The sequence below is a fragment of the Capricornis sumatraensis genome, chromosome 2, assembly GCF_032405125.1.
Source record: "Capricornis sumatraensis isolate serow.1 chromosome 2, serow.2, whole genome shotgun sequence".
NCBI lineage: Eukaryota > Metazoa > Chordata > Mammalia > Artiodactyla > Bovidae > Capricornis > Capricornis sumatraensis.
The window spans coordinates 64988547-65257227 of NC_091070.1; the positions used below are offsets into that span (position 1 = coordinate 64988547).

Sequence of the window (268681 nt, forward strand, 5' to 3'; positions counted from 1 at the left end):
AATTTCACCCAGTACTAGTAGAGACTGTGACTGAGTTAACAGAAGAGCCCTAGAACACATATTTAAATGGTGGTGGGTATTAACAAGGGAAATTATGACCTCATCAACTTCTCCTTGATGGATAGATCTTGCTTTTCCTCTGGCACTAGGTCTCTCTACTACACTGTAAGGAAAGCTAATGTAAAGGCCTAGAAGAGTGAGCAAGGACCTTTCCCAGCTATTGGTCAAGACCTCCCAGGATTCAGAGAATGGTTTAAGAGTTCATTAAAATAGCTGTAGGGGACTTATTGCTCCTTCCTCAGTGGCACCTGGTTGGTTTATTGTAAGCACTGATCTTCTATGGAGAACACTGGCAAGTTAAACTGGATATTAGCCTGTCTCCAAGGACAATTAGCCTGTCCAGGTATGTTTCTGATTGCTTAGATAGATTCCAAACTATTTTGCCTGTTCCTGGCCATTTCTGCAGAAATAATCCTGGATAACAAGTGACAGTTGTTCCTCATCAGCTGAGGAGGTGGCTGGTTGGGCAAAGTCTCATTTTCATGAGGCTTAGATGAAGATGCAAGGGGTAATTTCATGGAGGTGCTCAGAGATCTCCTTGCATTCTTGAAAAAGATGCTAGAAGTGTTGTCTCTGGTGAAAATTTGCAAATAGACTGCAAAGCAAACATTTTGCCAAATGGTCATTTATGTCATAAAAGAGCAAAAATTAGCAACATAAAGTAGGTGAAAGACATAGGTCGGTTCCAAATAGCCTCACTAGCAGTGCTTTTTCGGAGAAGGCAATGGCAACCCACTCCAGTACTCTTGCCTGGAAAATCCCAAGGATGGAGGAGCCTGGTAGGTGGCAGTCCATGAGGTTGCTAAGAGTCGGACACGACTGAGCAACTTCACTTTCACTTTTCACTTTCATGCATTGGAGAAGGAAATGGCAACCCACTCCAGTGTTCTTGCCTGGAGAATCCCAGGGATGGGGCAGCCTAGTGGGCTGCTGTCTATGGGGTTGCACAGAGTCGAACACGACTGAAGCGACTTAGCAGTAGCAGCAGCAGCAGCAGCAGTGCTTTTTAGGTATACTCAGAAGACAACCCACTCCAGTACTCTTGCCTGAAAAATCCCATGGATGGAGGAGCCTGGTAGGCTATAGTCCACGGGGTCACAGAGTCAGACACAACTAAGTGACTTCACTTTCACTTTCAGAAGACAACATAAATTTCCCTTCTCTGATGTCACAAGAGTATATATTCTCTGTTTCTCAATCCAGGTCAAATTTTGACTGAAAGTAAAAAATCAATAATAGTAGGGAAAAAGGAGTTCTAAAAAAGCAGTCAACACTTTACTGATAACACCTTTAATGTTTTCTTCTGGAAGCTTCTTTGTCAAATATCTGATTATTATATCATAAGAAATAAGATCCTATGTGAAAACTTAGGCATTTGAACCTGCAACCAGCTTTTCTTAAAGACCTAGGTGTCTTGACTTAGAGGCAACACACAGGCGACACTTCAGTTCGCTTTGTAACATTATGGTGTCCCAGGAACTTAATGTTTGCTAAGGACTGAACTGTGTCACCTTCTCTTTTCTCCCAACCCACCCCTGCCTCATCCAGTCCTCCAATTCATATAAGGTGAAGTTGCTCAGTCATGTCCGACTCTTTGCAACCTCGTGGACTGTAATCTACTAGGCTTCTCCGTCCATGGGATTCTCCAGGCAAGAATACTGGAGTGGGTTGCCATTTCCTTCTCCAGGGAATCTTCCCAACCCAGGGATTGAACCCGGGTCTCCCGCATTGGAGGCAGACACTTTAATCTCTGAGCCAACCTTAATCCTCAATGTGATGGCATTTGGAGATGAAGCCTTGGGAGGTTACTAGGTTTTGATGAGGTCATGAGGGTGAAATCATGATGGGATTACTGCCTTTATAGGAAGAGACCAGAGAATAAGCTCTCTTTCCACCAGCCATGGAATTAAAAGATGCTTGCTCCTTAGAAGAAAAGCTTTGACAAACCTAGACAGCATATGAAAAAGCAGAGACATCACTTTTCCGACAAAGGTCTGTATAGTCAAAGCTAGGCTTTTCCAGTAGTCATGTATGGATGTGAGAGTTGGACCATAAAGAAGGCTGAGAGCCGAAGAATTGATGCTTTCTAACTGTGGTGCTGAAGTGAGAATCCCTTGGATGGCAAGGAGATCAAACCAGTCAATCCTAAAGGAAATCATCCCTGAATATTCATTGGAAGGACTGATGTTGAAGCTGAAACTCCAATACTTTGGCCACCTAATGGGAAGAGCTGACTCATTGGAAAAGATCCTGATTCTGGGAAAGATTGAGGGCATGAGGAGAAGGAGGCGACAGAGGATGAGATGGTTGGATGGCATCACTGACTCAATGGACATGAGTTTGAACAAACTCTGGGAGACAGAGAAGGACAGGGAAGCTCGGAGTGCTGCAGTTCGTGGAGGTGCAGAGTCGGACATGATTAAGCAACTGAATGACAACCACCACCACCATGTGAATATACAGTTGACCCTGCAACAGAGATTTGAACTGTGTGAGTCTGCATATACATGGATTTTTTTTCAATAATAAATACTATAGGGACTTCCCTGGCAGTCCAGTGGTTAAAACTTCATGCTACCACTGCAGGGGGTGCAGGTTCAATCCCTGGTTAGGTAACTAAGACCCCAGAGCCGACATGCTGAATGGGGCAGCCAACAACAACAAAACTATAGTACCACATGGTCGTTGGTTGGTTGAACCTGCAGATGCAAAATTATATGTACTAAGGGCCAACTGTGAAATTATACTTGGATTTTCCACTGCATGGGGGATGTCAGCACCACCAAGCCCTATATGTTCAAGGGTCAACTGTACAGAAAGGAGGGAGCACCCAGGAGTGGAACCTTGATCTTGGGCTTCCCAGACTCCAGAACTGTGAGAAAGAAATGTCTGTTGAGACACCCAGTGTTATGACAGTATGAGCTGAAAAAAGTTAAATGAAACTTGGTTCTGTCTCCCGGTTGCTTATAAAAGGGCAGGTTGGGGGAAGGGAATTGGGAAGAAAAATTAACAACAGACATTGACAACAAAGCTATTGCTTTAAGAGTTTTAATGGGATGGGGTAGGCAGGCACTAAGAGGGCTGGGTTTGCCTCATCAGTGGAATCTGAGAACTGCAGCTGTGAGCTGAATATGATCCTCCTAGACTTGGGGCTCTGTCTCTCTGAACCTGAAATAAAAAGTTATCATTTTGAAAAAGTAGATGTATGCAGCTTTTTGAAAAACCTCCAGACTATACCCATACCATATCCTTATTGAAATCTCCCATGAAACACCCATCTCATCCCAGAAACAACCACTAGTGATGGCTCCCTGACTATGCAGTGAGCAGGATACAAGGTTCAGGCAACTTTAGGAATTACTATATGAATCTCTGTTGTCTCTAACAAACAGAGGGTACAAAACCTTAAGTTCCTATTAGTCATCTCAATTCTAAGTGACAAGGAGGACATTAAAAATACATTAAAATGAAGTTCAGCTCAGAATTTGAGGGTGATCTCCCCAAACATACACGTGCATGCATTTGCCTGAGATCAGAGTATGTGGATTTCCTGCACAGCACTGTTAATTCCAATAACTGAACGTGGAGTTTGTTCCACAAGGTCCTCAAAGTTCTTGGTCTTGGGAGCCGTGCTGCTGACATCCCAGATCACTTGCCCTTGCTTGTCTGACTCCTCAGCTCCCTTCTGAGTCACATGCTGTCTTGTGCTAAGCTCCCGTGGGTCTCCCTGGACTACGGCTTCTTTTTCTTTGAAGGCATACAGATCTGGTGGGCTCTGGTTCTAGCCCCTGACCTGAACGGCACTGTCCCTCATGTTCAGGATCCAAAGAGAGGTGTGTACAAAAAAACTCACCAATAGTCTTCTAAGAAGCCGTGTGAGAGGGTCCACCACTCACTCCATTGGTATGGAGCTGCACTGAGAAGCTGCACTTTGGCCCATATTGGTATTCTGAGTGCCTTAAGGTACTCTGCCTCGGCATGCGTCATCTAGACAGTGGATTGTTAAGGTGCTCAGCAGACTGAGAATCTTCCTTGGTGGCTGAGATGGTAAAAGCGTCTGCCTACAATGCGGGAGACCCGGCTTCAATCCCTGGGTCGGGAAGAGCTCCTGGAGAAGGAAATGGCAACCCATTCCAGTACCCTTGCCTGGAAAATCCAATGGACGGAGAAGCCTGGTAGGCTACAGTCCATGGGGTCGCAAAGAGTCGGACATGACTGAGTGACTTCACTCACTCACTCAGCAGACTGAACCTCCCCAAGAATGGAAAGGAATTCCTGCCTTGACCACAGGACAGCTGCAGCTCTCTAAGAGCAAGTGACAGGAAAGATGCTAAAGGAAGCAACCTGGCTGCTGATATTAGGGCTACTGACTCCTGGAGGGTCTCTTGTGAACTCCTTGGATTTCCTGGATCCACCTGCTTCTGCTGATGCTGAATACAGGATGCTGGCTGGGTACTGGCTATTAAACCACATGCAAATAGTGGTTGGTTCTCTAGGAAATAAATTAATGCTATCCCATATTTTCCCATGAAAAGCTTTCAAACTTGGCTACAAAAGGATGCCAAGTTTGGGAGACTTGGATCAGTAGTCAAGGAACTATGACTTTGAGGGTACCGTGAGCTATGAACTCAAAGGTCTCACAGATGCCAAGTTGGGTGGGAGGAAAATTCCTCTAGAAGGAGATGAGTGGTATAAGAAGCAGCACTAGGTTTTGAAGAAAGGCTAACCATCCCATCAGTGTAGTTAGGAGAAATGAACAAAGTGTGCTTACATAACTGGAAGTTGGGAACGGGGGTGGTGACAGAGAACCCAGAACTGCTGATATGACTCTAGCCCCTGTTTTGCATTCAGGCAAGAAAGTTATGTCAGAAGATTCTACATCTTTGAAATGACTAAAATCTCTATAACTTCTTATGGAAAGTAGTCTTCCTCACTGTGTCACTGCTCCTCCTGCCCCTGGCGGCTCAGACAGCAAAGAATCTGCCTGCAATGCAGGAGACCTGGGTTCAATTCCTGGGTCAAGAAAATCCCCTGGAGAAGGGAATGGCAACCCACTCCAGTATTCTTGCCTGGAGAATCCCATGCACAGAGGAGTCTGGCAGGCTATAGTCCATGGGGTCACAAAGAGTTGGGCACGACTGAGTGACTAACGCTTCCACTTCACTTCACTGGCTAAGTTAAGTGTAAGTAAGTAAGTGTTAGTTGCTCATTCGTGCCCGACTCTTTGCGACCCCATGGACTGCAGCCCACCAGGTTCCTGTGTCCATGAGATTTTCCAGGCAAGGATACTGGCGCGGGTTGCCATTTCCTTCTCCAGGGGATCTTCCCAATCCAGGGATCGAACCCAGGTCTCCTGTACTGAAGGCAGATTATTTACCAACTGAGCTACAAGGGAAGGGTAAGTTAAAGGCCTTACAAATGTTACAGAGAATGCTCTAATGTTGTGGGGCATTTTTGGTTCTGTCTTCTCTGAGGGGATTCCTTGGTGTAATGCTATACAGCACGTGACACAGCACCACAGGGAGCTTGCTCACAATGCTGCAGTGAAAGTGGGGATGTCTTCTCAGTATGCTCCACAGATCTGGGATTTGTTAGTGAGCTGATGGAGTTACTATCTAAGCTGTCATGGCACCGAGACTGCATGTCTTTACCTATGTTCTTCAGTGAATTACCAATTAAACCAGATTGGTCTGGGAGGCCTTAGAAGCTTCGGACACCTTTAGAAGATGGGAAAAGATCTGAAGTGAGGGTCAAGTTGGACGCATCAGCTATTTGTGAGCTCAGCCACACTTCTGAGCTCAGCCCACAGCACTTCCTCTGTGACTCGCCCATGGGAAGTAGTGTGAAAACCTGACAGATGAGAAAAAGCACTTAGGACACTGTTCTAATGTTTCAGTATGTAAGAACTGCCATGATCTGTGAGTGAAGCAGCTTCGGTAGGGGAACATTTGAGACTTATTCAACAGCAGAGACCATCATTCCTCTTGTTCACTCACATGAGGTCTGGCCGTTCACTGAATCTGGACCTTGCTTAAGTATAAACTGTGTTAACAGTGATAGAAAGAGCACAGGTACTTGACAGAGTCTACAGTCACAGGTGAAAATTCTGCTTACTAGCTATGACTCTGGGAAGGTGGTCTTTTAGACTTCAATTTCCTTATCTAAAAATTGGGGACAAGGCAATGTACCTCTTAGATATTTTCTAAAGATTAATTAAAAGGAAATAATATTTGTAAAACATCTAAGAAAGCATCTGATACAAGGCAATCTATATGTTGACAGTCATATTACTTTTAAAGTAACATTGTGTAGATAGTAAAGAGATAGCATGACTTCTCTCACAAAGTTTATTTTTGAAGCAAACATAGTTTAACTAGGCTTTGTAGAAATTCACTTCATTCAACCCAAATAAATATAGAAACAAAGAATTCTCTGTAGAAAATATTTTTTCTTACCTTTGCTGGTTCATTGATGATTTGAAACCTGGCACTGTCTTTGCCTGTTGTGACTGAGTCCAATAATGCCCGATAGGTAGACTTCTTGGAGAGCAGCTGTTTCTGACGCCTGCAGATAGGAAGTATACAGATGCCTGGGAATGATTCGTGACTCAGCCTCCAAAAGACTATATTACCATGTGGAAGTTATTAAGATTTCACTTCAACAATAAGTGAACTGGGCACAGGCAGTATATCAGTACTTCAATAAAGCACTAACAGAAGTACTTTAGAGAGCTAATAAAATTAATGAGTGCTAATACAATTAACTCCGGAGAAGGCAATGGCACCCCACTCCAGTACTCTTGCCTGGAAAATCCCATGGACGGAGGGGCCTGGTAGGCTGCAGTCCATGGAGTCGCTAGGAATCGGACACGACTGAGCGACTTCACTTTCACTTTTCACTTTCATGCATTGGAGAAGGAAATGGCAACCCACTCCAGTGTTCTTGCCTGGAGAATCCCAGGGACGGGGGAGCCTGGTGGGCTGCCATCTATGGGGTTGCACAGAGTCGGACACAACTGAAGCAACTTGGCAGCAGAAGCAGCAATACAATTAACAAAATAAGAGTACTAGTAAAATTGTTCACCATAACACTGCTCAAGGATGGTATTTTGTTCCCTTTATTGAGAAGGTGGGGCAGGTTTTTTTTTGGGGGGGGGATCTTAGTTCCCCAACCAGGGACTGAACCAGTGTTCCTTGCTTTGGGAACATGAAGTATTAACCATTGGCCTACCAGGGAAATCCCAAGGGGCAGTTGTCATAGGTGACATTTGTTAGCTTGTTGATTTCTCTCCCTCTTTCCATGAAATGTACACCTTAATAGAAACTTGGGAAATCCAATATAATCTAGTGGTTTGACAAGGTGACCGGGAGTTCACTATAGAATTCCTTCTAAGGTACTTGTTCAGAACTAAAATGATATGATCTTTCTACCTCTAGAGTAGTGTGAATAAATTGGAAAGTTGTATGATATAACGTTTGGTGACTTCAGTTTTAGGACCACATAGGGGTAGACACTCAAAAAAAAAAAAAAAGAACAGATTTTAAAGAAATATTTGTTGAGGCTCTGGGGAAACAGGCAATCATATATTGGTGATGGGAGTACAAAATGACACAATCTCTATGGAGGGATACCTAGTAATAGTTAAAATTTCAAATACATTTATTCTTTGACCTAGTAATCCCACTTCTGGAAATTCATTCTATAAATAGACCTGCATGTGTAGGAAATGACATACGCATAGCTTTCTTTTTTTTTTTTGGTCACACCATACCATGTGGCATGTGAGATCACCTGAGCAGGGATTGAATCCATGCCCCCTGCGTTGGGAGCATAGAGTCTTAACCGTTGGACCACCAGGGAAGTCCTGATATATGTACAGCTTTTCACTGTGGCAGTGACATTATAGCAAAAGACGGAAAACAACCCAAAGTCTAGCAAGAGGAAAGAGACTGAATAAATTATAATATAATTTACCCAATGGAATACTATACACCTGTGAAAATACAACCTCCATGTATTCTTGCAGAACCCTTCAGAATAAATTATTAAGCAGGGGAAAAAAAGAGGTAGGAAACATAGGTTCGATCCCTGGGTCAGGAAGATCCCCTGGAGTATGAAATGGCAACCCATTCTAGTATTCTTGCCTGGAAAATTCCACAGACAGAAAAGCCTGGTAATACTAAACAATATTACAGTTTATGGGGTACAGTACAGTTCATGGGGTCTCAAAGAGTCAGACACAACTGAGTGACTGATCATACATGCATAGATAGAAAGCTATATGGTGTAAGAATAGTTGTAATATAAGAACATATGCATTCACTAAAACAAATACTGGAAAGAGAAATAAATGAATAAACCTGGTTACTGTGTCACAGGGAAGGTGTGGAGTATTGTGAAAGGGGACAGGAATGAAAGTAACTCTTCAATGTGTTTCTTTTCATAGTATTTGATTTTTGAACCATGTAAAAGTATTAGTTCTTCAAAGATTCAAAAATTTAATATTAGTTTAAACACACTGATTTTAAAAATAAAATAGTGGATTTATTAACATAGTAATATTAATTATAATATATAGCTATACAATATAATTAATTATAATTAATAGTAACATATTAATTATAAAATAATACAATGGTAAGTTAAAGTAGTAAAAATATCTCCTGTCAATAAACTCTTGGATCACTGAATTTCCTAACTGACTCTTTCCTCAGAAAGTCAATCAGTTCTCAAAAATTTAATAAACATAAATTTTGAAATATTTTCAGAACTGTTTTGCCTAGGTCATATACTTCCTCTCCTTACCTGTAGAAAGCAATCTTGCTGCAGTCTTTGAAAATGTTTTTATCCACAGCTTCATCTTCAACACTAAATAAAAAGACATTTTAAGAAATTTGTTTTACACTGGGTGTGTGAATCCAATTTTTGTACCTTCTCTAACAATAATATAAACATGGGACATAAATCATTGTGATAACAAATTGCATCAAGGCCATAACATAATATGATAATGTATTTGTAATATTGTTTAGTAAACCACCCAAGGTAGACAACAAAACATGAAGTTCTGGGATTTCTCTGAAAACAAAAGAAAAAGAGCACTGTCACTTATGAGAAAGGGTTCTTTAAAAATAATGACTGAAGGCTTGGTTAAAACAATAAAATTTGAAGAAGTAAAAACAAAAAAACTTCAAACCAAACCAATAAAAACAACCCACCCACCTGTTTATTCAACAAAGTACTTTCAGAATATTCTTTCTTAGTGTTGGGCTGTGAGGAACATATGAAAGACGGTCTTCAAGCTTTCTTTGAGATCCTAACCAACATCATAAGTCAATCTGACAAACACTATAACAGAGGCATGCGTAAGGTGCTAGAATAAGCATATAAATAGATGAAGAAGGAAATCCTTTGCTTTTTAAGATGATGCTGACAATTTAGGGGCAATGTTTTTTAAAACTGAGTTTCCAAAAAAGCTATTTCTGGAAGAGAACATGATCAAGATGTATATATACTTCAGGATATGTATTTAACATACACCAATTAAAACAACTACCAGCTCTAAGAAATAAAACCACATTGATTTTCATGGAGACACATAATGAACACATCTGTAATAAGCATGTCCATGATTGTGTAGAAAGCTATTGACTGAACACCAATTTCAAAATATGAAAATGAGCCCAGACAATACCCTTGGCCATGGTTTATCACAGAAGTAATCAAATCCTTCATTGACTCAATCTTTGTTGCCGTTTCTTTTAATCAAGTGTGTAAAGATTAGAGAAATCTGCAATCCTTTTTCAGTTTTGAAGAATGAACTCTGCAATGATATAGGAAGAGGTGTATTTAGCTGAACTTGGAAAGCAGCATGTTTGAAATTCATGTATTAAGAGTTCCGATCACAGTTTTGTTAACCATCTGGCAAATATTTCATAAGGGGCTATTTATATCAATTAATTCTCTGGGGAATTGAGGATAGAAATTACGTACACAAACATAAAACACGCAAATAAGATGTGCAATTAATCACTCAATAAAGTCTTCAAATCCAGAATGCTGTTTTCAGCTACTATCTATCCCCTGCCTCCGCAGACCCTGGAGTCAGTTCCTGTTGGACCACTGGACCTTTACCTGATTTCCTCTTTCTCAGCTGATTCCATGGGCTTCCCAGTCACTTCACAGGGTCTCAGGTTTCAGGCGGTCTTTTAGACTGTCAGTCTTTCTAAATAACCAGCGCCTCACCACCAAGTTTCTGGGACTTGCAGCTCCTTAAGGAGTGACAAATCGTCACTTTCTCCTGGGATTTCTAGACTCCAGCTAGCGTTTCTACAGAGATTTATTTAGCAATTTTCTTCTTGGTTTTGAGAGGTTGATGACGAGCTCCCTTCCTTAGGAACCGAAAAAGGTTTTTGCAGCGGAGGAGGCGTGTACTCAAAGAGCCCTAGAGGACGAAAATCAGGAGCGTGAGAACCGGGAAATTGAGATGGCCTGCGGGATTGTAGCGAGGCTTCTGCACGTCCACCTCGGAGAGAGCCACGCCGCAAACACTGAAAACGGACCTGCCCTCTCCTGGCTTTCAGTTTTGAGTAGGAAGTGCCGGCCGGTTGGTGCTGGAGGTTGATGTTTTCCTGCCAAACGCTACATCACATTCTTCTGGACTAGAAGGGGCTTTTAAAAGGGGTTATCGACTACACCATCTATTTTAGGAATCGATTATACCCCACTACTGCCAAACTCCAGTGTTTGCTTAAATACTTCTGGAAAACTAAGAACTCACTGCTGCTGCTGCTGCTAAGTCGCTTCAGTCGTGTCCGACTCTGTGCGACCCCAGAGACGGCAGCCCACCAGGCTCCCCAGTCCCTGGGATTCTCCAGGCAAGAACACTGGAGTGGGTTGCCATTTCCTTCTCCAATGCATGAAAGTGAAAAGTGAAAGTGAAGTCGCTCAGTCGTGTCCGACTCCTAGCGACCCCATGGACTGCAGCCTAGCAGGCTCCTCTGTCCATGGGATTTGCCAGGCAAGAGTACTGCTACACGCTAAATAAGCAGCCAGACTTACGGCTTTCCCAGACTTCTGGCCCCAGCGTCTGATTTCGACTCAGAAGGGACGAGGACTGGGGCGAAAGGAAGGAGGAGAAAGCCAAACGCCGCACTGGGTTCTTCCCTGGTTCCCAAACCCTTTAAGGGCTAGGAGAGAGAAGGGCCGACAGACTCAGTGGTAGCTTTTGGCGATCATCCTAACAATCCAAGGTGACTAGGGTATGACAGAACGACACATGCGCAGTAGGGCTAAAGCGGCACACTAAGCCGCGACGACTGCCTGAGGGCGGGGCCGCTGAGTCGCAAAACAAACAAGCCGCCAGAGGTTGTGAGGACCCGGATGATCCCGCCCCCAGAGCAGAGCCGGAAGAGGGCGGGACGAGCCGGAAGAAGGTGAAATGCTTTCGGTAGGCACTCCACGGGTGTGAAGATGGCGGTGGCTGCGTGGCTGCAGGTGGTGCCTGTCATTCTTCTTCTCCTAGGCGCTCGAACGGCCCCATTGTCGCTTTTCAGTGTAGGGCCGGCACCTGTCGCTGCTGCCGAGAGGTCCAAGTGGCACATTCCGATACCGTCGGTGAGTGTTCACTTCAGGAGCAACTGAGACTGGAGGAACGAGGGGTGGGGCTACGGCGGCCTAAGGGGTCCATGAAGGTTCCACAAAAGTCCGCTTCCAAAAGGGTGGGATTGCCGGTAGCGTCCGTGTAGCTGCCTAACGGGAACTCACCTCCCTGGAGCGGGAAGCCGTGCTCTTCTGTGGGTAGATGAGCAGGAATGTAAGGGTCATTTCTGGAGCTGAGAGTGGCTGTGGATCGGTTTCTTATTAGCAGAGTCAGAGAACTTTTAATTGACAGACTGGAGACGTGTAAACTTGATGTATAGGTGGAGAATGGTTTCTCTTTCAGCTGAAGTTTTGCAGAATCTTGTGACCTCGGGTTGGATGAGAGGTATATGTAAATAGACATCTTTCTGGTTTTTTCCTCTGCAGTTTTTTGTTAATGGATAGTTCTACTTAGGAAGTTGGTTGATTTCGTTTGGACTTTGAAATGGTTAGTCTAAGCTCTGCCATGTAATTGGGTAGCCCAGGCATTTAAAATGATGTATTCACATGAGAATGTTCAAAACGGAATAAACAGTATGCTGAAATTTCTTATGGTAAGTTAGTCTTTCTTAAGGACAATTGACTAGATTGGTTGATCCTTTCTGCCTTTTATCACCCTTTCGAAAGCCCATTTGAGTTAGAACTGTAGTCCTGTGAGCCGACAGATCAGGTACTGGTTGGAAATGCCAAAAAACATTAGTCTTATTAAAACCACAGTGGCCTTTTTGTTCTGCTCTGCTCACTGGTCATAATACCTAAATCTTTTTTGAGCTTTTGATATGGCAAGAATTACAGCTTTTGGTCATTTTGTGAAGATCTTCAGGCTCTCAGTTTTAGGTATTTACTTGTTATTTGTAAAATGATTGATAGTTAAATCTGGCTGTGTGCTCATAGAATAGTTTATTTGAAGCACTGAAGGGTTATTCTGGATGGTGATTAGTGAGTAAAGGGAATTAACTGATGAAGAAATACCTTCCAGAAAGATTGAAGTTAGGTTAGGATTTCTAGCAGCCTTCCTTCTAGAGTCCTTGCTTCATGGCCTATGGGGAAAAAAATCATGTCTCTGCACCAAGCAGCAAAATCCTGCAGTTTTGTTATGACTGGATTTTACTAAACGGAAGGATATTGATGCCTTGTGTGTGTGTGTGTGTGAAGAAAACTAACTTCAACATTTTATAAATTTATGTTTTTGTATCAGTTATAGTCTGCCTTCGGAATTAAAGTGATTCTTATGCTAATTATCTCTCCTTTATCTTTGCAGGCAAAAAATTATTTTAGTTTTGGAAAGATCCTCTTCAAAAATACCACTATCTTCCTGAAATGTGAGTTTTTGCATTTCATGAAGTTTTTATTTGAATTTTTGAAAGATCTTTTAAACTTTTTAATTACCTATTTTCTACCTCTGATAATTGAGTCAACATAAATTCTGAAATTTAATAGTTCAGCACTATCTAGGTATAAACTTATATAGTGTGACTAAGGTCCTTCACTGAATAATCTTCAGAATATTTAACTTCTCTGAACTTTATTTTCTTTTCTTGTTTTTCTGGTGTTTGCAGTATATAGCAGATAAGTTGTTTTGGTCAACTGCATGAGTTTTAATCTGTTCTGAGTCATAGAGGTAACTGCTGATTTTGCTTTTGTGTGCTTGTTAGAAGTTTATTGGACACATGACCTAGGTTTGTCAGACCGTTGGGTCTGCACAAATATGTTCAGTAAAGCTTTTGTTTGCAGAAGGAGTATTTTACCACTTGGATCTTTGGAAGAGGAAGCTCAACGATAATTACCAGGAAATAGGGATTATGTAGAACAAAACCAGTCTGTCCAGTGGGAAAGCCACTGTATCTGAATCCAGAATACCCCATTGTTTATTATAGAAAAGCTTCCTTTTATTCCTGAAACTGGCTTTATTTTTAGAGAATGCATGATCATGGGCAGCTCCATTTCAAGATCAGGACTAAAAATCCAGATCGTCCATGTGTGTTCCTATGCATATTTCTCCTTGTGAAAGTGCAAAGTTATGTCATAGTTGGATGATTTTATTCTTTTAATCATTTAGTAAGTAGTTATTGAACACATATTATGTGCCAGGCACTGTTTTAGAAAGGAAGTGATAGAAAAGACTTTTTCTTTTAGTGAGCTTACAGTCTAGTGGGATGGGGGAGTCAGGTAGAATTTCTGTGAAGAATATACTGTTTTCATGAAAATATGATCTCTTGGCTAATGACTTAAGTTTGATTTAAATCAAATCTACTGTGACACGCTGGTCTTTCTTGTGAGGTTTTCTTACTAGAAAAGAAGAGCTTTTAGGGATAGCAGTATTTTGTCTTTTGGAATAGCCTGACAGCCTGTATGCTAGTCTGTCCTTTTATTATGTACGGTTTCTTTTTACCTGTGTTCTGTTCTAGTGGTTTTTGTAGTGGTTTTTAGCCAAGCTGCATATTTTGAAATGTCGATGTTTCTTTGTTTTTAGAAGAGTTGAGGCTTAAAATTGTCTTTCACTTTGTTACTTCTGTGTTTTCTTATATTTAATCTTGTCTCTGATTTTATGCTTTTGTGGTTATGGTATACTATAGATTTCCTTGAAATTGGCAGGACCATTTTCATTGTCTCTTAAAGCCATTCATTTAAAGTTCTATGTCTTGGGAATTCCCTGGTGGTCTAGTGTTTAGGACTCTTGAGCTTTCATTGCCGAGGGCCAGGGTTGAATCCCTTGGGAAACTGAGATCCCACAAGCCTTGTGGCATGGTCTCTCTAAAATTCTATGTCTTTTAACATAAATAGCAGTATTCCTGCAGGCACATTTCCCAGAAAATCTCCTTTTTTAGGGGATTTTTCTCACTGGTTTCTATTAAATTAATTCCTTCTCTTGATTCTTCTGTGTAGTTCATAACAAGATTGCAGTATCCTTTTTAGCATTTCCATAAATTCTATTCAACACATCAAATTTTTTGTGTATTTTAGTTAAGCCTTATAAAACTGTGCCACTTAAAAATTAGTTTGAGAAAACCACTTCAAACAGAGAAAAGGAAAAGGTTGTAATTTTAGGTGTGCTTCTTAAGAACCAAACGTAGGTTCCTAGATGTAGTTGTGTTTACCTTTGTCATGTTTGCACAAAGTAGGTATGGTTAGTATGTTTCTTCATTTTCTGCTGGAACAAAGATAAAAGGGAATACTGACTTCCCCCAGGTTGACCGTCTAATAGACTCCCAAGTCTTCAGACTTAGGCTTTGGTTCATTAGGATATTGTTCTCCAAATTATGTTTAATAAGTTACGTGGAGACTTATGTGATTTCATGAGGTTCCCTGAGGCGTCTCTTAAGGTGGATTTAAAAAGGATCTAATATTCTTTTATCTTTGCTTTTGCTATTCTTGCCTTCCTCAGCCAGGTTTGCTTTTTGTTGATAGTTCTTTTTATCCATTTAAGGTCTCTCTAGGTTTACACTTTGAAGTTTTCCCTCAGTGAAATTATTTCGATTATTGTCTTGTGACATTTCCAGTGTTGTTATTCCTTGAGTCTTCAGCTAGAATCTTTTTTAAGACTTTTCTTAAGAGTCTTCAGTAATTTATTCCCTTCTGTTCCCCTCTTTGGCCTAACACAGTGCCATGTATCTTTGTGTACTTAAGTGCTTTGCTTAGTAAATATTTATATGATAATAGACAACTGAAATTTATTACTTCATTACCTTCTGTTTGGAGAAAGGATGGTCGTTAAGTATCCTGGTTTAGCAGGAAATGGGATATGGGGTAATAATTTAGGAAACATACTTTGGCAATCAAATCATCTTTTATTCACAGAGATTTCTTCTTTTATAGTTGATGGAGAACCTTGTGATGCATCTTTGAATATAACGTGGTATCTGAAAAGTGCTGACTGTTACAATGAAATCTACAACTTCAAGGTATGGAACATAAAATTACAGACTTTTCTTTGAGTTTATTTAGAGATCATTGGGTCCCCACCTGGTCATGGAGAGAGTGTCATGTAGCTATGGAGAAGAACTGGAATTATACTTTCCAATTTGCAGGCATACTTGTACTGTCAGTTCTCAAACTTTTGGTTTCAGAACTTTGCTGCATTCCTAAAAATTGCTGTAGATACTCAAAAAGCGTTTATTCATGTGGGTTACTATATTAGAAATTAAAACAAAAATGCATAAATATATATTAGTTTATTTTAAAATAGCAATGATAGACTCATTGCATGTTAATATAAAAAGCACATTTTTTTAATGAAAAATAATTAATTTTCAAAAAACTGGGTACAGTGGTGTTATTTTTTTATTTTTGCAGATCTCTTTATTTAATGTCTGAACTTACCTGGTGGCTTAGATGGTAAAGTGTCTGCCTACAATGTGGGAGACCTGGGTTCAATCCCTGGGTTGGGAAGATCTCCTGGAGAAGGAAATGGCAACCCACTCCAGTATTCTTGCCTGGAAAATCCGATAGATGGAGGAACCTGGTAGGCTATAGTCCATGGGATCACAAAGAGTCGGACACGACTGAGCGACTTCACTTCTTCTCTTATTTAATGTCTAGTGTAATAGAAGATAGCTAGATTCTTATCTCTTCTCCACTCAGTCTGTTGTGATGTGTTATTTTGGTTGTGGTGTATGCACAAAATGTGGCCTCACACAGATGTGTAGCTGGAAAAGGAATGGTATTTTAATAGAATTTTCAGGTAATTGGATGATTACTTTCGCACTATCAGCACAAGGCAAATAACAGATGACAGCAATGAAAATAGTTTTGCCCTCTTAGATGCATGGAAGTGTCCATGGACCACACTTTCAGAATTGCTATAGTACAGTATACATGAGCATTGAAGATATACAGCTCCTGGATAGATTTTTCACTCTGTTTTCATCCAGCTGTTTGTATCATTTCATTTTTTACATTTCCCCTACATTCTTGAGGTTTCTTTTGAAAAATAAAGTACTAGTCTTTAAAAAATATCTACCATCCAGTTGGTTTTTTAAACCTTAAGCATTTTGAATTTCTACCCAGTATTAGGGTTTTGTTGGTGACTGTTTTGTTTTTGTTATAGAACATTGGGTAAGGTTGCTATGATGAGGACTGTGTGTGTTAGTCGTTTAGTCATGTCTGACTCTTTGCGACCCCATGAATTTAGCCAGCCACATTGCTCTGTCCTTGGAATTCCCCAGGCAGGAATATTGGAGTGGTTTGCCATTCCCTTCTCCAGGGGATCTTCCCACCCAGGGATCAAACCTGGGTCTTCTGCATCTCCTGCATTGGCAGGCACGTTCTTTACCACTAGCACCACCTGGGAATCCCCATGATGAGGACCAAAAGGACTGAAAAATTTAGAGAGAAGTATTTCTAGAGTATGGTTTGAAATATCATTGATCCTTTTCTCCTAATCAATTGATCACTAGTTAAATTTATAGTTAAAAACTTCATACAGTTGAAGCTTGTGATAAAAACTGGTCAAGAGCTTAGCAGATTCAGTCCTCAAGGGTAGTAGAGTTAAGAATGTAAAAATTATTTTGAATTGCCACAAGACAGAATTATGGAAATAGTAAGCAGAATAGTTGGAAGTGTGAAATTGCAGCTTAGGAAAAAAGAAGGTGAGGTTAGAGATCTTGGTATGGGAGAAGAATCACAGAACTGATGACGCCACAGAAATGAACTTTTTCAGAGTATTAATAGTGGGCTGTGAATGGCTGCAGCAGTTTTATACTCTGGCTTATCTAGCTTATAAGCACAAGTTTTGTTGGTGGTGGTGTTGTTAATTGAGTCAAGGAACTCTTGTAAATATATTTTCTTATAACAAAACCCTCTGGACTGTGACAGTTTCCCAAATCTTCCTGGAATTTTCAGAGGAGCTACCCTTCTTGAGTCATAGACTGGAATTCTGTACTTGAGTACTGTTTGATTCTTGAATACTAATATATAGACTTTATCTGATATTAATTTTAAAAATAGCAAATCCAAAACTATATTTGTACCGAAGACAATCTATTTTGTTATCTTTTAAATATTTCATGTAAAAACTAAGTTAAATACTTGGTATTTTATCTATTTTCCAGTTGGAAGAAGTGGACACATACTTGGAAAACCTTAAGGAAAAAAAAGGCTTGTCTGGGAAATACGAAACATCATCAAAATTGTTCCAGAACTGCAGTGAACTCTTTAAAGCACAGGTAATATTTGATAGTTGTTCAAGGAAAATAGAAGAGGTGCAAAATATGATACTGGTATTTTTGTTGATGTCCATTTCTCCTCAGTTCTTTCTTCTGACAGGAATAGGTTAGAAGTATGTTCTGATTGATACATAGTCAGCTACTTAAATATTCTCATTATAGGATGTGCTTTCCTTTGTGTGTGAAAAGCAGTGCCCGACCTTCTTTAAAATGCAGTAAAATATACATAATATAAAATTTACCAGGTTAACCATTTTTAAGTGTGCCTTTCAGTTACATAAATACATTCACATTGTTGTACAACTGTCACCACTAGCCAATTCCAGAACTTTTTTTATCATCTTAAGTGGTTACTTTGTAACAATTAATAATAACACCAGCCCCTACTCCCACTTCCCTGGTAATAGCTATTCAGCTTTCTTTTTCCATGAATCTGACTGTTCTAGATATCTCAGAGAAGTAAAATCATACACTGTTTTTTGGCTTTTTTAACTTAAAATATTTTCAGGGTTCATCCATGTAGCAATTATCAGAATTTCATTTCTTTTTAAAGGCTGAATAATATTGCATTGTACATTTATACTACATTATCCAGTCATCCATTGATGGACTTTTGAAACTTTCATTTTTTTTTAATTCTCTTGTTATCTCATCTAGTTGATATATCCTCAGAAAAGTCAACATTTTTAGATTTTACTACTATAGACCTGAAATCAAAGGATTGAATTTTAGACCTTTTTTGTATAAAGGGGAAGAGGTGAATTATACTGTATATTTTATTCTATTTATTATTTTATTTTTTCACCTTACCTTGTGATTGTGGGATCTTAATTCCTTGAGCAGGGATTGAACCTGACTGCTGCTTTTGAAACCACTTAGTCCTAATCATTGGAGCACCAGGGAATTGCCAGTGTCGTGTATTTTAATGCTTACATGTATGTGATCATATAAATGGAGTTTATTATAAAATTCTCTTTTCTTAGAAGTAGGATCTGACCCCAGTTTTTTGATAGATAAAATTATACATTTTATAGGTTTGAAAATAGTTATTTTAGCTATAGTCTTTGTTTTGTTCTTACTGCATTTAAATGCTGCTTCAAATTATTTAGCAGCTTGCCTTGAAGAAGAAAGGAGTTCATGGAAAGTTAGGCTTTCTCTCTAGCTACTGCAAATAAAGATTATTAATAAGAACTCTTTTACTTAATAATTGATGAGCAAATGAAGTAATTGATAATTTGAACTGTCAATACCTGGGTTGCATTCTTGCCATAGTATAGATTTTATAGACTTGAAGGAAAAAGAAAATAGCTTTAGAATAGTGGGAGAAGGCAGTGGAAACCCACTCCAGTACTCTTGCCTGGAAAATCTCATGGATGGAGGAGCCTGGTGGGCTGCAGTCCATGGGGTCGCTAAGAGTTGGACACGACTGAGTGACTTCACTTTCACTTTTCACTTTCATGCATTGGAGAAGGAAGTGGCAACCCACTCCAGTGTTCTTGTCTGGAGAATCCCAGGGACGGGGGAGCCTGGTGGGCTGCCGTCTATGGGGTCGCACAGAGTCGGACACGACTGAAGCGACTTAGCAGCAGCAGCAGTGGAAGTAAGGTAGAAAAAGAAAGGTAGTCACAATATGATGTTGAGTAGGGGGTTTTCTTTTGGTTTTCCAAATTTATCCTTTAGGCTAGGAGGATTGGTTGGCCTTTCTTGGATTTGATTGTGAAAAGTTACCTATTATATACTGTTTCCCAAGGTTCACTACTTTATATCTTCTATAAGCTTTCCAGGATTTTGGCATAAATCCCTGTTCATAAGGTTTCTTCCTCCAGTCTAATGTAACATGACCTAATTACTCAGGAAAGATAATGCTTCCTCTGCTGATAACTGGAAAGAAAGGTTATTAGTGGAGGTTTTTTAACAGGCATGGCATATGTTGTGATGGAACGAGCAATGGATCCTAGGGTTGAGAGTCTTAGGTTCAGATCCCATTTCTGTATCTAAAGCTTTATAGCTTTGAGTCACAGTTTCCCCACCCTTGGAAATAGAGGGGAACTATGACATCCATTTATCCTATTTATGTATCTTCCATCTAAGGTTTTATCAAGAATGACAGTATCTATAATCTTACAGTAAAACTGAGTGGCCAGTTTGGCTTGCTGTTATTTTTTAGTTCCCAGCAAAGTTTTATTCGCTTGTTTGTGGTTAATTGGAAATATTTTGTCTGTTAATGTCATACTGTTTTGTTTACTTTTATACTGTGTTTTGCTTTAACTGTTTGTGTGGGTTTTTGAGCTGTGCTTTTGTTTTGCTATTATACATGTTTTATTTTAGTTTTATTTATCTTTCATAGAGCTTTTCTGGAGATTTTGTGCATCGATTGCCTCTTTTAGGAGAAAGACAGGAGGTAATTGTTTTTCTTGTTATGTATTTCTGAAAGTAAAGTAGAAATTCTGAGTTAATTACTAATTTTCTTTTTTCCTGTTTCAGGCTAAGGAGAATGGAACAAATCTTACCTTTACTGGAGACAAAACTGTAAGTGTGGTAGGGAATTTAGGGCATCGAACACATTTTAGTGTTCTTATGTTTGTTTACTTTATTTATTTATTTATTTTTAATATAAATTTATTTATTTTAATTGGAGGCTAATTACTTTACAATATTGTATTGGTTTTGCCATACGTCAACATGAATCTGCCATTGGCATACAGGTGTTTCCCATTCTGAACCCCCCTCCCACCTCCCTCCCCATACCATCCCTCTGGGCCATCTCAGTGCACCAGCCCTGAGCACCCTGTATCATGCATCGAACCTGGACTGGCAATTCATTTCACATATGATATTATACATGTTTCAATGCCATTCTCCCAAATCATCCTACCCTCACCCTCTCCCAGAGAGTCCAAAAGACTATTCTATACATCTGTGTCTCTTTTGCTATCTTGCATACAGGATTATCGTTACCATCGTTCTAAATTGTTTGTTTACTTTAAATTCTTATCTTATGCTTACATTTAAAAAGAAACTTAAGAGTGGAAGCTATATATCAAAATGTTAATAATGGTTATCTCTGGATGATATTGTGAGTGAGTTTTATTTTCTTTGTGTTTTCTATATTTTCCATGTTTGCTACAATCAGTCTATATTGCTTTATAATTACCACCCTATAAATATTACTTGTGAATAGTAAGAAACTTTTATGAAAGAACCTTGAACTCCAGAACTCCATCTAAAATTATCTTGTGATAGAAAATAATTGGAAGAGTATATCTCAAAATTTACCCTGTAAAAATGCACAGTTAAAAAGTTTTTAGTTATGTGACCACCAATCACTATTTATTTCTTAACATCGACACCCCCCAAAATAACCATGTAGTCATTAGCGGTTACTCCTCATTCCTCTTTTCCCCCAGCTCTAGGCAACCACTGTTCTCTCTCTCGCAATTTGTGACCTATGTCTGGCTTCTTTCACAATTTAAAACTCTATGTCTTAACTTTTACTTTCTTCTTGTATAGAGGCTTGAGATCAGCAGGGGTGAGTAATTAGGGCCTACTCAGGTCTTGATTGGGTACGTGTGCACCGTCTGGCACATATGTGCCCAGCCCTGAGTGTACTTGGAGCCTTCTAGATTTCCAAGAATATCTTGAAGCTTTTCAAAACCCCTATGGATATCTTCCCTGGTCGCTCAGAGGTTAAAGTGTCTGCCTCCAATGCAGGAGACCTGGGTTGGGAAGATCCCCTAGGGAAGGAAATGGGAACTCACTCCAGTATTCTTACCTGGAGAATCCCATGGATGGAGGAGCCTGGTAGGCCACAGTGGGTCACAAAGGGTTGGACATGACTGAGCAACTTCATTTTCACTTTCATGGACATCTTATTTCTAAATTTTTCTTTTAAGTTTTTAGTCAGCCTCTTGATAGCCTTACCTGGTAATGTCACTTCAGGCAGCTGTGATCTTTCACAGTTGCTGCTGAGTATTTTGAAAACTCCCTGAGTACAGGGTCCTTCCCACTGAATGAGCTCTGAAATAAGATCATGTAAAAGATACACCCAGAGATTGGAGCTTTTCATCACCTACCAGACAGCTCTGGTAAATGGGCTTTAGGGGACCACCAGACTCTTCCACTGGCTGCCAAACTGCTGTTTTTCACAGCTGTTAAAATTGTGAGAACTTTGGTTTTGAGGAGCTTAGAAAAAAGGTCAAGAAGTTACGGTGAACAAAAACACTACCGGCTTGCTTTTCTTTCTGAAATTCAGGTGCTTTTCTTGAGGAAACAGATCTCAGATGAGTTGTAAGTCTTCAGTTGATTTTGATAATTTTTGCCCATATTCTTATTGCTTTTACTGGTGAGTGTATTTTCAAGGGTCTTTATTCTACCATTCTGGAATTGTCCCCACTCTCCCTACCCTGATTATAGTAGTATAGAATTTTAACCTAAAAATAAATTTGGCATGGCAAGCTTCATTAAATTGTTTTTGTTTTTGTTTTAAACAGCATCCATTGGGCTTTTTCTTGTTCACTGTCAGATATTTAGAAAGTATACATCAGTGAAAAGAAGAAAATAATTTTCTGTAATACTGCCACACACTGATAGATTATAAACATTTATCTTCTAGTATTTTGTCTGCTTGCATATTTATATTTAATTAAAAATGAGAACCTTATGTACTATATTGCAGCATTTTAAAAATTTTAGCAATATAAGATGGACAGCTTTCCAGTTCAGTAAATATTGCATGGCATTGTTATTTCATTGACTGCATAGAGTTTTATTATAAGAATATATTACAATTTGTTAGATTATCTGTTCTATGTTTCATTATCCTGCAGTTGGAAACAGTGCTGTAGTGAATATTCTTGTAGATGTATTTGTTTTTAGATCTTTTTTTCTGGTTTCAGAATAATTCTGTATTGATGGACATTTTCTTCAATAACTTAATAGTAAAAATCTTAATTTTCCTTTTAAGACCAGAAAATAATAAATTGCAAGTCTAAGTAGTTGTGCCTCCTTTCAGACATGAGGAAGAAGCAGCCAAGCATTTTCTGTGTTTATCTTGTCTTTTTGTTATAGTCTTGCTTTTCTGAAGTCCATAGTCTATCTGGTATATAAGGTAACAAATCCTTTGGTGGCTTTTTGCTAAGGCTGTGCACAGACTAACTGGCCTTGGAACAGAACCAGTTCCACAAGCATGGTGGCTATTAATTCTACTTCCTTGACTTTGGGGGACAGTGACTCTTGGCTTTTCATGTAGCCTAGCTAAAATAAAATATTTTATATAAATGTAAGACCTTGTTAGCAGAAACTGTGGTGGTCCTGAGAAGGGCACTGAATGAAGGGAATTAGATTCAGGAATTGGTGTTTATAAGTTACTGATGTCACCATTGGTGGTTTTTTCCAGGTGATTTAAACTAAATTTCTTTAGTTTGTTTGGGATAGCTCTGTAAAATACAACCTGGCATCCTCTCATGACTTGGTTAAAAGTGAAGTGAAGTGAAGTGAAGTGAAGTGAAAGTTGCTCAGTCGTGTCCAACTCTTTGTGACCCCAAGGACTATACAGTCCATGGAATTCTCCAGGCCAGAATACTGGTCTGGGTAGCCTTTACCTTCCCCAAGGCATCTTCCCAACCCAGGAATCGAACCCAGGTCTCCCACATTGCAGGCAGATTCTTTACCAGCTGAGCTACAACCGAGACTCAACTTTGTGATTTAAGCTGAGGTTTCCCTCATTAAAAAAAGTTATATGTGAGTAATTTATTATATAATCTACTTTATTATATGCACTGTAAGCCTGTTTGTTTTGCCTACTGTGTTAATGAGTAAAAGTGAAGGAATCGACCATGTTTCTAGGCACACTCTGGAATGAAATTTTATATTTTGTAATTAACCTGTGTCCCCAGTTCTTAAGATTGGAAGATTTGATGTCTTCTTTCCACTGTAGGTAATGCATGATCCATTGAAAACTTGGCAAGATGCACCATACATTTTTATTGTACATGTTGGCATATCATCCTCCAAGGAATCATCAAAAGAAAATTCACGAAGTAATCTTTTTACCAGTAAGTACATTTTTTTTTTTAATCATTGGTATTACTACTGTCTGGTTGTGTCGTATGGTGGGTAGTGTCAAATTGCTTTAAAGAGGGAATAAATGAAGAATGTTGTCAAGTAGAAAAATTGAGGGAGAGAAATTTAACATTTTTCTGCATCCAGTGTGAACAAGATACAGTCTTAGGTACTCAACTTATATTTTATTACTATGTATTATAGATATTAGATTTCATTTCCCTTCATTTGATACTCCTGCTTTTAACTTTTTCAGTTAGTATCATGTTCTCAATAGACTAGTTAAAATTTAGTTACTAAGTCAAGACTTGGACATTTTAAAATTAATTGACTTGTATTATTTTTTAATGTCTCAGTTTTTCTTATTATTCTCCTTTCTACTTTTGCCACCCAGTTCAGGGAATCATCACCTGGAATTTTACAGTAACTTATTAATTAGTCTTGTTTTCTATAGTTTCTTTTTTTTGTTTGTTTCTTCCTTCTTTGCAGTTTTCTTCCCTCCCCTGTCTTTTTAAGTAGAATATTGAATAGAAGCAATGATGGTGGACATCTTTATCTTGCCCCTGACTTTATTGGCAGTACTGGCACATTTCACCATTGAGTATGATATTTACTATAGATTTTTCAAAATATTCTGTTTCAAGATTGTTTTTTTTAAGAATGAATACTCAGTTTTATGGAATGTTTTAATCGAGTTTATTAAATTGATCATATAGATTGCTCATTTAATCTGTTATTGTGATGCATTATATTAACTGATTTTTTAGTGTTAAACTGTTCTTGAATTTCTGAGATGCCATTTTTGGCCTTGATACACACACACACACACTTAGCTGGATTCTATTTTCCAGAATTTTATTTAGAGTTTTTTGTCTATGTTCAAAGTAAAATTGGCCTAATATTTTCATTTCTTGTGTGTCTTCTATGGGTTTTAATGTTCAGGTTATTGCTAATCTCATGCAATGAATCAAAGAATGTCCCCTGTTTTTATATTCTACTGAACAGTTTTGGTACGGATAGAATTATCCATTCCTTAAATGTTTGATAGAACTCACTTATGATAGTGTTTTCGCCTGATGTTCTTTCTTTTCCCCCATGAAGATTTTAAATAAGTGATTTTTTTTTCTTTAATAGAAATAAATATTTTAGTTTTTCTATTTTTCCTTGAATTGGGGTTTTTCTTTTTTCTTCCCCCTGAGAAATTTTCCATTTCATTCAACGTTTTAAATTTGTTGGCATAAAGTTAGTAATGATATTTCTTTTACCAAAAAAAAAGTTTTTTTTAATTCTTAGTATTGCTTTTATGCCTTCTCTTTTTAACTTGCAAAATCTTTCTAGAATTTTGTTTTACTATATTTTTATCCCAATTAACCAGTTTTTCACTTTGTTAATTTTCCTATTTCATTGTCTTTTTCATTAATTTTTATTCTTATTTTTATTTCATTTGACTTAATTTTAAACTTTTGTTTTATGGATTTTTGTATTGAATGTTTAATTCCCAAGACCAGAGATGGGTCTTATTCTCCATAATAATATGGAATATAGCAGATCTAGGCAAACCAGAGGTGACCTGGTAGTTTCTGGACCCAAGACATATGTATATTCTCCAGACCCATGGCTTTCTAATGGGCAGTAGCCTCATTGAACAGTTACTAGTGTTTACTTTGAACCTTCTTCCTTTGAAAAGGATGGAGAAGAAACCCTACTCCCTCCAGTTCAGCCTCTTCATTCATCAAATAGCTCTGTTCCCCCTTTATCTTGAACACCTGCTATTTTCAGTGATCTGGTAGAAGCTGCATGCTCAACTACTGCAGCTTTGGGACCCAGAGTCCACCTTGACCATGGGTTCGGTCTCAGGCACTGTTCTGCGTTTTTATTCTGTTTTGATATGTGGAGCTGTTTTATCTTTTTAAGCTCATGTCCTTTTTGTTTCCTCTCTCTTTTTTTGCTTTTGCTTTATCCATCTGTCATTTGAAACTAAGAAGGTGATACTCAAAACTTAACTACACCTTGTGGAAGCCCTAAAATTCTCTTAAGATAGTTTTATCTTCTTTCTTCCCTTCATTAAAATCTTTGGTATCTTCTGTTACCAAATGTCCAATTCTGCAGCAAGACTTAGAAAACTTCACAGATTATTCCAGTTTACCTTCTTCTGCCTTGTGTCAAAATGCTACTATATAGTACCATGTGCAGTCTCAGAACTACATGTCCTTTAAATGTATCCTGCATTTTCACAACCATGATCATTTTCTTTGATCATGTAATGTCCTCTGCCTGGATGGCTTTTTGCTTTGTCATAGAAAATATGCATCCTTCTGGGGCTGGTTCAGGGGGACAGTTCTCTGTTGCTTTCCAACTCGCTCTCACCTGGGGGTGGTAATCCACTTGGTGGCAGAAAACATGCATCTTTCCATCTCCTATATTTTCCATAATGTGTGTCACATGGTAAGCGCTCAGAAAATGTGTGTTGTATTTCAGCATAGGGCAGGGATTAGCTTTAGAGTGCCAGATAGTAAATGTTCTCTCTGCTACAACTACCCAGCTCTGCCCTGTGGTGTAAATATAGCCATTGACAGTATGTAAGTAAGTGGATGTGACAGTTTTCCAATAAAACTTTGGAATGGTTGGCCAAATTTGGCCCATGCGCTGTATTTTGCTGACTTCTGCTCTAGAGTAAACAGAGAATGTGATAGATATTTATGAAGTATTTATATTTATTCTTTCATTAAATTAAGAAGGTTTAGATTACTAAACAATTTGGCTATGAAATTTTTGTGATTGCTAATATGGGATGCTCCTTTTCTTCATAAAAGTATTGGGTCTTACTTTTAATAGTGGTATGTCCTTTTTGCTTGATAAAAATTAGTAAGAAGTATTTGTTGCATAGTCTGTATGTGGAGATAGATGTCACTTCTCAGATAAAGCAGTTTATTTATTAATCACACCTCAAATTTATCCATATAGTTTTTATCAGTTACAATTTAAAAATAGTCATAGGTGTACTTCAGTAAGGCAGATCTGTCTTTCACATTCTTGTTGTTACTGTCATTTGTTTTGCTTCATTAAACACTTTGTTATTATTAAGTACTTTCTGAAAATGTTACATTAATGGTAGAAAAGTTAAGTAAAATTGAAGTAGGTAAAAAAGAAATAAAGCAATAGGAAAATAACAGGTCAGGAGAGAGAAGAGAGTGACAGAATGAAGAAATGAAGCCCTGTACTTTGCAAAGCATGTTAGTGATGTAAGAAAAAGCATATGTGAAGTATGTTTGGAGTTTAGAGCAGATGAGGAATAGCTCCAGTTGGGCAGCTCACCAGGCTTTATGGACGAAATGCATTCAGCTTGGTCTTTAAAGGACGTGAGTATGGAAACAGAGGACTTCTCTACCAAAAATGGTGATGGAGCCAGAGACCTGTGCAGGACAGAGCATGATCCATCAGAACACTTCATGATTGAAATGGTTAAAACTAAATTACCCAATGGAATTTTCATTAATTTCATCAAATAAATATCAGATGATGTTTCTGTTTAATTTTTTCATCCTTTACATTAATTCTGAGGACTGTGTTTTGGCAGTGACTGTTGAAGTGAAAGGTCCCTATGAATACCTCACGCTTGAAGAATACCCACTGATGATTGTAAGTGAACTTAAATTCTTTAACCTCAACATTAAATGTGTTTAACTTGTTGTGAGGCAGTATTGAAGACTTGTTCCTGAACAGTTCAGAAAATACTGCGTGTAGTTCTGTACTTACTTCTTACTAGAATGTGATCTTGAGAGTGTCAGTGAACCCCTCCATGCCTCAGTCTCTCATTTGTAAAAGGAAGAAGTCGGTGACTTGTAGGATTTTGGAGTTGGGGAATACCTGATTCACTTTTGACATCTCTTGAATCCAAAATGGAGTCCTAAAACTCTGTAGTTTCTGATCCCACTTAGTACGACTAAATGATGATGCTTTCTCCTTTTCAGTCTGTGTCTGTCGGAAAGCATCCTTAATCTATTTTCAGGTTTCTTTTTGTTCATGATGGTGGTTTTTTCCTTGTACTTTTATAGTTTTCCCACTCTGTGGTGTTTCATAGCCTTCAGCTGTATCCTAACCCTGCCTTGCCTTTTTTCCTCTCCATGTTGTCTTCATTTAAATAATTTTTGATTGTGAGCTGAAAAAAACCTTTTAATACAGAAGAGTGGTCACTCTTGATGACAGGTCCTTAAGCAGTCTCCCTCTGCCCAAAAGGAGACAATTTTTTCATCTCAGTATTGAACTTCACAGAAGTAAAGAATAATTTTTTAAATAGAAGGTGTGATATGTATATTTTTTATAATATGTTAGGACTATGTATAGATTCTGAATTGGCTCTTGGCCCTGACCCTCCTGTTTCTCTTTTACCTACTTGGATGACAGTTTTTCATGGTGATGTGTATTGTATATGTCCTGTTTGGTGTTCTGTGGCTGGCATGGTCTGCTTGCTATTGGAGAGATCTCCTGAGAATTCAGTTTTGGATCGGTGCTGTCATCTTTCTGGGAATGCTTGAGAAAGCTGTCTTCTATGCAGAATTTCAAAACATCCGATACAAAGGAGAATCTGGTATGTACCAAAAAATGTTTGCCAATTTGTGAGTGATTGGTAGGTGAGACTTAAGAATAATTTTCCCACGGTCAGCAGTCATTAAGTAGATGTGGCTTTTTAGTTACTTGATTATGATAACTTAAGCAGAATCACTGTGATTGTGACATTGTTTTTAATCTCTTAACTTGTGGTGTCAGTGATTTAAGAGTAAGGTATGGTACTGAAGTCGCTCAATTGTATCCAACTCTTTGCGACCCCATGGACTAGAGCCTACCAGGCTCCTCCGTCTGTGGGATTTTCCAGGCAAGAGTACTGGAGTAGGTTGCCATTTCCTTCTCCAGAGGATCTTCCTGACCTAGGTCTCCTGTATTGTAGGCAGACGCTTCACCATCTGAGCCACCAGGGAAGATTTAAGAATAATTTTTTTGAAATGTACTCACAAAAGTTGCAACAGTAGTGGCCATTTTGGGAATATTTTCACCATCATTGAATCTTAGTTGCTGTTGATTTTTAAGGTACCATTATTACACGCATCTAAGAAATAAGAAAGAAAGTACTACTAATTTAATTGTAAGATGCCATTGATTGTAAGACACACCTTGATTTCAAAGCTACCTTAGAGCTGACTTCCCTGGTGGCTCAGATGGTAAAGCGTCGGTCTACAACGCGGGAGACCCGGGTTCGAGCCCTGGGTTGGGAAGATCCCCTGGAGAAGGAAATGGCAATCCACTCCAGTACTATTGCCTGGAAAATCCCATGGACAGGGGAGCCTGGTAGGCTACAGTCTATGGGATCACAAAGAGTCAGACACGACCGAGCAACTTCACTTTCACTTTCACTTTAGAGGTGTGGGGCGTGTATCTGTTTGGTAAGTAAAGTCAAGTCAAGTCACTCAGTCGTGTTCGACTCTTTGTGACCCCATGGACTGTAACCTGTCAGGCTCCTCTGTCCATGGGATTTTCCAGGCAATAGGACTGGAGTGGATTGCCATTTCCTTCTCCAGCGAATCTTCCTGACCCAGGGATCGAACCCAGGTCTCCCGCATTGTAGACAGACGCTTTACCGTCTGAGCCACCAGGGAAGTCTATTTGGTAAAATATAGTAATATCATGAAAATAGAAGAGTATTTGTGGTTTAGTAAGGTGAATAGATAATGATAGAAATTATTTTGTACTGAAGTGTTTTTTGATAGCTTCAGTTCTCTCATCTGACCATACATATAATTATTTTTTCATTTAATTATTAGTAATTGTTACTGTAAGATATACTAATTAGATCTTTCCCTAGTCTTTGAAATGGCTTGAAAATAATAGATGTAAAAAAGAGTTGAAAATTCTGTTTGTCTTTTGTGCTTTTCTGTGCTATATTTCACAGTTTTTTTAAAATAGGAGAAATTCTCCTTAGATGCTATAAATTATTCAAATAAGGTAAGGTATTCTGAGGTTTTAGTGAAGTGAGCGGTGGAGGGGGAAAAGTAAATTGACACACCCAGATTACTATCCACATGAAGAAGATCCTAAATAATATCAGCTTCTACTTGTAAACATTGACAGAATCGGTATTCTTTTCAAGTAGGACTGATATCAGTGTTTGTTTTGAAGAATGTTAGAAATCTCCATTTTGGGTCTGCAATTGCACCTTTTCCCAAACTTGGATTACATGCTGCACTATTTTTCTGTTTTTTCTTTCTCACAGTCCAGGGTGCCCTAATCCTTGCAGAGCTGCTTTCTGCAGTTAAACGCTCACTGGCTCGAACCCTGGTCATCATAGTCAGTCTGGGATATGGCATAGTCAAGTAAGTATTGCCTTTAAGTATTGCCTTCCTATATGGAAGAGCAAATTAAAATGCTGATTAAATTGAAGCAGTGTTTCAGGTTCCCAAGGTAGTTCTGAAAGAGTTTATATAAGAGATAGTTAAGAAATCAAAAACATCTGAAATTTTGGAGATTTGCAGAAGTTGGAAAAACATTAGGGTTTGATTTCACTGGTTAGAATTCAAGGAGCATCTACAGGAAACCTGCAATGTAGCAAATGACATTGAAACATCAAACTTTTAGAGTAAACTTGATGTCTTTACTCTTCCAAAATATTCTTGCAAATCAGATTTTTTAAATAAGAAGAGCGTTCTTGTGTGCCTTCTATATATTAGATGTGGTTCTAGGTCCTAGGGATACAGCAAGAAAACAAAAGACTTGGAGTTTACATTTATGGGGGGGCAGGTGCACAGACAAAGATATGTGAGTGAAAAATCTAATGTGTCAGTGAGCAGATAAAGCAGGGAAAGGGTATAGAGAGTTCTAACCAGGAGGGGGAACTTGAAATTATAATTATGGTGGTCAAGGAAGGCTTCACTTAGTGACATTTAAGAAAAAATCCAAGTTAGTGAAAGAACTATATACACACCCAGGGGAAGAGATGCTGAGATGTGGTCAGATTCTTTTATATTTTGAAGATGGAGACAATGGATTTCGCTGATAGAGCAAATATATGATATGAAAGAAAGAAATGAATCAGGGATGATGCCAACGATTAATGTTTTGACCTAAGCAAGTAGAAGGATGGAAGTGACATTTAACTGAGTTCAGGAAGATTTTAGGTGTAATAATTTGGAGTAGAGCCAGGATTAAGAGTTCAGATATCTGAACGAGGAAAGTAGGAGGAAGAAATTAGGGCAGAGATATAAACTTGGCAGTCATCAGGGCATCAGTTCAGTTCACTTCAGTAGCTCAGTCATGTCCGACTCTTTGCAACCCCATGAATCACAGCACGCCATCCCTCCCTTTCCATCACCAACTCCCGGAGTTCACTCAAACTCATGTCCATTGAGTCGGTGATGCCATCCAGCCATCTCATCCTCTGTCGTCCCTTTCTCCTCCTGCCCCTAATCCTTCCCAGCATTTGGGTCTTTTCCAATGAGTCAACTCTTCTCATGAGGTGGCCAAAGTACTGGAGTTTCAGCTTCAACATCAGTGCTTCCGATGAACACCCAGGACTGATTTTCTTTAGGATTAATTGGTTTGATCTTCTTGTATTCCAAGGGACTCTCAAGAGTCTCCTCCAACACCACAGTTCCAAATCATCAATTCTTTGGCACTCAGCTTGCTTTATAGTCCAACTCTCACATCCATACATGACCACTGGAAAAACCATAGCCTTGACAGACCTTTGTTGGCCAAGTAACGTCTCTGCTTTTAAATATGCTCTCTAGGTCGGTCATAACTTTCCTTCCAAGGAGTAAGCGTCTTTTGATTTCATGGCTACAATCACCATCGGCAGTGATTTTGGAGCCCAAAAATATTAAGTCTGACACTGTTTCCACTGTTTCCCCATCTATTTCCCATGAAGTGATGGGACCAGATGCCATCATCTTCGTTTTTTGAATGTTGAGCTTTAAGCCAACTTTTTCACTCTCCTCCTTCATTTTCATCAAGAGGCTTTTTAGTTCCTCTTCACTTTCTGCCGTAAGGGTGGTGTCATCTGCATATCTGAGGTTATTGATATTTCTCCCAGCAATCTTGATTCCATCTTGTGGTTCTTCCAGCCCAGCATTTCTCATGATGTACTCTACATAGAAGTTAAATAAGCAGGGTGAAAATATACAGCCTTGACATACTCCTTTTCCTATTTGAAACCAGTCTGTTGTTCCATTTCCAGTTCTAACTGTTGCTTCCTGACCTGCATACAGGTTTCTCAAGAGACAGGTCAGATGGTGTTATTTAAAGCCTTGAGATAGGATGTGACCATCAAGGAAGTGAGTGTATATAAAGAAGAGGTCAAAGGATTGATCCCTTGAACTATTATTATTTAGAAGTCAACGAAGTGAAGTAGAATTGTTGTAGTTCAGTTGCTCAGTCATGTCCAACTTTTTGCAACTGCATGGACTGCAGCACAGCAGGCTTCTCTGTCCTTCACCATCTCCCAGAGTTTGCTCAGACTCACGTCCATTGAGTCAATGGTGCCATCCAACCATCTCATCCTCTTTCGTCTTCTCCTCCTCCTGCTTTCAACCTTCCCCAGCTTCAGGGTCTTTTTAGGGCAGAGGAAATTGAGAAGTGACCAGTGAAGTGGGAAACAAAGCTGAAGACTGTTTCAAGAAGGGAGTAAATTGTGTCAAGTAAGAGGATTGAGATGTGAACATGGGCTTTAACTACATGAATGATATTAGTGACCTTAAATAAGAATGGTTTTGGTGAGGGGCAGAACGAAAAGCTTGATTGGAGTGAGTTTAAGAGAAAATAGGAGGAATTCTCTTAAATAGGGGAGAGGAATTAGGAATTAGGTATCGGTTCAGTTCAGTTCAGTCGCCTGGTCGTGTCTGACTCTTTGCGACCCCATGAATCGCAGCACGCCAGGCCTCCCTGTCCATCACCAACTCCCAGAGTTCACCCAAACTCATGTCCATCGAGTCAGTGATGCCATCCAGCCATCTCTTCCTCTGTCGTCCCCTTCTCCTACCCCAATCCCTCCCAGCATCAGAGACTCTTCCAGTGAGTCAACTCTTCGCATGAAGTGGCCGAAGTATTGGAGTTTCAGCTTCAGCATCAGTCCTTCCAAAGAACACCCAGGACTGATCTCCTTGAGAATGGACTGGTTGGGTCTTCTTGTAGTCCAAGGGACTCTCAAGAGTCTTCTCCAACACCACAATTCAAAAGCATCAATTCTTCGGCTCTCAGCTTTCTTCACAGTCCAACTTTCACATCCATACATGACCACTGGAAAAACCATAGCCTTGACTAGATGGACCTTTGTTGGCCAAGTAATGTCTCTGCTTTTGAATATGCTATCTAGGTTGGTCGTAACGTTCCTTTATAGGCAGTTATTTTCAAGGAGTTTTGCTTTAAGTGGAATTGAAGAAATGGGGGACCTTAATTTATTCATTTATTTAAGAGAGTTTTGCTTTAAATGGGATTGGGGTTCTCACTTTTGCAATTTATTTATTCATTTAATGTGTGTGGTTGCTTCCTGTAGGCCAGGAAACATTCTGGGTTTCTAAGATAATAACAGTGGGGAGATAAATTCCTGTCCATTTGCAGTTTTTCTAGCATGTAACAAAATGTAAGAATAGGCATTGGTAACGCTTAGGTAGACATGATTTAGGATAATGCATCTCACACTATAATGCTCTAATGAATCATCTTGGGGTCTTCTTAAAATGTATATTTCGATTAAAAGGTATTTTGAATTTCAAGGGTCTAAGATTTTTCCTCGGATAACACTGAAGCTACTCGCACTTTTCATATTTTGTTGAATTTTGAGCATAATAACAGGCTATTTAATGAGTTTTAATAAGATTTTGACTTTATTAAAGAACTGTTAAAATTTTTAGATTTGATAATGATATTGTGGTTATGTTTTCTCAAAGTCCATATCTGTTTAAAGTATATGCAAATACATATATATAAAAGGTAAGATTTCTAGGATTTGTATCAGGATAATATGGGGATGGAAAGTGGATGAGATGTGCATGAGGCAGGATTAGTTGTAGGTTGATGGCTTTTGGGACTGAATAATGGGTTTATAGGGGTTCATTATACTATTGAATATATTTTGGGATCCTCTGTAATAAAAAGGTTTTGAAAAATTTAGTAATAAGGGACTGGATTTCAAGTTCTAGTGTTTACTGTCTTGATTTAAAACCATACATCTATTTGAGTTTTTTTTTTCAGGTAGATCAAGTATGTCTGGCTTATCTCTGTTAAGTTGTTAGCCTGTGTTAATCAACATGAGTTTCTGTTACTTAGCTTGTCTTAGGGTTTGTTGCATTTGTACTCAGCTATCTCTTTTCTTCCTCTTTAGGCCTCGCCTTGGAGTCACTCTTCACAAGGTTGTGGTAGCAGGGGCCCTTTATCTTTTGTTCTCTGGCATGGAAGGGGTCCTCAGAGTTACTGGGGTCAGTACTGCTCAATCTGAGTTTCTGTGGTCATTCTCCATTTTGTGATCATTTTGTTTTTGTCTTGAAGTTAATTAGAATTGTCTGTGGGCTTCTTTACTGTTTTCCTCTAAGTCATCTTTGGGCTCTGGTTTCCAAATGTATGTATAATTTATTTTTTCTTTTTAATCCCTTAGAGCTTTATAAATTTAATGTGTGATGAGGAGTGAATGCTTTCCCACCTGTCCCCAAATTTACTGCTTATTTACTAGTTCCTTAATGGGAAGCAGCAATGGAGCAGTGGGCTCCATTCTTGCTTAAGAGACAAGCATTGTAATCACGCATTTTCTGGTTAATCTGATTTTTGTTTTAAAGTGACAGTGCCCTTTGCTTAACCAGGACTTGAATTTCAGAGGTTTCTTAAAATTGAACTGATTATGTTTTATATAATTATTGAGAATTACATAATTATGCCTTTATCAGGGATGAAAACCAAAGCACTGAGATATATGATACAGAAATTTATGATAGAGCTGGTTTAATTTGAAGAAGTGGGCCTCCCTAGCTCATTACTCTCTGTTATAAATTGTCAGATTAAAGATGGTAAATGCTGTAAACTTTTCTCTCAGTTAAACTGAGCTCAGTAAGTTTTGCAACAAATTGCCCCTTAAATGAAACACTTTATGGATGCACATTTGGTTCTCAAGTTGCGCTGTCCTCTGTATGTAATTTTCTTAGACTTTCAGCAACTTTAACCCTCTTTCAATTTCGTTTTCTTTCTCCTACTACTGTAGTATTTTTCTTATCCCTTGACTTTGATAGTAAACCTGGCCCTCTCAGCAATTGATGCCTGTATTATTTTATGGATATCCTTTCAATAATGCCCTGGTGATTGAATAATTAGGATTGAATAAATAAATAGTATCTTAAACTTAGGAAAACAAGCAGCATAATTTTGGGGACAGGTACTTGCTTGCCTTACATCTTATTTTGAGATGATCTTTTTTCATAAAATACATTGTATACAATTCTAGGAATCAGTCATTCTTAGTATATAAATGATGCAGAAAATTTTGAATGTGAAAAGGATCTTTGACTTAGAGCCAAAATCAAAATGATGGGAAATGATAGGTTGGGATGGGAACGTATACTGTCATAACGTTTTTGGTATAGTCACTTCTTAATGTGGATCTTAATGTGCTAAGATCTCTATAGTGATTGTCCCTTATTAGTTAGCAGCGTATTTCACTGTGTTGAGATTGTAGTCAACAAGTTGTGTGAAATGCTAGCAGCTGTAAATTCTGCATGATGGTTTATCAGAAGGAAAGAATGGCGTAGGTGCCACATGTTACTCCACTTTGTTTTCTTTCAGTTCAAATGCAAAAATCACTCCAGCTGATTATATAAATGCAGAATCACATGCTAATTTCTTCTCTATGCCTCTCTGGACATCTCTTTTTTCACCATCTCTTTTTCTTTGTCTGCAGGCCCAGACTGATCTTGCTTCCTTGGCCTTTATCCCCTTGGCTTTCCTAGACACTGCCCTTTGCTGGTGGATATCCTTCTCATTGGCTAGTTTGATGGCCATCCATTTTCTCCTTTTGGAGAAAATGATCTTTCTGTAAAGGATTTTTTTTTTTAAACCAGTTTTGTTGATTACTCCTTAGTCTGGGATTAGGGAATTTTCAGTCTAACAACCTGAGGCCTGAGGTAAGCAGTTTTCTTGTTTGTTTTTAATTTTTCAAATTGCATCAGAAATTAGTGACTGTGTCTGAGCACAAAATACAAACTTCTGGCTTTCCTTTTATTTATTTACTTTTTATACCTACCTCTCCTCCTTTTTTAAAAAATGAACTTTGATTTTGGACTTATTTGTGCATCCCACTTAGTGTTAGATAACTGGCTGCTCTGCCATTTCTTTCAGCCTCTAGAAATTATTAAATGCTTTGAAAACTAAATTTTGATTCTTAAAATATGGTTTTGAGACTCCATAAGGTTATTTGACTCTTAAAATTCTGTATGAGTGTAGCAGATTTAAGTCCTTAACAGGTCAAATGTTTTGAACCCCTGTTCAGAAGGTGACTTGGAATTGTCTGAAGGCTTTTACTCTTTGAAGTAAATATTGATTCATTTACAGGTGAAGTCAACCAGCACACAACAGACAAATTTCTTTTTCTCCTGCTTCTTAAAATCAAATACTATTTATTAGAGGTTTGGCCTGTTGAATGAAGGATTTGAGTTTTGGGATTTCTGTCCTTTTCATTTTTTTGGTTTTTATGTATATGCTTCTAGGTATAATTGTGCAATATTATTGTCTTGATAAACTAATGGTATAAAAGGCTGAATGTAAACAAAATAATAAGTTTATGAATTTGAGTAGATTGTCATTTATCAAAAATCTTTGAAATTAAAATGTTTTTGGTTCAAATGATTAAGCTTTCCTACATCAGTATCTTTCAAGTGTGCTTTGTGAACCTCTATAAATATTGGGAGGAATGAAGAGGACAGTGGGACAAGACCAAACAGTGAGATAGTGCAGTGTTTAGGTTCCAGCTAGATATTTGTCAAAGCACAGACCAAGCTCCAGCTCACTCATTTTTGTGTCTGCTCATTCTGAAAGTTGGATGTGAGGGCAGCTATCCTCTTTAGTAGTCATCAGTTCCCCTTCTGTCTTCTGTGGCAACTTCTCCTTGGGGATAATGTTCTGAAAATGGAGAGTCATTACTTTCAGAGGCTAACTGCCTGGAATACTCAGCCAATTGTAATTGTACCATCCTTTTAATTCAGGATCAATCTAGCAGCGGATGGTAGTTTTCTTATTATTACACAAGGGATCTAAGTGTAGAACTGTAGAAGGTTGTAGGCATAAGTATTTATGACCCTAGGCTGGATTAGCTGGGACAGTGAGAACAGAGATACTTAACCTTAGAGGAAGAGAGAAAATAATGGTGACTCCTATTCCCTTGCCTGTTACTCATTTTCATTTTCTTCCATTTGTCTTCATTTTCTTTTTCATTTTTGTTTCTCTAGAAAGCTGCTTCCTGTCTTAATTTCTCAATTTTTAATAATTTTTCTCTTCTTTCCATTCTCATTTTATCCTGGTTCTATCTTCTCTTCAGTATCTCATTGAAAATGAAGACTTTCTTATTAATCATGGTGAGGCCTGGGAGTGTTTGTGAGATTGAGAATAAGCGAGCTGTAAGGCCTCTTATCATTGATAAGATCCTCAGAGAAACTTAAGAATTAATTTACTAGCTTATTGTTTTTTTCTGAATGTTGATTTCCTTGACCTTCAAACACATATTTATTAGCCTGACTCAAACAATGAAGCTACTAAAACTTAGGAGGAACATCGTAAAACTCTCTTTGTATCGACATTTCACCAACACACTTATCTTGGCAGTGGCAGGTAAGTCTTCCTGATGTTTAAATGGGATCCTTTTAGAGTAGAGATTCTTAACCCGAGAGGTCATAGGTGGGCTCTTTAAAATTACATAGAAAAGTTTTGTGCATTTTACTTGGGAAAGGGGTCTTTAGCTTTTGTTATTCTCCAAGGGGTCTGTGGTTCAGAAGAAACTGAGAATCACTTAGTTTAAGCACAATAGATGAAGAATAATTGCATTTACTTTCTTATGTAGTTCTGTATATCTCTATCCTGTGTTCATTCTTTTCTCTTGAGGCAAGTTAGTTTCAGTGCCATATAGCATTCATATTTATTTTAGAAGACATTAATTAATACTTCCTTGTATAGAATTTTAGGCCAGGATATGTTGCCTTTATATTCCTTCCACGTCTGTTACTAAGCATGCGTAGAATATAGGCATTAGATAGACCATAGCCAAAGTAGGCTTATTTTTTGCCTTTTGGCTCTTGTAACCAGTATAGTGAGGTCTGGCCTATGACTGGAACCAACAGTTGTGTGTGTTTTACAGTCATTTCATCAACCCTTTCCCTCCATTTGACTGGCTAACAAAAAAATTAACATTTACAATATGAAGGGGAAAAAATTATTGATGTTGCTAGGAAAAGCCATATTTTCAATACTGTCTTTTCCAGTTCTCAGGGTTACTGAAGTAGTCAGATACTAAACAAAACTACTCTTTTAAGTACAGAAATTTTTGACAAGAGTACATATCGTGGGCCTTATATCGAGTAGTTAAGTAGTTTTGTATTGAATAAGTATGTTAAAATAACAAAGTGTGGTGATCATGTTTGGGGGTTAGGGATGTGTGAGATTCCACTTAACCAGAATTGAAGGATGTAATGGGGGATGTAAACCAGCATTCACATTGACCAGGTTTGATTTCCTTTTAGCATCTATTGTGTTTATCATCTGGACAACCATGAAGTTCAGGATAGTAACTTGTCAGTCGGTGAGTTAACAAACAACATACGTTTAGATATACTGTACCGCTTGTTGTATACAGACAATTGTGTTGATGACAGTGGTAAGGTTTGCATTTTATAAAAAATTAGGGTTAGGTCTTCATTCTGGGAGTTAGAATGCTTCTCTCCTCCTGAGTATTTTATATATACCATATATGATATATACCAGTAGTTCAAGAGAATTTTATAAATGATAACCAGAGACTGTCATAACCCAATCTTGACTTAACTAAAGATTCTCAAACAAGAAATCCAGAGTCTTAAACATTAAGTTTGTGTGAATAATGCTGATCTGAGTAAAAACCATATCCTTAAGATCTGAGCACAAAGAATATGGCCAGTAACATTTCTTTCTTCTCTATTTACCAAAATAGAGCTTGAGCTCTATTTTGGTAAAATTAATAAAAGTAAAAATTATTAAAAAATAACAACCTGATATTATTTTCTCTGACCTTATATTAAAACCCTTCCCTAAAGATTCTCAGCTATAATGAAGCATTGACAGGTAGGTAATCTGTCTGCTTAGTGCCTTTTCTTTAGTAAACACTTCAAGGAAAGAGATTAGGTTCATTTACTTTGTATCCTAAGCACATAGCACAGTGCTTATTAGCACATAACCGGCCCTTAGTAAATATAAGTTGAATGAATAAATAAGTGGTTCTTGTTCTATGCAAAGGGCTTTGCAAACAGCTGGTTAAGATGATCTATTAATATATAAATTTTTTCTCCCCTTTTGGTAGGATTGGCGGGAGCTGTGGGTGGATGATGCCATCTGGCGGTTGTTATTCTCCATGATCCTCTTTGTCATCATGGTTCTCTGGCGACCATCCGCGAATAACCAAAGGTTTGGGGACACTTCTTATTCAAGCTGATAACCACTAAATGGATGTGTTGTCAATTAGGCGTAGTTCAGTGAGTGACACTGTTAGGGCTGTGTCATATAATGGGAATGATGCTTTGTGGGTCCATATTTAGGAAATTAGGCTCATGTCTTAGCTCTCCTATTAGTTTGAGTTGTGATTTTCGACATGCTGCCTCTCTGCATCTCTCTGAGCCTTAGTTTCCTCTTCGTATAATGAGGGAGGAAATTGATACCTATTGATATGGTCCTTGTCAGTTCTGACATCTTCTGTTAATATTTGTACAGGTAAATAAAAGGAAAATAGATTGTGACAGTTTTAATGGGAGTATCACCTATCTACTTTCCAGGAGAAAAGAACAATTTCTATAGTTGTTAGCTCAGCTTACTGTAACAACAGAAAGGGTAAAATGAGAACTTAAGTGACTGTGGAATAAAAATTGATATGTGATTTGCTTTATTTAACTGTAGGCAAATCTCAATTATTTAGGAGTTAGCTGTTTTTATTTTGTTATTAGCCATATCTTTGTTTTCCTTGTTTTTCTCTTCTCTTCTTGTGCTTTAGACAGTTATGAGTTTATATTATACAACTGTACCACCAAAGAGGGGAAAGTTGAGATGGTATAACCAAGGGTCTCGTGACCCTGCTTTACATTAATTTTTTTTTTAATAGCTAGACGTCTCATAGATTTATTTCTGTGTCATGCTATATATTGATATATGTATATATACTCTTTGTATTGTCAACATAGCAATTTATTTGAATTCAGAATAACGTGGTTATATTTGGATAATGAGGTCCTGGTGCCTGGATATCAGCCTTCAGCCTCTGGTTGTGCTGGAAGGCGAAGCATGTCCACAAACAGGGCCTTCCAGATGCCACATGTTCTGCCGGATGCAGGCTGCCACAGTATTGCATATAGGATATACTTGCCTTTGGCAGCCAGGCTGATGATTGATAGGTGTCAAAACTTATCCTTCTGAGCCTCAGTGAGTAGGGGAAGAGTCTGAGCTTCAGCTCAGTGGTCAGCATATGTCCTGCAAGGAAACGCCATCAGCAGCTGCAGTGTGGAAGCAAAGTTCCCCTTAACCAGCTCTCTAATGTTAGGCATACCCAGCAATTCCCCAAATATGTAGATATCAGCACCTGGTGGATCAGTGTGGCCAGTGCTGCCCTCTTGACTGACTTGGCCAGGAGCAGAAATTGCTCTCCGTTCTCCCTTGGCACGTTTATCTCAGCATTCGTGGCTGCACTGAGCTAAAGGGACCTGTGCTCAGGAAGTGTTAAGCTTCCATGTGGCTCTGCCGCCTTTCTTAATGAGGCTGCCCAGAGACCAGGGCCTCCTGCCGACTGCCTCCTCGTACTCTGGGTCAGACTCTGCAGGCCACTACCTTAGAAGCTTTGTCTTCCAGTGCACTGCGCGGGGCCACTGCTCTATCATTTCTGGCAGCTTCTCAGCTTTTGCTGCCACCTCCCTCTACAAATTGATCTACTGATCTTCTGCTCATTTGCTGACTATATCTATACACAAGAATTTTCCCTTTCTTCAGTCTTTTAAAAAAAAGTTTGCTTTACCTCTCTTCCTTTCTCCTTTTTTGAAAGTACATTGTGCACACTCCCTGTAATTGCAGTGTTAATGTGATGTAGTCTTCCAGATTATATTCCTTGTTCACATGTGGAATCTTGTTTTACTCACTCAGCAGTGCACTGTGGAGTACACAGACAACTGGTTTAAATTAAACCATCTATTTTCATGGATGACATTATATATATTACATGGTACAGATGTACTACAATTAATTAACTTGTTTCCTATTGATAGGCATTTGGACTATTTCCACTTTGGGTGTTTCAGGGTTCCCAAGGCCACGTATGTTTAAAAGGACTCATGAGACTCAGTATACAGTAGTACTTTTTTTAAAAAAATTGATTAATTGTTCTTAATTTTTGGCTGCACTGGGTCTTCACTGCTGCACAAGGACTTTCTCTAGTTGTGGTGCATGGACTTCTCATTGCAGTGGCTTCTTTTGTTGAAGAGCACAGGTTCTAGAGTGTGCAGGCTCAGTAGTTGCATCTTGTGGGCTCTAGAGTGTGAGTTCAGTAGTTGTGGAGCACAGGCTTAGTTGCCTTGCAGCATGTGGAATCCTCCCAGAACAGTGTTCGGAACCTGTGTTCCCTGCATTTGCAGGGGTATTCTTAACAACTGGACCACTAGGGAAATCCCAGAGCAAAGTTTATTACAGCAAAATGGTGAGATCAGCAAGAGAAAAAGACACAGGTAGAGTATAGAAAAATCCTTGTTTGCTGATGTTCTTCTCCACCTCTAAGGAAGTATTTATACATTGTGCATGCTTCTTTTCCCAACACAAAAAATACAGTAATGTTTCTGCCCATGGAATACCATTAGAGACTCAGCACTCAGGTTATTATCGGGGCCTGGCCACATAAGCACCTTGTACCTTCCTGCCTGCCAAGTTTCTTCAGTCATATCCAACTCTGTGCAACCCTATGGACTGTAGCCTGTCAGGCTCCTCTGTCCATAAGATTCTCCAGGCAAGAATACTGGAGTGGGTTGTTATGCTCTCCTCCAGGGGATCTTTCCAACCCATGAGTCGAACCTGTGTCTTTTATGTCTCCTGCCTTGACAGGTGGGTTCTTTACCACTAGTGCCACCTGGGAAGCCCCACTCTGTACCTAATATGTACCAAAATTCTGAAAGCCCAGAAGCAAAGCAAATTTTATTATAGATTGCATTGTACAGACAGCCTAGGTACAATGGTCCACCCTTAACCAGCTAGGGAGCAGTTTGAGTACCAAGTTACTGGACATCAGCCATGGAGCATCATTGTAAGTAGGTCCTTCTAAAGGCCTGCTGTGGATGCAAACTGTTATATATAGAATGGATAAGCAAGGTCCTATTGTATAGCACAAGGTACTGTATTCTATATTCTGTGATAAACTATAATGGAAAAGGATATAAAAAATGTATATGTATGTATAACTGTATCACTTTTCTTTACAGAAGAAATTAAAACAACATTGTAATCTATTCTTGATAAAAGAAAAATAAAAATTATGGATACTTTTAAAAAAACCCAGCTTTAGTCTAAATAATGGCCTGTAAATAAACAGTAAATATTACTGTATTACTGTAGTAGTAAATATTACTGTAAATAAATACCTTTTATGCACAGGAACATTAAATATAGGAATAAGCTATAAGAATGTTTTAAATACCCTTGTACATTTTACCAACCCAAACTTGGGCTTGCTTGCCTGTGCACAGTAAGGCCCATCTGTTGACCCTGGGTTGTGGTGAAGCAAAGTACAGTGTTTATTGCAGAACACAAGCGAGTCCGGGCAGCCAGGCTTAAAAGACCCAAACTCCCCAGTGGTTTTTAGATAAAGGTTTTTTTTTTTTTAGCTCACCAGGCTCCTCTGTCTATGGGATTTTCTAGCTAAGAATACTAGAGTGGGTTGCCATTTCCTACTCCAGAGCCGAGAAAAGTTTTTAAAGATAGGGAGTTTGGGTATGGCTGCATGATCAGCACATGAACATTCTTCTGATTGGTTGGAGGTGAGGTAATGGGGAGTCGGTACCCATCAACCTTCTGGTTCCAACCAGTCTGGGATCTATCGACTTTTGGCAGCACATAGTTCCACCTGGTGGGGGTTTCAGTATCTGAAAAACAGCTCAAAGGATATGGCTTAGACCCCATAAGGAGGAAGTTAAGTGTCTTTGACTTTGTTAAATGGCTAAAATATTATTGTTTTGTCTTGCTTGACTGTTTTCCTTTGCTTCTGCATTTTCTCATTTCACTGATTGAATTTTTTCTTCGGAACTCGGGGAAGGCCCAGGAAGCTAAAGTTTTTCTACAAACAAAAGGCCAGCAGAGGGTTTGGAGCCAGGGAGGAGGGGGCAGTGGCGGGGAGGAACTATCCCAGGAAGATCGTAGAGGGTCCTGCTCAGTTACATACATTTATTTTTATATTCTCCAATACCCCTCTGCCCCATTTTTTCTTTCAGTGCACTTATTATCTTCTAAAATGTATATACTTTATTTATTGTGAACTATCTACCTTCTCTTTCCATCCCCCACCCCTCAAACCAGAAGTACATTCCACAAAGACCAAGAAATGTTCCTGGCTACATGGAGTTAGCCAAGCTGCAAAATCTGAGGGAATGGTCCCTATAAGACTGTCTTCACTTTTGACACAAGTTGCAAGTTCAGGGGTTTGCAGAACCAGTTCAGATTTGATAATTCTCTCAAAGGACTCAGAACTCACTGAAAGCTGTTGCATTCATGGCTATAGTTTATTACAGCAAAGGGGTAAACATTAAAATCAGCTTGGAGGAGAGACTTACAATACAGAGTCCAGGAGGGGTCCAAATGCATCTCTCCCAATTGTCTGCTCCCCATGGAGTCACAGATGGTGTTCCTTCCTCCTGGTTGCACTGTATATATGACAGTGACGGTACATACTGAGTATTGCCAGCTGAGGGAAACTCACCCGAGCCTGTGGGCCACTATTGGAATTTGATTACCTGCTGCCTGTATGGGTAACCTTCAGTCTCCAAGGAGGGCCTGGAGGTCAGGCTTGTAATCTTTAGTTGCTAGTTCCTCTGGAGACTGGAAGTGATATTGTGTGCCCAGAGTATGTGCTGTGTTTAGTCGCTCAGTTGTGTCTGCCTCTTCGCAACCCCATGGGACTGTAGCCCACCAGGCTCCTCTGTTTGTGGGGATTCTCCAGACAAGAATACTGGAGTGGGTTGCCATGCCCTCCTCTAGAGTATCTTCCCAACCCAGGGATCGAACCCAGGTCTCCTGCATTGCAGGTGGATTCTTGACCATCAGAGAGCTTAACGCAAATCACATTGTTAGACTGTCCTGTGGCCAGAGCCAGAGTGGGTAACCAGTGACACTCGTATCAGGCAGGACATGCCAGGGACATAGAGATCACCTCCCATCAGTCAGGGGCAAAGACTAGATTTCTCTGTGGGTACAAGGTGAACTTTTAAGAACACACTGACACACAGCATATACTCAGTACTAGTGAGTGCCTTGGGGTTGCTGGGATTGTGAATTTTTGTTAGTTACCCTTGAACACCTATACTATTCCTAGCTTATAGGAATGTAAGGGAGACTTTAAAACAAGAAAATAAAAATAATAAGCAACAGTAAAATGAAATGTGCAGAATGAGTTCACAGCTAAGCATTCTGAGAATTACCTATCCAGTAGCAGCTTTGCTGAACCTCTTGCAGGTTGCAAAGGAGAGATAAATTACGTGGAACACAACACGATCAGACTTTGCAAATCATAACTACCAATTTGAAGGCTGAAATTTTGAATTACATGCTTACCCTTGTGTGGTACATATGCTTATAAATGAACATTTAATTGAGTGCTTACTGTGAAGTATTATTCTAAGCCCTTTATTTGAAATAACTTCCCTGCTTTATTACAGTAATGTTCTATTATTATCCCCATCTACAGATGAGGAACCTGGGGCACAGAGAAGAATAGGGAACTTGTCTAAGGTCACAAGTAGTCTGTGGCTGAGCCTGCACTCATGAATATGATACCATCCTGCTTCTCTCTTGTTCAGAGCAGCAGTTGAGAGCTTTCTGAAGGGAAGGAACTGTTGTGTTATTCATGAAACTGACATTATGAATGACTGTAATTTGAGGTTTCCATAATTAGTCCTGTAAAATCCAGATAATGGAATAGTGTTTTTCCTTTTCTGATTTTTTCCTTCTGTTCTACCTTTGTTCTGTCAGGTTTGCCTTTTCACCATTGTCTGAGGAAGAGGAGGAGGATGAACAAAAGGAACCTATGCTGAAAGAAAGCTTTGGTAGTGATAAAATTCACCTTTTATTTGTGCTTTATTCTTTTCTGGTTTTTAGAAATAGAGTAAATGAAGTGTAACATTGTGAGTGTCAAAATCAAGAGACTTTGATATAAGTACATTTATTCTTTTACAACATGCTGTTCTTCAGTTGGGTATGTGGTAAAGTCAGAGGAAAGCAAAAGTAAGGGTATCAGTCTTAAGATGAAACCATGTTCAGTGAATAATGGCACATTAAATGTCCAGTTTACTTGCTATCGATGAGCTGAAAATTTTACTTTGAACTTTCCAGCACAAATGTAAAGTTGAAGAAACTTAACCTGTAGTATAATTTAGTGTCAGTAAGCTTAAAATGAAGGTCTTGATCTATTTTTGCTGTCAGTGTGGTCATTGACATAGTTAACCGTATCTACTTTTTTTTTTCCTTCTACAGAAGGGATGAAAATGAGAAGTACCAAACAAGAACCAAATGGAAATAGTAAAGTAAATAAAGCAGTAAGTATGATATCTTTTCTTTTTGCCCTGTCCTCTAGCTCTTGGTGGACCTCAGCAGTTATGTACAGGTCTTAGTGATTTTTCTTTTTAACCTATTGTATAATTAGCATTTTTAAAAACAGAAAGCAAGGGATTCTGTCTGGGACCTAGTAATCTTTAACTAGATGGTTTGCTGCTATGTCCTGAAAAAGTTCCAGACCATACTGATGTTTCTGTGTAATGGTTTTCATCAATGTAATCATAGCCTCTTTAATAACCTAAGGTGGTCTTTTTTATAGTAAAGATGAAGATTTTTTCAGAACTACAATGAAATATTACCTCATACTGGTCAGAATGGCCATCATAAAAAAGTGTGCAAATAACAAATGCTGGAAAGGGTGTGGAGAAAAGTGAACCCTCCTACATTGTTGTTGAAAATGTAAATTGGTACAGCCGCTATGGAGAACAGTATGGAGGCTCCTGAAAGAGTTGCCATATGATCCAGGGATCTTACCCTTGGGCGTGTTTCCAGACAAAACATAATTCAAAAAGATACAGGCACTCCCCGCCCCCTCACCCCCATGTCCATAGCAGCACTATTCACAATAGCCAAGACATAGAAACAACCTAAATACTCATGAACAGATGAATGACTAAAGATGGTGTGGTACATACACGCAATTGAATACTACTCAGCCATAAAAAAGGATGAAATAATGGCATTTGTAGAAACATGGATGAACAGATTACCATACTAAATAAGTCAGAAAGGGAAGGACAAATAACATATTATGTCACTTAAATGTGGAATCTAAAATATGATACAAGCGAACCTATCTATGAAACAGAAAAAGACTCATAGAGAACAGACTTATGGTTGGAAGGGGGGAGGGGTGGGGAAGGGAAGGATTGGGAGTTTGGGATTAGCAAATGCAAGCTATTATATATAGGATGGATAAACAGCGAGGACCTACTGTACAGCACAGGGAACTCGACTTACTAGTCTTCAATGGCCTATAAGGGAAAAGAATCTAAAAGCAAGTGGATATATGTATCACTGATTCACTTTGCTGTACATCTGAAACTAACACAACATTGAAATTCAACTGTACTCCAATATAATTTTTTAAAAAAAATCCTCTGATAAACCATAATGGAGAGAATATGAAAAAGTATATATGTATATATATTTATATTTATGTAACTGAACACTTTGCCATATAGCAGAAATTAACATAGCATTGTAAATCAACTATACTTTGATTTTTTTTAATAGAAAAAAAGATCAAGATTTTTTCAGTCAGCTTTTTTTTCCTTCAGAACTGTGCATTCACTCTACATTTAAAAGGGCTTTAGAATTTATTTTATTTTTAAGGCTCAAAGCTTACATGAAGTAAGAACTTCTAGGTATTACACTATTGAAAAGAAAGCATTTAGGGATATTAAAAAGAATACATTTGAATCAGTTCTAATGAGATGGATGAAACTGGAGCCGATTATACAGAGTGAAGTAAGCCAGAAAGAAAAACACCAATACAGTATACTAACACATATATATGGAATTTAGAAAGATGGCGATGATGACCCTGTATGCAAGGCAGCAGAAGAGACACAGATGTGTAGAGCGGACTTTTGGACACAGAGGGAGAGGGAAAGGGTGGAATGATTTGGGAGAATGGCATTGAAACATGTATACTATCATGTAAGAAACGAATCGCCAGTCTATGTCCGATGCAGGATACAGCATGCTTGGGGCTGGTGCACGGCGATGACCCAGAGAGATGTTATGGGGAGGAAGGTGGGAGGGGGGTTCATGTTTGGGAAGGCATGTACACCCGTGGTGGAGTCATGTCAATGTATGGCAAAACCAATATAGAACTGTAAAGTAAAATAAAGTAAAAATAAAAATTAAAAAAAAAAGATACCATTTTATATTTCATATAGTTTACTTTTTCAAATTAAATTATTTGACTTCTATGTTTTCAGCCCTGTTATGTGAATATACTAATTCAGAGTGACAAAAGATTAAATTGAGACCTCTTTAGATCCTTACTTGAGATGTATATTTTGGTGCATTTTAGTAACATCTGGCATTTATGCGTTCTCAGCAGGAAGATGATTTAAAGTGGGTAGAAGAAAATGTTCCTTCTTCTGTGACAGATGTGTAAGTTTTTGAATCATTACCACAAGAATACTTTTTCAAAGTAGTATTTTATTATTTTAAATGAATTGAGCTGAAGAACATAGTAATGAGAATGCTTGTAGTTAACTCTAAAAGTAAAAGATTAAATTATTGGAAATAATTTAAAGTATTAAAAACATTAAAAGATGTTGGAAACTAAAAACTAGGAATGATGTATTAATACAAATGAAAGTAATCCAGATTGTTCATTCAGATGACATTTCTGCTCAGAAAGATGTAGCTATAGGTCTTCCTAAAATCAGTGGGGTAATCCTTTTGGAATTTTTGAGTTCCTTTCGATGTCTATAATGTTAATTAAACATTGGTCCTATTAAAGTCCATACAATTTTAGTAACTGATTCTTGTGGGTTTTTTTGTCTTTTCCTGAAATGTCATTAAATTGTAGTCATTATTCCACTATCCTTTATGAACCATTTATGGCTTTATTTTACATTTATCAGTTTGTTTTTCTCTCTTTAGAGCACTTCCAGCCCTTCTGGATTCAGATGAGGTTAGTAATCAAATAATATACACATAAACTTTGTGTCTGGTGGCTTAATAGGCAGTCATCAGTCTTGTTCAAGAACACTGATTTATTTGACTCAGTAATGGCCTGATTTTTTTTACCTACTATCAGTACTATCTGTGTCACTATCTTACTGATAATAAGGATAATTAGTATACTTCTGATGTTTATGTTGTTGCAGTCCATGGGGTCACAAAGAGTTGGACACAACTCCAAGACTGAACAACACCAAAATGTTTATGTTGATTTTTATTCTTTTAATATGGTTCCATACACTTCACCTAGAAGGTTTCTCATGAAGTCTTATATAAGACTTGCAGTCTGAGTTCATGGAAACCTCTTCTAGACATGTTCTGAATGTTTAGATTATCTTGATTTCAGAAAGTCTTTTAAAAGCCTTTGCCCAGTTGTGACTTACTATATTGGATTGACTGTTAAAAAAATGGTTTCTTCACTTCCCACTCACTGGCTGTGTAGTACAGCACAGTGTCAGATTCCTTAGCTGTTCTATGCATTGAATTAACTGAGAACTCTACCATTCAGACAAGCCTGCTTACAGAACACTTGGCTTTTTGTGGTGTTTTCTCAGTTCTTTCTCTTGGGCGCCACCTTCTGCTTATAACGGGTTGGCCTTCAGGATTTCCCTTTTGGCTTCAGCTTTCCAACACCCATATTTCAACGAGAGAGGGCTGAGGATGTGAAACCCAGCTGTGCTGTTCAGGGAATATGTGTTTATTGTAGTACTTTTGGTGGCAGACTCCATGGTTTTACATTTTCCTGTATGAAAAAATGGTTCAAGAGCTTAAATGAATTACAAGAGAAACAGATAAAGGACTAGAGTTGAAGAGTCTGACTCTTCAACAACATCAGACTCTTCAACAACATTGGAAGCTCGAGGATAATAGAACAATGTATTTGAATTCTGAGAAAAATTATTTTCAAACTAGAATTCTATACTCAATTATCAACTGGGGGTAAAAAAAGATGTTTTCAGTCATGTAAAAAATAAAATAATTGACATCCTATGTGTGCTTTCTCAGGAAATGTATTCTAAAATAAAATTAGAAAGTATTCTAAAGTAAAATTACTATGTAGATGTTTATTCATAAAATATATGAATATGAGGGAGCTATGAAGAGAAAGACTTTGGATCCAGGAAATCAAGAATTTGACACAGAGGCAGGGATAAATTCCTAGGATGATGATGTAAGAAATTCTCAGTGACAGCTGAGCAACAGGTTTGGAGAGCAGTTAGTCCAGAATGGAACAGGAGAACAGAGAGCTTCAGGGAGGGGTATTTCTAAGAAAAAAATGTGAAAAGGATAGATTTTCTGATGTAATTGATCATATTGCAAAGGGATTTACAGTTCTGTCAGAGTTTGGGAAAAATGAAGAATATTCTAAAGTAAAATTCCTGTATAGTTACTGTGAAATTTAATAGTATTACATTAATTTTTTCAATTGAAACAGCATATTATAAATACTGTTTTATAATCAAATGTAATTCTTTACATGATTTTAAAAAATTATAATGGAAAACACATAAAATCTACCATTCTAACCTTTCTCAGGTGCAAAGTGTTAATTTGTATGTGCATTGTTGTGCAACAGATGTCTAGAACTTCTTCATCAAATGTAATTTTAATCAGGATATACCGTAGTTTGTCTATACAGTCTTATATTTTTGGACACAATTCTTTCTAGTATTGTTACAGTAGTAGAGATGGTAGAAGCTAAATCTTTGCCCATATCCTTGACTCTTTCATTAAGTTAAATTCCTGAATCACAGGAGGTACACATTTTTGTTAAAGCTTAAGTGACTCTAAAATACACAGTTCCTTTTGATTTATGGCTTGTTGATTTATGGTGTCCAGAACCCTAGAGATTTTGCTTCAGTTAATCTTTGGACCTGAACATCTGTATGTTTCAAAATCTTCATAGATGCTTAGGAAGCATTGCTTTAAATAGCCAGTGAACATAAGCAAGTACTTAAGAAAACCTGTGATGATTTTTATAAAAGATATTTGGAATGTAGACCATTTAAAATTAATATACCTAAAATAACTTTTTCCTTCCTAGGAACGAATGATCACACACTTCGAAAGGTCCAAAATGGAGTAAAGAATGGGAAGATTTGCAACTGAGGATGGCTAGGACCTGGAAAGAGATCAGCTTCTATGTTAGTCACTGCACTGCTCCATGGGATTAAAGGAGGCAATGACATCTTGATCTGTTCTTTGATCTTTGTGCATTGGAGCTGGCGAGAGGTGTTGGAACAAGGAGAACATTCTCTTGAAAACAAGTTCATAGGATGAAAAGAATCTACAAGTTTTTTATTTGCAGCATTGGTGCCCCTTTCCCTCCCACACCCTGACATGGATGTTTATGCAACTTGTGTATGTTGTTCCTAAACCTTCTATAATGTTTAAATTGTTTAATCTGTCAAACTAAAAAATCTAACATCCTCTGAAGAACTGTGACATCACGCCATAATATGTAATATCCAGGAGCAACTACCTGTAATTTTTATTTATTTAGGGAATTACATAGGTGATGGGTGAAATTGTTAATTATCGTTGCATTTCCTGGGAAGACAAGGTTAAATCTTGCAGAGGTAGTTTAGAGGAAAAAAAAAAAGTCCTGCGTTAAGGAGCCACAGTTCTATCAGTGATTAAAAGAGCAACAACAAACAACAGAGGGAGAGAGAGACTGTTACAGTGTGATTTTAGATCATTTGAAGAAGCAAAATCAAGTGCAATTTTGTTTACAAATGGTGTATATTAAAGATTTTTCTATTTCAGATGTACTTTAGAGAGAAATATTAGCCTAACTCTTTTGACATCTGCTATGGTGACACATCCCATTGCTGGCAATGTGGTGCACACTCCAGAACTTTTAACTACTGTTTTGTAAGCCTTCAAGGGCAGCAGTGTGGAGTCCTGGGCAGTGCTTTGTTTGCCTCCATGCCTTTCACTGGGTGTTGAACTAGATGCAGAAAGGCACTCCATCATAAGTGCATCCGAGTGAGCACCCTGCTAAAGGGATTATAATGCTTCAGAAGCAGGAGCTAATATAAAGGAAACAGGTCCTTCTTTGGTTAACAGTTTTTTCTGCATGAAATAATGTGGAGGCCCTGGACTGCTGCTCATTTTTTAGGATTGTACTTGTATCTGGTGTTGGCTTAGGGATGGTTTATAAGAAACATCACAAGGTGATGGGATTCATTTGAAGCACTATTATTTGTTCGAATGCGTTTGTCCAATTTTGCCTTCCCAAGATTTTTGTTCTACATAGAAAGTTCATGCCACTTTTTAATATTAAAAAGTTTTAACAAAATTCATGTTTTTGTCACTTTTTTTCCAAGACTTTCTCTGAAGACCCTTTCTCCACACTCTCATTGAATTTTTCCTTCCATGGTTTTTATTCTGTATTGTCTTATTTTCTGTTAAAATCAGTGACCACATGACTACAGTCTTTACTAAAGTATTTATATAACATTTCTCTAGCTGTTTGGTGTGGTGATTAACAACGACAGCAACAAAAATCACCTAGATAGTATTTCTTAAGAAACAATACGAACTGCCTATTCTCAGGTTAACCCATTTGCCAAGGGCTGGTATTAACTTTGTGTGCTTCTGTTCTTCCACACCAAAACTCAGCAAGTGAATAGTGCTCATAATGCAGCAGGATAACTGGTCATGTTTTTGAGACTGGTTAGATATTAATTTGAAAGTAGGCAAAAACCCCTATTTTTTTTTTTTGAAACACCACATGGCTTGCAGGATCTTAGTTCCCCCACCAACAGTGAAAGTGCCAAGTCCTAAGCACCAGACTGCCTGGAAATTTCCCAGAAACCTACTGTTACAAGCAGGGGTCTATAGCACAAATTCTATAGCCTGTTAATTCTGTTTTCTCAGGATGTGTTAATGTGATTGGCTGTAGTGTAGCAGTTCTTAGACTAGGTTCAGAAGGAATTTATATTATCACATTGACCTGTAACCAACTTAAGAGTCTACATTGTTTATTTTGGTCTTGAACTGGAACTACAAGGTAGCAGGCCTTCTAGCAGAAGAGCTGGTAATTCTAAATTTTCAAGGTGTTCAGTTTCTATGGGGAAAATTAGCCCCAAGATTTCTTCAGCAATTTTTGTGTTTCTTACTACTTGAAGATACTTCATTTGATTATCAGAAACAGTATTTGATAAAGATGGGACAGTATTCATTTACAGATGAAGAAACTAAAAGTGACCAGGGCTGTAGGTTTTTTGTTTTTGTTTTTTAATATGTTTATATCACAGACTCGCTCCTTTTTTCTTTTACATTTTGCTTTAAACCAAATGCTTCACTTCATGGTATACTAGCTGTTTTCTTGGAGGTAAACTGCCAGATACAGATCATTCTTGCATTCGTTCTCAAACTTTAAAGTTTATGGACTCACCTTGGGGGCTTAGTAAAACACAATTGGACCGCCACCCACCCCTCACCGCCTTCAGTGTTTGAATCAGTAGGGCTGGATGAAGTCTGGGACTGCCTTTCTAACAAGTTCCCAGGTGATGCTGACCTAGGGACGATACTTTGAGAAGCACTGGCCTCGATAAGCCCCTAAAATAAAAGGGAAAGTTACTGCAAATTAGTTGGGTTTATAATGGTAATACTAAAACTACCATTGATTGAGTGCTTAGAATGTCAGCTGTTGCTAACAGCTCACAAGGTTAGGTACACAACACTACCATCACTTTGCAGATACAGAACTAAGGCTTCTAGAGATTGTTTCTTAAACGCCACAGCTCCTGAGCTCATTTCCTAAATGACAGGTCTCCATCCCAAGTCTAACGCCAAAGCCTGAATTCTTCATGCTCTGATGCCTAAAACAGTTCAAAGATTAAGACCCCTTTTTCCACCTTGTTAAACCCATGACCACTCGGGCTCCACGATGGTTCAACGAAAAACCCGAACCCAGGTACCAGATCACTCCTGGAGATTGCGCTAGGAACCGGGGCGGAAGGGGCGGGACTTCAGCTGCGGAAGGGGCGGGCTTAACTCTGCAGGAAGTCCGGTGTTGTAGATGGCTCTATTGCCCAAGAGCCAGTAGCCGAGGTCCCCACTCTTCCCTGGTCCTGATTCCGGCCCCACACCCGACCCGGCACAATCCGGTTGAGGCTGTGGCGGCGACTGCGCCTGCCGCCATGCACGACGCCTTCGAGCCGGTGCCGATCCTAGAAAAGCTGCCTCTGCAGATCGACTGTCTGGCTGCCTGGGGTGAGACGAGGGGCCAGGTGGGGTCAGCGCGGGAGCGGCTGAGACCTTTCGCGAGGCTAGGAAAGTGGACGGCCTCTGGTCGGGCGTCCTCCAAGAGGGGCCTAGGATGAGGGGAGCCAGAGCTCTGTTGACAGCGGGGGCGGTGGAGCTGTTTGGGCGATCTCCGGGGATCCAGGCATTTTAGGGATGTTCACCTGCCCTTGCTCTCGGTAGGGAGTTGGGGGTGGAACTTTCCTTATTAACTACTCTGTTTTGGCTCATTTCTGTTCCCAATAAGTCTTTAGTTTGGGTAGCAAAGTTCCACAGAAGTTCTCAGACGGCTAGGGGCTTGAACATGTCCAGACTGTGTTGTTTTCCAGGTGAAAGACAACACTGTTTTGCTTTTTGTTTGCTTGTTTTGCATTGAACAAGTTAGCAACTATGTCTTTTCCCCCTTAATCGTCACTCATCACTTACTTCTAATTACTGTAGCTAACTGTTACTCTCCACTTTTAATCTAGCCAAGTGGTTGATTGTCTCCTAATCAAAATGCCCAAGTTACCTAACTCCTATAAGTAGAAGAGGGTCATTTCAGGCTTTCAGGAAACCTAACCCATAAAACGTTGCATGATCCACTTGGGATTGGCCAGTACAGAAAGCAAGATCAGGTGTCTCTGTTCTAGAATACAAATGATTTCTGAAATAAACCTTGACTCCTGTGAACATTATGCTCCTATCCACGAGTGTTTGTGTGTCTGATAACCAAAGACCAAACAGAAGTACTTTCAGTCTTTCCTGTTAATGTCCAGGTCCCAGAAATCAAGGTGGCTCAGAACCTTAATCAGATCTTATACTGAGCTGAGTATCATGATGGGCCTGGTGGAATCTTGGTGGTGGCTGGCATTCTGTTCATTGTCGTGGACAGTGCCACTCAGTCAGAGTTCTTCACATCCTTTTCAGTAAGGTGCCTTCACTACATATCTCACTAATGTGTGCACCCCCCACCCTCCCCCAGCTGCCATGGACCTCTTTTTTAAATTTTATTTTGTTGAAATATGGTTAATTTACACTGTTGTGTCAATTTCCACTGTATAGCAAATGATTGTTTTACATATATTATACATTATTTTTCATCTTCTTTTCCGTTATAGTTGTCACAAGATACTGAATATAGGCCCCTGTGCTATAGAGTAACAGTGTGGTTGTTTAGCTCTGGGACTTTTTAAAGTCACACCTCCACAGCAATCTGTCCTAGGGTTAAGGAGAGAATCCTACTTCCTCCAGGTATCTCAAGAAAACTTCCACTTTTCTGTCATTAAATGCTCTCAGTAAAAATGTAAAATAAATAGAGGAGAAAAAAAAAAGAAATTGAAAAAATGAAAGACCTGACACTCAGCACAAAGGGGATCACTCCCCTGTTTCTTTGTCAAGTGTGTATTAAGTGGCTGCATGGGCCAGTCTCTCTGCTAGAAACAGGAACCCAAAGATGAGTAAGAAACAGTGCCTGTCCTCCTGGGACACATAGTGGCAGACAAAGAAATGTGAACAGATTACAATACAAGATAAATGATAACAGAGACTTATGCTGCCTAATATGTGATTATGGAGGGAAGGCTAATCCACTCAGCCTCGGACATATGTTTCTGAAAAGGATGGATGCAGCCGCTTGCCACACTCCGCTTAGCTTGTCAGAGTCCTTGACCCTGATACCCTGTGGGACTAGTAGTCCACATATTTCAGGTTCTTTCACCAACTGCAGTTTGTTACCATAAAGATTTTCTGTACCTGTGCTTTCCAGAAACAGCTTTTGAAATGGTAGGTAGCTTTTGGCCTGTCTAAACTCCAGCAAAACAGGAGTAACACCTGTTGCCTACGAGATTGCTGTGCTAGGTATTGGGCTATGAGAGGCCATTTACTGCCTTGTGCCTCAAAACTACTTTATTTTCAGGCTTTAGCAGCAGTAAATATTGCTGTTTCTAGTTTTTACCCCTTTTGTCTACATTGTGACCTTAGTTCATCCAGGAACCTCCAGGCTTCTGGAGGGCCAGACAGTATTTGAGCTGGATAATGTCATAGAGCCACCATAATCCCATCTTCTGGGACATGGAAGTGAGGACAATATGATGGTGATGATGAGGAGGAGGACTTCTCCCGAAACTCCAGAGTTGTAGACTCCAGCTGCCTCTTCAGCATCTTCATTTGGATATCTGGTTGCATGGCCAAAAGAGTTCCTGATTTCAAACGTGCCCGTCCCCCTGTATCCCATTATCTCTGCAAACAGAAATGGCATTTCTGTTTACCCATTTGGCTAAACCCCAAAGCCTTGGAATTATCCTTGACATCTCTTATTCTCTTATACACCACATCCAATCCATCAGCAAATATCTGTTCCACCTCCTGAAAAATTCTACAACCCAGTCGCTTCCCTCCATCTCTGCTGTTCACTGCTGTTGATGAAGGCGCCAGTCTCTGTCATCTGAATGACTATAATAGTCTTCTGACTCATCACCCTGGGTTTGCCATTATGCCATTTGCCATGTTTTATCCACATAGAGGTAGAGAGATACTTTGAAAATGTCATCTATTTGCATCTCTCCTCTGCTCAAAACCCTCCATAGCTTCACATCACAACTGGAATAAGTTCCAAAGTCCTTAACATGACTGGCAACACCTGTCATGATCAGGCCTCTAGTTATGTTCCTTGTTTTTCCCTATGGTCTTAGCCCTTGCTCCTCTGCTGCTAGTTACATGGTCGTTCTTGTTCCATGAACACATAAAGCATGTAACTATCTCAGGGCCTTTGCACTTGCTGTTTCCTCTGCCTGACAGTCTCTTGTCCTAGATATACAGCTCATTCCTCATTTTGTTTGCTGAAATATCACATAAATCAGCAAGGCCTTTACTGAGCTATTGTGTATAGAAGAAAATGCCACATCCACCAATGTGCTACTCTTTTACTCAGCCTTATCTTCTTACCATAGAAGCCTCTTACTGCTATTTTATGTTATTATTGTCTCTGTCATTCCATATTAGAGTATAGGTTCCTTCAGAGCAACAAGTTTGTTTTGTACATAGGTTTATTTACTGTGCCTAGAAGAGTTCCTGACTCATAATGGATACTTATTAAATATTTGTTTAATTGACTAACAGTAAGGGCTTTCATTGTTGAGTACGTAGATGTAGTAAGCATTTATGCAATAATAACAACTCCCTTTTCCAGAGGAAGAACCTGAAAATTTCAGTAGTTTTTCCAAGGTAAATCCAGTAAATCATATCTGATTCTAGAGCTTGGTTCTCAAACTTTAATGTATATTCAGAGCCTATAAATAAATGTAGGGGTGTGTGTGTGTATCTGTATGTGTGTATACCAAATCATTTTTATTTGTTTTCCAAAGAAACAATGGAAAAATAAGAATGACTAAAATGGTTACTTACAGCAGAAGGAAGAGAACAAGGTGAAGTGGACAGGATGGACTGACTTCTCATAGTTTTAGCTTTGGAATTAGGTAAATTTCTCATATAATGAAAAAATTTTTTAATGCAAATTTCAGGGCACCTCTGCAGAATCACTGCATCAGAATCTCTGGGAGCTAGGCTCAGGACTGGGCATTTTTAATAAGTCCAAGTGATTCTGACACAGCGAATCAGGGGCTGCTGCTTTGAGAAACACTGTTCTTTGCCCTGTGACTCAAAGAAGGGAAGTGAGCACTACCCTGTTCATCTCTGTACTCTCTGCCATGTTCAGCAGTGAGGGTTTATCACATGCATTTGGACTGAGCTGCACTGTTGGATGGAGCTTCACTAGGGTAACTGTGAGCTAGAGGGCTCCGCCTTCCTTCCCAGGAGGAATTGTGTCTGTGATCCTGTGGCTCAGGATTAGGCCATTGCGCGTTTTCTAGGGCTGACTCTGCATTGTTTTTGCCTGTGTTGCCCGTTTGTGTAGTGTGTTCCACTTTCTGATGTGCAGTGTTGAGTCCCAGGAGAGACTCCACCTACCCCATGCTCTGCCTGCCCTGCATGCTTTTCATGTTCAGTGTTTTGCACGCACGGCTATGTTGTCTGGTGACATAGAGCATGCATGGGTTGGTCCTCTGGTCACCTGAGCCTGGGTTGGTCCTCCAGCTGTGGGCTGGTTCTCTGGCCACCTGAACCGCCGTTGACTTCTGTAACCAAATCAGGCCTCGTCAGAGCTCTATGCCGTTGTTATGTCTGGATGATACACTCGTTTTCCTTGACTTTGAGTGTTAGAAATGAATATGTGTGTGGTGCTTTTACTAGTTAAAAGAAAGCTGTTTCAGTATGTTGCATGTATGATAAATGCATTTTCGTCAGCATCTCCAGAGGAATAATTGAGAAGGGTCAAATAAAATTTCAATTAAAAAATTTTTTAAGAAGTTTTTTCTTTTAATATTTATTTATTTTATTTGGCTGCATTGGGTCTTAGTTGCCGCATGTGGGATTCCCGATGCAGCTCTCAGGCCCCAAGGCATGTGGTGTCCTAGTTCCTCATCCAGGGATCAAACCCTTGTCCTCTGCCTTGCAAAGCGGATTCTTAACCACTGGACCACCAAGGAAGTCCCTCAATTAAATTGTTTTTTTAATTTTTGAATAAATTTATTTGATTCCATTTTATCACCAGTAAAGTAGACATTTGATAGAAATGTCTATTGGCAAATAAACATTTCAATACAAATGGAAAGCACACCCTTGAAAATCATGCTTAGGGGTTTGGCTTCATATTTTGGTAGTCCAGCTTCATGAGGACTTTTTAAACCCCAGTCTGACAGCACTGGAGATGTGCTTTAAGGTAACAGATGGCAAACATGGAAGGACACATAGCATGAGACCAGCCGAGGGGTCCCCGGGGACTCTGGGAGAGGGCCGTTGCCAGGTACCTTGTAGAGGTAAAGTTGATAGGCCTTGCAGACCTGGGTACTTGATGAACCTGTTGAAAGAGGTAAAGAAAAACAGCAACTGGCAGGTGTTTGGGGGTCACAGTGGAGAGGATGGGGAAGATGGTGAACATTATGTTGGCCTTTTTGCTGTAGGTTTTTATGTGTAAGTGAATTTTTAAAAATTTTTGTTTTATTTGTATTTGAAATATTAGTGCGTGTCTCCTGAAAATCAACTTTAATATTATCAATTGCTCAGTACAGTGATATCTATTAATATAAGTAGAGTTCTAAATATAATGTATTTTTCAAAGCAAGCCTTGTGAACTGCATTCTTTTTTCCCCATGTTCTGCTCTGACATAAATCACCAGTGTTCCACTGGAGCTAGTGTTATTTCTCGTTTCCACTTATGTCATTGAGAGCGCACTATCTTACTTTCTGTGTCCTGCCTTTACTTTAAAACCTAAAAGAGGACAGAGTCATTATCTTTTTCTGGAAGACTAAGGATCTGGAGTGGCTCCAGACCTGTTTTATAAACATAACCGTACCTTTCAGATAGCCTGTGGCTAACACCCATTGTTTTGAGATGAGATGCCTTAACACATGCATCATAACATGTGCTTCATATCAGGGCTTCACTGATAGGTCAGTTGGTAAAGAATTCACCTGCAATTCAGGAGACCCTGGTTTGATTCCTGGGTCGGGAAGATCCCCTGGAGAAGGGATAGGCTACCCACTCCAGTGTTCTTGAACTTTCCCTGTGGCTCAGCTGGTAAAGAATCTGTCTGCCTGCAATGTGGGAGACCTGGGTTCGATCCCTGGGTTGGGAAGATCCCCTGGAGAAGGGAAAGGCTACCCACTCCAGTATTCTGGCCTGGAAAATTCCATGGACAGTCCATGGGGTCGCAAAGAGTTGGACACAACTGAGCGACTGTCACTTTCAGCATGTTGCTAAGGGTAAGACAAACTGGGGTTGGGATCCTGTCTCTGCTACACATGTCTTACTAAATGTGTGACTCTGGACAAGTTACTTATTCCCTAGGCCTCAACTTCCTCATCTATAAAATAGAGATTCAAGTTAAGGACATACTAGAATTTCCCTGGCTGTCTAGTGGTTAAGACTCCGTGCTTCTACTGCAGGGGGCAGTAGGAACTAAGATCCCACATGTGGTAAGGCCAAATGTTCTTTTAAAAAAGAAAAAGGCATACTTCAAAGGATAGATGTTATAACATGTGATAAGTGCTTAGCATTTCCAGGAATACAATGCATCCTCAGTAAAGTTTGTCTATATCAGTATCCAGTATTTTCTTTTACAAAGGATCTAGAAGTTTATGAAGGGAATGAGTGACCTTTATGTTACAACATCAAAAAGCAAAGGAAATATCTGTACAGGCTTAATTTAGCTTAATTATTTAATATAAATCTATCAGGATAATTATTTAAGTCCTTTCAGAACCTTTTGACTTTTAGCCAAAACCAGTGTCTCCCAAAATGCTCCCTCTAGACAAACATCATAAGCATTGCCTGGGAACTTATTAGAAATGCACATTCCCAGGCCCACTTCCAGACCTTCTGAATCAGAAACTGAGGGCAAGGCCTATCTATTTTAATAAATTCTCAAATAATTCTGATGCACATAAAAATTTAAGAACCAGTAACCATCTTTTTTTTTTAATAAGAACTTTGAGATATAATTCATATGCCATACAACTCACCCATTTAAAGTGTACAATTTGGTGGTTGTCAGTGCATTCACAGAGTTGTGAAAATATCACCACAGTCAGTTTCAAAACATTTTCATAACCCTGAAAAGAAATCCCATTTCTTTTTCCCCAAGCCGACTAGCCCCCTTCTCCTTAAGCCCACCAGCTCTGGGCACCACTAATCTTACTGTCTCTCGATTTGCCTGTCCTGGACATTTCATGTAATATAATAGAAGCATGCAATATGTAGCCCTTTTTGTCTAGCTTCTTTCATTTAGTATAATATTGTCAGATCCATCCGCATTGTAGCCTATGTCACCACTTCGTTTCTTTTAATGACTGGAATATTCCATTCAATGGATATGCCACATTTTGTTTATCCACCCATCCTTTGGTGGATGCTTAGGCTGTTTCCACCTTTTGGCTATTGTGAACAACACTGCTATGAACATTTATGTACAATTTTTTGTGGGAACATATGTTTTCATTTCTATTATGTGTATACCCATGGGTTTTGGAATTGCTGGGTCATACAGTAACTCTGTGTTTAGTCTCTTATGAAACTGTGAGATTCTTTTTCATAGGCCTGCAATTTTATTTTCCTGTGAACAATGTATGAGCATTCTAGTTTCTTCACATCTTTGTCACTCTTGATACTATCTGTTAGACCATCTTTGGAGATAGTTAGTCCTGTAAGCTTCATGTGCTATGGCACATGGAAAAATACCTAGTCTTATGTTTATGCTACCCATTTTATGGTTTTATAAACTTCTATCATATTTTCAGTTGGTTTCATTTTGAAACAATGAAGCTGGGGGCATTTTTCATTCTCTGGTATGTCTCACCTAGTTCAATAAATATTGCTTTCAATTATTTGATTCTCAAACATTTCTTGAATACAAACATTTATTAGTTTTGCAAAACACATATTATCAAAGCCAACTCATTTTCTCAACCCTTTGATTTCTGATTATAAGCCCCAACTAAAGAAACAGGGTCTTACTAAAGCTGATGGTCCTTTTCTTTTTCAGAGGAATGGCTGCTTGTTGGAACAAAACAAGGTCATCTTCTTCTCTACAGGATTCGGAAAGATGTTGGTAAGTGGCAACTTTTCAGAACCAAGTAAAAAGTGGCTTACTACTCAAGTTAAAAAAAAAAATTGGTAGTCAACTGGTATACAGCTGTGAAATCAGTGATTACTGGACCATTAAAAAGGTGAGTGGGGGTTGGTGGTAGCACAGTGGAAGAACGGGGAGTGGGGAGAAACTTGTGAGACTCTCAAGGGTTTTCTCTTTTTTTCAGACTATGTTCCCATATCACCTTCTGGGAGGTGGGGCTGGATGTGTTTTCCCTTCTTGCTTCTTGGAGACTCAGGCCAGAAATAAGAAATATTACAGGAATAAAATTTTTGTGTAAATGGTGTGATAAAAGGGGAAGAAAAGTTAGGAGCTATTGATTTTAAAGATCCTGTTAAACTTCTGCAGGGTGGGCTAGGGCAGATAGGACCTGGGTTTGAGTCAGGCTTTACTTCTCTGACATGTGACTCTGAGTAGGTCTTTTCCAGTGTCAGTTTCCTCTTCTATAACGTATGTCACAAAATTGTTGGGGTCAGATGCAAGGACTTGGAAAACTAAAACTTGAATCGAATATTTCTGTCAGTAAAAATGTAGAAAGTGAAAGTCGCTCAGTTGTGTCCAACTCTTTGGGGTCCCATGGACTATACATGTAGTCCACGGAATTTTCCAGGCCAGAATACTGGAATGGGTAACCTTTCCCTTCTCCAGGGGATCTTCTCAACCCAGGGATCGAACCCATGTCTCCCACATTCCAGGTAGATTCTTTACCAGCTGAGCCACAAGGGAAGGCGAAATCTTTTACCAACTGAGCTATCAGGGAAGCCTCTAAACGTATTTGAAGTTTATTCTGTTAGAGTGCCCTCTAGTGGGGAAAATGTACCTCACTCCCTTTTCCTAATTCTATTTCTGTTCTCTTTGTAGAAAATTGATGTGTTTGTATATTATACCCTGGAGATACATACTATAGGAATAAGCTGTTAATGCCAGAGTAGGTTGAACCATATAAAATTGTCATTATTTGACTATATTAGAAAAAACAGAATTTCATGGCTTTCAACCTGGTATATAACTTTCCATAGTAAATAACTTACTGTACGAGTGGAAATAGAACATTCTCTTTGGAGCTTGTAACAAGGGTAACATATTGGGAAAAAAGAGCATCTTACCAGGTGTAAGGGAGGAAAGAATTTTTTTACTCTTAACCCATCTTAGGTTGACTAGATGAGGAGCTGTAAATCAGAGAAACACCAAGACAAAGCAGGAGGACTTTGAGTTTCTAGAGTGGCAAATTATGGGAAGGCAAATATATGGGGAAACTAGCTGGAGATAACTTTGTTATGTAGATTGCTCTGGTGTAGTCTCTGGGATGATAAGGGTCTAGAGTTGTCTCTAAATTAATTAAATGTTGTCTTTGGTAGAGAGGGGAGAGAAGGTACCTTTGTAAATTTATGTCTTGCTCTTTGGCAGATGGGGGAGGGTAGAGAGCTTTTCTTGTTATCTGCTGCGTCTCAGTTACCTTCAGCTCAAAATAATCTTTGTGTCAGAGAAGCATATGTGAAGGTGGTATATTCTGCTTCCCTTCACTGGTGTAATAGGGAAGGAGGATGGTACTTAGTCAAGTTCAATGGTGGGGTAGGAAAGGAAGCCAGAAGATCAAAATAGGCTTTACAGAAAGTCCCCTACACATGAACGAGTTCTCTTCCAAGAACACGTTCGTAAGTCCCGTTTGTTTGTAAGACCAACAAAGTTCGCCTGGGTACCCAGCTAACACAATCGGAGGGCACAGGCTGCAGTTTCAACACAACCTGACGTTGATGGAACGCATGTTTGCATCTTTGAAAGTTCGCAACTTGAATGTTTGTATGTAGGAGACTTACTATATTTCAAAGTTTTTTAACTTTAAATCAATAGTCTGCCAATTTGTTCCCCAAAAAGGACTAAATGTTACCCCAAAACAGGGTTCACCTCTTGGTGGGTGTTGAGCAAAAAGACACAAGCAAGAAAGAGAGTGGAAGAAGGAAGGATTTGTTACTTGTTGCAACTAAGGAGAACACTGGAGATCTTTCCCAAAGCAGGGTGTCCCCAAGCAGCAAAATTGGAAGTTTTTAAATTAAGAGACTTGGGTAGTTGAGTCTTGAAGCTTTAGTTGAGTGAAGTTAAGAGGGTCTGAAAAGATCAACATCATTATCCCTTTGGAGGGGGGTGCAGGTGTTAAATTCTGCAAAGTCTCAAGAAAGTAGGCTAATCTTTACCATTGAAACAGAACTGGGAGTCTTGATACCTGCTTTGTTATCTCTGCTGTTGTGACTTCTCTTGCCTGATAAAGGTCTGTTCTTTTGTTCCCTTAAGATCATTATTGCTGAGACCTGGCAGGGACGAGCACTGTGGTCAGGTTTAGATTACAGAATGGCTTAGGGGAAGAAAAATGGCTTCTTTTATGTCAAGAAAACCATGACTGATTCTCTTTCTCTGGGGAACCCCTATTTTATCTACTTATGGAAATAGCAAATATTTGGGGCTTTTCAGGTCATAAGATCTGTCATGATTATTCTGCTACTGTATCAAAAGAGCATGGATGTGGCTGTGTGCCAGCAAAGCTTTATTTATAGAAACATGGAGGACTGGGTTTGACCCCCAGACAGTACTTTGTTGGCCCTTGCTTTAAATTTTTCAGAGGCAGAATATTTGTATTCTGTGATATCAACCCAGTCTATAATTTAAAAATTAAACCTGCCTTTGATTTTATTCAACATTAAGCAACTCTGTTTTTACCCTTTACTGTGGGCTCAGATGATGTACAAGGCAGGGAGATAAGAGAATCTAATATTCCTATCCCAAAAGATAATCACTTCTTTGTGCCATCAAATACTGAATACTCTGATAAAGTAACTTGTTTAATATATCATTTCTATATAAGTGATGAGGAATTGAAAACTCTACTCTAAAAGTAAACTTTTCAACATAGTGTAGGCTCAAACTGGTAATGTTAATGTTAATCTGACTTGCAACCCTGGTGGTGATTGTTCCTTCCCCAGTTCATCATGTAACCCTTGACAGGTTAGTTACTTTTCCTCAGTTTCCCCACAGGTCACTGGGATAGCAATATTAACTTATCTTAGACAGTTAGGAAATCAAACTCTAATTAGAAGCCTCACTTCTCCATATACCCTTAGAGAACAGTTCAGTTCTAAGCCACTTCTGTTCTGTTTATCAGCCAGAAATAGACCTGGGCCTCTATGAATCAGCCATGGAACTAGCTGCGTTTCTACATCTGAGATATTCCAAACTGAAACCACTAGTTGGCATGTTTTGGGAGTTCTGGTCCTTTATGTCTCAGCACAGAAAGAACTCAGCGAGAAGCATGGTGATAGATAGGAAGTGATTTATTAGAATAGGACGCCTGTGAGACTTACAAGCAGGTGGGCAAGAGGGTGCTATGCCTCGAGAACTTAGTGGGCTACAGTTTTCTAATCAAAGGAACAGTGGGGAGAGGGGAAAAAGCCGCCTTCTTCCTCATTGAGCAGATCTCACACTTCCGTCATCAGCTCTTCCTCCACGCCAGGTGGGGGCGTTTTCTTGCCTACGTGGTCAAACTGGGACTATCATGGCGCAATAGAAGTGAACAAAATGGGCAATAACATATGCTTAAAATGGCAGATTATCTGAGGTTTCAATATAATGTCACTTTTTCTTCATATTTTTGTTTCTAGTGTGTGCAGAGAAGTGTGACCTGGGAATCATTAATTCATTGAGCTCACTGGGCAAGATGTGTGTCTCATGCACCATTGTTTTATTGTTTGGAGGCATGTCTCATTGTTTCTCTTGAGTGATTTTATGGTTCCCAGGTGGTGCTAGTGGTAAAAAAAAAAAAACCTGCCTGCAGATGCAGGAGACATAAGAGACCACGGTTCGATCCCTCGGTCAGGAAGATCCCCTGGAGGAGGCCATTGCAACTCACTCCAGTATTCTTGCCTGGGAAATCCGCTGGACGGAGGAGCCTGGCAGGCTACAGTCATGGGGTTGCAAAGAGTTGGACGTGACTGAGGCGGCTTAACACACATGTGCTTAAACAAACCTGCTTTCTTGCATGGTCTTTAATTTACATGGGGATCTCCCATACTTTTTTCTTTACTGATAATCCCCTACTGGGATTAACTATTGAATTACCTAGTTTGTTCCTTTACTCTCTCCCTATCAAAACCTTGATACATTTTCGACTAGACTGTCTTTCTGAGGAAAGGGACAGAGTGGGTAGTAAGATTTCCTGGAAAGACTGGGATGAACGGGACCTGGACTCCAATCTGATCTGAGCCACCCCCCTCCTGTGAGTTCACAAACATCTCTCGGCTTCAGTCTACTCAGAAACTTCAGTCTACTGGTATCTTAAACAGAGGCTTTAGATTACTTCTCATCTAAGGTCTTAACAATTTTATGTTTGCTTCAGTGATGCTTCACCCTAGAGCAGTGGTTTGCAAAGTTTGATCTTGTGGAGGAAAAATGTTACATGTCATATCAGTGAACAAAGGATGTGTGACCCTTAAGCCATCAGCCACTGCAGCCTCAAACTGTGCACCCTGAGGGGATTCTGAAGAGACAAAAACAGTATATGTGTTTGCTTGCTCAATCACTTCAGTTGTGTCGTTTCTGACTCTTTGCAACCCCGTGGACTGTAGCCTGCCAGGCTCCCCGGTCCATGGGATTCTCCAGGCAAGAATACTGGAGTGGGTTGCCATGCCCTCCTCCAGGGGATCCTCCCAACCCAGGGATTGAACCCACGTCTCTTATGTCTCCTGTGTCAGCAGGTGAGTTCTTACCACTAGCACCACTTGGGAAGCCTGAAAAACAGTATACTGGCCCTAAATGGTTAAGGTGTGTATCAGAGGAATGATTTCAGTGAGTCAAGACTCTTGTATCTCCCCATACATAGAAAAGCACTAAACTTGAGAAGTCTGGTTTTCTTAAATAGCAGTTATCTTTTGATGTTTGACCACCTGGTTTTGTTTTGCTTTTGGTCTGAACTCCTATATATCCTGGCTCTTCCTGAGGTCCTCAGCAAGTCTACAGAATAAAATATAATTCTCAACTTTTAGATTGTGCCTTTTTTTTTTTTCAGTTGACAGTTTCTAGACCCCAGGAGGTTTCTCACAGTCCTTTCAGAGGATCCACAATGTCAAAACTTAAGTTCACACTGTAACACTAAAACATTATCATTTTTTCATCGACATTTATCAACATTTGCACTGATGGTCTAAAAGTAGTGGCAGGTAAAACTGCTGCCCCTTAAAACAAGTTCATGACAGTGTGTCAAAAAAACTTTGGCACCACACTGACCTAGCAGTTGTATTTTTTCCCCATGTATGCTCACAGTGGTTTTTTTCTTTTGCCAGTTTCACCCCTGGTGACTCAGACGGTTAAGAATCCGCCTGCAGTGTGGGAGACCTGGGTTTGATCCCTGGGTTGGGAAGATCCCCCGCAGGAGGGCATGGCAACCCACTCCAGTATTCTTGCCTAGAGAATCCCCATGGACAGAGGAGCCTGGCAGGCTGCAGTCCATGGGGTTGCAAAGAGTTGAACATGACTGAGCAACTAAGCATACATGTTCTTTGTGGGGCAGTAAAAAGTATTTGTTTTATTATATCTTGACCCTTGAGAACACCTCTTCAGTAATCTCTGTGGTATAATGGGAAGTACACGTAAGCACTTCTGCTGTGTGCAAGGTATGCACCCCAGGGACCATCTCAGGGAAATGTTCTCATGTAATTGTTGGGAGTAATGAGCTGAGCTGACCATTTATTTAATGGAGCATCATTTCTGCTTGAGAGAATGACTAACAGATAGGTTGTGGTTTTTCAGAGCATTTGGGTGTTCAGTAGATGTTTTCTCAAAAATGAACAGAGTCTCTCACTTCAAAGAAAACAACTGGCAGTAGTGTTACTGATGATAAAGTTAGGGCTTTCAGGGGAAAATCAGAATTGTGGAAAAATTGTATCCAACCCTATGAACTTGACAGCTTCTCAGTACTGAAAGCTTTTTCTGATGAGACTGCGGTGATAATGAGCATGATTTTTTTTTTCTCAATCTTGTAACAAAATGTGTCAATATTTGGAAAATCTGCATAACTATGTGAACCAATATTTTCTAAACAAAGCACGAATAAAAGAGCCATTCAAAATGTGAGATATACCGATGGACTGTAACAGAAAAGTTCGCTAATAGGTTTCAGATTCCAGATTGCAAGAATCTTCATTTGTCAAGTTTTGGTCTAGCATCAAAGATCCACAATTATCTGAAAAAGCTATTAAAAAGCTATTCCTTCCTTTTTCAACTACATGTCCACATGAGGACAGATGTTTGTCATATATCTCAACCATACAGTGTATCAAAACAGATAAAATGCAGAAACAAATGTGAGAGCCAGCTATCTTCTGTTAGTGGAGTGAAAGTCACTCAGTCGTGTCCAACTCTTTGCGACTCCATGGACTATACTATACAGTCCATGGAATTCTCCAGGCCAGAATACTGGAGTGGGTAGCCTTTCCCTTCTCCAGGGGGTCTTCCCAACCCAGGGATCAAACCCAGGTCTCCCACATCGCAGGTGGATTTTTTACCAGCTGAGCCACCAGGGAAGCCCAAGAATACTGGAGTGGGTAGCCTATCCCTTCTTCAGCAAATCTTCCCAACCCAGGAGTTAAACCGGGGTCTCCTGCCAGACCTTAAAGAGATTTACAAAAGTGTAAAACAATGCTTTTCTTTTAAATTTGGAAAAATAGTTATTATTCATAAAAATATGTTATTTATGGTAACATGTAGTGAGCTTATTACTGTGATAAGTCAGTTAAGGCATGTTTTTAAGGGGCTTCCCTCGGTGTTTCAGTGGTAAAGAATCCGCCTGTCAGTGCAGGAGACACAGATTCCATCCCTGATCTGGGAAGATCCCACATGCTGAGGAGCAACTAAGCCCTTGCAACACAACTATTGAGCCTGTGCTCTAGAGCCTGGAAATTGCGAGTACTGAAGCCCACCTTCCTAGAGCCTGTGCTCAGCAAGAGAAGCCACCACAATGAGAAGCTGGCACACCACAACTAGAGAATAGCCCCTACTCACTGCAACTAGAGAAAAACCTGTGCAGCCACAAAGACGCAGGATAGCACCCCTCCCCACCAAAATACATGTTTTTAAAATTTCTCAGTTTTAATTTCTGATATGGTAAACATTGATAGCTGTAATCCATGTAGAAGTTTGATCCTCAGTAATTTTTAAGATGAATGGGTCCTGAGATCAAAAAGTGTGAGAATCTCTATCCTAGATAATTCTGCCTAGAAAGAGAATTGTTAGAGGTAATAATGTCCTTTTCAAATACAGAACTCTTTATCAAGCAGTAATGGCTGATTTTTTTTTCCCTTGTGAAATGTAATGACATAATACAGAGTAGGTTTCTGAATCACCCACAACTTCAGGGCCCCGTCTTCATCTCCTCTTCTTAGGGGCATGTGGAGGAAGCAAGACCAGCTTTGGTGGCGTGGGCCTTTGTGGCTGCTCAGAGAATCTCCACCGACTTGACTTGCATGGTCAGCAATGTACATAGTCTCTCCTCTAGCTGGGAGGCAGGTGGCAGGGTGCAGGCTTTACTCAGGCTCCACGGAAAGTCAGCCCTGAGTTTGCCTCTGGGCTGTCTCTCTCCGGCTGCTCTCTGACTGCTTGACCTGTCAGGTCTCTCTGAGATGAAATTGGAATAATAATGCCTCCTTCTTGGGGTGGTCGTGAGGTCACAGAGAATACACATAAATTTAAAAATCCAGAGCCTGGCACTTAGTTGTTGCTTAGTTAATCATAGCTGCTATTATTGCTGTGGTAGTTATTCTTTTTGACCCTTTGGTGGGTTTTGATGCTAAATACTTTGGTCACCCCAGCAAGATGGGCTTCATGTGTTTTTAAGGCCTATAACTTTTCCCCCCTTTCTTTTGCAACAGTGTCAGCAGGTGTAGCATCACCCGAGAGTGGCAGTAAGTGTAGATGCATTAAGTTGCTTTAGCTCTGGGGATGGTGTTTGCTCTGTCCTGTGATGCAGGACATATGGTAGCTGCTGGGAGTTAGTTAGATCTAAGAACGCTTTGGGCTGGGATTCATTGCTTGGGCTCCCATATTTGACTGTTACTTTTTACACTCTTTTGATGAAATACTTTGCCAAGGTACTATTATGTGGGATAAAATCCTCATAAGTACCTTGCAGCTTCAGTAAACTATGGTGTGGTCCTTTCTGCTAATGCCAGGAAGAGGTGCATGAAACCCTTTGTTCTAAAATTGAAGCTGAAAGCAGCTTACTATCCTCAGTAAAGACAGCTGTCTCTTTTAGATCTCCAACTTCTGTTCTTTAAAGAAATTTTTTTTTTTCTTTTTATGATTCATGTAGGAGAGCAGCATTTTTTGGTCATGGTTCTTTTTATAGGTATTCCTGTGTTTGGAAATGTGTTTGTTTCTTTTCCATAGGTTGCAACAGGTTTGAAGTGACATTAGAGAAATCCAATAAGAACTTCTCCAAAAAGATTCAGCAGGTAAGCCATGATATTGACATCTAAGAGACCTAATCAAAGCTAGAACTTTGGTAAAATTATTGACTCGTCTTTGAATCCTCTGCTGTCTGTCCTCCTGTTTCTGCAGGGATATCTGTCCATCCATCACATACCTGAAATCCTCTTTCATGAGCAGAAATTGTGGTTGCATATAAGTCAGATCCTTGCCATTGATGTTGGCTTTTTAGTCCCTTTTTAGTTTTAGTTAAAATGAACATTTGCTGAACTTTGTCAGAAATGTTTAACGGGATCTAATGATTTGCTCTTTTCCAGATCCATGTGGTCTCCCAGTTTAAGATTCTGGTCAGCTTGTTAGGTAAGAAAAGGGGTTGCATTTGTATTTCATGTATCAAGAAACAGAAACTGGGATCTGATTAACCTTTTCATGGTTAATTTGATAGTTGTTATTTAACAGTGAAACTGACACATTCCTCACCAGATACAGCAGGGTACACAGGTAATAAAGGTACCTCCCCCATATCTTGAACTCTGTTCTCCATGAAGTGTCATTTCATTCATTCAAGATATATTGTGCCTTACTGTAGACATTGGAGATACCAAGTTGAATGAGACATGGTTTCCATCTTTAAAACTTAGGTTCTGATTCTGAAGACCAAAATGACAGAAAGTACTCATATTACAGTGTGATAAGTTACAATGGAGCTTCCCCAGTGGCTTAGAGGAAGGAATCTACCTGCAATGCAGAAGACCTAGGTTTAATCTCTGAGTTGGGAAGATCCCCTGGAGGAGGGCATGGCAACCCACTCCAGTATTCTTGCCTGGAGAATCCCATGGACAGAGGAGTCTGGCATGCTACAGTCCATAGGGTTGCAAAGAGTCGGACACGACTAAGCAACTGAGCATGCAGGCACACAAGTTCCAGTGAAAATTTATAAAAAGTGCAGGGTCTTAATAACAGGAGGGACAGCAGTGTCTAGTGAGTGATTAGACTTTCAGCAGGAAGACAGAGGTTAGCAGAGCATTAAAGGCAGAGGAGACAGCTTCAGCAAAGCCCTTAGATATGGCCAAACTTCAGGTATATGGTTGGAGAGTGGCTAGAAACAGGTGAGAGATCAGGGCCAGACTATTCAAGGCCTTTTTGCAAAGCCACAGTTTCATGGGAGGTGGCCAGTAAGGCCTTTTCTTGACAAGCAGAAGAAACTTGCCTCATGCTCTGTTTGTTCAGCCCAGGGCCTGAATAGTAGAATCCTTTTAAACTTAGTTTCTAGTCAAGAGAGAAACATTTAAAGTACCTAAAACTAGCTAGAAGGCCCAAGTGAAATTATTGTGCTTGCTTTGCTAGGAAAAAAATATTCTCGCCATGTGTTTTTACAGAATCCATAGGGTGTTTCCTTTCTCTTATTGGAGCATCCTAACATGAGTAGTTTTAAAAGGAATTTCTTGTACAAATATTACATCAGGAGTTTCCAGATGTGAGAAAGACCAAGTGTAAGAGTGCTGTTTGGAAATTAAAGAGTTCTTTTACTCAAGATAGCCCAAAGTGAAAGAAACACAATATCCAAGTTTAGAAGACTAAGTGACCTCTTACCTGTTTTTTTTTTTCACTGGTTCATGGACCAGAATAAGTTATTGTTAGTGAAACTGAAGATACTGTCTTGAACCAACATTTGCCAATTAGTTCTTTTTTTTTTTTTGTCTTGAAGTTGGCTATCCTAGGGAATGATGATAATTTATAGTGGTGTTTTTATCTCCTACCAAACAGAAAATAATATTTACGTCCATGACCTGTTGACATTTCAACAAATCACTACGGTTTCCAAGGCAAAGGGAGCATCATTGTTCACGTGTGACCTCCAGGTAACTGCAAGGAAGATAAAATTTGACTTTGTGCTTTGATCAATACAGCCTTTCCTCACCATCCCTCCCAGTAGATGGGAAGAATGTAATATTGATATCCAAACTCAGCAGAGGCTCCAAAGAGACTACTTGATTTTGGATCGTATTAGAGAAACCTCCCCCTTAGTATGTGACCTAAAGCTAGAATATTTGCATTCCCTGGTTGTGTGCTAATTAACAACAGACCGCTGTATTTCAGGAGGCAGCTAGCCAAAAACGAAAACACTTGCCATGGGCAAACCATTAGTGAGGAATCAGGACTGTGATAGTACATGAACATAGCTCTGTGACATTAATTGACTCATGTTTTAAATGTATCATTGTAGTCTTTGTCATTAGGGAGTTTTCGCAGTTTAGAAAAGACATTTCTCCTGATTTTTGCCAGCTCTTCATTCTTAGCTTCTTCACAATCTGCCTCACCCCGCTAACTCAGCTTTGATCACTCATTAGCACTTATGGTCTACATTGACACTGCATTGTTTCTTTTATGCTTAGGCATTTTCTATCCCCCCGCCCACCCCATCTCCTTTAAAGGATTGAAAGCAGGCCTGCTGTCACTGACACAGGCTGATCCCTGCCCCTGCAGGTATTGAGAGCCATGAGCAAGAAACATTTAAGGAAAAAAGGAGGACGCAGTTGTGTAGATTTTCTTCTCTAAACTACTTCTGTCTGTGAGGTTTGCTGGGGCCAGTGTCTCAGACTAGCAGCCCATGGGAGGACATGCTCCTCAGCACACTGGGTGTGAGTCTATCCTGAGAGAATGGGGTGCGTTGTGCTTAGCTTCTCTGGCAGCGTGACTTTGTGTGACAGGAATGTTCAGATGAGTAGCCATTTCAAGGTAGAAAATCTCTGACTGGAGTCATCAGTGTACACATCCTCATTTGCTCTGGGTGTCTCTTCCCAGCACAGAGAGACTGGGGAGGAGGTGTTGCGGATGTGTGTGGCCGTGAAAAAGAAGCTGCAGCTCTACTTCTGGAAAGACAGGGAATTTCATGAGTTGCAGGTAAAGTCCATGGTTACCTGGTCTGCCGGTTGGGTTGGAGCTGCTGCTACGTTGACCCACAGCTTGAAAGATTGGCTGTTCAGTCCCTCTGAAGCCCGGGAACCCAGTGTTCTCCCCAGATGAATGCTCCGCTCTGAATACCTAAGAGTTACTCATGCACATTTGTCAGAGTCTCCTGGTCTTCAGAGGCAAGGGAAGCACAGCCCTACATCTCTACAGATTGATTTATATCAAAATGGGTTTTCACCTTTTTTAAATGCATCTTGTCCATTTCATGGGTTTCATATTTTATTATGGGTGCTTTCCTGGTCTTGTGCTAATAGAATTGTGTTCAGAGGAGGGTGAGGGTGATTTTTCAGAATGGGAGTAAAATAACAGGAAAGTCACCTATTTCTTTTCCCCCTTTAACATCTTTCCAGTTGAACATTTGCTCTTTTTCTCCAGGGGGACTTTAGTGTACCAGATGTGCCCAAGTCCATGGCATGGTGCGAAAATTCTATCTGTGTGGGCTTCAAGAGAGACTACTACCTAATAAGGGTAAACCTTACCATTTTGCAAATATCATCAGTTTACTTTGGGGAAGTTGACTGTGAATTTCCCTGGGGGAAATAATTAGATGCTTCTGAACTGCAGGTAGAGAGACTGAGTTAGGTAGAGTTTTGGTGTAACAGGATTTGTGTTTGTATGTTTGGTTCTTTTTCATGCTCTAAACGTCTTTTGCAAATGAGATGTCTGTGTATCTTAAGCCAGACAGCATCAACTCTCAGTTCTCTACATAATGAATTATCCACGTGCTGTATCTAGATAATTAGGACTGTTTGGCTCTGTCCAGTAGCATTATCATGGGCTGCTATCTTGAGGCTTCAGTGTTAGGAATTATATACTTTTTTTTTTTTTTTTTAATTTTGGCTGCATTTCCTGCTTTGCAGGATCTCAGTTCCCCAACCAGTGATTGAACCGCAACCACGGCAGAGGAAGCACTGAATCCTAATAACTAGACCACCAGGAAATGCCCTGATTTTAGTAGTAACTTAAGTATTTTTGAGGCTTTGAGTTTCTTGCCTCCCCGAATCTTATAGTATATTTGTTGTAAAAATTGTTTTCATTTTTTTAAAATTTCAAAAGCCTTTTGTTTTTATTATAGAAAATAAGAAAATATAGATAAGGAGAGTAAAGGAAGTGCAAGTCATCTATAATTCTCCCACTCACTGTTAACTTTTTAGTAATGGGCATCTTCCCTATTTACAAAAAAATATCACGTTATAACATTGTTTTGTAACCTGCTTTTTCTCTTAATCTAAGTGGTAAATATCCACAACATTGTTTTTTTCCCCTCCAGTGTGCATATGTATGTACACCAGGTTGGTGTACCATTCATTTTATAGAATAATATAAATTCCTTATCTTCGTACCCCTCTCGTAATCTAGACTTGGCAATCAACCCTAGATTCTCCCCACCTCCTACTTCCCTACTTGCTGCTGTGTTTGCTCTTCATTGTTTATCTAGTGAATATATTCATTCCATACTTATGTTCTTGGGCTGGCCTCATTTTATCAGCATCAGAACTGCAAGCTCCTAGGTGGTTACTGGGCTTCTCTGGTGGCTCAGATGGTAAAGAATCTGCCTGCAATACAGGATATGTGGATTCCATCCCTGGGTTGGGAAGATCCCCTGGAGAGGGGAATGACCACCTACTCCAGTATTCTTGCCTGGGAAATCCCATGGACAGAGGAGCCTGTCAGGCTACAGTCCACGGGGCCGCAAGAGTCGGACAGGACTTAGTGACTGAACCGCCACCGCCAGGTGAGTTACTGCTTTGTAACTCACTATGTAGCACCTGGGCAGACAGGCTCCTAAGAGGGCTGGGGGAACGGAGCAGCGGTTGGAGGAGGGCTCTCATTCCTCTGACTGCCTTAGGTGTCCTGTCTCCTTCTTGAGAGTGGAGTGTTTTGAGGGTGAGGAGTCTTGCTTTAGGACCAGTTCATTCAAAACTCCTTCCTTTATTTACATACAGTAACATTCTCTTGGATATGTGGTTCTGAGTTTTGGCAGATGCCTAGAGTTGTGTAACTACCACCACAATCAAGGTTCAGAACTGGGGACTTCCCTGGTGGCCCAGTGGTTAGGGCTTCACGCTTCCACTGCAGGGGGTTCAGGTTCAATCCCTGATTGAGGGAGTGACCAAGATCCTGCATACCTTGAGGCCAAAAAAAGATTCAGAACAGTTCCATCACCCCAAGAAATTCCCTCATGCTCTCTCTCTGACGCCAGCTTTCCTCCCACACCCCCACCTCTAGTCACCACTGATCTATTCTTCTCTTATAGTTTGCCTCTTCCAGAATGTCTTATAAATAGCATCGTACAGTATGTAGACTTTTGAGCCTGGCTTCTTTCACTTAGCATAATGAAGTTGACATCCATCTGTGTTGTGTGTGGGTCAGTATATTCTTATGACTTCCATTGTATGGAAGGACATAGTTGTTTACAATTTTTAGCCATTATAAACAAAGCCACTATAAACATTTGCACACAGATTTTTATGTAAACACGGGTTTTTTATTTCTCCTGAGCAAATGCCTAGGAATGGGATTGTTGGGTCCTATGTAAGTGTATATTTAATTTTATAAGAAGCCAACAGCCAAAGCTACTATACCATTTTGTGTTCTCACCAGCATCGTATGAGAGTTCCGATTACTTTAGCACTTGACACTGTTAGCTGCCGAGCTAGATGCTTGTCTCCATGTTAGAGAAAAAAAGAATTGGTTCAAAAATTGTCATAACAGACTATAATATTTCTTTATGCCAAATAAGGACTATTATTGGCCTCTGTAGGTTTGGGGTTTTAACTTAATTTTTCTAGGCTGTCCCTCTGTTCATGCCTCTGGCTGGAGAATGCTGGGTGACTCACTTGTGTCTTCCTGTAGGTGGATGGAAAGGGGGCCAACAAAGAGCTCTTCCCAACAGGAAAACAGCTGGAGCCCTTAGTTGCACCTCTGGCGGATGGAAAAGTAGCTGTGGGTCAGGATGATCTCACCGTGGTGCTCAATGAGGAAGGGATCTGCACACAGAAGTGTGCCCTGAACTGGACAGACATCCCAGTGGCCATGGGTAAGACCTGCATAGCTGCTGTTTCCCACTTTGGGCTGAGGCCATGCTACTCTTGCAGACTGGGGCTCCACTCAGAGCTTTAGCAGACTGGTTTCCAGCGTCACTTGCTCTCAGTTCCCCTTCTTGTAAGTAGAAAAGTGTTTCTGGATTCTTTAAAATGGGATATTCTGGGGACTTCCATGCTTCTGCTGCAGGGGACACAGGTTTGATCTCCGATCGGAGAGCTAAGATCCCACATGCTACACGGTGCGGCGCCTCCGCAAAAAAGGGGGACTATTTTGGCTTTTGTAGGAAGTTGGGTTTTGCCAACTTCTGACTAAAGGGGGGAAAATGTAAACAGAATTGCACATTTTAGGAAGTGATTGTCTACTGCTATTTTTATTTTTTACTTACTTTTCTTTTACATTCATTAAAAAAATTTTTTAATTTATTTTTATTTTTGGCCATGCTGGGGCTTCTCTGCTATGCAGGTTTTTTTTTCTCTAGTTGCAGCAAGCAGGAGCTATTCTCTAGTTGTGCATGGACTTCTCATTTCCATGGCTTCTCTTGTGGCAGAGCAGGGTCTCTAGGTACAGAGGCTTCAATAGTTGTGGTTCCCAGGCTCTAGAGCACAGGGTCAGTAGTTGTGACATACGGGTGTATTTGCTTCACAGCATGTCGGATCATCCTGGACCAGGGATTAAACTCACGTCTCCTGCATTGGCAAGCAAATTCTTTACCACTGAGTCCCCAGGGAACCCTGCCTACTTTTTTAATGGTTTTATTTTGTCCCCTGCCAAATAGACTAAGCTTGTAAATTATTGGAAATTATTTAGTCCTATGGTGTGTATAACAGCATTAAAAGGTTTTTGATGTGGTGGTTATTGCTGCTTTTGTTTTTGTAGCTTAGAGGCTACAGATTGTATTCAAAGTATGTCTGCCCCACACATTAGGTGTTTCTGCCCCTACGCCTGCCTCAGGCTCCCAGCTCTATGCAGTGATATTGCCTAGAAGCCCAAGACCGCCCTCACAGCAATTCATTTTTAGTTGAGAGAGTGGATATTAAATATTTTAGTTACTGCTGTGGAGGGGCATACCAGCCTGCTGTCTTTAAGGGCCCTAGCTCGGGAGGCAAGAATTACATCTTGGGAAAAGAGACAAAATGAGACCCTGCTTCAGGTATTAAATCGGATGAGTTGAGATTTGGTAGTTGAGAAAGGAGAAGTTCAGTGTTCAATTAGTCAGTAAAAAGTTTTGTTAAAATTGGACTAGACCAGGCAGGGAGTTTAAGATCTAGCTTGAAGGAAATTTTCTTTGATTTTAAGCAGAAAAAAATGAGCAGAAATGCAGAAGCCATGCTAGTTTGTGAGCAGGCATCCAGAAACTGACCTGATTGAACAGGTGGTGTAGATTATGGAGGGATGAGGAGGGGGCAAGTTGTTAGGGGTCCACGCGCAGGTCCAAGAGGCCAGTAGATTTCTAAATGGTAGAATTCATAAAAGTGTCAGCAGTTATTCTGGTGCTGACTAGAGATGAACAGACCAGAAGGAAGATAAAGCAAAAGGTCAGTATTGTATGGGACACACTGAAAGGACTGATGCTGAAGCTTCAACACTTTGGCCACCTGATGCAAAGAGCCAACTCATTTGAAAAGACCCTGATGCTAGTAAAGATCAAGGGCAAGAAGAGAAGGGGAAGACAGAGGATGAGATGGTTGGATAGCATCACTGACTCAATGGACATGAGTTAGAGCAAACTCTGGGATAGGTGACGGACAGGGAAGCCTGGCATGCTATAGTTCATGGAGTCACAAAGAGTCAGACACAACTTAGTGACCGAACAACAAAAAGGTTATATATATTCACAAGTTTAGGGGCTTAACGTGAGCAGGGAGGGGACATTCTTCCTAGGTAGGGTGAGAGAATACCCTTCAACAGGAAGAAGACTTAGCTTCCTGAATAGAGTACATGTTTTTTTGTTTCTTTTTAATTTTTGTATTGATTTGTGCCATACACAGGCAAATCAGCCGTAATTATACATATGTTCTCTCCTTCTCTTCCCCCCATCCCTTCCCTCCAGCTCATCACAGAGTGCCACACTGGGTTCCCTGTGCTACACAGCAGCTTCTCACCAGCTATCATCCATCTTACACCTGATAGTGTATACATGTTAATGTATATATTTCTCCGTTCATCCTGAATGGGGTCCATTTTAAACTTGGATTATATTTCTGCTCTCCTCTCCACTACTGTACCCAGGCTCCAGTCATTCTTTTTTATTGTACTGTCTTATTAATTAATTTTTATTTTTATTGTCATTTAGTTGCAGTACAGTGTCGTGTTAGTTTCTGCTGCACAGTAAAGTGAACCAGCCGTGGTGGTGGTATAGTCGCCGACTCTTGCGACCGCCTGGACTGTAGCCTTCCAGGCTCCTCTGTTCATGAGATTATCCAGGCAAGAAGCAAGAGTGCTGGAGTGGGTTGCCATTTCCTTCTCCAGGGGATCTTCCCAACCCTGGAATCGAACCCAGGTCTCCTGCATTGTAGGCAGATTCTTTCCCAACTCAAATCACAGATGTATACATATATCCTCTGCTTTTTGGATTTCCTTCCCAGTTGTTCCAGTCATTTGGAAAAGGCTCCCCATTCCTGTGCTTTCGTGTGGTTGTTGCCTTTTCCTTTCTTTGCCCAGCAGCATCCTGCTCGTATGACAAGTCCCCTGTTCAGTGGCACTTCCTCTCAGATGTCTTCTCTGACCCGCAGGCGGAATTAGTCACTTCCCCCAGGAACCCTTCGGGTTTCTCTGTCATGCGAGCTGCATGTCCCACTGGATGCAATGAGTTGTCTGTCTCCTCCGTTCATGTGGGAGTTCTGTGAGCTCTGCGCTCATGTCTTGGTTCCCTCTGAGCAGTGCCTGAAACATCCTAGCATCTTAATAGATGCTTGCTGTTAGAAGAATCACTGTTGTTGTCCACCCTTCATTACGTGCCTTCTGGATGCCAACCAGTCTGCCATGTTTGACGACTCAGATTCAGACCACCTCTGAATGAATGATAAAATGTGACAGCCAAAAAGGTTTCCATGATAGATTGCTTCTTTAGACCCAATTAAAGTAGGCCAGATTTTAAAAGGACAGAAGTTTTACATAGTTACATAAATTAACATGAAAAAAATTATAATAGCTTTTTTAAAATTTTTATTTTTTATTTGAAGGATAATTGCTGAAAATTATAGTAGCTTTTTAAAATGAGGCCAGCATTAAAAAAGGAAAATATGTTATTTAATTCTGTTTTTTTGGTGAGATGAAAGATATCAACATAATAACAACAGTAGCATTTCAACCACTCCAGTACTCTTGCCTGGAAACTCCCATGGACGGAGGAGCCTGGTGGGCTGCAGTCCATGGGGTCGCAAAGAGTCAGACATGACTGAGCGACTTCACTTTCACTTTTCATTTTCATGCATTGGAGAAGAAAATGGCAACCCACTCCAGTGTTCTTGCCTGGAGAATCCCAGGGACGGGGGAGCCTGGCGGGCTGCCATCTGTGGGGTCGCACAGAGTCGAACATGACTGAAGCAACTTAGCAGCAGCAGCATTTCAACTGATGAAGGAATTACTAAGGCCTCAGTTTCCTCATTTCTGAGTTCCTTTCTGGTTTTGAACTTTTATTGTACCATTCATTTAGCGTATGAATAGCTTGTGTAATATGAAAAGCCTTTTATCTGAAAGTAAATGACAAGAAAATAAATTTATAGCAAGTTAATCACACCAAGAAACTATTCTTATAGATACATTCTTTGAAGTTAAATTTTTATATAATAATTATGCCATCTAGAGGTTCATTTTTTTTTTACTAATTTAAAATTATTTTTAATTGTGGCTAAAAAAAGCACATAGCATAAAATCTATCACCGTAACCATTTTTAAGTGCACAGTTCAGTAGAATTATGTATATTTCCATTGTCGTGCTGAGCTTCTCTGATGGCTCAGAGGGTAAATGTCTGCTTGCAATGCAGAAGACCTGGGTTCAATCCCTGGGGTGGGAAGATCCCCTGGAGAAGGAAATGGCAACCCACTCTGTACTCTTGCCTGGAAAATCCCATGGACAGAGAAGCCTGGTAGGCTACAGTCCATGGGGTTGCAAAGAGCTGGACACGACTGAGCGATTTCACTTTACTTTACTTTACATTGTCATTCAGATTTCAAAACCTTTTCCTCTTGTGAAAGTAAAACTCTATACCTATTAAACAACAACCCATTTCCCCTCCCCCTGCCCTGGCACCATACTACTTTCTGTTCCTATGAATTTGACACACTCATTACCTCCTGTAAGAAAATGGTTACACTGAGAATGCCATCCTGCTGCCTTCTCTGTGAACCATTGAGCATCACGTGGAGTTTTGCATCTTTTCAATGTGATGATCTCAAGCAGAGATAGCATAGACCAGAAACGTGGATTTCTCTCTTTAGAATAATTTTCAGGAAAAAATAAAAAGAAGTTGCCCTCCTCTTGCCTTTCCTAAGAGGAAGAAAGAAATTATGTCACCTTGTTCTCCGACTGACTCGTTAGGGGAGCTGCCACTGGCCTTGGTTTGGCCTGGCTTCATTACTGATGAGAAAGGAGCCGCTGACTTTCACCCAGTCCTCTCAGGGAAACAGTAGGAATGGAGTCCGGTCACTCTGAGCAAAGCTAAGATGCATCCTTTTTGTGCAGGAGATTTCTCTTAGTGTCACTGAGACAAGCAATTTTTTTTTTTTTTTGTATATCACAGTATAGGATCCTGGCTTGGTATTTGACTAGTGGACCATTTGGAGATCCAAGTGCAGCTTAGAAATGAGAAGCTGAAACGTCTATAAACCTAAAGCCTTAGAGAGAACCTCAACTCAACATGTTCTCTCTCGTGCAGAGCACCAGCCTCCCTACATCATTGCAGTGTTGCCTCGATATGTGGAAATCCGAACATTTGAGCCGAGGCTTCTGGTCCAGAGCATTGAACTGCAAAGACCCCGTTTCATTACCTCGGGCGGGTAAGGAGTTCCTTTCTTTACTGTAGCTGCCATCTTGTTCCAAAATTTTAAAGTCATCTGGGTCATCATAAAGCTGGCCCTCTCTTGCTAATCCTCTTACCCCTGTCTCCAGATCAAACATTATCTATGTGGCCAGTAATCACTTTGTCTGGAGACTCATTCCAGTCCCCATGGCGACCCAAATCCAACAGCTTCTCCAGGACAAGCAGTTTGAATTGGCTCTGCAGCTCGCAGTAAGTCTTTGTTTCTGAGATTTGGGTGTGAGTTCGCCTTCCTCATCACTTCTTCAAGGCAGGTGATTTTGGTTTAGATGTTCATGTTTTGCTTGGACTGGCGGAATAAGCACTTGGATTCAGGATCAGACCCTGCCATAGAACTGTCTATGTAACTCTAAGTAATCTCACTGTCTCTATCAAATGCAGAGTGAGTGCCAATTATACTAATAGTATTTCATAGAATTAATAGGACAGTAAAATAATTGAATAGATATGGTATGGCCTTGAAAAATTAAAGACGAACAGCAAAAATAACAATCGTAACTATCAAGGTTACACTTTGGTTGAATGCAACAGCTCCAAAGCCTCTCAGAGTCTCTTTCACAAGTAGGCCCCGGGGCTTGGATAAGCAGGCCTTCTTTAGGTACTTTGAACCCACCTCAGGTTGCTGCCTTCGGCCCGGCCCCGGTCTTCAGACTGTCACTCTGCTTGAATGTTCACATGGGACGCTGCTCACGCTCTTGGCTGAGTAGTGACCGTGCCCTTGTTTCAGTGATTCTCTTATTGCCAATGTGCTTCTTGAAGATTGACTTTCAAGTCTTGCCTTATTCTTTTAAACATCCCTAGTGGTGGTTATTGTCATCTCAGAAGAGTGGATTTGAATTTATTTGAGACAACTGAAAGTCATCCTGAGCCTCACTTAGTCATTAAAACCAGACAGTGCTAATTTACTAAGAGAAGCAATTGTTATGAAGGTGATAGTAGGAAAACTCAGTTTTTAGAGTATCTTATAAATTATTTCTGAAAGGGAAACAGTGATCATAAATTTTGGAATACAAATGATTATAATCATATGTGGTGGATACTTTTGAAGAGGAACTTTTATTTTGGGTGTATAAGTTCTAGACTGAAAACAAAAATCCAGTCTTAATTAGTTAGACACATTTACTATCCCATAGATTGTTTCTTTCTTGCACCATTTAATTTTAGCATCTTACTGTTTTTTTCTCACTCATTTATTGCCCTAAATTATTTTATTTTCATTTTTAAAATAATGAATACCCGTAAACCCACCACCTAACTCCCCCTGAAAATAACTTCTGTAACCGGTACATCCCTCCCCATCCCATCCCTCTGGCTAGGCTCCAGACACAGCCATTATCCTAATTTTTGTGTTTTGTTGATGTTCTATTGCTAAGTCATGTCTGAATCTTTGAGATCTCATGAATTGGAGCACACCAGACTTCCCTGTCCTTCACCATCTCCCTGAGTTGGCTCAAATTCATGTCCATTGAGTCAGTGATGCCATCCAACCATCTCATCCTGTCTGCCCCTTCTCCTCCTGCCCTCAGTCTTTCCCAGCATCAGGGTCTTTTCCAGTGAGTTGGCTCTTCACATCAGGTGGCTGGAGTATTGGAGCTTCAGCTTCAACACCAGTCCTTCCAATGAATATTCAGGGTTGATTTCCTTTAGGATTGACTGATCTCCTTGCTGTCCAAGGAACCCTCAAGAATCTTCTCCAGCACCACAGTTCGAAAGCGTCAATTCTTGGGTGCTCAACCTTCTTTATGGTCCAACTCTCACATCCATACATGACTAATGGAGAAGGGAATGGCAAACTGCTTCAGTATTCTTGCCTTGAAAACCCCATGAACAGTATGAAAAGGCAAAAAGATTTGACACTGAAAGATGAACCCCCCAGGTCAGTAGATGTCCAATATACTACTGAGGAAGAGCGGAGAAATTGCTCCAGGAAGAATGAAGAGACTGAACCAAAGCGGAAATGATGCTCAGTTGTGGTTATCTCTCTCGGTGAAAGTAAAGTCCAGTCCTGTAAAGAACAGTATTGCATAGGAACCTGGAATGTTAGGTCCATGAATCAGAGTAAATTGGATGTGGTCAAACAGGAGATGGCAAGAGTTAGGAATCAGTGAACTATAAAATGTACAGGAATGTTAGTCGCTCAGTTGTGTCTGACAATGGGAATGGGTGAATTTAATTCAGATGACCATTATATCTACTACTGTGGGCAAGAATCCCTTAGAAGGAATGGAGTAGCCCTCATAGTCAACAAAAGAATCCAAAATACGGTACTTGATTGCAGTCCCAAAAATGACAGAATGATCTTGGTTTGTTTCCAAAGCAAACCATTCAACATCACAGTAATCCAAGTCTATGCCTCAACCACTAATGCCAAAGAAGATGAAACTGAACGGTTCTGTGAAGACCTATAAGACCTGCTAGAACTAACATCCAAAAAGATGTCCTTTTTATCATAGGGGACTGGAATGCAAAGGTAGGAAGTCAAGAGATACCTGGAGTAACAGACCAGTTTGGCCTTGGAGTATAAAGTGAAGAAGGGCAAAGGCTAACAGAGTTTTGCCAAGAGAATGCAAAATGGTCATATGAAACATCCTCTTTCAACAACACAAGCGACAACTCTACACATGGACATCACCAGATGGTCCATACCAAAATCAGATTGATTATATTCTTTGCAGCCAAAGATGGAGAAGCTCCATACAGTCAGCAAAAGCAAGACCTGGGGCTGACTGTGGCTCAGATCATTAGCTCCTTATTGCAAAATTCAGGCTCAAATTGAAGAAAGTAGGGAAAACTACTAGGCCATTTAGGCATGACCTAAATCTATGATTATACAGTGGAGGTGATGAATAGATTTAAGGGACTAGATCTGATAGACAGAGTGCCTGAAGAACTATGGATGGGGGTTCGTAACATTGTACAGGAGGTGGTGACCAAAACCGTTCCCAAGAAAAAGAAATGCAGGAAGGCAAAGTGGTTGTCTCAGGAAGCCTTACGAGTAGCTGAGAAAAGAAGAGAAGCAAAAGGCAAAGAGAAAGGGAAAGACATACCCAACAGAATGCAGAGTTCCAGAGAATAGCAAGGAGAGAGAAGAAAGTCTTCTCAAGTGAACCTTTGTGTTTATCATGCCCTTACATTTTTTTAATAGTATTTTACATATATTTGTGTGTTTGAGTATGTGTCTAGTTTTTGAGCTTTATGAAAAAGGTATTATGCAGCACATGGCTGTTTTAGCATCCGTTTTTCTTAACAGGAATGTCTTCTCAGTGTTCTTTCTGCTGCTGGTTGTCTATTTCATCTTTGGATGAAACAGAGAAGAAGAAAGTGGGTTTCCTTCTTTTCCTTCTCTTCTCTAGGCCTGTACTTACTAGGTGTTCTGCTCTATGACAAAAGAAGGTTGCTTGATATCATCTTGGCTCTTGAGGAATCTGTCTTTCATTTAAATTAATCAGAGGACATACATGAAACTTTCAGAGGGCAGTTACATGCTGAACTTTGCTATTTAGGCCAGAAAAAGAATCCTAAGGTTGGACTCTTTAAAGATAGGTCAGACCAGGAGCTTGAAACAGGGAGAGTTACAGAGCCTGGGGAAGTTAGAAGTGAAAACAAGTGTGGAAACGAGTATTTCCACTTGGAGCCCATTCTGACTGGCATGGAGGGTGTGGCTTGAATGTGTGGGAATAACCTAGGTAAGGAGCCTGTGCCAGGCTTTGAGAGCCTCTAAAGCACCAACAGGAGAGCTTAGCCCAAGCGCAGCCACGTGCTGCTGATGGCCCGGATTAGGGTGACAGCAACAGAAGAGGAAAAGAAAGGAAGGGAAAACGTGAGAGGCATTTTGAAGGAAGAAGGTGAAGGTGGTAAAGATTGGCTAAGAAGGATAGAAGAGGTCAAGAAGGATATAGGAGGGGGAAGGCTAAAGGAAGAAACAGCTATTTGGCTTATACTGTGAACAGGACCTTTCCCGGTCATGCCGGCTATGTTAAACATCTTCCATCCTTTGAGCACACCATGCTCTCTGTCATTTTAGGGTCTTGCACACGTGCTGTCCTCTTGGCCTCAGATGCCCTCCCCTCCCCCATCTGTCACCTGGCAACCTCACCTGGCCAGCTCCAGCTCATCCTTTGTGTCTCAGCTTACATTCCTCCTGGGAACCTTCCTAGACCCACTGTTCACACTGGGCTGACCTGAACACCCCACCCATGTGGTTCTATCATCACTCACTCTGCTTTGTTTTGATTTTTTTTCTTTAAACCCTAAACTTTATTCAGATTTCGCTAAGTTTTCCCATTAATTGTCCCTTTTTCTGTTCCAGGTTCAAATCCAGAAATCGCAGGTATTTAGGTGTCACACATTCTTAGTATCCTCTGATCTGTGGAAATTTCTTAGTCTTCCCTTGTTTTTCATGATCCTGATGGTTTTCAGGAGTACTGGTCAGGTATTTTATAGAAGTCCTATTGTGTTTTAATTGCATGGTTACTTATGATTAGACTCTAAGGGCAGTCTTTGAGGTCAGAGCCACGTGACTGCTTTGTACCCTCTGGCATATACAATTTCCAGCATATCATCTGCTACCTGGTAGATACTAAACAAATATTGGTTGAGTGAGTGAACGCCTACCTATTCTACTCTTTTTTCAGGAAATGAAAGATGATTCCGACAGTGAAAAGCAGCAACAGATCCATCACATCAAGAACTTATATGCCTTCAACCTCTTTTGCCAGAAGCGTTTCGATGAGTCCATGCAGGTCTTTGCTAAACTTGGCACAGGTAACAAGCGGGTATGGCCTCGGGATGAGGAACTACACTGAGGGAGGGGAAACTGGAAAGAATGGGGAGAAATGATCTCAGACTTCTGAGAATGGAAGATCAATCATCTAGATTGATCCTGTACTTAACAGGATCCTGTGGGTGGCCATGTGACTATATATTTACAGCCCTAATCTTATGACTCTGGTTTCATTCACACACACAAACTTCCAGTTTTCCAGGATGCTTTGCCCTTGCCACTAGAGGAAGGTAACAGAAAGTCATTGAAGACAGCAGACATGTATTTTGTCACCTAGTAATCAGATTACTGCCTGCAGTTCTAGACTAGCCACTGGCCTGAGCTCAGAAGGATGCAGCCGTAGGTTGTTGCGTTTTGCTTTTGGCTACGCGGGGTCTTTGTTGTGGTGTGCAGGCTCCTTCTAGTTGCAGCGCACAGACTTCTCGAGGGTTGCTTGGATGTCCTTATGCAGAGTGACTGGCTTTGCCTGGAGTTGGTGATCCAAGAGACCTAGCCGGAAGCCTTAGTGCCTTTTAGGGTGATCACGTCTCCCCATGTTCTGTTGATTTACAAGGGCTTTCCAAGTTAGGGCAAGGGAGCACACAGCCCACTCATGGTGGAGGAGTATCAACATTACGTAAAAGAAGCGTGTCAGATTGGGTATATGTTGGTGTGTGCCATACTGCTTATCATCCTTAAATCTGTGTCTCAAGATCAAAGGAATCTGATTGTCCAGGATTAGATTTTCCCCCTTACTTGTATTATTTTCTTGTCAGATATTCATGTCTGTTGCCCATTAATCAAATGAAATCCTATGTTTTCTTAAACCAATCTGTGTGAATGAATTTTATATAATCAACCTATTATCTTCTGCCATATATGCTACCAATGTATTCCATAGCCTATTGCCTGGTGTTTTTGTTTTACTAATATTCCTTTAAACACACACACACACACACTTTTTATTTTTTAAGTCTAGTGATCTTTTTAACTTCACTGTCTTACCAGGTTTTCCTTTTTCTTCTTTACTTTCAGTGAGTTAATGAATTTTCATTTTTAATTCTATATATGTCTTAGAATAGAGTCATGCAATCATTATAATGTTTCAGTGTTCAAAATATATGTGGATAGCTTGAGTTTTTATGAACTTGAGTCATTTTTTTTAAATAAAGTCAATCTGGAACTTACTTTGCTGTAGTGATAGTCTCGTTTTAGTTTATCTTTAAATTGCTGTGCTTCTGCCTGGGAATCATGTTCGCCTCCCGTGTAGATCCTACCCACGTGATGGGCCTGTACCCAGACCTGCTGCCCACAGACTACAGAAAGCAGCTGCAGTACCCTAACCCACTGCCCGTGCTGTCGGGGGCTGAGCTGGAGAAGGCTCACTTGGCTCTGATTGACTACCTGACACAGGTGGGTGCGATCCCCCAGCATGTGGAGGAGTTCACCTGGGAGTCTCAGCACCTGCTTCTCTGTGGCAGGGAAGGGGGAGGCTTCTGCAATGCCACAGATGTTCCAGAAGTGAACACTGTGGAAGTCTGAGGGGGGCACATTTTTTCTGTTTCACCTCCTTGCTTAACTGTAGAATGCACATTTTGCTGAGTCACTTCAGTCTTTGCAGCCCCGAGGACTGTAGCCCGCCAGGCTCCTCTGTCCATGGAATTCTCCAGGCAAGAATACTGGACTGGGTTGCCATTTCTTCCTCCACAGATCTTTTCAACCCAGGGATTGAACCCGTGTCTCTTAGGTCTCCTGTATTGACTGTTGGGTTATAACGATAGAATAGAGCTCTTTTTTGCCAAATCCTGGTGCCAGGAAGCAGACTCAGTTCCTGGTAGATTCACACTAACCTAAAGAGAAAAGTTTAATTGATAGAAAAGAATAAGCGTTTTAAAGAAACTCTTGGGGAACAGTTATACTTTTGGGAAAAAAATACCTGCTCTATGCAGAAAACTTGGAAAACACAGAAAAGTATAAAATAAAAATAAAAAATCGCTTATTGCTCTACCACCCAGAGAAAAGTAACTAACATTTTAGTGTTGTCCTTCCAGAGTTTTATATGTACTTGTGAATAATTTTTGTTTATTTATTTATCAGATTTTTTAAATTGCAAATGGATATCAAGATATATACTGTTTTATAGCTTACTTTTAAAGCATTTAGCAATATATTAGGAAAGTCCTTCCCTGTCATTAAGTATTCTTCTATGACATGTTTTTTAGAGGGAGTATTTAGACTTAAATTATTTTCAGTTTACTGTTACAGGCAGATAAGTGAAATTTTCAGATCAGCACTAAAACTAATATCTCCATTGAAGTCTCTGAACCCTAAATGTCCGTGCTTGAGGCTATTATTGCTTTCCTGTGCACCCATTCAGAGTCAGTTGTTCAGTTGCTAAGTCATGTCCTACTCTTTGCAACCGTGTGGACTGTAGCATGCCAGGCTTCTCTGTCCTTCAGTATCTCCTGGAGTTTGCTCAAATTCATGTCCATTGAGTTGGTGATGCTATCTAACCATGTCATCCTTTCTGACTCAGAGAACTTATTAAAATTTTTTCCCATAAGTGTTCTGCAGACTTGTAAGAGGTGTCCTGGAGAGGCATAAGTATTGCTAGGAAAATTGTAAGCCAGCTACCCACCACCTGCTTCTGGGTCAGTGGGTGTCCCACAGGTCCACTCAGGCATCTGTCGTCTTGGCACTTGCTTGACATTGGGCTCCATGGTTGGCTGGCAGCCTGCAAAGAGCACACCAGCTCGCCTCTGTCTACATTCTGCACAGTCCATGAGGCAAGTGGAAAAGGTTACTGGGGCAGAAAGTGTCCCAAGCATGTGGCATCACAGAAGACCCTCTATTTCCAATATCTTAGCTTTAGGACCCCAAGCACAGTCTTCCCCGACCTTCTCCACTGAGTTTGGAATGTGTGGAGGTAACTGACCCCAGCCTTGTACCAGAGAGATGGTAGAACAAATAAGACCATGGGCATTCCAGACACAAAATAGTACAAATTGAATGATTCCATTATATGCAGTTCTAGAAAGCATGCATTCTCAGTCACTAAGTCAGTCTGACTCTTTGTCACCCCATGGACTATAGCTCACTAGGTTCCTCTGCTCATGGAATTTTCCAGGCAAGAATACTGGAGTGGGCCCTCCTCCAGGGGATCTTCCCAACCCAGGGATCAAACCTGTGTCTCCTGCATTGACAGGTGGATTCTTTACCACTGAGCCACCTGGAAAGCCCATTTGAAGTTCTGAAATAGGGAAAGAGTAATCATTAGTGATAGAAATCAGATCAGTTATATAGGGAGTGGGTGAGATTCTTTGGGAGGAGCACAAGGGAACTTTAAAGGGTAGTAGAAACGTTTTGTTCCTTGATTGGGGTGGCAGCTACATGCATGTATATATCTGTCAAAGTGCATCTGATAGTATACTTTTCAGGGGTACATTTTATTGTATGTAACTCATACCTCAATAAAGTTGATTAAAAAAAAACATGCCCTTTGGAATCTGACCCTAATTTGAAGTCAGCCTCTGTTACTAATGAGGTAGCTAACATCTGTGCCTTGGGTTCTTCCACTTATAAAATGGGACTAATAATACCTGTATTTGTTTTAGATTTAAAATAGGATAAATCTCTAAACTGCATGACACAGTGCCTGGTGTGTAGTAAACACTCAGTAGATCATTGTTACTGTATCTGGTGATTTGGTAGGCATCTTACTTTTGATCCCTGATAAATGCCAATGTGGGATCAGGGTGGATAGGTGTGAGCTGATTTGAAGGTATTTGGAATTGCCTGGTAGCTCAGATGATAAAGGAAGTTTTAAGCCTGCCCTTGACCCTGCATTTTTGCCCTTGGCAGAAACGCAGCCAGTTGGTAAAGAAGCTGAATGACTCTGATCACCAGTCTAGCACCTCCCCTCTCATGGAAGGGACTCCTACCATCAAATCCAAGAAAAAGCTGCTGCAGATCATTGACACCACCCTGCTCAAGTGCTACCTTCACGTGAGTTTTCCCAGCACTCGGCTTCCTGCCATCCTTTTCCCTAGCCCGGGGTCCCTGCCGCTAGTAAGAGTGAAGTATTTATTCTTAGGAACCACCTACTCTTGACCTGACATCTGTGAGCTTCTTAGAATTGAGGGGTTAAGACGAGATGTTGACCCAGAATCTTAAGAGTGGGCTGGTTTTCTCTGCCAAGACTGGGGTTGGTGCTACAAGGTGAATAGGGACAGTTCCCCAAAGAAAATTTCCCTTCTTTACCCACTCCCCCCTCCCCTACCCCCACCCTCTTGTGTGAGAGAGCATAAATGCTGTGAAAGCTCCTCCCTGCAGTCCTGCAAAGGGTTGTTTGCTCTCTCTTGCTTGTGTAACATGCCTGGTGTTTCAGCCTGAAGCAGGCCTGGGCTGAGGGAGGATGGGCCTCCCCAGGAAGTAGTTGCTGCTGAAGTCCTGCCTCTCCTGCAGACGAACGTGGCCCTGGTGGCCCCCTTGCTGCGTCTGGAGAACAATCACTGCCACATCGAAGAGAGCGAGCACGTGCTGAAGAAGGCTCACAAGTACAGCGAGCTGATCATCCTGTACGAGAAGAAGGGGCTCCACGAGAAAGGTGACTGGGGCAGGGGTCACCTGTGATTAGAGGGTCTCTTGTGTTTTGTCTGGGGGAAGCCTCCTGAGGTGTTTGTTGTTACCGAATCACATCTAGCTGCTCACTGCTTGAAAATCAATACACGAGAGAGAGGCAAATATTACAAAGGAAAGTTGCTTCTAATGAGAATGCTGGCAATCTGGGGAGATGGTGGACCCAGAGTGCCCCAAAAACCACATGTGAAGATTTTCAAAGCTCAGCCATGAAAGCTTTTAAAAGGAAAAAAGGATGTAATCGGTTACTCATTGGGATCGGGAGTCAGAGTCCCCCCATCCCCCACTGTGTGCGGGCTTGTCGACTTCTTGTGATTTTCTTTAGCTACCATCTTGTTCACAGGATTACTAAAGAGGAAGCTAGGGAAGAGATCTGGTCATCTGTTTTTACTTAGTCTTCATTTCTACTTTGAAAGAAACAAGTTAAGCAAAGTACTTTGTGATCACAAGATTTAAAAGGTGGGTGAGGGCTGGAGATGAGTAAGCGTATAGGTGCCTGGTTTAACATTAGTGACAAGACAAAGGGGCCTGCTGCAAAGACCTTTCCTGCTGAAAGCTGCGTGCACTGTGATGACTCTCCAAGGAGATATGCCTTCTAGAAGGGGCTCATGACCTTATTCTTGGGCTTCATGGCCAGCTCTGCAGGTGCTGGTGGACCAGTCCAAGAAAGCAAATTCCCCTCTGAAAGGCCATGAGCGGACAGTGCAGTACCTGCAACATCTGGGTGAGTCCGGCTCGTGGAAGGGGCAAGGGGGAGGGCATTGTGTTCAAGGGAACCTGACCTCTCTCCCTACCTGATTCTGGCTGGTCAGTCCCCTCCCTTCCTTGTGTTCACCCAGCCAGGTTCCTCCGGGGGTGAAAGTCCCCCCAGTGGTGGAACCACAACAGCCCCTTGGTGTGTAGCCAGTCTGGTAGGTCCAAGCATCTCTGAGTGACTGGACAGAGCTAACTTCTCTGGATGATAAATCCTGGGCAACCTGGGCACCTGCCTTCTGGTCCTGTGGGCAGAGTGGGTGGACTTCACCTGCTGACAAGTCTTCCTTTTCCCTCTAGGCACAGAAAATCTGCATTTAATTTTTTCCTACTCAGTGTGGGTCCTGAGAGACTTTCCAGAGGATGGTCTGAAGGTAGATCACGGAGTCCCTTGGATTTATTGGGTACCACGGTTGGTTCTGATTTTATTTTAGACAGTTGTGGGTAGAGGGCTAGGAAGGGTTTGTGCAGTTCTCTGGTGTTTCCAAGACTGGAACACATGGGACAGCAATGGAATGCAGTAGAAAGAGCCTGGTGCAGACGCCAGGAGACCTAGTCTGCCCCACACCGACTGGCCACAGATGCCCTTCCTGCCTCAGTGTCTGTCCATGTGACCCTACGCTGTGTGCATGTGTGTTTGGTAGGATTGCCATCAGGTGGTTCTGCTGCTGGAACTCAGGTTTTATTCCAACAGATATTTACTGAGGACCTCCCAGAGGTGGAGTCTCTGCCACGAGACCGAGTGCTGGGCTTCTTAGTGGAGAATTTTAAGGGTCTGGCTATTCCTTATCTGGTAAGATATTTTTTAAAAAGTTTCAGTCAAACCTAGGATCTATGACTACAAGAAACAGTGATTAGCCAGTTCAGATTAGGGTTTGTGTCCCTTGGGGATTGGAAGGACTGTAAAGAAGAGGGTTCTTTTAGTCTCCTCTGAAAGAGGTCTCCCAGTAGACCAAGCTGGAGATGGCACTTTTTGATATGCTACCTTCTAAACCTAGGTGATGTACAGAGAGATAAAAGAGAAGGAGAGAAAATGTTGGAGAAAACCATATCAGAGCCACATTTGTACAGCCAGACTTGACTGTGACCACAGGATGACCAAATCAGTCCTAAGTACCAAAATGTAAATATTCAACCTTAATTACACAGACTGATTTGGATGATTATGAGACAGAATTAATAAAGAAGCTTAGTTAGATTGGAAATTGAGATGCTAATTCCTGATATTGCTGGGTTGAGGGAGAACTATCCCATGGTAATCTTAATTAGGGGACAATCTGGATGGGACCTTTAGGGCCTTAAAAATGTGAGGGAGCCTGGGCGAATGGGCTGGGCCTCTCCACACCACAGCACAGAGGGTACGTACCAGGCAGACCTGTATCTCACCCCAGGAACACGTCATCCACGTTTGGGAGGAGACTGGCTCTCAGTTCCACAACTGCCTGATCCAGTTGTACTGCGAGAAGGTGCAAAGTCTGATGAAGGAGTATCTCCTGTCCTTCCCTGCAGGTACCAGTTCTCAGCACGTGGGGTGGCCCAGGCCTTAGAGGTGAGCTGGGACCTGAGGGGGCCATGGGTGGGGTAGAGAAGCAGACTTTCTCTGCAGGCCCAGGTGGGCAGGAAGAGCCTCAGAGGCACCAAGGCAGCTAAGTGGCCCCACAGGTGAGACTTGGGGGCAGGTGTCTGGATCTGGGCATCTCTGAGCCTCCCTGGGCATCACCTATGGAGGAGGGGGAGTAGATCTGTTTGCAGAGTGATAGCTGTGCTGATAAGGAACAGATTTGTCTATCAGAGTGCTTCTCTAAGCAGCTTGGTGGTTTTTTTTTTTTAATCTCAAGCTGATGTTTTGGGGCCATACAGAGACCATAAACTAAGAGAAGGCCAACTGGAAAGCATCACAAAGGCCCTTTCTAATCATGGTGGTGACATCATTGAACCCCAGCCCCTTCATTTTTTCTTGATGACACCACACATTGCTGCCCAACAGCATCCTTTCATGTTGAGCATGGTTTCTTTTAAAGGCAAAGCTCCAGTCCCTGCTGGTGAGGAGGAAGGAGAGCTGGGAGAATACCGAGGGAAGCTCCTTATGTTCCTGGAAATATCCAGCTACTATGACCCAGGCCGGCTCATCTGTGATTTTCCTTTTGATGGTGGGTGTCTTTAGCCACTTTAACAGAAGATAATGCAAAAATGGATCTTTCCCTTATACCAGTTCCCCAGCCCTCCCAAAAGTTGGGCCTGGGAAAAACCATGCGTTTCAGGCCTGTGCTCCTATTCTGTCCTCTCTGAAGACTCACTTTTGAACCATGATTACGAGAAGTCTCTTTTGGGTGTGAACCACATGCTAATTAGCCAGGTGGAAACCTGTTTGTTGCTTCAGTACATGTTCTTGGCCAAGTTCCTTGTTTAGCAGTTTCTGTAATCTGGAATAATTTGTCTGAAAAAGACATATGTCTGGCTGATGTATAAGCTCCATGAGAGCAGAGGTGTCTGCTTCCCTTAGCTGAAGGGCCTGGCACATTGTAGGTGCTTATTATGCATTTAGCTGATCATCAAGTATTGTTCTCCCATTTATCACAGGAAAAGATGAGATAAAGTACCACTTAAAATAGTCCCCTTCCTCCTCCCTTTAAAAAATTTTAGTAATTTTCTCCTTGAAAAAAATCCCTATCCATTCCTCTAATAGCTTAGCCCCTGGCCTTGGGCTTGCCTGGTCATGGTGATGGTTTCTTACACTCTTTCCCCCCACAGGCCTCTTGGAAGAACGTGCTCTCCTGCTGGGACGCATGGGGAAACATGAACAAGCTCTCTTCATCTACGTCCACATCCTGAAAGACACGAGGATGGCCGAAGAGTACGTTGACCCTGCCGTGCCACCTCCCAAGGGTGTAAAAGAGGCTCTGCAGAGAGATGAGAGGCTGAGAAAGCCATCCCTGCACCTGCAGCTGAAGCGAGGCCCCTGATTGTACTGTCATTAGGCTGCTCACTCAGGCAGCATCCATGCCCTCTCTCTACATGTGACCTTGTCTGATCACTGTCTCCCTTCCAGGTACTGCCACAAGCATTATGACCAAAACAAAGATGGCAACAAAGATGTAAGTAGTCGGCCCCAGGGCACGCATAGGCATTGCACTGCCCCTCTTAGCATAGCCAGCGCCCTCTGGTTTGGGCCGCCGGTGACACTGGCAGGAATTGCTGACATAAGACAAGGCATGGGTTAGGGCACTGATTGATTTTGGGCACACGTGCTGAGGGAGCGGCAAGGTGCCCGCAGTCTTGGTTTGCTCGGGGTGGTTCTGGCTTAGTCTGTTGTCATCCGTGTGTTTATTTGTAGTGCCTCTGCCACTTTACTGTTAAAACAGTCTCAACTTGTACAATAAATTTCCTGGTCAGCCTGTTGAGAAGGAACATCTGATGGTTCTTACAACGTGCCCATGTGTGCTTTGCATAAATTCCATGTGGATCTGTCAATGTGTAGAGATATTTTTAATGGCCATTGGTGGCAGTGGTGGAGGGGGTGGGGTTTGCTACCTGAATCTAGGAGGTGGAGGCCAGATTTGCTGCTTATCGATGCACAGCACAGCCCAGAATGTTGAGTGAGAGGCTGAGAAACCCTGGTGTGGGTCCAATAGGAGATGCAGCGTCTCATCTTGGGCTCATCGGCTTATATGTGGCAAGGTCTCAGCCTTCAACGCCAAAGGAAATGGGGGAGTCTCTTGGAATCATTTTGTTAATAGTATGAAGAAGAAGAAGTGAAGTTGCTCAGTCGTGTCCGACTCTTTGCGACCCCATGGAGCCTATCAGGCTCCTCTGTCCATGGGATTTTCCAGGCAAGAGTGCTGGAGTGGGTTGCCATTTCCTTCTCCAGGGGATCTTCCCGACCCAGGAATCGAACCCAGGTCTCCCAGCTGGCAGGCAGACGCTTTACCGTCTGAGCCACCACGGAAGCCCTGGGCTTCTATTACTTCTTCTTACTATTAATAGTATAATGCTAAACAATACAAGGCATTTGATTTTTTTTTCTCTCAGAAAGAACATGATCTTTAATTTTTTAATATTTTATTTCTATTTACTTGACTGCACCGGGTCTTAGTTGCTGCACTTGGGATCTTTGATCTTCGCTGCAGCATGCAGGATCTTTTGTTGTGGCTTATGAACTCTTAGTTGAAGCATGTGTGATCTAGTTCCCTGACCAGGGATCAAACTTGGGCCCTTTGCATTGGGAGTGTGGCGTCTTAGCCGCTGGACCACCCAGGAAGTCCCACACAATCTTTAATTTTTGATATCTTCAGTCAACATACTTTACAAAATTTATTAAAAGGTGAAAAATGCTGCATTTTAAAGTTCCTCCAGACCAACCCTCTTGCCTTTAGGTGTGGTCACGCTGAGGGTTTGGGGAGGGTTGCTGCCGGCCTGACGCGGGCATGGCTTGTTGTGTATGAGACAGGTGTATCTGTCCCTGCTCCGGATGTACCTGTCGCCCCCCAGCATGCACTGCCTGGGGCCAATCAAGCTGGAACTGCTGGAGCCACAAGCCAACCTCCAGGCCGCCCTGCAGGTCTTGGAGCTGCACCACAGCAAGCTGGACACCACCAAGGTCAGCAGCTCTCCCCGCAGAGGTGGAGGGCGCATGTGGGGATCGTGAAACCACAGGAGGGGCTGGCAGGAAGGACGGGGGTTTGAGGGCTCCGCGACGTCAGGTGTTTCCTCAGTCTCGCTCCTGTCCCACCTCTCCCTGTTCCTGTCTGTCTTCCCGTCCCCAGGCCATCAACCTGCTGCCCGCGAACACTCAGATTAACGACATACGCATCTTTCTGGAAAAGGTCTTAGAAGAGAATGCACAGAAGAAACGGTTCAACCAAGTGCTCAAGAACCTTCTCCATGCAGAGTTCCTGAGGGTATGAGCCTTCCAGATGCCAGTGAAGGCTTGTACTTTTCAGTGTGAGGCCGTTACCACGTCCCCTGAGACAGAGGCAGAGCTTGGTGCTTTTTAACTCTGTGGCTCAAACTGATCGGTAACCAGCTGGGCATGTAGCTATGGGTGTTTCAGTTAGGGAGCCCCTGTGGGCTGGGAGGTGAGACAGTGCCGGCCCTTCCTCCTGTCCTGCCTGCCAGACAGTGGGACCTCCCCCCAATCTCTCTGCTCCCAGGTCCAGGAAGAGCGCATTCTACACCAGCAGGTGAAGTGCATCATCACAGAGGAGAAGGTGTGCATGGTGTGTAAGAAGAAGATTGGAAACAGGTGAGCCTCACCCATAGCTTGCTCAGGGTAGATTTCAGCCCCTTAACCCAAGAGGAAAGAGCAGCTGAGAGCTATCTGGGCTGCTTTTAGTGCTTGAGCCTCCAGAGGGCAGGCCATGTTTTTCTGGTGTGTCTGTGGGGTGGGGTGCTTTGAGAATTAAAGGCCTGAAATGTGTAGCATGGGGCTCTTGACTTCTTGGTCATAAGCCGTTTCCCTCTGGCTGCTTAACACTGACATGTACCACGGGGTGTTTGAGAGCTGTATGTGGGCAGGAGGTCCTTATCGTCTAAGGATACACCTCTGAAAGAAGAAAAAGGGCTTTCAGCCTGCTGCCTCATGACCTGAGTAAAATCCTGAAGCAGCATCATTCTGTTTTAAGGCATATACTCTAGTTAGTGCCCCTTCCTCCAAGGAAGAGTGATTTGTCCTTTTACTTCTATGGCTGGAAGAATGCTTCCCTTCAGAAAGACCCACTGCCCTTTGTTAGAGTTAGCCCAAAATTTGTTCTGATGGGCAGTTGGCGCTCAGTAAACTGCTGCTGAGCCAGGCTGGTGCATTGCCTTGTTTGGCTATGTATTGCACACTGATGACAGTAGGAAATATCCCCTGCTACTAGAGTATCATACCAAGTGGAGTAAGTCAAAGAAAGACAAGTACCACTTAAATGTGGAATCTAAAATCTGGCACAAATGAACTTATCTACAAGACAGAAATAGACCTACAGACATAGAGATCAGGCTTGTGGTTCCCAGAGGGCCGTGGGGGAGGGAGTGAGATGGACTGGGAGTTTAGGGTTGGTAAATGCAAACTATTAAATTTAGAATGGATAAACAAGGTCATAGTGTATGGCACAGTGAGCTATATCCAATTTCCTGGCATAAACCATACTGGAAAAGAATATAAAAGACGAAGGTGTATATGTGCATAGCTCAGTCACTTTGCTATACAGCAGAGATGGGTACATTATAAATCAACTATATTTCAGTAATTTTTTAAAAATTTAATAAATTAAAAAAAAAATTCCCCATGCAGTTGAATGGCATGGACCTCATACTCTGTTTGGATATGTGACCGAGATGGTGGCCACACTGCTCTTTATGGTTAGAGTAGGTAGCTTCTGGGGTGGCTCCTGGTAAGGTGCGTTTTCCAGTAAGAACTTGTATTCTCTTAGAGGCAGTCCTCACTCCCAGGTCATTTTCCTTCCCTGCAGCGCATTTGCAAGATACCCCAATGGGGTGGTCGTGCATTACTTCTGCTCCAAAGAGGTCAACCCGGCTGACACCTGAGCCCAGCAGGCCAAGGACTGAGCAGCGGACAGCTCGGCTACCCCAGAGGGGAGAGCCCCGGCCTTGGGACTCGGGACTGCTGCCACCACCAGTGTCTCCCCGTTTGGACACTGGCTACCTTGAGCCCTGGAACATTTCTGAATTATTCAGACTTGTGTTCTGACGTTGCCAGATTTTTGATAGAAAAAGAAATTAGTTACACCTTTTATACCAATATGTTGCAGGCAGTTTCAGACAATTGGATTCCTGCTTGGACAGGAAGAGATAGGAAGGGCACCATCCTGCCTTTGCATCCAGTCACCCAAATATGGAAACTCTGTCAAGTGTCTGTAACCCTCCTGGGGGTTGTTTATTCACTTTTCTATTAGGATGCACATAGGACTTCACAGGAGCCTTCAGCTTGGCTGCCTGGAGTCCCTTGAGCAGGGAAGCCCCAGAGCCCCTCTGACTGCAGAGGCCGGACAGGTCCGCCCTCTAGGTAATGCTGGTCACTTTGTAGTTGCTGACCCTGCATCCCCTCACCAGTGTCCCCAATCAGCTCTTGATTTTTCAGTCTCCTCCTTCTATTTATTTTCTTCCTTTAACTCTCCCCTCACTGCTCCACCCAGGCTTTCTCTCCCATTTTCCTGATACCAGGAATTTTGAACAAGGTAAAATGAGAAGCAAGAGGAATTCCTGATTTCTAGGAATACATTGGTTACTGACTGTCACGTGTGTTGTAAATAGAACCTCCCTGGACTATACATTCCATGCCCAGAAGCTTAGAAGAGCATCTCTCTCAGGGCCGAGTGTGACAGTACTCAGGGTGGGCTACCCTGGATATGTGACCTCTTGGCAGATGTCTGCAGAGGCTCCTGCTCCAGGTTCATCCTCCAGCCCCCACAGTGCAGGTTGGTTTAGGGTTGCTGAGCAGAGTGCTGCGTACTTTGGGCGCCTTTCTCTTTCCAGCCCATGTCATCCACCCACTTTGGCCTGGCCATTGTTCTCCAGCTTTGTTTTGCAAGGGTTGGAGGATTGCACTGGGACATGGACAGTAGGGGGATCCTTGCTGCACACAGGAAACAATCTGATCAGAAACTGACAATGACGATGTTGGGTGTACTTGTGCAGAGCTTGGGGAGAGCCAAGAATGCTGCTGGAGCGCAGGAACTCCTGAAAACTCACCACCAAACTTGGGGGAGCCCTTGTTCAGGGGAGACCCTGCCTCCCATAGGGCCCCAGAGCCCACAGGCAGTCCCCAGCACTGGGAGCACACCCTGTATCCTGTCCTTGCTGGGGTCCTAGAGACTCACTGTGACCCCAGAGTCCAACAGCTTTGAGGGTAGATGACAGCGCCCCATGCTGACACTGCTCTGGTGGCCTGTCCTTGACATGCCGAGATCCTTTTTAAACCGCAGCATCGTGCTGTTTGGGGCCTGTGTTGTAGCCTGACTTGCTGGTGGTGTAGAGGCTCCTCCCAGGCCCACCCTCCATGGAGGGTCTGAAGGGACAAGAGTAAGAGCCATCAACATTGTTCATGGAGATGGGGGACCCTGCTCAGGTTTGGGAGGCCGAACTGCACAAGATCCACATCCCACTTGCCATGTTCCTGCTAAGAAGCAGGGCTGCCCTGGGCCCCATTTGCACCAGTTCTGAGCACCAGGCTGAGTTTCCTCTGGAGCAGCAGCTGAAACTGGCCCCAGCCCATGCACCCTGCCTTCCTGGCCTCCATGTGTGCGCCTCCTGTTCCCACCACCTGTGTGGCACACATGTTGGAAGCAATAGAATAAAAAATGTGTGTTTCCTTCCCTGCTGGAATAGATAAACGACCCAGTTTTCCCAAACTCCATTCTCCTGCCCTAGACACTCTGCCCTCCACAGAGGTGTGGCGAAGGCTGGAGATGAACGCACTATGGTGAGGACTGGCAAAGCTCTCATAATAAACATTATGAAGTAAGAAACCAAGCCTGTCTGGGTCTCTTTTCTTTTTTCCCCCTTTCCTGTGGGATTTAATGAAAATAACAATGAAATGCCAATTTAAAAATCAAGATCTTGCAAGGGTGCCCACTTTCACCGCTACTATTCAACATAGTTCTGGAAGTTTTGGCCACAGCAATCAGAGCAGAAAAAGAAAGAAAAGGAATCCAAATTGGAAAAGAAGAAGTAAAACTCACTGTTTACAGATGACATGATCCTCTACATAGAAAACCCTAAAGACTCCACCAGAAAATTACTAGAGCTAATCAATAAATATAGTAAAGTTGCAGGATATAAAATCAACACACAGAAATCCCTTGCATTCCTATACACTAATAATGAGAAAGTAGAAAAAGAAATTAAGGAAACAATTCCATTCACCATTGCAACGAAAAGAATAAAATACTTAGGAATATATCTACCTGAAGAAACTAAAGACATATATAGAAAACTATAAAACACTGATGAAAGAAGTCAAAGATGACACTAATAGATGGAGAAATATACCATGTTCATGGATCGGAAGAATCAATATAGTGAAAATGAGTATACTGCTGGCGACGGAATGAAACACCAACACTGCAGAGTGATTTGAATATTTTTACTTTAACTCCTTACTTCTTACAGCTGCTTTATTTTATATCCCTTGCACAACAACCTACAGGGCAAGTTGCCAAGCACTATGATTCAGAGACTACACAGTGTGCAGGCACAGGGCGAGATAACCTTTACCTTGACTTATTTACTGCAACTAAGACTTTGTTTTGGGGAACTTCCTTATCAACTTAGAATCCGTTTTGTCCCTGGGTCTGTTCCTTTTGAGGAATCAGAGAAACATCCTTGTGTGCAAGAAATGTTCTTTTCCCACGGGAACAAACAGGATTCTTAGCTGAACATCTCGTTTGCAAGAATGTTCGGCCTTGGTTGAGAGTCTCGTTTGCAAGCACTTCTCAACCTTCCTTATACCTTGTTCCCTACATACTACCCAAAGCAATCTACAAATTCAATGCAATCTCTGTCAAGCTACCAGCGATATTTTTCACAGAACTACAACAAATAATTTCAAGATTTGTATGGAAATACAAAAAACCTCGAATAGCCAAAGCAATCTTGAGAAAGAAGAATGGAACTGGAGGAATCAACTTGCCTGACTTCAGGCTCTACTACAAAGCCACAGTCATCAAGACAGTATGGTACTGGCACAAAGACAGAAATATAGATCAATGGCACAAAATAGAAAGCCCAGAGATAAATCCACACACATATGGACACCTTATCTTTGACAAAGGAGGCAAGAATATACAATGGAGTAAAGACAATCTCTTTAACAAGTGGTGCTGGGAAAACTGGTCAACCACTTTTAAAAGAATGAAACTAGATCACTTCCTAACACCACACACAAAAATAAACTCAAAATGGATTAAAGATCTAAATGTAAGACCAGAAACTATAAAACTCCTAAAGGAACACATAGGCAAAACACTCTCAGACATAAATCACAGCAGGATCCTCTATGAACCACCCCCCAGAATTCTGGAAATAAAAGCAAAAATAAACAAATGGGATCTAATTAAAAGCTTCTGCACAACAAAGGAAAATATAAGCAAGGTGAAAAGACAGCCTTCTAAATGGGAGAAAATAATAGCAAATGAAGCAACTGACAAACAACTAATCTCAAAAATATATAAGCAACTTATGCAGCTCAATTCCAGAAAAATAAACGACCCAATCAAAAAATGGGCCAAAGAACTAAATAGACATTTCTCCAAAGAAGACATACGGATGGCTAACAAACACATGAAAAGATGCTCAACATCACTCATTATTAGAGAAATGCAAATCAAAACCACAATGAGGTACCACTTCACACCAGTCAGAATGTCTGCGATCCAAAAGTCTACAAGCAATAAATGCTGAAGAGGGTGTGGAGAAAAGGGAACCCTCCTACACTGTTGGTGGGAATGCAAACTAGTATAGCCACTATGGAGAATAGTGTGGAGATTCCTTAAAAAATTGCAAATAGAATTGCCTTATGACCCAGCAATCCCACTGCTGGGCAAACACACTGAGCAAACCATAATTGAAAGAGACACATGTACCCCAATGTTCATCACAGCACTGTTTATATAGCCAGGACATGGAAACAACCTAGATGTCCATCAGCAGATGAATGGATAAGAAAGCTGTGGTACATATACATAATGGAGTATTACTCAGCCGTTAAAAAGAATTCATTTGAATCAGTTCTGATGAGATGGATGAAACTGGAGCCGATTATACAGAGTGAAGTAAGTCGGAAAGAAAAACACCAATACAGTATACTAACACATATATATGGAATTTAGAAAGATGGCAATGACGACCCTGTATGCAAGACAGGAAAAAAGACACAGCTGTGTATAATGGACTTTTGGACTCAGAGGGAGAGGGAGAGGGTGGGATGATTTTGGAGAATGGCATTCTAACATGTATACTATCATGTAAGAATTGAATCACCAGTCCATGTCTGACGCAGGATGCAGCATGCTTGGGGTTGGTGCATGGGGATGACCCACTGAGATGTTATGGGGAGGGAGGTGGGAGGGGGGTTCATGTTTGGGAACACATGTAAGAATTAAAGATTTTAAAATTTTTTTTTAAAAAAATTGCAAATAGAATTGCCTTATGACCCAGCAATCCCACTGCTGGGCAAACACACTGAGCAAACCATAATTGAAAGAGACACATGTACCCCAATGTTCATCACAGCACTGTTTATAATAGCCAGGACATGGAAACAACCTAGATGTCCATCAGCAGATGAATGGATAAGAAAGCTGTGGTACATATACACAATGGAGTATTACTCAGCCATTAAAAAGAATACATTTGAATCAGTTCTAATGAGATGGATGAAACTGGAGCCGATTATACAGAGTGAAGTAAGAAAGAAAAACACCAATACAGTATACTAACACATATGTATGGAATTTAGAAAGATGGCAATGATGACCCTGTATGCAAGACAGCAAAAGAGACACAGCTGTGTATAATGGACTTTTGGACTCAGAGGGAGAGGGAGAGGGTGGGATGATTTGGAGAATGGCATTGAAACATGTATACTATCATGTAAGAAACGAATCGCCAGTCTATGTCCGATGCAGGATACAGCATGCTTGGGGCTGGTGCACGGGGATGACCCAGAGAGATGTTATGGGGAGGGAGGTGGGTTCATGTTTGGGAACGCATGTACACCCGTGGTGGATTCATGTCAATGTATGGCAAAACAAATACAGTATTGTAAAGTAAAATAAAGTAAAAAGAAAAAAAATCAAGATCTTGGTGGTCCATTAGTTAAAAACCCACCTGCCAATGCAGGGAACATGGGTTTGATCTCTGGTCCAGGAAGATCCTACATGCTGTGGAGCATGAAACAGCCCATGTGCCAAAACTACTGAGCCCACGCGCTGCAACTACTGAAGCCTGAGCGTCACAACAAGAAGCCCTCACACCACTAGAGAGGAGCAGTGAAGACCCAGTGCAGCCATCAATAATTTTTTTAATTAAAAAAAACTATAGCTTAAAAGAAATTATTTTTAAAAGAATTGAAAAGACTAATCGAATTAGTGACTAAGGAAAAAAAAATCGGTGTAACACTGTCTTGATCTGTGTCGTCCAGTTCAGCTAGTGTGTAGCTGCTGTATTGACAGCACGCATGGAGAACATCTCACCACAAGGTGTCAGGAGACACTGCAGCTCTAGCTGATCCAAACTGTTTCCCCTTCACTTTACATGTTAGGGCCTTGCGCCTCTTCCTGCAGCTGAGAATGACTGGGAGATGCATGGTGGGTGTGGAATTGGTGGGATTAAGGGACTGAGGGGTGTTTGAGAAGTGGAGAAGTGTGGGTCCACTTTGGCCAGCTCCAAAACAGTGGTCTGTTCTTTCTGTGTCAAGAGCCATCTCTGGCCACCCTGAGTTCTCTCTGGAAATGAAAAACATCTGGGACTAGGAGGTTTGACTTTCTTGAGGCATGGGGCTGATGGCTTCCAGGAGAGGGTGTGGTACAGCCTAGAAAACAATCTGTCAGGGGCCCTGGATGCCAGGCCTGGCTGACTCTGCCCCCAGCCAGCTCCGTGCCTTCTGCCCCCTTCGGTCTCCCCTGCTATGTACAGATCACCAAGAGGGTGGGACACCATTTCTGAGATCCCAGCATAGGTTCTTGACCTCATGCTCCAGTTGAGCAGAAACAGGCACTCCCCTTTGGGACCTGGCCAACAGCCATTCAGGGAGTTTCTGGTCTGTGCTTGCCTGTGGGTTTCATTTTGGAGTTGAATCACTTCATTTGGAATGTCATTTTTTCAGTCTCCAAGGTGGGCCACGGGAAAGAGTGGAGATGACTGGGTCTTGGTTGAGGAAAATGTATCTCCCAACAACTCACTGCCCTAGAGAACCTTTCTTCCAGAAACAGTGCCTATCTTGGACACCTCGGTGGTTGTGGTCCACGGAAAGAGGGACATCACACACCATCTGCAGCCTCAGGCTCACGATGGTCAGAGGGGACTCTGACGCCTTTATCTCCAGTAGCTTAAGGACAAGCGGACCGGTTTTGGCCTGCCCTTATCCATACCACCTGGCCATATGCCTACTTCTGTCCCTGGACCATCCAGGCATTTCCACTGATTCAGGAAGGGCACCTGGGCAGAAGCCACAGGGAGTCAGGAGTCTGAATTTCTCCAGGATGACGTTGAGCCCTCTTCACATTTGGACCAGGGCTTAATATAGTGCGCCTCAGGGTTTGAAGAACAAGTGAGGGAGACCTTGAGAGATTAGAAATACCTTTGAGTTCAGATGAAACACGACACCAGAGATTTCCAAGTTTCTGCTTAAGAGCTGTGGGGAAGGTGGGACTTGAAAGCTGGTGGTTTTAGAGTTTTCTGGTAGCTTGGGGGAGACTAGGCCCCTAATGCAGCACTTTCTGGCTGCTCTTCCCTGGACCACCTGTGTTGGCATCATCTCAAAGGCTTGTTGGAAATACAAACACCTGGGTTCTATCCATACCCACTAAATCAAATCATCTGGGGCTAGGGCTCAGGTGTTTATTTTCCATAAGCAGCCCCCTGATAACCAGGGGCTGGGACTGGGAACCAGAGTGCCCATTCTGCATCCTCTTGGAAAGGCTCTGAAGTCCCTCCTGACAGAGGAACCTGGGCTCCAGGCACTTCCTGAAGCATGTCAAACCCCACCTCCAGCCCCAGTTGAGAGTGCTCAGTGGAGCGGCCAGCTCCACCCTCCCCACCCCAGCTACCTGTCAGACCTGAGCCAGCAGCCAGTGTGGCCAGAGTGCAGGCAGGATTTCCTGCCGGGAATTGGGCTGCCTGGCCATGCTCTGGGCGCTCTGGCCCAGGTGGCTGACAAGCAAGGGGCTGCCCCTCCTGGGTGCGGTGCAGCTACAGAAGCGAGAGAAGAGGGGACCTCAGTGGCAGCAGTGGCGGGTAAAGTACCTGGTCTCCCTTGGGGGTGTGGACAGGAGAAGTTCTGGGAGCCCAGTCCGCTGTGGGGACTGGGGCCAACCCTGGGAATGCATTTGGATCTGGGCCAGGACCAATTTGCTCCAGATTACCTGGCAGAGCTTAAAGAACCTGGCCAAACAATAATCTTGAAAATAATCCCACCTGGTTAGGAAGTGGAGGGCAAGGGGATGTGACACATGCAGCTGGTTGGGTCAGCCTGGCTGTAGAGTTGGGGGGCTGGTGGTTGAGGGGGTGGTGAGAGTGAGGGGCTCGCTGGGGTCTGGAGGAGACAGTCTCACTCCTGGGAGGCTGCAGTCTGCTCTCCTGAGCCCAAGCTGCCCAAGTCTCCTTAGTGACTTGTCAGACCAGTACCCGCTGCATGACTCTAGGTTTCCCTTCACCTGCCCACCCCTTCTTGGGCCATCTTTTAGCCTTTGTCAGGAGCTGGCGGGTGCAGCTCATAACAGTTTTCTCTTTTTATGATCTCCTAAACACCTTACTCGAGGTTTCACTGCAGCTGTTCAGCTATAGCAGCGGTGCTATAGTCAGGAGAGCTGCACGCTTGTGGCGCACAATAAACATAATTACTAAACATAATTAGTTAATGGATTAAGCACTTTGTATGACTTCTCATTTAAAACTCATTATAACCCTGTGAGATTATCATCTTAACACTCACTTTAGAGACAGGGAAACTAAAGCACAGGGAAATGAAGTTACTTGCCCAAGGTCATTTAGCTATTCCAAGGTGCAGCTTCGATTTGATCCTGGCCCGACTGATTTCAAGGTCACATTCATCACCAATGTGCTCAGCTCCCAGCACTTCACCTGCTAAGGCCTCTTGGGTTCCTGGCGCAGGGACATCAGTGACCCTGGGCCAGACTGCCTGACACTCTGTGATGGGATGAGGGAAACCCAAGATGGGCCCCACAGCTGGCTTCCTGGAACTGAGTCTTTCTGTCCTTTCAGCGAGAGACCCACCCCTTCTATGACCTCCAGGTGAAGGTGCTGAGGGCCAAAAATATCCAGGGCACAGACCTGCGTGAGTGACCCCTAATGCCACGCTTTCCCCCTTCCTCTCCCTGGGGCCTCCCCAGAGCTCAACAGGGGCTGCTCAGAAGTACACATGTGTATTTAGAGTCTAGCGGATGGAGGTCTGTCTGGTGAGGGAGCCCAAGGGCCAGGCTGGCAGGAGCTGGAGGGGAGGGGAATACGCAGACCACTGACTCCTCGCTGAGTTTGCCACATGGAGCAGTGCCAACCTGGGTGAGCGTGTGAGGCCCGCTGCTGCCAGACGTCACTGTCTGCTCTCTAGGGGTTTCCATTGCAAGGCTCACACTGGGCAGGAGCTTGGAGCTCGTTCTCTGGATCAGGCCCTTTCTGGAAATTACCCTGTGGGCTGTGCTGTCACATAATCTCTTCAACTGGTCACCACAGAACCTCCATCCTGTTGAATGGGAGGAGTCTCCCTAGTGGAGATGGACTCAAAGTCGAAGACATGGTCTCTCGCCTTCTCCCCACCCCAGCCTGCTCCATGGGCAGCCTCCCCTCCCCTCTCTGCCCTTCCTACCCAGCCCTAGCTTCCTCCAGGCAACCTTTCCAGCCATGAGCTAGAGGCTGAGGACCCCTGTCCATCCTACCTACAGTGTCCAAAGCTGACTGCTATGTGCAACTGTGGCTGCCCTCAGCATGCCCCAGCCCCGCCCGGACCAGGGTGGTGGCCAACTGCAGTGACCCCGAGTGGAACGAGACCTTCCACTACCGGATCCATGGTGCCGTGAAGGTGAGGGCTGGGTTGCGGAGGGGGAGGTCTACTCCCAGATGCTTGCCCTCTGCCCGGTCTCAGGTCCCCCCTTTCGACACTGTCTCCAGAATGTCCTGGAGCTCACCCTCTATGACAAGGACATCCTGGACAATGACCAGCTCGCTCTGCTGCTTTTTGATCTGAGGAGCCTCAAGCCAGGCCAACCACACAGACACACCTTCCCCATCAGCCAGCAGGTGAGCCACCCCACCTGGGCAGTGGGCTCAGCCCGAGAAGATGAGGCGCTGGGCACAGGGGTCTCCAGGTCAGCATGGGCCAGGCCTCCAAGACAAACCTCTTCCCTCCTGCAGCCCTGGAAGGAGTGCAAACCCTCCTTCCCTGAGTGAAGCTGGCACATGGGCTCCTCGAGGGCACAGACTCTGTGTGTCTCTGTCATTCATTAATCCTCAGTGTCTAGAACATACCTGCCCACAGCCTTGAATGGAAGGAGCTCCTGGTGGTGATGCCACCACCCCGTCCTGGGCCCATGAGCAGCCACGACAGCGGTCTCCCTTCTAGTCCCTGGAGCTGAGTAGGATTGGGGGTAGGGGGAAGGTCCTGAAACTCTAGGAGTACTTGAAAAGCTGGTGCTCCCTTGCTCCCTCCATGTAGGAGTCACACGAGCTGCAGGTGGAATTTGTTTTGGAGAAGAGGTGAGTTCCAGTGGAGCCCATACCCTCCCATTTATGCTGAGACACTCCCAGCTCCCAATCACTAGGTCCTGAGCTGACCTGGCCTGAGAGGGGAGGTCCTGATCCTGACACCCACCCCTACCCCCCAAACCTGCCCTGTTCCCCAAGTGCTTCAACTGCTTTGGTTACATTATTATAATAACAGCCATCTTGAGGGATTCATGTGTCCCTTGCAGCCAGGTGCCCGCACCTGAAGTCATCACTAATGGGGTCCTGGTGGTGAGTAGGGGAGACCAGTTGGGGGATCTTCAGGGCTTGGGGGGGGCTTTGAGGAGTCCACAACTGAGCCCACTTGCCTGAAGGGCACTCAAGGGGAGACATGCGGGGGAGGCATCTCCAGGGACAAGGGGGCACCTTGCCTCCACCTGAGGGAATAGCCCAGAAGCCAGCATTCCCTCCTGGGCACAGCACTCTGCTCACTCAGGCCCCTGGCTTCTGAGACTGCCAAGGAGCCACTGGCCGGGGCCCCTCCTCTCCTCCCGCTTTCCTTCCAGGGGCCACTGCCTCTGAGTCCTGGGAAGGGGCTGTGACAGAAGACCCCTGGTCATAAGGCACAGGCCCTGGGAAGGATGTCAGCTCAACCTTTCCCCAGAGAGCCCTCCCTCCCTCTCTCCTGGTTCAGGCCCTGTTCAGGGCCCCATGGATGCTCTGGCTCCCACACCCCTCTGCTTTCCTCAGGCTCAGCCATGTTTGAGAATCCAGGGCACCCTCAGGGGCGATGGAACAGCCCCACATCTAGAGCACGGTGAGTCTGGCCAGGGGCCTGGGGTCTTGCCTTCTCTCCTTGGAGGTTGGAGGCTGCTGGTTTCAGGAAGATGGGTCTTAGGTAGAAAATCCTTAATCTTTCATTGCTTAAAGCTGACCAAGGATGAAATGGATTGCCTCTGAAAGTAGTGAATCTGTGGAAATATTCAAGCACAGTGGCTGTATCAGTTCAACTACTGATGTACAAAAAATACCCACAAAATCTCAGTGGCAGATGCATCTGGAGGTCAGCTGGGGCAGGGCTGATCTAGGCTGGGCTTGGTGGGGTGACCTGGCTCGGCTCCCATGTCCCTCGTCTACCTTCTGTGACCAGTGGACAAGCCCGGGCATGTCCTGAAGACATCTGCAGAGGTGCAAGAGAGCAAGTCCAGATGAGCAAGAGCTTTTCGAGACTTTGGTTACATCACAGCCACTCACCAACATTTTGTTAGCCAAAACAAGCACAAGGCTGACTCTAAGTTGGAGAGCGAGGAATACAGAGGTTTCTTTAGTGGGAGGAATTGAGGTCACGTGGCAAAAAGTGAGCCCTCCAGAAGTGAAGAACTGGGGCCGTTGCGGTCTGTCACGGAAGGCAGGCACTCAGGAGGGGGCCCAGGTGTGGGAGTGGAGCGGAGGCTGTGTGGCAGCTGAGGTCACTCCCACACTGGGAGTCTGGGCCTCTGGGCCAAGTGCTGCCCAGGTAACATTGGGCACTTTCTATGAGTCAGGCACTGGGCTAAGCATTTTATAGTGTTTTATTTTTGAATCCTCAGAACAACCTTGTAAAATAGGCACAGTCATTCCTCTCTTTTAACTCATGAGACAGAGGCTCAAAGAAGCTTCCTTAAAGTCACACAGTCAATAAGTGATGGAGCAGACCCGGGCCCAGGACCTGTTTGCTACCCCCACCACAGCTTTTATTGTTTCTTTCTGTGAATAGTCCATATTAGTCTCAGCCTGAAAGCTGTGGTGTGAATAGAAATATCACTTCTTTTTAAATTTCCTTCCAGCCCTGCTCATGCCAAGTCTCAGGCCTCATTTGGTGCCAAAGAAGGCATATAGGGAAAGGGATTCCATCTGGACCTCTGCTCCTGAGTGTTTGGATCTGGGGCTCTTTTGTGGGTCTGTCTGGTCCCCTCTTCATGGGTGTCATTTGTAGCTCTTTCTGTCTGGGGTCTTGCTTGCTCTCCAGAAAGCTGCAGAGTCAAGGGCAGGCCCTGCTGCTCCTGGGCCCCCATGCCTCTCCCTGCCTCCTCCCAGGCTGGCCTCACCCAGGCAGGGCCAGCTCTCCTCTGCTTCCCCAATCCTGTCTGCTTTGTGCCATGAACCCACGTCCTCCTTCTACCTCCCCTGCAAACCCTCTCTGTTCTCACAAGGTCTTATGCTTCGGAAACAATGTGCAGCTTATTTGCTTTTTCTCTGGCCACAAACCTGCCCCAAGGCCCTCAGCATAGAGCTTGAATAGGGCAACAGAGGGGAAAGTACCTGTTGAAAACTGGTAATTAATGTAATAATTAATATAGGATCATTATAATATGAGGAGAAGGCAATGGCAACCCACTCCAGTATTCTTGCCCGGAGAATCCCAGGGACGGTAGAGCCTGGTGGGCTGTCGTCTATGGGGTCGCACAGAGTCAGATACAACTGAAGCGACTTAGCAGCAGCAGCGTTATAATATGATCCCATATATATATTTTAAAAATATACGTTTTATACCAGGCTTCCGAGGTGGCACTGGAAAGAACTCACCTGCCAATGCAGGACACAAAGAGACCTGGGCTCCATCCCTGGGTCAGGAAGATTCCTCGGAGGAGGAATTGGCAACCCACTCCAGTATTCTTTCCTGGAGAATTCCATGGAGAGAGGAGTCTGGTGGGCTATAGTCCATGAGGTTGCGAAAGAGTCGGACACAACTGAAGTAACTTAGCATGCACTCATGTTGTATACTTAATACAATAATCTCAAAATCATCAGCCCCATAAGCCCTGAGCAGGAGCTCTTCGCTCAACAACAGCCCCCAGTTCTGACCAGGACAGGTTATAGGACCCTGAGTGTCTTTTGTGATACCTTGTCTGTGGGACACGGTGTCAGAGACTGAGCAAGGTGACGAGCTGACATTTCCAAGGGGAAGAAAAGGGGAGTTGCTGCTGGGGTGCCGCCATCGTGAGCCACACACACCCCGCCCTCACCCTCTCGCCTGGCACTCCCCTGGGCCCTCTGCTCTCAGGTCCTAGGCAGATTCAGCTGGCAGTGCCCGGAGCCTACGAGAAGCCCCAGCTCTTGCCCTTGCAGCCTCCCACGGAGATGGGCGTCCCAGCCATGTTCACCTTCCACGTGAATCCAGTACTCAGCTCCAGGCTGGAGGTGGGCCTAGGAAAGAAGCTCATGGTCCAGGTGAGTGACGCGGCCTGGGAAGGAGCGAATGACAAAGTCAGTCCAGTCTGGATGAGGCCCCTTTCCCTCCACTCTGAGTGTTTTCTTCTCTGCAGGGCGACCCGAGGGTCAAGGAGGAGACCCAGACCAGCAAGCCTGGCATCCTGCTCTCGTCTCTGGCCCTAGGCCAGGAGCAGCAGTGTGTCGTGGCCCTGGGGGAGGTAAGGCCCTGTCCAGGTGCCTGAGGGATCCCTGCCTGCTCTGTCACCACCAAAAAGGGTCAAGGGGAGGAGGTCAAGATAAAGCCAGCCTGGGGCTCAGTCATAGTGTCCACATCCAGGCCACAGTTACCAGAACAACCAGTGCTGTGAGTCCCACTCAGTGCTCTGGTGATGGCTGTTGTCTCTTCCAGGGCCAGGAGGTGGCCATGAGTGTGAAAGCAGAGATGAGGTGAGGCAGTGGGGGGCTATTCTGCTGACTCAGCTCAGCTGGGGGTTGGGGGTGTGTGGTTCCCAGGGGATCTTCCTGGGGGGTTCCCTGGAGTGAGCATCTGTCTGCTCCTGTGACAATGGGTTTGCTGGAGGCTCTCCTCCACTGAACCATCACCCAGTACCCCACCCCCGACCTCATCTGAGGCAGCTCTGGGGACCTTGACCTGCGTCTTGGCTTCGACCTCTGTGATGGGGAGAAGGAGTTTCTGGAGAAGAGGAAGCGGCTCGTGTCCAAGGCCCTTCAGCAGGCTTTGGGGTTGAGCCACGCTCCCGATAGTAACCAGGTATGGAATGAAGGAGCTGGGCCCCAGAGTGGCTGGGACCAATTCCAACTTCTTCCTTGAGAGGACTGACTGTGTGGCTAGGAGGTGACAGGAAGCGTTGAGGAAGCGTGAGGACCACCGGAGGAAGGCAGCCAGCCTGTTTGCCTGAGCTGATGGGCATGCTCGGGAGAGTCAGGACCCCATACATAATGAGGGCTGAGCAGCCTCAGCTGAGGGGGCTCTATTAGTCTGCTCCAGCTGCTATAACAGAACACCCCAGACTGGTAGCTCAAAAAATGGACGTTTATTATCTAGCCTGGAGGCTGGAAGTTCCAGATCAAGGAGCCATCAGGGTTGGCATCTGATGAGGCTGCTCTTGCTGACTGTAGACGGCCACCTTCTGGCTGGGACCTCACATGGCCTTTCCCCTGCACATGTCCAAGGGTTTGGGGGAGTCTCTTTCTCTTCCTCTTCTTACAAGGACACCAGTCCTATGGGATGAAGGTACCCTTAGCACCTCACATAGTCTATATCACCTCCTTATTGGGCCTCCCACCCATCTCTGCGGGAGGCTGCAAGGGCAAGGACATGATGCAGTCTATAACAGTAGACAAAGAGATTTGGAAGTGGAGGCTCCGTGGGAGCCTGTGTTTGGGAGGCAGGGGGAAAGGCAGTGCTGAGGGGGAGACCTGGGGAAAATCAGGAATGAGCAGTGGCTTCCTCCTGTGCCCAGCGCTGACAAGCTGAGCAAGCCTAGACTTCTGGTTTGGTAATGCCTGCCCTGCACCTGGTCTCCATTCTGTGGGCAGAGGGTAGAAAGTGCACAGGCCTGCCAACAGGCCCTCTGCCTCCTCCAGCCCTCTGAAGGCACAGTGACCTTGTTGGGATGTGGCCCCAGAGCATTTCTTTCAAGACAGGAGAAGAAAGGAAAAACAGGCAAAGGAACCAGAAGCCTGGGGTGGAATGAACCAGACCTTCCTGCAAAATCTGAGGAGCCAAAAAGTTTCTAGTTTGATCCCACCAGGCCCCTTTGATCCTAAAGACATTTGGGCACCTCTTGTGTCTGGGGCAGGTCCAAGCTGCATGCTGGCCTTTGTCACTTCAGTTCTTGTTTTCAGCTGGGGGTAACTTCATGTCCCACCCATCTAGGGGACATTTGTCATCACCACTGGGGGAGGGGAGGGGGGTGCTACTGGCGTCTGCTGGGTAACAGCCAGAAATGTTGCTCAACGTCCTATAACACAGAGAATAAGTTCCTTACAACAAAGAATGATCTGGTCCAAAATTACCAACAGTGCCAAGGTTGAGAAACCTTGATTTTGCTGTTTCGAGCAAATCCAATATACCTCCCAAGTACATACTTTCCTGGTATAATGTTAAGAGCCATCTCTGAGGCTCTACTGCCTCAGTTTGATAGCCTAGTACTTACTATTGGTATGATTGTGGACACAGTATCTAAACATCCTGAGCCTCAGTTTCCTCATCTGTAAAGTGGGGATGCCATTGGGTTGCTTTGAAGATTCGGTGAGATAACCCAAGACTTTTAGACCAGTGTCTGATATGCTAAGCAGTAACAGATGAGCAATAGTCGGAATAGATGGTATCATGACTATCGTTGTGCCCAGGTGCCTGTGGTGGCCGTGCTGGGTTCAGGAGGTGGGACCCGAGCCATGTCGTCTTTGTATGGCAGTCTGGCTGGGCTACAGGAGCTCGGCCTCTTGGACACTGTGACCTACCTGAGCGGGGTCTCCGGGTCCACCTGGTAAGTGAGGTAGGGGCAGGACAAAATAAAGGAGAGCTCTGAAGGGGCAGGGGCGTGACCTGGTGATCTGGTGAGGAGGAGCAGAAAGGGACAGGGTCCCCAGGGCCCTCTGAGTGGGTGGTGCAGGTCAGTGCAAGGGATGGGGGAGGAGGGTGACTCACAGACACCTGCATCTCTCTATCCCCTTGCTCTGCCTCCCTGTCCCTAATTCCCTCCATACCCAGGTGCATCTCCACACTCTACAAGGACCCAGCCTGGTCCCAGGTGGCCTTGCAGGGCCCTATTGAGCGTGCCCAGGCTCGGGTGTGCAGCAGTAAGATGGGGGCAATGTCCACGGAGCGCCTGCATTACTACGCCCAGGAACTGGGAATCCGGGAAAGCAGTGGCCACAGCACTTCCCTCATTGACCTCTGGGGCCTTCTTATTGAATATTTCTTGTACCAGGAGGTAAGAGATGAGTAGGTAATAAATAAACGTGGCTCCTGTCCACCTTACCCCGTCAGCGCTTGGTTCCACTAAAGCTTTCCAAAAAGTCAGTGCCTAGGCCTCACTTCCAGAGATGCTGGTTTTGGTTGGTGAGTTGTCAAGCCCTAATTCAGATCTGCTTTGAAAGTGTCCCAAATGATTCCAACCTGCTGTTGAGGAAGAATGCCACTCCAGCCCACTGGCCAAACAGGCATGATGCACATCACCTGGTGATTTCTCCTGGTACTACAGGCCCAGCAGACACTAGGAAATGAGATGAGAGCTGAGTGAAGTTCTTAGGACCCTGGGGACCTATGGGTCCTGGCCCACTGCTGTGTGGCTGTTAGTCGTGAAAGTGATATCTTGTTTCTAAGAAAAGAATACACGTTTTCTAGTGATTTACTTTTTAAAAGAAAATAGAGTGGATTTTCAGTTGTTCCTTTAAAAATGTTGCTTGACCCCCTTGGGTTCTGATATGCTTTCTTAAATGGGAAGAAAGGGGAGGATGTTCCCAAAGGCCCTGGAACTGCACAAAGCCCACAGTGGCCTCCTCTCTGCTGCAGCCCAAAGCTTGTCCTTTCCAGAGTTGTCTCTATATTACAGCCCTTAGTCTTGGAGGCACACCATACCGCGCAGGGTGGCATGGGGCTGTGGGAAGGGAACTCCCAAAAGGCCAAGTGGTCTCCCTTCTTTCTTGACCAGGAAAATCCTGCCAAGCTGTCTGACCAGAAGGAGGCAGTCAGCCAGGGCCAGAACCCTTACCCCATCTACGCCAGTGTCAACGTCCGCAGCAACGTCAGTGGGGAGGACTTTGCAGGTGCCAGGGTGTGGGGACCTAGGGAGCAGGTAGAGGCAATGGTGGGGGCGGGTGCAAGAGGCCAGGGTTCTCAGTGTACAGGTGGGTGCCTTGGAGCAGCACAGTGGGCCTGCTGCACCCTGCTCTGGACAAGGCAAAGATTCCTGCTCAGGCACAAGGGTGGTGGGGAACCATGGGCTCCTAGTCAGAAGCCCCTGGTGACATTCCCTTCACTTTGGCTCCCAGAGTGGTGCGAGTTCACCCCCCATGAGGTCGGCTTCCCCAAGTATGGCGCATATGTTCCCACCGAGCTCTTTGGCTCAGACTTCTTCATGGGGCGCCTGCTGCAGCTCCGGCCCGAGTCCCGGATCTGCTACCTGCAGGGTACGTCTAGGTGGGAGGGCTGAGGACAGGGAAGGCTCTGTGAAGTGGGTGGAGGGGTTGTAAGGGCCTGGGGCCTTGCCTTTCTCCCTAGGTATGTGGGGCAGCGCCTTTGCAGCCAGCCTGGATGAGATCTTCCTGAAGACCTCTGGCCGGGGCCTCAGCTTCCTAGACTGGCGCAAAGACAGTGTGAACATCACAGGTGAGAGCAGAGATCCCCCAACCAAACCCACCCCAGCCCTCAATACCTCTTTCCAGCAACAGGACCCTGCAGAGGCCTAAGGAATGAGGGAGAAGGACTTGGATGTCCCATTCGGTTCAGAGAAGTACTGAGAAGATATCTTCTGGTTTAGGATCTCTGGATGCCCAGAGGTCTATAAAGAGGCTGGAGGATGGGGGGCCCATGTCAGAAAATGGAGTGGGAGCTGTGAGTGCTCTGTGATAAGCCTATGCCTTTAAAAGTTTCCATTTGAGCTTCAGTTAGATCAATTTGAGGCTACTGGGCAGCTGGCTGATCCTCTGCTCACCCACCTCAGGGTTCCCCTTCAGCCCACTCCTTAAGTGGCCCATGAGCTTCCTGCTACGTAGAATACCTTTCCCACCTTTCTTCCCTGGGTAACTGTTGCCCTGTTCTAAAAGTTCAGCTCAGACATCATTTTGCCAGGAGGCATCTCTGTTCCACTCCGTCCCCCCAGGTTGATCAAGGGTCTGACTGCCAGGGTCCCATAGAACCGTACGCGCATCCCATGCGGTCCTGACCTCAGGGCATTGTCACCATTATGACCTCTTTATGTGACTCTTCCCTGGTATGCTGTGAGCCCTGGACGGCCAGGGCAGGGCCTGTCCATCTCTGCAAATCCATGCCCAGCACAGTGGCCAGCATGACATATGATAATTGCTCAGCAGGGTGAAATTCTAACTGGAAGTTGCATATGCAGCTTCAAGGGTAGGTGGTATTTAATACATGCTATGTCATAGGCAACTTTCAAAATGTGGGGACCATGAGAAAAAAGTCATTTAAGTTTGGGAAGCAGTGGTCAGAGGCGTGGGAGTTGGGGTTGGAGAAGAGGAGTGGTATGGGGAGATGAAGCAGGCTTCTACGAAGCACAAGGACCACTGGGCAAAGGAGGGCACCACTTCTCACTGTATTTCACCCTCCCACATCCACCTAGATGACTGCCAAGACCTCCAGCTTCACAAACCAGGGCGGCTGAGAACCAGGCTCTTCACCCCTCAGGGACCCTTCTATCAGGCTTTGCTGGACATATGCACCTCCCGGTTGACCTCAGCCGAGAACTCCAACTTCACCCGGGGCCTCTACCTGCACGAGGACTATGCGTCTGGCAGGGAGTTTGTGGCCTGGAAAGGTGGGTGCTGCTCTGGGCAGGGTCCCACCTTCTGCCTGTGCCTGTGGCTCTCTGAAGCCAGTTCTGCCTTTTAACCATGATGAGGATTAGGGTGGAGCTCCGACTGCCCCAGGGGGCTGGCAGGGGAAGGGCTGTGATGACTGTGCTGGGAGGCAGGGCTGGGAGCTGAGATGGGAGACCTTGTGGCTGTCAGAGACAGGAGGAGAGCTCTCGACAGAGAGGGTGAAGAGAAGAGGGGTGCTGCAAAGCGCAAGCATTTGTCTTTGTGCAGATTTGCATCCAGACGCCTTCCCCAACCAGCTCACTCCCATGAGGGACTGTCTATACTTGGTGGACGGAGGCTTTGCCATCAACTCCCCATTCCCGCTGAGCCTGCAGCCACAAAGAGCTGTGGACCTCATTCTGTCCTTCGACTATTCCCTGGATGCCCCTTTTGAGGTAAAGTGCAGGGCGGGTGGGGCGTGGGTCTTTGCTACAGCATCCTGGCTGGGCATTGAGGGATCGCCCTTGAAGGAGGGCTTGGGTTCTGAGCTGTGGGTGAGCACCTTTGTGAACACTGTTAGCAGTTCTTGTCTCCCCATCTGGAAGGTGATGGGGGAGAGTGAGAGTCAGGAGAGGTGGCCAAAGAGAGTCCTCAGGAGCCTTTATCCGAGTGAAGAGGAGACTGCTGCTCTGGCCCATGCTGTTTCTGATGGATTCCTTGCTCCTGTCTGGGCCTGGGTCTAGGTCTGCCATCCCTTGGTTACAGTGGTAGCCACAGAGCCAGCAGGGCCCCCTTAGGGAGTCTTGGTCAGCGGCTCCCTCCAGCTGTGTGGGGTTTTGGAGGTGGGATCTGTCTGTGTTGCCTGAAGTCACTTGGCTGGTCGGGGGCAGAGCTGGCGTTGAAGCCTGGGCCTGTGTGAGTTCAGGGGGGCCTCAGGTAGGGTCAGAAGTGCACAAGTGAGCATCCCTACTCAGGTCTTACAGATGACAGAGAAGTACTGCCTGGACCGAGGCATCTCCTTCCCTAGGATTGAGGTGTCCCCGGAGGACATAAAGGAACCCCACGAGTGCTACCTGTTTGCCAAGGCTGAGGACCCAAGCTCACCCATCATACTGCACTTCCCCCTGGTCAACCATACTTTCCGCACACACCTGGCCCCAGGTGAGGGGAGTCTGGGGTCTGGGTCTGGTGTACAGAGCCCTGGGCTGGTGAGGGGGTTGCTGTCCCCAGGACGATGTATGAAAGCCTTCCTCTTAGAGGCCCCGAGCTGGCCTCTGCTTCCTGGACTCAGCATACACATTGGTCCGGCTCCTCCCAGTGGGTGAGAGAGCTGAGATGGGGGCCCAAGCAGAACCCATGGAACCAGCTGGATGCCCTGGGGAGGTGGGCTTTTGGACTGGCAACTCCTAGTCACAGAGTAGCCCAGCCTCTCTCCATGTCCCATCACAGGTGTGGAGCGAAAAACGGCTGAGGAGAAGGCTGGTGGGGACTTTGTCATCAACGGGCCAGACACTCCCTATGGCATGATGAACTTCACCTATGAGCCCCAAGAGTTTGAGCAGCTGGTGGCCCTGAGTCGATACAATGTCCTGAACAATGTGGAGACTGTGCGGAAGGCCCTCCAGCTGGCTCTAGACCGGCGACAGACTGGGGGCAGGACTGGAGGCTGACCCAGGCTGGAGCTGGGGGACTGGGACAGAGGAGGGACCCTGGGCTCCAGACCAGGGCTTGGTAGGGGGAGGAGCAGCAGACCCTGCAGGGCTTCTGCTTCTCATCTCTTTGGAACCTGCATTGAGGTCCCCAGGCTCTGGGGATGTTCCTCCAGGGTGCAGCCTGGACTTCTGAGGGTCCCTTCTCCCCTGTGTTTCTGGGAGGAGGTAGTATGTCGGGGAGGGGATGTATGGCAGACATGAACAGTTCTCATCTGACACTGGAGTGTGTGGAGGGACTCAGGCAACCATCGTGGCCCAGGGCCCATGCCAAACACAGAAGGACTTCAGAGGGACCAGGTCTTCAGGCCCTCAAAGGTAGGGGTGCTGAGAGAGCTGAGTGCAGGTTACTGCCCTAAACTGACACCAGAAGCAAAGATGCATCCATCCAATCCACACTTCCTGCAAACAGCCCCAGCCCTGGCCATCCATCCCTCCACGCCCCACTGCTTCTGGATGCTAAAGGCATCCAGAATAAAGGGGGACCACATCGGTTGCCCATCTGGGTCATTCACCCCAGGGTCCTGCCTGTTAATTCCTCTTCACCTCTGGCCTCCTCTGCCTGCCTCACGGCTCCCCACCCTTCTGTGCTCAGCCTCCTGAAGGCTGCGGGGTGATCTCCCCTCCTGGCTGGGCTCCAGCTGGAGGTTCCCCTTGCTAATTCCCCATCTTTGCTCTTTAAACTTGGGTCACATCCTCTTATCAGGTGTACAGCTGCTACCTTGAGCAAATAGTCTCACCATTCCCAGAAGTTAAATGAGTATGTCTAGAGGGCATATCCATTTATTGGGGCAGAGCAAACACGAACCTGCGTGTGTGTGTTTTCCCAGTGGCTCTGGCCTGTGAGCACCTGTCAGCTGCCAGGGATGGGCAGGGGTAGAGAACCTAGCTGGGAACTCAGAGCCTGGGTTCCCACCTTTTTCACAGGTGTGTCCTGCCATCTGGCCATCTACTTCCCTCTCCCTCTGCTTATCATTTCTTCTGACCCACAAGGAACCCTCCAAACATCCGAAGTCTCTCCAGCACTGGCAGAGTTCCGGTCTGTGGAGAGGAGATTCACAGTGACTGGGCTTGGTGTGGGGGTCTTCAGGCCCTCTCCCCCTGGCCAGGCCTCTGTGGCCTCTTTCTCCTCCCACTGCCCCACCCAGCGCTGAGCCACCTGGGGCCCTTTCATGGCCCAGTTGCCATACAGTAAGTCCCCGACACACGAACTTTCAAGTTATGAACTTTCAAAGATATGAATGTGTGTTCCATCAGCATCAGGCCCTAGTGAAACTGCAGCTTGCCTTCCATCTCCTCGTGCTGACCATCCTTCTGCTCAACTATCTCCCACCTCCTTTTCTTCATCCAGTCAATAACTCTTTTTGCCTGTTCACTCAATGCCCATCCCTGTATGCCAGCTTTTGTGTACTTTTTAAGATCGTGTACTGTAAGATTAAAAAGGTTTTCTTTATGTTTATTATGCATTATTTGTGTGAAAAGTATTATAAACCTATTATAGTACAGTATTATATAGCCAATTGTGTTAGGTGGATATCTTGGGCTAACTCTGTTGGATTCAACATACAAATTGGACTTACAAACATGCTCTTGGAGTGGAACTTGTTCGTACGTTGGGGACTTACTGTACTCACTGCTCATTCAACAATCCTCTGCTGCCAGGGCTGCTCACTTTGGCTGTTGCCTCTGCCTAGATCTGTCTCTCTCTCTCCCCTTCTCTCTCTCCCTCAATCACACATGCACACATAGGCATGCTGTCCAGGGCCCAAGTCATTATTCCTCTTTTAATCAGGGGATCTATGTGACAAAGCCTCACCTGTCCTGACTCTGGGAAGAAGACCGTAATTCTGGTTTCCAACTGGGAGGAAGATGTCTAGATCCCAGTGGGTGGCCCTAGCCTGGCCTGGGATCTGAGCCTCTAGCTGGATAGGAACCAGGAGGGCTGAGGGAGCTGGGCCTCCAAAGGGCCAGTGCTTTTTGCTGGTGTGGGGTGGGGCAGCTGCCTCCTCCCCAGGGCCCATTGCCCCTCAGATAGGCCATCTGCTTAGCTGGTGTTCGCACACCTTTAATGACTTTCTCCTTTGACCTCCTGTCTTCCTTTTGGTTTTATCTTTCTTTTTGTTGGAGTACAAAATTGAATAGTTATATAGTGGAGGAGTTCATCTTTCGTATCCTATCTTTTTGCCTTTTCATACTGTTCGTGGAGTTCTCAAGGCAAGCATACTGGAGTGGTTTGCCGCTCCCTTCTCCAGTGGACCACGTTTTGTCAGATCTCTCCCCCATGACCCGTCTGTCCTGGGTGGCCCTACATGGCATGGCTCATAGTTTCACTGAGTTAGACAAAGCTGTGGTCCATGCGATCAGATTGGTTAGTTTTCTGTGAGTGCGGTTTTCAGTCTGTCTGCCCTTTGATGGAGAAGGATAAAAGGCTTATGGAAGCTTCTGAATGGGAGAGACTGACTAAGGGGGAAACTGGGTCTTGTTCTGACTGCTTCCAAATCAGGAAAGGAGTACATCAAGGCTGTATACTGTCACCCTGCTTATTTAACTTATATGCAGAGTACATCAAGAGAAATGCTGGACTGGATGAAGCACAAGCTAGAATAAAGATTGTGAGAAGAAATATCAATAACCTCAGATACGCAGATGACACCACCCTTATGGCAGAAAGTGAAGAAGAACTAAAGAGCCTCTTGATGAAAGTAAAAGAGGAGAGTAAAAAGTTGGCTTAAAGCTCAACATTCAGAAAACGAAGATCATGGCATCTGGTCCCATCATTTCATGGCAAATAGATAGGGAAACAGTGGAAACAGTGACAGACTTTATTTTCGGGGGCTCCAAAATCACTGCAGATGGTGACTGCAGCCATGAAATTGAAAGATGCTTGCTCCTTGGAAGAAAAGCTATGACCAACCTAGACCGCTTATTAAAAAGCAGAGACATTACTTTGCCAACAAAGGTCCATCTAGTCAAAGTTATGGTGTTTCCAGTGGTCATGTATGGATGTGAGAGTTGGACTATAAAGAAAGCTGAGTGCTGAAGACTTGATACTTTTGAACTGTGGTGTTGGAGAAGACTCTTGAGGGTCCCTTGGACTGCAAGGATATCCAACCAGTCCATCCTAAAGGAAATCAGCCCTGAATATTCATTGGAAGGACTGATGTTGAAGCTGAAATTCCAATACTTTGGCCACCTGATGCAAAGAACTGACTCATTTGAAAAGACTCTGATGCTGGGAAAGATTGAAGGTGGGAAGAGAAGGGGATGACAGAGGATGAGATGGTTGGATGGCATCACCGACTCAGTGGACATGAGTCTGGGTAAACTCCGGGAGTGGTGATGGACAGAGAGGCCTGGCGTGCTGCAGTCCATGGGGTTGCAAAGAGTTGGACACTACTGAGCGACTGAACTGAACTGATAGTGGAGGAACTGTGGAATATAAATCTTCTGAGTCCTGATATGTCTAGACTTGGCTTTTCTTGCCCTGACATAACAGTCTAGAGGAGGGAAGAATTCTTGGTTCAGACTTACATTTACTCAGATTTTTATTTTCCTTGTGTTGGGTATTGCTGCTGGGCAGCCTAATGTCAGATACATTCTCATCCCATTGTAGGTAATTTATCTTTGCCTAACTTTTAGGGTTTTCTCTTTGTCTTTGATTTTCAAAAGTTTCACTATGATTTTTCTAAAATTACAACTTGAAAAAATGAGTAAGCTCTTTCGATTTTGAGATTCATGTCTTTTTGAAGCTCTAAGACATTACCTACCAATTTTATCAAAACACTACTCCTCTTCATTCTCTTTTTCTGGATTCCTATTAAATGGATACTGAAATGTATGAATGGATCCTCTGTATCCCTAAACTTCCTTTTACATACTCAATTTTTTCATTTGTGTGGCATTCTAGAACTTTTCTTTGCATGGTTTTTTGGTTCATAAATACATTCTCCACCTGTGGGCAGTCTGCTCCTCTATCCATCTTCTGGGGGATGGGTTTAACTTTTGACTGTCACATTTCCCTGCTTAAATTCCCAAGTAAGATCTTATGAAACTACCCGTTTTCACTGCTTGGAAATGGTTGACCACTTATCTCAGATGGTGTTAATATGCACATTTGATGGAAACTTTCTGATTGTTATGTGAACAGTTTCCTTGGGGCAGATTCTCTGTTGCCTACCCTTCATGGGCTTTGCTTCATTATATATTTGGTAATTCTTGGTTGTCATTTCATCTCTAAGAGGGTTATACCCAAGCTCCCAGCGGTGATGGCTCCTGGTCGGGTCACTGGCCATGCAATGGCAATGGTGGCCTTCGTGTGGCAGTGTGGGACTCAGGGAGAAGGTGCAAAGGACACAGTTCTAGAGACTGACCCGCAGAGCCTTGAAGAGACATTATGAATTTATTAACCTATGTTTGTATCTGATGGGTTTGGTGTTGCAAGGGGCATGTAAAATATTACAAAGGAGAATTCCAGTTTCAAGATGAAAGACAGAGGACAGGCTGAGATGACTCCCCAGCATTTTTTTTTTTAATTAACAATTTTCAGTTACCCAGTAAAATTTCTGAATTTGTTTTTTAAGAAAAAATTTAGGTTAAATCAAAAATTGTTCATTCTAAATAATAAAAAGTTAGATGTTCTATTTGCAGGGAAGCAATGGAGATGTTGACATAGAGAACAGACTTGTGGGCACAGTGTGGGAAGGAAAGGGAGAGACGAATCGAGACAGCAGCACTGAAACTTACATGTACACTACCACGTGTAAAACAGACGGGCGGTAGGAATTTGCTGCATGACGCAGCAGGCGTGAGCCAGTGCTCTGTTACAACCTAGAGGGGTGGGATGGGGGAGACAGGAGGGAGGTCCAGGAGGGGGACATGATTCACGTTGCTGTATGGCAGAAACCAGCACATTGTAAAGCAATTATCCTCCAATTAAAAAAAATAAAAATTTAAAAGTTAAGTATTATTGTTGCATAAAGTTCTATTCTATGAATAATACCTGAGTTTCTTTTTTGATCTCCAGGGTACTTTTTAGTCCCCCAATGCACCATCAATCTGAGGTGACGTCCATTCACTTCCATAGGACCAGTCAACTCTGACACACAAAAGGGTAAAGAACCTCTTGGTCTGAGAGCTGCCAGCCTCACTAAGGTTCTCAAGAGCCACATACAAGGAGCCATGAGGGTGAAATGAGACAAGGTGGGTGATATGCTGAGCACAGCAGCTGGCAGGCTGTCTGCTCTCAGCACTGGCTGGTTGCTCTTTTCTAAGAGGTGCTAAGCAAAAACAAGACCAGGAGCAGACTGTGGCTAAGATCATGAACTCCTTATTGCCAAATTCAGACTTAAATTGAAGAAAGTGGGGAAAACTACTAGACCATTCAAGTATGACCTAAATCATATTCCTTATGACTGTACAGTGGAAGTGAGAAATAGATTTAAGGGACTAGATCTGATAGACAGAGTGCTGGATGAACTATGGATGGAGGTTCATGACATTGTACAGGAGACGGGGATCAAGACCATCCTCAAGAAAAAGAAATGCACAAAAGCAAAATGGCTGTCTGGGGAGGCCTTACAAATAGCTGTGAAAAGAAGAGAAGCGAAAAGCAAAGAAGAAAAGGAAAGAAATAAGCATCTGAATGCAGAGTTCCAAACAATAGCAAGAAGAGATAAGAAAGCCTTCCTCAGTGATCAATGCAAAGAAACAGAGGAAAACAATAGAATGGGAAAGACTAGAGATCTCTTCAAGAAAATTAGAGATACCAAGGGAATATTTCTTGCAAAGATGGGCTCAATAAAGGACAGAAATGATATGGACCTAACAGAAGCAGAAGATATTAAGGAGAGGTGGCAAGAATATACAGAAGAAATGTACAAAAAAGATCTTCACGACCTAGATAATCATGATGGTGTGATCACTCACACTCACCTAGAGCCAGACATCCTGGAATGTGAAGTCAAGTGGGCCTTAGAAAGCATCACTACGAAAAAATCTAGTGGAGATGATGGAATTCCAGTTGAGCTATTTCAAATTCAGAAAGATGATGCTTTGAAAGCGCTGCACTCAATATGTCAGCAAATTTGGAAAACTCAGCAATGGCCACAGGACTGGAAAAGGTCAGTTTTCATTCCAATCCCAAAGAAAGGCAATGCCAAAGAATGCTCAAACTACCACACGATTGCACTCATCTCACATGCTAGTAAAGTAATGCTCAAAATTCTCCAAGCCAGGCTTCAGCAATATGTGAACCGTGAACTTCCAGATGTTCAAGCTGGTTTTAGAAAAGGCAGAGGAACCAGAGATCAAATTGCCAACATCCGCTGGATCATGGAAAAAGCAAGAGAGTTCCAGAAAAGCATCTATTTCTGCTTTACTGACTATGCCAAAGCCTTTGACTGTGTGGATCACAATAAGCTGTGGAAAATTCTGAGAGAGATGGGAATACCAGACTACATGACTTGCCTCTTGAGAAATCTGTATGCAGGTCAGGAAGCAACAGTTAGAACTGGACATGGAACAACAGACTGGTTCCAAATAGGAAAAGGAGTACGTCAAGGCTGTATATTGTCACCCTGCTTATTTAACTTATATGCGGAGTACATCATGAGAAACCCTGGGCTCGAAGAAGCACAAGCTGGAATCAAGATTGCTGGGAGAAATATCGATAACCTCAGATATGGAGATGACACCACCCTTATGGCAGAAAGTGAAGAAGAACTAAAGAGCCTCTTGATGAAAGTGAAAGAGGAGAGTGAAAAAGTTGGCTTAAAGCTCAACATTCAGAAAACGAAGATCATGGCATCCGGTCCCATCACTTCATGGCAAATAGATAGGGAAACAGTGGAAACAGTGTCAGACTTTATTTTTTGGGGCTCCAAAATCACTGCAGATGGTGATTGCAGCCATGAAATCAAAAGATGCTTACTCCTTGGAAGGAAATTAAGACCAACCTAGACAGCGTATTAAAAAGCAGAGACATTACTTTGCCAACAAAGGTCTGTCTAGTCAAGACCATGGTTTTTCCAGTGGTCATGCATGGATGTGACAGTTGGACTATAAAGAAAGCTGAGCACTGAAAAATTGATGCTTTTGAACTGTGGTGTTGGAGAAGACTCCTGAGAGTCCCTTGGACTGCAAGATCTAACTAGTCCATCCTAAAGGAGATCAGTCCCCAGTGTTCATTGGAAGGACTGATGTTGAAGCTGAAACTCCAGTACTTTGGCTACCTAATGCAAACAGCTGATTCTTGAAAAGACCTTGATGCTGGGAAAGATTGAGGGCAGAGGGAGAAGGGGACGACAGAGGATGAGATGGCTGGATGGCATCACCGACTCAATGGACAAGGGTTTGTGTGGACTCCAGGAGTTGGTGATGGACAGGGAGGCCTGGCGTGCTGTGGTTCATGGGTCGCAAAGAGTTGGACACAACTGAGTGACTGAACTGAACTGAATCACTCTGAGCTGCAGATAAGTGGTCTTTTGGTTGGTCCTAAATGACTTGGTCCTCATTGCTCCCCATACCCTGCCAGGTACATTCAGAGAAACCTAGTTCAGACCTGGACTTGCTGTCGCCACATGGCTGGGGGTAAGGCTGGTGATGCTGACTAGAGTGACTTGTCCCCAGCCCCAACCCTCCCCTAGGCTGGGGGGGAGGATCTAGCCATCTGGGGACATTTGACAGGACTCATCCCTTGTCTTTGCTCCATGAATCTTCCTCTTCTTATTCCTTCCTGGCCTGGGAGAAGGTGGTCCATCTCTTCCCAGGTCCATTTGTTCCTGTATGCACACACACGTGTACTCTCTGTTTTATCAGCTGTACCAGAAGTTCCTGGTGGTGCTGGCTGACATCCAAGAGGTGAAGAAAAAGCCCTCAGCATGGAAGCCACCCAAGGGTGGAGCCCTGATGTCCTCACAGATCCTTGCCTTGCTGAGCCGGGGAGATTCAAGGCCCCATCCCTGTGGGGTTGCTTCTGCCACCACCCAGGGAGCAGGTCTCTCTGTCTAGAGCTTGACTTGGAGTGGAGCTGGAGCCAGGGTGGAGGGGTTGGAGGGGAAGAGCAGAGGCAGCCAGTAGCCAAGGGCAGGGCATCTCAGCCAGTGGCTGCTGTTCTCTGGGATTCCTGAATGAGACATCGAGTTCCTCAGTCCTCAAGGTGGCTATCGGGGCCTGGGGAGTTTGCAGCCCTCTTAGCCACCTCCTTCAGCTCCCTGAAGACCAGTCCATTTACCCTTCTGGGCCAGGCAAGTGACATCACTGTAAAGGAGTATTGTAATGTGAAGGGGTGGGAAGTACAGGCTTAAGCGAACACCTGGCGTTCCTCAGCCATGACAGTCTTGCATTACCTGCTGGAATTAACACTGAGGACAGAGCCTTCACACAAGCCCCTTTCCTTGCTTTTGCAAGACTGGCATGTGGCTCCCAGGTGTACCTGCAGTTTCATGCTCAGAGGAAGCCCCTGATGGGCATTAGCCTAGATGCCTCTCTCATCACCCACCTTTCTTCACCTATGCCTTCTTCTGAGCAAAACACTACATGTAGTCTGCTTTCTCAGGTCCCTCCTGACGTCCCATGTGCCAGCTACCGAGGGTATCTGCATGTGACGGGGTCCCTATCTGGACACAGATAGGGGTCTCTCATTCCCAGACTAGGCCCAGCTTCGGGATTATAGTCCTGAGCTGTGTCTGGACAAACAGCTTCCCATCAGAGAAGGCTTGCTGTGGGGTCAGGCTGACCCCAGGAAATCCAGGAATGAGAGGCAACATGGGGGTCCAAGACCTAAGATCCCCTTTAACTAGGGACAGTGTGGCCAGGCCCCTGCTGCCAAGCCTGTGCCAGCATAAAGTCCTGGTGTTTCCAGCTGCCGCAGAGAACATCACCCATTAGCAGCTAGAAGTACTCTACTGTAGGCTGGGAGAGCCCAAGGCTGCGGGAATGGGGGAGGTGGGGAGAAACAGCAGATGGAGAGCAGGCTGGGTGTCCAGGACTCCTTTGGAACCTGTTGGCTGTGTGAACTGATGCAGGTTTTGAGAGGTCAGGAAGGTGGAAAGAAGCAGCAAGGGTGACTGAGAGGGAGCAGGCTGGTGCGGTAAGAGAAATACCAGGTTAGTGTGGTGTCCAGGAAGCCAGGGATAAAAGCATTTCAAGAAGAGCTCTCTCACCGGTGTCATATGCTGTTGAGAGGTCAAGGGAGGTGAGGACTGAGAACTCATCACAGGACTGGCCATGGGTGCTGACTGGGGGCCTAGACAAGAGCAGTTTGGTAGAGCAGTGGGAGAGAAACCCGACTGGTTCAAGGAAATTGGAGGAGAAAAATTGGAGACAGTGTAGGTAAAGCTCTGGAGAAGAACAGAGAAATGGGTAAGTAGTTGAAGGGATGTGATATGGGGGGAGCAAAAGAGTTTTTCCTTGGAGAGTGAAGAATTATTGCATGTGAAGTCATTCACAGGCATGGTCCAAGAGAGGAAGAGTAGAGGATGCAGGAGGGAGAAAGAAAAATTTTAGACCAATGTCCTTGAATAGGGGAAAGAGGATGGGACCTAGTGGACGAGTCAGTGGTTTTGCCTTAGATCAGAGAGGGACAACTGGCTTCTAGCTGCAGAAGGGAAGGCTGGGGACATGGCGTGGTTGTACGTTGCTGGTAGAACTTGTAAATTTATTTCTAATTACTTCTATTTCTCAGTGAAATAGGAATTGAGGTTATCAGCTGAGAGTCTGGAGGAGGTTTTAGAGATTTATAGATAGTGGAGAAAGGATGACTGAGTTATTGGAGTGGCAGAGGAAACGGACTAGGGACATAGACGAGGCCGGCTGGGCAACACAAGTACCCACCTGAGGTTCCTGGCCACAAAGTGAGTGCAGGTGCCAAGTGGTCCAAGAGTTGGATTCCACTAGGACTGAGTGTTACCCAGGGAGTGTAATGAAGCAAGAGATGGGCAAATGGGTTAAGAATGGGTGTCAGTGCACGACTATAATGACGGAACATAGAACTGGTGACTTTCTTCTTATTCCTGGGAAAGGAAGATAAACAGCATTAAACCCCTTGGATTCTCACGTGGAGACTAGCCTCTGGGTATTTCCAGTTCCAAACATGAAAGCCAGACTCTGCCCAACCTGGAGGCCTCATGGGGGCTTCTTTGACCTGCTCCTAACCCCCTCTCCTTTCCCCTCACCCGCCCCCTGCCCCAAGGCTGGTGTCCAGGGCAGTAAAGACTTGGAGCGCTTGTACCATGAGGTCACAGCGCCATGCTGCAGACTGCACATTCTCCCTGATACAGTGGGGGTTAAGGGTGAAGGAGACCACCAAAGAGTTTGGGCGCCACACTCTGTCCCCCCAAGGGCTGGAGATTAAACCCAATCTGTGCTGGGCACAGCCACACCACTCCCTGGGCTGCCCTCCCAGGCCTGGGAGCTTCTGTTTGGAGGCACAATAAAACCACAGCTACTGCTTTGTCACTTTGGGCTCCTTATGCTGGTAGACCAGCAGGCAAAGGAAGGAATTACTTGCCATCCTGATGATTCTGATCAGCAGCAGCTAGAGCAGCTGCTCTAGAATGAGAGCAGGGAGGAATATATTTGGCATCAGATGATCCTTGATTTTCTCACACAAAGTTTTAACTGTAAGATGGGAAAATATAGCAACCATGGTCTGTTAACAGTATGGGAACCTGAACTCCAGATCTCTCAGAAATGAGGGCCTGGAACACCCCACCATGGGAGCCACTTGGACCAGTGGAAGCGGTGATTCAGGGGGAGGAGAACCTAGGTTGGGGGCTGGGGTGGTGGTGTAGGGGGCAGGTGACAGTATCAGTTACAGGTCTGGGGCTAGTGGTGGCAGCACAAGCTGTAGTTCATTCTGTTATTTCTTCTCTTGTATGTGTCCCCAGAAACTGTGTCCAACCAGAATCCTGGAAAAGATGTTCCTGAATAGAGCGAATTGAATATGGGAAGCAAGTGGATCTGAGTGGTATGGAATGTGGACCGTAGTGAATGCTATCGGTGCCCTACCCTTCACAGTGTGGGTGGGCCTCATCCAGTCGGTTGAAGGTCTGACTAGAACAAAAAAGACTGGCTTCCACAGTGAGAGGATATTCTCCAGATGGCTGCCTCAGACTTCACGAGCATCACTGGCTCTCTTGAGCCTCCACTCTCCAAACGTGGACTTGCCAGCCTCCATAATTGCATGAGCCAATTCCTTATAATAATTCTCTTTATATATATACAACCTATTAGTTCTGTTTCCTGGGGAACCCTAATACAGGTACAAACTGTTACAGAAAGTGCATCTCAAGGCTAAGGAGAGGCCTGGGTCTCTAGTACCCCAGCAGGAACCATCTTTATGTCTTAGGAAAGATATATAAGTTCCATTTCTCAGCCAATCTCATGTGTTGGAATACTCAGCTTCATGTTCAAAGGGCTTGTCTCTGGGATATTAATCAGCACTACCTCCTATATTTCTCATAACGAGACCAATTCCTGGGAAGTTCCTGCCATAAGTCCACACACGCCATTCCTTATTTTGGCTTTGCAATTCAGGGTGTGTTCCACACCCTGTTATGTACACTCTGAACTCTTTCTGAGCTCAGGCATCACCTGCATCCTTGCTCCTCTTCCTGCCTCTATGGCTTGATCTTTGCTGCTTTTGGCAGTCTTTCCACATATTTTGTGGGTTGGGATTCAAATATCTTTTAGTTTCATCAAAGGTGGAGTTTGTGTTTCTACTATTATTTTCCAATGTTGCTTTTGGAGAACTTCTAAGAGAAGGAAAAATGCTTAATTTGCTTCATCATTTAAAAATCTTGTAGAATATTTGAGTGTTTACAAATTTGATGTGCATGAAGTCATATCTTACTGTGATTTTAATTTGCATTTCCTTGAATACTAGTGAGGTTGAACATATTATTTGTGTGTTTCTTGCTATCCTGGTTTGCCTGATTATAAATTTGAACATTTTTTCTATTCAGTTCTTTTTGTTTTGTGACTGATTTGTAAATGCATGAAGATATTTTTGATTCTAATACTTTTTTTGGATAAATGTGTTGCAAATACCTTCCCTCAGTGTATGGCTTCATTTTCAACTTTGGAAAGTGTCTTTTATTTATAAGTTTTGTATTTTAATTTCATTTTAATATAATTGAATATGGGCTTCCCAGGTGGTGTGAGTAGCAAAGAACACACCTGCCAATGCAGGAGACATAAAAGACAGATTCGATCCCTGGGCTGGGAAGATCTGCTGGAGGAGAGCATAGCAACCCACTCCAGTATTCTTGCCTGGAGAATCCTATGGACAGAGGAGCCTGGTGGGCTATAGTCCTCAGGGACCCAAAGAGTCGGACACAACTGAAGCAACTTAGCACACATGCATAATTGAGTATATGATTGTTTTCCTTTATGGTTTGTGTTTTTTGTTCTTGTTTAAGAAATGTTCTTTATTCTGATATTGTAAATATCAAGCTCTTTAATTTTAAATATGAGGTCTAAATTATGTTTTCCCCAGCACCATTTAGGGAACAGTTCTCTACCCTCTGATCTACACTGCCACTTTCCTCACCTAATAATTTTCCAAATATTATCCAAAGCAGTGTGGATCTGCTTCTGGGCTCCATATTCTTTGTGTTTGTCTACTCCTGTGCTAACACTTGGCTATAATTAATTTATGGTATAGCAAACCTCATTCCTGATCTTCTTTAGAATTATTTTGACTATTATTGTTTTTTTACCTTCTCTATGTATTTTAGATTCAGCTTGTCAAATTTCATTGAAACCTTTTCTGGGATTTCATTTGGAATGGCATTAAATGTATAGATTATTTTTGGAAAGAATTGACATCTCTATGTCTATTATTTTGTGCTATGCTGTTCTTAGTTGCTCAGTCATGTCCAACTCCTTGCAATGCCATGGATTGCAGCCTACCAGGCTCCTCTGTTCATGGGGATTCTCCAGACAAGAATGCTGAAGTGGGTTGCCTGCTGTCCTCCAGGGGATCTTCCCAACCCAGGGGATCGAACTCAGGTCTCCCACATTGCAGATGAATTCTTTACCATCTGAGCCAAGAATTCTTTTTGTAGGTACCCCCAAATTTCAACCTGCTTACTTAAATTCACAACGTTTAAAGTTAATTTCTTTATTCTCCTCAGAATGTTTTACTTCCAGTCACATCTTCCTATTTCACTTGTCAATATGCTGTGGTTTATTTTTTATTCCCTACATTAGTCATCATCATTATTATTATTTGTATAGTCAATATTTTGGTTTATCATATGTTTACTAACTTATTTTCTCATCAATGCTTCTTGCATTTCATCCTTTTTCTGTTTCCTTCTTCCTGGAGTAAATATTTAGAAGGGCTTTGTTGCTGGTGGTTCAGTTGTTTTTGATCTGATAAGTTCTTCATTTAATACTGAGTCTCAAATAATAGTTTGGCAGAGTTAAAATTCTCATTTGGCAGTTTGTTTCTCTCAGCAGTTTGAAGATATTTTAATTTCTTCTGACTTCTATTACTGCTATTGAAAAGCCCACTCTGCATAATTGCCAATTTTTAAAAGTTAAACATTTATTTATTTCATTTCTGGCTGTGCTGGGTCTTTGTTGCTGCTGGGACTTTCCTCCAGTTGTGGTGACTGGTGCCTGCTCTCCAGCTGCGGAGCAAGGCTTCTCACTCTGGTGGCCTCCCCTGTTGCAGAGCACAGGCTCTAGGGCCTGCGGGCTTTGGTAGCTGTGCTGAGTGGGCTCAGTTGTTGCGGGTCCCAGGCTCTAGAGCACAGGCCCAGTAAGTTGTGGCGCACAGGCTTAGATGCTCTGCAGCACGTGGGATCATCCCACATCAGGGATCTCCTGCACTGGCTGGCTGATTCTTTACCGTTGAGCCGCCAGAAAAGCCCCTAATTGCCAGTCCTTTGCAGACAACTGATCTCTCTTCCCTGAGGGCTTTTTTTTTTTTTTTTTGGTTCTTTATTTTTGGTGTTCTGCAATTACATTACAATATGTCCAGGATGAATATTTTTATTTGTCCCCCAGGTTTGTTGTGATTCCTGCATAATAGCTTAAAATAGTCATAGTGAATATCTACTGTGCCTTAGCTGTGCACCAGGTAGTATCCAAAGTACTTAAAATGTTTACCCATTTCATATTCAAAACAGTACTCTTATTATCCCTGTTTTATAAGTGAGTTAACTATCTTGTCCAAATTGCACAATGATGAATGTTGAAGGCCAATTTGGAAGCCAGCCTTTTCCAGGGCTTCCTATGGGCTTCCTGGGACTCCATGAATTACTCTTCTGCTTAAATGAGTTAAAGTATGGTTTCTCATACTAACAACTGAAAAAAAGTCCTGATTAATTCATTGGACAACTCAGTGGACATTGTGGCTACTTACTGAAATAAGAAATCCAAGAGGTAAAAGTTTCTTTTTGGGGAAAAGTGGGCCCAGCATAGTGTTGTTTTATTGAGAAACCTGTTGGGCATACTCCTGGATGACAGGAAGTTTCAAAACCACATATTATTATATCTACAAAAATCTCCTGCCCATGTGGCCTCTCCTGGAACTGAGCATCTAAAAGGAATGACTGCTTCTGAACTGTGGTTCGTAGCAGTGGGTCCTGAAGCACTGGGGAGTGGCAGTAAGTTGTGATGTGTATTTTAAGTGGTTTATTATTAATGACAAGGTATCCATGTTTTCAAATAACTTTTTTATTTTGATCAAAGTCATCAATGTACCTAGTTTTAAAAAACAACAGTTTTAAAGAACTTGTAATGAAAAAGTATTAATTCTCTACCCCACTCCTACCTACTCAGCAGGCAACTGCTTTGAACTCTTTTAGTTGTTTCTTAAGGTATTCAGCTCCATATTCCTAAGCAACATGCTTATACTGTTATTTCTCGATTTTTTTATGACTTCCTGGGTCATAAGAAAGACCAGGAAGATCCCCTGGAGAAGGAAATGGCAACCCACTCCAGTATTCTTGCCTGGAAAATTCCATGGATAGAGGAGCCTAGTGGGCTACAGTCCATGGGGTCACAAAGAGTGGGGCACGACTGTGCACCCACAAATAAATGGTAGATGAGGGCCCAGTTCTTTCATCCTACCTTCCCTCAATTTCCCAATATTGTTACAACTTTTAGTCAATATTTATTATTTACATTATTGTGATTATATAGTATATGATTACAGTTCTTTTATTCTCAAGTTCTAGTTTTCTTTAGAGTTAATAGTTGCCATTTTCATTTGCTTTGTTTTGCATCTAATGGGATTTCTTCAACTTTATTGACTCATTGTTTTGTTAACTTCAGTTATTTCTGCCATCAAGTTTTTAACAGGCAGGAATTCTTTATATTTTCTGAGTGTTCCATTTTTTGGCATCCCATTTTTTCTTATATAGATGCATCATCTTTATTAATAATAGGTTTTTTAAAAAACATTTTTCCTGCTATCTGCATTACCTGCTTCCTCTGAATCTCTTTCTTTGGTTTGTAGTTGGTGATCTTTAGTTACAAGTTGGAGAATTTCTTCAAATATTGGTGATTCCTAGCTATTTGTTCACATGTAGGAGTGAAGCAATAAAGAGAGCTCTGGAAGCCTTATGTGTATAGTCTGACCTAGTTGAGTGGTAGCTTCACTACAGGTTGATCAGGTAGAGTGTATAGTGCAGCTCTTATCTGTAGCATTTGTAGATTTTTTTTCTTTTATTGGATCATTTCCCTGGAATGGAATCTTTGGTCTCTTGCCTGGTAGTGGTGGCAATGCTGCTGACAGGGGCTGCTGTACGGCTGGCTGCCAGCATTCTTAGGGCGGAGAAGGGAAAGAAGTCTAGGACTGGTGACTCACATTTCAGTACATGGACTCCCACTCCATTTACCTGTCCCCAGATGTGCCTGTTGTCCTGTAATCTTTCTCGTCTCTGTAGAGTAAATCTGTAATCTTTTGCTGGGATTGAGCAGATTATCTGTGGAACTAGGATTCTTCTGCCAACTTCAAACCAATCACTTTTACCCTTAGAGGTAACACAGCTTTTGTAGGGGTTTGAACTATCAATCAATTTACTTTTTAGATCTCTGCCCTCACCCCCAGTTGTCAAGTCCTAGCTGTTTTTAAAACCTTTTAATTGAGTATAACTTTTCTAGTAAGTTGCATGATCACAGATGTACCACTGGGTGAATATCTACATAAGTGTATATCTGGAGTAACTACTACCTGGATCTAGGTATAGAACATTTTCATGACTTCTGAAGTCTGTTATGCTTCCCTTCCAGAAAATAACCAAGTCAAAGGTAACCACACATTAACTTTCATCACCATAAACCAGCTTTTCGTTTTCCAGATCCTGGCATGCACACAGGAATCATGAGGAGTACTCTTCTGTGTCTGGCTTCTTTCATCCAACATTATGTCTGTAGCAGTACTTTCTGATTCATCATCCTTTTGTCTCCTCTTCCTCCTCACTCTTCAGCCTCTTTTGTCCCTTCCCACAGCTCAGCTCCTTTCTCTGCTCAGTCTCCTGAAGGCTGCGGGGTGATGGATCCATGCTGGCAAGGCTGCCTGCTGGTGGGTGTGCACAGTTTGGTCCCTAATACCCACAGTTGGCTCTCTGAACTTGGGCCAGTGTACAACTGCCACCCCATGCAAACATGGGCTCCTTGTTCTGGAAGCTGTTAACAAATGGTGTATGTGAAAAAGTGTGTCGTGTATGTATGTGAGAGAGCCTGGTCTGAATTCTCAGCTCCTTCATAGGTGCTTCCTTTGATCTGAGTGAGCCTCCTAAAGAGGACTCAGGAGGGACTGTGGTGAGAGGGTCTGAGAGGAGGTAGGCAGAGAAAAGGGGAGGGATTGCACACAGCCCAAAATGCTGAGCACAGCTGCTGGATGACCTCTGAAAAAACATCTTTACCAATAAATGTGTTTTTGTGCCACTTTTAAATAGCACAAAATACCATAAATTGGTGTTGCAATAATCATAAATACCAACCCATGTTCCAAGTTTCCAAGTAAGGAATGTCTTTTCTGTGAATCTTTCCCCAGGAATGCCTTTTAGATTTCTTTTCATCTTATAGCTCATATCTTATTTTCCAGTCTTCAAGCCTCTGGAGTGTTGTGTAAGGGGAAGGTTGCCAAGGGCTAGAGGAAATGAAAATCACCAGTTACTGTAAACTAAGTCTAAGTTCAGTTTGGGGTAAACTCATGTTCCTTTGGGAAATGCTTTAAAAAAATATTTTTTTAAATTTTATATTGGAGTACCATTGGTTTATAATTTTGTGTAAGTTTCAGGTATACAGCAAAGTGATTCAGCTTTACATATACATGTATCTATTAGTTCTCAGACTCTTTTCCCCTATAGGTTATGACCAAGTATTGAGAAGAGTTCCTTGTGCTATACTGTAGCTCCTTGTTGGTTATCTGTTTTATAATGGAAGTGTATATATGTTAATCCCAACTTCCTGATTTATCCCTCCCTCCTACCATTCCCCTTTGATAACCTTGAGTTTTTTCCTAAGTCTGTGAGTCTGCTTCTATTTTGTAAATAAATTCCTTTGTATTATTTTCTTAGATTCCTCATATAAGGAATATCAAATTATATTTGTTTTTCTTTGTCTGACTTCACTTACTCCGATAATCTCTAGTTACACCCATGTTACTGCAAATGGCATTAACTCTCTTTTATGCCGGAGTAGTATTTCACTGTGTATATATATCATACCTTCTTTCTCCATTCATCTCTCAATGGACACTTAGGTTGCTTCCATGTCTTGGCTAATTGTAAATGAACATTGGAGCCATGCATCTTTTCAATTTAGAGTTTTGATCTAAGTTTCATAAAAAAATTCTTAAGGGCTGCAGGATTGCAGGAATGAGAATAAGCCAAGAGCAACTGTCATTATGGCCGAGTAATATTCCATTATCTATATGTACCAAATCTTCTTTATCCATTCATCTGTCGTTGGACATTTAGGTTGCTTCCATGTCTTAGCTATCACAAACAGAGCTACAGGGAACACTGGGGTGCATTATTTTTTCAAATTGGGCTTTTCTCTGGATATATGCCAGGAGTAGGGTTGCTGGATCATATGGTAACTCTTTCTAGTTTTTTAGCCTCCATATTATTCTCCAAAGTGGTTACACCAATCTAGATTGCCACCAACAGAGTGGGAGAGTTCCCTTTTGCCCACACTTTCTCCAGCCTTTATTATCCAAACAGTAGAAGCACATTTATGTATGTATTTTAATCCCTGTTTCCTGAGATAAGAAATCTACCCCAGCTGTTGCTGAGGAGTGTGATGAGGGCCTGGCCTGGCCGCCCAGTGCCCATCTCCAGCTCAAGTCACTCATGTAGCCCTTCTGTGGAGCCCAGAAGGAGGGAAGTCTCCTTGGCTCTTGGGGGAGAGCCTTGGGTGCTGCTTTCTCAGCTGCAGGAAGGGGCAGTTTGACAAAGGTAAAACCCATACCCCTCCTAACCCCAGAAGGCAGATCATTGCCTCCTGGTCCTTTCCTGGGGAGGGGAGTGTGAGTTGTTGGGTGTTTATAGGAAACATAAACATACATTTATAGGAAACTCACATTTCAGATGAGTCAATACTGTGTGGAAAGAAAAGTGTAGATTTCACACAGACTCCTGGCAACAGAGCAGGATCCCTGAAACTCTGGACACAGGGTCCCAATCCGGTTCTCCTGTGAAATCTGGTGGTGAAGGAGGAGGTCACCGCTGGAGTTTAAAGAAAGATTTTTTTTGAGATAAGTTAACCCACAGAAATAAAAATCATTAAAAAGTCTTATTCATGCTTAAAACAGTTTAGTTGGGGTTTCTGTTTTGAAACTGTATAAAAGGCTTAATTTTTTTTTAATGATGAGATAGAGTATAAAAGTTATAAACACAATAAATTTTAAATGTTCATACACATCTCCAATGTGTAGAAGTTTTATGAACAAAAGGAATCAGAGAGAAAAGGACCAAGAGGGCAGAGTGGAGGCCAGGGAGAGCCCTAGAGTTGGAGAAAGCCAGGTTGGGGGAGGCAGAGGTCTCCTGAAGGGAGGTTGGTCCAGGTGCATCAACAGTTCTTGAGACATGCTCCTATTTCTTAACTTACCTGAAACTCATGTGCCTGCCCCCACTGCCCCTAAACAAAATTCATTAGCCAGAAAATATGTGTTTATGATGACATTGGCGCTTTATCTTGAAATTCCAGAGGCTCTTTTCTGGATTAGATACCTACTCTAGCACTCCAGGACTTCAGGGTAACATCCGGCGTAATAAGTCAGTGATGTGCTCTGTTGGCTGAGAGATACGGAGAGGAAGGCAGATTGTACTGGACAGAGCTTCCTCAGATGGCAATTAAGCCTGTTTTCCTCACCTGGCCCTCTGAGACATGGAAGACACTCAGTGAATATCTGTTGGATGAATGAATGGACTGCCTCGGTGGAGAGAGGCTCAGCCTTTCCAATAATCCTGCAATGAAAACAGGGGCCAGGTCTCCTCTCCTGCTTGGTCTTCAGCAGTCATGGACAGGAAATTGTCCTTTCTCTCTTGCCAGCGGAGTGAATAAGCAGTTGTGAAGCAAGAGCACAGACCTGCCTGCGTCTTGATCTTGGTATGGTAATCAGTGCTGAACCCTGAAGTGTGTGTCATCCTTATCCCACTCAACATCTCGCTGCCTATCCCACCACCTGCTTCAGGGCTTTTCCCAGACTGAGAGTCAGCTGGGCATCAATTCTATCTCCTCCTCCACCCTGTCAGGTACTTGCTTTCCTCTGCGACATTGTCACTGAGTACCATTCTGGGAAAAGGTAAAGGAAGCGGGAGGGACTGAATCCTTCCTTCCTGGAGTTGAGGTAGATGGGGAAGGGATGAGACCCAGTGAGAAGCCCAGAACTACATTCACTCCTCAGGCAAGGTTGGATCCAGGGACTCTCTGGTCCTCCCTCTTGCCTACGTTTTTGCTGCAGAGGGACCATTTTGCAGGTGGTGGTTAACAGCACTATTTCTGGGCTAGATACTTGGGTTGACCTGGGGCAGTTCCTCCACTAATTCCTGCCACAGTTTTCCCATGTGTAATGTGAGGATAATAATAATAATGCCTGCCTCATAGGCTCTGAGGAATCAATAAATACGATATAAAAGGAAGTGCTTTGAGCAATGTGACACACAGATTAGATCCATGTTTTATGGAGCCTAAAGTTTATACAAGTTGATACAAACTTAGATAAAGAAATAGCACACAAAATACAAATTGTAGGGCTTCCCTGTGGCTCAGTGGTAAAGAATTTAACCCGCCAATGCAGGAGACATGGGTCCAATCCCTGGTCTGGGAAGACACCACACGCCGTGGAGCAACAAGTCCTGGGCATCACAGCTATTGAGCCTGCCCTCTGTAGCCTCAGAGCTGCAGCTACTGAGTCCAGGTGTCGCGACTACTGAAGCCCGTGGACCCTAGGGCTTGTGCTCTGCAATAAGAGAAGCCACTGGAATAAGAAGCTCATGTACTCCAACTAGAGAGCAGCTCCCACTCGCCACAACTAGAGAAAGGCCTGCACAGCAACAAAGACCCAGTGCAGCCAAAAATAAATAAATAAGTAAAGTTATTTAAAAAATACAAATTATAAGGTTGACAAATGCCAAAACATCACAAAAATTTGGAAGCCAACATAATGTTTTTATTAATTAACCTCTATACCTTTTCCTTCATCGTTTGGTTTCATACTCCTTGGTAGCCTCTTTATTCAACCACAATTTTGTAAAATCATTTTCTTTAGAGCAAATAGAAAGTAATCTTCCCCTAGCCTGGTAGAACAAAATTCCGTTTTTAAATTATTGATAGCAATAGTTAATTATTCACTTTCTTTCTGGTTCACAGCTCATTGACAATGCCATATAAAACTGAGGATTTTTAGCAAATTTGAGAAAAGCTCTGATTTAGTTACTACAGCTAAGGAACAGACCGTCCCAGACTCAGTGGCATAACACAGCAACCACTTTATTAGGTTCATAGATTTCATGAGTCAAAAATTCAGAAAGAGCACAGGCTGGGGATGACTCAGTAGCTGAGCTGGAATCATCTGAAGGGTCATGCATCCCCATGCCTGGACCTGGGCTGGGAGGACCTGGGGACAAGGACACCTGACTTCTCCACATGCCTCACAGCACGGAAGCTCAGAGACTCAGACATCTGTCCTGGTGGCTCTCAGCGGGAGCGTGCCAGCTGTCAAGGAGAAGCTGCATGGTCTTTTATGATCTAACCACGGAATTAAGCAGTGTCAAGTTCCTCAAAACGTATTAGTTAGTGGCTCCAGCCCAAAAGATTCAGGAGAAGGGGAATCTGCCTCCACTTCTTTTCTTTTTACTTTGACTGTGCTTGCTCTTCCTTGCTGCTCCCAGGCTTTCTCTGGTTGTGGTGCAAGGATGTCTCATTGTGGTGGCTTCTCTTGTTATAGAGCATGGGCAGGTGGGCTCAGCAGTGGCCCCGCAGCACGTGGAATCTTCCCAGACCAGGGATTGAACCCGTGTCCCCTGCCTTTGAAGGCAGATACTTAACCACTGCACCACCAGAGAAGTCCTGCCTTCACCTCTTGATAAGGGAGAAATAAGGTTCCGGAAAACCGTGTGGACAGGAGACATTGCTGCAGCCATCTTTAGAAAAATAAAATCTGCTACAGCCTCTATCAAATTTCTCCCATATCTGAACTATTGTAGATGTGCTAGCTACTTATGGTACATGAGTAGGGTAATGCCTGTTTCCTGAAACCCCCATCAAATAAAGGGGGAAAATGCATTTAATACATGATTGAAAACGTCTCTTTCAGGAGAGAACTTCTGTTTTGACCATGTTTCAACAAAACCTATATCTTCCATTTAGGGCTTCCTATTTCTAAGTGGATGAATTCTCCACAGACCAGTTTTGGTCTGTACGTTTCACACCTTGTTTCTTTCCCTCCATCTTATTTTCCTTGTATTACAGGACAATCTCTGCCTTGTACCTGTGTCACAATGCCAGACAAGCTGGTACAGTGTGTGGTAGGAGTATTTTGGAAACTATTTCTAAACCAGAATGGCTGACAGTAACATCACAATACATGAAACCACATAGCTATGTCCCACTGAACTGAAATGTATGTACGTGTCTCTAACCTAAACTCTCCTTAGTCAGATCCTAAAAATACCACTGTTGCATCAGTGCTGACAGAGGAGATAAAAGAGTGGGAAGACAGTGTTCTTCACAGTTGTAGTTAATGTAGTTTACTTTTGTAGATTTTGCTAACACATATGAATGGTCACAAGAACCTATTGCCTCTGAAATGCCCCAAGTGGTTCCAGATGAGGCCTGCATCAGTTCAGGTAGATGCAAATTCACTCTCCAGAGGGATGTACTTCCTCAGGACTCCTGTGGTCTCGGGATTGCTGTAGGACTGGCCCTGCCCATGGAGGGCACCAATGACCCTCGAGGGTGGTCTGAGCCCAGTCTGGGGTAGAGGCAGGGCTTTCAGTCTAGAGAGTATAATCTTAAACTCTGCCAGTCACCAGCTGGTGACATTGTGCATTGCTTCATCTGTGACCAAATTTGAATAAATAAGTTGTTCTTTGTAGTTTTCAACATTTTACCTTTACTTTTTCATTAGAGTTTATACCTGGTTCCTGCAAATCTAGAATTATTTCTCATTCAAATTATGTTTTGCTTTTTCATGGAACAATTATTAATTTTCTTTTCTGGCTGATTCTGTAATAATACATTTTCAATCTACTTTCAGTATGTTAACATTAATTCAGTTTCACTTGCCTCGAAAAAACACATCATTATTGTTCAGTTATATAATGAATTGACAGTAAAATGACGCAGTCAGTTCAGTTCAGTAGCTCAGTCGTGTCCACCTCTTTGTGACCCCATGGACTGCAGCATGCCAGGCCTCCCTGTCCATCACCAACTCCCAGAGCCAACCCAAACTCACGTCCATTGAGTCAGTGATGCCATTCAACCATCTCATCCTCTGTCATCCCCTTTCTCCTCCTGCCCTCAATCTTTCCCAGCATCAGGGTCTTTTCAAATGAGTCAGCTCTTCGCATCAGGTGGCCAAAGGATTGGAGTTTCAGCTTCAACATCAGTCCTTCCCATGAACATCCAGGACTGGTCTCCTTTAGGAGGGACTAAGTTCATATTTCAGGAGAACACATCATGTCATGTGACAAATGCAATATTTTCTGCCATATCATTATAAAAGGATGTCACAGTCACTAAGGATTGCAACCACCATGGATGGTGAGCTGGTGAGTCCTGAAGGAACTTAGGAAGAAAAGAAAACCTGCCACCTAGCAGTCATAAGACTGCAGCCCCTCTGAATTGTGAACCCTGAGGAAACTCAGGATGTGAAAAAACAGGATACTGGCCCCAGATAGCTGAGGTGCATATCAAAAGATGATTTTGGTGAGCCCAGGCTCTTGTATCTTCCCATACATAGAAAAGCACTAAATTTAACTTGATATACCTGGTTTCTTTAATTAACAGTAATCATTTGATGTTCCTAGCCACCTGCATTTTGTTGCAAAACTCCTGTATGTCCCAGCTCCCCCTTTGCCGCCTCAGAGCAATTTCTCAGAGCTGTCTGGAATGCTGTCTCCTGGGCTCTAGTCCTCATTTTGCTCCCAATAAAACTTAACTCAAAATTCCCATGTTGTGCCTATATTTTAAGTCAGCATGTACATAATGAATAGTTTAACAGGTATTTCACAAAGCTTTTTTTCTGTAATATTCATAATCTAAGAGTTTTCTGATTGGTCACTACAAATCTTGCCATTGAATTTTAACCGAAATTCCTCTAAACTCCTAGTGAAACGATTTGGTGCCCTTTAGGGGGCTCCCAAGAACTCTAGTACCATAGTCCTTTATGTCTCAGAGTAGAGGAGAATTCAGCAAGAGACAAAGGAATAGATAAGAACAATTTATTAGAAGAGGGGCTTCCCAGGTGGCTCAGTGGTTAAAGAATCTGCTTGCCAATGCAGGAGACATAAGAGACGCGGCTTCAATCCCTGGGTCGGGAACATCTCCTGGAGAAGGAAATGATGACCCACTCCAGCATTCTTGCCTGGGAACTCCCATGGACAGAGGAGCCTGGTGGGCTACAGTCCACGGGGTCACAAAGAGTCAGACATGACTGAGCAAGCATGCACATGTTAGAACAGGACACTTACAAGGCTTACAAGCAAGCAGATGAGAGATGATGCCCTGGAGAACTTAGCGGGCTACAGTTTCACATTCAAAGGAAAAGTGGGAAGGGAGAGAACACCATTTTATTCCTCATTCTTAAATAGATGTCATGCTTTCATCATCAGCTGCTCCTCCAGGTTGAGCAGGGGAGTTTTCTTGTCCCTCCCTTTCCTGTTCCTAGCTAGGTCCACAAGTTATTATTTTTATGCATGCAGAACAGAAAGCATGTCCCAGGGGTCATTAACTTACTGAGCTCACTGGGCAGGATGTAGGTCTCATTCCACCATTGTTTTATTGTTTGGGGGCCTGCCTTGTGCTTCTGCCTCCTGGTTTTGTTGCTAAGCAAGCCTGCTTGGTTTTGTGGTTAAGCAAACGTTTTTTTGAGTAACCTTTAATTTACAGGGGTCTCCCATATTTTTTCTACTTACAATCCCCTAGAGGAGTGAACTGTCACTAGAACCAGCTGCATGGAAGGGGTAAGAGGTCAAGGACCAGAGTCCAGAGCCCCCTGCAGCTAGGTTGCCAGAGTCTGCTCAGCGCCTGCCTCTGGGGCTGCCCTCTTGTTACTCCTAGGCTCCTGGCTGCTTGCCTGCCCTTTCTTTGGTATCCTGACACCCCAGGGTCTGGAAGGGATGCTTCACCTGCAGGTTCTGGAGCCCTGCCAGAAGTTTCTGGAGAAGAGAGTTGACTCAGCCTCCAGAGGAAGAGGAGAAGATGCTGGGCTGAGGGAGTGACCTGGAGGTGGGGCCCGGGCTCCCTATAGAATCATTACTCCTCAAGGCTGGCAGGTTCACAGTCAGTCCCATCCCACAGGAGCAGTTGCTGCCAGCCAGCCAGGGAACTGGCATCTTGGCTGGGCCTGGAGTGGAGCCAAAGTGTTGGCATGGAGAGACTGACACCGAGGGGACCACCTGGCCATCCTCACCAGGTAATAATGCCACCGAGCCTATTGGCATTATTCAGGGCAGGGCTTGGAGCCAGGGTGCATCTAAAGAGTTTGACACAGCTGAAACCAAGCTGATTCTGGTCTCTGGGGAGGGGCTGGGTCCCAGACCTGGCATCTCTGCCTAGGCAGAGACTAGAGGAGGAAGGCAGAAGGTGAGGGAATCTGTGTTTAGGGATAATAGGTGGGTGGGATGGGTGAACGACCAGGCAGCAGCCCCTTAGAGCCCCACCCCTTCCTTCCTCCGAAGGCTCACACACCACATCAGAGAACACATTGGCTGTGTGTCACAGAAGGAGACCCCATCAGGTCCGCAGCCTACTACTGCAGGCAGTGGGCTTCCTGGATCCGGCCAGAACCCAGGAACCACCTGTGCATCTCAGGAGATATGCTGACTCAAATCCCCACCCTCAAATTATTTGCGAGGCCTGAGAGCTATGAGGCTGCAACCAGGCCAAAGAGGCCTACAAACTGCTTGCTCTCACCCCACTAGGTGCTTTCTCTCAGCCCAGATTCCTCGATCTTTGCTACAGACCCAGGCCAGAAGGACTAGCTCCTCAGGTGTCCCTTGCTGCCCCAGAAAGTGGCCATGAAGGATGCCAAGCTCACTGTCCAGGGGCACTTATCTCATTCAAGAGCTGGCCAGGCTTCTGGAGCTTGGCCCTGAGATCCAGGCCTGAGTTGCAGCTAGGTAAGCAGCTCTAGCCTGATGCTCCTGAAGATTTGTTTGGAGCAGGCCAGGCACCAGGGACTCCTGAAAAAGACAGAGGGGGACCCTTTCATCGCAGGACACCTGCTATCCCAGCCCATGTCAGCCTGAGATCTGGAGGACCCTTCCCAAGGCAGACATTAGTGGAAATGCCCTAATGTGGACTAAGGGGGACTCATGGCTGCAGGAGCAGGAAGGTGGAGGGGCTGGGCTCCAATAGGACCCTGAGCACCAGGGCCTGGCAGTGGAGGTGTCTGAAGCATCCCCTTTTCCTCCTCATCTCCCTGAAGAAGGCTGGACACCCTTCTCTTCCACCCTTGCATTCTCTGGGCACAGCCCAGGGGGCAAAACTGGCTCAGAGGCCTTGGGAGCCTGATTCTACCAACACACCTGGGAAGCGTCTTATTTGACGGTCCTGGGACTGGCTGAATCCCCAAGGCCTTCAAGTTGGCTCCAGGGGCAGGCAAGCCTCAGCCGCTGCCCCACCCCACCTCTTACCTGGTGGAAGGGGAAACTGGAGCCTGCCTTGGCAGCAGAAGTGTGGCTGGTGGGGCAGGCCGGGGCATCCAGGACTTGCTCTGGGATGGGCCAATTGTGTGGTTCGGGAGCATCATCTCAGCCTGATTCAGAAGGTTAAGGAAGCTGTGCCTGCAGCTCCCACTCCCGGTCTCTCCAGCCTCATAGGCAGGTTACTGGCTGCTGGCAGGGAGAAAAGGCAGCCTGCTCGTTTGTCTCTCCCAGCTGAAGGCCTCATTGTCATAGGTCCTCTGGACCCTGGTCTGGGAACTCCAGTGCCCCTCAGTCTCCCTTGATCAGGGCCAGCACTGAGCCGTGGAGGAGGCCCTGGGGTCACCGTGCAGGGGGAGAGAGGGTGTCTAGGACTCTCAATAAGGAGGCACTCCCAGGATGCTACAGGAAGCTGGGCCACGGACCTACAGGAGACCCTCCAGAAAGGTCCATTGTCAGTCTTTAGTGAACAAAGTAGTCCAGGAGGGAGGGTCTTTCAACAGGGAAGGTGAAGCCCCAGAACTCTTGGGAGAAAAGACTTCTATTAGTTAACATGTTAGTTGACTCAATAACCCTATTTGTCTAAAACAAATCTATGAAATTCTAACGTTTAGATATCCACAGGGCAGAGGGGGAAATCTGCATGGTTTTACAAAAATGTAAAGTCCTAAGAACCTTCTTACGGATTGTGAGCTCTGGCCTTGAAGGCCTGGGTTTGACTCCTAACTATGTCACTTGCTTACCAGGGGCTTCCCCGGTAGCTTGGTCAGTAAAGAAACTGCCTGCAGTGCAGGAGACCCAGGTTCAATCCCTGGGTCATGAAGGTCCCCTGGAGAAGGAAATGGCAATCCACTCCAGTATTCTTGCCTAGAGAACCCCATGGACAGAGGAGCCCGGTAGGCTACCTACAGTCCATGGGGTCGCAAGAGTCAGACACAACTTAGTGACAAAATCACCATGTCACTTACTATCTCTGTGACCTAGGGCAAGTCAACCTTGCTGAGTCTCAGTCCTCTCATCCATGAAAGGAGAGAGCTATCTTACAAACTGTCAGGAGAATAAACTGAGTTTGAATATGTAGTATGCTTAGTATAGCACCTAGAAACATGAACATAACAAGTACTTAATAAATATTAATAGTAATAAGAACAATTGTCTAGAAACTGCTTACTTTTTTGCTAAGCATTCTACAGGCATTAACACATTCAGCCTGAAAGCACTGTGTCAGGTTGATACTGTTATTAGTCCCACTACAATGAGGAAACAGAGACACCGGGATGTTTAGCGACTCGTCCTGGGTCACACAGCGAGTAAGCAGTTTAGATTCAGACAATCGAGCTGGACACCTGCCTTGATCGCTCTGTTCTCCTCCCCTAGCAATGACCAGTCACTGTAGTGACTGTTTCAGCCCATCCTCCAGATGCTGTATTAGTGACATTCAGAGGTGAAGAGAATAGTTTCACCCTAGAAAAGAGATCCTCTGGGGAATGGTGGGCTTTCTGAGGTTGAGAGGCTCTCAGTGACCAGAGGGGAAAATGGACAGCAACATCCAAATTGGGCAGGGTGGCTGGCTGGAAAGCAAGCAATTGGGATGTTTCTTAGTAGCCCCAAGTGGCTTTAGAGCAGCCCACAGGCTGTGGCCCTGAGAACTGGGGGGCCTGGGACTGCCTCTGTCTCTCCCCAGCATGGAGTGGGCATTGGAGCACAACTCCTCACAGGAACCAAGGTCTCAGCCTGCACCTTCTCTGTAGTGGATGGTGATGGAATTGGTGTGCGGAGGAAATGGAGCCAGGTGTCTAAAAAGTCACTAAATCCCTGTCAATTACAACCTCTGGCTTACGGCCTGTGGATGTCACTGCTGCCACTAATCCCCAAGAAGGGAGAAACTAGTCTGCCTTGCTGGGAGGGTCATGTGTGTTCTGCCAGAGAGCTGACTAGGGTGACAAACACATTCAGCCAGAAACCACAGGACAGGGAGAACTGAGGACCCAGGGGCACAAGCCTGATTGACTTTGCTGTGGCCAATTGTCCTTTAAGCCTCTCTGTGGGGCATGGAAAGCCTGTCCCATGGACGCTGAGCCAGCCCTGGGCTGGGAGCACCCACACAGGGCAGACATGACTCCTGGCAGGAGCCAAGACTTTCGGATCACATGCGCAGAAGCGGGACTGGCGGCGGGAGGAGGCAGCACAGGAAAGAGCTTTGGTTTCATCACAGCGCTGTCTCCTGACCCTGCAAGCACAGTGTCACCTCTGCCTCAGATGGCAGGGTCTTATCATAAGAAACGTGTGCAGGGAGCCCAGGGAAAACTACCCAGCGGGGCCTCGGGAAGAGCAGAAACCCAGTGGCCCCCTAGATGCCAGCAGTGCCAAGGACCTCAGCGGTAGGGGTTTGAGGATACCCGCCCCCCACCCCTCCAAAAGGGCCCTGTCCCTGGGCAGGACTCAGCCACACCCCACCGGCCCTCTGCTTTTCTTCCTGCCACCTACTTCTGCTCATCTTCTTGGCCCCTGGGAGCTTCTGCCCTTTCAGTTTCTTTTCCCATCCCATTGGGCTTGTATGTGGGCTGATATGGCCTCACCATCATCTTAACTGGAACAGGAACTGGCAACCCACTCCAGTATTCTTGTCTGGAGAATTTCATGAACAGAGGAGCCTGGCGGGCTAAGGTCCACGGGGTCACAAACAGTCAGACATGACTGAGCGACTAACACACGTCGTCTTAATACATTTTGCCCCCTGCACACGGTAACAGCCTGATGCTCTTGGACTTTCCCACTTCACACCCAAGAAAGGGTTTGTACCTGAGGCCATGAGGGAGCACTGGGCCCCTGGGGCTCAGCCTCCTGGAGTTACATGCCCACTTCCTTTCCAGAGGGCTGGGGGGACACTGGGCAGCCGGGTCACATGCTTCACCAAGGGGCTGCCCTCCTGGGAGCTCTGGGGGTGGCTGACCCCAAACTGACATGTCTAGTAAGGTGGGCATCCCCTGGCCCTTTGTTTCCTGCATTCTTCCATATACTGTTCAATCCTGCCCCTGAAGGGAAGGGTTCCCACAAATTCTACCCGCTTTGAGGTCTGCCATTCTCTGACAGCCACAGCCCCAAGGGCAGTGGTAGGCAAAGGCTGTTTGGCCCCGCAATGCCTGGCAGCATCAGTAAGCATCTCAGGTACTGATCAGTGGTGCTCGTGCCTGAGCAGGAGGGACTCGGTGGTCTGTTTCTCTCCAGAGGGAGGCCTCTACCTGCTGGCGGCTCACCGTGAAGGTCCTGGAGGCACGGGGCCTGGGCTGGGCTGACCTGTGTGAGTAACTGTGAACTGGGGTCTAGGGAGGTGGGGTTGACCTGGTCCTAAGAGAAAGGCCCAGGCAAGTGCCTAGGGGCTGGGCTGGGCTGGGCTGCCCAGAGTGGCTGCAGGGATCTTGGGAGGAACCTGGTGAGGCCCCTGGAGAGTGATGTGAGGAATTCTCTCTCACAATGGCTACCTTGATGTTGGCAGTGAGCGAGGCAGACCCCTATGTGATCCTACAGCTGACAACCGCACCTGGAACGAAGTTTAAGACCAAAACAGTTACCAACTCCAGTCATCCTGTGTGGAACGAGACCTTCACTTTCCTGATCCAGGGGGAGGTCAAGGTAAAGGTCAGAGTATCCCTGGCCACCCATCTGAGGACAGGTTGTACCACACACACAAATGTTTTGGGGTGGAGCACACCTTTCTGTTGGAGAAGGAAATGGCAATCCTCTCCAGTACTCTTGCCTGGAAAATCCCATGGACAGAGGAGCCTGGTAGGCTATAGTCCATGGGGTCGCAAAGAGTCGGACACGACTGAGCGACTTCACTTTCACTTTCACTTTCACTTTTACACCTTTCTGTGGGGCTTAGGCAGAGACCCTGGGGAATTGGGTGTCTGTGTGCTCCAGCCAGGATGTACTGTATGCTAGAGGATATGTGAACAGCAAGGTGATGGTCCTCCTGAAGCCAGTCTATGGAGTGGAGGCATAAGAGCCTCCTGACTGGGTTGTTTGAGGTTAAATGAGATCACGTATGGAAGACTCCCAGTAAGTGCCTAGGACCTACCATGCCTTGCTGCTACTGCTAAGTTGCTTCAGTCGTGTCTGACTCTGTGCAACCCCATAGACGGCAGCCCACCAAGCTCCCCCGTCCCTGGGATTCTCCAGGCAAGAACACTGGAGTGGGGTGCCATTGCCTTGGGAACCAGCAAAGCAGGTATGGAACTGGGATGGGGGGAACTCTTTGAAAGAATTTAATTTCTTATAAAAACAAAAATCAACAGGGGTAAGTTAAGAACTTTGCTGATTTCCTTTAACCACTTTCAGGCTTTACCTTTATTTTTGTTTTGAAGTAAAAAGCATGGAGGCATAATAATCTTTTCTTGCCCTCTGAGTCAAGTGAGGGCTCAGCAGTTGTGAGCCACACTATGAGTTAATACTGTGCTAAGCTGCTGTTCTCGGGTCCCTAGAACATTCTGGAGCTGACCCTCTATGATGAGGACACAGTCACGCAGGATGACGCCTGGTTCAAGGTTCTCTATGATGTCTCTGATGTCCTCCCTGGCAGGCTGCTCCGGAAGACCTTCTCCCTGTGCGCCCAGGTGGGTGGGGGTCCCTACTGGCCCCACCTCTCAGCTCCAGGCTGAGGAGTTTGCATAGTTTCTCCTGTCTATTGAGATGCTGCCAGGCCCTTCCCAGAGATTTTCTCATTTTAATAGGAAAGGAGAGGCTTAACTTGACTATTATCAGCTGAATCACTTAATCAAGGATTCTAGTCTTCTACAGGGAAGGAAGGTTTGGGATGATGTGAAAATTTCCTCATGTGCCACAAACACAGCTGGGTGTGCCCAGCTCTTCAGGGGGTGTGGGCTCATCACTCCTGCTCACTGCTCTGACCCTCCCAAGGCCTGCGTTGATGGTCTGTGCTCTTTTTGCAGCAGGCAAAGCCAGGAGGCATGGAAAGCAGAGTTCTGGGGTTGGTCCCCCTTGAGAGGAAGATGAAATGAACCCTTGGCATCTTCAAGCCTCTTTAGGCTTGTGTTCCTTGTCTTCCCCTTCAGCCTTGCCAGCTGTGGGTAGCCTGGGCAGGTAGCCCATTTTTCCCTAAGACTTGATTTCCTCATCTGTTAAATGAGAGCTGTTGTAACACCGTGCCTCCCTTAGAGGCAGCTTGAAATGATGAGACGACACACGTAAAGGAGCTGTGCCAACTCTAAAGACACATGATCATGTTGGCAACTGGTTCATCTTTAATTCCAGGGACCGGAGGAGCTGGACGTGGAGTTCCTGATTGAGAAAATGTGAGTGCTACCACCCAGCCCAGGGAGTGTCTCAGGACAAGGCTCTCCTGAGGATAATGCCCTTGATCCAGATCTTCCCACTGGTCTTTCCAGTCCGGATGTGTTGGTCCTCATCTCCCACCCTGCCAGTCAGGGTGGGGGGACCTTATTAGAGAAATGAAATGAGGAAGGTGGTATTTTCTCTGCCCCACTCTCCTCCTCCCTCCCCGCCTTTTGCTCTTCAGAAGCATCTCCCCACACACCAAAGAATCATATCCAGGACGCAGAGAACCCTCCTTGTCACCAAAGGAGGCCCCATCTGGGTGCAGCCCGAGATGGGAGGGGAATGTCAGTGCAGGAAGCATTGGCCTTTGCAAGGCCGCACTCCAGATGGTTTGATTTTTCCAGGTCAGACCGCCCGGAAAACCTCATCACCAACAATGTGCTTGTGGTAACCACCTTCCCCACACCTGTGTGGGAACAGGAAGCAAGGAGGCTGAGGGAGGGACCCCAGAACAGACACCAGGGTAGAGGGGTAGGGTAGGGGTTGGGGGTGGGCCAGAAGGGGTGAGGGGAGGACAGAACTTTGCAGTAAGACTGCCTGGCCTTCCTGCTAGGTGGTCACCTGGGGCTGCAGGGCTTGGAGGGGCCTAAAGGGCAGTTGGAGAGACGGGAGGCCGAGGCTCTGCTGAGAGGAGTTCTGAGGGAGCTTTCGGGGAATTTTAGGCTGATGGTGTTTAGTCATGTGTAATGAGTTCATAGTTAGCCCTGAAGGTGGCGAGGAAGACTGGCAGGCCAGGCCAGGGACTCAGGCTGTGAAAATTCAGGTAACAGGCCTCAGAGGGCTTTTCCAGGGTGGCGTGCTTCCAAACTGGGAGCCTTCAGATAGAGTCAGGGGTCAACCAGCTCCTCCCCAGGACAGTGGAGGGTCCTAGTCAGCTCTCCTAAAACACGTAAACTCACAGAGCTGCAGAGGACAGGAATGGGTGGTGAGCGATGATTAGAAACTTTCTACTCAAAGCAAAGCTCCCAACAGGCAATACAGCCCTGACCTGGGAGCCAGGCCAGGCCCTGCCTGTGGTGAGTCAGGCCACTGGAGTTCAGAACTGAAGTGGGCACCCACCCTCAGGGTCCTACGAGTGTCTGTTTGATGGGCTAGTATTACTTTTTCAAATACCCTGTAAAGAGCCACACCTGAGGCAGCTGTCCTTCATCTGAGGTGATGGAGCCCAGTGACACACTGTCAATGTAGCAGTTCTACAAGAGAGGCCAGTGGGCTGTGGGCTCCAGCTGGCAGGCGTAACAGAGAGAACGCAGCAGACTCCCTTGGCAAGACAGTCAACTGGAGGACAGTCAGGAGATGTTTCAGTGGCTAAAATGTTAAGGCTTTGTTTCTCTGACCCACTCCATCATCCTGTGGACTGGCAGGTTGCATAATACTATTTGGGAGCAGTTATAATAGAATGCCTCCTCCAGGTTGAGTCTGCAGAGAAAGAGAAGAAAGAACTGGGCCTGAGGGCTAGGGGGGCTTTCAGAGAAGTCAGAAGTCTGGCAAATGTAGGAGGCTCAGTGGAGATGGGGCTTTCCTGGCTGCTCTGGGAATAGAGGTAGGGTGAGAGGTCTCTGAATCCGGTTCCACTTCTGGTTCTGGATGCAGTGGATTTGGGATAGTGGGGCTCAGGGGGTGAGGTTGAGGGGACCTCAGCTTCCCCTGCAGAGTCCCCTGTCCACAATGTGGTCTGCCCCAGGCCCGAGAGCTGTCACGCCTGGATGTCCATGTCGTCAGCACGGCTGTGGCTGCAGGTGAGATCTGCTCAGGACAAGGTCTGGCCTCCGCCTGGAATGTGGGGGGTGGATGGGGGTGGCTGGGGAACCTGCACAGCAGGAGGTTGCCCACATAGCACAAGGGCAACGGAGCTCCTCTGGGCATTAGAGTCCCCCCTGAACTAGGGGAAGGCAAGTCACAGGAGGTGGGAGTCCCATGGGGGTTGTGGGCAGAGCTCTTTCCAGAATGCTGCCTGCCACGGTGCAGCCACTCAGCCTCCCCATGTCTGGGGCAGTACTGCTGGTTTCCTGGATCCTAGCTGGGGTTCTGGGTTTTTGTTTCCTTGTGCTTGTCTGTCCTCTCTCTCCCTAGATCAGGATGAGCTGGAGCTGGTGCTGAAGGGCTCGTATGAGGACACGCAGACATCTGCCCTGGGCACAGCCTCTGCCTTCTGCTTCCACTACATGGCAGCCCAAGAGGCCGAGCTGAGTGGGTGCCTGAGGGTAGGTCTTGGCTCTGGAGCTACCTGCCAACCCCAGCCTTGGGCCAGCTCCAGCTGCTGCAGGCCTCTCTCTGGCCATCCCCCTGACAAGGTCAGGCCCCTGTGGCCTTATCAGCCTCCCCCAGTTAGGCACTATGCCCTTGGCACACAAGGAGGATGGCCAAGGACCTTGGTTGGGCATGGGGGCTATGCCATGTCAGTCTTTGTTTAAAGTCTTTAACGGCTCCTCCGACAACGCTCTTAGAATAAAATCCCACGTCTGTGTCCACAGGCCCGGCATAACCTGGCCCCTACACACCTCTGCGGACTCGTTTTCTTCCACGTGTCCCTCATTCATGATGCTCCAGCCATGTTTGTCTCTTCGTGCTTTTCCAGCACCCCAAGTGCTTTCCCTGTCCCCCCGTGTCTCTTTCCAAGGCTGCCCACTCCTCTTCTCCCTCGTCTACTTCCTGCTCCTGCTGCTGTTTTAGATCTCAGCTCAAATGGCACCTCTCCGGAGGCCCTCCTTGATCCTCCCATCTCAAGTGGACTTCACACAGCCCTCCGGTTACTCTGTCACAGCACACTGCTTACTTCCTTTACGATACTTAGCAACATAAGTTTGTTACCCGTTCCTTTGTAGATTCATGCGTATGATTCAGTTAGAATAATAAATAACTCTTAGCCATTGATGTACTAAAAAAGATAAGCTATTGTAATTATTATTAATTGAATAACAATTGAAGTATGGTTGGTTTACAATATTGTGCTAGTTTCAGGTATATAGCAAAATAATTCAGTTAGCTGTTATTTGTGTAATTATTACAATTACAATAATTATAAATATTGTAATTATTTTTTTTATTATCGGAGGGGGGTTTATATCTGTCTGGATCACCGTCTAGATACACAGTAAGGATTTGTTGAGTAAATGAATGAATGAACAAAGTTTTCTTCCAGAGCTCTATAAGCAGTGGCTGGAACTCAGGCAGCTCAGCTGGGCATCTCACTGTGCCCCTGAGGTCCTTGGCCATGGGGAAGGAGGTGACCATTGACGTGCCTGCCACAAACGTAAGTGGGCTCGGCTAGATGGGAAGTGTCAGTAAGAAAAAAGATGGGGGAGCCAAAGTCCCCAGGAGATACCCATACTCCCCTCAGGGTCTAGGACAATCTGAGTAGGGCCTCTTGCTCTGATTTCAGGCCCCAGGAGTGAAGCTGCAGCTCAAGGCTGAGAGCTGGTAAGGCCCATTCATATACGTGGAAGACCAGGGTGGTCACAGGACTCGGGGAGAGTGGTATAAAGAATAGTCTTGGGAGCAGGGAGTTTATTCGGCAGTCATTGTGGGCTTCACCAACCAGTGGCTGAGCTATGCAGGTGCCCCCTGACCCTTGACTCCTATACCGCCCCAGCCCTGAGGAGCTGGCTGTACATCTGGGCTTCGATCTGTGTGTGGAGGAAAGAGCCTTCCTGAGCAGGAGGAAGCAGGTGGTGGCCAAGGCCCTGAAGCAGGCCCTGCAGCTGGATGGAGAGCTGCAGGAAGATGAGGTCTGTAGGGGTAGAGGGACATGGGAGCAGACAACTTGCACTGGCCCTAAGGGACTTCCTGACTGCTGTGCCCTCTCCAGATACTTGAGTCACAGAGACTGGGGGATGGGCATGTGGGGGAGAGATATTGGGCATGGGGAGGCTCTGTTTGGGACCTTCTCTTTGAGGACCTGTCCAGGGCTGAGAGCTATTACTTGCTGGGGAGAAGCAGGTGCTGGCTCTAATCCTGAACCCTTTAGGCCCTGCCCACTAGGTCCCATCCCTGGGGGCAGGGGGCCACTCCACCCCTGTTCTTGTTAAGCCAACCTGTGTCTGTGTACAACCCAGGTCCCTGTCATAGGCATCATGGCCACAGGAGGAGGCGCCCGGGCCATGACCTCTCTCTACGGCCACCTGTTGGCCCTGCAGAAGCTAGGCCTTCTGGACTGTGTGACCTACTTCAGTGGCATCTCAGGCTCTACATGGTGAGGGCCCTGGGGACTTGGAAGAGCAGAGATGATCAGGGTTCAGGAGGAAATGAAGAGGTCATCAATGGGACCCTTTTGTGGGGAAGCCAAGCGGTATGGGCTGATGGGTGCCAAATGGCTTTCTTGAAAGGGAGGAAATAGACAATCAGAGGTCCTGCCGTGAGTAAGGCATGGGAGGACATCCGTTCCATGCTACTGAATAGGCGTAGGTTGGCTGATCTGGAAAGAGCTGGCTTTGAGTTTCTGCAACACCACTTACTAAGTGACTCTGAGCAACTTATTTCCTCTGATTCTTAGTTGACTCATCCAAAATGGGGATAATAATAGCACAAACACCATAGGATTAGAGTGGGACAGCCCAAGTATCTGACACATATCAGGAACTCCGCATTGGTAGCTCTTTTTTCTTTACTGGTTGTTACTTCATTTTATTCTCACAACACTCTCTGCGGCAGTCTCCCTTATTGTCCCTATTTTGTTCAGTGGGTCAGTCATGTCCGACTATTTGGACCCCATGGACTGCAGCACGCCAGGCTTCCTGTCCTTCACCATTTCCCGGAGTTTGCTCAAACTCATGTCCATTGAGTCCGTGATGCCATCCAACCATCCCATCCTCTGTCGTCTCCTCCTCCTCCTGCCTTCAATCATTCCCAACATCAGGGTCTTTTCTAATGAGTCAGCTCTTCGAATCAGGTGGCCAAAGTATTGGAACTTCATCTTCAGCATCAGTCCTTCCAATAAATATTCAGGGTTGATTTCCTTTAGGACTGACTGGTTTGATCTCCTTGCTGTCCAAGGGACTCTCAAGAGTCTATTCAAGCACCACATTTCAAAGGCATCAATTTTTCAGCACTCAGCCATTTTTTATCATCCAGCTCTCACAACCCTATAGTATAGATGATAAAATGTAGGTCACAAGATGTTCTTTTACCTAAAGGTAGCATTGCCTCCTGATACCCCACTCTGCCTATGATGAAGTGAGACTTCTCACTTTTGGAGATTCATTCCTTTGAGTCTTATTGAAATGTGATTTTAAGGAGTAAAAGATGAGTAAACTCCTCAGAGGAGTTTAGGTGACAGCTGTTGACAAGCAGTGTCTTAAAGGGCTTCAGGACAGACATATAAAGAAAGGAGCAGGGCCTATAGCTGTGTTGTACAATACAGTAGCTACATGTGGTTGCTGATCACATGAAATGTGGCTAGTCCAAATTGAGATGTGTTATAAAATGTGCAGCGAGTTTTGAAAACCAGTTTAAAAAAATATAAATTTATATTAATTTAAATATTGATTACATGCTGTAATGATAATGTTTAGATACTGAATTAAATGAAATATACTGTTAAAATTAATTTTTTCAGGTCTCTTTTTACTTTTTAAAAATGTAGTCACTAGGAAAATGTAAATTACATATGTGGCTCACACCCTGTATTGGACAGTGCCAACCAAGGAGAGAAAACCCTGAGATAGCTCCCAGACAGGCAGGGTTTGGTGGCAGGAACCACATGTTGGGAGAAGTCAGAGAATGGAAATTGGAGTTGCAGCAACCATGCTGAGCCTTGGTCTCCTACTGTAATGCTCCTTTGTTTTCTCAGGACAATGGCTCATCTGTATGGGGACCCTGAGTGGTCGCAGAAGGACCTCAAGGGACCCATCAGTCATGTCCGGGAGCACCTGGCCAAGAGTAAGCTGGAGGCCTTCTCTCCTGAGTGCCTGGCCAGCTACCACCGGGAGCTGGAGCAGCGGGCTGAGCAGGGCCACACCACGACTTTTGTGGACCTGTGGGGTCTGGTGCTGGAGTTCATGCTGCACGGTCAGGTAGGGCACCTGTGCATGTGAGGTGGAGGGTGTGTGCACTGGTGGGGCGGGGGCAGCCCTGCAGCTAGCTGAGGCCCACGTGCCTTTCCTGTTGGGAAAGAAAGGCCAGTACATTGTTAAAGGATATGGGAACAGCCAGACCTCTGTACCTCAGTGTCTGCCAACTCTGGAATGCTGACTTTTTGAGTCAGGTTAGTCTTCAATTAATTACCATTAAACAGAAATTTCTGGATCTCCCAAGAGCTTGAGACCAGTTAGTGCCAAAGTCAGTTAAGCATTGTGAGCAAGTCAGTGAGATTTTTGGAACAGCTGTTTATTTATACTGTAGCATGAAATGCGTTCTTCTTCACTTCAGGGTAGTGTTAAAAGCACTCACTGTGGGGCCAGGTTTCCTGGATTCTAGTTCTAGGGCCTCTTACTAGCTATGTGTCCTTAGGCAAGTTGTCCTCTCTGTGCCTCAGTTTTCTCATATGTACAATGAGAATAGTACTTACCTCACAGGGTGGCTCTGAGCACTGTTGGTGCCTTGGCATAGGGTAAGCATTCAGTTCAGTTCAGTTCAGTCACTCAGTCATGTCCGACTCCTTGCAACCCCATGAATTGTAGCATGCCAGGCCGTGAGAATTAAGTGTCAGCAAATCTATTTCTTTACTGTGACGCTAACACCAGTAAGACAAAACTGAGCACATAAAAAATTTTTATACTTTGCTTCTTTAAAAAAAGAAAAAAAAAAAAAGCTTAGTAAGTCAACTTCTGGATCTTACATTAACTGATACAATGATTAAAATCAGGATTCTTTTTTTTTTTTTTCACAAAAAAATTGTGAAGTTGTTTTTTGTTGTTTTATCCCTTATAGTTTCTCTTAAAGCTTTTGAAGTGACTAAAACACAAAAAGTATTTTAAAATGTGTAACAAAAAAGTACTATCAAATATATTAGCAGAGGAAACATTCTTACCTTTCGTATCTTTGGATATCAAGCATTTGACCAAAAATGATTATCATGTAAAGGACCAAAAAGTGAATTAAATTTTGTTCTTGTTGGCAAGCAAAATGCTATTTGGAAATTACCAACCATTCTTATTTTTTATTAGTTAAAAATATTTATTATGAAATCCTAATAAGTCTTTTTTACAATAATTTTCAGACCTAGGAAAATACATAAACCATAAAGAATAATATAAGGAATATGCAGGATCTCACTAATCAGCCTAAGACATGAAATGTTACAGAAAAAGCCAAAGCTCCCTGTGGACCCCCCTCCAGCCCCATTTCCCTCCCACCCCCAGATTTAACCACCATCCTGAATTTATTATCACATACATATCTGTAACCTATATACTTTATATTATACATAACATGTATCTGCACAAACCTTTATACTTTCTTAGAGCTATGTTTATTACATATACTTTTATTAAAATATATACATCCTTAAGGAAAATGTAATATTAACTGCACAATGGTTTTATACAAGTCTCCTTGTACCCATGTGTTCAAGATTCTCTAAGCCTTGAAAATACATACCCAGTAGTGGAAGTGTTAGGCCACTGGGTAGTGTATCTTCAGCTTTCCTAAGATATTACCAAATTGTTCTCCAAAAGGATTGTGTTAATTCACACTCTCACTACCAGTGTATTATAGTTTCTTTTTCTCTACATGATCTTCACACTTTTAAATGTTTGTCCATTTTATGGGCATGAAAGGAAATTTTATTGTAGCTTTCCATGTCTTTGATTTTTACTGAGGCAACATTTTCAAGTATATTTGTCATTGGAGCTTGCTCTTGCATTGATTATCTACTCAAATCCTTTTCTATTTAATGCACCTTTTAAATATTCAGTTCAGTTCAGTCGCTCAGTCGAGTCCAACTCTTTGCGACCCCATGAATCACAGCACGCCAGGCCTCCCTGTCCATCACCAACTCCCGGAGTTCACTCAGACTCACGTCCATAGAGTCGGTGATGCCATCCAGCCATCTCATCCTCTGTTGTCCCCTTCTCCTCCTGCCCCCAATCCCTCGCAGCATCAGAGTCTTTTCCAATGAGTCAACTCTTCTCATGAGGTGGCCAAAGTACTGGAGTTTCAGCTTTAGCATCAGTCCTTCCAAAGAAATCCCAGGGCTGATCTCCTTCAGAATGGACTGGTTGGATCTCCTTGCAGTCCAAGGGACTCTCAAGAGTCTTCTCCAACACCACAGTTCAAATGCATCGATTCTTTGGCACTCAGCCTTCTTCACAGTCCAACTCTCACATCCATACATGACCACAGGAAAAACCATAGCCTTGACTAGACAGACCTTAGTTGGCAAAGTAACGTCTCTGCTTTTGAATATACTATCTAGGTTGGTCATAACTTTTCTTCCAAGGAGTAGGCGTCTTCTAATTTCATGGCTGCAGTCACCATCTGCAGTGATTTTGGAGCCCAGAAAAATAAAGTCTGACACTGTTGCCACTGTTTCCCCATCTATTTCCCATGAAGTGATGGGACCAGATGCCATGATCTTCATTTTCTGAATGTTGAGCTTTAAGCCAACTTTTTCACTCTCCTCTTTCACTTTCATCAAGAGGCTTTTTAGTTCCTCTTCACTTTCTGCCATAAGGGTGGTGTCATCTGCATATCTGAGGTTATTGATATTTCTCCCGGCAATCCTGATTCCAGCTTGTGCTTCTTCCAGCCCAGCGTTTCTCATGACGTACTCTGCATAGAAGTTAAATAAGCAGGGTGACAATATACAGCCTTGATGTACTCCTTTTCCTATTTGGAACCAGTCTGTTGTTCCATGTCCGGTTCTAACTGTTGCTTCCTAACCTGCATACAGGTTTCTCAAGAGGCAGGTTAGGTGGTCTGATATTCCCATCTCTTTCAGAATTTTCCACAGTTTATTGTGATCCACACAGTCAAAGGCTTTGGCAGAGTCAATAAAGCAGAAATATATGCTTTTCTGGAACTCTCTTGCTTTTTCCATGATCCAGCAGATGTTGACAATTTGATCTCTGGTTCCTCTGCCTTTTCTAAAACCAGCTGGAACATCAGGGAGTTCACGGTTCACATATTGCTGAAGCCTGGCTTGGAGAATTTTGAGCATTACTTTACTAGCATATGAGATGAGTACAATTGTGCAGTAGTTTGAGCATTCTTTGGCATTGCCTTTCTTTGGAATTGGAATGAAAACTGTCCTTTTCCAGTCCTGTGGCCACTGCTGAGTTTTCCAAATTTGCTGGCATATTGAGTGCAGCACTTTCACAGCATCATCTTTCAGGATTTGAAATAGCTCAACTGAAATTCCATCACCTCCACTAGCATTGTTCATAGTGATGCTTTCTAAGGCCCACTTGACTTCACATTCCAAGATGTCTGGCTCTAGATGAGTGATCACATCATCATGATTATCTGGGTCATGAAGATCTTTTTTGTACGGTTCTTCCATGTATTTTTGCCACCTCTTCTTAATATCTTCTGCTTCTGTTAGGTCCATACCATTTCTGTCCTTTATCGAGCCCATCTTTGCATGAAATGTTCCCTTGGTATCTCTAATGTTCTTGAGATCTCTAGTCTTTCCCATTCTGTTGTTTTCCTCTATTTCTTTGCATTGATTGCTGAAGAAGGCTTTCTTGTCTCTTTTTGCTATTCTTTGGAACTCTGCATTCAGATGCTTATATCTTTCCTTTTCTCCTTTGCTTTTTGCCTCTCTTCTTTTCACAGCTATTTGTAAGGCCTCCCCAGACAGCCATTTTGCTTTTTTGCATTTCTTTTCCATGGGGATGGTCTTGATCCCTATCTCCTGTACAATGTCACGAACCTCATTCCATAGTTCATCAGGCACTCTATCAGATCTAGGCCCTTAAATCTATTTCTCACTTCCACTGTATAATTATAAGGGATTTGATTTAGGTCATACCTGAATGGTCTAGCAGTTTTCCCTATTTTCTTCAATTTGAGTCTGAATTTGGTAATAAGGAGTTCATGATCTGAGGCACAGTCAGCTCCTGGTCTTGTTTTTGTTGACTGTATAGAGCTTCTCCATCTTTGGCTGCAAAGAATATATGATCAATCTGATTTCAGTGTTGACCATCTGGTGATGTCCATGTGTAGAGTCTTCTCTTGTGTTGTTGGAAGAGGGTGTTTGCTATGACCAGTGCGTTCTCTTGGCAAAACGCTGTCTTTGCTCTGCTTCATTCCGCATTCCAAGGCCAAATTTGCCTGTTACTGCAGGTGTTTCTTGACTTCCTACTTTTGCATTCCAGTCCCCTATAATGAAAAGGACATCTTTTTTGGGTGTTAGTTCTAAAAGGTCTTGTAGATCTTCATAAAACCATTCAACTTCAGTTTCTTCAGCGTTACTGGTTGGGGCATAGACTTGGATAACTGTAATATTGAATGGTTTGCCTTGGAGACGAACAGAGATCATTCTCTCGTTTTTGAGATTGCATCCAAGTACTGCATTTCGGACCCTTTTGTTGACCATGATGGCTACTCCATTTCTTCTGAGGGATTCCTGCCCGCAGTAGTAGATGTAATGGTCCTCTGAGTTAAATTCACCCGTTCCAGTCCATTTTAGTTCGCTGATTCCTAGAATGTCGATGTTCACCCTTGCCATCTCTTGTTTGACCACTCCCAATAATATTTTATTTTAAATATTATAGGAATTCCTTATAAATCCAGGATATTAATCATTATCCGTTCTAATAGACTTGATGCATAGTTTCAATATAGTCCAATGTATCATTCTTTTCTTTTATGGTTTGTGCTTTTAGAGCTTCCTTGAGAAATCTTTTCCTCCCCTAAAGTTATGAAATATCTTTCTGTATATTCTTACATGAGTTTTGTATCTTTCTTTTTCACAGTTAGGGCTTTAATCTACCCAGAATTTATCCTTAGGTATTATGTGAGTAGGAATTCAGTTTTCTTTTTTTCCACGTGGATAGCAGACTCCCCCAATATCACTTATTATCCCCACTGATCTGTATCCTACTTCTGTCCTGTGTCGGCATGAATCTACAGTAGCTCATACATCTGTGGGGCTTTTCCTGAGCACATTATTCCATTCTAATGGGACTCAGTCTTGATCCCGGTGCCAATCCTGCACTGGTTTAGTAACTATCTTTGTGATAAATCTCAGTTTCTGATTGGGCAAATTTATCCCCACCTTGGATCTCAGAATTATCTTGACTACTTTTGGTGCCTTGCCTTTCTACATACATAATAGAATCAGCCAGCCCAGTCTCATAATTTATATTGTTGGGATTTTTGTTGAAATGGCATGGAATTTATAAAATTAACATAGTTACTTGAAACATTTTTATTTTATTACTATATCCTATGTATTCTTTGGCTCTACTGTTTAAGTTCATGTTTGGTTTTGAGGGTACAGTGTTTTATTAACTGACTTTTCTGCCTGGTGTCAACAATTAATTACTATAGGTAGGGAAAGCTTGTTTTAACAGCTTACTTTCTGAGGTATTAGAAAGTGCAGTTTGATTCTAGGCTGTTAAGAAGACATATTTAATTACCATTTGATCCTCCAGAAATGACTTAATTCATGGTTTTATGTAGTTTGTAGTCATTTTTAAAAAGACAGACGTAATTAGTACTGGTGACGGAATGAAACACCAACACTGCAGAGTGGTTTGAATCTTTTTACTTTAACTCCTTGCTTCTTACAGCTGCTTTATTTTATATCCCTTGCACAACAATCTACAGGGCAAGTTGCCAAGCACTATGATTCAGCGATTATACAGTGCACAGGCGCAGGCCGAGATAACCTTTACCTTAACTTATTTACTGCAGCTAGGACTTTGTTTTGGGGAACTTCCTTATCTACTTAGAATCCGTTTTGTCCCTGGGTCTGTTCCTTTTGAGGAATCAGAGAAACATCCTTGTGTGCAAGAAATGTTCTTTTCCCACGGGAACAAACAGGATTCTTAGCTGAACATCTTATTTGCAAGAATGTTCAGCCTTGGTTGAGAGTCTCGTTTGCAAGCACTTCTCAACCTTCCTTATACCTTATTCCCTACACTGGGCAGAACATCTCGTTTGCAAGAATGTTCAGCCCTGGTTGAGAGTCTCGTTTGCAAGCACTTCTCAACCTTCCTTATACCTTGTTCCCTACAAATTAGTCTTTTTATTATTGCTCATAAGAATAAAAATCCTTGTGGTATTATTGAATGGCAGTGCATCCCTTTGAATGAGCACCTGTGCAGTTTTAAAAATTTTGTCCCAATATGAATGCTTTTCGAATATTTTTTTTCCTTAGTCATCATGCTTTATCTCTTAAAGCTCACCTTGATTGTGTGCTTTTTTAAATAATTTTTTATGATTTTATTTGTATTTATTTTTATTTGTGACTGCGCTGGGTCTTCATTGCTTTGTGCAGGCTTTCTCCAGGTGTGGCGAGGGGGGCTTCTTTTTGTTGCAGTGCACGGGCTTCTCATTGCAGTGGCTTCTCTTGTTGCAGAGCACATGCTCCAGGTGTGCGGGCTTCAGTAGTTGGGGTACATAGGTTCAGTAATTGCGGCCCTAGAGCTCATGGGCTTCTGTCAGAGGGCTGTGAGGATAGGGAAGCATATGGGGTGTGCTGAGGCTTTGTCATCAGTGCAAGAGCAGGACTCCTTGTTGATTGGGCTGGGCTAGATACACACCTGTCTGATCATCAGAATCACCTGGGAAGATTTACAAAAGCCAAATTCCTAAATGGCTTCTGCTGATTCTCAGAAGAGACCCAGTAATCTGTATGTCTCACACATTCTGGTAAATCTGATGATAGAGGTAGATACAGCGGGGCAGGAACCTCTTAGGTGGAGCTGCTGAGGACAACCTTCAGCCCTACAGCTCTGAGAGCCTGAGAGATGGTGTGTTCGTGGTGCATGTACCAATCCATAAGAAACAGCCCAGGGCTTGTGGTGGCAGGATCCTTCCCCAGGTGGGGCTCCAGGCAGCCACCACCAATACCCTTGCTGAGGCTTGAGATGAGTCATATTTGTATCTCGGTCTGGGATAGAAGAAGACCCTTCAGTTCCGCTAGAATTCAGTGAGGCTCATTGGAGGCCTCCCCAACAGGCAAGCCACAGTCCTTGCCAGAGTTCTGCTGGAGAGAAAAGTAGAAGCAGAAGGCAAGGATAAGGAGTGGGGTACAGCTTATACTGTGCAAAACAGGGACAGAGGAGATGAGGGGAGGGGAGGATGTCAGGAGTGTGTTTGGGAGGGGCTAAAAGTTGAACTGGATCCAGGTTTACCTAGAAGGGACAGCCCCTGGCAAAGCTAACAATGCACACTGAAGAGGGATTCCTGAGTCCTTTGCAGAAAGCTCTGTGTGTGTGGGTGTGTGGGTGTGTGTGGGTGGGTGGGTGGGTGTGTGTGGGTGGGTGGGTGGGTGTGTGTGTGTGAGAGAGAGACAGAGGATCCATGGCCCCTCCACCCTCTAACCCATAAGGATGGGCCACTGGCACCATAGGATGCAGGGATGGCTGTCACTGTTGACACTGTGGTCCCTGCAATTAGCACTCTGCAGATATGCAGCTCACAACCTGCAAGGCCCTACATGGCAACCCTGCATGTGGGGCTGCTCACACACAGGGGTAGGAGTGGGAATTGCATCATGTGCCCACCCATGTCACCCAAACCCCCAGGCTCTTCCCTTCAGCCTGTACCCCCACCCTGTCACCAGGGTGCTCCCAACCTCACTTTGGCCCTCATGCTTGCATCCCAGGTGGTGGATCAGAAGCTGTCAGGACAGAGAGCTGCGCTGGAGCGGGGCCAGAACCCTCTGCCCCTCTACTTGAGCCTCAGTGTCAAAGAGAACCATCTGCAGACCCTGGACTTCAAGGGTACCGTTCTCAGTCCTGTCCATTGCGTCCTCCAACACATACACACAGGCTCATGATGCACAGATGGTCTACCTCCTGGAAGGACGGTGGTGTGGATGGGCTGATGGGCCAGGCGGCAGGGCTTTCTGTATGGGGCAAGGGCTGTGGTGGCTGAGGATGTAGACAAAGGCTGAGCAGAGGAGGGGTCAGCGCAAGAGTCAGTCGGGCCGGCAGGAGGCTGAGGCCTGCTGGGGGGCTGTGTCTTTGGCCCTTGTCAGATCTGCCCCTCCTCCCAAGCCCACTGTCCTCTCATTCCTGCCTCTCGCTCCTGCCCCCTCAGAGTGGGTCGAGTTCTCCCCCTATGAGGTCGGGTTCCTGAAGTATGGAGCCTTTGTCCCTCCTGAGCTCTTCGGCTCTGAGTTCTTCATGGGGCGGCTGATGAAGAGGCTCCCTGAGTCCCGGATCTGCTTTCTGGAAGGTGAGGGATTGTCACTCTGAAGGCCCTGGACGTCCCTTGGCCAGGCCTGTCTGATTGTAACCCCTGTACCCAGTTCTGGGCAGAGCCCCTAGTGAGGGTGGATATTGGGTTGTGGGGAAGGGCCTTGTGGGGGCAGCCTGCTCCCCACTCCTTCTCCAACCATACCCAAGGGGCGGGGACTACTGGGGTTGCAGAGTGCTGAGGCTGACTCTCTTGGGGGTTTGGCCTGCAGGTATCTGGAGCAACATTTTCTCCCTGAACTTGCTGGATGCCTGGTACGACCTCACCAGCTCTGGTGACACCTGGAGGCAGCACATCCGGGACAAGATCAGGGACCTGGGTAAGGAGCCTGGAGTGAGGCTGCTTCCCCTTCTGATGCTGCAGGGTCGGGATGGGAGCACAATCAGGATCAGGCAGGGCCAGGCATTTCCAAGCCTGTCACTGGACCAACATCTATTTCTCTGGGCTCAGAGGTGCCCCCTGCCTCCTCGGGGACCTCCTCAAGGCCAGAGGCCTTGTGGATGCAGCCCGGAACAGCACTGGCCCAGATGTTTAAAGGCTTCTTGACGAGCCGACCACTCTACCAGCACAGCTCCAACTTCCTCTGGGGCCTCCAGATGCATAAGGACTACTGTGCCCAGAAAGACTTCACCACCTGGGCAGGTAAGGGCCAGTGCCATGTGTCTCCAGGTAACAAGATTTGGCTCCCAGGTGGAGATGGACCATGGCTGGGGCTACCAGGGGTCTTGGGGGTCCCAGCATCCACTTCTGGGGCATGGCTTGGAAAAGGTCTTGCCAAAGGCTCAGATGACATGCATTCAGGGACTGACACAGAGGTAAGAAGGGGATGTGGAGGCAAATGCAGGATGAAGCAGGAGAGTGGTTGGTTTGTGTCAGAGTGGCTGCTCCTGACTATTGCTGCCTCCCCCATCAGACTGCCAGCCAGAGTCCTCTCCCAGCCGGCTGACCCCGCAGGAGCCCCAGCTCTGCCTGGTGGATGCCGGCTACTTCATCAACACCAGCTGTCCCGCCATGTTCCGGCCAGGCCGCAGGCTGGACCTCATAATCTCCTTCGACTACTCTCTATCCTCGCCCTTTGAGGTACTGCTGGTTGTCGCGTGGGGACCCCAGACCCTCTGCCCAGCCAGGCCACACTCCAGGGGAGAGCAGAGGGCCACTGACCCAGACTCTCTATGTTGCCAAGGAGAGGGGAGGGGTGACAGGCTCTGACTCCCAGGCTCCTGCCAGGGTGGGAAAGGGCTTGGGGCCCTGGGCTCCCAGGAATGGTAGACAGAGGGTGGGGGTGGGAGGAAGCTCATCATGCCCGCCCCCAAGAGGAAGCGCTAGACAGAGGTGAGAGGAAAGCCTGGCCTGTCCACATCCATCCCCCTGAGTCCTCCCTGGGACTCTGCGGAAGGTGGCCGGGGTGGGGGGGTGTCGGCTGGGGGAAGGGCAGGGGGCAGGAAGAGCAGGGAGGGGGGGCCAGGGGTGGGTAGGGCTGAGAGACAGAAGTCTTACAGAGGCTTACTTGAGGCTCTGAGAGTGAATAAGCCAGAACAGCAATCCCAAATAGGGACGGGGGTGCTAGGACTGTACCCCACCTAAATATTCTAGCCAAACAATACTGCAGACCGCCTGGATCCTTCGCCTCCCTCTGAGCCACCACTTAGCTTGACTGGGCCATGAGGAGGACAAAACCAGGTTGTCCTAAGCAGTCTGTTTGGGCTGGAGCTGTACTAGCAGTTTCTAGAGTGCTGACATAGGATGACCTGGAAGTAGTCGGTGCTGTCTCTGGGTCCCACTGCCCCACCAGGTGCTGCAGCAGACAGAGCTGGACTTCCGGGCCCGGGGGCTGCCGTTCCCCCGCGTGGAGCCCAGCCCCGAGGACCGACACCAGCCCCGGGAGTGCCATCTCTTCTCGGACCCCACCTGCCCCGACACCCCTGTCCTGCTGCACTTCCCACTGGTCAACGCCTCCTTCAAGGACCACTCAGCCCCTGGTGAGGCAGCCCCACCCCGCTTACTAACAGCCTGGCAATCTGCGCCTCACAGGCACTGACCTGGGCTCCCCTGTGCCCCTGTGGCCAGCAGAGGGAGGAGAGTCTTAAGCTTGTCCAACCCAGTGTGGGACATGGCAGAACCCTGGCCTGTGGCGTATACCCAGATCCCTGCAAAGTCACTGGGCTGCGCTTCCTTTGTCATGACCCCAGGCTCAGTTGGCCTCCGCTACCCTGATGCCACTCACTATACCTGGGCTCTGCTCCCTAGTCTGTGGGCCGGGTGGGAGGGGTGGCAGAAGAATGTGGGAATCCCCACACTGTCACCTCCCCAACTGCTACCAGTTGAAGGATTTTCTAATGGCCCCCCAGGTTGGACAGCTAGGAAAGAGAGACCCCAGTCCCTTCTCTCTTAGATTCCCCTAAGCCTGTCTAGGATCACAGCTGGCCTCTCTATCATTCTACTGCAGCCCTTTCTGGGGTCCTTTCTGAGGGAACTGAGCCTCTACTCCAGGGTGCCTGAAATCTGAACTCTAACCACATTCCCTCCAACCCTTGCCTCCCACCAAATAGTCAGAGTTTATGACCTTTTGATGTGAAAGTCAAATTCTGCATTTGTACATGTTTTTGGCTTTCTATTAACAGTTTCCTCCATAATTCTGAAGCTTCCAGCTTTACTCTTTTTTAAAAATGTTTTTTATTTATTTGGCTGTGCCAGGTCTTAGCTGTGGGTTGTGGAATCTAGTTCTCTGGCCAGGGATCAAACCCATGCCCCCAGCATTAGGAGCAAGGAATCTTAGCCACTGGAAGCCCAGGAAATCCCCCAGCTTTACTCTTTTCATTTTGTTTTTTATAGTTTTTATCTACTTTTGACTGTGCTGGGTCTTCGATGCCACACAGGCTTTTCTCTGGCTGTGGCCCACAGGAGCTGCCACTCTCTAGCTGCAGTGCTCGGGCCTCTCATTGCGGTGGTGTCTTTTGTTCTGAAGCATGGGCCTTTCAGTGGTTGTGGTGCATGGCCTTAGTTACTCAAAATCATGTGGAATCTTCCCTGACCAGGAATCGAACCCATGTCCACTGCATTAGCAGGCAGATTCTTTTCCACTGAGCCAGGAGGGAAGCCCCAGCTTTACTCTTAATGTGCTCAGTCCATAGCTTGGAATTCTCTTTCTTTCTCAGTAAAGACTGTTTCTTGCAAAGCAAACACCCTTTGGTTTTCAGATGTTTGTTTCCATCATGAATTCTAAGAAACCATTCACTAACCTAATGGACTTTGTTTTTCTGCTGCTTTCACCTTATCCCTGAGGTTGAGGTGGGTATCAGGGGGTGGAAGACATGCAATGCTGTGAGGAAGTGTGGGAAGCAGGGCACGCTTCATATCTCAAAATGGCATCCTGCCACTCACAGAGTTCTGGGCAGAGGACACAGGGCTGGGAGGAAAGCATGGAGCCCCTTCAGTGGGGAGCAGCTCAGCCCTGTGCCCAGCCTCCAGGAACAGTCCTTCCAGCTGTGGAGGCCCCGGTCCCTGTCCTTAACCCCCTCCCACCCCGGGCAGGTGTCCAGCGTGGCCCTGCAGAACTCTCGGCTGGCCAGATAGATCTCACTGGGGTCACCTCGCCCTATTCCATGTTCAACATGACCTACAAGGAGGAAGACTTCGACCGCCTGGTGCAGCTCAGTGACTACAATGTACGGAGCAGCCAGGACACCATCCTGCAGGCCTTGAGGACCGTTCTGAAGCGCCGGGCCCCAGAGGCCAGGCCTCCAAGGGTACAGACTTGAGACTTCTCAGGGGCCCCGGGTTTTGAGGGCCTCACTGACCCCTCCAGGGGCGGAGGGCTCAGCCCACCTACAGTGGGCACAGCCCTTGTGGGGCTGAAGTTCCCGGATTCTCTCAGGCCTGCATCCCACCCAGAGTTCTCCCTTACCTTCAGAGCTGGTTAGAGAGGAGCTGAAAGCAAACTCCTCACCAGGCCACTGCGAGGAACAGCTGGTCCAACCAGACATTCACAGGCAGTCCTTCTCATGCCTGAACAGCATGGATTTGAAGTGCAAGCTGGAGGTGCCAGACCAGGAGTGGGGATGGGCAGGGCATGGGCCCGCCTGAGGGGTGGCTCTGGGTATCAGGAATCACAGTCCATCCTGACAGGCTTCTGTTACTGCCTTCGTTCCTCCTTCTCCTCAGTGTATACTATTTCAAAGCACCATTCCTGAGATATGATCCACACGCCATATAATTCATCCGTCTAAAGTACACATCCAATGGCTTTTACTATATACTGGGCTGGTCAAAAAGTGCATTCAAATTTTCCTATAACATCTTATGGAAAACCCCAAACAAACATTTTGGCCACCCCAATATTAAGAAACTGCCATCAATTTGAGAACATTTTCATTAACCCCAAAGAAACCCATTACCTCTTAACTGTCAACCTCAAACCACCCCTACTCTAGCCCTAGGCGACCCCTAATCTGTTTTCCGTTTCTTTTAGATTTGCTTAAACACTTCATATAAATGGAATCCTACAATATGAATCATACAGTCGTACATATGTGGCCTCTCATGTCTGTTTTCTTTCAGCAAAATATTTTCAAGATTTGTCCATGTTGTAGCAGATGTCAGAACTTCATCCCTTTTATGGTTGTATAATACTCCATTGTGTAGAAATACCACACTTTATTCATGGGTTGAGGGACATTTGGACTGTTTCTGCTTTTTTGGTTATTATAAATAATGCTGCTATGAACATTCATGTACAGTTTCTTTGTGTGGACAGTGTTTTTAATTCTTCTGCATATATACCTAGGAGTGAAGTTGGGTCTTACAGTAATTTTCTGTTTAATCTTTTGAGGACGCGCCAGACCATTTTCCAAAGCAGCTGCACCATTTTGCAATCCTGTCGGGACTGTATGAGGATTCTGCTTCCTCCACACCGTTGCCAAATCTTGTCATTGTCTGTCTTTTATTTATTATTATAACCATCCTAGTGAGTGTGAAGCAGTATCTTGTATGCATTTTTGTAGTGTCAACGTTAAGAATTTTTTACCGTACTTTTTGGCCTTTTGTATATCTTCTTTAGAGAAATATCTATTTGGATCTTTTTCCCATTTTAATTGGATTATTTGTCTCTGTTGAATTGGAAAAATTCTTTATGTGTTCTCTCATTTGATGTAGGATTTGCAAGGTTTTTCTCCTAGTCCATGGGTTGTCTTTTCACTTTCTTGAAGATACCCTCTGAAGCACAGAAGTTTTGGATTTTGGTAATTTCCAGCTTATTTTCTTTTACTGCTTGTGCTTTTGGTGTCATATTTAAAAAGCCATTGCCTAATCCAAGGTCATGGAGATTTACACCTATGTTTTCTTCTAATGGTTTTATAGTTTTTGCTCTTACATTTAGATCTCTGATCCATTTTGAGTTAACATTTGTATATGTGTGAAGTTCAATTTCCATTCCTTTGCATATCCAGTGGATATCCAATTCTTCCAAACCATTTATTGAAAAGGCTGTTCTTTTCCCATGGTATTGTCTTGACACCTTTGTTGAAAATAAATTAGCTACAAATGTGAGGGTTTATTTCTGGATTCTGATTTCATTTCATGGGTCTGTTTGTCTATCTTTATGCTGATATCATACTGCCTTGATTACTGTAGCTTTGTAGCAAGTCTTCTGTGAGTCCTATAACTTTGTTCTTCCTTTTCAAGATTGTACTGGTTATTCAGGGTCCCTTGAATTTCCATATGAATATTAGGATTAGCCTGTCAATTTGTGTAAAGCAAATAGCTGAGATTTTAATGGAAGGGAAGGAGACTGCTTTTACAGAGAGGAAAAGGAAGTTGGGAGGGCTTGAGTAAACATAGTCCATGACTTTTCATTGACTAAGTCTTTTCCAGGAAAGAAAGAGTCTTTCTTCTTCCTGTTGGGCTCTGCTATTACTGGAGAGCAAGCCTGAGAGCTCCCTCGTCTGGCCTCCTGACTCTGAGGTTTCTGTTTATCAATATTTTACACTGTAAATCACCTCACACAAGCCCAAATCTTCCAATAAAGCCCTCCTACTTCCCACTTACCGAGACACTCCACGGTTCCCCAGAGAGTATGATCTCATTGGTTGTGACAAGTACCAATAAACTCAAATGGGTTCAATTACAGTGACGTTCCTGGGGGTCTTTGGTTGGTGGGCATCAACCAGAATTAAGCAACTTGCTCAGATCACTAAACTCAGAAGTGGCAAAGCCAGAGCTGAAACTCTGGGCTTTAAAATCAATGCCAGGCTCCTAACAGCCACACCACCCTGCATCTTTAGGCACTTACTTTGGAACTTGCTCAATTGTATTGTGAAAATTTAACTTGGCCTAAATGGATGTGAGAGTTGGGCCATAAAGAAGGCTGAGCACCAAAGGATTAATGCTTTCAAACTTTGGTGCTAGAGAAGACTTTTGAGAGTCCCTTGGACTGCAAGGAAATCAAACAAATCAATCCTAAAGGAAATCAACCCTGAATATTCATTGGAAGGACTGATGCTGAAGCTGAAGCTCCGATACTTTGGCTACCCTGCTAAGAAGAGCCGACTCCTTGGAAAAGACCCTGATGCTGGGAAAGATTGAAGGCAGGAGGAGAAGGGGGCAACAGAGAATGAGATGGTTGGATGGCATCACCGACTCCAATGGACATGAGTTTGAACAAACTCTGGGAGATGGTGAAGGACAGGGAGGCCCGGCGTGCTACAGTCCATGGGGTTGCAAAGAGTTGGACACGACTGAGTGACTGAACAACAGAAGAAGGGTTTGGCCCCTGGAGTGGCCTGCCTGATGGGAGGCTTTGTCTGGGCACTTCAGCCACTGGACAACCTTGAAGTATGGTTTGTGATGAGGTCTCTGGAACAGGCTGAAAAGAGTTCCCACCTCCAGAGGAAGTGAAGCTAAAGCTCCCGGAGGGCTTGGGGACTAAACATCAGCCATGTGGTCAGTAAGTGGTGGAGCCCCAGTAAACACTGGATACCAAAGCCTCACTTGCCCTGGCTGGGAGTACTCTGGGCATATTGTTACACACTGCCCAGGAGGAGCTAAAGCTATTTGTGTCTCCATGAAGAGGGGACACTTGGAAGTTCCTGTTTAGCCCCTCCCAGTCTCTGCCCTGTTCTTTCTCTCTGGCTGGTTTCAATTTGTATCCTTTCACTATAAAAAATAAACATACAAAGTGTAGAGCTTTCCTGGGTTATGTGAGTTGTCTTAGCAAATGATCAAACCTGGTGGTGGTCCTGGGTACCCCCAAATTTGTAGCAAGCTGGTCTAAAGTGAGGGTGGCTCTGGGGACCCCTGAATTTGCCACTGGTGTCTAAAGTAAGGGCAGTCTTGTGGGGGCTGCTCCCTGAGACTACATAGTGGGATAAGCTCCTCTCCAAGTAGGGTCGGAAGGCCTGGCGGTCTGGAGGACTGTGTCCCCAACCTTGCGGTCTGGCTGATTCAGGACCTATGCTCTGGAGAGTGAGAAGGGGCACAAAGAAAGAAAAAATGTTGACACTCTACTACAAATTGGCACTTGCCAAGGGCATTTGCGGGTTTCCCAGGTGTCGCTAGCGGTAAAGAATCCACCTAAGAGATGTGGGTTCAATCCCTTGGTTGGGAAGATGCCCTGGAGGAGGGCACAGTAATCCACTCCAGTCTTCACCTGGAGAAACCCAAGGACAAAGGAGCCTGGCAGGCTACAGTCCATAGAGTCGCACAGAGTCAGACACGACTGAAGCAACTTAGCACATAGGCACGCAAGGGCATTTGTGCTCATTTCACATGCTAGCAAGGTAATGCTCAAAATCCTTCAAGCTAGGCTTCAACAGTACGCAAACCAAGAACTTCCAGATGTACAAACTGGATTAGAAAAGGCAGAGGTACCAGAGATCGAACTGATATTTGTTGGATTATAGAAAAAGCAAGGGAATTCCAGAAAAACATCTACTGCTTTATTGACTGTGCTGAAGTCTTTGTGTGGGTCACAACAAACTGTGGAAAATTCTGAAAGAGAATTTGAGTACCTGATGACCTTACTTCCCTCCTGTGAAACCTGTATGCAGGTCAAGAAGCAACAGTTAGAACCAGACATGGAACAACGGACTGGTTCAAAATTGGGAAAGGAGAACGTCAAGGCTGTATGTTGTCACCTAGCTTGTTTAACTTCTATGAAGAGCACATCATGAAAAATTCTGGGCTGGGGGAATCACAAGATGGAATCAAGATTGCTGGGAGAAATAACAACCTCAGATATGCAGATGATGGAGGAAAGCAAAGAGGAACTAAAGAGCTTCTTGATGAGGGTGAAAGATGGAGAGTGAAAAAGCTGGCTTAAAACCCAACATTCAAAAAACTAAGATCATGGCATCTGGTCCCATCACTTCATGGCAAATGGATTGGTAAAAAGTGGAAACAGTGGCAGATTTTATTTTCTTGGGCTCCAAAATCACTGCAGACTGTGACTGCAGCCACGAAATTAAAAGATGCTGGCTTCTTGAAAGGAAAGCTACAATAAACCTAGATAGAGTATTAAAAAACAGAGACATTACTTTACCAACAAAGGTCCCTGTAGTCAAAGTTGTGCTTTTTCCAACAGTCATGTACGAATGTGAGAGTTGGACCATAAAGAAGACTGAGCATTGAAGAAGTGATGCTTTCGAATTGCGGTGCTGGAGAAGACTCTTGAAACTCCCTTGGACAACAAGGAGATCCAACCAGTCCATCCTAAAGGAAATCAGCTCTGAATATTCATTGGAAGGACTGATGCTAAGGCTGAAGCTCCAAAACTTTGGTCACCTGATGCGAAGAGCTGATTCATTGGAAAAGACCCTGATGCTGGGAAAGATTGAGGGCAGGAGGATAAAGGGGTGACAGAGGATGAGATGTTTGGATGGCATCACTGACTCAATATACATGAGTTTGAGCAAACTCCAGGAGATAATGAAGGACAGGGAAGCCTGGCGTGCTGCAGTCCATGGAGTTGCAAAAGAGTCAGACATGACTTAGCGACTGAACAACAGTGAAGGGCATTTGCCATCCGCCTCTGTGAAGGCGGAATCCTGTGCTGCTGCAGTTATTGACCTTCACCATGCCCTGGAGGGAGTCCAGGGTGGAGAATGAGGCACTCTGTACTCCAGGGAAACTGGTGGAACAAGTCTTTAGGTGGCTAGATATTTTCAGGAATGGATTTCCTGATGCCAATCCTTGTATTTCTTCATAGCTAGGAAAGTACTAAATCCCTTCATGGTGACATCAGCTCCTCATGACTAGCAGGAAGCCTTTTGTAAGATACATGCTTGCTTTCATAAACTACCCCTTCAGGTGGTTCTAGTGGTAAAGAACCCACCTGCCCGTGTAACAGACACAGGTTCGATCCCTGGGTTGGGAAGATCCCCCGGAGTATGAAATGGCAACCCACTTTGGTATTCTTGTCTGGAAAAACCCAAGGACAGAGGAACCTGGTGGGCTACAGTCCATAGTGTCTTGAAGAGTTTGACTCGATTGAAGTGACTTAGCACAGCGCAGCACACACTCCTTCACCAAAGTCATTCATAGTGACCTTCCCCACAGCTTCTTTGAAGCAGTCTCTCAGAGCTATCTGAGGTGCTGTCTCCCTGGCTACCGAACTCATTTTGCCCCAGATAAAACTTAACTCACAGCTCTCACACTGTGCATCTTTTTAACGTTGCTTTCAACAAACAGAGAAAGCCAAGAAGTACCACTGTCCTGAGAATGGACTGGGCTGAGGCGCAAGGCCTTACCTGGTGCAGGAGAGTGTACATGTGAGTATATTTGTCTGTTTCACCTCCCCCAGCAGCTAGTCAGGGTGGGAGAGGTGAAACTATAACTCCAGACCCCTTGACTACCCAGACACCCCATCAGCCCCACTCTATCTCGGTAAGGACTATGACTTGAGCAGCTGTCAGATCCCACCTGTAGACTCTGTGTGGATTGTGCAAGGGCTCTTCCTGCAGCCTGTGGGGCCCTCCAGGGCTAGGCCCAGAAGTGACCCAGTGGGAGCGGGTGACCGGAAGGCCCTGCACCAGGTCTCATTACCCGTCTCAGCCATGGAATCTCACTCTGCTTTTGTCTAGCACAGGGGTGACGGTGGAAATGGTGAGAAAAGGGTGAACTGAGAAACATTTCTTTTTCCCAATCAAGTTGGATTTATCTCAACGCTGCAAGAAGAGTTTTAGAAAACTTATACAATTTATTTAACAATGTATAGATCAATTGAGAATAATAATATAAAAGAAATTTCTTGATAAAATTCAACACAAACTCAGGATTTATGAAAATCCCTTAATTAGAAATAGAAGGGCATTTATTTAACTGAAGTAGGGTAATTGAAATGATTAATTTTATGTCAACTTGTCTGGGCCACAAGGCCCAGAAATTTGGTCAAACGCTATTCTGGATATATTCCATGAAGTGTTTTGAGAGTGAGACTAACACTGAAATCAGGTGGACTTGGAGTAAAGAAGATTACCCTCCATAATCTAGATGCGTTCCATCCAATCAGCTGAAGGCCTTCAGTTCAGTTCAGTCCCTCAGCGGTGTCTGATTCTCTGTGACCCCATGGACGGCAGCATGCCAGGATTCTCTGTCCTTCACCATCTCCCAGAGCTTGCTCAAACTCATCTCCTCTGAGTCGGTGATGCCATCCAACCATCTCATCCTCTGTCGTCCCCTTCTCCTCCTGCCTTCAGTCTTTCCCAGCATCAGGGTCTTTTCCAATGAGTCAGTTCTTCGGATCAGGTGGCCAAAGTATTGGAGCTTCAGCTTTAGCATCAGTCCTTCCAATGAATATTCAGGGTCGATTACCTTTAGGAATAAAGAAGACCTGAAGGCCTTAGTAGAGCAAAGAACTGCCCTCCTCCCCAAGCAACAGGGAATTTTGTGGGCAGAGGGCCTCTGGACTCACGCTGCAGCTCTTCTCTGAGTCTCTGGCTTCCTAGCCTTCCCTGAAGATTTTGGATTCACTGTCTCTCTCTTGTTTCTCGAAAGAACCCCTGAGGAACACAGTGTCCATTAGAAGAAAGAAACATCCCTGTCACCCCTGATGGTGAAATCTTAGATTCATTTCCTTGAAGTTCAGGCACAAGATCACAATCTCTGCTGCCTCCACGTCCTACCAGCAATTGCCTGCATCTCTTTTGGTTTCTGTGGGCCAGGAATCCAGGCATGATGTAGCTGGTTCTCTGCAGTCAGAGTGGTGGCTGGGACTGTGATCAGCTCCCCTGGGGAAGGATCACCTCCAAGCTGATGCAAGTGGCTGCTGGCAGGACTCAGGTCCCCGTAGGCTGTTGGCCTGAGGCTGTCTCCAGGTTCCCATCACCAGGCCGGTCCACAGGGCAAGTCACAGCATGGCAGTGGCCTTCATCAAAGTGAGCAAAGCAAGGGGCTTTCCTGGCAGTCCAGTGGTGAAGACTCCACACTTCCAATGCAGGGATTGTAAGTTCAAACCCTGGTCAGGGAGCTAAGGCCCTGCATGCTGCATGATGCAGCCAAAAAATTAAAACAACAACCAAAAAAAGTGAGCAAAGCAAGATGCAGAGAGGTGGCCTGAGGGACATAGTAGAGAAAGGAAATGGCAAAATCGTGTGGCAGCTCAGACTCAGTGGTGTGGGAGACGAAGGTCCGTGAAAGACCATGCACCCCGAAAGAACAGTGGTGGCGAGAAAGACAAGGTGCTTTAGAAAGACTTCTGGCCTTTGTGGCGGATCAGTTTGAGAAGTCGTCCTATGGTCGGTGAGCCGTCTCTGAGAAGTCACATCACGCAGTCAGAGGAATGTGCCCGTGTAGGTGAGCTCAGAAACGATGTTTGACATTTCTGAGAGTTTACATAGGGAATGCTCTGGAAAACTGGAGAAGGACCACTCAGTGCCACAGAGTTCAGGCCCAAGGAGGAGAACGACGAGGCAACCAGAGCCCACAGAGCTCAGAGCTAGACAAGATCGCCAGGACCTTTAGCACATCGCTCTTACTCACATATAAAGAAACAGACACCAAGGATGGAACATACCTTGTCCAGGTAAGGAATTCCCTTCTTTACTCTCAGCCCACAAGCTTAGGGCTCTAACACAACATCCCCCTTCCAGGGCTGGGCTTGTAGCTCATCCTCACCGATCAGAGTAGAACACTGAATCCACTGGCCTCAGAGACTGGCTCAGCAATGAGGGACATGGAGACATTCTTAGGCTGCAGAGGTGATGCAAACTTAAATCAGTCCCCCAATCAGAGCACTCAGTCATTCATCATTCCAACACATTTCTCCTGCACCCTGCCCCCTGCACTCATTTTTTTGCTTAATCTCACTTGACTTCCCTGGTGGCTCAGATGGTAGAGAATCTGCTTGCAATGTGGGAGACCCATGTTCAATCCCTGGGACAGGAAGATCCCTTGGAGAAGGGAACGGCAACTCACTCCAGTATTCTTGCCTGGAGAATTCCATGGACCGGGGAGCCTGGCAGGCTACAGTCCACGGGGTTGCAAAGAATTGGACATTACTAAGTGACTAACACTTTCACACTTTTCACTTGACTTCAGGGTTTTTTTACTTGTAAATCCTAACCAATACACAGGGAAAGAGGGTTTAGTGGAGAGTGTTGAACTCAGGACTTTGAGGTGGAATGAGAATCAGACCAGGGAAGAGCACTTAGCCACTGGGCCATCAGTAAAGACTTTCAGGATCAAGTGTATACCTGAGAGTAACTTGCACACAGGCACATCAGGAAGCATATATGAAACTGTTTGTGGCAGCACCGTTTATGTTACCAAAAAGCTCAATCCAAATGTGCATCAATAGGAGAATGGGTAAACTGGTTATAGAACATTCAAACAGTGAAATACTATTCAGCAAGGAAAATGATAAACTGCCGGTTTTTTGCAGATTGATGTTGTTGTTCAGTCCCTAAGTTGTGTCAGACTCTTTTGTGACCCCATGGACTGAGCCTGCCAGGCTCCTCTGTCCATGTGATTTCCCAGCAAGAAAACTGGAGTGGGTTGCCATTTCCTTCTCCAGGTGATCTTTCCAACTTGGGGATCAAAGCCTGCATCTTCTGCACTGAATGCGGATTCGTTACCACTGAGCCACCCAGGAAGTCCTTAATGGTGGTTACTGATTGCTGATTAGCTCCTGTGTCTCCAACCAGGAAGCCTAAAGAATGTCTCATTCTCTTAGTGAATCTAGAACAGCTGTGTCTGTGGTGCAACTTGGGCCCAATCTGCCCACGACTGAGAAGGGAAGTCAACTTGCTTGGGGACTGACACAGTTCCTGTGACTCAGGGATTTCAGTGTGAAAAGGCAGAGTCCCTAGCAAACCAGCAAAGGCTTGTCATCTTCCCTGACATCTCATCTGCAGCAGTTAGCAAGGACAGAAGAGAGGCTGACCTGATGCTATACAGGTGCAGAATGATGTAGTAACACCCACATGAACTCTTAACCTTTAGAAGTATTAAGCCATCCTTGAGTTCAGCTTGACCCAGTCAACATCTCAGGCTTCTGCCGATCAAAAATCAACGGGTCCCCTTACGGGAACATGGGCGTGAGGGGAAGCAGGAGCGCATGTCCCTTCCTCTTGGACAGAGAGGGAGGCATGAAAAGAAGAGCTAGAAGCAAGCCTTCCCAGCAGAGAGCCCCAGGGGGGCCCAAGCTCTTCTCCAGCCCCAGTCCTCCTCAGGGAGGGGTCTGGCGGAGTGGACCTTGAGTGGAATACTGGACAGCGAGGCTCACACCACAAGCATATCTTGAGATGATTATTGAACTTGCTTGAACCAGACCACCTGACCTGCCTCTTGAGAAATCCATATGCAGGTCAGGAAGCAACAGTTAGAACTGGACATGGAACAACAGACTGGTTCCAAATAGGAAAAGGAGTGCGTCAAGGCTGTATATTGTCACCCTGCGTATTTAACTTATATGCAGAGTACATCATGAGAAATGCTGGGCTGGAAGAAGCACAAGCTGGAATCAAGATTGCCAGGAGAAATATCAATAACCTCAGATATGCAGATGACACCACCCTTATGGCAGAAAGTGAAGAGGAACTAAAAAGCCTCTTGATGAAAGTGAAAGAGGAGAGTGAAAAAGTTGGCTTAAAGCTCAACATTCAGAAAACGAAGATCATGGCATCCCGTCCCATCACTTCATGGGAAATAGATGGGGAAACAGTGGAAACAGTGTCAGACTTTATTTTTTTGGACTCCAAAATCACTGCAGATGGTGACTGCAGCCATGAAATTCAAAGACGCTTACTCCTTGGAAGGAAAGTTATGACCAACCTAGATAGCATATTCAAAAGCAGAGACATTACCTTGCCAACTAAGTTCTGTCTAGTCAAGGCTATGGTTTTTCCTGTGGTCATGTATGGATGTGAGAGTTGGACTGTGAAGAAGGCTGAGTGTCGAAGAATTGATGCTTTTGAACTGTGGTGTTGGAGAAGACTCCTGAGAGTCCCTTGGACTGCAAGGAGATCCAACCAGTCTATTCTGAAGGAGATCAACCCTGGGATTTCTTTGGAAGGAATGATGCTAAAGCTGAAACTCCAGTACTTTGGCCACCTCATGCGAAGAGTTGACTCATTGGAAAAGACTCTGATGCTGGGAGGGATTGTGGGCAGGAGGCGAAGGGGATGACAGAGGATGAGATGGCTGGATGGCATCACTGACTCAATGGATGTGAGTCTGAGTGAACTCCAGGAGTTGCTGATGGACAGGGAGGCCTGGCATGCTGCGATTCACGGGGTCGCAAAGAGTTGGACACGGCTGAACGACTGAACTGAACTGAAGTCTGGTCTCTCACTGCAGAAGGGAGACAACAGTAATCACTTCACAGCCTTACTATAAGGATTACACAGAATACTGTATGTGTTGAGGTTGACATATTATCTGACACATAGAAGGTACTTGAGAAATGGTAGTTGATATTTTAAATTTTCATTAATTTGAATATGGACCTGTATCCTGATTGTGAGATGGAAATGGAACACTTTTATTTACACAAATGATCATTGGTTACTTTATGGAATGCTTTGAAAAGCCTGCTCAGTATTTAACGTCTATGAGCCATGGTTGCAGTTCAGAAAGCCGCCACCAGAGGACGGTGTTGCCAAATGATTGTTGCCAGGACATATAGAGGCGAGGAAAGGTGGACCCCATTGGAAAAGACTCCGATGCTGGGAAGGATTGGGGGCCGGAGGAAAAGGGGACGACAGAGAATGAGATGGCTGGATGGCATCACCGACTCTATGGACGTGAGTTTGAGTGAACTCCGGGAGTTGGTGATGGACAGGGAGGCCTGGCGTGCTGTGATTCATGGGGTTGCAAAGAGTTGGACACGACTGAGCGACTGAACTGAAGTGCACAGGGCATCCTTATTTTTGTATAAACCTTTCCACAAAATGTGCTTTTAAGTTCAACCTTGAATATTAATTAGTAGCCAACGTTTACACATATATTCAAAGAAAGACAATTCAGGGAAAAATTCAAAGATATAAATGCCTATGTAAAGCCTCTAAGGTGGATAAACGAATTTTGGTATATTCATGTGATGGAATGCTACACAGCTATGAAATGAACGCTTTGTGTCTACATGCAACAATGTGGATCGATTTCATAAGCATAATACTGAGAATAAGAAACTAGGCATAAAGGAATGATAATGAATGACAGCATTTGTATTGAGTTCCCAAACTGATCAAATGAATTGTATTAGAAATCAAGACAGTTTTACCTTTTCTGGGAGGGGGTGGTCAGGAGAGTGGTGATTGGAAGGAAGCATAAGGTAGATTTCTAGGGTACTGGCAGTGTTCTGTCTCCTGATCAAGGCATTTGTTCTGTGTGTGTGTTCAATAGTGAAAATTCATTGAACTGCACACTTACAATTCATGCAGTTTCTGAATGTATGTTAAGGTCCAATTGGGAGTTTATTTTAAAATTCTGGGGACACCAGCATCTGCAGGGTGGACTGTAAGAGTCTTCAATTTGTTCCCAGGAAGTGAAATTTCTCATCATTCTTCTCTGCCCGGTGGACTCAGGTGAGAGGATGTGACCAGTACTGGTTTATCACAATATGTTGTCTCCTTGGCACTGGGGGTGGCTCAGGGGTGGAAACTGACTTCAAACAGGCCAGTCAGAGCCCTTCCCTAGGATAAAGGTACCTGGTAAAGGGGCATCCCTGGGTGTCCAGTGCACTTCCACTACCAGGGGAGAGTGTTTGAGCCCTGATTGGAGAACTAAGACCCCACATGCCACTCAGCTAGGAAAAAAAAAAAGCGCCTGGTGAGAAAACACTCTTGATGGGCTGGAGAAGCTTGGGCTGCTAATGACTATGTCCCCTGCAGGTGGAGAGGGACTGTCTACATTAGGAGAGATGGAGGTTCCGGGCAAAGAGAAGCAGAGGAAGAGGGGATGGGAGCAGGACCGAGAAAGAGTCCTGCTGCTTCAAAGCCCAGGTTCTCTTCTTTCTCAGCTTCCCAAGATCTTCATCTTTCCCAGCAAGATGAGGCAACAGATTGCTGATGATGGTTAAGCTTGCTCCTGAAACCTACAGCTGAAAGTCTTGAGTAATTTGCTGAGCAACTGAGTGGTTGGAGGGCCACCTACTGATGTAAGCAACAGGAAGAGGAAGGGAATCCTCTTCTGGAGCAAATGTGAGCACTGTGAGTCCACCTCATCCTGGAAGGGGGTGAGGACCTCCCGGATGTCCGGAAGTTTCACAAGCTGATCATGGTGTTTTACGTGATCTTTGTCTACTCAAGGTGTGATGATTAGCCCCCAAGATAACAATATGTAATCACACCTCTAGCTGCGGGTTCTGATTGAGATTATTTTCTTTTAAATCTAATTGACTTCGACCCTCCAACTAGTTGAGTTTAGAAATGTGTTTTTCCTTTCTGGATTTCTCCTGTCAGTGATAGCCACAAAACACCCAGGGATTGCTGACTAGTCCAGAGAGGTGGTCCAGGCCATTAAAATCCTGAGGAGAGGAAACTGGGAAGCCTTCCTGCAGCCAAGATTTTCAGCTATTTCTTTTTTTACTGAAGTATGGTCGATTCACAATATTGTGTTAGTTTCAGGTGGTCAGCACAGTGACTCAGTTATACGTACAGTTTTTCAAATTCTTTCCTCTTATAGGTTTTTACAAAATATTGAGTAGAGTTCACTGTGCCATACAGTAGGTCCCTGTTGGTTATCTGTTACGCATAGAAGTGTATATGTGTTAATCGCAACCTCCTAATTTCTCTCTCCTCACAGATTCTTCTCCATTAGGGTTGTTACCAGATACTGAATGTAGTTTCCTGTGTTCTGCAGTAGGTCCTTGTTCTTTATCTTATATATATCAGTGCCACTTGGGGTGCCTGTTGAAGCACAGGCAGTGCTGGCACCTGCCCCTGCCCTGCTCTTGTCAGGAAGCATTGATGATGAAAGACAGGAGCCCCGGTTACTCTGCGTTTGTCCTCTTTGCTCACCACTGGACAAGCTGGCCAGGCTGACAAGGGACCCCACCAGGTCTGTGGCCTGGTTTGCCCCTGCACTTCTCTCGGAGAGTGAAGGTGAGATGGCTTTGCAGGACACACACCCACAGGCTCTATGCACCACCCCCACCTGGGGCAAGTGGGTTTGGCTTATCTGCCATTTTCCTAGCTCAGCCCCACCCTGGGCTCCTCAGCTCACGAGGCCTGCACCATCTCACAGCCACTTTCCCCAGGGCCTGATGTGCCGGGGTGGCAGATTCTGAAAGGGCTTCTACGCGGCAGCTTCAGTCCCTCACTGGCTCTCAGCTACCATCCCTTCCCTATTTCTGCATTCTGGGCCCTGGAATGAGGGAGATTTTAACTCAAGCCGAGCTCTGTCCCATTTCCTGCTCTGTGATAAAGAATTCCTGAGGGGAGGGGGTGGAGAGGATGGAGATAGGGGTGGGGATGCTATGTGCACCCTTCTTTAAAAGTATTGATTTATCTGGCTGTGCCATGCAGCATGTTGGTCATAGTTCCCTGACCAGGGATTGAACCTGTGCCCCCTGCATTGGAAGCATGGAGTCTTAACCGGCTAGACTGCCAGGGCATGCCCCCAGCCCCTTAAATGTAGTATTTGAAGGAAAAATTAGGAAAATGTTCATCCTCCCCTTCATGGAATAAGACCAAAAAAAAAAAAAAAGAGATTTTTTCCTGTAAAAAAAAAAATTCATTGTTATCATTGTTATATTGTGATCATTTTAGGAGTCCCAACAGATCTATGCTTAAATCAGTTCTGATATTAAGCTGGGTATTTGAAGCCGCACTTTCTGTTATGGGGATTGAGCAGGAAAGGAGCTAACATTGACTGCAGCCCACTGTTTGCTGGGTGTTAAATCTCACACTTATTCGAGGTCAGCATCATCATCATTATCCCTATTTTACAAATGAAGAAACCAAGGCTTAGAAAGGTTGAGTAACTTGTCGCTAATTTGCTCTGGAGCTGGGGGAACCCCTTTCCACCTCACAAGCTCAAGCTGGGTCCTTGGTGGGCTTGCTGCATCCAGAGTGGGGTCCAGGCTGCAGGAGAGCCCTGGCCTTTGTGTGTCTCACTATGTCACCTGATACTTTCTCCCCAGGCCTGTAAGGAGATATTCTAATTGATTATTACCTCCCTGTATTCAGTTTCTTTTGATAACGCCCACCTCCCTTTCTTTGGAGCAAAATGAAGTGGGTTTTTGTTACCTGAAACCAAAGTGACTTCAGAATAGCCTGCCCACAGCTGGCGGGTGCCGACCACTGTGCCCTGGGGGCTTGCCAGGCGCCACTGGACCCAGTTCCTAAGATAAATATGGAACAATGTTATTTTTTCCAGTAAATAACTCTCCCCAGCTCTACTCTGTCAAATCTTCCTTTCCTGTAGATACAGATATTTGAGAAAAGATAGTGTTCCTAACAATGAGACCAGAACCACCATTTATTTAAACACACATTTGGACTCATGTTTACGTTTGTAAATTTTTTCTTTTTCATTTCCTAAAATTGAAGGCTTGTAGGTGCATGGAATACTTACTAAGCCCTTAGCTTCCAAAACCTCAAGACACAATATTGCCCTACACAATTAATTGTTCACTGTGCTGCTAGGTCACTTCAGTCGTGTCAGACTCCGTGTGACTCCATAGACGGCAGCCCACCAGGCCCCTCTGTCCATGGGATTTTCCAGGCAAGAGTACTGGCGTGGGGTGCCATTGCCTTCTCCAATGCGTGAAAGTGAAGTCACTCAGTCATTTCCGACTGTTCGCGACCCCATGGACTGCAGCCCACCAGGCTCCTCCGCCCATGGAATTTTCCAGGCAAGAGTGCTGGAGTGGGGTGCCATTGCCTTCTCCTAGTTCACTGTGCCAGGAGCCAGTTCTAGAGTGTAATGTACTTTAGTTTTTAATACTTATTTATTCATTCATTTATTTGGTTGCTCCAGGTTTTAGCTGCTGCTTGTGAACTCTTAGTTGGAGCATGTGGGATCTAGTTCCCTGACCAGGGATCAAACCTGGGTCCTCTGCACTGGAAGCGTGGTGTCTTAGCCACTGGACCACCAGGGAAGTCCCTGAAATGTAATTTACTGTTAACACCTATGGGACAGTTAGTATGGAGTGGCTTGGTATTGCTGGCCTATTTGACAGCCCCTTTGTCTGCATGATTTTCTCCCTCTGTTTCTCAGTAAGGGGGGGTGGGGTGGGTTTCTTGTTGGAAAACTTCCTTAAAGAACCAGTCCCTGGAAACTGCAGGTGACTTTTTTTTTTTTTTTAACCTGTAGGACTTACCACATTCTACACAATTTAAAATATAGATATATTTAAATTTAGTTTTGGCTGTGCTGGGTTTTCCTTGCTGCATGGGCTTTTCTCTAGTTGCGGCGAGCGGGGGTTACCCTCTAATTGTGTGCACAGCTTCCCATTGTGGTGGCCTCTCGTGCAGAGCGCAGGCCCTAGGGTGAGCAGGCTTCAGTGGTTGCAGTTCAGGGGCTCTAGAGCAGAGGCTCAATAGTTGTGGCACAACTACCTGATTATTTAACCTAACGAGGCACCTTGACATTTTAGCCATACCATGGAAGTGCCTTTTATTGATGCTTTTTACAATAAAAAAGAAAACCAGTACACCTTCAAACTTATACACTGCTGTTTGTCAATTCTATCTCAGTAGAGCTGGGCAGAAAAAATATATATAATTAGACCTTGAAAAATCAGTCTTTCATCCAATTTCCAGTGAACATTACTTCTAGGACTAATCAGTGAGAAATAAAACCAGGAATAGCTAAATTTTCAATGGTAAGCTTTTAAAGAATTATGTCTTTGGGGATTAAAAAAAATGACCTAGCAAAAATTAGACTTGTCAAGAAATGCTAGCCACAAAAGAAGAATTCACAAAAGTGAAGTTATTGAAGGAAAACAGATTTGCCCTCAAATATGGTGCTCTGTATATTGATAATTTTGAGCTAACGGCACTTAAATAGTCATGGGTACTCTGACCTTCCTTTTTCTTCCTAAAAGCTGGACATAAAACTCCCATGTGGAAGCTATACCAGGAGGAAAGAAACATTCTTATCACTAAAGATGAGGAATTGAGGCACACACAGACTGGGTGAACCTAACTCTTAGCTTCCTATTGGCTGTTCAGGTGCTAAGTCGTGTCCTATTTCTTTTCCATACCTGAGAGACCTAGCGCTGATGCTTCTGAGGGCTAATACAGGCCTGGAACGGTCTTGGCTGATTATGTTCTGTTCTTTGTGGTGAAGAGGGGAGAAAACGTATGTCCTGCTTTTAGGCAAATAGCGGGAGAGCAGAAAGGTTTCCTTGCTGCTGCTGCTTAATTGCTTTCAGCTGAAAATAGTCCTACTGCTAAGTGCCATAACTGGGAGTAGAGGTTGCAAATTCTGCTGTCTCTTAGCACAAACAGAAAAAGGACACTTTGAAATGAAGCAGGACCCTGTGGTCCTTGCCCACCACCGTGTCCCCCACGTGCCTTTTGTTTGTGAAAAAACTTTAGCCAAAGAAGAAGTTTAACCAGAGAACTGAGAAAATGCAGAAACAAAGGAAAACAGTCAATGAAGACCACATAATAAAGTCATCAAGCATCTGCTGGAGGAAGGCATGGCAACCCACTCCAGTGTTCTTGCTGGGAAAATCCCACAGACAGAGGAGCCTGGCAGGCTCTGGTACATGGGGTCACAAAGAGCTGGACACAACTGAAGTGGCCGAGCATCAAACATAGTCAAGGACATTCAGTTGCTTCTCAAGGGCTGTAGATAATATGCTGCACCATGTCCCATGAGCTGTCTTATACTGAAACCACCACCAGGTGTAAGAAGTTAACTCCATGATGACTGGATTATATCCATGACAGAAGCTGCCACAGTTCTGAGATCTGGGCTCAAGAAATGGGAACAAACCGATCCTGGAATTGAAGATTAACTCTGCTTAAAACAATCAAGATGGCAATGGTCAGATGACCAATTTCAAGATGACTGTCAGAGCTGACTGTGTGTTTCTACATGAAGCCTCCTCCATCCGGCTGTAAAAGCTCTTGCCCACTGATTGTCATGGATGGGGGGAGAGACGGCCTCTGGACAGGTGTCCACCCTCCCCATACCCTGGGTTGCTGGCATCCAAAATAAAGGAAGCTTTCCTTTCCACCAATTCAGCCTCTTTACTGGCTTTTGAGTGGCGAGCAGCTGGACCCCACTTTCGGTTGCAACTTTATACACGTATCCCCCCTCCATCTCTGTCCCAAATACACGACTCTGGTCAGTCAGAATGGAAGTCTGGCTGCTGCTTGGTTTCTGTTGAGGCCAGAGGCAGTCCCCACTGGAAAACCACAGCCTCAGAAAAGAGAGTCTTGAAAGGAGGGCAGGGGGATTATGGGGTGTCCCCAACTAGAGAGGATGTGGGATCACTCAGAGCCGAGAGGTAGAAAAATGCACGTTTTGAATGTATATTTTCAAATGCTTATAAACAAACATGAAGAGGGTTTGCTTTTTGTTTTTACCGTGGAGCTATGACACATTGTCCTGAAGCTGCCAGACACAGCAGCTGTCACATCAAAGAAAGGCCTGAGAATGAGACACAGAGCAAATGATTAAACTCCCTTCTGGCCTGTGGCCCCTCCCTCAGTGCTGAACAGCAGGTGGGGGATTCATTTTCAGGGCTCCAAAGAGAGAGATGGGGGTGTCAGCCAAGAGCCAGGGGGTCTACCTGACCCTCAGCACCTCCACCCACCCCGGTTCCCTCTCTCCTCCCCACGGACATATTGAGTGTCACACTTCTAAAAATATCCCCGAGCAGAGGCACTATCTCCAAGCCTGGATTCCAGCTCTGCAATGCAGGCCTCCCCTAAGGAGAGCTGCTCCAGGTGAAAGTAATTGTAGCTTCCTGTAGACTTTCTGTGCAGCATAAGAACACTCTCCACCAGACTGTGTGAAGTGTTCACAGAAATGTGGGACTTGCTTAGCTAAGCCCTGACTGCCTTCATCTCCTTAATTATTCATCAGGCTCATGTAGCTTCAGGAGAAATCGGATGACATTGCTTTTGTTTTTTTGCAAAACTCCCTTGAAATTTCCCAAGGATATTCGCCATTTGCCATTTAGGACTAGCTCCAGCACCACTCAGCCTGTTCGGAGCCCCAGAGAGGTAGACGTGGCTGGAATGACTCTCCAGACCTCGGAAGGCCATCCTGGCTTGGGAACGGATGTGTTTGTCCCTCAGAGCCTACAGTGGGATGAAGAAGGCAGCATGGCAGGAAGGAGTGTCTGTGAATCAGAGCAGATACAGGTCCTGGAAACTCCTCATCTCACATCTCTACTTCCTGTGGCCCCTGATGGCTCTCAGGTATGTCTGTATTCTTGGGGAGAGGGTCCCTGGCCCCTTAAATTTTACCCTCATTGTCCTGACTCTGAATAAGATCACCTGCATCACTGCAGAGTTAAGAAGTTGTGTTTTTATTCATTTTGCTTTCCAGGATGAGTCCCTTCCACCCCATCCCATCACCTACCTGTCCTTACCTGTTTCTGTGCCCCCAAAGTGACACAGTGCTCAGCTGTGTCTGGCTGTTTGCGACCCTGTGGACTATACAGTCCATGGAATTCGCCAGGCTAGAATACTGGAGTGGGTAGTCTTTCCCTTCTCCAGAGGATCTTCACAACCCAGGGATCGAACCCAGGTCTCCCGCATTGTGGGCAGATTCTTTACCAGCTGAGCCACAAGGGAAGCCCAAGAATATTGGAGTGGGTAGCCTATCCCTTCTCCAGCGGATCTTCCCTACCCAGGAATCAAACTGGGGTCTCCTGCATTGCAGGCGTGCTCTTTACCAACTGAGCTCTCAGGGAAGCCCCTAAGAGCTGTTACCCTAAGAGCTGTTACCCTGACAGTGCTGTCCTTTTACTGCGTTCAGTCTGTGCGCGTGGGAGGGATTATTAAGTGTTGATGAAGAAACTGAAGCTCAGAGGAGTTGTCGGTGGTGGTGTCCAGTCTCTAGGTTATGTCCAACTCTTTGTGACCCCATGGACTGCAGCATGCCAGGCCTTCCTGTCCCTCACCATCTCCCGGAGTTCACCCAAGTTCATGTCCATTGAATCGGTGATGGTATCCAACCCCTCACAGAGGGGTTAAAGTCACACAGCTAGTGGATGGGAGAGCGGACATGGAGGGTGTTTCTATTGATATAATATTGAGAAGAGGGTTTGGAAAGGGTTTGGTCAGGGTAGGTGAAGGGTCTGGCAGACCTCCTGGCACATAATAGATTCTAACCCTGTGCCATCTGGCCTGGCGGCAGGGCAGGGTCATAGCTGTAACCACACGCACCTCTGGGCGTCTGGGACTGATTTGACCTTCCTTACAGATCCCACCTGTGGACCAGTGAAGAGAAAATCATGACTAAGTCCCACCTGGTAAACTGAGGGGGCTGCAAAAACTGAACAGTGGCTTTGGATAATGATCCACGATCTAGTCCTGCCTCCCCAGCTTCTCCTCCGGGCTTCCTGCAGGCTCCCAACAACAGGGAGGGGGCAGTGCTCTTGTACCCCTCAGGCTGCTCTGGTCTCAGCAGCAGTACCGGGGAAGCTTGGCTGAGGGGCAGCCTTATTTCACTGTGTGGGCCTTGCTCCCAAGAAGCACTGGGCCATGGCCCCTTCACCTCCTGTGGACCCCTCTGCTTCCACTGCACTCTCTGTCTGGACCCTGGCTCTGTGAGTCCATCTGGGCCTCCACTGTGGGTGGGGTCATCTTGTCTGGCCCCAGTAGGTCCTACTTCACAGCTGCAACTGTCAGCCCAGCGTCCATCCCCTAAAGATACCTGAGGGCAGCTGGATGGATGACCAGTCCCCCAAGACCGTCCCCTTGACCAGGCTGACTGCCCCAAGGAAGTGCCAGGGTCCTGCCAGTGACGCAGAGTCACAGGTGAAGAGTGTCTGTTCCCCTCCCCCTGTCTGCCCCACCCCTTCCCACTCTTCCTGCTATGCCCTGCCCCATGAGGGGCAGGCTTTCCTCCCCTTCCTTTCCTGCTCTGCCTCCTTCCAGAAGTACCTACGGTCCAGTAGGCCAGGCCTGCAGCCAATGTGCTGCAGGGGGAAAGGTACCAGCTGCAGCCCTGCTGGGAGGTCAGGAGACTGACCTCTGGACCCTGACCACCCCCCCCTGCCCTGGCATCAGGAGCCTCCTGACTCAGAGGTGACCCCCCCAACAAAGGCTGCAACAGCCCTTGAAACACAAGTGCTCAGTATGTGGAAGAGCACCATCCTCGTTAGAGGGGTTGAGAGCAGAGCCTGTGAGATCAGACCAGCTTCTCTAACTTTCTCTGCCAGCTGCCAGCCCTGGGACCTCAGACCAGCTCCTTCACCTCCCAGTTTTTTCACCTCTGGGGAAAGACCCTGTCAGGAGTAGACAGCGGAGTCTCTGGAGCACACGAAGCTGGAACCACGTTGACCGCTGTTGTAGCTGTTGTGACTTTCTGATGACCTCTCCCCTTCCACCCATCGCCCCCTCTCCAGACATGACTCAGGAATGAGGCTGTGTCCCTTGTCTTGTTTCAGCTGTTTGGGGAAACAGCAGAAGTGACACAGGTCTGAGACAGAGGCAACCACAGAGAGATTTTTATTTTTGGCTGCACTGGGTCTTCGTTGCTGTGTGCAGGCTTTCTCTAGTTGCTGTGAGCGGGGGCTACTCTTCCTTATGGTGCCTGGCTTTCACGTTGAGGTGGCTTCTCGTTGCGGAGCACAGGCTCTAGTGCAGGGGCTTCAGTAGTTGGAGCATGCAGGCTCAGTAGTTGGGGCTCGCAGGCTCAGTTGCCTTGCAGCATGTGGAATCTTCCTGAATGAGGAATCAAACCTGTTTCCCCCATGTTGGCTGGCTAACTTCCAACCACTGAACCACCAGGGAAGTCCCACTATGCTTAATCTTAATATTTTCGTTTTATGTATATAAAAGTAACTTCAAAAAATGTCTGGAAACATAAAGGAAACACCTGCTGTAAATCCCAGCAGATCTAAGCCCCGTTTGTTTGTTTTGATCTTAGCCTAAAATTACAGCCAAGAATGTTTTCTTGGTTGGTACTTAAACTTTATAATCGTCACCTTAGTGGCAGAATAATATTCCATTGTATGTCTGTACTATTTGTCTGTACTATACAGTTTGTTAAGATTTAAGGTGAAATGTCAGAAGTAAGAGGTGCTTTATTTTTTGCAAATTTCCATGGGATTTCTCAGAAACTTGTGAGTTGGTTCTTCCCTAAGACCTGAATGAAATACTGGAACAAGACAAGAAGAACCAGAGTCAGCTTTAAAAAGGAGGAATAATGTTACGGAGGGGAATGTGGGTGGGGGGCGTGTATGATTGGGGAGAATGTGTGTACATTTGGTGACAGAGGAATTCTCAAGATGGAAAATTTTAAGGGAACCATAAGAACCCATCAATCTTCAAATCATTCCTCATCTGCTCTCCATTTTGGTTTTTGAATGGTTTCCTTCTAGGGCCACCCTGTAGCTGATGCCTTTGTCTTTCTAGAACCCCTTAGAGGCTGGCATTACTGGATAGCATATTGTCATCCAGCAATACTTTAGTGAAAATTAGTTTATCAGATTTGTTTTCAGGGTTACCATTTCCTGCACTATTATTCTTAGGCAACCCTTTCTGTGGCTTGTTACACATCTTCCATCTCAAGAAGAATAGGTACCACATCTGAAGCATGGATTCATTCATTGAACAAATATTTACCAAGTTCCCGCTGTTCACCCAGTGTTGTTCTAGGAGAGGGAGAGTGAGCACAGAGCAGGTCAGACAGGACCCAGTTCTCTCGAAACTTACAGTCTAATGAGGGAGACCTACAATAGATAAATACATGACTCTTTCTATGTCAAAGATTTTGGAACAAAACATGCTAGAGGGTGACTGTCAGCAAGGAGGAGATATGATGTGCATGGTGACATTTGAACCAAGAACAATGAGAAGACTCATGGAAAAATGTTACACAGAGAGCAAATTCTAAGTGCAAAGGCCCGTAGGTGGGTAAAGTTGGTCTCTTGTAGAAACAAAGAGAAGACCACTGTGTCTGAAGAGCAAAGAGCAGGTGAAGAGAGGAAAGAGTCAGAGACTTAGGCTGGCCCAGTGCTGCAGGTGGCATCAGAGGGAGCCACTAGAGGGTTCCAATATGAGGACAGACTTTATGTTTTACACCGATCACTGTGGCTGGTTTGGGGAATGGACTGCCTGAGAGGAAACAAAGAGACAAGTGAGGAGGTTCTTGCTATGGTCCAGGAGGAAACAGCCACGGCTTAAATACAAGTGGATAGATTTTGGATTTTTCTGGAGGTAGAACTTCCAGGACTTGCTGATAGATCAGATCCGGAATGTGAACTCAAAGATGCTTCCTAGGTTTTTGCCTTAATAACAGGGAAGTACTGGGAGCCCCAGGGTAGGGTTTCCCAAACCCAAATGTGTTGTGATGGAGGAGACCGGGGGTTTCTGTGCTGGCAATTTTATTATTTTTAAAAATTTTCAGCTGTACTTAGTCTTCGTTGTGGCGCAAAGTCTCTTCATTGTGTGGCATGCGAGTTTTGTCTAGCTGGGACACACGGGCTAAGTTACCCTGTGTCATATTGGAATTTTGATTCCCTGACCAGGAATCAAATCCCATTTCCTGCATTGGAAGGCAGATTCTCAACCACCGGACCACCAGGAAAATCCCCTGTATTGGACATTTTATATTTGAGGTGTTTTATATACATTTATCCAAGCAGAGATGTCGTGTGTACAGTTGCAAATACAAGTCTGAAATTAGGGTGATAGGTCGGGGAGGTAATCGGGCTGACTACATGAAGCAGAATATAGACAGATTTTCAAGCCATGAAGCTGGATGAGTCTCCCAAAACTGGGAGGAGGAGACAAAAGGGAAGAGGCAGAAGACCGTGCCTTCTGCTCCTCACTTCCTAGCTGCCTGGTGGAAACGGAAGAGCCGTCAAGGAGACTGAGGCAGAATAGCCAAAGAGGTGGGAAGAAACCAAGGAAGCCAAGAGACTTTGTCTTTAAACATCCCATACTTTTATCAGAGTAGGTTGTCATAAACTTTGTGACTCCTTGTTAGTGTCTTTGCAGCCACTGGTGCAGACCTGGGACGTTGAGTGACGAGTGTCTGGCTGTGGGCTCCAGGGCCCATTAAGTTTCCCATTATCTCTGGCATCAAGGCTGATACCTCTGCCTGGCTCCAGAGACTTGGTGAAATCGGACTCCACCCCCAGCTCTTTCTTGACTTCTGCCACACACCCTGTGGGCTGGGGCCCCCGCTTGCCTCCTGGCAGGACTCGCCCTATGCTGTGTCGCCTACATGGTGTGAGGCAAGCTCATTCCTACCTCCAAAAGTGAAGGACACCCAGAACCATAACCTTGTGCCTGGTACTTAGTAGGTGCTCAAAGGTCATTGTCATCATTGAATGAAGCTTTCCCTCACTTCTCAAGCCCATACTGGCCTTTAGATTCTTTGCCGGCCACTTAGTTCTCAATTTATTTGTCCTATAGCAAAAATAATAGAAACAGAAATAGCTACGATTTCTTAAGGTTTATTATACGCCAGATTCTATGGGCCAGTGACATATTCACATATGTATTTATTTATGTGCTGCTGCTCAGTCACTTCAGTCATATCTGACTCTTTGTGACCCTATGGACTGCAGGGTCCATATGAGGACCAGGCTCCAGACTCCTCTGTCCATGGAATTCTCCAGACAACAGTACTGAGGCGGGTAGCTATTCCCATCTCCAGGGGATCTTCCCAACCCAGGGATCGAACTCAGGTCTCCTGCATTGCAGACAGATTCTTTTTTTAAAATGTATTTATTTATTTTAATTGGAGCCTAATTATTTTACAATATTGTGGTGGTTTTTGCCATACATAGACATGAATCAGCCACAGCTGTACTTATGTCCCCCATCCCAAACCCGCTCCCGCCTCCCTCCCCATCTCATCCCTCTGGGTTGTCCCAGTGCCCCGGCTTTGAGTGCCCTGTTTCATGCATCGGACTTGGACTGGTCATCTGTTTCACATATGGTAATATACATGTTTCAGTGCTATTCTCTCAAATCATGCCACTGTCTCCCTCTTCCAGAGCATCCAAAAGTCTGTTCTTTATGTCTCTTTTGCTATCTCACGTATAGGGTCATTACCATCTTTCTATATTCCAAATATATGTGTTAATATACTGTATTGGTGTTTTTCTTTCTGACTTACTTCACTCTGTATAATAGGCTCCAGTTTCAAACACCTCATTAGAACTGATTCAAATGTGTTCTTTTTTAATAGATGAGTAATATTCCATTGTGTATATGTACCACAGCTTTCTTATCCATTAGTGTACACAGATTCTTTACCTTCTGAGCCACCAGCAAAGCCCACATTCTATATTATATATGCTCTTATATATATTTTTCTTTAATCTTTATACTAATCTTGTGAAATAGATACCATTAACCCAATTTTTCATATTAGGAAAATAAGTCTCAGAGAGATAAAGTAAGAAATATCGTAATTGCTTAATGCTGCCTAGCTAGTCAGTGCCTCAGCCAAATTAGGAATGCAGGCCTCTCTGACTCCAAAGCTCTTATTTCTTTTTCTATATTTTTCTATATGGGTGTTGTCTCAACTGGCCTGTGACATTTTGTTGTGGTTTGTAAGCACTGTGTTGATGGCCTCTTTGGTTTGGAGTGGGAAGTTGTTTGATCGTCTGTATACAGCAGGTGCTCCTTAATCGCCTACCCTTTGTGAGTTGTGTCAGCATGCAGATGAGAGCCATATGGAACAAAACATTCCATGTATCTGTCAAAGTTGCCCTGTAAGGTCCCAGGCTGAATATAAGAAGGTAGAGTGGATGCATTCCAGGGGCCCAAAAGCCCATTTTCCCAAATATCTCCCTCAGGCCAGGTTAATCCTGCCCTGTCCTCTCCTCCCTGCCCAGTGGATTTCCTACCATTGGTGTCACTTACATATCAAGCAACAGAGGCCTGCAGAAAGCCTATCCCACAGGTGCTTCAAGAAGCTGTCGGTATTAGCAAACTGTCCTTGGGATCAGGGGCATGACCAGATGGAAAGTAACAGAGTATTGAAGCTGAAACAGATCATCTGGATTCTAGAGCGGCCTCCTGCCCAGGAGAGGAATCTGCCAGGCAGGAACTGCTGCGTAACTCCAGCAATAGAAGCTTGTGTGTGTGCATGCTAAGTCACTTCAGTCATGTCCAACTTTTTGGGACTCTATGGACTGTAGCTCATCAGGCTCCTCTGTCCATGGGATTCTCCAGGCAAGAATACTGGAGTAGCTTTCCATGCCCTCCTCCAGGGGATCTTCCTGACCCAGAGATTGAACCCTTGTCTCTTATGTCTCCCCCACTGGCAACTGGGCTGTTTACTGCTAACATACCTGAGAAACCCCAATAGAAGCTTCAGTTCAGTTCAGTTCAGTCACTCAGTCGTGTCTGACTCTTTGCAACCCCATGAATCGCAGCACGCCAGGCCTCCCTGTCCATCACCAACTCCTGGAATTCACTCAGACTCACATCCGTCGAGTCAGTGATGCCATCCAGCCATCTCATCCTCTGTCGTCCCCTTCTCCTCCTGCCCACAATCCCTCCCAGGATTAGAGTCTTTTCCAATGAGTCAACTCTTCGCATGAGGTGGCCAAAGTACTGGAGTTTCAGCTTTAGCATCATTCCTTCCAAAGAAATCCCAGGGCTGATCTCCTTCAGAATGGACTGGTTGGATCTCCTTGCAGTCCAAGGGACTCTCAAGAGTCTTCTCCAACACCACAGTTCAAAAGCATCAATTCTTCGACACTCAGCCTTCTTCACAGTCCAACTCTCACATCCATACATGACCACAGGAAAACCATAGCCTTGACTAGATGGACCTTAGTCGGCAAAGTAATGTCTCTGCTTTTGAATATACTATCTAGGTTGGTCATAACTTTTCTTCCAAGGAGTAAGCATCTTTTAATGTCATAGCTGCAGTCACCATCTGCAGTGATTTTGGAGCCCAAAAAAATAAAGTCTGACACTGTTTCCACTGTTTCCCCATCTATTTCCCATGAAGTGATGGGACCGGATGCCATGATCTTCGTTTTCTGAATGTTGAGCTTTAAGCCAACTTTTTCACTCTCCACTTTCACTTTCATCAAGAGGCTTTTTAGTTCCTCTTCATTTTCTGCCATAAGGGTGCTGTCATCTGCATATCTGAGGTTACTGAAGCTTATTACCCATCAAATGGCCAAGTTCTTTCTTAACTGAAGTCAAGACTATCCACCCACAAAGGCCCCATTTCTACCAACAGGTGTGACACAACATGGGTCTAACCTTTCACTGTGCTTGATAGCACTTCTTGTTCCCAAAGCCAGCTTCCATGTTCAGCATTTCAAGGCTCTGGTGCCCTGGCCTCCACAATCGTCTTCAGTCACACATTAGATGACCTATTACTTTGCCCCCTTTCAGGCCCCCCTTGTGGATGTTTCAGATGGACAAAGAAGAGGATCCAAATGGTGAGCACTGGGCCAGCTGCTCGTGGGAGGAGGAAAGGGCCTCCCAGCACCTAAGATTTTCTCCCCTCGGTGGACTGTCTGACCCTGTCCTCTCTCAAGGCTTTCTGCTCCCCTAGAGCATGGGCAAGAGACAATATGCCCACGTACTTTTTACAGAATTGATGTAGTAAATATCAATATCTGGCATGATGGCCTGGCACATGGAGGCACAAAAGAAATGTTAGTTTTCTTTATTTATTTTCCCTCTTTATTTATTTATCATATAATATTCTATTTATTTAACATATAACAATAATAATCCATTTATTGAACATGTAGTGATCTGCTATTTTAATAGTTCCAACTAAAACAAACATATAGTATATGTTCAGTAAAGACAAGAGAAAATTTGAAAAGTTTACTCAAAAAAATAAACATTCCCAACCAATATCATCATCCAGAGATAAGCTCCTAAACCCTTAATATATTTCCTTTCAGTCTTCTTTCTAGACACAAATGTACACAGAAATCAGTTTTATTTATATAGACATATATTTGTACATGCAGAATTGAGCTCATATTTAAAACTGTGTCCTTTCCACCTAACAGCAATTAGTGATTATTTTCCTCTGCCATTAAAAAAAAGATTTTAAAAAATGGCTATAATATACCATCATATCATCTAGGTTGTTTCCAATTTTTTTTAATTAATTTATTTTTTGTTGAAGGATAATTGCTCTACAGAAATTCTGCTGTTTTCTGTCAAACCTCAACATGAATCAGCCATAGGTATATATAAATCCCCTCCCTTTTGAAGCTCCCTCCCATCTCCCTCCCCATCCCACCCCTCTAGGCTGATACCGAGTCCCTGTTTGAGTTTCCTGAGCCATATGGCAAATTCCTGTTGGCTATCTGTTTTACATATGGTAATGTAAGTTTCCATGTTACTCTTTCCATACATCTCACACTCTCCTCCCCTCTCCCCATGTCCATAAGTCTATTCTCTATGTCTGTTTCTCCACTTGTTGCCCTATAAATAAATTCTTCAGTACCATTTTTCTAGATTCCATATATATGTGTTAGAATATGGTGTTTATCTTTCTCTTTCTGACTCACTTCACTCTGTATAACAGGTTCTAGGTTCATCCACCTCATTAGAACTGACTCAAATGTGTTCCTTTTTATGGCTGAGTAATAGTCCATCGTGTATATATACCACAGCTTCTTTATCCATTCATCTGCCATGGACATCTAGGTTGCTTCCATGTTCTAGCTATTGTAAATAGTGCTGAAATGAACAATGGGATACATGTGTCTCCTTCAATTTTGGTTTCCTTAGGGTGTATGACTAGGAGTGGGATTGCTGGGTCATATGGTGATTTTATTCCTAGTTTTTAAAGGAATCTTTTAAAGGAAGCCTTTGACTGTGTGGATCACAGTAAACTGTGGAAAATTCTGAAAGAGATGGGAATACCAGACCACCTGACCTGCCTCTTGAGAAATCTGTATGCAGGTCAGGAAGCAACAGTTAGAACTGGACATGGAACAACAGACTGGTTCCAATTAGGAAAAGGAGTGCATCAAGGCTGTATATTGTCACCCTGCTTGTTTAACTTATATGCAGAGTACATCATGAGAAACGCTGGACTGGAAGAAACACAAGCTGGAATCAAGATTGCCAGGAGAGATATCAATAACCTCAGATATGCAGATGACACCACCCTTATGGGAGAGAGTGAAGAGGAACTAAAAAGCCTCTTGATGAATGTGAAAGAGGAGAGTGAAAAAGTTGGCTTAAAGCTCAACATTCAGAAAATGAAGATCATAGCATCCGGTCCCATCACTTCATGGGAAATAGATGGGGAAACAGTGGAAACAGTGTCAGACTTTATTTTTTTGGACTCCAAAATCACTGCAGATGGTGACTGCAGCCATGACATTAAAAGATGCTTACTCCTTGGAAGGAAAGTTATGACCAACCTAGATAGTATATTCAAAAGCAGAGACATTACTTTGCCGACTAAGGTCCGTCTAATCAAGGTTACGGTTTTTCCATTAGTCATATATGCATATGAGAGTTGGACTATAAAGAAAGCTGAGCACCAAAGAATTGATACTTTTGAACTATGGTATTGAAGACTCTTGAGAGTCCCTTGGACTGCAAGGAGATCAGTCCTGAGTGTTCATTGGAGGGACTGATGGTGAAGCTGAAACTCCAATACTTTGGCCACCTGATGCAAAGAGCTGACTCATTTGAAAAGATCCTGATGCTGGGAAAGATTGAGAGCAGGAGGAGAAGATGACGACAGAGGATGAGATGTTTGGATGGCATCACCGACTCAGTGGACATAGGTTTGGGTGAACTCTGGGAGTTGGTGATAGACAGGGAGGCCTGGCGTGCCTCCCTGCCTTCTTCGTGGGGTTGCAAAGAGTCGGACATGACTGAGCGACTGAACTAAACTGAACTGAGCTTTTTGATGTGTTGCTGAATTCTGTTCACTAAAATTTTGTTGAGGATTTTTGCATCTATGTTCATCAGTGATATTGGCCTGTAGTTTTATTTTTGTGTGTTGTCTTTGTCTGGTTTTTGCATCAGGGTGATGGCGGCCTCATAGAATGAGTTTGGAAGTGTTCTTTCCTCTGCTATTTTTTGAAAGAGTTTTAGAAAAATAAGCATTAGCTCTTCTCTAAATGTTTGATAGAATTCTCCTGGGAAGCCATCTGGTCCCAAGCTTTTGTTTTTTGGGAAATTTTTGATCACAGCTTCAACTTCAGTGCTTGTAATTGTGTTGTTCATAATTTCTGTTTCATCCTGGTTCAGTCTTGTAGGATTGAACTTTTCTAAGAATCTGTCCATTTCTTTCAGGTTATCTATTTTATTGCCGTATAGTTGTTTATAATAGTCTCTTATAATCCTTTGTGTTTCTGCCTTGTCTGTTGTAACTTCTCCTTTTTCATTTCTAATTTTGTTGATTTGATTCTTCCCTCTTTTTTTATTGGTGAGTCAGGGACTAAGGGTTTGTCAGTTTTGTTTATCCTCTCAAAGAACCAGCTTTTAGTTTTATTAATCTTTACTATTGTTTCTTTTATTTCTTTTTCATTTATTCCTGTTGGATCTTTGTGATTCTTTCCTTCTACTAATTTTGGGGGTTTTTTCTTCTTTTTTTTTCCAGTTGCTTTAGGTGTAAAGTTAGGTTGTCTAATTGATGTTTTTCTTGTTTCTCGGGGTAGGATTGCATTGCTATAAACTTCCCTCTCAGAACTGCTTTTGTTGCATTCCATAGGTTTTGAGTTGTCGTGTTTTCATTATCATTTGTTTCTAGAAATTTTTTGATTTCCCTTTTGATTTCTTCAGTAACCTGTTGGTTATTTAGAAGTGAGTTGTTTTATCTCCATGTGTTTGAGTTTCTTACAGTTTTTTCCCTTGTAATTGACATCTAGTCTCATAGCATTGTGGTTGGAGAAGATGCTTGATACAGTTTCAAGCTTCTTAAACTGAGGTTTGATTTGTGACCCAAGATGTGGTCTATCCTGGAGAATGTTCCATGTGCACTTGAGAAGAAGGTGTATTCTTCTGCATTTGGATGGAATGTCCTGAAGATATCAATGAGATCCATCTCATCTAATGTATCATTTAAGGCTTGTGTTTCCTTATTAATTTTCTGTTTTGATGATCGGTTCATTGGTGAGAGTGGAGAGTTAAATTCTCCTGCTATTATCGCGTTACTGTCAGTTTCCTTTTATGTCTGTTAGTGTTTGCCTTATGTATTGAGGTGCTTCTGTGTTGGGTGCATAGATATTTACAATTGTTTTGTCTTCCTCTTGGTTGATCCCTTGATCATTATGTAGTGTCCTTCCTTATTTCTTGTAATCTTCTTTATTTTAAGGTCTATTGTGTCTGATATGAGGATTGCTACTCCAGCTTTCTTTTGCTTCCCATTTGCATGGAATGTATTTTTTTCATCCTCCCTCTTTTAATCTATATGTGTCTTTAGGTCTGAAGTGGGTTTCTTGTAGACAACATATATATGGGTCTTGTTTTGGTATCCATTCAGCCAGTCTGTGTCTTTTAGTTGGAGCATTTAATCCATTTACATTTAAAGTAATTATTGATATATATGTTCCTATTGCCATTTTCAAATTGTTTGGGGTTGATTTTGTAGATGTTTTTTCTTATGTTGTATTTCTTGACTATATAAGTCTGTTTAACATTTGTTGTAAAGCTGGCTTGGTGGTATTGAATTCTCTTAACTTTTGCTTGTCTGAAAGCTTTTTATTTCTCCATCAATTTTGAATGAGATCCTTGCTGGGTAAAGTAATCTTGGTTGTAAATTTTTCCCTTTCAGTACTTTAAATATATCCTGCCATTCCCTTCTGGCCTGCAGAGTTTCTGCTGAAAGATCAGCTGTTAAGCATATGGGGTTTCCCTTGTATGTTACTTATTGCTTCTCCCTTGCTGCTTTTTAATATTCTTTCTTTGTGTTTAGTCTTTGTTAGTTTGATAAGTATATGTCTTGGCATCTTTCTCCTTGAGTTTATCCTTTTTGGGACTCTTTGTGCCTCTTTGACTTGATTGGCTATTTCCTTTTGCATGTTCTGGAAATTTTCAACTATAATCTCTTGCAAAATTTTCTCATATCCTTTCTTTTTCTCTTCTTCTTCTGGGACCCCTATAATTCAAATGTTGGTATGTTTGATATGGTCCCAGAGGTCTTTAAGACTGTCCTCAGCTCTTTTCATTCTTTTTACTTTTTTCTGTTCTTCAGAAGTTATTTCCACCATTTTATCCTCCAGCTCACTGATTCGTTCTTCTACTTCAGATATTCTGCTATTGATTCCTTCTAGAGTATTTTTAATTTCAATAATTGTGTTGTTTGTCTTTGTATGCTTATTTAATTCTTCTAGGTCTTTGTTAATTGATTCTTACATTTTCTTCATTTTGCTTTCAAGGTTTTTGATCATCTTTACTATCATTATTTTTCAGATAATTTTCCTATTTCTTTTTCATTTATTTGGACGTCTGTGTTTTCTAGTTTGTTCCTTCATTTGTGCAGTATTTCTCTGCCTTTTCATTCTTTTAAAAAAGTTATTGTGTTTGAGGTCTCTTTTTCCCAGGCTTCAAGGAAAGTTGAATTCTTTCCTTGAAGAAGGTTGAATTTTTTCTTCCTTTTGGTGTCTGCCCACCTAAGGTTAGTCCAGTGATTTGTGTGAGCTTTGTATTAGGGTGAGATTTGCGGTGAGTTTTTGTTTGTTTGTTTTTCCTCTGATGGGCAAGGCTGAGTGAGGTGGTACACCTGTCTGCTGATGATTGAGTTTGTATTTTTGTTTTGTTTGTTGTTTAGATGAGGTGTCCTGCACAGGGTGCTTGGTGGTTGGGTGATGCCGGGTCTTGTATTCAAGTGGTTTCCTTTGTGTGCATTCTCATTATTTGATACTTCCTAGGGTTAGTTCTCTGGTAGTCTAAGGTCTTGGAGTCAGTGCTCAAGACTCAGGGTTTGATCTCTGGTCAGGAACAAAGTTTCCACAAGTGGTTTATTATGGCATTAAGGGAGAGTAAAACAAATATCCAAAAACAAGAAACCAAAGATGAATCTCAGATAAATGGCAGTTACAAAATCAGGCAAATAATAATTAAAATAATGGCATATACACACATATATAAACCCATGAGGAAAGGGAAAACAGTCCAACAAAAATAAAGTACCATAGATTGATCCAGCAAACAAAGGAAATCAAAAATTATATTTACCAGTTAAGAACAAAACTAACTTAAGCACAAACTGGAAAACAAAACTAAAGCAAGGTGCCAAGTGGGGAATAAAGCAATGAAAACAAAACTAACAAATATGTTGAGAGGAAAGGAAAGAAAGAAAAGAAAGAAAGAATAGATATGCAAAGTTAAATAGAGTTAGATGAAAAAGATTTATATACATTAAAGATTAACTGCAAGGGGAAAAGAACAGTAGGAAAGGCAAAAGAGGAATAAATGTAGAAAAAATATGATAGGTTAAAAACATTAATAATTAAAATTATTTAAAAAAAGAGGAAAGAGAAAAAAATGGAAGAAGAAAGAAAAATAGGAAAACTTCACAGAACTACAAAAGCCCAGTGTAAAGGCAGAGGTTTACAAATACAATAGAAAGTGTGACTGAATGTACACACATATATATATACTCCCATAAGCAAAATCAAAACAGTCCAACAAAAATTAAGTACAATTAGATTGATCCGGTGAATAAAGGAAACCAAAAATTATGTCTACCAGAATAGAACTAATTAAAGCACAAACAGAAAAACAAAAATAAAGCAAGTTGCCAACTGGGGAATAAAGCAATGAAGATAAAACTAACAAATATGTTGAGGAAAGGAGAGAAAGAAAAGACGAATAGATGTGCAAAGTTAAATAGAGGTAGATAAAGAAGATTTATATATGTTAAAGATTAACTACAAGGGAAAAGAACAGTGGGAAAAGCAAAGGAATAAATGTAGGAAAAACTAATAGGTTTTAAAAATTAAAATTAAAAAAAAGAGAAAAGAAATAAAAAGAGGAAAACTCCACAGAATTGCAAAAGTCCGATGTAGAGGCAGAGTTTTGTGACAACAATAAAAAATGTGACTGAGGAAAAAGGAAAAAAGCTCAAAAGCTTAGTTGGATTTCTTAGTGCCAATAAAATCAACTACAACAGGGGCGGCAGGGGGTGGGGGTGGGGGGAAGAAAAGAAAAATTCAAAAGAACCTACAGAACAAGTAAAAAAATAAGAATAATAAATGGTCTTTCTTGAGTCTCTGCTGTCAGAGTCCTTTCCCACACTGGGAATCACAGTCCACCTTACCTCCCTAAGATGCCCTCCAACACTGTACTGATCTCTGGACCTGCTGTGGAGGCTGCTCAGATTCTAATCTGGTCCTACTCCTGTGTATTCTTGCCTCCAATGTCCACAACTATCATAGCTAGTGTGTTTTCTTTTGTGGGAGCTCTCAATGGCCTTTTATATATTCCATAGACACAGAGTCTGCCTAGTTGATTGTGTGGATTTAATCTGGAGCTTGTACAGCTGGTGAGAAGGTTTTGGATCTTCTTCCTTAGCCACACTGCCCCTGGGTTTCATTTCCACCTCTCCATGTGGGTCATCCGCTGGGGTTTAGCTCCTGAGGCTGCCCTGGAGGGCTTGGGTTTGTCCCCGTGAGGGCCAGATGTGGAGGTGGTGCAGCCACTTGGGTCGCAGGGGTTCTGGCAGCACCAGGTACTCAGGGGGTGGCAACTAGGGCAGCAGGAAATATAGTGCTCAAGAAGGATATGGCAGCAAATATTGGCCAATACGCTCCAGTATTCTTGCCTGGAGAACCCCATCTCTGACAGAGAAGCCTGGCAGGCCACAGCCTACAGGGTTGCAAAGAGCCAGACAGGACCAAAGCAATCCTGCACACAGAAACACAAGACCTTTTTTTTTGGCCTGTGGCAGCTCTTCCCCCAGTGAGAGCTGAGCATGAAGGTGATGCAGCTGCTTGGCTTGTGGGGACCCTGGTGGCACCAAGTGTTCAGGGACACAAACTGCCTCCACAGCAGGAGTTATGGCCCCATCAGTCTTTTTTCAAGCCTCTTGTAGCTGGCGATCAGAAGGCCTCTTTGGCCATTCTTTCTCCATAGCTCCGCCCATTCAGGCACTTAGAGGGATCCCTTGTCTGGGGTCCTTCTCTGTTGTTTGGCGGGTCAGGCACATAGAAGGGCCCCCTGACTGGGGTCCTACTCTGTAGTTCAGTGCGTCAGGCGTTTGATGGGTCAGCCTCTCTATTGTTCAGCTGCTGATTCTGGCATGTGGGGAGAGAGAGGTTATGGTGATGGCTCCACCCCCTACGCATGACTCAGCAATATCACCTTGCTTCCATGGCTGCCTGGCTTTTCTCCACAGGCATTTCCCACCAGGATCTCCTCCCTCACAGCCCCTCCATCCATCTCTCCACAGTCAACAGTAGCCCTCACACTGGGATTGCTCCGCAATCCCTAAACTCCAGCTCCCAGCTGCTGCACCTTCAGGGAAACCCGTGTTCCTGCCCGGCATATGTATGGCTACAGCAAGGCCTGCCTGATTCTCATTCCGTTTAGGCTGCCACAGATCAGCTGTTTCACTCTTAGCCTTAAATGTTTCTCCTCTGACTCAGACAATTGCCTCGCTGTGGGGATCAGACCGGTCCGAGGGTAGGGTGGGTCCAGTCCTAGTATAGTCCTGTCTTTCCCCCTAGTTCCTTCATCCTACCAAGTTTTTCGTGGGTCTGTATATTCTTTTCCACTGGTCAGGTACTCCTGTCCGCTCTCAGCTGGTGTTCTGCATGCACTTCTGTCTGAAGGTGTATTCCTGATGTATCCGTGGAGAGAGAGGTACTCCATGTCCACCTACTCCTCTGCCATCTTGTTCTCCTCTGTCCCAAATCCCAATTTTTTTTTTTAAAGGATTTATTTATTTATTTTTGGCTATGCTGGGTCTTCACTGCTGCGTGGGCTTCCTCTACTTGTGGCAAGCAGGGGCTTCTCTTGTTATGGAGCAGGGGCTCTAGGTGCGTGGGCTTCAACAGTTGCAGCTTCCAGACTCTAGAACACAGGGTCAGTAGTTGTGGCACACAGGCTTAGTTCCCACACAGCATGTGGGATCTGCCTGGACCCAAGATTGAACCCATATCCCTTGCATTGGCAGACAGACTCTCATCCACTGTGCCACCGGGGAAGCCCATTTCCAATTTTTGATGCCACGAATATTGCCCAGAAAATATGTTATTAATACGCAAATTACAATGGTTCCATTCTCCTCCTTGCCAAGTTGGCAGAGAATTCAGTATTTCTGCAAGATTTCCCTCCAAATAGTCCAGAGAACTCCCAGACTATTATCTTTGTCCATAAAGCATTCCCCCCATCATTCATCGGTTGGGGCTAGACTTCTCTACAAAAGCAGCTCTGCTGATGTGCCCAGGTTAAGGGATGCACCTGCCCTGTCAGGATCAGTGAGGAGAGTTCCCCTAGCAAAATTCCTTGGTTACCAAGTATCATTTGATGTGATAAGGCTCAGTCCACACAGGAAGCCAGTTCCCTGCAAATAGACCTATGGTAGCAAGGTGAATAAGTACAAAGGAGTTTCAGCATTATCTGTGCCTTAGTTTCCAATAAGCTAATTCCTCATACCGAGCCCAAGATACTGGTCCAACTTTCCCTCATCCTTCTTGTGCCTTGCCCCTGTCCCGTTGTCCTTCCTGGCCATCTGACCTCAAAGGATCCTTCAGTTCATCATAAATATTTCACAACACAGAGTACAACCACAAGACTGCCTCTGGGAACTATTGGGGACCCATCATTGTATACATTTTGATAACTTGAATCCCCCACTGGGAAGAAGTCAAGGCCTCAACTTCTTTTTCTCCCCCAAGAGGCTTCTCTACTTCTACATAAATCTATGGAGAGTGCCATCTAGCACCAGTCAGCAACATCTCAGACCCAAATACCATGATATGTGAGGAGAGGGGATGATATCTACCCCAGTCCATCAGTGATTCCTAATGAAATGGAGCAGGACCCCATTGTCCTTGCCCCTCTGCCCCACCATGTCCTCTGCATTTCTTTTGTCTGTGAAATCCTTTGGTCAAAGAATACATTTACTCAGAGAAGTGAGAAATGCAGAAACAAAGGAAAACAGTCAAAGGAGACAGATAATAATATAGTCATTAACTGTAGTCAAGGACCTTTCGCTCTTTCTCGAGGGCTGTAGATAACATTCTGAACCACATCCTGTGATGTGTCTTATAGATACTAAAACACCAGGGTAAAGAAGTTAACTACATGGTGGCCAGACGGTACCCACAACATCAGTTCAGTTCAGTCGCTCAGTCGTGTCTGACTCTTTGCGACCCCATGAATCGCAGCACGCCAGGCCTCCCTGTCCATCACCAACTCCTGGAATTCACTCAGACTCATGTCCATTGAGTCGGTGATGCCATCCAGCCATCTCATCCTCTGTTGTCCCCTTCTCCTCCTGCCCCCAATCCCTCCCAGCATCAGAGTCTTTTCGAATGAGTCAACTCTTCGCATGAGGTGGCCAAAATACTGGAGTTTCAGCTTCAGCATCATTCCCTCCAAAGAAATCCCAGGGCTGATCTCCTTCAGAATAGACTGGTTGGATCTCCTTGCAGTCCAAGGGACTCTCAAGAATCTTCTCAAACACCACAGTTCAAAAGCATCAATTCTTCAGTGCTCAGCTTTCTTCACAGTCCAGCTCTCACATCCATACATGACCACTGGAAAAACCATAGCCTTGACTAGACAGACCTTTGTTGGCAAAGTAATATCTCTGCTTTTGAATATGCTATCTAGGTTGGTCATAACTTTTCTTCCAAGGAGTAAGCATCTTTTAACTTCATGACTGCAGTCACCATCTGCAGTGATTTTGTGTATCTAAAACAACCAAGATGATGCTGGTCAGAGCACCGATGACCAGTTTGAAGATGACTGTCAGAACTGACTGCTGTTTCTGCATGTAGCCCCTTCTCTCTGTCTATAAAAGTGCTTGCCCCACTGGTTGCCAGTGTAGGGTGGGGAGGAGGGGGAGTTGGCCTTTGGGCAGATGTCCTCCCTCCCCTCCCAGCTGCCAGCATCTGAAATAAAGCAAACTTTCCACCAACCTGGCCTATTGGCTTTTGAGAAGCAAGCAGCTGGACCCCTCCTCTTTCAGTAACACTAAGGCATAGCCCTCTTTAAGCGAAACAAACAAGCAGCAACAGCAACAAAAAACAGTTACAGGAACAGTGTGAAATTGAACATCTCTTGGTATTCGTGCAAGAGTTTATGCACAATTAATTTCTAAAAACACAATCCCTGGCCAAAAATCCTACAAGTTTTACATGTTCACAGGTATTACCAAATTACCCTCCAAAAAGTTTGTGCCAGTTTACCTCTTCACAACAAAACCTTGTTAACTCTTTCCCACCCCCTGCCCAACACTGAGTCTTACCAGCTTTTTATCCTTGCCAATCTGATAGATGAAAATGGCATTTCATTGTTTAATTTATATTCTTATTATTAGTGATAATCCTTTACAGGCTTATTGCATATTCCAATGATTTCCAAACTTTGTTGAATGCTCAAATCATCAGAGGAGCTTCTAAAAATACCAGTGCCCAAGTCACATACCATATGAATTACATCAGAATATCTGAGAGCCAGGCATCAATATTTGTTGAAGGATCTTCAGGTGTTTCCAATGTTCAGCAAAATTGGGGAACCACTAACATAAACATGGCAATCCACTCCAGTACTATTGCCTCGAAAATCCCATGGACAGAGGAGCCTGGTAGGCTACAGTCCATGGGGTTGCAGAGTCGGACACGACTGAGCAACTTCACTCACTCACTCAACATAAATAGTCCTACCATGAATTACCTCTTTGTAGCTTTTGTCAATTTTTCTATTGACTTGTTTATACTTTAGTATCTATTTGAAAGAGTTTTATCAGGAATTTAGCCCTTCCTAAATTTGGCAAATATTATTACAAATTTGTCTTTTATTATTATCTGTGGTTGTTTTGACATAGAGAAATTTAATATATATATAGTCAAAATTATCCACTTGTTTTCCTTCATTGCATCTTGTGTTTTACTTCCTCACTAATGATGTAAAAACAATAACTGGCTAGATTATATTAGCATCTGCAATATATTTTAATATAAAGAGATAGGTAAGGAATCAGTTTATTTTTTCTCCAGGTGGCAAAATGGTTATTTTTTCATAAAATGGTTACTTTTCCAATATAATATGAAATAACCCACTTTTCCCTATTAATTTGTAATGACATCTTTTTCACATGGAAATTGCTTGTGTATTTTCCCCAGGTTTGTTTTATTTTTCATTGCTATTGTGAATATGATCTTGCTTTCCCTTGTGGTTATGGCCTTTATAGGAAAATGTATAACTTGCATATTTATTTTCATTATAAGCCATTTTTATTATACCCTAAATTCAAATATACATATCCATATATATTTTTATACTGATACATTCTCTTTATAGCTTTCCTTTTAATGATTGCATAGAATTCAGTCATAGGAATATGCCATAATTTAATGTTATATCTACTGGTATTGGGGCTTTCTGGTCGCTCAGCAATAAAGAATCTGCCTGCAATACAGGAGCTGCAGGAGACTCAGTTTCCATCCCTGGGTCAGGAAGACCCCCAGGAGGAGGGCACGGCAACCTACTCCCGTATTCTTGCCTGGAGAATCGCATGGACAGAGGAGGCTGGTGGGCTACAGTCCGTAGGGTTGCAAAGAGTTAGACATGACTGAAGTGACTTTGCACACACATATGCATTACTAGTATTGAGTATTTGAGTGATTTTCAATTCTTTAGCATAAAAATTTAGATGCAATTAATGTTTTTAAGCATGTAGCAGTTTTTCCTTCAGGATAAGTTCCCAAGCGTGGAAATTACTTGGGTATAAATAGCTTTATAGTTTTTTTTGGTAACCACTGCTATACGTTGATAAGTATTGAAGGCAGTTGGATTTGACTATGGTAAAGGAGGTTTCAGAGGCTTGAATGTGGGGAGTTGATGAAGAGTCTCAAATATATGGATTAGAGAAATGAGCAATCTTGAAAAGATACCCAAAACTACTAATAATCAGGGAAATGCATATTAAAACTACAATGAGAGGGACTTCCTTGGTGGTCCAGTAGTTAAGAATCCACCTGCCAATGCAGGGCACGCAGGTTTGATCCCTGGTCTGGGAAAATCCCACATGCCATGGGGCAACTAAGCCCGTGTGCCCCAACTACGGAAGCCTGCAGGCCCTAGAGCCTGTACTCCACAGCAAGAGAGAGGCCTCCGCAGCGAGAGGGAGGCCTCCGCAGCGAGAAGCCTGTGCCCCCCAACTACAGAGTAGCCCCCACTTGCCACAACTAGAGAAAGCCCATGCTCAGCAATAAAGAACCAGCACAGTCATAAATAAATAAATTTTTAAGAACGCAGAATAAGAGACAATTTCATACATGTTGGATTGGCAAAAGTAAAAAAGTTAGATGATGCCCCCTTGGTATTCCCCCAATGGGAGTTTTCTTACATAGCAGTGGAAGAGATATTAGTAAAAATTACTTTAGAAAACAATTTGGCAATATCTAGCCAATTTAAGCCAGCAGTTTTTACTCTTGGGGTATATACATTAAAGAAACACAACATGTATAAGAAAACTCACAGTAGTATTATTTAATACCATTCTTCATTGAATCTAAGACACATCATTCACTAAAGGAAAATATCATCCAGTATTACACATCATCATTTTTAATAAGTATCCCATAACTCAAATATTTCAAAATGAAAAAAAAAACACTGATAAAATATGGTCAGAGCAAAAACTTAAAGGCAACTTAAGTGTCCATGGCACAAAAAATGGATAAATAAATTGTGGTATAGTTTACAGCTATGAAAATTAATGAGCCAGATATATACCTATTAATGTAGGCAAATGTTATAAATATAATACCAAATGAAAGAAAAATGTTTACTGCAGAATACATATCCTTTATATGACATTACATATAAAGTTTAAAACATTCCCCTTCCCAATAAAATCTCTTGCTTTGTCAGCATATATGTCTCCTCAAACAATTCATTTCCAAGTTTTAGACAAAAGCCCACTTCCTGCAACAGACCTCCTAGAGAAGGGAATGGCAACCCACTCTAGTATTTTTGCCTGGAGAATCCCGTGGACAGAGGAGCCTGGCAGGCTATAGTCCATGGGGTTGCAAAGAGTCGAACATGACTGAGCAACTAACACTTTCATTTTTACAAAAGCATAAGGGACTTGGTTCAGGAGATGGAAGAGGACATAACCCCAACGAATCCTCCCCTCTTCCTGCTGGAGACCCCCAAGTGGAGACCTGCCAGATACAGTGGCCGGGCGTCTTAGAGCTCTTTCAGTCAAAAGTGGCGGAGTAACTGAAGTGAGCTCAAAGACACTTGAGGGAAAGTGCCTTTATCGTCTCCTGTAACTAGGAAGTCATGGCTCGTGGGCTTTGCAGCAAGTAGGCTTCAGGCACAGCTGAACCTAGTGGTCCAGACTCTGTCCTCAGAACTTTATCTCCCCATCTCAGCTTGGCTTTTTCCCATGTCAGCTTCATTTCTAAGGCTAAGTCCTTCCGTATGGTGGCAAAGATGACCAAAAGTACCTCGCAGGTTACATCTTCCTTAGAGTTCATAATCCAGAGAAAAGAAGTTCCCACTCCCTCTCCCTCTCCCCTTACTCTCTACTCTCACACTCTCTCTTCCCCCATATAATCCTAAAAAGAAAAATAAGAATGAAGAGGAGGTCTAATAGGTCCTTAACAAATCACCAAGTCTAAGGGATGGGAATGCCAACTGGCCACACTAGTCAGGGGCCCACATTTGAAAGGGTAGGTAGATTCCCCACAAATGACAGTTCCATAAAATCCCAAAGGAACAGGATTTTCTCTTTTTGGTGGAAGTGGAAAGGGATGCTGGAGGTCATTATGTGCATGGTATCAGAGTCCCATGACAGACAGACTCAGTCATGCCTTAAACTCAGAATTAGCCTGAAAACTTGGAATTGTCCCGTATAGATCTTGTTCATATACTCCATAATAAAGTCAGAAAATAATCAAATTATTTTGCCTCAATTATAAAGCCTAGGAATAATTATAAATATAAGTAATTATAAACTCCATGTCTGGCATACCAGGTATGACTCTGCTTCAGAAAATACTTCCAAGGGAAGTTAGAAATAGCGTAGCCAGTCATGCTAGTTTGTCCAGGACTTTGCTTTCAGCACTGAAAGTGCCTTATCCCAGAAAATCTACAGTCTTGGGCCAACCATGTTGGTTGATCACTCTCAAATGAGCCTTCAGTTTCCGTTATCGTTTGAAGCAAACAAGACCTCACAGCTCCAGGCCAGGGGCAATAGGGCCCAGCTCTGCACTCTTGGAATCCAGAGTCCTCCCCCATGGTGTAGTGATGAAGCTCTGCATCACCAGAAAGCGTCCGCACCAGAAAGGTTCCACATTCTCACCCCACCACACCCCTAAGACACATGCACAGTGGGAGGAGGGCGGTGTCGTTTCCACTTCGCAGGAGATAGCTGCAATGCTCCTACACACGTGACACAGGGCCTGAGCCCAGTTTCCCCCCTACCTCCCCGGTCCTCTCAGGAAGGAGCTGGAGAATCCAGTTTTCCTGAATTGCTTGAGGCTCCTGCCCCTCTCTGCTCCTGCCCCCTGTCTGCCAGCTGCGCTTGGCTCACCTGCACCCTAAGCCTCACCCAGGCTGTCTGGATTGCAGCAGCAGGACTGCAGAGTCAGCCCAAAGGTGGCCCCACCCACCCTGTCACCATGGATGCCCTCTGCCCCAGTGCCTCCTTCCTGTTGCTTGGCTTTCCCAGGCCCTGGAGCCCACCTGCTGCCAACCAGACACAGCCAGTAGGAGGGAGGCAGGCAACCAGGCAGGAGTGAGCCTCGCAGAGGTCACGCTGTGTCCAACAGCCGGGTCATCACTCTCTACTTCCTGGGCGCACATTCTCTAACTCCAATCCTCATCACTACCTTCAGATCAACCAAATATCACTAAAAAAAAAAAAAAAAAAAAAAAGGCAGGACAAGCAGGGCTGAAGCTTGTGGGGACAAGCTTTGAGTCTTTAGGGTCCTGTGTAGGAGCCCCAGGGGCTCACGATGCTAAACCAGTTTGGTACAAAGTGACTTCCTTCTCCAGTGAGGGATCATGGTCCTTCTTCCCCTGACAAGAAAGAGCACATGTGCACCCCGCTCCCAAGGACACACACACACAGACACACTCTCACACGTGTGGTGTGGGGGTGGGGAGAGGGGCTGGCGGCCCTGGATCCTGCTGAGGACAGGCTACGAGCTCTGTTTTCAGCCCCCACTCCCAGTGCCCTCCTCACAGGGTCTCCCATCCCCCTCACCAAATGTCAGCCTGCGTTAGTCATTTTTACTCTTTCCTGACCATTAACTTGGCTGTACTTCCTTTCTAGCACTCAACACGCTGCTTCGACAGTTTGGTGTCCATCATATTGTATTCAGAAGGACGCTGTGAATCTCCTGTTTATTCTTATACTGAGCTGATGTCCGAGCAAGGCGTGGCCTCAGTGGGCAGCAAAAGTCAGAAACAGGAAAGGGCCCTGAGGCTGCCTGGTTCTGTGGTCTTACCATTGTCGTGTCTCAGACTCACCTGAGATGATGGAAGCATACGGATGCCAGGCCCCACTCCTGGGGTTTTGGACTGACTTAGTCCAACCTCCGATTTTACAGAAGAGGAAAGTGAGGCCCAGAGAGAGGGAGCCATTTGTTTCGTATCGCACGGCAGAGCTGTGACTGGAGCCCACGACTCCTGGCTTCCAGGGCAGTGCTCTGCCCCACACCATGGTGTCTTCCCAAACACGATGGACCCTGACCTTGAAACAAAGGGAGCCAAAACATTCCTTGGCTCTGCTGGTATCTGTCAAACCCATGACTTGATGTGAGGGCCTCTCGTGCCAATTGCCCAGCCCCCATCTCCCCTGCCCTGAGAGATAGTGGGGAAGAGCTCTCAGGAAATGACTGCAAGACTTTGGCTCAGGGCCTTGAACCAGATGGAATCAGTGGGGAATTCTGTTTCTCTGCTAGAACCTGACTGGAGCCAAATTCAGTCTAAAGACCCAGCACCAGTGAATGGGGTAGACAAGAACCGTCAGATACAGTTCCTAAAACAACAGTGCCAGGAAAACCTGGCCCTGTCAGGTCAGCCCCAGGCTGAAAATGCTGGAAGACCCCCTTAGCCCTCTCCCTGCGGAATCTGGGAGTTCCCCCCGCTGCCCCCCACCACTGAGGAGCTGACTGAGGAGTTCCCTGACTGAGGAGCTGACATCAGGAGACCTGCAGGGGGGTGGGCATGTTTGGCCAGCTGGCTTTGGACCAAGAAAAGCGAGGGCTGCTAGTTACAACTACCCCACTGTGGGAGGAGCCAGGAGCTCGGCTCCCTGCTCCCATCTGCCCAGTGGGCTCCCTCAACCTTAGTTGGGTGGGGAACAAAAGGGAAGCCAACCGAATAAAGAGGAAAAGAAGGTAAAGGGAAAGGAAGAGAAGAAAATGAGAGAAAGGAGGGAGAGTGGAGAAGTGCCAGGACCGGAGGCTAGGACTGTCAAATGAGCCCAGATGTGACATCACACTCCCTCTAGGTCACTAGGTAAAAATCAATCAGGCCTAGTCATTCCAGTCATAGTTATTTTCTCAAGAGAAATGAAGACTCATACATACACAAACACCTGTGCCTGTGTTTAGAGCAGCTTTATTCATAATTGCTGAAAATGGGAAACACCTTTGTCCTTCAACTGATAAATGAATAAACAAATTTAATTTTTACCATGGAATACTACATAGAAATGAAAGAGGAAGAACTCATACAATGGCATGGATAAATCTCAAACTTTGGCCAAACAAAAGACAATACTATGATTCCACTTATATTAAGCTCCAGAAGTGACCCATCTAGTCAATAGCAGCAAAGAGCCGATCAGTGTTTCCCTGAGGCCCGGAGGGAAGGGGAGTCATTGACCACAAAAGACTGTGAGGCAGCTTCAGGGAGCAATGAAAGTGATCTCTGATTTGAGTGTGGTGGTGGTTATACATTTGTATGTGTTTGTCAAAATCTATCAAATGAATACACTTTATTGGGTTACATTGTACCTCAATAGAGTTTATTTCTAAAGTTAAAAAAAAAAGAAAGGTCAACTCACCAAATGGTGAGTTTACCAAAAGTAAAATCTTTCTACTAGGTCATCAGGAGACCTGCAGGGTGGTGGGCATGTTTGGCCAGCTGGCTTTGGACCAAGAAAAGTGAGGGCTTCTTGTTACAACTTCCCTTCTGTGGGAGGAGCCAGGAACTCGGCTCCCTGCTCCCATCTGCCCAGTGGGAGCCCCTCAACAAAGGCCCCCCTCGCGTGGTGTTCACCGAGCTGGGTACTCAGGATCTAGCAACCCCAGCCAAGCAGTTCTCACTGTTAGGGCCCACAGCTCTCACAACTTCCAGGCCCCCACAGGCAGCCTTGCAGAGTTTCCGTGAACCTTCTCCAGCCTCTTCCATCTACTCTCCAGGTGGACACATCTGTGAGGCTGCATCTCCCAGAGATCAGACGTGCTCTCAGCTCAGCCCCCGAGACTCTCTCACCACTATACCAGCTGCCAGGTGGTGGAGGTGGGGGCAAACAGTACCAGAAATGACCACCTATGTATTTCTCCATGTCTCTTATCTATAGGAAAGCTGAGTCCTAGAGAAATTCAGAAACCAAGATTTAACTTCTGATTCTCTTTGTATTTTGAAGACAGTCTCCTACCTCAGGACAGCAGAGGCCCGAGGCCCGAGGCCTGTTTGAGGGAAGAAAGGACCGTAGAGATCGCAATGACAGAAACAAAAAAAAAAACCACACAGGTTAAAATATTAACTTTCATCCTTTTTTAAAGAAACTCTTTGGTAAATCTCTGATTTCCAGGAGGGGCTCAACAATGAGTTCCTTACTTACAGGAAGCCTGTGTTTGGAATTGGTTTCTCCAGAATTAGGGCCACCTCCTGCCTGCCCAGCGAATGTTCTCCCCCGATGTCACAGCAGCTGACTCCTCTATTTAGCAAAGTCACCTGCTTCTGACACCTGGCACCGTGTGGGCTCCATAGTCAGGGGACTCCTGCCCTACTTGGCCTCTGCGGACACCTGGCCTCATGGCCAGCAGAAGGCCCTTCCATCTCTGTAAACTGACTCGACAGGAAGGAAGTGTCTCCCTATGTAGACCTAGCCTGACCTAAATGCAGATGGACAAGAATCTGCTCTGGCCAGGCCAAGCGACCAGAGACGGTGAAGAATGAATGGAGCCTGTAACCTCACCTCCCATCGCCTTTCTCTGACACTCGCAGGCCCTGCTCTGGATTTCTCTTCCTTCCATGACCTGCAGGTTTACCTTTCCTTGGCGCTGTCTACTCAGGCCCAGAATGACAGCTTGAGAAGCTGAGACAGAGTCTGCCTAGAACTGGGGGCACCGGCAGCCTGCAGAGCGTTTGGATAGGATGAGACCCATGGCCACTCCTGGCTGGTGAAGAGGGAGTGGTACTTCTTTATCAGGGGCCTTTTGCAGGCCACGGCTTGCCCCAAGCAGCCACCCTGGGCTGATGAAGGAGGCACGCCTGCCTTCCGGCTCACCCAAACACAGCGCTGATGGCCACCTGTTCTGCCTGTAAGAGTGGGCTTTGCTCTCTTTCTTAAACATTTGCTGCTCATGAGTCACCACTGCCAACAAAAGAATCATCATGATTCTACTTGGCATCTGGGATCTTATTTAATTTCCTTTCTGAGTCTTCCTACCTTTCTTCATGCTGTTTCACCCGACCGAGAAATGCTCTTTCCTGGATCCTTCTCTTTCTTTCAAAGACAAGTACAAGTTTTTCCTGTTCCAGGCAGCCTCCGCTGACTTTCCCAGTCCTGGGAGGCTCTGATCCCTGAGCAGCATATTTTTCCTCATATGTGACCCAGTCATCCTGAGATCATTTGTGTGACCTTCCTGTCTCATCCAGCATAGGCTGTGAGCTCCTTGGGCAGATGACGTCTTAGTGTCTGAGGTTGTTGTCCGATGGATCACAGCACTTGTACTGACTCCATTGCTAAGTAAGGGCAAGCCGTGTGCTAAGATTTGGTTCATCTAGTCTTCACAGCCACCCTAGAGGTAGGAATTATTATGCTTCCCATTTTACAGATGGAGAAACTCAGGTGTAGAGGGATAAACTTATCCAAGTTTATGCAGCTAACATGTGACAGAACCAGTGGTTCAAATCCAAGTCTATGAAACTTCAGTGTCTAGACCATGAACTAATTGAACTATGTTCAGTCAAGTTTGAGACAATGACAGTGTCATCCTCACAGAGGTGACAGTTGACAAAGAGCAAATTCAGTGTACAGAAGGCTCTAGACAGTCTTACTATGTGTGAGAGAGCGTCAGGAACAGGAAGATAAAACCTATCATCCAGTTGAAACCAGAGACACAAGGTTTAGTAGCAGGAATGTCACAAGGTTGACAAACGTTGGGCTATGGATACAGGTGCTTCGAGAATGCAAAGCACTAAGTTGGACCTTAACATCTTCTTATTAGAATAAAGAAGGGCAGGATCTATTGACAACACTAGGAACATAATTAGTACCCATGTTAGAATGAAGATATTTTCTTGTCATATTTATCCTTATTTTATATCTTGTCATCATGAAATAGTCATGTCTTATCTGTTGGCCAGAAGTTCTGAGACATCTTAATGTATTAACTTCAATGGCTGATAATTTTTTTTACCTCCCATTACTTGAAGGATATAATATTTGCTTTCCACTATGTTGCCCCAAATTTATTTACTCATTGTATGTTGTGTTAGCTTCTGCTGAACAGCCCACTGATTCAGTTATACATACATACATTCATATATATATTCTTTTTCATATTCTTTTCCATCATGGTTATAGTGTATTGACTATAGTGCCCTGTGCTATATACTAGGACCTTGTTGTTTATCTGTTTTATATACAATAGTTTGTGTCTGATAACCCCAAACTCTTAATTTACCCCTTCTCCACCCCCTCTCCCCGTTTGGTAACCATAAATTTGTCTCTAGGTCTGTGTTACTCATTACACGTTTGTTTTAGGAAACTGAGCTTTCTCAATGAACACAGGAACAGAAAGAGGCCTTTTACAAACAATGGGGAATCTCAATTTTCAAGGCCAGTAGCATCTCCTGAAAGGCTGAGTGTATGATGGTTAAAGCCAGAAGTTCTGGGACAGACTGATTTGCATCACAGCCCCATCACTGGTGACTCAGGCTGAAAAGAATCTGCCTGCATTGCGGGATACCAGAGTTCAATCCCTCTGTCAGGAAGATCCCCTGGATAAGGGAATGGCTACCCACTCCAATATTCTTGCCTGATGAATTCCATGGACAGAGGAGCCTCCTGGGCTACAGTCTATGGGGTCCAAAGGCTCAGACACAACTGAGCAATTAATACCTGTCACTTACCATGGTGAGTCTGAACAATTGGCTTATCTTCTCCATGTCTCAATTCTTGAAAATGAGATAATAATAGTGTCTACATCTCAGGTAATACAAGATATGGAAAGTAGTCCCTGTCACTTTGTAAGCATTCAATTGATGGTAACCACTTTGTTCCTGTCGACATCTGTGTGATGGTCCAGTGGTTAACTTGCCATAACTAGCCACCAGTAAGAAACCGATGGGCATTCGGTGTTTCCAGTTGATGAACAAGATAAGCAATGTTCCTGCCCTGAAAAGGTTAATGGTCTGGTGGAATGAGGCAAAAAGAATAGATGAACAAGATAATCAAGATATGCTTTATTGAATTTGATTTAATTTAACTTAATTAATAGCTAGAGCAACACAGAAGCAAGTAGATAAGTGAAGGCACACGAGTTATGAAGGGTGGATAGGACAGGGCTCCTGGAGAAAGTGACATTTGAGCAGAGCTATGATGGAGGAGAAAGAGCCAGCTATGCACAGTGTGGAAGTCAAGGACTTCAGGCAAGGGAATGGCAAGTGCAAAGTCCCTGAGGTGGGAAAGAATTTAGCATGTTCAGGGCATAGAGGGCCATGAGACAGACCCCGATATTTAAAGAAGCTTAATATATGATAAAAACTAAGATCATGGTATCTGGTCTCATCACTTCATGGCAAATAGAAGGGGGAAAAGTGGAAGCAGTGACAGATTTTATTCTCTTGGGGTCCAAAATCACGGTGGACAGTGACGACAGCTGTGAAATTAAAAAACAGTTGCTCCTTGGAAGGAAAGTTATGACAAATATAGACAGCATATTAAAAAGCAGAGACATCAATTTGCCAACAAAGGTCTGTATCAGTTCAGTTCAGTCAGTTGCTCAGTCGTGTCCGACTCTTTGCGACCCCATGAATCGCAGCACGCCAGGCCTCCCTATCCATCACCATCTCCCGGAGTTCACTCAGACTCACACCCATCGAGTCCATGATGCCATCCAGCCATCTCATCCTCGGTCATCCCCTTCTCCTCCTACCCTCAATCCCTCCCAGCATCAGAGCCTTTTCCAATGAGTCAACTCTTCGCATGAGGTGGCCAAAGTACTGGAGCTTCAGTTTTAGCATCATTCCCTCCAAAGAAATCCCAGGGCTGATCTCCTTCAGAATAGACTGGTTGGATCTCCTTGCAGTCCAAGGGACTCTCAAGAGTCTTCTCCAACACCACAGTTCAAAAGCATCAATTCTTCGGTGCTCAGTCTTCTTCACAGTCCAACTCTCACATCCATACATGACCACAGGAAAAACCATAGCCTTGACTAGACAGACCTTAGTCGGCAAAGTAATGTCTCTGCTTTTGAATATGCTATCTAGGTTGGTCATAACTTTTCTTCCAAGGAGTAAGCGTCTTTTAATTTCATGGCTGCAGTCACCATCTGCAGTGATTTTGGAGCCCAAAAAAATAAAGTCTGACACTGTTGCCACTGTTTCCCCATCTATTTCCCATGAAGTGATGGGACCAGATGCCATGATCTTCGTTTTCTGAATGTTGAGCTTTAAGCCAACTTTTTCACTCTCCTCTTTCACTTTCATCAAGAGGCTTTTTAGTTCCTCTTCACTTTCTGCCATAAGGGTGGTGTCATCTGCATATCTGAGGTTATTGATATTTCTCCCGGCAATCTTGATTCCAGCTTGTGTTTCTTCCAGTCCAGCGTTTCTCATGATGTACTCTGCATATAAGTTAAATAAGCAGGGTGACAATATACAGCCTTGATGTACTCCTTTTCCTATTTGGAACCAGTTCTCTATGCCACCAGAAGCTATGGGAGGGTTCTAGTCAGGGCTGTCAAATAATCTAGTTTATGTTTTGGGGAGATTCTGCAGAGAACGGCTTATAGCAAGGCAAAAGTGCAAGCGGGAAGACCAGTTAGACTGAAGCTGTAGTTGAGATGAGGGAGAAAATGAGTCAGGCTAGAGCAGTGATAGTGACTCTGGGGAAAAGCTGGAGGGAAAAAAATTTTACCTGAGTGCAGAGGGCTGAGGACACGGCCTACTATCACCCTTGGTGCCTGTGAGCCCCGAGTTTGTCTTTTTTAAAAAATATTTATTTACTTGACTATACCAAGTCTTAGTTGGGGTATGTGGGATATAGTTCCTCCACCAGGAATTGAAACCAGGCCCCCCACATTGGGAGCACAGGGTCTTAGCCACTGAACCACCAGGGAAGTCCCCCAAGTTTGTATTTTTGATTGTTACGTCCCTGAGCCCACAAATCCTTTCCCATCCTCTCTCTCCAAAGAAAGGCAATCTTTATTCAGCGTTCTCAGTGTTGAATAATTGCTACAGTGAAATTTCATTGTTGTTTTAATTTCTCTGGTTACCAATGATTTTGAACATCTCCTCAAATGCTTGTTAGGTTTCTGGGTTTTCCCGTCCTATAAACTGCAAGTTCAAATCTGGTTCACTTTTTAGAAGTATATTTATTTATTTAGTTGGCTGTGCTGGGGCCTAGTTGGGCATGTGGGATCTAGTTCCCTGACCAGGGATTCAGCCTAGCCCCATGCACTGGGAGCATGGAGTCTTAGTTACTGGACCATCAGGAAAGTTTCTGACTCCCTTTTTGTGTTGGCATGGCCATCTTTTTCTTGTGGAGTATATAAGAATTCTTTGTATATACTAGACATGAATCCTTTTGTGATTTGCAACTGCATTGAAAATATCTTCTGTTATTCTGTCAGCTATCTATTAACTATTTCTCTGTGTTCTTAGTTGAGAGAAACCCTTACTTCTTATGTAATCCAACTTAGAAATGTTTTTGTGGTTCGTGGATTCGAAATGATGTTTAAGAAATCTTCATCCCAGGACCACAGATAGATTCTCCTGTGTTGCCTTCTGCTGACTTCATAGTTTTCCATTTCTTATGTTATAAGAACATACCCATTCACAGCCCATCTTTTTATATGGGGCTGGGTGGTGATGCTGTTTTGTTTTATATTACACACTGAGCCATTCATGGGAGAAGGCAATGGCACCCCACTCCAGTACTCTTGCCTGGAAAATCCCATGCACGGAGGAGCCTGGGAGGCTGCAGTCCATGGGGTCGCTAGGAGTCGGACACGACTGAGCGACTTCACTTTCACTTTCCACTTTCATGCATTGGAGAAGGAAATGGCAACCCACTCCAGTGTTCCTGCCTGGAGAATCCCAGGGATGGGGGATCCTGATGGGCTGCCGTCTATGGGGTTGCACAGAGTCGGACACGACTGAAGCGACTTAGCAGAGCCATCCATGACCATGTCATCTCTTAAACTACTCTTTTTCTGCTGACTTGTGGTGCCAATTTTCTCCTATGTTAAGTTCCCTTAAACACCAGGGTCTATCTCTGACTCCTCTATTTTGTTTCATTGGTTCTATTCTTACGCCAACAACCTACTGCTTGTGATAGTGTGACTTCGCAGTTTGTTTTAGTATCAGGCAGGGTGAGACCCCTCTTGACTATTATTTTTTAGAAGTGAGTTTGTTACCCACAGATATTTCTTAAGAGGAAGACATTTGGGATTCATTTTGGAGGTAGAACTTTGCTTATGGCATCTTTTCCTTTACCCCAGTTTTACATTTCTCTTTATTTAAATTTGACCACATTTCCCTATTGGTTTCTAGTTTTCATACCTTGCTTAGAAAAATCATCTTCATCTTCCTCATTCTCTAATATTAATATTTTATTTTAAGTCCTCTATAGTGTTGTTTTAATGTGTGACTATTTAATCTGTCTGGAATTTATTTTTGTGTGGTTATAAAGTTTATAACTAACCTTATTTTATTCCAAATGGTCAGCTAACTTTTCTAATAATGAATAGTCTGTCCTTTTCTCACTGATTTAAAATACTTCCTCCATCATATAATGAAATTTCATACATACATAGGGTTGTTTCTGGGCTCTACTTGGCTTATGGAAAGTGCTGGAATCCAGAATTTTTGACAAGAATGCAAGAGCATTAGATGAGTTAAGCAGTAAGTTAACCTGTTAAAATGACAGGTTGAGGGGGGTGGTTATAAAGGTCACTGGTCAGCCAGCTGTGTGGGGGAGGAACTCATGAGAGGCTGGAGGCTGAGAATCAGATGCTGCAGATGGGGTGGGAAGGAAGAGGGAAGGTGAAGAATTCATCCTTGCTGGTTCTCCTGAGAGAGATGTTAGTTGAGCCACTGGGGAGGAATGTACTTTTCAATGCTGGGTTACCTGAGGCTAAGAGGCTGCTGGTGAAAACAGATCCTGGTCACCTCAATCAATGAGAGTCAATTAACAAGAACCCCAGATACAGACAGAGGTAAGGGTTCAGAGGAGCAGCTTGGGGGTCTCTGGGGAGATCTCAGGCTCTCTGCTCATCAGGGAAGAAAGGGCAGTGGGTAGAAAGAAACTGAGTCCCCTCCACTTTGTGCGGAGATGGCTTCAGACTTTCCACAAGAAGGAACTCTGGGCACAGGTACATTGATCTGGAGCATCAGCAGTGTACCAAGAACACTGTCATAGCTTAAATTTTATATTCATTCAGAGACAGCCTGGATTGGAGAAGGCAGTTAGGCACCCTTCACCCGTAGTGTGGACACTGCCTTGTGCCCGGCACTGTGCCTTTCCAGCCCACTCCCACCATTCCCACCCAGTCCTCTGTCCCCTCCTGCTCTACTGAGAGTCCACATGGTCGATTTCCTGCTTAACTCAGCCCTCTCTTGTCCCCTTAGTAAATTACAGATTCTTCCCTGTTTCCTTCCCGACCACACCCCATCAGCACAGAGCTGGACAGCACATGCTGGAGGGTGGGTCTGCTCTGTTTGCTGTTTTAACAGCTCCCACCTGGGTCAGAGACTGTGTAGAGAATGCAGGGGAAGAAACGTCCCCCCTGCCTCCTGTTCGCCTCCTATTCAATTCTATCTCACTCAACCTAAGTGAGGCCCTGCTCTTGAGGAGTTAATGGACAAATGAAGAAATACAAGGATCGGAGAGCCAGATTTTGCATATACTGCCTAGGCTGGATGGAGTGAGGGGAGGGCAAGGGGGGTTATGGCTAGGCTCCTTCAAGTTCTGGACATTGAGGAGTGCTTAGGAGTCTGGGGCTTGCCCTGGGCCTGTCTGATGGTGAAGGAGGAGGTGGAGGGAATGGGCAGCACATGGGCTCGTCAAGAGGAAGGTCACCCTTCCTCACCACAACCCTCACCTTATCAAGTTCAGGACACTGCAGTGCTGTGGGCTGGCTAGTCCACGACATCAATCAGCATTGCTTTCCCAAAGTTCAGCTCTGGTCATGTCACTCTCCTGCTCAAACACTACTGATGGCTCCCCATTGCCTGGAGAATAAGTCCAAACTTAAAGCACAGATTTTAAAGGTCACAGCTATGGGACCCTAATGTATCTTTCCACATTGTTCCATCACAGAGCCTCCCTTGTCTCTGCCCAGCTCCCACCACCCTCCATATCCCACTCACCCCCTGTACCTCCGCCCACACAGCTCACTACTCTGATACCAGACCACTTACATTCTTGAGCATACCCTGCTTTCTGGCCTCCCTACTCCTACTCACGCTGTGCCTCCTCCCAGCATGCCTTTCTCACCCATTATTAGCTATTGCAATCCTGTCCATCCTCTAAGACTCAACAGGTGCCATCTCCTCCATGAAGCCATCTCATACCCAGTCCTTCCCTTTCCAGCTGACACTCATTTTCCAACTTCTGTGTTCTCTAAACCACAGTTTATTAGCTCTATAAACCACAGATGTTTACAAATGGAAAGAGTTTATACTGCTCCTTCTAGGATACCCCCGTTAGCATAGCAGACTCAGTGCTCTGAGCTTCTTAGGGGTTGAAAGCACTGGGCTCCCTGGCTGGACTGTCAGCAGCTTCAAGCCTGGGATTTCCTCTGTTAGTAGTGTGTATGCAGTAGGTGCTCAATAAGTGTTGTGAACTAAATCCAATATAATAGAATCCACCAAGGACTTGTCTGATGGCTTGGTGGTAAAGAACCCACCTGCCAATGCAGGAGCTGCAGGTTCGATCCCTGGGTAGGGAAGATATCCCTGGAGAAGGGCATGGAAACCCACTCCAGTATTCTTGCCTGGAGAATCCCATGGGCAGAGGAACCTGATAGGGAACAGTCCATAGGGTCACAAAAGAGTTGGACATGACTTAACGACTAAAAAACAAGACTTCACCAAGGGGTGTGGATGCTGATTTTGTGTCCTTGGCAGAGGGGGATGGCAAAAACAGAAAAGGATGCAAGCTGAGAGAGGTCTAAGCTAAGGCCCCATCCCCCCTCTGGAGGGCCTGGCAGGCAGAGAGGAGCAGGGTGGGGACGTCTTCCTCCTGCACAGGAGGAGGCTCCACGGATACCACCAACCAGGTTCCATATCTGCATTCGAGTCAGCCCTGCATTCAAATTCACCCTGAGTTTCATACAATCACTTTAATCCATGAGCCAGAAAAGCCGGTTGTGGGGCCCCAGGCGCTAGCTCAGGCAGGAAACTCCCAGTGCACCCAGCTGGGTAGCCGAGCAATCAAGCCACCTCACAGTTCCCCCAAGTAAGCCAACCACCAGGACAGAGATAAGAATCAGCGGGGTGGGGTGGGAGCATCCTCGAAGCTGCCCTGAGCCCAGAAGGGGCTGGGCCCGCCCTCCGTTGGCCTCCTGTGAGGGAGGGCAGGGAGCACTTGCCCTTGACTCCTCATCACCAAGGATTCGAGCAGTTACTTTCTTTCCCTCATCCTCTAAGTTTGGAGTCCTGGTCACAGTCTCTGCCTCTCCTGAGGCCCCTGCCCACAGCTTCTGGGGTCCTGAGCCACTGGACTCAGTAGAGTTCGGAGGGAGGACACATCCCCCAGAAGGGCAACTCTGAGCCAGGACCCTGACAAGCTGCAGAGACAGGGCTTCCCCCAATCACAGCTGGGCTAATCCTAGAGTCAGGAGGGTCCGTCAGCCTCTTCCTGCCACTTCCCCCAATCATGGCTGGGCTAATCCTAGAGTCAGGAAGGTCCATCAGCCTCTTCCTGCCACTCCCTGGTCCAGTGGACAGCCTGATTGTTCTCCTGGGGACAGCAGACTGCTGACCCTGCCTGTCCCTGCATTTTCTGGATCTGAAGCCCTGAGGGTCCCTTGATACAAGAGGCCTGTGTCCAGGACTCTACCTGGCTACCCATTTGAGCCCCTCCCAGAGCAATCCAGCCACTGCCGAGAAACCTCTGGAGGGCGGAGCTCTGAGTCAGAGTATAAGTTCCCCATCTCACCAGCCAGCTACAGAGCCACATGATGCTCCAGAAGCAGATACCTGTGTGGGTCTCCCACTACCCGCCAGACTCATGCCAAGAGGATGGGGACAGGCCCGCGGCCACCTGTGCATTGGAGGTGAGGGAACAGGGCTGGGTGGGTGGGACAGAAGCCGAGGGCAGGAGACACGCTCAGGGAGGGATGGGGTCACAGCAGACTCCAGAGACATGGAGCACCTTGGCTAGGGCAGCCCCTGCTTGGCACTGGGAGACCCAGTCTGGCCCAGTTGGTGCCAGGCCTCTGGGTGGATGGCCCAGCTTCAGATACCCGCAAGCTTGACAAGATGCATGGGAGTGGCTCAGGGCCATTCTGGGGCCAGCAGCACCCAGGAAGTGCTCAGCACTGCCGGGGATGGGTCACATTTGGCCACTCCTAGCAGCGAGCAGGCTTTCACCCTGTGGACCTGCCGAACTGCCTGCTGTGAGAGTGTGTGGTGTGGTGTCAGGTGAAGACCAGTGCCAGTGCCGACATGTCCCTTTGGCCATGAAGCGCTCCTCCTAGTTTTGTGGTCGAGACCCCTGGGTCCATATAACAGCTCCCAGGGAGAGCCCAGGTTCACGGGTCAAACCTCCAGGGCTCTGGACCACTTCTGTCTGGGCTTTCCCACCTCATCTCAGTCTTCCAGTTTGCTGCCAGCATGCCATGGCAAGCACTGTCAGCAGAGACGTCTTCCTGTTCACCTTCCTCCAGCCCACACTAGATCATGGAATGAGATGAACGATGCCCCAGAAGTGTTTTGTCTTGGGATGGGAGGTGGAGACCCTGCTCAGTCTCCAAGGATCCCAAGAGGGAAGTTCCAGGCTGTGTGGCGCCCGGTGCCCCGCTGACTGGTCCAGGATAGATGTCACCTTCTGGGCTGTTTCTATACAGCCCCTGGAGCGCCGAAAGAGCCTCTGGTCCACACGTGCTCCTGTCTCCCTTGTCTCATTGAGCCTCCAAGAGCTTGAGGAGAAAGCTCCACAGAAAGGACAGAGCTTACCTTGAAGTGAGGAATGAAGCAATTGAGAGCTGCACTCTTCCCTCTCAGGTCCTGGGGCCTCCATAACTCAGAGCTGGGACTTCTTGCCCAAACCCCTCACCTAGTCTGAGTGATAAAAAGGAACGTGGTCTGGGGAGCTGCTCAAACTAGCAGGGAAGCACTCTAGGGGCCCACAGAGTCCCCATCCGCATGCTCTCCTTTTAGGGAGGGTCCTTGTCTCCTGGAAGCTACTGCCAGGCTGTCCTGAGCTCTGACACAGTATCGCAGGAAACTGATGGATACATCCAGCTCTCCAGCAAGGAGGTGGCATCACCAGCCAGCCCTGCCCCGAGAAACCCTGCAGAGGGGAGTTCCCACAGGCTTCCAGGGAGCTGTCTTCCCTCATCAGCACCCAGACCTCATGGGCTGGTTGGTTAGGGTAGCCTTGACCCTTACTACTTCTGAAATATGGTTGTCATACCCTCCTTCCAGCTCCCACTCTCACCGGAAGCCAGACCCTGGGAGCCACCTGTAACTAAATATTCTTCTAATGTGTGGTGACAGCTAGTTTTCTGGGGTGTTAGGATAGCCCCCACATGGGAGCTGAGGGTTTTGCTACTGCCTCTGCTGTTAACTACTCTAGTGCATGACCCAGAGCAAGCTATTAACTGAGTTGGTTAATTCGCAGTGAGGGCCGGCCTCCAAGTGGATGGAATGGGCACTGCCCTGCAGCCAAGTATGTCTACCCTGCAGCCCTGCCCCTTCTGGGCTGTGTGACCCCCTTTGAGATGCAAGCTCTTTAACCTTGGTCTTCTTCTCTGCAAAGAGGAATAGTAGTGCCTTCCTCAGTCTCGTTAGGGCAGGCAGGCTAGTTGAGACCAGATACAGTGCCCCGAGGTAGAGCAGAGCCTGGCATATGAGAGGAGGGTAATGAATTGTGTTCCCAACCTCCCCACCAGAGCCCTGTCTATAAAGTAAGGGGCTGGAAAGGGGTAATACTGGATTGTAAAATAATCAATCCTGAGAGTCAAGCTTTTTTCCACATGAGCTGGTAAGATGCCCCTGTCCTAAGGAGGTTTCAGGGGAAATAGAGTCCTGGCGAAGGCAACCCCAAGGACCAAGGCTGGGAGGAGGCTGGAGCCAGGTGTGCCTACAGCCTGAGCCATGGCTTCCCGGAAACCTGCCATCCAGCTCCCCCGTCCCTACACAGCAGTCCTGGTTGTTAAAGTGTCTAAATACACTTTGCCACTGGTTGCCAAATAGTCCCTGCCTTGAGCTCCAGCCTCCTGAGTGCTCTGTGGTCCTTGTCCCTGGACCCTCCAGTGCCCTCATGAACTGGAGGATTACCACCCACCCCTGATCCAGGGCTGCAGACTAGCTGGTGCCTGGCCATATCTGTTAAACGTTCACTCTGATACCCAGCTAGCAATCCTGTCAGAGGGACGAGCTTGTCCAAGCCCCTGAAGTTCTTACCCGGATCCCATAAGCCACCCCATACACTTGGGTTCCCTAAACCCACCAGTTTCTAGTTCCTATAGTCATAAACACTATCCTTTGATCTAGTACATCTTTCTATTGTGTGTTCATTAGCTCTGGGACCATGAAGTTTTGCTTATGGGGTCGCACAGTCAGACACGACTGAAGCGACTTAGCAGCAGCAGCATCACTCCAATTGAGCTAATTATATTAGGAGCAAAATATGTACACTCACTTTAATTCCAGAAGGTCATTTTTCATAGACTTAATTCCTGGAATCATCCGGCCCCAAGACCTGAGTCCTGTGTTCCCGCTGCCTTCCTCCCAGCACGGCCCCTCTGGGCTCTCTCTCACACCCTCAAGGCTCTGTCTCCCTGCTGGCAGGTGGATGAGTGCTTTGCAGAATACTTTGCAACTGGGTGTCTTCCTGAAAATTCCGGGGCTAAAGGTGTAAGCTGAGGCTCCAGACCACAAAGCAGCCCTCTGTGGCTGCTAGAAAGTGGGAACTTCTCTTAAAAGCTCTTACAGTCCTGACATGCTCTGGTGGTTTGATTAAGGGAGAAATGATGGAATGTGTCAGAAAAGTACTGAAAGGAGGACTGCCAGAGTGTGGCGGTTGTTTGGGGGCTTTGGGATAATTCAGGGTGAAACAAAAAATCTGCCAGGAAAATAGACTTTCAGAGAAGACTGGGGCAAGCCGCATCTGTCTTCATGTTTGCCGAGGGTCACTTTCAAGTTTAAAGTGACAATATAATCGTAGTCATGAACACAGGCTTAAGAATTAGAGCTAGGGGACTTCCCTGGTGGTCCAGGGGTTGAGACTTCACCTCCCAATGCACAGGGCATGGGTTCAGTCTCTGGTTGGGAAGCTCAGATCCCACATGCCTCATAGCCAAAAAGCCAAAATATAAAACAGCAGTGGCCCACATCACATACAGAGGGGGTCTGCCCAAAGGCACAGCTGTATTTCCAGAACCAGAAGAGAAGTGCAATGCGCAGCCTTTGGTCCAAGTGACAAGGCTCAAAAGGCAATCCCATTAGAGCAAGTGATTGACCATGAAAATATTCAGTGTTTCAGAGTTAATCTCACAAAAGAAATCCTCAGACCTGTATGCGACAGTATGGCTTTGTTCCAACTTTGAGGCAGCTGTTGGGAAAAGAGGAGGAAAAAGCCCTAAAGCTGACTTATATATGGATCTCCGGGACCAAGCAACAACCTTCCCAGACATTGTCCTATTGTTCTTGGTTAGAATTAAGCCCCAAGAAACTCCCTGGTGGTCCAGTGATTAAGATTTTGCCTTCCAGTACAAGCGGTGCAGGTTCGGTCCTTGGTCAGGGAGCAAAAATCCCCCGTGCCTCCTGGTCAAAAAAAACAAAACATAAAACAGAAATAATATTGTAACAAATTCAGTAAAAGTCTTTAAAAATGGTCCACATCAAAAAAAGAGAGAGAGAGGGCAGGGACATATGTATATCTATGGCTGATTCATGTTGATATTTGGCGGAAACCAACACAATTCTGTAAAGCAATTATTCTTCAATTAAAAAATAAAAAGAAACAAAGAAACAGATTAAGCCCCAGTAGAGCCTAGAAGGACAGACATCAAAATAACAATTCTCATGACAAGAAAAAAATTTTAATTACATGTGATGATGGATAACTAAACTTCTTAGGGTAACCATATGACAATACAAAACACATATATCATCAAATCATTATGTTGTATACTTCAAACTCATGCAATGTTATATGTCAATTATTTAATTTTTAAAAAGCAATACTTTTATTATAAAGGTTTTATGAAATTAGAAACTATAAGAGAAGTATCTGGAAAATAGTAATGTTACCAAATGCAAATCTATGTACCTGATGCACGAATGTGCATCTGATATGGGGCCAAGCAAAACCAAAATGCTGGAGTTTGGAACAGAGAAAGGTTTGTTGTAGGGCCATGCAAGGAGATGGGTCATACCTTAAAAACTCGTGAACTCCCCAAAAGCTTTCAGCAAAGCCCTTTTCTAGGAAAGACGAGAAAGGAGAGTGGTTAGTTGTTGCAAACATTTTAGTGTCAGATCCTTTTTTTTAAATTGGGGTTTACTTGTGTTTCAATGTTGTGTTAGTTTCTGCTGTGCAGAAAAGTGAATCAGTTGTTCGTATACATCCCCTCTTTTCTGGATTTCCTTCCCATTTAGGTCACCACAGAGCACCGAGTAGAGTTCCCCGTGCTATACAATAGGTTCTCATTAGTTCTCTATTTTAAACACAGTAGGGTATATATGTCAACCCCAATTTCCAAATTCATCCCACCCCCCCTGCCCTCCTTGGTGTCCGTACATTTGTTCTCTACATCTGTGTCTCTATTTCTGCTTTGCAAATATCTGTACCATTTTTTCTAGATTCTATATATTTGCATAAATATATGATATTTGTTTTCTCTTTCTGACTTAACTTCACTCTATATGACAGTTTCTAGGTCCATCCACATCTCTGCAGATGGCACAACTTCATTCCTTTTTCATGGCCTAGTAATATTCCATTGTATATACATTCTTGAGGTCAGGTTATGGTCAAGTCACAGTGCTCCTGTAAATCTCCACCAAACCAAATATTATCCTATTAGCTATACCTCAGTACAAAATGTTTTTGGTGTTAAAAACAAATATTATCCTCCATTCTGACGAGAAAGGGCAAGGTCTCAAGGCTCATCTCTTCCCCTCTGAGGTCCGGGCTCTGCTAAGAGGTGGAAGCTCCCTATGCAGGCCAGTTACCCTGCTCAGGAGCATTTGTCCAGCATCCAGTCTAGGTCCTCCCACAGTGCCGAGGCTCAACTGAGGAAGCAGATCTCAGCTGGTGGCACCCTCAGGGCCAGGTCCCCAGACACTGTCCACGTGACATCACTCAGGGAGCCAGGCACCCAAGACCCAGTTGGGCCTCTGGCTCCTCAGTACACCCAAATGAGGGCAGGTCCCCTGGACTGTGACCCATGGAGAGAGCTACCACCATTAGGTGGGGATCAGGGAGAGGTTTGCTGCTGCTTCAAGGACTGAGCCCAACCAGTGGACAAGCTGTGGTGAGGGCTCTGGAGCTCTGTGGGACACAGCCCTCAGTCTGTCCCTGGCCCCCAGATCACCCACTGACCTGAGGCTGGAGGGCCCTGAGGAGAAGGCCATGATCAGCCTGCACTGCACTCTGCCCCAGGACCCCTGCAAGGCCAACTGAGCGGGACCTCTCACTGGCCAAGATCAAGGTCTCCTGCTGTGCCCACCCTGCCCCTATTAGAGTAAATGTTCAGGAGATTATATTACAAATATTATCTGACAATAGCCAAGGCAGATGAACGATCTGTGGACCGTCTGGGTTGAAAATAATAAAAGGATTTATACATAGTGATCTTCTCTGAGTATTGGCATTTTGGGGACTCTTTTTCTTCACACTCTCATGGTTTCCCCTAAACCCTAATATTATTTTAAATAGAGAAGAATTGCATTTTCTCAAAAGGGTAGAAGGTGACTCTTGTAACATGGAGTAGATGACTCAGAGTGTAAAGGGTTCCAGTTCAGAGGCCTCTATAAACATCATTGGGTGGGTTGGAGGAAACCAATGGTGCCTGCCTTGGGCACGGGCTGGAAGTGGACAGTAGAAAGACTCATGTAACGCAGGCATAAAGGACAGACTTTTGGACACAGTGAGGGAAGGAGAGAGTGGGATGATTTGAGAGAGTAGCACTGAAACATATACATTACTATATATAAAAATAGAGAGCCGGTAGGAATTTGCTGTATGACACAAGGAACCCAAAGGTGGTACTTCGTGACAACCCAGAGGGATGGGATGGAGAAGGAGGTTTAAGAGGGAGGGGACCTATGTATATCTAGGAACGGTTCATGTTGATATATGGCAAAAATCATCTCAAAATTGTAATTATCTGCAAATTAAAAAAAAAAAAGAGACTCCTCTAAGCCTGGGTAAAATGCTCAGGAAAAGAGATTCCAACTCCAAGATCCAAATAGGAAAGACATGGGCAGAAGAGGCATGGAACTGTCCTTCCTCTGGGGTGTGTTGGGTCAGAGAGGACAGAGGACAAAGCCCCTCACCTCCACAGCCTTGGACCCCCTGGGGACCAGAAGCAGTCTCCAGACTGCAGATGGTCCCGGGGGCAGGTCACTGGAGTCTGGGCAGTGGGAGCCTGTCCAGGTTGAGCCACTCTCTCCGTCAAGGCCACCTGCCACTGCTGCGTGAAGAGTGAGTCCAGTGTCCTCTCCATTCACAGGAGGGGCTGTCTCCATGCCACCTGCTGACAGTGAGGGTCATCCGCATGAAGAACGTCCGACAGGCTGACGTGGGTGAGTCTCCCCCTCCTTCTTCCCTCCCTCCTCTCTACTTCTGGGGCCAGGATGGAGACAGGCCTAGAGGGGAAATGGTCAGGGGTCGCTCTGTGTGTGTGTGTGTGCATATGTGTGTCTGGGTGTGTTCTGTATTCAAGTTGTATTTCAGACTTTGAGGTTTGTATCATTTTCCAGGCCCCTCCCTGTAGCTGCAGGCTTGGCACAAGCAGCCCCTGCAGTCCTCACCTGGCTGTCCACCTTGTGCTCTCCTCACCGCCCTCCCCTCCCTGGGACCCCTTCCAGGAGTCAGCTTCCCTCACCCTGGGCATGAGTTTAGGGGCTGTTGGGATGGAAGGGAAGGGGAGGCCTTTGGGGACCATGAAGCCAGTCAGCTCCAGTGCTCTTCTCAGGACCTGGATCCCAGATGGGCCTGAGAGTGCCTGCCAGGGGCCCCAGTTCTGCATTCAGCCCATGGATATGGTTGAGTCACCAGGGCTCTTTGTTCCGGGTCTTCTTGCTGCTTTAATTTCCCTTTCATTCTGGCCTCTGCTGCATTCCCAGGACATGGGGGCCCAGAGAAGTCTCTGGTTTCAGGAAGAAATGAAGACATCTGGGTGGGTAGGACAGAAGCCCCTCCCTATGCTGCCCTCACCTCCCCACCATCCAGGGAGGAAGCCTGGCCCTCAAAGAGGACAAAGCTCTGTGTCAGGGCCCATGACTGAGGGGGTCCCCACTTACTGGCAACCACACAGGAATGGCCCAAGGGCTCCAGGTTCCCCAAAGCTTCCTATATTGCCTTCACCCTGGGATTAAACTATGCTGGGAGAGCCTGATGCAAGGGGAGGCGTCTATATGCAAAGCAATCATGGAGTGGTAATAGAGGATGGCGGGCTTCCCTGGTGGCTCAGATGGTAAAGAATCTGCCTGCAGTGCAAGAGACCTGGGTTTGATCCCTGGGTCAGGAAGATCCCCTCGAGAAGGGAATGGCTAGCCATTCCAGTGTTCTTGACTGTAAAATTCCACGGACAGAGGAGCCTGGCAGGCTACCAGTCCCTGGGGCTGCAAAAGTGGAACATGCCTGAGCAGCTAACACTCTCACTCTCTTTAACAGAGGATGGCATTCTGATCTTGTCACCACGGGATTTAAAGGACACTGAAAACTGGGAGTAGCAAAGGAAGGCTGCTTTGAGAGCCTGAGGTCTGAGGGGACAAGATGTGAGCATCCAGAGGTCTGGGAGCCCCATCTGGGGGAGGACACCTCCTGCATTCCACCCCCAGCACCTGCTGGGGGCCTGCCCGGGGCAGACAGCACTCATCCTCCCCAACCTTAGGGCAGTGCTGTGGGACCCATTTGCACATGAGGATTAGCTGCGTAAAGCAGAATCAGTGTTTGATCCCAGGTCTGGCCTGCTGAGGGGTAGGAAGGACAAGGCAGGAGAGGGAGCCCGGGCTATTCAGAGGATGGATGGGAATCTAGGTGGCACCCTAGTCCTGAGGCAGGGACTGCATGACCTCGAGGGCTTCTGTGCCGATGGAGCAGGAGCCCTGGGGAAGAGGCTGACAGCCTGCTGCAAAGCTATCGCCGCAACACCACAACGCAAGGATGAGTGTGGAGGTGGGGAAGGGAGGGCCCTACCTCCCAGGAGAGAACAAAGGGACCAGGCAGGATTCAGACCCCGTCCCCGGGACGGTGAGCGTCCAGAGCCCATGCCATCAGTTGCAGCCAGCATGGCTCTGTTCCCAGGTCGGCCAGGGGGCCACGGACTTCTTGGGCTTCTCGGGGCCTCCCAGGCCACCAGTAAGTGACGTGAGGAGCCTGGAAGTGTCCCCTGGATCCGGAGCCTGGTTGCCTCTTTTGCCTTCATTTCCACGCCAGGGTGGGTCACCAGACACCTCCCCCACCCCCCTCGGGGACAGGTCACAGCTGCCTCATGCCTGTGGTGGCCCCACCTGCCTTGGCTCCTCTAGAGGTGGCTCTGTCCCCGCCCTGCGTGTCCTGTGGGCCTCACACTCTAGGGCAGTCCTGCACCTGTGCTGTCAGAGCCTCCCACCAGCCAGGGCACTTCCTGCTGCACCCATCACCTGCGGGCCCCAGAGGTGGAGGTGAGGTGGAGAGCAGGCAGCCAGAGAGACAGGCTAAGGACTGGCCCACCACCTATTCTCTCTTCCCCACACGTGCCTCTGGCACACAGGCTGCCCTTCGAGGGTACCTGGTCCCCTCTGGAACATGTCTGTGTTTTCCCCATTTCCCTGAGGAACAGAATTAGGGGCAGTCATGGTGTCTGGGGGTGTCAGCCCAGGTCACGTTGTATCTGGTTCCACAGTTGTCACGGACTGGGCTCTGTTTCTGCCTCACCTGGGTTGAGACTATCCTGACATCTTGCAGGTCCTGGGTCACCTTTGCCCTAAATAGTTCCTCCTGGCTTAGATCAAAAATGATCTCCCCTCTGGTTCAGTCCTGTAAGGGGTGCCTGAGTTTCTAAGATTTCTAGGAGCCCCAAAGGGATGAGATTCGGGGGTGGCTCCCTCATCAAGGAGCTAGGTCAGGGCTGCAAGAGAATTGGCCTGGAAATCTTGCAGCTGTCCAGAGTTTTTATTCCCCTTGGGACAATAAATTAAAATTCAAACCATCACCCCAAGAGCTGTGAGGTGGATGTCTCTAAGGAAGATAATGTTCTTGATATCAGTAGAGATGAAGATAATGTTTTTGATATCAGTAGAGATGGTTAAGTTATCTTGGCCACCCACATTCTAGAAAAAGAGATATGTCATTCCTATGACCAAGCCCTTTTTCACTTCATGAGGTACAAGGATTAGAACCAATCTGTGCTTAGGAAATTCCCCAGAGTTCTCAGAATTGGGTCATCATTTCTTAAGCACTCTTAATTGCCAACACAACAACAGTCACTACCTTACAGTCAGCTCATGATGCCACAGCTTGTCATCTGGGCTTGGCAGCCTCCCTCCACCATCATCCCTCCCCAGGATTATCCTCTCTTGGGCTGCACTCTCCTTCCCAACCTTAGGAGGACAGGCAGAATGGCTATCTGCAAAAGGACTGGAAAAAAAATTTATGCTTGACGTGTAGGTGTCTGACCAATGCTGGCTCTTCCAGGAGTTTTGTTTTGTTTTTAATCTTAATTGGAGATTTAAGCCTTAGGTCAAAAATTCTGAGACTTCAGTGGATTTGTGTTTGTTAGCCGTTCAGTCGAGTCCAACTCTGCAACCCCATGGACTATAAGCTACCAGGCTCCTCTGTCCAAGGGATTCTCTAGGCAAGAGTACCAGAGTGGGTTGCCATTTCCTTCTCCAGAGCATCTTCCCGACCCAGGGATCAAAGCTGGGTTTCCTGCATTGCAGGCAGATTTTTTACCATCTGAGCCACCAGGGAAAGCCCAGTGAATTTAACGGGACAATTTTAGGCATTGACTGATGATAGAAAAGGAATCTTAGAGGAAAAGGGGCCTTTCCAGGGTCTGTGAAATCGTGCTAAGCAAGTGGGTGTAGGGTTGTGGGATCCCTGCCTTCAGGCTCCCCTTGCACAGGAGGCAGGCCAAGAGGAGGGGACTTGGAGTCCAGGAAAAGCCAAAGGAGGGCCCAGGAGGACTGAGCAGATCCCCAGGGAGTCTCCCTCTGAACAGAGCCATTAGACATGCCAACTTACCTGTCTATATCTGTGGTGACTCAGCCCAGAATTTCTGGGGTACTGATATATCCCAGTAGCAGGAAGTTGGGGTTTTCTATCATTCGTTTAGTCACAAATATCCAGCAGGGCCAATACTGGGTCTCCTGGGCTTCCCAGGGTTCAGGGGGTGGTGGAGCCACATGCACCAACCTGTCAGCAGTGCTCCCTCAGGAGAAGAGCAGGAGGCTTTGGGCTACGAGGGGCACCTGGCCCAGACTTGGGGGCATAGGCAAGGCCTCCAGAGGGAGGTCCCTTCTGCAACCTGAAAGGGTGGAAGAAGGGTAGTATGAAAGAGGAAGAGGAGGGTGTTCATGGCAAGATGACACGGCCTCTGAGACCTACAGGGCCCGGGGTTTGGCTGTTACATGCATGTAACAGTGTGTGTGTGCATGCATGTGTGAATGCCTGTGTGTGTGTGTGGTTGGGGACAGGGCGGGGCTGGGATGATAGGGAGAAGGAATGATGTGAGGCTGGGAAAGTGGGAGGGGTAGCCATGCTGAGTGGGTGGGACTCAGCATGAGTGGGCAGGGAGCCACTGAAGGATCTTAAACTGGGGAGTGACCGATGGGAAAAGAGACCTTTGGTTTCTCTAGAGAGAGAAGATGAGGGTGGGGCAGGACAGAAGAAAGGGTTCCCAGTGGGGTAGTGATGAAGAGATGGCAGAGATGAAGATGGCCTGCACCAAGGCAGTGGCCACGCAAGTAGGGAGAAGTTGACAGGCTGGAGAGCACCAAGATATTAAATCAACTCAACGTGAGAGTCTGGTCAGGACACCTGAGTTCATAGTGAGGAGGAACAGGTTGGGCATGGAAGGTAGGATGATGTCACCATTTTCTTTTGATTCTGTTGTGTTTAGATTAATGATGATTATGACATTTAAAGACAGTGTTATCTCATCTCTGTTTGATGGGCGGAAGGCCATGAATTCCAGTTCATTGAATGGTGAAAGATTAGCCTGAAAGATTAACCAGACAGAGGGGATGAAATCAGAAACCAGGGATGCTCATGATGCAAGCCATGGTTATTAAGTCTGGTGAATTTCTCAGTGTAGTAACAATACAAGACTAAGTCAGTCTTGTGGGGAGGGGTCACCTCTGGTTCCATTCTCACAAGACATTATTAATTATAATTAGGAACTAGTTTGGATCAGTCCTATCAGTACAGAACTCCCATCCCTGCCCTGCTTTTTCATCTAGAAGAAGCTTCTCTGACACTGGAAACTGTATTGACTTTTCCCATTCTCCATGTATCTGGTGGATGTCCTGGGAATTACCCCCAGCAGATTGCCAGAGGAGTGACAAGGGACATCGTGGCACCTCTTCCTCCCTCCTCCCAGGTGGAATGGTGTCAGGACACTGGGTTTTCACCCTATTCCTATCCCTGTGCCTGCCACTGCTCCAAAGAGAAAACCCAGGAGGCCTTCTTTAACTTTAGGAGAGCCTGTTGGGGTCACAGCTTTGTCCTTCGAGCACACACAGCATCATCACATTCATGTTGTTCTTTTGAATGAAAAATAAGGTATGTGGTCTTAGATATGAGGGTTTCTTGGGCCATGTGGGCAGACCAGTATAGATACAAAGAGCCCAGATGGGTGCATCTGAGATGTTCAGTCACATGAGGTTTGCATTCCCTGTCCCTAGATCGTGGTGAATAGCCTGTTCTGCTCCAGGCTGTCCCCACTGGGCCTTGGGGCTGACTCCCTCCTCCCTAACAGTGTCCCTTCTAATCCTTGCTTCTCTGCATCCCAGAGCTGAGCCTTACTTTGGCTTCCCTGGTGCCCTGGGCCAAAGCAAGAGATAAACTTGACCTCTGAGTGGCTAGTCCTTCAGATCGTCCCCTGGCAGAGAGAAAACTGCCCAGCCGTGTGTGTGTATGTTATTTGCTCAGTCGTGTCTGACTCTTTGTGACCACATTGACTATAGCCCACCAGGCTCCTTTGTCCATGGGATTCTGACCACACTGACTATAGCCCACCAGGCTCCTCTGTCCATGGGATTCTTTAGGCAAAATACTGGAGTGGGTAGCTATTTCTTTCTCCAGGGGATCCTCCTGACCCAGAGACTGAACCCACGTCTCCTGCATTGCAAGCAGATTTTTTACTGTCTGAGCCACCATGGAAGCTAAAAAAACTGCATAGTCACAGCCATACCTTGTCCCAAACCAAGAGCCAGGATGCTTCTGAGACGAGCCAGAGGCCACCTCCATTCTTAAGACCAGCCAGGGGGGCCTGCGTCCCCTCTGAAACCTGCAGCCTGAAGTCCATGACCTTATCAGGGTTCTGGGACAAAGGTCTCTGGAGAGTCAGGGCCGTGAGTCAAGAGGGGACCTGAAGCTGAGACGAGGCCTCACTCTGGCTTCTGCCTCCACACTCTCTCCTCTTCAGACCTGGGCTGGCTCCTCACCCCCTCACCCTTGTCTTCCTCGGACAGTGAGCCTGACAGACTGCTTCGTGAGCCTCTGGCTGCCCACCGCCAGTCAAAAGAGGCTGAGGACTAGGACCATCTCCAACTGCCGAAACCCAGAATGGAATGAAACCTTCAGCTTCCAGATCCAGAGCCAAGTGAAGGTGAGACACGGGGACAGCACCTGCCTGCAGGTCTGTTCCCTCCTGGCCTGCTTGTCCTTCTCTTTGTTCACATGTCCTTCTCATGCCTACTTGTCCTTCTTTCTACCCACTTCTTGTCCTATGTCTCCCACTCACCCACTCCTTTCTTCTGCCTGTCTCATATTTGTCCCTCTGGGCATAGTTATCCTTCTACCATCTTTCCTGCTTCTCTGTCCTTTTCCCTAAATTGTCCCTGGAACTGTCTCCTGCCCCCAAATTGAGTGTGTTTCCAGAACATACACCAAGTGGAAGGATACAGAGAGAAGAGCCAGTCTACTCTAGAGGTCCGAGGCCAGTCTAATCCCAAACAGAGGGCTTTCACTGCTGTAAATCCTTTTCGGGTGGCTAATTTACTTCTAATTCCTTAGATGCGTGCTCTTTCATTTGGGGAGTTGCTGATTCATGGTATAGGCCTTCTTCAGATATATGTGACTGACTCTACATGGAGTTCATATCTCCTGCGGGAGGATCCTGTCCTGAACATCCTGAGTTTTGACAGCTGCCCCAGGGTGCCCTTCAGATAAATTTACCTTCATCATGAAGGCGTCAGAGCCAGTCCTGAGGCATCTGAGGCTTGACAGCTCCATCTAGCTTACCACTTTCACATTTTAGGAATGCATCTCCTTTTTTAGTTCATGACATATCCGTTTGTTTTCAAGTAGAGGTTTGTATTTATAGTTGTAAAAATGTCTTTTCTATCATATATAAGATTTTTGGTGAGAAAGGGGGAGTTTCAGTCTGACCTATGCCATCTTGAAACCAGAATCTGTGCTTGTTTTTTCTGTAGATCTCTGGGGTTGCTGGGTTGGTTCTGGGACACACCTGGTTTCTTTCTTGGCCACACCGTGTGGCATGTAGTATCTTAGCTCCCTGACCACGAACTGAACTCACACCCCCTGCATTGGGAGCGCTGAGTCTTAACCACTGGACCTCCAGTGAAGTCCCACACCTGGTATCTAACAATTACAAAGTCAACAGATCCACTCACTGGGAAGCCCCAGGACCATCTCAGGTCCACTAGATAGGGACCAAAGAGGCAAATCCAGCCCCAACCTACATCTCCCAGGATCCTTGGAACAAGAAGCCTCAGAGGCTAATCTTGGTCACCTAAGTCATCTCAGAGTTCGGCAGGATGATCGGGTAGCTGCTCCACCCTTGACCTTCTGCTTTGGGACCACCCATGACACCTCACTTAGGGGCTGATGAGCCAAAGGATAGAGCTCCAGCACTTCACCCCAACCCAATCAAAGCCTCTGTAATCTTTGCCACACCTCTCCACCTGGAGTATGAAATGTAATGGCGCCCTTGAACTGTGTTTTCTGTACCAAAGGAACTGTCTTCGGCTCCTGGGTCCCAGCACTGGATACGTGCTGTATCTTGGCAAATGTCTTGCTTGCTGTGTCCTTCCATCCTTCCTCTATGTGAAATGAAATACCTCACACTTCACAGGCCCCTGCCAAGCTTATAAAAGAGCAAAATTCCCCAGTAGGAGAACTAGAGAAGAAGGGCAGGAAGGCCTCAGAGAGTTGCAAAGGAGGGAATAGACAATTTTCTCCCTTAATCCAGGGCTTCCTTGGTGGCTCAGACGGTAAAGAATCTGCTTGCAATGTGGGAGACCTGGGTTCAGTCCCTTGGTCGGGAAGATCCCCTAGAGAAAGGAATGGAAACCCACTCCAGTATTCTTGCCTGGGAAATCACATGGATAGAAGAACCTGGTGGGCTACAGTCCGTGGGGTAGCAGAGTCAGACACAACTAACACTTTCACTTTTCCCTTTATTCATGTCCCCACATATGTTCCTTCACACCTGAGCTATGCTCGTCCCCATCCCTCAGACCCACCTACTCACTAGGACTGAGGTCAGGCCCCTCATCCTGGGAATGGGTGGATGCAGCCTCAGTGACCAGACTCACACCCACCCCTTTTCCCCTAGAATGTTCTGGAGCTGAGCGTCTGTGATGAAGACACAGTGACACCTGATGACCATCTCTTGACAGTTCTCTATGACCTCACCAAGCTCTGCTTCCGAAAGAAAACCCATGTGAAGTTCCCGCTCAACACAGAGGTGGGTGTGGCTTCCCTGGCCCTCAGCCTCCTGCCTCGCGAGGGGAAGCTGGTTATTCCTAACATGCTGTTTTACGGGATCCTCTCTCTGTAGCCAAGTGGAGAGAAGATAGTGCTGCTGTGCAAATCCCAGCGTTTTGGCTTGCTAGCTGTGCAACCTGTAGATTTAATTCCTCTGAGTTCTATTTCCTTGTCTCCTCTGATAATAATATCTACCAAACAGGGTCACTGTGAGGCTTAAACGGGAATAAATAATTAAGGCACCTAGCACTGTTCAGTGGCTAGGTGGCCCAGTGGTAAAGAATCCACCTGTCAATGCAGGACATACAGGTTTAATCCCTGGGTTGGGAAGATCCCCTGGAGAAGGAAATGGCAACCCACTCCAGTATTCTTGCCCGAAAAATCCCATGGACTGAGGAGCCTGGTAGGCTACAGTGCATCACAAAGGGTCAGACGTGACTGAGCAACTAAAAGGACAACAAGCCCAGTTCAGAGTACTAAATGGAGATGGAGTAAATGTTGGTTCCCTTTCTTCACTCAGAGCCCTGCTGCTGTGATGGCCCCAGGGGACAGAGGACAGACAAGGCAAACAAGGGCAAATCTGCCGGAAAGGCCCAGGATGTTATTGATTCACCCAGCAAGCATTTGAGTGCCCTATGGGAGAGGGGACCCTGGTGGGCTGCATGCAGTCCATGGGGTCACAGATGGTCGGACATGACTAAGTGACTAACACACACACAAACACACACACAGGGCAGGCACTGTTCCAGGCACTTGGACACCTCAGGGGACGAGCATCCCTGTGCTCACCTGGCTCATGCTCCATGGAGGAAATTAAGGTCCCACGAGGTCATGACTTCCTGAAGTTACACAGCAAGAGATGCAAAGCAGAAGATGAAAGCACGGGCCCCTAGCCTTCAGAGTTGGGCTTGCCGGGGGCAGCATCTCAGCTCTCCCTTGATCCAAACAGTGAGCCTGTTGGGAAAACAGGAGAACGATGGAAGCTGGAAGGAGAAGATGAACGACACATGTTCTGGGGCAAAGGGATTTACCTGCTGGGGCTGAGGGTCCACTTCATACCCTGACCTCCTCTGGATGGTCAGTGATGTTCCTGATAAAAAGACTTGGATACAGAGAGAGACAAGGAGGACAAAAAGAGCCAAGAGCAGCTGTCCCCACTCTAAGACAGCAGGACCACCAAGTGGGACGGACACAGACATGTCCGCAGGGTCTCCTGGGGTGGCAAGAATCCTGGTCTGGAGAGAAGTGGAGACACAGCTCACAACTGCAGTCTCTTCCTTCCCCTGCAGGGCATGGAGGAGCTGGAAGTGGAGTTCCTGCTGGAGGAGAGGTGAGTAGGACCCAGCCCCCCAGGCTTCCACTAAGGTCCAGACTCCAAAGCAGCTTCTGCACACAGGCATTGCACTTTCTTTCTGCAGTACCCCCTCTTCCACTCCCACCCCTGACACCCCTCAAATGCATCGGAATCACTTGGGAATTCCTAAATAGTGTAGGTGCCTGGGCTCCACCCCTTCTCATCCAGGTCTGCTGACGTCAGTGCTACTTTAAAGATCTAGTACTCTGGCCAATTCATCTATCTCAGATCCCCAGCATTTCTAAGAGTGGCTCCTGGGAAGACTTCCTGCCACCATGGGGATGGGACTTTCCTGAGGTCAGGCTAAGAAAGACATCAGGACTAAGGTGTTTCCTCTTGGACCCAGAACTGTTAGAACAAACTCCCCCCAAACCCGGGGCTGAAGCAGAGGCTGTGCCCCTCTGCTGCTAAGTTGCTTTAGTCGTGTCCAACTCTGTGTGACCCCATAGACGGCAGCCCACCAGGCTCCCCCGTCCCTGGGATTCTCCAGGCAAGAACACTGGGGTGGGCTGCCGTGCCCCTCTGCAGCCACCTCCAACTCTGGAACCAAGTCAGGGGGAAGCTCAGGGCCAAGGTGTGGGATTATTTCTCATCATTTCCAACTAAGAAAAAGATCCAGGCTCCTAGGGGTATGACTGTGCTGTGGACTCACATGGACCTGGGTCACAAGAGTTGGAAGTACGGGAAGAAGGGGAGGAAGAGAGAGGAAGGAAGGGAAGGGGCAGTGAGGGAGGGCCCCTTCCTGGAGGGGACAAGCCTGCCCTGGGACAGCAGGGTGCCTTGTGATTGATTGGGTGGCTGGCTTCTTAGCCTTGGCAGGACTGAGTCCCCTGGACTTACAATCAGCCCAGCAACAGGGGAACAATGAGAGGCAGAAACTAGAACAGAGGGCTTGTCAAGCTCCAACCAGAGAATCCTATGTGTAGGGGGGTCTTGGGACTGAAGGGCCTCATTAAAATCAATTAAATTAAAATTAAAATTTAATTGGACAAGTTAAAATCAAGTTCATTTGTTTCACATTAAAGAAAATCTGAGCTCTCTCCTTTGGTTCTTGGTTTGACAGGACTTTTAGGGGGAAAAGTGTTCCTTGGGTGAATTAGAAAGTGGAGTAACTACATCAGAATAAGGCTCAACCTGGAGACACGATCCTCTTGGGCTTAGGTTGACGAGGGAGACTGTGGACTTCCCTAGACTAACTGTAACCAGAGAGGCTCTCTCAGGTTTGTAACACACAGACATTTCACACTCACAAGGCCCCTCTCTGGCTGGGTCAGAACTATTTGTTAGTGCATACATTAAACCACAGAAGGGAGGAGGGGTCCGTTTTTCTACCAGAACTGTTCACATCTGTTCTAGGCAGTGGGCCTCCAGCCTTTTCTTGCAACTTGTTTATCCTTATAACTCCATGCAGTTGCATCTGGTTGGATATAAAGAACAGGAATCCTTTAAGCGAGAAAAAAAGGAAACTCTTCTACTCGCTCTATCCTATAAATCTTTATTTCTAGATATTTTCTTTTAAATGTATGCCAGTTTTCTCCTTGTCAATTCCTAAGGCTTCTTAAGCCAGTGTTTTTCACAAGCACTAAGAAGGTTCTGCTATCTCCTTATTGACTCTATATAGGCTCTTTGCCCCCTCTGTGAGAAATCAGTCAAGAGTGATATGATTTAGAAAACAGACTTGTGGTTGCCAAGGGTGGGTGGGGGAGTGGGGGAGGGTTGGATTGGAAATTTGGGATTTGTTGATGAAAACTAGCATGTATAGAATGGATGAACAACAGAGTCCTACTGTGTAGCTTAGGGGATTAAATATCCTATGATAAACCATAATGGAAACACATATGAAAAAGAATAGCACACACTTCAATACTCTTGCCTTGAGAACCTCATAAACAGTATGAAAAGGTAAAAAGATATGACACTGAAAGATGAACTCCCCAGGTCAGCAGGTGCCTAATATGCTGCTGGAGAAGAGTGGAGAAATCACTCCAGACAGAATGAAGAGATGGAGCCAAAGCGAAAACAACACCCAGTTGTGGATGTGACTGGTGATAGAAGTCAAGTCCGATGCTGTAAAGAGCAATATTGCATAGGAATCTGAAATGTTAGGTCCATGAATCAAGGTAAATTGGAAGTGGTCAAACAGGAGATGGTAAGACTGAACATCGACATTTTAGGAATCAGTGAACTAAAGTGGACTGGAATGGGAGAATTTAATTCAGATGACTATTATATCTACTACTGTGGACAAGAATCACTTAAAAGAAATGGAGTAGGCCTCATAGTCAACAAAAGAGTCTGAAATGCAGTACTTGGGTGCAATCTCAAAAACATAGAATGATCTCTGTTTATTTCCAAGGCAAACCGTTCAATATCACGGTAATCCAAGTCTATGCCCCAACCAGTAACACTGAAGAAGCTGAAATTGAACAGTTCTATGAAGACCTACAAGACTTTCTAGAACTAACACCCAAAAAAGATGTCCTTTTCATCATGGGGGACTAAAATGCAAAAGTAGCAAGTCAAGAGATAACTGGAGTAACAGGCAAGTTTGGCGTTGGAGTACAAAATGAAGCAAGGCAAAGCCTAACAGAGTTTTGCCAAGAGAACGCACTGGTCATAGTAAATACCCTCTTCCAACAACACAGCAAATGACTCTACACATGGACATCACCAGATGGTCATTACCGAAATCAGATTGATTATATTCTTTGCAGCCAAAGATGAGAAGCTCTATACAGTCAGCAAAAACAAGACTGGTAGCTGACTGTCGCTCAGATCATGAACTTCTTATTGCCAAATTCAGACTTAAATTGAAAAAAGTACGGAAAACCACTAGACCATTCAGGTATGACCTAAATCAAATCCCTTATGATTATACAGTGGAAGTGAGAAATAGATTTAAGGGCCTAGATCTGATAGATAGAGTGCCTGATGAACTATGGACGGAGGTTCATGACATTGTACAGGAGACAGGAATCAAGATCCTCAAGAAAAAGAAATGCAAAAAAGCAAAATGGTTGTCTGAGGAAGCTTACAAGTACCTGAGAAAAGAGAAGCAAAAGGCAAAGGAGAAAAGGAAAGATATACCCATCTGAATGCGGAGTTTCAAAGAATAGCAAAGAGAGATAAGAAAACCTTCCTCAGTGATCAATGCAAAGAAATAGAGGAAAACAATAGAATGGGAAAGACTAGAGATCTCTTTAAAAAAATTAGAGATACCAAGGGAACATTTCCTGCAAAGATGGGCACAATAAAGGACAGAAATGGTATGGACCTAACCGAAGCAGAAGATATTAAGATGAAGTGGCAAGAATACACAGAAGAACTCTACAAAAAAGATCTTTATGACCCAGATAACCATGATGGTGTGATCACTCACCTAGGGCCAGACATCCTGGAATATGAAGTCCAGTGGGCCTTAGGAAGCATCACTATGAACAAAGCTAGTGGAGGTGATGGAATTCCAGCTGAACTTTTTTAAATCCTAAAAGATGATGCTATGAAAGTGCTGCACTCAATAGATCAGCAAATTTGGAAAACTCGGCAGTGACCACGGTACTGGAAAAGGTCAGTTTTCATTCCCATCCCAAAGAAAAGCAATGCCAAAGAATGCTCAAACTACCGCACAATTGTAGTTATTTCACACACTGGCAAAGTACTGCTCAAAATCTCGAAGCCAGGCTTCAACAGTACATAAACCAAGAACTTCCAGATGTTCAAGCTGGATTTAGAAAAGGCAGAGGAACCAGAGATCAAATTGCCAACATCTGTTGGATCATCAAGAAAACAAGAGAGTTCCAGAAAAACATCTATTTCTGTTTTATTGACTATCCCAAAGCCTTTGACTGTGTGGATCACAAGAAACTGGAAAATTCTGAAAGAGATGGGAATGACAGACCACCTTACCTGCCTCCTGAGAAACCTGTGTGCCGGTCAGGAAGCAACAGTTAGAACCGTACATGGAACAAGGGGCTGGTACCAAATTGGGAAAGGAGTACATCAAGGCTGTATATTGTCACTCTGCTTATTTAACTTATACGCAGAGTACATCATGAGAAACGCTGGGCTGGAGGAAGTACAAGCTGGAATCAAGATTGCTGGGAGAAATATCAATAACCTCAGATATGCAGATGATACTTCCCTTATGGCAGAAAGTGAAGAGGAACTAAAAAGCCTTTTGATGAAAGTGAAAAAGGAGAGTGAAAAAGTTGGCTTAAAGCTCAACATTCAGAAAACTAACATCATGGCATCCAGTCCCATCACTTTATTGCAAATAGATGGAGAAACAGTAGAAACAGTGACAGACTTTATTTTGGGGGGCTACAAAATCACTGCAGATGGTGACTGCAGCCATGAAATTAAAAGACACTTGCTTCTTGGAAGAAAAGCTATGACCAACCTAGACAGCATATTAAAAAGCAGCGACATTACTTTGCCAACAAAGGTCCATCTAGTCAGAGCTATGGTTTTTCCATTGGTCATGTATGGATGTGAGAGTTGGACTATAAAGAAAGCTGAGGGCCAAAGAATTGATGCCTTTGAATTGTGCTGTTGGAGAAGACTCTTGAGAGTCCCCTTGGACTGCAAGGAGATCCAACCAGTCAATCTTCAAAGAAATCAGTCCTGAATATTCACTGGAAGGACTGACGGATGCTGAAGCTGAAACTCCAATCCTTTGGCCACCTATTGTGAAAAACTGACTTATTGGAAAAGACCCTGATGCTATGAAAGATTGAAGGTGGGAGGAGAAGGGGATGACAGGATGAGATGGTTGGATGGCATCACCGACTCAATGGACATGAGTTTGAGCAAGCTCTAGGAGTTGGTGATGGACAGGGAAGCCTGGCATGCTCCAGTCCATGGGGTCGCAAAGAATTGGACATGACTGAACGACTGAACTGAACTGACATGAAAAAGACTATATACATATGTGTGTGTATAACTGAATTACTTTGCTATACAGTGGAAATTAACACAATGTTGTGACTCAGCTATACTTCAATAAAATAAGTTAAAAAAAAAAAAAGAATGACAAGACTGACCAGGGGTTCTCATTTTGTTTTTCAGCCCCTCTCCACCTGAGAACCTCATCACGAATGGCGTGCTGGTGGTAACTGTCCTTCCAGTCTCCTGTGGCTCTAGGGCCACCTGTGGCTGCTCCTCTCAGAGAACAGAACTGTGGGAAGGAAAACCAGGCCCAACTTGGACCCTTGCTCCAGAGCCCGCTAGGAGGCAGGCTAACTGAATCCAGACAAAGGGAGCCAGGGCATGGTGGGGGCAGCAGCTGGGGTCCTGCTCCTGGGGAGAAAATATGTGGGCCATCACCCCATCTCCCACAACCATGTCCTAGGAACCCCTCAATAAAAGCACCCACTAGTCTACAGCCTCCTCCCAGAATCAGTCTCATTCCAATTTTCCCCAACTCCAATCCCTAAAAGCATGAAGTTCAGAAGTTAAAAGTTTCCCATAATTAGGCTGTTGGTACAGCCATTTTAATTCGATGCAGCTAAAGCCTCAGGATTCAAGGAGCTCTCTCCCCGCAAGATCAGTCTCTGGGAATGTGTGGCCTGGTAGAGCATCCCAAGCAGCATGGGCTCAAAATGACCCCCCTTCCTTTGTTTCAGTCTCGACAAATGTCCTGCCTGGAGGTTTATGCAGAATCCAGGAGGCCAAAGAAGAGAAAAAGTGAGCCCTTGGACCGCTTCTGCCTGCTGGCGGGTGGGAGGGAGGCCGGTGCTGTTTTCTGACTCTGTCGGCATCAGCGTGGCCACTCCATGGCCGCCCGCAGCTCGACGGGGAACCCAAAGCTTGACTGAGTCCTCGGGATCTTCTTACCCTCAGGGGTCATGAACCCCTGTCCTTCTCACTGCCCTAAAAGGAGGCTGCTCTTCCAGGCCCCCAGGTGACCCTCAGAGCTTCCCAGCCTGGCCAGCGCCCTGGGCCGGGATCAAGGGCACAGCACTGCCTATTTGTCCATACTGATCTGCGCTGCAGCCTGTCAGACCAGGGATTCCCTGGGTCTAGCGCGGTGGTCAGCACCCAAGGCAGGTAGGGCCCCTCTAGATGCACCGCTTCCTCTAATCAGACTCCAATTCATAGAGTTCTAGCATCTTATAGCTGACAGGGACCTAATGGATCCACAGCTACGAGACCCTCCAGTTCAGCGCTCCAACCCATCCCCCCACTCAAGCCCTGCCTGGAAAGAGGAGAGCCTCAGAGCCCCACAGGCGGAGGGAGGGGGAAGGAAGAGGCTCTACCCCCAAACTGGCAGAAAGGGGGCTGCTTCCAGTGCAGTGGGAGGGTGATTTGGGGGTACCTTGCAGAGAAGAAGGAGGATTAGTCCAGAGAACTCAGCATCTCAGATGTCATGCACAAGCCTGTTGAAGTGCAAGTTCCAGGGCCCTGCCCTGCCCTTCAGAACAAGGCTCTGGGGCATTTTATCCAGTGCCCTGGTTATTCTAAACCCCTATCCCTGGCGCCTCCAGCTAGGCCTTTTAGTGGGCCATGTGAAGGTGGGAAGCAAGAGGCTTCCTGGGGGTCTCAGCCCTCGCATCCTCTCTTCCAGAGAAGGACCTCCTGGTGACAGTGACAGAGTCCTTCGAGCACACCCTATGCGTCCCACCCTGCCTGGAGTCCTGCTGCTCAAACCCTGCCTGCTTCCAATACCCCAAATACTTCCAGCCCGAGGTGCACGTGGAGTTGCCCAAGAGCCCATGGATCTGTGAGGTAGGGGCTGCCTAAGTATGCTGGGGGTAGGGGACTGGGAGAGGTGGGGGGGTAGGGGACTGGGAGAGGTGGTGGGGGGTAGGGGACTGGGAGAGGTGGGGGGATATAGGGGACTGGGAGAGGTGGTGGGGGGGAATAGGGGACTGGGAGAGGTGGGGGGGTATAGGGGACTGGGAGAGGTGGGGGGGTATAGGGGACAGGGAGAGGTGGTGGGGTAGGGGACTGGGAGATGTGGGGGGATATAGGGGACTGGGAGAGGTGGGGGGGGAATAGGGGACTGGGAGAGGTGGGGGGGTATAGGGGACTGGGAGAGGTGGGGGGGTATAGGGGACAGGGAGAGGTGGTGGGGTAGGGGACTGGGAGATGTGGGGGGATATAGGGGACTGGGAGAGGTGGGGGGATATAGGGGACTGGGAGAGGTGGGGGGGGTAGGGGACTGGGAGAGGTGGGGGGGGTAGGGGACTGGGAGAGGTGGGGGGTTAGGGGACTGGGAGAGGTGGGGGGGTATAGGGGACTGGGAGAGATGGGGGGGTATAGGGGACTGGGAGAGGTGCGGGGGTTAAGGGGACTGGGAGAGGTGGGGGTATAGGGGACTGGGAGAGGTGGGGGGGGAGGGGACTGGGAGAGGTGGTGGGGGGGTAGGGGACTGGGAGAGGTGGTGGGGAGATATAGGGGACTGGGAGAGGTGGGGGGTAGGAGACTGGGAGAGGTGGGGGGTGTAGGGGACTGGGAGAGGTGGGGGGGTATAGGGGACTGGGAGAGGTGGGGGGGTAGGGGACTGGGAGAGGTGGGGGGGGAGGGGACTGGGAGAGGGGGGGGAGGGGACTGGGAGAGGTGGGGGGGAGGGGACTGGGAGAGGTGGGGGGGTATAGGGGACTGGGAGAGGTGGTGGGGGGACATAGGGGACTGGGAGAGGTGGGGGGGTAGGGGACTGGGAGAGGTGGGGGGTAGGGGACTGGGAGAGGTGGTGGGGGGATATAGGAGACTCGGAGAGGTGGGGGGGTATAGGGGACTTGGAGAGGTGGTGGGGGGGTAGGGGACTGGGAGAGGTGGGGGGTAGGGGACTGGGAGAGGTGGTGGGGGGATATAGGAGACTCGGAGAGGTGGGAGGGTATAGGGGACTTGGAGAGGTGGTGGGGGGGTAGGGGACTGGGAGAGGTGGGGGTATAGGGGACTGGGAGAGGAGGGGGGGTATAGGGGACTGGGAGAGGTGGGGGGGTATAGGGGACTGGGAGAGGTTGTGGGGGGGTATAGGGGACTGGGAGAGGTGGGGGGTATAGGGGACTGGGAGCGGTGGGGGGGGGATATAGGGGACTGGGAGAGGTGGTGCGGGTATAGGGGACTGGGAGAAGTGGGGGCTATAGGGGACTGGGAGCGGTGGGGGTATAGGGGACTGGAAGAGGTGGTGGGGTAGGGGACTGGGAGAGGTGGGGGTATAGGAGACTCGGAGAGGTGGGGGGGTATAGGGGACTGGGAGAGGTGGGGGGGTAGGGGACTGGGAGAGGTGGGGGGGTAGGGGACTGGGAGAGGTGGGGGGGTATAGGGGACTGGGAGAGGTGGTGAGGGGATATAGGGGACTGGGAGAAGTGGGGGGTAGGGGACTGGGAGAGGTGGGGGGGTAGGGGACTGGGAGAGGTGGGGATATAGGAGACTGGGAGACGTGGGGGGGTATAGGGGACTTGGAGAGGTGGTAAGGGGATATAGGGGACTGGGAGAAGTGGGGTATAGGGGACTGGGAGAGGTGGTGGGGGGATATAGGGGACTGGGAGAGGTGGGGGGGTATAGGGGACTGGGAGAGATGGGGGGGTATAGGGGACTGGGAGAGGTGGGGGGGTAGGGGACTGGGAGAGGTGGGGGGGTATAGGGGACTGGGAGAGATGGGGGGGTATAGGGGACTGGGAGAGGTGGGGGGGTAGGGGACTGGGAGAGGTGGGGGGGTATAGGGGACTGGGAGAGGTGGGAGGGTATAGGGGACTTGGAGAGGTGGTGGGGGGGTAGGGGACTGGGAGAGGTGGGGGTGTATAGGGGACTGGGAGAGGTGGGGGGTAGGGGACTGGGAGAGGTGGGGGGGTATAGGGGACTGGGAGAGGTGGGAGGGTATAGGGGACTTGGAGAGGTGGTGGGGGGGTAGGGGACTGGGAGAGGTGGGGGTGTATAGGGGACTGGGAGAGGTGGGGGGTAGGGGACTGGGAGAGGTGGGGGGGGTAGGGGACTGGGAGAGGTGGGGGGGTGTAGGGGTCTGGGAGAGGTGGGGGGGTGTAGGGGTCTGGGAGAGGTGGGGGGCTGTAGGGGACTGGGAGAGTTTGGGGGGGTGTAGGGGACTGGGAGAGGTGGGGGGGGTAAGGGACTGGGAGAGGTGGGGGGGTAGGGGACTGGGAGATGTGGGAGTATAGGGGACTGGGAGAGGTGGGGGGATATAGGGGACTGGGAGAGGTGGTGGGGGGATATAGGGGACTGGGAGAGGTGGGGGGGGTAGGGGACTGGGAGAGGTGGGGGGGGTAGGGGACTGGGAGAGGTGGGGGGGGTAGGGGACTGGGAGAGGTGGTGGGGGGATATAGGGGACCCGGAGAGGTGGGGGGGGTAGGGGACTGGGAGAGGTGGTGGGGGGTAGGGGACTGGGAGAGGTGGGGGGTTAGGGGACTGGGAGAGGTGGGGGGGTTAGGGGACTGGGAGAGGTGGGGGGGGTAGGGGACTGGGAGAGGTGGGGGGGGTAGGGGACTGGGAGAGGTGGTGGGGGGATATAGGGGACCCGGAGAGGTGGGGGGTGTAGGGGACTGGGAGAAGTGGTCGGGGGTAGGGGACTGGGAGAGGTGGTGGGGGTATAGGGGACTGGGAGAGGTGCCGGGGTAGGGGACTGGGAGAGGTGGGGGGGGAGGGGACTGGGAGAGGTGGTGGGGGTATAGGGGACTGGGAGAAGTGGGGGCTATAGGGGACTGGGAGCGGTGGGGGTATAGGGGACTGGAAGAGGTGGTGGGGTAGGGGACTGGGAGAGGTGGGGGTATAGGAGACTGGGAGACGTGGGGGGGTATAGGGGACTGGGAGAGGTGGTGAGGGGATATAGGGGACTGGGAGAAGTGGGGGGTAGGGGACTGGGAGAGGTGGTGGGGGGTAGGGGACTGGGAGAGATGGGGGGTTAGGGGACTGGGAGAGGTGGGGGGGTATAGGGGACTGGGAGAGATGGGGTTGTATAGGGGACTGGGAGAGGTGGGGGGCGTAGGGGACTGGGAGAGGTGGGGGTGTATAGGGGACTGGGAGAGGTGGGGGGGGTAGGGGACTGGGAGAGGTGGGGGGGTAGGGGACTGGGAGAGGTGGGGGGGGTAGGCGACTGGGAGAGGTGGGGGTATAGGGGACTGGGAGAGGTTGGGGGGTAGGGGACTGGAAGAAGTGGGAGGGTATAGGGGACTGGGAGAGGTGGGGGGGTAGGGGACTGGAAGAGGTGGGGGGTGTAGGGGACTGGGAGAGGTGGGGGGGTATAGGGGACTGGGAGAGGTGGTGGGGGGATATAGGGGACTGGGAGAAGTGGGGGGTAGGGGACTGGGAGAAGTGGTGGGGGGTAGGGGGCTGGGAGAGGTGGGGGGGGAGGGGACTGGGAGAGGTGGGGGGGTATAGGGGACTGGGAGAGGTGAGGGGGGTATGGGACTGGGAGAGGTGCGGGGTATAGGGGACTGGGAGAGATGGGGGGGTATAGGGGACTGGGAGAGGTGGGGGGGTAGGGGACTGGGAGAGGTGGGGGGCGTAGGGGACTGGGAGAGGTGGGGGTGTATAGGGGACTGGGAGAGGTGGGGGGGGTAGGGGACTGGGAGAGGTGGGGGGGTAGGGGACTGGGAGAGGTGGGAGGGTATAGGGGACTGGGAGAGGTGGGGGTATAGGGGACTGGAAGAGGTGGGGGGTGTAGGGGACTGGGAGAGGTGGGGGGGTATAGGGGACTGGGAGAGGTGGTGGGGGGATATAGGGGACTGGGAGAAGTGGGGGGTAGGGGACTGGGAGAGGTGGTGGGGGGTAGGGGGCTGGGAGAGGTGGGGGGGAGGGGACTGGGAGAGGTGGGGGGGTATAGGGGACTGGGAGAGGTGAGGGGGGTATGGGACTGGGAGAGGTGCGGGGTATAGGGGACTGGGAGAGATGGGGGGGTATAGGGGACTGGGAGAGGTGGGGGGGTAGGGGACTGGGAGAGGTGGGGGGGGTAGGGGACTGGGAGAGGTGGGGGTATAGGGGACTGGGAGAGGTGGGGGGGGCGGGGACTGGGAGAGGTGGGGGGGGCGGGGACTGGGAGAGGTGGGGGGGTAGGGGACTGGGAGAGGTGGTGGGGGGATATAGGGGACTGGGAGAGGTGGGGGGGTAGGGGACTGGGAGAGGTGGGGGGGTATAGGGGACTGGAAGAGGTGGTGGGGGGATATAGGGGACTGGGAGAGGTGGGGGGGTAGGGGACTGGGAGAGGTGGGGGGTGTAGGGGACTGGGAGAAGTGGGGGTATAGGGGACTGGGAGAGGTGGGGGGGCGGGGACTGGGAGAGGTGGGGGGGTAGGGGACTGGGAGAGGTGTTGGGGGGATATAGGGGACTGGGAGAGGTGGGGGGGTAGGGGACTGGGAGAGGTGGTGGGGGGATATAGGGGACTGGGAGAGGTGGGGGGGTAGGGGACTGGGAGAGGTGGGGGTTGTAGGGGACTGGGAGAGGTGGGGGGGTATAGGGGACTGGGAGAGGTGGTGGGGGGGTAGGGGACTGGGAGAGGTGGGGGGGTAGGGGACTGGGAGAGGTGGTGGGGGGGTAGGGGACTGGGAGAGGTGGGGGGGTAGCGGACTGGGAGAGGTGGGGGGCTATAGGGGACTGGGAGAGGTGGGGGGCTATAGGGGACTGGGAGAGGTGGGGGCGGTGTAGGGGACTGGGAGAGTTGGGGGGGTAGGGGACTGGGAGAGGTGGTGGGGGGGTAGGGGACTGGGAGAGGTGGGGGGTAGGGGACTGGGAGAGGTGGGGGGTATAGGGGACTGGGAGAGGTGGTGGGGGGTAGGGGACTGGGAGAGGTGGGGGGGTATAGGGGACTGGGAGAGGTGGGGGGTATAGGGGACTGGGAGAGGTGGTGGGGGGTAGGGGACTGGGAGAGGTGGGGGGTATAGGGGACTGGGAGATGTGGGGGGGGTAGGAGACTGGGAGAGGTGGGGCGGTAGGGGACTGGGAGAGGTGGGGTGTATAGGGGACTGGGAGAGGTGGGGCGGTAGGGGACTGGGAGAGGTGGGGGAGGTGTAGGGGACTGGGAGAGGTGGGGGGGTAGGGGACTGGGAGAGGTGGGGGGGTAGGGGACTGGGAATGGGGGGGTTGTAGGGGACTGGGAGAGGTGGGGTGGGTATAGGGGACTGGGAGAGGTGGGGGGGCTAGGGGACTGGGAGAGGTGGTGGGAGGGGTACAGGGTACTGGGAGAGGTGGGGGGAGTGGGGGACTGGGAGTGGTGGGCAGCGGGAGGAGCCCCTTCCCCTCACACACCTGCCCTCCTTCCAGCTTCGCTGCTGTGCGGGCCAGAAGGGCCCTGTGTGCCAGTCCCTCCATTGCCTCCCCGACGGCCAGGCGGTGACCTTGCCTGTGGTGAGGGCCTGGGCTCTGGGAAGGGGCCCCTGAGCAGCTTAGCCTGGAGCTCCCGTGACAAGGAGATGGGGAGAGCCTGGGGGGCTGTGGAGGAGGAGGATTCCTGGTAGGGTAGAGAGTCTTGTGGGGTAGGAGGCTTCTGGGCTGTGGTGTGGAGCCAAAGACAGTGTGTGGAGGCTGAGTCCAGGATGGTGGGGAGGGTCACATCCAGAAGAGAACATGTGTGTGTGCCCACATGCACACGTGTATGTCCGGAGTCAGGTCGGGGTGGACAGTGTGGTGAGTCTCCACTTCTTTGGTTGGGAACTCTTGGCTCTAAACTTGTCATCCCTGACAAACATTTCATCTTTCACTTCCCAGAATGAGAACTGTGAATTACACATGAAGTCTACACCCTGGTAAAGTATCCTCTTTCTGTCTGGCCCTCTGACTCATTTCTCTTTAAGGATATGGTATCTTGTGGTTTTGATTTGCATTTCAGTGATGGCCAGTGATGTTGAGCATCTTTTCATAGGCTTACAGGCCATTTGTGCATCTTCTTCAGAGAAATATTTATTCAAATCTTTTGCCCGTTTTAAAGTGGGTGATTTGCCTTTTAGTGTTGACTTGTAAATTTTCTTTGTATATTCTAGATACAAGCCCCTTGTCAGATATATGACTTCTAAATATTTTTTCCTATTCTGAAGATTGTCTTTCACAGTCTTAATAGTGTTCTTTGAAGCACAGAAATTTTCAGTTTTGGTGAATTTCAGTGTATGTATATTTTTCCTTTGTCACTTGTGCTTTTGGTGTCATATTTAAAACACCATTGCCTAATCCAAGGTCATGAAGATTTATTCCCATGTTTTCAAGAGTTTTATAGTCTTAGCTCTCACATGTGAGTCTATGATTGATTTTGAGTTAATTTTTATATATGTGAATATATATGTATATATTGTGAAATAGGGGTCCAACTTCACTCTTGGACTCTTGGCATGTGGATATCCATTGTCCCAGCATCATTTGGTGAAAAGAGGATTCTTTCCCTCTTGAATTGTCTTGGCACCCTTGTTGAAGATCAAGTGACTGTTGCTTCCATTTACAGTCTGACAGCTATTTTGTGCTCGGTCAAGTTATTAAGCCCCTCTAAGTCTCATTTTTTTTTCATCTGTGAATTACAGCAATACCAAGGGCATGGTCCATGGTTAGGTTGCTTTGAGGATCCAGTGAGATAACCCATGTGAGGAAATCAGTGATCTAAGAAGTGGGACAGACTGAAAATATCAACTAATGTTGTTATTATTATTGCTGTTGGATTATTCATTCCTTGTTGAGACCAAGGGAAAATTTCCTGACAGCTGTGTCTGCAGGCCTGTACTAGACACAGAGGGAATGGATGGGACAGTCCCCAGATTCTGCCTTCAAGGAGATATGACCTTGTTAATTATGCAGGTCACTAAGACTCGGGTCAGAAATTGTCAAGGTTCATTTGCCTGGGAAGCAGGGCCTTGGAGGATGCAAGGGATGTTGGTGGGCAGAGGAAGGAGGCTCAGGACCCATATTGCTCCTGGGCTCTGGGAGCCAATGGACCCTTCTAGAAAGTAGCAGGAGGTGAGGCTGGACAGATCAGGTGGGGCTTGGATGCTAGGCCATAAGCCTGGACTTGCTCAGGTCAGGGATATGATAAAAAGAGGACAAGTGTTGGACATGCTTCTGCCCCACCTGCCTTGTAGACCTGTAGGGGTGACAGGATTACAGCAAGAATGTGAAGGAGGAGTCTTACTCTGGGAGCAGAAAGGAATATGAGTAACATGAGAACAAGGCCTCGTTTATCCAGCTCAGGAGAGCCCTTATGGTACAGCCTTATTCAGAAGTGTGTGTGCTCAGTCATGTCTGACTCTTTGAAACCCCGAGGACTGCAGTCCTCCAAGCTCCTCTGTCCATGGGATTTTCCAGGCAAGAATACTGGAGTGGATGGCCATTTCCTCCTCCAGGGGATCTTCCTGATCCAGGGATTGAACCCACATCTCTTGGATTTCCTTCATTGGCAGGTTCTTAACCACTGACCACCTGGGAAGCCCTTGCCTTATTCAGAGGGATTGGCTAAAAGGGTCTCAGGGACCCTTGTCACCATGTCTGGCCTCAGGCTCTAGCAGGTGCCTGGGGGACACCTTCCAGGACTTTCCAGAACTTATTGAGAAAGCATAGGGTTCAATGAATACCTAGTAGTGTTAAGTGCCTGCTCACAGTGCACCAGCTAAGGCTTTGAGGGCTTTACATTTGGTGGCTCATTAAGTGTTGGGAGTCAAGCATGATTAGCCCCATTTTACAGATGAGAAAGCAGAGGCCCAAGGTCACAGAGGTGACACCTGGCAGAACCAAGCCTCAAGCCTAGGTCCACCTGACCCTAAAGCCATGTCTTCTCCATGAAGATGGAATCTACAGGCCCGCTCAGCCAACGTCCTCTGTCCCCACAGTTCCCAGGCGTTGGACGTGCGGCTGGGTTTCAGCCTGTGCCAGGCAGAACTGGAATTCCTGCAGAAACGGAGGGTGGTGGTGGCCCAGGCACTGAAGGAGGTGCTGCAGCTGGAGGAGGACCTGCGGGCAGATGAGGTGGGTGAGCAGAGGTCCACTCCAAGTCAAACCTGTCCTTCCAAACTGTGCCTGCCAGCTGCGCCCTGCAGTCCCTCCCATGCCCCAGGGTGGCACTGCCTTTCCCATGGTCCTTAGTGCCAAGGTTCCAGGCTCCCAGCTGAGGGCTGTGCTTCACCACTGTAGGATATGATTCAGTTGTGTATTCACAGGGGCAGGGAGGGTAGAGTAGAAGGAAAGGAAGGAGCCCAGCAGCTCCTCCCCTGAACTGACATCCTGAGACAATGAGTGATGTTCTAGCTACACGGGACCACATGGGCTCCTTTTCCCAGCCAGGGAAACCTTGAGAGCTCCCCTAACTCACACATGCCATACACCGCCTCTGTAAGCCATAGGCCCTTCATTCTTTAATTCTCCCTTCCCCCAAATGTGTGTGCATAGGCACACACACACACAGAGAATGAACCACAGTCCGGGACTAAAGACAAGCAGCTTCCACGTGCAGGGCCAGCTTCTGTGCACAGGGCAGATGACAGAGCCTCTGTGCCCTCTGTCATCTCCCTGGTGTGGGCTGAGGCCCGCACTCCCCTGAGCAGCAGTCGGCCCTCCAAGAGTCCCCCTTCTGAGGCTGACCACGGTGTGGACAGAGGCCTTGTCGCTTAGGAGGGCTGTGACAGAGCTTCGGCTGACAGTAATTCTCACAGTCCCCACTCAAATGAAAACAAAGCGAGTCTTGGTAAAGACCCCACACCTCCCTCTCCCATCTGTAAGGAAACATACCAAGGGCATCTTAAAGCTATGTAAGCCCACAGGTGACAACCTTGCTCCTTCCCATGTCAAAAATCCATCTGTTCCTGCTCCGACACATACGGTTTATTCTGAGCACGTACCATGTGCCGAGCCTGGCCTTGGTGCTCTAACATCAGATCCCCTTATAGCAGATACTGATTTACAGCCATTAAAGAATCACTCTGGTTGGATTTTTGAGCAAATCACCCAGCCCTCTGGCCCCAGTTCATCCTCTTTTAACTGAGGGCTAGATTCACAGTGCTAAGAGCTCCTATGTGACTTTCTGATTTACCAAGCCTGACACCAGCCATTGAGTAGAGAGCTAAGGTCCAGCTCTAAACTTACCAAGTGGCCTGACACTGTGTGAAAAGCAGTTTTCAGGTTGCTCAATTCCCCCCGCCCCTGCTCCCTGTAGCCTGCTTTTCCTCCTCCACTGTTCTGTCGAAGCTCCTGTCACTCCAAGTCTTCTCCTGTCCAGCCTCACCTCAACAGCCTGCCTCCATGTGCTCCAGGTCCCGCTGATAGCCATCATGGCCACTGGGGGTGGAACAAGATCTATGACCGCAATGTATGGCCACCTGCTGGCACTGCAGAAACTGAACATCCTGAACTGTGCCAGCTATATCACCGGCCTGTCTGGGGCCACCTGGTAAGAGCGGGAACCAGTGCCTGGTGAAGCCCAGAGCAAGCAGCCAACAGGTTGGCCAGGAGGGGGTTGCCAACAAGTTGGCCAGGAGGGGGTTTCTGGTGAAGCTCCTCCACCCCAAGATAGAGTGATTCATGACAACTGTCATCACTCACAGCTGTGTGGCCTTGGGCATACAGCTTAACTTCTCCGAGTCTCATTTTCTGTAGCTGTAAAGTAGGGATAGCAACAGCACTGACCTCATGGGATTGTTGCAAGATGCTCCCCCAGGACTGGGTACACAAAGGACGTGTGTTGGCCACGACTTCCATTTACTACGGCAGGGGCCCAGGAGTGCGGTGGCCAACCATGAGTGAACCACTGCTGCCACCGACCCCATCCTGCCGGGGAGAGGCAGCTGTCCTCTCTCAGGCTGACCGTGCCAAGTCTCCTGGGGTGGGGGGAGCTGGCCCCGCTGCCCTGGCTGCCCACATAGCAGCCCAACCCGCCCCGTGCGCTCCCTCTGCCCTGTGGGCCGCCTCGGGCTCCCGGCTCCTCACTCTTGCCGGTGAGTGGGGAGTGTGAGCCCTCAGCTCTGCCGCAGGAGAGGCCAGTGTGAGGACAGCTTCTCCACAGATGCCTGTGGGGGGGCCCACAGAAATGTTTGAATTTCTCTTAAGATCAGGAAAAATGAACTTCTAGGTTGAAGAAAATGTTTTAATAAATAATATTACTATATTTGTCTTTACACAACAGTCATAAAAGATAATTTTTTACTATTTTTTATGGTGGAAGGGGCCCACCGAAGTCATGAGGCAGCCCTGCTCTGGGATGACCCAGGCCTCATGACAGCCCAGAGCCTCTCAGCCAGAGCTGAGTCCTATTCTGTGGGAACTAGTAAGCCCCAGAACCTTCCAGGCCCCAACCTGTGCCCCTCATCCTGGAGGACTCCGGGTAGCTTTCATTTGAGTGGACAGATGTGAGGAAAGCCAAGGGTTGCTGGTACACCAGAGACCCTGAGGCTTCAGCCCAGAGGGGACAGAGTATAGCTGACAATTACTGGCTTTGCCTCTGCACCGAGTCCCGGGGAGACTGTTTCCCATGGACCCTCTCATTTCTGCCTAACAAGACTATGAGGAAGATGTTGTCATTATGCTCATTTTACAGCTGGAGAAAGGAAGGGATCGGCTCAAGGTCACTCAGCTAATGAGTGGCTGAGCTGGGATTTCAACCCAGGTTGAGTCCAGGGCCTACATTCTCAATCCTCACTGATAAACTGCTGCCCATGGGAAGTGGGCTAAGGAGACAGACCTGCTTGCATTGGGGTAGAGGGGTGTCTGCCTCCTCCTGGCCTATCTCTGGATCAGGCAGGATACCGGGAGGAACCCAGGCCGCGCTGGGGTCAGGGTGGGGTGTCTCCTGGCCTGGGAAAGCACTGGGAAGGATTTTTTAAAATCAAAATCAATCCTTTGTAACATCTTTGAAAGCTTTTTTAAAGTATAAAAGTAACCGTGTGAAACTAATGGAGAGCAGGGTGCTCTTTTGTTGAAGAACTCTCCTGCAGGCAGAGGCCGTGGCTCAGACAGTTGGGCAGCTGTAGGCCAGTCCCCGTGGGGAGGGGGATCCCTGGGTGCTGTCCTGACCTGGACTGAAGACAGCTGTGTCCGGGCCAAGCAAAGGCAGACAGAGGCAAAGACCCAGGGCTGGGGATCTCCATCTTTGCTCTCCTCCTCCTCACTGCCCACATGGAAGTTAAGAAGAAAAAGGGGAAATGAATCTTTAGCTGGCATCATAATTATAGGAATTAATGTGACAGAGTAGAAAGAGTCTAGAACGTGGAATCTGCCAAGCCTGGGGTCAGTTGTGCTAGTGGTAAAGAACTTGTCTGTCAATGCAGGAGATGTACGAGACGCGGGTGTGATCCTGGGTTGGGAAGATCCCCTGGAGGAGGGCTTGGCAACCCACTCCAGTATTCTTGCCTGGAGAATCCCATGGACAGAGAAGCCTGGTGGCTACAGTTCATGAGGCCACAAAGAGTCAGACACGACTGAAGCGACTTAGCAAACACAAACCCAGGGCCAAATGTTGGCCCCACCACTGTATGGCCCACCACTTACTTCGGACCAGATACTGTCCTCACCATTTTATATTAATTCGTGTCATCTTCATAGTAATGCTGTGAGGTAGGTACAATTACCATCATTCTCCCCAGTCCACAGATGGGGAAACTGAGGTGAGGAGCAAGTAGGTGACTTGCCCAGATCACACAGCTGGTGAATGGCAGAGTCTAGTTTTGAACCCAGGCAGACCTAGGCCCAGAATCCTCACTGTTAAACAATGTACTTCAGCTGGCACACGACAGGCAGTCAAGAAATAGCAGCAGTTGTGACGCTGAGTAAGACTGTTCTCCCCTTCACTGCCAGGCCTCATCCCCTTTCCTTCAGGCTCCTCTCCTGGCAGGAGAGCGTTTCCCATGACCTGCCCACCTTCTTTCCTGCCAGAGTCCAGGGCCCATCAGACCAGGCCTGGCTCAGCTCTATCAGCCACGCCTCTCTCTCCAGGACCATGGCCACCTTGTACCGTGACCCTGACTGGTCCTCCAAAAGCCTGGAGCGCGCCATCCTCGAGGCACGGAGGCACGTGGTCAAGGACAAGATGCCTGCCCTGTTTCCAGACCAGCTCCTCAAATTCCAGGAGGAGCTCCAGCAGCGCAGGCAGGAAGGCTACAAGGTCACCTTCACAGACTTCTGGGGCCTGCTGATTGAGGCCTGTCTGGGGGATGAGGTAGGTGCTCAGCTGCCCTTGGGGCCCAACCTGCCCGGGGCTGATGCCCAGCCTTCTGCCTTCATGAGGGCATTGGGAGGTACGTCACAGCGTGAGGGAGTTAGACCTGCGTGTGGGTGCATCCTTGGGCTGCAAGAAGCTTGAGGCATCAGAACGCCTGATGGAGCCGGACGGTGGGATTGTCTTCCCACATCCTTTTAAATATGACTGAGGCCCTCCCCGGGGGTGGCTTTGGTGCATCCCTGTAGAGAGGCAGCTTTTCCTCTGAGAACCTGTGAGAGAAAATGGGGAGGGAGCTGTCAGACTGTGATACAAGCCTGACACCAAGTGGAAGAGAGAGGGAAGAAAGGCTGGGTGGAAGCATCCTAGTCCACTGTGTGGTCCCTTGGAGAGTCCTCCAGCCAAGCTGGCTGTCAAAGGAGTCTGGCAACCCGCCCCTGACAGAATGGGCCTGACTCAAGATCCCTCTGTCATGGCCTGGGCCCCTTCTCATGGCCACCACACAGAGGAGGAGCTCAGGGAGGTTCCTTCCGGCTTTGCTATCCAATGATCTGAGCAATGTGTGCTCATGAAGAGAACCTACTTGGACTGGGCCCCAGGTGCTGTGAGACCCATGTCCACCATGGTGGGGCAGTGGGATGCCCGTGGGATGCTGTGGACCCAGACATTGCAGTGAGCTCAGCTAACACCTAGACACTTCTGACGGCATGGGACCCAGGGAGGAACCAACTTTGGCTGTTGCTTGATGCCAAAATAGGGCTTCCCACCTAATTTCTATCCAGGCCTAGGACTGTCTGCCCCATTGCCGAATGTGTCTGAAGAGTTCTGAATTCAAATAAGAACTTGCCAGAAGGAAGAGGGACAGCGAATTATCTTCTAGTAGACCCTCTCTTCCATAAAACACAGAAAATTTGAGCAACCAAGGATGGCCCAAATCTCATCTTCAACATTCATTCATTCCCTCATTCATTCATTCAACAAAATTAAGAACCTCCTGCATGCCAGGAACTGTGCTAGGCAGTGGGGATTCAGACTGCGGCCCTCACAGCTTTCAGTGGATCCCTGGCCCTTTTGATAACCCACCATCTGCTCTGTCCCATGATGGAAAAGGGCAGGCAGAGGCTGAGGGTGTCAGCTTTTGGTTTCCAGCAGGACAGGGTTTGAATTCTCCCTCTGCTCTGTGCTATTCCTTGAATGGGGATTTCGTCACTAAGTGGTAGCTAGTATTTCTAACAGTGGTTACTGTCCCATGTGATGAGCAGGAATGTGCCAAGGCCTTTGACATTAGAAGTCTGGGCATCGTCCAGGGTTTGGTGTGGAAGGGAGCCAAGGTTTCCAGGAAAGCAAGTCTAGGGCTGCAGGAAGGAGGCCTCTGCTCTTCCACTCTTGCCAAGGCAGGGGCCTCTTTCCCTCAGGACCCCTCGATAGTGAGTGTGGGCTGGGCTCTTCCCTGGGTCTGCAGTGTCTTCTTCTTCCAGGATGATCAGCTCCATGGGACCTGCATCTCTGGGCCCAGTTGTGATAGGCATCCTGCTGGTCTTTCAAAGGAGGCTTTCATCAGTCCTTCCAATCAACCCTGAATATTCACTGGAAGGACTGAGGCTGAAGCTGAAGTTCCAATACTTTGGCCACTTGATGCAAAGAGCTGACTCATTGGAAAAGACCCCGATGCTAGGAAAAATTGAAGGCAGGAGTAGAAGGGGGTGACAGAGGATGAGATGGTTGGATGGCATTACCGACTCAATGGACATGAGTTTGAACAAACTCTGGGAGATAGTGAAGGACAGGGAAGCCTTGCAGGCTGCAGTCCATGGGATCTGAATGATTTAACAACAGTTGTTTGACCCACACATGTGTTTACCATCCCATACAGGTTCCATGGTCTTCACACACTTGGACAGCCATGGATGTCAGCCACCAGGCAGCTGCTTGGTCTGGGGTTAGAGCCTGGCCTTGTCTACACAGGCTGATTCACCCTGGGGGGTGGCCTATGGTCTAGGAGGATCTGCAGGACACTCACTCTGATTAGACTGCACTGTGGTTTGGGGACTTAGAACTTGATTGCCATCTGGTGCCCAGTTTCCAAGCCTTTTGTTTTTAAAAAAGAAAAGTCTTTTTTCTTCTCAAACAAATTTGAGATCCCAGCATGCAAAGCAGATTTCTTGTTTTTAATGGAGCTGGTCTAGTTTGAGTGAGGTGGAAAATGATGAGGATGATGGGGGGCAGTGGCGGCCTCCTCTACCCCTACGTTCTCATTCTGTGGTCCCTGAGACATGAGGAGAACCCTGGGACTCTGAGGGTCAGCCCTAAACTGCAGACCCAGTCCCACCGGGTCTGTGTGTCTGGGGTGGTGAACAGCCCAAGAAGTGAGCATTTTCTGGGTGCATTTTCAGAGCAGGTTTGGCTGGTGTCCTCTGAGACCTCCACAGAAGCCTGGTGGGCTCAGGAGCCAGGAAATGGGCTGCCAGAGGTCCAGACTGTTCTCTATTTTGCACTGCTTCCAGGCAGCTTGTCTGCTTCTTCCCCAACCATTATTTTTCCCCACAGAGAAATGAATGCAAACTGTCAGATCAGCGTGCTGCTTTGTGCCAGGGCCAGAACCCCCTGCCCGTCTACCTCACCATCAATGTCAAGGATGATGTAAGCAACCAGGATTTCAGAGGTAACACTGGTGACTAGCAATTTTATGAAGGGGTTCCTTCTCAGCAGGCAAAGGCACTCAGTACCCCCAGCACACACCTCTCCACCACACCTTTGCCAACCTCCGCACCAAAATACTGCGCTGACAGCTGAAGAAGTCCACTCTGCTCCCTGCTTCTGCTCAGATGCATGTAGGGGATGGGTGGCAGAGTCCTGGGGTTTCCCTGAGCAGAGATTTGATGGGACAGAGGAAATAAAAGTCGTCAAGAGAAAGAATCCTAGATATTTCTTAAGCTGCCGGATGGAAGGACTCTAGAGACCTGCCCTGCTTCCGGGTCCGTTTTTGGTCCTGGTTTATCCCATTTTGAAGAGCAAATAAGCCTGTACAGGTTGCAAAGCTGTCTCGTGGGCCCTCAGAAGCCGGCCACGGGCGCCCCCTTGTGTCCTGCAGGAGGACTGCGGCCTCCCGGTCCCAGGCTTGAGGCACGGTGGGCGAGGCCGTTTCGGCGGGAGGCTGACATCTGCCTTTCTTCGTGTGCAGAGTGGTTCGAGTTCTCCCCCTACGAGGTGGGCATGCAGAAGTATGGAGCCTTCATCCCCACAGAGCTCTTCGGCTCCGAGTTCTTCATGGGGCGGCTGATGAAGAGAATCCCAGAGTCGCGGATGTGCTACATGCTAGGTGAGCCCTGGCTGGGGGAGGCCCCTGGGAACCCCGCCCCATGCTAAACAGGCCACGCCTTGATTAGAGGACTGACAAAGAAACACTCTCTGTTCCCCCCAGGATCTTGTTCCAGGTGCAGGCGCTAGCGTGGGTTATTCCTTGGGCATGTGACCCTCCTGGCATCTGTCAGCATCCCCTCATCCCAAGAGAGGCTCCTGACCTAACCTGAGGCTAGCCTCCCAGACTGCCCTGATCTGCCTGTGACCCTTTGGGCCCAGAAGGACCTAACAGGGTCCCCGGGGTCACTGGGGACCAAAGGGGACTCTCCCAATGTCTTTGTCTCCGTTGTCTCCCTGGTGTCTGTTCAGAACCAGACTGGGAGTGGCAGGCTGAGATGGAAGTTTCTGGAACTTCTGCCCCTTTGCTCCATCTCCAGCTCCAGGCAGCAAAATGCCTATTTTCCAGGGGTTGACTCTGCTCCTGGAATCTAAGAGGCCAGAGGGGACCTTAGGGTGAAAAGTCTCTGGGGAAGCCTGGCCCAGTTTCACTATACTCCCAGGTCCTCCAGAAGGCTGGCCCATTGAGTGCAGGAGCCTGACTGTGACATCCACTCAGAGAGTCATCCCCTTCAGAGCCCTAACTATACCCATCAAAGGGAGACTGCAGAAAATAGACCCCTCTCTACAGCCTCAACAATCAGTTACACCCTTACTTAGGCTGGTTGTCTGCCTTCCTCTCCCTTCTATCTACCCCAAATCCAGCCCTCTTGGAAAGTCCCATTTAAGCCCTGTTTCTTAAGGGAAGTCCGCCCTGAAGCCCACAGCCCTCAGCAGCCTCTCCTTTCTCTGAACACCTTTGCTATCTGGTATGTGGCTCAGAGGTCTGTAGGTAAGACACTGGGGCATGGACTCTGGCTTCTCATTTATTAGCTGCTCAAAGCTGGTCAATTTACCTAACCTTCCTGAGCTTCAGTTTTCTGATCTGTAAATTGAGCTTAAGAGTAAAACTAACCTTATCAGTTCAGTTCAGTTGTTCAGTCGTGGCTGACTCTTTGCAACCCCATGGACTGTAGCCTGCCAGGCTCCTCTGTCCATGGGGATTCTCCAGGCAAGAATACTGGAGTGGGTTGCTATGCCCTCCTCCAGGGGATCTTTCCAACCCAGGGCTCTAGTCCATACTTCCTGAGTTGGCAGGTGGATTCTTTACCCACTGGACCACCTGGGAAGCCCCAACTGCCCTCTCCCAGTTCCAAGAGGAGAGTGGAAAAGAGCTGAGTCCACAAGGAGAGGGAAGTCAAAGCCTGTCCCTCTCCCTGAGCATCCTGACTTGGAGAGTCATCAAGGCCAGTGTTTGGGTGGGCCTGGAGGTTCCTGGACAGAGCTGCTCATGGTTGGTCCTGCCCCTAGGTTTGTGGAGTAGCATCTTCTCCCTGAACCTGCTTGACGCCTGGAACCTATCCCACACCTCGGAGGAGTTTTTCCACCAGTGGACAAGGGATAGAGTGCATGATATTGGTGGGTGACCTACTGGCCTCCTCTCTTGGTTGGGAGACATAGGGGTGGGGAAGTGGGTCACAAACTGAGGCCAGACCACCTGCCTCATGTTTCATCATCAGGCAGCTAGGGCTAGAGAGTCTTCCCTGCCTGGAGAGGCAGGTGATTCTAGGTGGACACACTTGTGCCAGCTCTGGCCTGGCTGGGGTGGGGGGTAGGGGGACGCACCCTCCAGTAGGCTTGGCAGAGCTGCACGGCACCCGGGAAAGCTGAAGAGGGTGGGGATGTATGAATGCTGCTAAAGGCTGCCCTTCCGGACTCTGTCCTCTTGGGAACGCCTCCTCGCCAATCACCCTGGCTCCCTCTCCGCTACCTTATTCCTGTTGCATGTCTCTCCCCTGGGTCCTCCTAGCTCTGATGCGAAAGCCTTGAGAACTAGGCAAGAGAGGTGTGCACTGCACTTACAGTGGACCTCTGGGTGCGGGGCACCCAGGCAATGCTTCACCTGAGCAGCCTGGGGACCCCAGCCCTGTGACCTCCATCCCGCCCCCGTCCACCTGCAGAAGATGAGCCACTCCTGCCTGAAATCCCCAAATGTGATGCCAACGTCCTGGACACCACAGTGGTGACGCCAGCATCCTGGCTGTCCAACACTTTCCGCGACATCCTCACCCACAGGGCCTTTGTCTCCAAGTTCCACAATTTCCTGCTGGGGCTGCAGCTGCACACTGACTACCTCCAGAACAGCCAGTTCTCCATGTGGAAAGGTATCCCTACCTGCTGCCTCTGTTTGGAGGAAGGAGAAGTGGGTGTAGAGGCTGCCAGGGAGAAAGGATGAGAAAACACTTCTGCCCATGTTCATCTGGCCAAGTGGCAGGCTCTCCCCATGGTGTATTCTGAATTTGGTGAAGCTTTGAACAGTCGGTGGAGTAGTGGTCTATTTAATTAACTGAATCGATAAGAACCCCAGCAGGTAGAAATTGGCCCCATTTTACAGGTGGGGAGTGTGTGGGTTCTGACTTTCTACAGCTGTGTTCTGGGGGCCCCTTTTATGTGGGTGTGGTCCCCAGAGTTGGGCGGGGATGGCCCAATGAAAGATCCTCCTAATGGTGAGTGCAGAGCTGGATCTTAAACTGTGTTCTGGCAGCTTCCACTCCAGGCCCCCTCCCACCCTGCCAAGGCTCTAGGGTTGATGTTCCACCATCTTTGGTATTTTACTTGGCCATGGTCTACATATGGCTGCTTGAGCCTGCAGCCATTTTTGTCCTATCTGGGGCAAGAAGGGCAGCTGGCTCCTGGTCCACAGTCTGCACTCATTTACAGGATCCTCTTAAGCCCCTGCTCCCCACAAGCTCTGTGGCTGAGGCTTTGTGGGCTTTCTGTGCATATTCCATAAAAGACTTGCTAAACCCTTGCAGTTCAGTTCAGTTCAGTTCACTCAGTTATGTCCAACTCTTTGCAACCCCATGGATTACAGCATGCCAGGCTTTCTTGTCCATCACCAACTGCCGGAGCCTGCTCAAACTCATGTCCGTTTAATTGGTGATGCCATCCAACGATCTCATCCTCTGTCACCCCCTTCTCCTGCCTTCGGTCTTTCCCAGCATCAGGGTCTTTTCCAATGAGTCAGTTCTTTGCATCAGGTGGCCAAAGTATTGGAGCTTCAGCTTCAGCATCAGTCTTTCTGATGAATATTCAGGGTTGATATCCTTTAGGATTGACTGGTTTGATATCCTTGCAGTCCAAGGGCCTCTCAAGAGTTTTCTCCAACACCACAGTTCAAAAGCATCAATTCTTCGGTGCTCAGCCTTCTTTATGGTCCAACTCTCACATCCATACATGACTACTGGAAAAACCATAGCTTTTTTTTTTTTTTTTTCTAAAACCCCATAGATAAGGCTGTTCTTCCTCAGGCCACCCAGCAGGAGCACTGGGACTCACCAGGCACCCTAGTGGAGAGGAGGGTGGGAGGCCAGGCTGAAGTAGAGGAGCTCCGGGCAGGGCACCAGGTGCCTTTGACCACCGGCTGAGATCAGGAGGTGAGGAGTGAGGATAACTGGAAGCCTGACTTTCAGACACGGTGCTGGACGGCTTCCCAAACCAGCTGACAGGATCTGTGAAACACTTGTGCCTGTTGGACACCGCATTCTTTGTCAACTCCAGCTACGCGCCCCTCCTCAGGCCCGAGAGAAAAGCTGACCTCATCATCCACCTTAATTACTGTGCTGGGTCCCAGACAAAGGTGAGTGCAGCAGAGAAAGGCTCCCACCCCACTCCCCACAGGCTCCTACACTTAGCATCAGAGTTGCTCAAGCCACTATGCAGGGGGTTAGGTGGAGGTTATGATGCAGGCTAGACATCCAAACCTCAGGGGGCAGCCCACTGGCCCTCATGTGATGGGACCCAGGTTTACTAGATATCCCGAGCTACTTCCAATTTTATTCTTACATTAAAGCATTTCCCATATTTGGAAATTCTTCCAGCTATAAAAAGAAAAAAGAGTTTTAAAAAATACCTTAATAGAGCCCAGTCAATTCTAAAGTATTGTACCATCCGAGGAGTTTGTAATGTCCTAGTTTCAAAATGATCACACGATTCCTCCAACCCCAGAGTATGAGCCTCCAAGTAATTACACCAAAGAGTTAGGACCAGAAACTTTTTAAAAATTTATTTCCTTTTGAAATTTTCTGGGTTTTCAAGGGAAAGACACTGGTTTTTGGCCTATCTTAATACAGTCCTATCCTGGGGCCAGGGAAAGGGGCATGAAGACAGACGACAAGGATGACACCCGTGATAATGACTGAAGTTTGTAAACAAAGCTTACTTGATCCTTGTGCCAGCTCTTGGAGGTAGATGGTAACTGCTGTTCTTCCCATGTTATAGGAGAAAGAGGTGACACACAGAGAGGGCCAGTGGCTTGCTTAAGATCGTACAGCTGGTGAGCACAGAACAGGGAGTAGAATGAAAGGGATACTCTGCTGTTCTTGTAACATCATGCTTATAAAGATGCCCTTTCTGAGTTCTCTCTGGCCCTGTGGCACTTTGTCCGTTTCAAATCCCATGCATGTCCTGCAGGAGCCTGGCCAGGCATGGCTGTCACCCTCTCCGGGGGCACCCACAGCTCCAGGTCTGTGTTTGAGTGAAGCATCATCAAAGGGCTTCTGTCCATTTTACCTGGGGCAGGAGCTTGTGGTTGGACACACCCCAACCTACTGCCTCAGGCTCTTCATCCTGACCCAGCTTTGTCCTAAAAATAGCACAGATAGGCAAAGCAGCGGGAGACCTAAGTTGTTAGCTGGGGAAATCAGGAAGCTGGAGCTAAGAACTCTGTGTTTCTGGTCCCCCCTCCCCCCTCCTGATACTCACACGAGTCCTCCTGTGATGTTCTAGCCCATGAAGCAAACCTGCGAGTACTGCGCCGTGCAGAACATCCCCTTCCTCAAATACGAGCTGCAAAGGGAGGAGGATAACCTCAAGGAGTGCTACCTGCTGGAGAACGCCCAGGAGCCCGACACCCCCATTGTGACCTTTTTCCCACTCATCTGCGACACCTTCCAAAATTACAAGGCCCCAGGTAAGCTGCGGTGAGCTCAGGTCCCACTCGCCCCCGACCTTGGACGCAAGCTCTTAGATGTGTGCGGTCTTCCAAGAGCACTAACAGATGGAGCTTGGCTTAGCTCCAGTCTGAGCCAACCTTGGCTTTGGCGAGAAAGAACAACCCCCCAGGCCCCAGGCCCCAGCGATGTCCAATTCCGCTCTTTCCATCGTTCACAGCCTGGAATGTGCTAGTACCATGGCGATCCTGAGATGCGCAAGCTGTCCCTGCCCTGGGGGGGACTGGGAGATGTGTGTGCGCGTGTGCGCGTGTGAGTGTGCAACATGTGCCTGTATTCCTGCGAATGTGCTGGGGTGGGCCTCGCAGAGAGGGCCAGAAACAAGCCATTACAAGTTCCCACATAACGGGCTACAGTGAGTCCTTCTGCTCCTCCAGGTGTGGAACGAAGTCCCGAGGAGCTGGAGCAGGGCCAGGTTGACATCTACGGTCCCAAATCTCCCTACGCCACCAAGGAGCTGACATACACTGAGGCCGCCTTCGACAAGTTGGTGAAGCTTTCCGAGTATAACATCCTGAATAACAAGGACAAGCTCCTTCAGGCCTTGCAACTGGCGGTAGAGAGGAAACGCCAGAAGAGCCCGTGTCCCCCCTAAAGTCCCAGGGCACCTCACCAATCCTGTGTCTGCTTCTAGCATCAGAGGTGTAGAACCCACCAGGGCTGAATGCCACACAGCCAGCTCTGCTGCCTAGCCTGGCTGGCCTGGGCTTTCTATCAAAAGAATTAACATTAGAAAGGAGAGTTGAGAGAGACAGAGATAAAGGAACATAATAAAGGGATGTATGGGGGCCTTATATCCACTGGAATTTTTTAAAACCTTCCCTGCAGGGAAGGGGTTCCAAAAGCCACAGGCACCCACATACGCCTAAAGAATGGATAATAATAGCATGGGCTTTAACCTCTGCACCACCAAGGAAGCCCCAATAATAGCATGACCTGACTTTATATAAGAGGCTGGTTCCCCAGTAATCTTGAGCTCACAGCAGGAACTCAAAACCCTCCCCTCACTGCACCACTCTGCTTGGGGAATGCACCAGAGGACTTGAGAAGCATTCTGAGTTCTCTGGAAAAATGTTTTTTGTTTTTTTTTTTAAGTTAAGGCAATTGTATTCTTGTGATTTTCATAGACAATTGTATTTTGTGACTTATTTTTATGAAGCCTCGTATTAATAGGAAGTGTAACACTTGACGATCTAGATGGAGCGCTAGAGACATTCTGGTCTGTTTGGCAACAAACACGAAAAACTGATGGGGTTTCAGCAGCCCCTCTGCAGCTACT

At 45.6% G+C, this 268681-nt stretch overlaps 5 protein-coding genes and 1 pseudogene across 9 annotated transcripts; 5 read left to right on the forward strand and 1 right to left on the reverse strand.

The window, feature by feature from the left end:
- Positions 1-224: 224 nt before the first annotated feature.
- LOC138073132 (uncharacterized) lies at positions 225-11271 on the reverse strand (annotated as a pseudogene).
- A 260-nt stretch (positions 11272-11531) lies between these two features.
- Positions 11532-51956, forward strand: TMEM87A (transmembrane protein 87A). Of its 4 annotated transcripts, none has more exons than XM_068964633.1 (20): positions 11532-11676; positions 12962-13022; positions 15517-15602; positions 17751-17864; positions 20212-20265; positions 20349-20393; positions 23800-23917; positions 27502-27563; positions 28329-28512; positions 30190-30289; positions 34291-34384; positions 35158-35229; positions 37664-37772; positions 38678-38736; positions 39490-39593; positions 45390-45463; positions 45891-45952; positions 48040-48095; positions 48594-48624; positions 50719-51956. In XM_068964633.1, the coding sequence occupies exons 1-20, from the start codon at positions 11533-11535 to the stop codon at positions 50758-50760; spliced, it is 1671 nt and encodes a 556-aa protein (XP_068820734.1). In that variant the 5' UTR covers position 11532; the 3' UTR covers positions 50761-51956. The 4 variants fall into 4 exon arrangements, 3 of the variants coding, with proteins under 3 accessions (XP_068820734.1, XP_068820735.1, XP_068820736.1); XM_068964634.1 differs by lacking the exon at positions 35158-35229 and adding an exon at positions 35851-35919; XM_068964635.1 differs by lacking the exon at positions 35158-35229 and adding an exon at positions 35851-35919 and having other exon boundaries at positions 48043-48095.
- A 1780-nt stretch (positions 51957-53736) lies between these two features.
- Positions 53737-99680, forward strand: VPS39 (VPS39 subunit of HOPS complex). Of its 2 annotated transcripts, XM_068962255.1 has the most exons (26): positions 53737-53897; positions 61505-61570; positions 69520-69552; positions 70037-70101; positions 70393-70435; positions 71843-71937; positions 72881-72979; positions 73424-73516; positions 75905-76088; positions 80974-81094; positions 81207-81327; positions 85770-85899; positions 87168-87310; positions 89759-89902; positions 90362-90503; positions 91173-91259; positions 91589-91662; positions 91983-92081; positions 92680-92797; positions 93310-93438; positions 94040-94142; positions 94338-94383; positions 95736-95885; positions 96052-96186; positions 96439-96530; positions 97741-99680. In XM_068962255.1, exons 1-26 carry the CDS (start codon positions 53825-53827, stop codon positions 97814-97816), a joined length of 2661 nt encoding a protein of 886 aa, XP_068818356.1. In that variant the 5' UTR covers positions 53737-53824; the 3' UTR covers positions 97817-99680. The 2 variants fall into 2 exon arrangements, with proteins under 2 accessions (XP_068818356.1, XP_068818346.1); XM_068962245.1 differs by lacking the exon at positions 69520-69552.
- A 5453-nt stretch (positions 99681-105133) lies between these two features.
- PLA2G4F (phospholipase A2 group IVF) lies at positions 105134-118053 on the forward strand. The gene is made up of 20 exons (XM_068963957.1): positions 105134-105244; positions 106232-106304; positions 106909-107045; positions 107135-107263; positions 107679-107719; positions 107935-107977; positions 108437-108503; positions 110730-110896; positions 110992-111096; positions 111288-111325; positions 111515-111650; positions 113255-113391; positions 113616-113838; positions 114559-114673; positions 114899-115036; positions 115128-115235; positions 116206-116400; positions 116672-116838; positions 117358-117544; positions 117833-118053. Exons 1-20 carry the CDS (start codon positions 105134-105136, stop codon positions 118051-118053), a joined length of 2538 nt encoding a protein of 845 aa, XP_068820058.1.
- A 25099-nt stretch (positions 118054-143152) lies between these two features.
- PLA2G4D (phospholipase A2 group IVD) lies at positions 143153-167854 on the forward strand. Its single transcript, XM_068963958.1, has 20 exons — positions 143153-143197; positions 147657-147729; positions 147925-148061; positions 148910-149041; positions 149700-149740; positions 150128-150170; positions 151468-151522; positions 151857-151987; positions 152926-153036; positions 153166-153203; positions 153376-153511; positions 153839-153975; positions 155572-155794; positions 163501-163618; positions 163938-164075; positions 164308-164429; positions 164549-164738; positions 165010-165176; positions 165889-166075; positions 167628-167854. Exons 1-20 carry the CDS (start codon positions 143153-143155, stop codon positions 167852-167854), a joined length of 2451 nt encoding a protein of 816 aa, XP_068820059.1.
- A 55568-nt stretch (positions 167855-223422) lies between these two features.
- On the forward strand, positions 223423-267997 carry PLA2G4E (phospholipase A2 group IVE). Its single transcript, XM_068992672.1, has 20 exons — positions 223423-223518; positions 230146-230218; positions 236315-236451; positions 238423-238554; positions 239864-239904; positions 244996-245038; positions 245553-245613; positions 246494-246654; positions 252142-252225; positions 252586-252623; positions 254682-254817; positions 256098-256234; positions 258772-258994; positions 261542-261656; positions 262176-262313; positions 263702-263809; positions 264352-264555; positions 265864-266030; positions 267179-267362; positions 267780-267997. Exons 1-20 carry the CDS (start codon positions 223423-223425, stop codon positions 267995-267997), a joined length of 2496 nt encoding a protein of 831 aa, XP_068848773.1.
- The last annotated feature ends 684 nt before the right edge of the window (positions 267998-268681 follow it).

Bases quoted from the DNA above. Each gene is read 5' to 3' on its own strand.
- TMEM87A (XM_068964633.1), top strand. From the start codon at position 11,533: ATGGCGGTGGCTGCGTGGCTGCAGGTGGTGCCTGTCATTCTTCTTCTC. The intron at 48,096-48,593 runs GTAAGTTTTTGA...TTCTCTCTTTAG, and splicing joins CCTTCTTCTGTGACAGATGT to AGCACTTCCAGCCCTTCTGG. The intron at 48,625-50,718 runs GTTAGTAATCAA...TTTCCTTCCTAG, and splicing joins CCCTTCTGGATTCAGATGAG to GAACGAATGATCACACACTT.
- PLA2G4D (XM_068963958.1), top strand. From the start codon at position 143,153: ATGGAGAGACTGACACCGAGGGGACCACCTGGCCATCCTCACCAG. The intron at 163,619-163,937 runs GTACCGTTCTCA...CTGCCCCCTCAG, and splicing joins GCAGACCCTGGACTTCAAGG to AGTGGGTCGAGTTCTCCCCC. The intron at 166,076-167,627 runs GTGAGGCAGCCC...CACCCCGGGCAG, and splicing joins CAAGGACCACTCAGCCCCTG to GTGTCCAGCGTGGCCCTGCA.
- PLA2G4E (XM_068992672.1), top strand. From the start codon at position 223,423: ATGCTCCAGAAGCAGATACCTGTGTGGGTCTCCCACTACCCGCCAGAC. The intron at 223,519-230,145 runs GTGAGGGAACAG...CTCCATTCACAG, and splicing joins CGGCCACCTGTGCATTGGAG to GAGGGGCTGTCTCCATGCCA. The intron at 245,039-245,552 runs GTAACTGTCCTT...CCTTTGTTTCAG, and splicing joins TCACGAATGGCGTGCTGGTG to TCTCGACAAATGTCCTGCCT.
- VPS39 (XM_068962255.1), top strand. From the start codon at position 53,825: ATGCACGACGCCTTCGAGCCGGTGCCGATCCTAGAAAAGCTGCCTCTG. The intron at 61,571-69,519 runs GTAAGTGGCAAC...CTTTTGCAACAG, and splicing joins CAGGATTCGGAAAGATGTTG to TGTCAGCAGGTGTAGCATCA. The intron at 91,663-91,982 runs GTAGATCACGGA...TTATTCCAACAG, and splicing joins TTCCAGAGGATGGTCTGAAG to ATATTTACTGAGGACCTCCC.
- PLA2G4F (XM_068963957.1), top strand. From the start codon at position 105,134: ATGCTCTGGGCGCTCTGGCCCAGGTGGCTGACAAGCAAGGGGCTGCCC. The intron at 111,651-113,254 runs GTATGGAATGAA...CGTTGTGCCCAG, and splicing joins ACGCTCCCGATAGTAACCAG to GTGCCTGTGGTGGCCGTGCT. The intron at 116,401-116,671 runs GTGGGTGCTGCT...GTCTTTGTGCAG, and splicing joins GGAGTTTGTGGCCTGGAAAG to ATTTGCATCCAGACGCCTTC.